This window comes from Salarias fasciatus, chromosome 11, assembly GCF_902148845.1.
Source record: "Salarias fasciatus chromosome 11, fSalaFa1.1, whole genome shotgun sequence".
NCBI classification, from domain to species: Eukaryota; Metazoa; Chordata; class Actinopteri; order Blenniiformes; family Blenniidae; genus Salarias; species Salarias fasciatus.
In genome coordinates this window covers 6,575,207-6,841,632 of record NC_043755.1, presented here as the reverse complement: position 1 = coordinate 6,841,632, position 266,426 = coordinate 6,575,207, and the positions used below count along the sequence as shown (strand labels likewise).

Here is a 266,426-nt window from a genome sequence, read left to right as displayed (position 1 = left end):
ATCCACATCTGTGTATGTTTATGCAGAATAACATCAGAAAATGGAACTAGTTAGACTGAAAACAGGTAGGGGAGCAATCACGGTTGCGTGCTCGTACTTGCCCGTCTGGCTGAGGGGAGGGAAACTTTAGTAGGCGCTCAATCAGCAGTCAGGGACAATAAAGGTCATTTAACACACTCTGAGCTCCACCTTGGATAAACAGGGAAGAAACGGGGAAAACACTGATACACTCTCTGCTGCTGTAACGCCTCTGTTTGTGTTTCAACTTGTACTTTTTGGCTCAGTGAGGTCTTAAAAGGAGGCTGCTCGGTCAGTAAATGAAATATTTTGATCCCAAAGCATTACGCTTACACCCAACAAAACTCAGAGTTTATGGAAGAGCGCTCTGCTTTTTACTCAACTGTTTGTTTAACAGCTGTCATCTGTCTTCAACATAACATTAAACATAAAAAATGAATAAATAAATGCCTTTCGTGTTGATACCACTGAGATTCTCTCATGAATTACCTGGGGTGGAAGCAGTACTAATGATTTGAACTGAAATAGGACTCTTGTCAAAATGCCCAAATTGTACTTAATTATATAAAAACAAGAAATGCTAATGTAAACATACCAATAGTCTTTCCAATCACTACTTCGATTATTAGCTCATTTTCCACTGCAGATTTTGTGTAAGATTATACCTAAAAAGCACATCATAAAAGTGAAAGTGTCTAAATAGTATTTAATTAGCGAGTGATATGCAAATCTATATTCACTAAATCAACGTCTATGAATTACATGCTATTAAGATATAATGATAAGAACTGAAATCCACCCTGACACAAAATATTTGTCAATATTTTTTACATCTCTAACTATCTTAAGGCTGAAACTGTGTCCATCTGGCCGTGGACAGAGGTTGAAAACGCCCTGGACAGGTCGCCAATCCATCGCAGGGCAAACACACACACACCCTCACACACACATTCACACCGGCAGGAAATTTAGCCTCCAATTAACCTCAAAGGTATGTTTTTGCACGAACAAGGAGAACATGCAAACTCTGTCAATCCAGGAAGGCCCCCTCTGAACATATTTAAACCTGGGATTTTCTTGCTTTGGCAAGAGTATTCACTGCCACACAGCCCCCATTCTCCACTGAATAAATGAGAATTTTCACTCTTTTCATGTGTTTTTTCCCCCTCCATTAATGCCACCTTTCCTGCAGCCCGCCCTTTCTCGGCCCGTTGCCCTCCCTCAACCCCTCTCTCCATCTCTCTCCAGCTTTCTATGTGTTTATAAAGGCTTTAGCCGGACTTTCATCTGGCCCGGCCTCATTCACTCTGCATATGATTAACATTCTCTCATCGCCTTTCAATTCAGAGCTGAACCGAACCAAAACACTCCACTTTCTCTGTGTCTAATGTTTACACTTTCCTTCTTATCTCTTAGCATGCAGCATGACCTTACAAACCAACTTTTCTTTTAGTTTACCCACAGTATTATCATAACTTATTCATTTTTTGTGCTTCTCTGGAGTCTCCTTCCCACAGAAAAGCTTTTCTTGCTGATTTTTTTTTCTTCCTTTTTTCAGTGATGCTAAGCAAACAAAAAGGGGTGGTGCAGTTAATCTGAAATTACAGGGACAGCGCAGAAATTGCCGTGAATATCTGTGAGTTGTTATCCATGGCATCACCAGCACAGCATTAACTGATTTGTGAAAATGATCCTGCTGATGAGTGCAGTAATTCTCAGCTCTTGTTATTTCAGTCCCCAGAGCCTCTCCCTTCTCGTTTCAGCTCTCTGTGTCGAGCACATCGTCAAACTGGCTCTGCTTTGTTTGTTGTCCGGGCAACTGCAAATCCCTTGGCAGAAATTATGACCTTTTTCAGCATTATTTCTTTTGTACCCCATTGTACCGCCTCTCCCCTATTCTTTTTGTGTCTCACTTTCTCTGGGCCCTAGTCCATTTTCATATTTTCTCTTGCGCCGCTTTTTTTTTTTTCCTTCCTACCCCAAACCTGCTCAGTTCCTTCTGCTGAGTTTTGGTTTGTTGTCACTATAACCTCCCCGTTTCTCCCCCCTTTTTCTTCTTTACTTGCTTTGAGTGAAAACCAGTGGAGCATAAAAAGCAGGTCTGATCCTGTGAGGAATTCACACAAAGTGAGAGACGAGAGAGAGAGAGAGAGAGAGAGAGAGAGAGAGAGACAGAGAGAGGGAGGGAGAGAGGGAGGAAAGTTGTGTGCCTCCTCAGAGTCAGCAGGAATGAGAAAAAGTGCTATAGTTATGGGGAAAAAAAAGAAAGTGAAAAGGTGAAAAGATTGAGTAACCTGAAAAAATATTAGTCTGTCAAGTAGAAGAAATGGGCTTTAACCAAGAAAACAGTGTGTTAAAAGTTTAAGGCTTTCTGTTTTGAAAGGATGATTGCATTCAGTGGAAAATTACCATTTTCATCAAAAGCTTCCACTGAGAAGCGATGGCTGCTGATCTATGGCCGGTCGCTGCGAATATACAGCGGGGATTTATCACCCCTCAGACATCACTTTGGTCCAAAAACACAAACATCTGAATTAGAAATGGAAGCTTTCAATACAAAGGCATTTCATGGGGCAACACACACACCCATACACACACACCATGGCTCAGGCAGCCTGTCCACCCCCTGTTGTGGTCTGACAGCTGTGCAGGGCAGCAAGATTCAGACAACACAGATCAGTTGCAGAATGTGAAGCCCGCAGTATGTTGGGAACCGGCGTTAAACCACATACCAGGCATTCTACCCTCTGCAGCATCGCCGCCAATGACTTTTCACTGGAAACATTCAAATCCAGTAAATGTCTCCAATTTGCAATGGTCAACATGCCCGAGACCCAAAGGTCATTTTACAGGAAAAGCCGTTTTCCCCGTGCATGCGTGTCCACAGGTCGGCTCTTAAACGTGCACGCGTATGGGAGCGTCTGCACAAACGCTCAGCTCCCCAGGAGCGCCTGTTCTACCTCTGATGTCTGTTTACTGTGCTCTGTCAGTATCAGTGTCACAGGCCGCCGGGCAAGTTGTATTTGACCGGCCTCTGGAGAGGAGCCGGGGGTGCTGGAGGTGTCAGGGGTCACGGGGTCAACGTCAGCTTACAGGGGGAGGTTCCTGGGTGAGGATCAGTGTGTGTGTCACAGGGATCTGAGCTCTGTCCTCAGGTGTGTGAGGAGGAGGAGGAGGACGGTCATATCAGCGCCTCCCACGCTCCACCAGAGTCCTCTGACTCTTTTGTCCTTGATTTGCTTTTCTTTATGTTCAGTTTCTGAATCAGGGATCTTGTAATCTGCATCTCCAAAACGACGCGCTGCTTTTCAGTCCCTCTGTGTTTTCTTCTTGCAGCGCTCACCAGTGTATGTGTAATTGAACCTCTTCAGAATTTGTGGAGACAAAGCCATCTAATTTCATTTTCATTCATCTTTCAGATATAACACTTCGATAGAAGAACAGTTTAATAATCTGAAATGTGCATCACATGTTTCTTGATTGCAATCTGACATTTATAGATGTTTCCAAATAAATAAAAGTGTTGAGCAAAAATAAAGTTTACTTCAACGTGGAGGGACTGATTTCACTGCCAGTTAAAGAGATAAAGAATATGCTGAAATTACTGAATGGCTAAAAATGCTAAATCCAACTTCAGCTACACTTTTGCGATATCAATAAGTTCATCAGCTGTTGAATCTTCATCTCCACATTAATTGCTTTTGGCAGTAAGTTGGCAACAACTCTTCCTTTGATCATAAATGTTGCAGACACCATTTATTAACCAGTTCTCTGTAGTGTTGGAAACCGAGCGATGAAACGACAGTTAGCCAGCTGGCTGATCATTCATTAACTATCACAAAAGTACAGTTTAAATCTTGCAGAGTGTTGTCAGGTTTAAAGTTCTAATCTAAGGAAGTGATCAAAGAAAGCGTTCGACTTAATGGTTCCATGCACGGTAAAGGTATGAGAATATAATGAATGCCTTCTCCAAAATTCATTCCAGTACATTAAATTATAGATATTTGATTTAACATCCCAAATAAAAACCTCATGAAGGCACAGGAGGAAAAGTTAGGAGGTCCCTATAGTAAGATGAACACATTATTCTAGGACTTTAAATGTCTCTTAAATGTTTATGACAATCCATCCAGTTGGCTTTAAGATATACCTATATCACATTGACCGACTATATTATTGCACAAGAAGAAGAAGAAAGCAACAGTGTCATAATACAGTAGGAAAGGCCATAATCCCCCGCACTGTGTTCAAACTTTATCTTTTTGATGATATTATGTATTAAGATTTAGTATTTGTTTAAGCTCTCGGACTTTTATGAAGGCAATTCTCTGTGTACTCATCAAAAAGCGCTTTTATCTGATCGGTTTGAGCTCTCTCAGACACATCCAGCGGTCTGCAGGATGAATCCAGTGCTGCCTGCCGCGTCCTTGCAACGGTGCAGCTGGATGTGTGTGAAGTGTGATGAGCTCAGTGTTGTTGGGGGCAGCCGGAGGGAGAGGGTGGCGGGCGGGGGCATGTGGGTGTGTTTCCAGATGACCCCTCACACAGTCAGGAGTCTGGAGTCCCTCTCAGCTGTAGCGTCTTCCTCGTGTCTGGAGGTGGAGGGGGGGGGGGCGTGTGCAGACTCTTTTTGGGAGTCATGTTTCTACCCCCTCTACCCACCCCACCCTTCAGAAATCCCCTTCTGTTCGTCTGTACACACACATCTAACAGTGTGAGGGACTGAAGCCTCTGCTGTGGCATTTGGGAGGCTCTTCCACAACTGTTGCCCTCTGTTAAAACCGTCACCGCAGCCCCTGTTGGATTTCACTTCCCTTTTCTCTCCCCGATACCCCACCACCACCACCACCACCTCCCCCCTCCCCTCACCTGTCTGAACCAGCCACTCAACGAACAGCCTACTGTTTTGTTTCCTTTCCTCCATTCTCTCGTCTCCTTTGCCTGGCGCTCCACCCTGTCGTCTTTACCGATTACATATTTTGTCTTTTGTTTTTTTTTTTGTTTTTTTTTGCAGGCTTCAGCTCAAACAGAAGTTTGTCGAAAACATCCTTGTCATGTTCCCAGAGACTGTGTGAGAAGACATGTAATTATAGCTATCCTTTCATTATTTTAATTAATATTCAAATTGGCCATAGCCTAAAGGGAGAGACGAGACTCGACTAATTCACAGCAGTCATTTTGACAGAAATGCCCGAGGTGTTCATCAACTCCAGTCTGATTCGGCTTCATGTCCCTGAGTGTCTTCTTCTTCTTTTTTAAATTCTATGGGAGAGGTAACAAAATAACAAACAAAGTGACATCTATCAACTCCATCATACGTAGAATAGGGTGGGTTTTAGGATGTTATCTGTTCAATAGAGTTAGAATAATAAAAACACGACTGAAAAATCCATGAATAACAATCATAAAAGTAAAAGCAAGAAAGCAGCTGCTGTTACAAAGAATGAAAGAATGCAATGGTTTCATATACTAACATGGGCCAAATTATACATAAACACTGTGCTACAGCAGCGGGGCAGCGTGGGGTGGTGAAGCATGCACAGAGGGACAATATTTAAGAATTGTATTTATCATAGACATGTATGCGTCCAGTGAGTTTCGTCTTTAACTCTCCAGCTCTGTTTCAGAACTTTCAGACCGGCTGCTGACAGCTACTCTGAGTGAGAGTGAATGTTTTGGAGAACTGAACGGGAAACGAGATGGGCAGCAGGAGGGCGGGCAACATGGGTAAGGGACGGGGTAGCGAGGGGGAGGTGTGTGCTGGGGGAGGTGGGGGGGGGGGGGGGGCACTTGGAGGGGTGCAAATGAGTGCCATTGCAATGCAGTGAGAGGTGGTGCTAAAAATACCTATTGACACATAGGCTCCGACTCACAAACAGGGTCACAGACAAACACACAGGCCAGTAACCAGAGAGAGGTCTCATTCATGCATCACTAGGCAGAAAAACACACACGCACGGGCACGTGCACATGCACACGCATGTAGGCACAGCATTTAATTCGCCCGTTAAATACAAAATGTCTCCATTGCTGAGAGTATTACTGGACAGCAAAACCCTGAATCCCTCTGAGTTTGTGTTGGCAGCGTTGGCATTGTGTAGAGCTTGATGTCAGACAGAGAGCAGTCCGTACGTCCGCCGAGCAAACAAACGCAGCTGCCATATTGTAACCCTCCACAAGAGCACTATGGGAAAGCTGCTTTGTGCACATCGTGTTGAATGCTCGCTGTGGTAAATACTGCCGCCGAGTCTGCTTCACGCTGACATGCTGCTGGGGCAGTGTGCCAAGCATTGATCACATGAAGAAAAAATACACTCATGGTCTGGATTATTTGTATTTGTGCACATCATGAGTCCATATAACGACACGGGTAAACATGGAGATCTTTCACAGCAATCAAGCTTTTGCAATTCTGTATAGATTCTATGTATGTTCTTCCAGTGACGCAGTGGAGCTCTGTCAGTCTGATGATTGATTGACTCATTAAGTTCAGCATATAGGTTCACATGATTGCAGGTAGGTTCAGCTGAAGCTGCATCACTGGATTTCTGAACTAATTAAGAATTAATTACAACCTGAAGAAGCAGCAGCAAAACAGGAAAGGTGAATATACATGCAGACGGCAGCAGACAGGTCTTATCAGTAAAATAACATTAATCCAAATGCGTCAAAGGTACTGCTGATACAGACTAAAACTAATATTACTTATCGTCAGATATCTGTCTTCTCGCTGGAGGACAGGATCAATTCAGGATTTATGAGTCACTCTTGCATCCATTAAGACAACATTTTCAGTTTTATTTCCCGGAGTGAGGAGAAGAAGAGGGAGACAGCAGCTTCATTATAGTAAACATTTATTCACTCCTACAACCAAGAGTAGTGGCACTACTGCAAGACTTATCCTTCACCAGACTGCAAATTAAACACTGTCATAATAATATGATTCACTTCTAAAGCAGCAAGCATGTCACTCAATGCCACTTAGCTTTAACGAGATATTTAAGGCCTAGGTATGATTTAAAGGTGTTGAGAAGAATATTTTTCTATACTTAACATGTTATGAAATGAAAAGGCACAGAAAATAAAATTCATTATAAGGAAGATATTGATATTGTAATCGCTCTGAGATCTATATGAAGGTAACAAAAAAAAGCTGAAACATATTGTGAAGAGTTTTTGAGACTGATGTTTTGTCTTGATGAAATTGAGAATCTATCACTTATCTCAGATTAGGAGAATTTTAGAATAGATCTGTGTTGAATGAAGGAACAGAGATGTCAAAAGGGCCTCCAACTCGACACCTCTGTTTGTTATCTCCCTGGTTTAAAAAAAAAAAAAGAATTGTATTTTATAAAGTGTTGGCATGTTGCAGACATCCAATCTTGAGCGTTGGAACCCCGGCGCCCCCCCACAGCGCTGCTGCAGCACCGGGACACCAAGTGGGAGGACAACTGCCCGAGCTGTAAATCAGTGTGTGAGCCTGTTTGTGATGGAAAGAGAGGGAGCGTGTGTGTCTGTCTGTGTGGTCTCTGGATATCATGAGTGTGTGAGTGACTCCGCTCAAATAGCAAAAAGAAAGATTTCTCACACGCCCAAAACCTCAATACACCGAGGGGGGAAACAAGCATCTGATGGTCTCTAAACTGGAGGAAAGGGTAGTTTCTGACTTCCTCGCTCTCTGGAAACACAAACGCGCACGAACCCATATAAAAGTTTGTGACCCACCTTTTACAAAGGTTATAATGCCCAACATGGCTGTAATATCATGTAACACATTCACACCACAAATGAGAAGCCTGTGTGCAATCAATCCACAACACCTGACTATTAGCTGCAGCCAAGGCTCAAAGTTATACTACCGCTGGCTTTGATAGCCCTCTAGTGACCACAGAGGAGTACCTACCAGCTGAGATACACCCAATAACCATCATTTAGGATAATGAGACCCACTGCAGTTTGGGGGTTTCTGTGGAGCCACCTGGGACTTTCGATTTTTGTTCTCAAAATGCTCAAAAACTCACTTTCCATTCAGTCTCCACCCCACCTTTCTCTGTGCGTGTGTGTGTGTGTGTGTGTGTGTGCACAGCCCAGGGGATATTACCAAACCAGACTAATGAATTTTTCTGCTCTGCTTATGCTCAGACTCTCGTATGAAGCCAGTGCATTACCACTTGGTCTCACCCACACGTTCACCGGGGTCAGGAGTAGGACGCACCAGAGAACAGGGAAGGACAGGGGAGGGGAGGCAAGGAGAGCGTGATTCCCACGACGACCTGATAACGTCATGAGAAAGCTCTACGAAGCCCCCCCCCCAAATAAAAAAAAAAAAAAGAGAAAGAAAATAGTAACGATCAAATCCAAAACACATGGGCACTGCTGCCGTGACGGCTGCTGGCAGCAAACACATTTAACACAGCAGAATTTAATTAACAGGTTTGGAAATTTATGGTGTCGTGCACCAGTAAATCTGAGGTCTTTGTCTGGCTGTAATTACCACCATGCAGGTTTGAGGGCCGCAGCGTAGTTAGAGCCCTGACAGGGGAAATTAAGCAGCTCGCCGCTCCGGCTGCTAATCGGAAACAACACCAGACGATTCTGTTTATCTAGTCAGCACATAGCCGAGCTTATAAGCTGGCACCAAATTCCAAATTGAGCATAATGTGGTGGATTTTCCTCCTGTAAAGAACGGCCTTTTCGGTTCTCAGTGGTCCTGGCGAAAGGCGTCCGCTGGGTCACCGTAAACATAATGAGATAATAACTGCAGCCAGGTTCACGCCGACAGGAGGACTGGAAAGGCTTCAGCAGTGGGTCTATACAGTCAGTCACAATGATGCCGAGAGACATACAACTCAGAAATGTGTTTTAAATGTTTGTCTGATGATGGTGTAAATGGTTGCAGCAGGATATCTGATGTGCTTTAACAGAAATAGACACTGTGGTGAGGTGGGCAGTACTCGGATATCCAGCTGCGGCGCTGAAGAGGCAGCTGAGCTGTTAGGATGTATAGATCGCCTCGTTCTTTGTTACAGAGCGCTGAGCTCAACCATCCAGGACTCAGAGTCGAGCCTTCAGTCCTTCAGTATCAGGTTGAGCATGCAACTCTGTTTGCATCATTCTCTTTAACACCTGCTTCTTTGGTGCACAACAAAAAAAAAGATTGATTTGTTTTCAGAATAAATAAAAGCTGATCATGAAATTTAAAGAGCACCAACATAATATATTCTTGCAGTCCCCAGCGCCAAATGATACTGATGGTTTTCTAGTTTATTGTGTTCCATTTTATGCTCTCTGCTCCAAATGTTTCCCTCTTGGAGTTTCAGCAGTGAGGAAGATCATGAGTACTTTAATTAGACGGAAGCAGAGAGCAGCTTATTGTTAGCATCAGTAAATCTCATCATAACAATCATCCATCTCAGGTACTCATAAAAAGAACTCCCCAAGTCAATTTAAAGGCAACTTTAAGTAGAAGATGCAAACATTTCCGTGGTCTAATTTACATCTGAGCCATCGACTGTGATGTCAAACCTCTGAGGTGCTGTGAAAACTTTTCAAGGAAAAACCTAATTATGTGCATCTGAAATGAGTGAAGCTTGTTGTGTCAGTGACTGTCCTTGAACAAGTAAATAATGGCGAGAAAATAAAAGCATACGGCAGAGCAGTTCAGAGGATTATCACTTTTTATTGCAGAAAGCAGTCCAGTCATCATACTAGGAATGAAATGAGGAATGCAGCAATTACCCTGAACACACCCCGAGCTCTCACTCTCCAGATGCTGTCAGTTTAAATATTCCCAGAGGGAGAGGGGGAAACAAAATTCACATTAACACAACTGGAACTTGGTTGTGTTTCCAACAGCTTGGTAGTGTTTTTAGTGTCTGCCCCCGTTGTACCGATGCGAGAAAATGACGCATTACACAGTGACACAGCACCGCGCTGGAGAGTCGCACGTGAGGTACGGCGGCGCACGATGGTTCAGCACGCAGGATCGGAGGGAGACGGCGGGTGTGTCCGCTCATCGTCTCAGAGGAAAGACGGGATGTGTGATGGTATTTATAATGATGGACGCGCAAACTGCGGCGAGCAGTTTCTCTTTTGCAATCATCAACGGAAAAGTTCAACATTTTAGAGAAATGCCTTATTTGCTTTGTGCTGTGTGTGTTCATACTGTACGCAGAAAGCTGCAGCCAACAGCCTGATAGCTCAGCAAAGAGCAAATACGCAACATAAAAGACGAACCAGCCACCACTGTTTAATCCTGTCTGTTCAAGCTGAACACCACATATTAGCAGGAACATGTTGTGGTTTCGCTGACAGCTGAAAACTCCCTCAAATAGCTGTTTAAAATTTAAATCGTCACAAAACAAGGAACAATACGGACCAGTAGTTGTAAAAGTTTTAGATTTTCTCCTGAATATCTCAGTCCTGACCAACAGGGTACAACTATGGGGTTTACTATCTTGAAATGGCAAGAAAAAAGATAATAATAAAAAATTAATAAGATTTTCTGGTAATCAGCTGTTTATTGTTAGAGGAGAGCAGAGGCATCACAGCTCTAACGGCAAGTTTTATGCTAACAAACTGTTGGTGAAAGCTTCATATTCACAGTACAAACACAACAGCACCATTTGTTCATTTCTTTAAACTTCCAGCCAGAACTCAAATATGTTCAATATCCCTTTAACTGATTGTTAGGCAGTCCAACAGCACTGCCTTTTACATGCTTGGTAAATAGGGCCAAATCCTGCACGAAATGCTTAAAATCTCCATCAGCATCAGAGGGAAAATTGTCGTCGTAGTTAAAACACTACAGGTTAACGTCCTGAAACAGCCTGGTTCAGTAAATACAGGAGTCGGCCCCGTCTCCCTGCCCACCTTCCCCCCTAAATAATGAAACAGTCACCAAAAATATATCACTCTCAGATACAGTACAATCTAAATCAAAACCAAGTTGAGATACATCATCCTTGAGTGGAGTCGTAATACTGGAAACTGGAAAACTGCGTTGTGAAATGTTGGTTTTATCGGCTCGAGTTTTATAGTCTGAATCTCCCAGATCCCTCCCGGCAGCCCCGAACCAAACTGGAGACAAGTTCTGCTCTATAAACAAGATTTAGAGACAAGTTCTTCAGTCTCCTGCTGCTCTGAGAGCCGCACGGCTGCTCCAGGGAACGGCATGTGATCCGTTTCGTTTCAACCCATCCTTTCCTGAACTTTGGCATCTCAGCTATGAGGTCATTTATTGATGAAATGATTGGAAACCAGCACATCAACAACTCCAACGTTCGGGAAGTTACTTTGTTCGTTTGTCTTGAGAAACTACATGCAAATAAAATAAACAAGAGGAAACCAAACCAAACCCAAAGCAAACCCATTCCTGGAAGCAACACTTAAGGACAAAAGCTTCATGGATGAACAAGCAGAGCAGAGGCACAGCATGAATACATGAGGATGCTCTGTATAATAAAGCTGGATGAATCAGAGTAGATCGTGTTCAGAGCAGGTAATGACGAAATGAGCGGAGATGCAAGAAAAGTGAGGAGGAATGCAGGTCTGGGGAAAAAACAAGGAATGGAAAAATGCACAGACAGGGAAGAAGATCGTTTCATCTCTCCCTGCGCCGTCACTCGCACTCGTTTTCCCGGAGGACGTTATACATGTTGACAGTGAAGCCGGGCGGCTTCTCTTCCTCCCGTCTCGGGTGTCCAAACCCTTCGTCTTCGTCGTCTCCGTCCTCGTCGTCGTCTGCGTCCCGGTCCCTCTCTTCCTCCGGCTCGGTGCTGGACTCTCCGTCGTCCTCGTCGTCCCTCTCTCCTGCGCCCTCCTCCTCCGTCAGCCGTCCCTGAAGAGCCATGATCTCCGGCAGGTCTGGGTGGTTCTCCCAGTGTTCTGCAGACCAGACATAATCCAAGAAATTAATTCTACGCCCCAGCCATTCCCGCTTTTCAGACGCGGCGGAAACGAGCCTCTCTCACCTCTAAGGCAGCTGTAGCCAGTGGGCCTGAGGCAGAGGCACAACCTGCCGTCGATCGCCAACCTGAGGAGACTGTTGGCCGCACGGTAGACGTCGTTGCGAGCCGCTTTTGCTGTCTTATAACCTCTTCTCTCTGCCCAGGCTGAAGACAACAAAAAAAAAAAAAGCAGAGTCGACACATTTTAATAATACTGGCAGTGACAGTCTGATATGAAGGATTAGTCATAACCTCATGAATCCTGTGTCTGTAAACTCTTTAAAGCATCCCAGTTAACCAGTTCAGTAATTTCACCTCATGAACAGAGAGCATGGTGACAGTATCGACCTTCAGTCGGCTGAAACAGTAGGAACTTTATTTGCAATGCCTCTTAAATTAGGAAATCTTTTTTGGAGCAAAAACAGCGGGTTTCCAATAAAGTATTTTAAGCTAAATGAAATGAAAAAGACTCGCTGGTCAGCGGTTGTGATTTATATTTGGCAAAAAAAATCTTAATTTCTGTTCTGTCTTTTTTAAAGATGTTTCACACTGAAAAATGGCATCATTACCTCCAGAAAAAGGAGTGCCGGGCCCAGCGGGCTGCAATAACTCAACAACGGTAGCAGGGTTCGTTTAATTCAGATCCATCCTGACAAGCGAGAATACGACGCCCATTGAGGGATTTTTGGCCATTTTGCTTCTCCCGGTTTGGACGCGCGAAGGCAAAAGTAAAGTAGGGGCTTTGCTCCGCACATATAATCTCCAAACCATGAAAGGCAACAAGCACTTACGCCGTCTCTCAGAGCATCGTCTTACCCTCACACACGTCCCAGGCGGTCCAGCCGGGCTCGCCGCTGCCCTGGCTTCCTTGCTGAGAGTCGTTCTCTTGCAGACTGGGGTGTTTGAGCTTCAGAACAGAAAGGAACGGCGTTCTCTCGCAGAGATAACCGACTGAGCTGTAGGGTTCCTGCAGCTGAGACACTGGATAGATGCCCGCCAGAATCTTCAGAGGAGCCGACAAAGGCGGAGATAAAAGACCAGAAGGGAAAAAAAACTAAATCATCAGCAGGGAAAGATGAGAGGAGTGAAAAATTACTTCTGAAAGAGGTACAGAGTAAACACACATCTCTGAAAGCCATGAGAACAACAGCGGAATTCACCCGAGCTTTGACATTTGGGAACATATGAAATCAATAATACATCTCGCTTGTTTTTTAAACCCATTAATCCCTATTTGAAAGCGTGGCTGTACCTGCAGCTGTTTATTGACACGTGACGGGAAGACCAAGCCGGGGCAGTCACACAGTTTGACCGTCGGGGTGAGGTAGTATGTCTGAAAGTACTTTGTGTGGCCGGGGGTTCGAGACACGCTCACCACCTTCCTCCCAACCAGGCTGTTGATGACCGACGACTTCCCGACGTTGGGAAAACCTGGAAGAAAGAAAAAGGAAATACAAAAACCAACGTTGATCGAATCCATTCATAACCACTTAGGAAACATGATCATTGTAAAATTTCAGCCTATTTTTTGGATATCGTTCAGAGTACGTTCATGTGAACGGATTCAAAAGTCACATTAAATTTTGAATCCCTTGTCTTGCTGTACATGGCAACGCACAAGGTCTCGGCATTAGCTCTATTGTGAGTTGTGAGTCTTGTTATTTTGTGTGGGCAGCGCAGGCTTACAGATTTTAGGAGCTTGTCTAAATGCCACGACTGACAGTTTACCAGTGCGGCTCACTGAGCACAGCTTTTGATCCCCATCTCTGGTCGCTGCACACAGCTTCTGCTAGGAGTCGTTAACGCTGCCTCTGGATGTAATGGGTTAAAACGCAGGAAACTAATCACTCTGAGGAGATCAATAAAGTATCTACTTAATTAACATGGAATGTATCTCTTCTCTCCAGAGGTGTCTTTTCCTCAACTTTCCGCTGCTGCACCTTACAGCTGTTGTGATTTGTCTTCCGCTCACGTTGTGTCTGCGTTCACCTGTTTTCCTGTGGGGTGCCGTTCTGACACAAACCACTTCGAGGCGATGAACAAAAATTTAAATAAAACAATTGTCCTTTTTTTTCTCTACGTTTTTCTGTAAGATTATCTTTGTCAGAATTTATTGTAATTCAAAGAAAGTTCCACTGATTTCAGGACCTATTCAGACAATTACCTATGCAGCCTAGTGTGAGAACGCCATCTTTATAGAGCTCCTGTGACGGATTAGTCATCTCCATAGCGCTGTCGCTCTGATGCTCCACCAAAATCGATTCTGCTCCTTCGTCTGGTCTGTCTGCTCGCTCAGCAACAGCATCTCTCTGAATCTTCTGCTCCCAGCTCGACAGGTCAACTGAGAAACACCAACAAGTGAATTTTAAAGGGCAGAGCAAACATCCAGATGGAAACAGCCGCGGAGAAAACGTAATAACCGCGCCGCTTTAATAAGAGCTGACGAGGAAGGAGACTTTTACCTCTCCCCGCTGTGATTTCCTGACAGGCCTTCAGGATATCTGTGGGACCTCCAGCGTGACCCCAGTCTGCCTTCCTCCTCATCCTCTTCTTCTGAAGCACTACGTGAGACAGAAATATGAGGAGGAGAGTGATAACCACACTGACCGGGGAGCAGACGAGGCACACAGCACCTTATTATAATGACACCGATAAAATAAGTTCCACTCATCTGGCAGGTCTGTTTCAAATCCCACAACTAATTCCATCTCACTGTGTACCCTTGCTCCTGTCCCGCCCGTCCTTCCCTCTCCTCACCTGTGCTGTAGGGCTGTCCGGGGTGGGAGGTGAAGCACACCAGCTGCAGGTGTGGGAACTGAGAGGCCATGTAGTGTTTCCAGGCGATCACCAGCGGAGGGGGACACAGGTCGGCTTTGTTCAGCACCAGAATCACCTGCTTCCCCAGCTGCCCGGTGATGTAGTGATACAGAGCCGGAGGGAACTGCAGCACCTGGAGGTTCACATGAGGGAAAGCCTCACTGAGGTGTTTTCACCAAAGACAACCACTGGATGATGAAACTGGAAAAATGCACACTTAGAAAAACAAGGTAATATTTTTCAGAAGAAATAAGCATTTGCTTAAAACACAACACACATGAATAACTTTAGGAAAATGTTGGTACACAAAAACTGAAGGCTTTATAAAGCACAGACCCTCGGCTATGTCTCCATCTAGTGGGCCAACTCGGGTCAAGTAAAGTCAGTTTTGCTGACTTACCGGGTGCCTGATGTCAACGATGAGCAGGACGATGTCTGACATTTCCAAAACTCTCCACAGCTGCCTCCATGTCTGCAAGAAAAAACAGGAAAACGCAACAAGGAGAAGAGATTTGGTTAAGTTATTTAAAATAAATAAAAGCTTCTATGAATTCATCATTTGTTCACACTGCTGAATATTAATAATTTTAAATCGAACACTTCTTCCTACTAGCAATACCAATATACCACATGTGGTTGTAATGAAAATTGTATTATTCATTCACTTCTTTACAGTATTTGGCTTCAGCAGACTGAGATGTTTGAGCAAAAGAGCTGTAAATAACCCACAGCACACACATCCTACTCAGCACCATACAGTAAACAGACACAGCTAAAGGAATGAAGAAACATGGAGAAAAGGGAAAGAAAGAAAAGAGTGGATCTAATTTTACACAATAGGCAGATGTTACATATTATTTAGTTTGATGTACTGCGCTACTTAGATACGAACAAACCCATTTTTAATCATTACAAAATAGCCTTATGTAGCTCCATGCTATTTTTCCATCAGTTTCATCTTCGGTTCCACTTAAAAAGCTATCATCTCTGGATTACCCAGTGTCACATGTTACACCACCAGCTGCTCAAAGCTCCGTTTCTGCAGCGACGAGGCTCCCGAGCTCAACCCACGCTTTGAAATTGAATGATCTGCAGGGTCTTTGGCTTTGGAAAACAGCATTACCATTTTCATCATATGAGCCACGTCGAACAATAACGCAGCATGTAGATAAGCTGTAATGGCGCCGTTTCTAGTGGAAAATATGCAGGTCTGTGCTCTGAAATCCCCCACAGGATACAACTTTTATAAAAATGAAATATTCACGTTTCTAATTCATCTCAAAGTCACGCGCTTTAAAGTGAATATATCTAACAGATGAGAGGGGCAAGTAAGCCTGCTGGGTAATCAGCAGTTTACAGGCAATTCATTACCGACCAGCATCCCGTCCTGCTGCTATCTGTTGTAAAAGCATTCAGCAGGATTCATGAATACTGATTTTACATAGAACAAGCTCTCCCACAAACTATAATACGACGTAAATGGTTCCACAGCTGAACACTAACTCCATTGCTCCCGGATGGAATTAAAGCAGCAGTATGGTGGAGAAAAACCAAAACAATTGTGTGCTGCAGAGAATGTTCATCAATGCAGAATTCCTGATTTACCAGAAAACTGACCTTGATTATGTCCTGAAATACAAAAAATGGAATAAATGTAGATGTAGTGTTTTCACTGATCAAATAAAGGTTGGAGATTAGATAGTAGATTGCTGCAGTTCAGTTTCCGCCTGTGCTTGAATCTCCCAACTTATAGCTTTCTCAGAAAAACAGAGTTGTAGTATTTCTGTTTGATACAACAATGTACGTCACAAAACAGCACAGTAGAGCTGCTGTTTTTTCATTTCTCTTGAAAATATTTTTATATTTTTCTGTCAGGTTGATTGAATCATTTTTAATTGAGAGATTATATGTAAAAAAATGAATAAAAATCAAATAATATGTGGGTTTATACCCACCAAGAATGTCACACAATTCAGTCAGTGGATCAATCCCATGATGCTTTACTATGACATTGGTCTGTTAGTGAAGTTGGTCAGTATTGAACAAGGATTGTTCGCAGGACTAATCAAGTTTGTTGCGTTTCTTTAGAAACTGCAACAACTGAGATCCATCAGCAGTGAGCGGAGAGGAGGGAAGCAACGGAGGACCGGAGTGTGTGTGTGTTTCCGGGACTCCTGTGAGGCATGAACCTGAAAAAATTATGGAGGGCTTTGGACGAGAGGAACAGGATTTTAAAGTCCACATGAAAAATGGAGTGTGAGCCAGTGAAGCTGTTTGAGGACGCGGCTGATATGTTGAGCTAAGCCAATTCTGGGGATGCTGCCAAACTGAATTTAGGATCACTTGAAGCTCATGAGGGAATCTGAGTGTCAAACGCAGTCAAAAAAAAAAACAAAACAAAAAAAAAAGGCATTTCGGTAATCAAGGCGGGCTGAAATGAAAGCATTGACCAGCATTGACGTGCTGCTCAGGGTGACGGATGGACGGAGGCACTTGATATTTCGGAGATCGAAGTAAACGGCCCTGGTGATGTTGTTGATGTTGGATGTAAACGACACTGTGTTGTCAGATTACATCCAGACTCTTGACCTGAAGGGGAGGGGTGGACAGTAGAGCTCTAAATATTTGATGAAAAACTGTCAGATTTACAGAGAAGAATTTCAACTGTGCCCTCTGAGTTTGGGGAAGTTCGAAGTGAATGGAATTTTGATGCCAGGGAAACAGTAAAGGACAGGAGAGGAAGGAAATGTGGTGCTGGGCTCGGAAGAGATGTAGATCTGGGTGTCATTTGCATATCGATTAAACTGGATCCAGTCCTGGAGAACACCAACTCTAACTGGGGAGAGACGGGAGAGAGAGTTTTCAACTGAACAAACTGGAGAGATATGAGGTGAATCAGTGGAGCAGTCTGTTTATGTTAATAGAAATTGCATGGTTTGGAGGATGTTACGGGAAATTGTGTCTGAAGATATGATGAGGTTAAGTCAGAAGAATATAGTGACAAATCCAGATTAAGTTGCGTTGATGACTTTTTTTTCGTTGTTGAGTGAGTGAGTGAGTGAGTGAGTGAGTGAGTGAGTGAGTGAGTGAGTGAGTGAGTGAGTGAGCGAGTGAGCGAGTGAGACTCTTCAAATACTTTTTCCAAAAGTCTTTAAGGTCACTGGGGACTAAATCAACCTTTTCTTTTTTTTACTGTTGGAGTCATTTTTGCTGCTGTGCAGCATAATGGAATTGAGCCAGAGGAAATGGAGGAGTGAATGAGGTTAGTGATGAACGGGGAAAGGAAAACAAAGCTTGATGAGTTTTGCATGCAGCACTATGACAGAAGTTCATTCATGGTTGGAAAATTAAAACTAGAATTGACGACAGACAAGAGTAGTGGGAAAAGAATAATATTTACAGGTAACAGTGTTGCGGGGAGGTTGTAGGTGATTATGAATATTTACAACCTTTTCAATGAAATTGTCCAGTTTGTTTAGAGGGTGGTTACGTTCATGGGAGGTAAATGTGTTAGGAGACTGTAGCACATCACTCAGAGTGGCAAATGAGAATTAATTAATGTCTTTGAGCAGAGCAGATGACAGCAACGTGATTTAGAGTTCAAATGAATGACATCTTTATAATGCAGCAGATCATTTTGGTACCTGGAGAAGTGTGTTCTGGAGAGGCATCCTCCAGATGTGAGGAAGTAGAGTTCGTGGGTTTAACGGCACTTGTTAATAAGATGAAGAGCACGTGAGGCTAACAGGCTGTGTTTTGCCAGATTACATAAGAATCTACTGCATCCACTGATTAAAGGAGTGTTGTCGACAAAAGCTGTCCACACAGGATGTGAAGATTAAAATTGTGTAGCTGTGTCAGGTGACAGAGCACAGAAAGCACCAAGAACACACACAAAAAAAAAACTAATTTAAAAAGTCCAAGTTCTGTTTAGGTGGTTGAAATATAGTGGGAGTAGGTCCACAGACTTGCAATACAGTTAATTCAAAGGATGCAAGTGAAATGACAGGGAGAGGTGATACCTTGTGGTTCTTATAGTTGAGTATCACAAGACTAGCTCAACATCCTGAAGCAGGGCCTTGATAAGTATAAACAAAGCCATGTGGAGAAGACAGGTGAAGCTGAGCATGGCCATCAAGCTGCTGCCAGGTCTCAGAGAAAGTTCAATTTATTGCTGTTCACTGCATCATGAATGGGACGTCCTATGATTGCTAGTGAGTGGACTTCAAGCTGCTCCACGGAAACGCTGCACTTGCTGGATACAGTGACGGTCATTGCAGCTAGACTCAGCAGGAACTGAGTGACTATTTGGTTCACTGGGTTTTCTGAAAGGGCGACTGTAGCTAGAGCACAGCGATGGTATCTGGTTCTCGTTGTTGGTGCTTTCGCTCCGTCTGGATCTCCTGTGGATGTACTTCCCACGTGGAAGCAGAGCTACGTCCAGTAGGTGGAGAAAGACTAGTAGGAACTCAAGCAGGAGCTGAAGCCTCAGATTAAAAGTTTCACTTCACTAAATCACGATGTCCTAGGGTCCGAGGTTACTTCTACTCACAACAACAAAAAACAACCCGGATTTCATGAACACAGCATAAATCAATAGAAGTTGGAGAACCACAGTAGGAAATGCTAGAATGATTAATGCTGGTGAAAAGTTTATGGCTCAGTATCTTTAAAAACTCTTACACAATGTAACAAGCTCGTGTCATTACCTCCAGATTGTGCTCGAAGTGGCTGAGAGAGCCAGGCGGGTTTCTGGAGTGCAAGTCATCCAGGTACTCTCTGTACGACTTCTCCTCTTTCCTCAGCAAGCTCTCTCGTGTCATCTCATAATTCCAGGACGGTCGCCGTGGGAAACCAAGACCTGAAGGCGAATAATCAAGTTTGAGAGCGTCACACAGTGACCCACTCCATTAGCCCACTCCGCTAAACCGTCTGACTTATTTCAGGACCGTCATGTGGAAGCCATTAGGAGGAACACCCAGACCTTTCTCCGAGGGATAGATGTCATTGATGTCAACCTCGAGCTCCTTGTCTGAGACTTGTTGCAGCACCTTCTCCCTGGCAAGCTTCTTTCTCTTCTCCACATCTTCTTTACTTTCTTTCTCAAAGTGAAGTCGGAACCTGAAGAGAAAAGACAAGGCTCGTAAGAACATCTCACTCTGCCACACTACAAGTTGTCGATTAAAATAAATTTATAGACTTCAACGCACTCCGTTCATGATCTTTCACAAAAATGAGAAATAACCACAATAAAATGACAACTTCAAATATTCACTCTAGGCCATGCTCATCAAGGCAAACATTAATTTTAACAAAATTATTAACGCTTTAACTTTATAATCTTGATTAACATCCAAAGTGATTGTTACCACTGACGCTGACTACTCACCTGTTGGGGTCATATCTACCTTCTCTGCTGAAGGGCTGCTGATTTATTCTTCTAATGTCAGTGGTCTCACTGTCGGAGGTATCGGACTGACGTTCTCCTCCCCGTTCCACACTGGCATTGCGGCTGCTGGGCCCAGACCCTGTGTCACCTGGATATGAGGAGAAAGGTGAGGGAACCCAGTGAAACAAAGGTGGACAGAAATACCAATCCAGTGTGTTATATTCCAGCGATATCAACTAATTTCACATAATATTCAACTTGATTAGTTTTCACAGAATTAACGCGACTGACACAGCTGTGCTGTGGCTGCACTATCACGTCCAGGTCAAGCTGTTCTTTTATAATTCCGACTGACACGGGCTGTATGTGTGGGTTGATGTCCTCTGTTGTAGAAATGATTTGAAGCCTATCAGTACTTAAATCCAAAAACACACAAACAAAGATAGCACCTAATATCTAAGCTGATTTTCAATTTTTTAAGTAAAAGAATGTCAATGTACATTTGGTGAAAGGCAAATACTTCACACATAAAGCATGTTTAAATCCTGGACTCAGACGAGTGACGTCGGCTGTCAGAAAGAGTGCTATCTTCACTAATTTCAAAACATTTCCCAGCATGGACAGGCACAAATGGGAATCAAACCACTGACTCTGGACTGAAAAACAACATGCTACACCTCCCAAGCTACAGCCAGCTGTTAGTGTTTAGAAAGAAGACACTGCCTTCTAAGAAAGATAAAGGAACCACACCTTTATATAAAAATATTATTTGTCCTACTCATGGTAGAACTTACAATGACCTGAGAAATAGTTTATTTTAGCTGCTACACAGTTTTTGGTGTGAAAAGACAAGCGATATTAGTCATACTTGTAAAACATATACAACATTTTAAGGCCAGCATGCCAGCCATCTTCTTTCTATATGTCATTGTTTAACAGACTCAAAAAAATAACGCTTTGTTTCATAGCCACGGCCAGTTCTAGATTTAATAACAACCACAATCATCAGTGTGGAAAGGTTAAATGTGGTTGAAAAAAAAATCTAATACAAGCAACTGAATATTCACAAGACAGAAAACTAAATGAAGCTTAATTGTTCTGGCTTCTTTCTACCACTCAAATTAAATAGACTCTGAAGTTATACTTGATAAAACTACATGAAACGTCAAAGTTGACATGAAAAATCTTCGTAAAATTTTGTCTGCTGTACGTTGTGCCGGCAAATGACTGTGTGTCATTTTATAAGTAACACTGCTGAAGGAAAGTATTATTTTTCATTTTTCTTGAGTTTGATGATCATTAAACCTTTTGACCAGCCACACAAACACACTGAGAACAGAGTGACTGGTTTAACATGAAAATATATGTCAGGCACTCGAACAACTGTTTGACATCATTGGATGATGGATTTATTGACCATGTCCTACAGCACATATTCAGTCAGTTCATCACTCCATCTGGACTTGTCTAAAGCTAAAAGGGTTCTCATTCATGAATCATGAAAATATCACAAGCAGCCATATGAAAAGGAGTCAGATTTTGGGATGTTGGTTTAAAACACAGGAAATAAACAGTAAAGCTTTCAATTTATATCCAGTGCCAGCTCTCTGAAAGCAAAGATTTGAAGTGAAGTCCATTTAAATCACTTGACACAAGCATGTGGAAATGATGGGCAAATGTCTGATGTTTGATGATGATGATGATGATGGAAGAAATGGATGAGACCAGGCCTTTGTGTGAAAATTACTGGCCAATCAAGAAGGAAGCTCTTATCCAGAGAGGCTTCGGAGTGACAGGGAACCCATTCAAGTCAATTCTGAATTTCTTTTTACTTAACCACTATAAACGCTTGCTCTGAGACTTACATAACTGGCTTCAGACACAACTCAGTAATAGAAACATGAAGCTTATCAAACAAGTCATCACTGTCGATATAAAGAATTACTGTACTCAACGCCATTTTACAATAAATCATGAGTTTTTTATGGCTTATAGATGCTGCACTTTTGAATTATTAGCATCTTCTTATCGAAATTCAATGAAGTTTGAAGTTATAGCGCAAGGCTTCATAACATCATGCTACAACACAGAATCATACGTGTTTTACTCGGTTAATTTAAAGGGCCAATCCGATCATTTGACCCTGAAACATTGCATAACACTCCACAGTCACACAGACAAACGAAATAGTTTTGAAACTGACTGACATTTAGCTCTGGAGCACGTTCCGAAAGCTAACAGCTAGCACTAGCATGCTAACGGGATTTTCATTTACCTCTCTTTCTCTCCCGTTTCACCTGCAGCTGTTTCTTCTTCTGTTTGTTACTAAATGGCTTTTTCCGTGGCATTTTACAAAAATAAGATCGTTGGTATTAATAATTACAAGCTATAAACCATGTAGCGCTTCCAAAAGCTTCTCGGTTTGCTTACTGACGTTATTTACATGGGTGAAGTTTCTCGACTCCTACACTTTTTCAGTGACGCCATATCCACTGCAGACTGCGGAGAATGGCGGAATGAACCAACTTCAGCTGTCCACGAACCGGACGACTTCATTTTTTGGACTTCAGCGAAGTAAGGACCTCCATTACACTGCATACAATTATACAGCAACAAAAAAAAAAACCCCCGTTGGGGTCATTAGGTGCAAATACGTCCAGTATTAGTGGAAATACTGACCTTCACTTCCACGAGACACTTAATGGTACGGCCCATTTTTGTAAACACCTCACAGTTTTGCACATTCTTGCAGAGCAGACGTCCGTAACACAACAAACGTACCTGGAGCTCAGGTTTTCTCAGCGGGCACACAGGGAACAAGCCCGAGATCCACAAATATGGGAGTGTCTTGTTGTTCCCAATTTTTTTTAATATACGTCAGAAAGACAAATGATTCTCCGACAAAGACAGACTGAGCACAAGAAAAGGCTGAAAATACAGGATGCATGCACAGCGACCAAAATGAGACTAAAAAAAGAATTCAAGCGTGACTCAAATTAAACCGAAAAGGATTCCAAAAACAAAAATGTTATGGAAAAATGTAGTTGCAAATCAAACTCAAAGAGGGCATTGAACAAAGTCATGAATACAAAAACACAACAAACTTCCATGAGCATTTAAGATAACTGATGGTTGAACAGCCTGATTCAATAACTGTGTAAGACAATTTAAAGAATGTATTTTTATGTCATATATTTGTAACTGTAAAACCATTTAAATAATATATAATTTGAAAAGCTTTATTTTATTTTATTTTGTTAATACACGTTTTTATAACTGGTTTAACTCTCATGTCCCAATATTTATTGTTCATGAACTTTCCAAAGTACAGAGGCAAGTAATCATTTTGTTTTTTTCAAAAGGTCAGTATACCCATTTGATACCTTATTCAAGCAAATTATCAGTTAATTAATGCCTCCAAGACACTTGAATAAGCTCATCTGGCACTGAAGTCAAACAGAAAAAAAAATATTTCAGAAGTTTATTATATTTTAAGCAGAAAAAACAAAGCTCAGATGTGTCAATATGTCTATAAAGAAGTATTATAAACATTAACATATAGTAGAATAGCAAGAGCACGTTTGGATAACATGATTCTGAGGACATACACACAAAGCAGTACAATAGGATTACATGAAATATGAACTGGCTCGTTACCCTCCTAAAAGTTTAAAGCGCAGCCTGCACATGCACTGTGTGTCAACATGTACAGGACTTCCTTTAAACACAATCACTTTTGAGAAACTGGGAGTATACATCTTTATATACTAGATGCTGTCTTTTTCTTTCTTGAAGAAGAAATAACCTCTTTGTCCCTTTTAAGATGAAAAAGATTACGGGCATGTATGTTACAACATTGCAGAGGTAATAACATTGATGTAAAAACTGAAAGTCTCTGTATGAAAGTATAAAAAATTACTTTCACAGTTAACTACCAATTTCATCAATAGAGACACCTAAAAATGCAAAATTGTCTTAAGTAAGGAAGAGCAGGAGGTGATAATAAAGAGAAGCACGGTGTCTTAGACGCTTCCTGTCATAAAACCATCACTGTGATGGACTGAAACATACTTTATTGCAGCCTTTACATGCATTTTCTACTCAGACAGGACAACTAAGCAAAATGAAAACACATCAAACAAGGCTGAGATTGAAAACAAGACAACCTTAAAAAAATAGAACCAAATTATATCGTCTTCAGTATACTGTGTCATCCATCACATAATTTGTCCCGTCTGCCTAAAACCGTCTTTCAGGCACAGTCATATGTTCCAAAGTTTCTGCATCGTTTTAGTATTGCTTTAATCCATAGACTCCCCAAATACCTATTTACTGTTTTCTTGATTAAATCCTATCATCGCCATCTCCCACGTACCCTCCTTTTCATCCCCACTAAGAGTTGAGGTGCTCCACTTGAATGGTGGACGCCGACACGGTGAGACAGAGGTCCTTGTGAGAGGTGATATCGGCCACGCTGACTGGTTTGTACTGGATGTCACTGGCAGACACGGTCTTATACTGATGCAGGTCAAACGGACAGGGCATGCTTTCTGTCTGGGGGTAGCTGCTCTGGCTCTGTCCCTGCTGGCCTCCACCTGCCGCTCCACTCCCAGCTCTCCCGGGTCGACTCGGTCCTCCTTCTGCACTCTCTACCCGGCTCTGAGCTCCAGCCTGGCCCTGGGCCTGGCTTTGGTTCTGTCGTGCCGGCTGTGCTGCCACGACTGCTGGTGCAGTCAACTGGTCTGGGTTGTGTTTCTCCATGTGTTTCACCAGATACGTCTCCTGGGATGAGGGGAGGATAGGTAAAGGGGAAACAGTGGACACGTGATGACTACATGCTGTAAAGTAGCTGCCAGGTGTCTGACGCCAGTGAGGCGATTCATAGTGTTTCATGTAGAAATGCTCTTCAGAAATGGACATTTGTCTTACTGAGGTATACGTGCGGTTGCAGAGACCACACGAGTAGATCCGGGCATGTTTGACTGTGTGTGTGGACATGTGCACCTCCAGGCTTGCTGCATCTATGTATCCTTTATTGCAGTTGGTGCACTTGTAGGGCTTGTCTTTGTTGTGTTGACGGCGGTGGGACTGCGTGAAAAAAAAAAAACGTAATAAAGTGCAAACAAATGCTCCTTGAGACAGTTAATAGCAACAGATCACACACACACACACACACACACACACGAAGAAAACAATTCTTTCACACCTGTAAGTTTGAGAGTTGCGTGAAGGATTTCTCACAGCCCGGGTGCGAGCACTTGTAAGGCCGGTCTCCTGTGTGAATTCTGCAGAGAAGACAAACCCATGTACAAACGCAGATTCCTGTCGCTCTCACGGTGATCTCACCTGACCGCAGAGAGACACCGGCGCACCAGAAACCCAAGAGTGGCGGCTGCCTTACCTGCTGTGCTGCTGAAGGTGACTGAGCTGTCTGAAGCACTTTTGGCAGTACGTGCAGGTGTACGGTTTCACGCCGGTGTGGATGCGGATATGCTGGGCCAGGTAGCTGGAGTTGGCGAAGGACTTTGTACAGTGTGGACACTTGTGGGGTTTTGACTCCGTGTGGTTCCTGGTGAGGGCGGGCAAGAGGGTGAAAAGCAAACAGGACGTGAGGGGAAAGTGAGAGAGGCGAAACAAAACTTTAGTTAGTACCAGAATTCATCCAAGTGTGGTAAAATTCCACATGAAAATATGATGCAAAAGTTAAAAATACATAAAAAACAAAAAAAAAAAAAAAACAAAGCGTGGTTTGTATTATAAAACTTTGCATAATCACACAAACAAAACACATGAAATTTCAGATTACTGCATTTGGACCTTCTAAATTCATATATGCATTTCAAAACATGATTGAGAAGTTAGCCGTTTTGCTATTTATTTCTTCACTGATGAAACTGTTTTAGTTCAAATGTTAATTTGAGATTGTGACATCTGGTGAAAAAAAAAGAAAAACCATCTGATATTGTGACTGTCTTTTGTTTTAATGGCCGATGTGCTAAATGTATCAAGAATAAACACAAATGACTTGAAATATTTGGCTTTTTGGAGAATAAATCTAAAATATATGCAAGTTTGACAGTTTAAAATAAAGTAAGAGAAAAATTAACTATTTCCATTGTTTTCTGTCAAATGGAATTTAGGCACAAATTATTTGATTTATGAAATTAAAAAATACATGTTTTCAAATGCATCAGCTCAGATTAATGTGGAATCAACAGATTAGAGAGGTGGATTTAAAGGTGGCAAAACACAAAAGGGAAAAGTAAAGCATGAAAGCAGAGTATGGCAGCGAAAGATTTCAATCGTATGAACACTGAATGAAAGAGAGTGAGAAAAGTGCTGATGAGTAAAGTACATCAAAACAATACCACAAAGGTATAATGGCAGCAAGTCAATTGTATATTTTTGTTTTTTATGTGCCTTGAAAAGTGTTTGTGTATTTTTGTTGATGGAGGAAAAAGTGGCAGAAGAAACAAGACATGCGGAAAAAAGAAAGCACATGAAAGAGCAAAATAAAACAAAACCGCATGGGACAACAGCACAGAGAAAAGCAAGAAATGCAAAAAGAGAGGAGTGAGCCGCTCTCATATGAGGATTATTTAAAACAGAACTCCATGCGGCTTGAATGTTCCATTATGATTACCGTACAAATCTGGAAAAATCTTACAGGCAAAGTCCCAACGTCAAAGGTGCCGTTTGAATTCTTATTTTTGAAAAAGGTCACTGGACGGAGCGGCAGCATGCAAGCCTCCATCCACATGACAGCGCAATCAGCACCGCTCTACTCTCTTCCTCCCCACATGAGAGAAAAGAACATGACAGCAGCCTGGGCTTTTTCAAAAGGGGACAGGGAGTATGGTAGAGGGCTGGGAGAAAGAGGGGTGGGTGGGGGTGGGGGTTGGGAGGGGTGGGAGGGGTCCGCAGTACCGTGTGTGCTGCTGTAAGTGACTGAGCTGCCTGAAAGATTTCTGGCAGTAGGAGCAGGTGTAAGGCTTGGCCCCGCTGTGGATTCGAATGTGCTGGGCCAGGTAGCTGGAGTTGGCGAATGACTTGGCGCAGTGAGGACACTTGTGGGGTTTGGCCTCTGTGTGCGACTTGGAGTGGATCTGCATATCAGACTTACTGAAGAAGGTCGCCGCACACATCCGGCACCTACAGGCGGAGAGACAAAGAAATGGGAGGGACGGGATGGAAGAAGAGGGAGGAAAAACAGGAGGGAAACACAGAAGAGAAGACGGGATAATAAAATCGGGTGGGGGTGGGGGGGTGGGGGGGTGGGGGGGGGGTGGGGGGGGGGGGGGGGGGGGGACGGTTGAGCAATGAGCCACAAAGAGAAATAGGATGAGAATGAAAAGAGAAATATATGTAAAAAAATAGAAAACAATGAAGACAGAAGTAGGTTAAATCAAATGTAGAAGACACATACAGAGAGATGTCAGGGGAGAAGTCAGTGAAAAGCAAACAAGGGGAAAGGCACTGTAACAGTGAAAGAGCAAGACATGGGAGCAGGATCAGAAGTCCAAGAGCATGCTGGGTAGACAGGACAGCAGAGGGCAGGGTCGTGTCGAACGTGTGTGGAAGCAGAGAGCATCTACAAAGCACTGATGCATTTGTTTCATCAAATACATGAAGGGATTCAATCAACTAACAAGCAGCCACATTCTGCCACGACATGCAGTGAGGAGTGTTCAGAAAAAGGTGTGTGTGTGTGTGTGCGCGCGTGAGTGTGTGTCAGATGCGAGTATTCTGCAGTGCCTAGTTTAGTCAATGAAGCTGAACATCTCTCTGCTCAAACAGTTGTGTTGCATTCCACAGCCAGAGCAAGACAAACACGGAGCTGCACAGCAGGCGTCTGCGGCCTTCACGCCGTACCTGTAGGTCTTAGTGCTGTCTTTATGGGCGTTGTCTTCGTTTGACAGCTCATACGGGTCTCCGCCATGATGCTGCAACGAAGCCACCTGCACAAAAAAGAAGCGAAAGGTTTTATTACTTTTAATTGCATCACTTTCCCCTTTTTTTCTCAGTCTGTGGTTCCACTGGTCAGCCATGACACTGTAACCACTGACGAGGGAAGTGAATCAAACTGATTATCATGAGCCGCTGGGTGGGGCATTTCAGACAGCACGGGAACATTTTGCGCTCATTGTTGGTGTGTTAGAAAAGTGCTGGCCAGATGACTGGGTCAGAGCATCTATACAAATGCAACTGTTTGGGTGTCTGCAGCCTTTTGTATTCGGTACAAATTGGTCCAATGAAGGGGGGGGGGGGGGGGGTCTGGAAACAGCGTCACGGCCCATCGGTGCATGTAGGGAGTGAAAGCTGGCCTGTGTGGTCCAATCTAACAGATGAGCAACCGCAGCTTCACTGCTGCAGAAAGAGGTCAAACACACAGTGCAGAACAGTTTCTGTTAATGGGGGAATTTAATTCTCATTCTTTATTAATCACTTTGGGGGGAAATTCCTTGTTCCAGAGGAGCCACTGGGGGTCAAAGGTCTTGCTCAGAGCGGTGACCTGTCTGCTGTGGGACTTGAACCTGTGATTCCCTGACCTCCAGTCTCTCCACTTCTTTAACCTCTAAGCCAGCCATCGATGGTAGAAGTTAAACATTTTTTCCAAAATAAAACTCAATGCCGACTCAAGGATATTTAAATGTACACTTTCAACATAAAACTTTTTCATTCTCCCTTTGCGGCCCGATACTAAATGATCCACGGACCAGTGCCGGTCCACAGCCCGGTGTTTGGACTCCAGGCCACCACTGACCAGACTCTCTTACCTGGCCACCAGGCGTCAGATGGGCCAGAATTAGAGTTTCACTTCCTGGTCCGATCCGCGACAGCGTCGTGACCTTTTTCTTTCTTCCTCTCTTGGAGGGCGTTGGCATCACGACGACGCCCTCCTTCTTGTCTACAACAGAGAGAACATTCTGGAAATGAACATCTGTTGAGGTTTGGAAACACCCTGTGGAATAAATCTCAATTAAGTCTACGTTTCACCGGCCATCTGGTCTTTGCGGAGAGGGTTCAGAGGCCACACGGGGGGGAAAAAAAAGAGTTTCATTTCAGTCCATAAATTCTGAATTTATCATCATAACTTTCAACTTGTTGGAAAACTCTTGAATTAATTGTGTCTCAAATGGAAATTCAAAACATTTTCTCTCGATTTATGACTTTCTATTAAATCAGAATTTGAATGGGTTCAGGAAGAAAGAATCATTTCACTCCTTCCATATCAAAATTTCCAACCCAATTTTTCACACCACTTTATCAGACTTTGGGTCATGGAGGGCTGACTGCTGATAAACTTCGAGGACACATTTCCTCCCAGATCAAACAGAGACATGCAACACTCACATATTTTAGAGTCGCCGATTAACAAATCTCCAAACTGTGAGAGGAAATCAGAATAACCCACGTGTGCACAGGGAGAACATGCAAACTCAACACAGAGGAGCTGAAAAGCCCTAATCTCTCATGCAACAATCATTGTGACCCTCACTGAGTTCTGATTTATACTTTGATATTCATACATAATAATTAATATTATAACTGTACTTCTTTGGCAGTATTTTGGTAAATATTCTGAAAAGAGGTTAAAGGCAGAAAATAAAATAAAGCTTATGCTAACCATTTTCTAATACTATATCATTTAATAAGGCTTTCATTATTTTGTGTTTTTATTATTTAAAAAACAGACATAACTACATTCAGTCTTAGGGAGTAAAAAAAAAAAACAAACACAGATCAGTAACCCTTTGAGCTGATTTGCAATGTCTATTCATGCTCATATTTATTTTTCAGCCATGCAGAGCTGCCAGCTCGTGCAGCGAGATGTTTTCTCATTTTTGGAGCTATGATGTGTCCCATTTAATTCGTTTTCTGGTGTCACTGCTGCACAACTCATCTGCTGAACAGTATATAGAAAAAAAATACAATTGTATTTTCTATCTTACAGCAGGTTCGATCATCTTCAAAAACCCCAAAACAGCATGAGAAGTTGCAGGATTGTGTGTGTTTTTTCACTTGAGTCATCACTTATTGAGTCGGAGCTCAAAGGTTTGATCTTTAAACAAACTCAAGTCACATTTTCACACAATCAGTGATGTGATGCAGTGACTTCTGAACCTCCGTTTCTCGTTTGCAGAAAAACATTCACATCTGGAGGTCAGGGCATTCAAACCTGCTGCTGGTCAGGGGCTCTCGAGTTTGCATGTTCCGCCTGAGCCTTAACGGGTTTCCTAAAACAATCTATACACAGGATTTTGCAAGCAGTGACTCCAAATTGTTTCTCTCTCTACCTTTAGCCCAATGTTATCTGAGACAGACTTCACAACCTATGACCCTCATCTGGACAGAGCAGACGTAGAAAATAGATTTATGTGGATTTATCTGAGCACAGCATTCTGCAACCTTTTTCAGCAGATGTGGAAAAATATTGCAAAGAAGAATGCTGCTTTTAAAGGCAAAAGATGATCACAACACATGTAGATGTGGCCAAAGCTGCTGACAAGTTTTGAGAAATATCTTTATTTTCTATTTATATTCTTTTTGAATTGTTTTGTCTTTACTTTTATCAGCAATACACTTTTTTATACATCCATTTATGTATGATATTTGATATGTTTTTTTCCTTGTTATATTTGTAGTGTAGTTATATAATCGGTTAACAAGACCAATAATTGTACAGCAAAAATAAATCTGAAGGATTTAAATCAATTTAAAGTGGCTTCTTGACATAATTCCAAAAATAATTTACAGTAAATTTAGTCTTTTGTGAGTAATTACAGCAATATTATCTCAGAAAGCCAACGAGTACAGCAGATTTATTATATATACAACTAATATTGCAATTACATTATGAATACTTGCAGCTGTATTCACACTTCCTGATATCATAGTGCAAATATTTCAGAAACATTAACCTTTTAGGCCAATATTACAGATGTCTACAGTGTATCATGTTGCAATACTGTCGAGTATTTTACTACAAGTTCTTATCGTATAAGTCTTATCTTTTGTGATTTATTACGTAGCAGTAGTGTAGTAGCAGTACATGTAGGGCGGGACTCCTCCAGGAGAGCAGCAGAAAACAAGTGGTGGTCAGTTAGAGGACTTTTTTCCCGGCATCGTTTAATGACTCCTGTTATTGAGCAGTGGCGTCATTGTCTCTGCCTCACCTGAGGAATGAAGTGCTGAAACGATCATGGTTGTTGCTGGATGGCCAGAGACAAACGACTGAGAGGAGGTGGGAGAGACGAGCGTTCCCTGAGGGGTCGTGATCACCAGACCGGCTGCAGGAGAAGAGACAGAAACGGTTAGAGACGCAAAATGAAACAATCTACTGCAACAGCAAGGGATCGGGTTGAATTAAAAACAAAAAAAAGAAAAGAAGAAGAAAACACACAAAATAGGAACTTCCCATCACTTCACTGTCAGATAAACACTGTCCTCAAATGTCATTCTGTTTAAAAAATGCATTAGAAAATGCAATTTTTGTGTGATAACTTCAACCTACAGTGTAAGCGTTCCTGTATTTGAGAAAAAGCCCCGAGGTTGTAGCATAAATTGAGAAACACAGCTGTTCACTTCACCCCTAGTAGCTCCTCTGGCAACGTTTGTTCTCATAAACTAAATCATTTAACGCGCTGCTGTTATTTTATGATTCAGCGCTCAACTTGTGGGATCTACTTCAGCCCCGGTTGCTGGTGCTCTCCTGTTCTGAAATTCACATATTATGTCCAATGTATCTCGGAAATGAGAGAAGAGCCGCTCAAAGGCTTTTTTCGAGCAGGAACTGGCCCACCTGCTGTCATGATGCCAGTGGAGGGGACAGGCAGCACCGTGATGTTCTGGGTGCTGTGAGGAGGGTGGAGGTGCGCCGCACTGCTGGCCTGCCCTCCTCCATCTGTCTTGGCCCCCGGCGTGGGGATGGTGAGCAGAGCCGTCTGGTAGTGGGAGGAAGAGGACGAAGGGAAAGAAGCGCTCTTTTCCTGCTGCTCTTTCATTTTGTTCAGAAACATGGCATTCTCAATCTGTAGGGTCACACGGAAACACACCGTCATCGTTCTACATCATCTGATAAATTTGACTTACGATATAAGTGTGTGGAGTTGCAAAAATGAAAGCTGCAGATCAGTAAACACGTGAGGGAGTAGGACTGAAACTTCTCTCAGTAATTCTCCAATCCAATGCTTCATGATGTGCCAAGTCATTGTAAGACTGCATTAAACGTTCACATGATTTGTATGTAAAAATTCCTTCCCATCATAAAAACAATACGACAATAAGGTGCACGGTGTATTGGTGAGGTGTTTAAAGCCTCACCTGCCCGGGCACAGTGGGAACAGGAGACCAGAAGTATGATGAATTAAAATGAGAATCTTCCATCATTTCTGAAAGAAAACAAAAAAGCATGAACATTTAAAAAATCAGTTGATAGGACAGGACACTGTTTGCAGCAAAATCTACTGAAACGAAAGAAAAAGAAATAAAAGCAAGACATTATCAGTGTAAACTAGATCAGTATCACATAAAATGTTTGTGACAGTGTTGTAATGTGTTGTCATATTTAATTCACTTCCACAGTTACACGGAGACAAATGGAGAAAAATCCAACTATAATCTGATTGAGGGAACATTAAACAACACATCAGGAAAACTGTTTTAATGGAAATAACCAGTTTATGACCCATTAATAATAGAAAAATAACAATTTCAGCTTCAGCATTGGTTTGGTCGCTCTTTCATTAACTTTCAATTTCTGCATTCAGACTAGAAAGACTCTGATTCTGATGTGGGTTATTCTCATACACTGGAACGAGGAGGGTGTTGCTGCCATTTGCCTATCAGTATGTGTAGCATTTCCTAATACCTTTCATGTAATTATCTATAACTTGAATACAACTCGATCGACCTGCTCAGGCTGCCTCTGGGGATTATTCGGGAATAGTTTCACTTTTCTGATTGTGTAACAAAGGCAAAAACAAACTCAAAGACAAAACCAACAAGGGCAGGTTAGAAGAAAGAAGGTTTGATGCTGATCGGGTCGGCTGGTATAAAACTGAAAAAACTATTGAACAAATAGTTGACTGGTTAAACATGATCTTATCTTAACAAATGAAGAAATTCTCAGCTGCAACTGTTGCCCATTTTTTTCAAAACTCAACACAATCATTAGGACTTTGGTTTTAAGACACGTTTCAGGGTTTGGAAAACACTGTTTCACATTTTCTTTAAAACAAATACCAGTACTGCATATGAATAATCAAAGTTTAATTTACACACTTCTGTGTAACACCGCCATTACATGAGGGATGAAACCATTTTAAAGCCACGATCATTCACAGGATTCACACCTTCATGTGTGAAATGACGTCTGTTCTTGATAGTTAAGCTACATGGCCTAAATTATTAAGGCCTAGCTGTTTCCATTTTAACTAGTTTATTTCAGAGTATATATTTAGAAAATATTGTTCTCACAAGCACACATCCTGACACATTTCACATTAGCACTCTCAGAAACTCCAAATTATTCCTGGAGAAAGTTCCCAGATATTATTACTGAAGTGTGATTTTTTTACCGCTGTCATTGTCTTCAGAGAAATGTTCTTTAAATATTGACACTGCATGGATGCAAACTGAATGAAATGCTGATTAACTGTAAGGGTAGGGATAAAAGAAAACATCAAGATTTATTGCAAAGAATAGGTTAGTAACCATACCCTCATAAGTAATTAGGTAAACCTGAAGCAACGTAAAAATAGTAACACTACAGTCCATTTTTCTCAGTAATCTCTATCCCTATGGATTTGACACCCACACAGTCCGTATGGAAAATAATATAATTAAGACTTTTAGGAAATTTTAAAAATCCATTTGTAATGGAGTACATTTTAAGGCAATACAACACGAGCTGTACTCAGATACTGTTTTCAGGTTCTCTTCGCACCTTGTATACTTTTGTTATACTGTTGGACGAATACAGTTTTATTATGTACATTTTGTACAGGTGAATCAAATAAAATTCTCCTTGCTCACATATATCAAACAAATACTAACTTCATTTTATTCACCCCAGTACCTTGTTCATGATATATGTGAAACTTACTTGTAGTTGAAGATATTTTAGGAAACGTATTCAAACTTCCAGTTGATTAACAAGAGTAACTTGTAATCGATTACAATGTAAACAATGAAACAGTACTGAAAGACATTGGTGCCTATTTTTTAAACTGAGTTTACGCAGTTTGTACCAAAACTGCTGCTTATTCATTCACGTATTATTACTGTAAATTCTATTAAACAGGCAGAGTCGGTACAGGGAACTGGTCTGGTCGTACTGGCGTGTAACATTGTCAGTGGCGTTTCCTCTAAAGAAAGCCTGGCTCGGTTCACTTTTTGGCACCAGGAGCGAATCCGGGCTACTCGGCCATAAGTTTGTTCCGCAGAGTCGCATCGCGCCGACTAAATAACAAAAGGCTAACTTGTGAAATAAAGGACATATTTTCGCATCTAATGTCATGTTTCGCATAAAGCGCGGCTCGACGGCTCGACTCCATTTCATCAGCGCGTGCATGTAGCATTAATCAGGCCTGCGTGCTGCTGATGAACGCACGGAGAGCCTGCGGTGCCCTGCTGCCCGGCGAGAAAAATAACAAGCTAAGAGAAAAAAACCCAAAGGATAAAAAAACTGAAGCGACGAGGAAAAAAAAAAAAAAAAAGAGCCAATAGACCATCCTGACAGACTTCCGGCTGTGGGGACGGGTGGAGAGGCGGCAGCAGTCTGCAAATCCGCCACAAAATTATTACCGACTGCACGGAGCGGAGCGCCGTTCACCGGGGCCGACGGACCCGGATCCTCCACAGGGCCCGGACCACCTGGACTCAGTCTCCTAATCCGTCCAGATGTCCTGCAAATCTCTGAAGTTTCTCCCTCCTGTCCTTACTCTTTTTTTTTTTTTTTTTCAGTTTTTTTTCCTCCGGTGAGCCAGCAGCCTCGTCTGAGCTTCACTTCCTCCGGATAAGGTCGTCAGACAAAAGGAGTGTGTGTGTGGTGACGTCACTTCCGCCCGCAGAGCCGCCGATCACTCAGAAATGGGTTCAAAAAATGCCTTGAAATGTCTCAAAATCACCGGAGGCCTGTCAGCTGCAGTGCAGAGGCTGCTCTGCGCGGATAAAAAGCCTCGTCCTTTCTCTGATGTGTCTCAACTTCAAGTTACACAAAAAAGAGAGACGGCGGTGGTGCCTTCACGTGCTGTCGGAAATAATAAGTGTCTGTAGGTCAGAAGTGTCAAACTCATTTCAGGTAAACAGTCACAGTTTCATTTTTGGTCGGTTATGATGGAATTGAAAGGTACATTAAGTATTATTTTAGCTTAATGAAACAAAACCAAATATGAGGCTAAAGTCACAATATAGTCCATCTTCTATGCCACTTTATCCTGTGTCACTAGAGCCAATCCTGCCTAATGATGGGCGAGGGCAAGATACACCCTGGATGGATCACAAATCCATCACAGGACAAACACAGAGAGACACACAACTGCTCACATTCACAAGCAAGCAATTTAGGGTCAGCAATTAACCTCACATGCATGCATTTTGAAAGTGGGAGGACCCTCATACCCGACCCTACCACCACCACCACACACACACACACACACATACACACACACACACACACGCACAGTCTCGTATTTCTATCCTTGTGGGGACCTTCCATTGACTCCCATTCATGTCTAGCCCCTAACCCTGACCCTTACCCTAACCCTAACCCACACCACAACAAAGCCTAACCCTAAAGAAATGTTTTTGCACTTTTACTTTTTTCAGTAACAACAACATGGTCAAGAAAACACTGTTTCTCCTACTTAGGGCCGGAAAAAGGTCCCCACAAGGCACGTCGTTCCACGTTTTGCTATCCTTGTGGGGACATTTGGCCCCAACAAGGATAGAAATACGAGAACACACATACACACACACACACACATTGAGAACATGCAGACTCCACACATAAAGGCCCAGGTGACATTTGGACCCATGGTATTCGCACTGTGAGGTGAGAGCACAAACAACCAGTGTTCCTATGCGGCCTAAAAAATAAGATAATTTCTGACAACTTTTATGACGAGCTGGCGGTATGCCTGCTGAAGTTATTAAAGTTTTAGTCTTAACCCATCTTCGTGACTGATGGGTTAATGTGACTCATGGACCCTCCAGAGTTGGTTCAGACCGACAGATGTATGAAAAGAGGATGTGGTAAAAAAATTTGACCTAGCTTAGTCACGTTGTAAAAATACCATTGTACGCACCTGCAACAGTTGTCAACAGAAGCACTGCCACTACCAAATTATAGTTTCAACAACTCATCATCTGTAAATTGAAGCTAATTTGTTTCACAACGGTCTAAAGGTAACCCAGCTCCTGTTCCCTTCTAGTGGGTGACCAAATCAATGCTTGATGAATTCTTCTTCACAATGACAGAATAAGCTGTTTGAAGGGATGGCTGTTGTGTGACTGGTTAATTTCACCCTCCTGATTAAATGTTTTTGCAATAGTAATCCAATTATGCTTTCCATTGTATAATGATGTTTAAGGCTATTCTATTTTCAGTGTTGAAGAGTCAGAAATAACAGAGCTGAACTGGTATGATGTAAAAATGAGAGCTTCTGCAGATCCGTGGGAAGGAGGAGTTTTATGGGCCGGTTACTGGACTTTATATGACAGTTTTTTGTCATTTTGGAACTGTTTCCTTGGTGATGATGTCTCTGTGTGGTACCCTGATCTGTTGTGATTGGAATTAGTTCTGATGTGTCATGGACTCAACTAGAGTCAATATAAACTTTACCGACAAGTGAGAAAATAAAAAATTTCTAACTTGCACCATTGAGTTTGCCTTTATTCAAACTGTAGACCTTTTGTTGATGCTTGACAGTGGGTTTTGCTGTCTTTCTTTTTATTCTCTAAAGCTCTATGTGCACGACCATCTAAAGACAGGAGCCTAAACCCTTAAAGTCAGATGAAGAGCAAACCGGCACTGAAGTGACTGAACAACATCACCAAATATACTGCAGGGGCATTAACTCAATTTTACACAGTGTCCTTTTCATCCTGACTCTAAATGACTGTAGCTTGGAAGATTGAGTCGGTATATCTTTCACAAAGTGTCTGGAACTGAGTAAATTTGCATTACTTGCTTTATTCATCAAAAACTTTATCAAATGTATTCAGATATTCATGATTGCCACTGGACCATTCAAGCAAGCAAAATATTGGAAAAAACTTTGCAAGTAATTAATACTTAAAATGCAAGTTTATTTCAGGCATTTAGATCATAACATCCTTTCCAAAAATATATATATTTACAAATGTGCAGGTAATTGCATTCAGTGTGTGTATTATGTACCAACATATCTGAAACTATAGTGTATTTAAGTTCACTCAAATAACACATTTACACACAGAGATTTTACTCTGAAAGGAAAATGGCTTAATGCAGTGTATTTCATGATTTTATGTCAGCTGTGATTGTGTTTTGGTGGAGCTGTGTTTTATTGGAATGACAGAAAACCAATGTTCATATTGTTAGATGATAAAGTTTTTGTATTTTGTATGTTGCATGCACAGTTGTTCTTAAACTGATTACATGATTATGATTACATATGATGATTACAATCATGTCTCCATTTATTGGTCAGTCACTTTGCTGGTGATAATATTTATCATATTTGATAGTCCAATACAGATTCCATGTTAAAAGTCTTTTAATGGAATGGCAAGCATTTTCAGTTTTAATCACCACACAAAGCACATAAGTTAAGTGGAACACAAACAAAAAAAAAAAAAAAACGAAATTTCAAAACAGAATTATCCATATACAAGAAAGTAGATTTGAATGTGACTTTCGTCCTGGGTTCCAGCCTGGGCTCAGGGCCTTTCTGTGTGGAGTTTGCATGTTCTCCCCCTGCGGGCACTCCGACTTCCTTCCACAGTCCGAAAACATGCATGTCAGGTTCATTGGTCACCCTTGCCCAAAGTATCTGGGATTGGCTCCACGTTGTGAAAAAACAAAATTTTCTTCATATTTTAAAATGTTGGTGCTGATTAATTTCAGCAACACTCATATTAGTCACTTCTAAACTGAGAAGAATAAAAAACGAGCTGCAGGAGGAGCATTTGAACGCAGCACCGCTCCGTCCTCCTCTGATAAAAGTCCGTGTCAGCTCTTTATCAAAAAAGATAAATATTTGAAAAAAAAATCCTGCACACACAATCCCATTATTCAATGGACGTGACTAGGAACAAGTGAGGTACATGATGAAGTTCTCGTATTAAAAGTGTGTTGTTGTTTTTTTTTTTTTTTTACAGCCTCCCTCGCGGCCCACACGATGTCGCTGTTAGGACGGAGATACGCCGCCGCCGCCGCAGCGTCAACATCCGGCGACACGTCCTCCAACGAACCTCTCAGCCTCCGATGGCTCCTTATTTATTAAACCATTCTCACACCTTTTTATTTTGCGGGCGATGCTTTGTCTTTTACGCTTTTTTGTTTTTTGACAACTATAAAAGTCACGCATAGTTTGAAGCTTAGTCCATCTGCGCCGCTGTGAGTCAAATGGGGGAAGTGAGGAAGCTGCAGAAGAAGTTGAGACAGATTGAAAATCTGGAAATAAAAATCAGTCTCACCCCAGAGGAGAGATTCAAGGTACAGAAACACTCCGTCTCCCTTTTGCTTTCTATTCGATCTCAGTGCAGAGCTGGTCGTCTTTGGGAAGTCCTAAAAAAAGAAATCGCCTCAGGATCAGCACGGTATTATGACCGTGGAGACATCACAGACACATGATCTGTCTTAAAAAGGAAATACTGCCAGATATTTTTTTTCATTTACAGAAAGCAAATGTGCACACTTTACACCCACTGACCAAGATGCCTGGGTTTGTATTGACGGTGATTTGCCTCAAATGTGCAAAAACACGCCTCCCTAAACCTGCAAAAACACTGTTGGCATCATAAAGGCAGTGATTAGTATGAATTAATAATAGAGGTGCAATGAATAATTTGACAGTTTTTGCCCTAGGAACTTTGGAGATCAGACGATCACACGTTGAGCAGGGTGCATCAGGAAAAATAATTATCAGGAACTTCTGGAAAGTCTGTGCTTGTTAAAGGGCAGGATCTGAATGCTATGAAGTATGGCCCTGCCCTACAACAGTGATTTTTCTTGACTGGGCTGCTCCCTAATTGGCAACAGGAAAATAAATGCGCACGTGGAGTCTCACACCTTTACAGATGAAGATCATTTGGTAATGGTGAAGGTTGGAGGGAGTTCACAAGAATGAATTACTGTGAGCCACAACAAGTTTACTTATGAATTTACCCGTGAGTAATTCTAAACCAGTGAGGGCACAAAATAATAATAATAATAATAATAATAAAAAAACTGCCTTCCTGTTTATTTTAAAATATATCTCTTTAAAATATACAACAGAGAATTAAAGGCTTGCCTCAAGGAGAACAACAAAGAAGAGTTGCACTTCCATAGATGTTTACAAAGAATACAGCATACTTGAAAATGTACTTTAATCCAATTTTGATGTACTTCCCTTTGATTTTCTTTCTTTCTCTGTAACCATTTGTTGACTGTATTTACCCAACAGCTATATTTACAGGTCACATTCTATATCAAAGAGCATGCTCGTTTTCAGGGTTTGTTTTCTGAAACTGGATCTCGTAAAATTTCACTCAAAAAAAGACTTTTTCAGAATTTAAAGTGGTGAGTTAAACTTATTAAGACTATCATGACTGTTTTGTCATTTTAAGGGAACAACACCTAAAACTCATCTTTCATCAGGTAAGACAGCATTTAGCCTTTCAGCTCCTTGACGGTGAACAGCAGCTGTTTGTGAGTCGTGTGTCGTATTGCAGTGGTGATCTGATGCCAGCATTGACACTTTAAGAAAGACAATCATTTACCAGCAATCAGCATGTCGATGTGCATCATTATGCTTGTAATTTCACTCCTGCCTCATTGCTTCCAGCATGCCACTATTTTTTTACAGCAATCTCCCAATCCATATGCAGCATAGTAGTTGGTAATTTGACTCCAGCCTCTTTGCTTGCAGAAATCTTTCTTCAGCAGACAGGCAGCGCTGTGCTTGTAATTTGATAAACTACCACATGAAAACATCTGTAGAGAGCCGATATCGACTCATCCACATGTTGCTTTTCCCTCCAAGAGATGAATTTTATGTTGTGACATTTTGTTTTTGTTTAAAATGAGGACACAACTGTGCGACATTTAACGCGTGCCAGAAAATACAAGGAAGCATAAAAGGTTTCCCTTAAACTGTTTAACAGTAAATACGAATGAGAAGCTGTAAAAATGTAACGTATCGCTGTTGGCCTTTGAAAGTAGTTTAGCTCCAACTATGGTCAGCTCCAACATTATTGCTGTTCTTACATGCATAATGATGATGGAATATCGTAATAATACAGCGGCAGGGGTTATTCTCTTGCCACGCGACTATATTTTCCAAAATGTAACCCCGGAGTGTGTCCTGTCACCTTGTAAATTTCTTGCTTAATGTCACCGTCCTGTTAATTTTCCACATGGAGAAAATGTCCACAGTGACACCGGCAGCAGATAAACTTCATAACAGAAATAAAACACAATTTTTCCTTAGGGTGACGAGTACGTGATAAATAAGCCTCGGTAATACGTCGATGGCGTGCTCCTTTAACAAACAGCCATTTAATATACAGTAAAACTGACGTGCCCACTCATTCATTCATGCATATTTCAAAGCTCAGAGTCTGGGTTCAGGCGTACGGCGTATGCTCACAAGCTGCACTCTAATAAATCAAGACAGGCCGAGTATGTTGGTTGTGCATATAAACAACTTGTGGATTTAGCAGCTTGGTTTACAACCAATCTCGTGGCTTCTTCCCTCTCAGATCTCCAGGAAGGCGGAGCTGCGTTCCAGATTGGCTGAGCTTCAGCTGCAGCTTTCTGGCCCGCAGCAAACTCTTGGGATTGTGGGAGACGGAAAAAAGGAGAAGATGAAAAGACAAGTGTAAGGAAGTATGGGAGAGGTACCAGCAAGGAGGGCGGTGGGGGGGCAGATGGAGAGAAGTGTAATTCTTCAAAAGCAACAACATTCACTTTGAAGCTTTTGATCTCTGCTGTATGTCTATCCAAACACACTGGAGGTCAGATTCTGTCACACTTTGGCAGAATGGGACCTCACTCCTGTTCATAATGTCTGATATAAACATCATTAAAGAATATTAGCCCCTCTAATTGAGCTGGAAATCAATGTCCATTAACTTGAAGCTCACCTAAACAGATGTAGCATTTCTACCACACAAATTAGGAGCTCATTAGAAAAGAGTTTTTATTTACAAGAAGTTTGAGAATCCTCCACAGGTATCGCTGCCATGCTATCACAGCGGATGCTGTGTTTGCTGTTTGCATGTCGATTATTTATTCGACTCCTGCTTTCTGCTCTGGCATAGTGAGGATGCCCCAGAGGCCCTTCCATCACAGACGCCTCCAGCCTCCAAGATCCTTAAGGGAGAAAAGAAGTCCAAAGCTCAGGCTCCGCCAGCAGTGGCTGCCAGGCGGAGCGAGGTGGGAGAGGGAGCGGGGACGGACAGACAGGGGGACGGGACCGAGCCGGCCAGGGTGTCGGATCACTGCCGGGACGTGTCAGGAGGCTGTGCACGCTTTGAGGAGGAGCAGCAACTGCGACAGGAAGGTATATAGCCATTATTAAGAATAGTGGCTTTAAGACATTGTCATTACACTTTATGGCAGGCAGTTTAAAGCGCAGAGCGGCGTCCTAATTTGCGATTAACATCTAAAATCAGATTATACATGTATGCCCCGAGGAGTCCTAACAAGCCGGTGTGACTGCCAGTATTAAAACCAACAGGCTGCACTGGCTCCCCTGAAGACAGGGCCCACGGTTTGCATCCTCGGAGCTAAATTAGCCCCACGCTTTTTGCAGTGGCAGCCTAATCCATATTGAAGAAGTGTGCAGATTAACAAGCCAGCATGCTGATGAGTCAACACCGCTAATTGCACAAATCATTTATTTTACAGAAGCCGAGTTTACATCCCTCAAAGTGTCGTGGGAGAAGGCAAAGTTTCGCTTGCGGCTGCTGGAGGGTCACAACGACATCGTCACCTGCGTGGTTGCCGTTGACAACCTGGTGGTTTCTGGAAGGTGAGGGGGGGGGAACGAAGTTCATTTGCATAATGGATGAGCACATTTCAAGTAATTTATCACTTAATAGGCTGCTGCGCTCTCCCTCGCTGTCTGACACGTTTTTGTTTTTCCTTCCCCCGCCCCAATGACTTGGAGCGAATCTCTCGCGGTTTATGTCGAACGCCTTTTAACTCGGCTCATTTTCACCGCCTTCTCTCTCTTTCTCGTACTCACTGTCTCACTCACTCACTCACTCACTCACTCACTCACTCATCTTTTCTTCCTCTCAAGTCGAGATACCACTGTGAAGGTGTGGCACGTTCCCACGGCAACCGAGCACAAGAACATGGGAGGTCACACTAGTGGGGTCACCTGTCTGTCTGCGCCTCCCCCCGAGTGCTGCAAGAGGCTGGGTGAGGACACGAAAACGCACACACACACGCACACACACGCAGACATGCGTCCGCGGCCCTGCATGTGGGCCGACTTGCGGCGGAGTGCCGCCTGTGTCCCGCGCTCTGGTAATTATAGGAGCAGTTCATCAGATCGACTCCAGTGAGAGATAACCTCTGCAGACACTTTAGAGAGTTCGCCGTCTGAAGCAGGCAGCCCTCCATCATTTGAACTCCAAAGCTCTCTCCGGCTCGCCTCCTACTCCTCCCTCCCCACCTGCCTCCCCAAAACCGAAAATACCGAGTCTGGGAGTGGAGCGCGTTAATGATGAACCGCAGTCGCATCGCGTTCATCCGCTAATTATTTGCCTCCTTTTAAAAAGTCATGTTTATTCTCTTTTGTCTTCTTCTTCTCATGTCCGTTCTCATTTTGAGCATCATCATTTATTTAGAGCTTCTTGTCAGCTTAATCTATTTTTCCTCATCTTTTCACCCTCCCTATGATCCCTGCTCCCTCGTCATCCTCCTCCTCCTCCTCTTCCTCCTCTGCCCCCTCCTGCTCTGCTGTCTGTGTTTGCCCTCTCTCCAGCCTGGTCCTTGTCTTTGTCCGACAAAGAGAGGTTTATATTGAGTGGCTCTGCAGACTGCTATGTGAAGATCTGGGCTCTGAGCATTGGTACGTTTAAGTGCATGAACACACACACGCACGCACACACACACACACGCGCATACTCTATATACAGTTTATAAAATAGTGGATGGAGCCCGAGGGTTCCGTCTGTGAAGCTTGTGCACATCATAATCAATGTATGCCTGTGTGACTGATGGCCTGCATCCTGCCCATTAAATTAGTATTTTACTGTTCCCTTCAGGGCAGTGTGTTAAGTCTATCTACACGTTCAACGCTGTGACTGCACTCTGCTTCGTGCCAGAGGAAGACGGCTACATCATCACCGGCTCAGGTGTGTATTTCTGTGCATTTGTGCAGGCAGCGGATGTTTGTGGCACAGGTGGAGCCAGAGATTGCTGTGTCACTTTGAGTTACTATCTCGCTAATGTACGTGTGCAAAGGTTTGAGAAAAGGAATGGAAAAAATATCACAGAATACCTTTTATTTCTTAATTCAAATTATTTGCAAAATGACTGAGAAGGGAGAAAATGGGTATTTTGTGTGAAAATCTTTCACACCAAAAAACATCATCAGCTCTTCTTGGGAAAACTAGCAGACAGTTTTTGAAGTTCACCTCTTAGTACTAATCACAGATCTTCTGTGCATTACTGTGGGGACATTACTTCTAGAACTCCTAATTAACACTCTGAGACAGGACCTAGCATTATTGTATTCTACTGCAGAGGAAATCAAGGCAGCTGTTTTCTTGTTAGTACTGCATGATGGAATAGTAACAGTGCTGGATGTGCTTTCCAGACATTGTTTCCTTCCGTCTTGCATTCATATCTTTAACTAATGTGTATTCCGAGTCTGATACCGTGGCATGCATCGTCTGCCAGTGAGTTAGAAAGCGTGTCACCGAGCTGAATCACAGAGATGGAAACCTGTAGCCGAGGCAGTCAGGCTCAGGTGGGTCGACCGTGACCGACAATAATGACTGCCAGTCGCCTGTCAGCACGTATTAACCTCACACTCTGTCACCCTGCAGACGGGGGGAAAGTTCAGGCCTGGAGCTGGCACACTTTCCAAAACTGTCAGTCAGTCAACGCTCACCAGGAAGCGGTCACCTCCATCCAGGTGGGTGTGATCCACCTGCTGACCACAACACTCTCACAACACCGAGGATGCTCAAGCTGTTTTCATTTGCAGCCTATTTTTAACAACCAGCCGGCTGACACAAAGACATGCCAATGTTTTTTTTTCTTCTTCTTTCTTTCTTTTTTTTTTTTTTTAACTTTCTGTAGACACTGTCTGAAATGGCTTTAGAACTCTTGATTAGTAATTTGTGAAAAAAGCCTCTTCTCAAGAAATCAAATGGCTGTATTTCTTCACTCTTATCCTCACACCAGCTTTCCCTGTTTATTGCTTTCAAATGGAAATCAAAGATATTTGTTAAGATGTAAGCCGTGGAGCTCTTCCAATTTTAGAGCACACTGTATGTATTTTGAGCAAAAAAAAAAAAAAATCCTTTTCATGAATATTGAAACCCAGAGCTGCATATGAATGTTTTTTTTCGATTTTCAATCATCATAATATGCCCAAAGCATTAAAGCGTAACGCATCATTGTCACCCGCTTTGTTATTTATCATGCAAAGCGCACAATTCATTTATAACCACAGCAGCACAGAAACATTTTTAAACTGTTCACACACACTTCTGCTTGATTATTCGCACAAAGATGCATGCTCTCTTCCATTCGTTCTGTCTCTGTCTCTCACACACACACACACACAGTTTCTTCTTATTCATTTGCACTAACATACTTACACTTTCCTCTCACACGCATGTGCACGCACACACACACTTGTTGTAAGGGTTGAAATCACCATGACAACCGTGTCTCTCGTGCCCTCCACAGTCTCAGGGTCCGCTGGTGTTCAGCGGTTCGGCTGAGGGGGGGGTGTCTGTGTGGGAGAACCGGTGTTCGGATCGAGACCCCCTGAGGCTGCTGCAGCACTGGAGCGGCCAGGTGACGGGCGTCGGAGGGGCCAGCGGCGGCCGCCTGACCCTCAGCCCGAGGGGGGACAGAGTGTTCCTGGCTCACGGCCACGCCTGCATCGGGATCCTGCACTGGAGGACGGGTGAGCTCTGCAACCTGACGGGCGAACGGGAAAATCTGCATGATCCTTCCACCGAACATCTGTCCAATTATCACAGGGATGATGTCCAGGCTGACCAATCACAGCAGCGTCACAGGTGTAACAGATTGTGTTCACCAGACAGGAGGCCTCCTAATTGGCTCCTGCTATGATGTGGCGAACGGAGACAGCGCGCTAAATTGTGAGTCTCAGAGTAAACTCCGTTCACCGCGAGGGTGAAAACACAGTACGGAACTTCAACAAAGTGTTGTGTTCCTGGGTTGACCTCATCTCTCATCGTGGCTCTCTCCTCTCTGCAGTGTTCTCGCTGCCTCAGTGTCGATATCTGGCCTCTCTGACCTGGCCCGAAGCTCCCAGAATCCTCTGCTTCGCGGCGTGGACTACGGGGAGCGGAGACCACCGGTGGGTCACTGGAGGTCGCGACCTCGTCGTATGGGAGCAGCTCCCCAGTTCTGGGCGGCAGAGGTGGGTGAAGCGCCGGCCGGCGCCGCTGCGCTCAAAAGATCTCGATCGCAGGTGCTCTGATGTTCGCCTGATTTGAATATTCATGATTTCATCGGAGGTCAACTGCTCGACCAATTCTGAAGCTACACAGGGATTTATTCTATGCTAATGGTTTTAACACACTTTGACACACACCTCAATCGATGTGTGTTTAATTAACTGCTGGTGTAAATGTTACAGGGGTGATGTCACCGTCAGGAGAGACAGCCGGATGGATTCGTGCCTGCTGGAGTCGGAGGGAGACACCGAAGACGACGCGGAGACCGACGGTACCGAGACACGCGCCGCCGCGGTTCCACACGTTTTCAACGTCTGAGTCGAGTGACTCACGCGCCTAATGAGCAAGCACAGAAGTGTGGATTACAAAGCCGGCGTCAGGTGATGCGTGTCGTGATGAATCCTTACGACTTTCTTGTCAAATTTAGAATACGAGGCTGATGACGGCGGCGAGGAGACAGACGGCGGGTGCGACGGCGGCTCCGGGGACGGAGGGGCTGGCTCGTGGCTCCGGTGCGTTCTGCAGTGACACCGCCACACTCTCTCGCGCTGAGGACACCACGGCCCGCGGCCACGGAGAGGAAATGAGAGGGTGGGGGGAGGAGGAGGAGGAGGAGGAGGAGGGTTCAGGGAGTGGAGCGTGGTATCAGCGTTAGAGCAGGAACATATGGATGGAGAGAGTCAGCGAGTGTGTGTGTGTGTGTGTGTGTGTGTGTGTGTGTGTGTGCGAGCGAGTGATCTGCAGATTGTGTGTTCTGTTTCATGTAAATATTATTTTCACGGTAATAAAGCTGTCACACTGCAAATCCCACCCAGAAATGTGCATTTCTTGTCGTGTGTCTTGATTTCCTCCTGACCCTGGCTCTTCTTAAAACACCAGTTCACTGCTCTCACTCGGCGACTGGTGTGAAAGAATGTAAATTAAATTTTAGTCCATCTTTGTTCCCATCGTTCCTATTTTTTTCTCCCTCTCCTCTTTGTTGTCTATACTTCTGTCTCTTTTCCTCTTTGGGGTGTCCTTGCTGTTTTTGTAAACATAATTGAGGAGTTTTTTTTCTCTCTTTCATGTTTTCTTGAACCTCCAGCCTCAGAATGAGCTTATTAACGTCGTCCTCAGTATCATTTCTCTTTGCCTTGTCAAATTAATTTCTTTTCCTCTGTGTCCATTTAATTGAACCCTTTTAGACAAAAAAAAAAAAAACATAATTAGCATTTAAATCTCTTTCCTACAGTCTCTTGCCCTCCGCACGTCGCTCTCTCTCCTCTCTTACTCTAGCGGACTCTACATGTCTCTGTCGCTACGGCAACCGATGCTTTTTTTTTTTCTCACTCACTTGCTCTCTGTATCTCCCCCTTTCTCTCTGTCTCCTCTCATTCCCTCTCTCCACTGCCAGAGGTAGGCATGATAACTGATATATGTCGGAGTGTGTGTGCGTCTGTGTCCGTCTCCCGGTCCGCTCGTGCGTCTCCAGCTGACATTTCTGTGGCATTTCGGCTGTAGTTGGAAATGGGAAGTTGCCTCTCTCCGCTCAAAAAGTGCCAGATAGAGTATTGGCTTCCATGCATGATGCCTCTAATGATGATTAATGTGCTGAGCTCAGGTGTGTGTGCACTGTAAGTGTGTGTGAGAGGGCAGAACAGACAATGAGTGTGTATTTCTGGATGTGTTTGCATGCAGATGTGGACTCTGCGTGAACATGTGGCGCATAATTGAGCGTTAAATGTAAATGCCCAAAGGAGTCTCTTTTCTTTTTTTTCTTTTTAGTGAAAGGTGACAGTTGGCTCGCTGCCAAATACTCTTGCTGGTGTCTGTGTTTACATGTTTTTTTTTTCTTTCTTTTTTTTTTAAATGTGACAACATAGAGAAAGAAGACAAAAGCTGGACCCTCCCCTTTCTCTCCCTCTCTCTTTCCCTCTCTTGCCCCTGTGTTTAATCTTACAGAGGGAGATGATCGGAGAAGAGGAGTCTCAGTGAACAGAGCGAAGCGATGGAGAGATGGTAAGATGAAGAGTGTGAGGTGGAGGGATGTATGGGATGCACATGTGTACAGTGTCATGCTGAGTGATGCCTGGCGTGGGGATCAGCGTCTCAGCTGTTGAGGTCGTGCGGGGCGCATGTGGACAATTCGTGTTCTTCTGATAACTCCTCTGTCACTCCACCACCTCTGATTTTTTTTTTCCTCCACCTTCTTTTTTCTTTTTTTTTTTTTCAATCCCTAAACTCCAGCTCCATCTCTCCTGTCGCACGACTGACTGCCCTCGTCTCCCTCCTCCTGGTTGCTCTGGTGACACAGCCCTCCACCTGTAACCGTGACGACAGAGAGGGTGAGGAGCAGGTAGACGCCCTGTCGGTCCAGCTGTCTGTCACAGCCCAGGTCACACCCACCCCCCTGTGGGCGGTGGTCTGGGGTCCCACGCAGCCGCTGGAGGATGAGACCTACCACTTTCTCTCAAGCCAAGAAAACGACCACCTGCATCTGCACGGCAGCCAGCAGGAGGCCAGCACCGCCACGTCGGAGGACTGGGCTTACCCCGACGCCAGCCCGCCTCCCCGGGAGAGGGCACCCCTGGAGTCCAGGAACCAGGAGGGAGTGGAGGGCGGAGGGACAGAGGCGGAGGAAACGGAGCCCGAGGAAGGTGGGCATCAGGAGACTCACATGATGGATTTCTAAATAAGGGTGGCCATGAGCTCCAGTTCATGTGAACACACAGCACACACCGGGAGTCCTCCAGGGAATTAGCTGTCACCGGGGTGAAGGCTGACACTCCGCCGTGTGCAGCAGCCTGTGTCTGTGGAGGGGAATGCCTAATAAAGTTCTCATCACTCACAGGGAGGAATTGGCCGCTGACAAAACTACAAAACACAGAGAAAACGTCATCGGACTGGTGTTTTAGTTGGAGGCCAGAGTCTGATTTCATGTTTTCAGCCGGCTTCATTAGTTTCATCTTTTTTCCTGGATACAATTATACGTGATCAGAGTCTGAGATTAGTAACTGCATGAGTGTGTGTGTGTGTGTGTGTGTGTGTGTGTGTGTGTTACAGTGGACCCTCAGTTCTATGTCACCGTGACCATCTCGTCTCTGCTCATCCTGACAGCAGTCGTCATTACAGCCAAACTCTGGTAGGAACCTAACCTTTACACTTCTAACTTTGTGTGTGTGTGTGCATGTATGTGCGTGCATGTGAGCGAGCGAGAAATAAATTAACTGGTTTCTGCTGAACATAAATTAATGATCAGTCGGCTTTCTGGACACCTGTGCCTCAGCAGGAAGCTGCAATTCTGCTGATTAAATCACCTCGTGGGTTTTTTTTTTTTTTTTTTTTTAAAGACAAAGTTAAGGACTGCAAAAATTCCAGACGAGAGTTTGCTCAAAGAGAGTTCCGGCTCAGTGTGAGCTCCAGAAGAAGCTGCAATCGTTATTACGTCAGCATATTGGCTCGCTAATGTGGATGCTTTTAACCGACAGTATGCAAAATTGTTTTGCTTCGAGCACCCCCTCCCTCGAACCCCCCATCCCCGAGGGAGAACAAAAAAAATTATCATAGAATTCAACATCTAGAAGTGCATTGTATTGCAGGGATTTAAAACTGTGGCACTGGGCTGCATGTGGTGTAGTGGTTAGCCCTGGCTACAGCACAGTTCGAGTCTGGTCTCGGGGCCTTTCTGCGTGGAGTTTGCATTTTCTCTTTGTGTGCACACGGACATTACTCCAACAGTCCAAAAATGTGTTTTGAGTGGTATTTGGTACCTCTAAATAGAATTTGTGTGTGCTCATTCCTATTTAGCTCAGCTATTTATGTTTGTGTTTGCTATGTGGCGACTGGCAGGCTTTAAGGTGTGACTTACCTTCATCCTCGATGAGTTTGGAGTTAGCTAACTACTAACAAGTTGCTCTATCTTGTAATACCACTTTGTACCACTGAGGGACGCAGTGAGCCGCTGTCATGAGTGTCTTCTTCATCCAACGCGGTAAATGATAAAACTCAGAGAAAATCCTCAACACTGCCACCCAGTGGAGAAACCAGGCATGGCACCACTGTTGTAAACTGCACCTTTAAAACAGAGGGTCAAATGAGGTAACTCAAATACTGATATTTTAATAACACTTACATTTAATTAGAATAACAGTCTTTTTCCACTTGAACAGTGAACACGAGGAGTTCATCTGAAGATTTGCCCTGAACTGAATTGTAATGAGATAAACAATTTCAAAACATAATTCTGCTTCTGCAAAAAATGAAAAGTTCCGCTTTTCAGATTTGTATCATGCAAATTACTTCATAATCAAATTTCCCCAACATCGGGACAATCTTAAGGAGTCTAATTTTATGGACTGTAAGGATGAGTAGTCTGAGTTTGGTTAAATAAGTTGTTAACTTAGGAATTCGTCAGGCATTGCATTAAGAGTTGGGAGAGTAATCACACTGATGGTGACAGGTTGACGATGCTGTTCAGTAAAATACATGGTACTGTTTTATTGAGTGGTAGATCAAGATGGAAATGTACACTGTTACAGATGTGTGGGAATTTATAGGGAAGCCAGATGGTTTTATTTTTTACTTAAAAAAGGCAGATAGAGGAATAGTGATGATTTGCTTATAACTCTCAGACAATAACAGTGAAAACCTTCAGGGTGTTTCCGTGCTTACTTTGAAGCATTTGTCTTGTCCGTGCGAACATCATTGAAGATTATGTAATGGCTTTACGTCCCCCCCACCCCCTTGAAGCAAGAGCTCAGCAATCGCTTGCCAATGACTTTGTCGTCAACGCTTGTGTTCCTGAACGTCACCGTTGGCACAGACTCGCCATTCAGAGCTATTGAGGTTGCAGTGATTAAACATTTACTACGAGCATCAGAACAGGAGGGGAGAACGAAAAAAAAAAAAACACTCTGATCCTTTGCCTCACAGGCTTCTGGAGTGTCTGTGTGTATTAGGAGCACAGTGGCCATTAAAGCTCCTGGAGCAGGGTGGGGAATCTGGAGCCGACGCCATACGTTCTCAGGACAGGGAAGTGCTGCTCACAACACACGTGGCCATTAACTGGAAATAGAGAGTCATCTACGTGATGGACTGAAGCACTTCCACGGTTTGCTGATCAAACCAATAACATCTCGTTTATTTGACCACAGGGACTCTTTTTCCACGCATCCACGCTCTCTTCTTTCTCTCTCGGTTTTTCCATGCGCAGATTTTTTCCCCTCTCCTCACTGTAATTCTCTTATCTGAACATCTCACCTAAATTCCCATTGTGTTACTTTTTTTCATTTCATTGCCTGAATCTGTGTGATTTGTTCCCTTCCGTTGTGTCTTTTCACTCTCTCTCTCTTTTAATCTCAGTTTTGCTTCCAAACTCCTACATTATTTTCCCTCTTTCCCGGTTTAACCCTCCATTCTTCCTCCTCCCCTTCGCCTCCAAGGATTATTCTCTTTCTTTGAGTCCTCATGTTGCCCCCTTTCTTTGGGTTTGTCAGTTTTGTTTTTTTTTTTTTAAATTTTACCAGTCACTGCCTTACTACACCATTTGTCTATCTCGGCACAGTCGGTTCTCCTCTTATCTCCACCACCAGTCTCCTATCTCTCCCAGCACCGCCAGTCTGGCTGCAGATCCACAGATAATCCTCCAGCTTGCTGTGAGCTGATACACGATAAGCCCCCTTTTCTCTCTGTTCCTGAGACTGGCCTTCACTCTTGTTTCGATAACTTACTTTAGCTCCCGCTGAATTCAGAGTGGCGTTAATGGTTCACACTGGCGACATGGCAGCGGCTCCTTTATATAGTCCGGGCCCCGTCCTTCAGTGTCATAAATGTGTAAATAACACCATGTGTTAGATGGAGAAAGTGCCACGGAACGAAGGGGAGGGGGTCTACAGATGGACTCAAATGATAGCCTATAGTGGAAATTGGCCAGCGTCCAGTTCATTATGATTATAGAAGAGCAGCATATGTGCTCCGTGATTTTCCCAGGCCCTCGAATTGACAGTGTGGCTAATGTTATCAAGTGTGTGTGTGTATAGTGAGAGGAGTCAGCCAGACGAGGACAGGTGTTGCTGAGGAGGACGGGGGAGGCGGTTGGGGGGGACGAGGGTGCAGGATGGCTTTAATGGGTCTGGGGAACAGCTTTGTTGTGCTTCTAAGTATTCTTAAGAGCCTGAACCTGTGACTCTCCACTGCGTCTGAACCGTAACTCATGCCCCTTATCAAAGTAACGGCACGACACCTGGGCGATACGTGACCCCTCCGTCGCTGCTGCACCCCCCCCTCGTCTCACCCCTTCCGACTGTCTCCCTCGTCCCACAGTGATGTCTCCTTCCCATTTCTCGCTCTGCCACCCTCTCCCCTCTGACAGCGTTTTAATGAGTCCGATGAGTGCAGTAATTCTCTCTCACAGTGGCAGCGTAATGTGTTCGCTGATGCTAAATGGCTCCTGATGCTCCCCGACTTTGTTTCTCTGCTTCACGATTCTCTTTTTCTCTGCCTTTTCTCCTCATTTTTCCCCCCTCTGTGCCATTCCCTTCATTTCACCTTCCCCTCTCTATCATCGTCTGCTATCTGCCGCTCCCTCTCTAACCTTCTTACACTGTAATACCTGTGCCTCTCAAACTCCAACTTCCTGTCTCATCCCTTTATGTCCCTGCCCGCTTTGTCTTCTTCTTTTTACAATCGTCTCCCTCAATTCTGCTTTTGCCCATTCTTATCTTGCTCCCCTTCTTTCCTCCCTCTTTAAGTTTTCATCCTCTTCTATCTACTTGCCATCCTTATCGCTCCTCTTTCCACTCATCGCCCCCCCAATTTTCCTACGCCCGTCCCTGCCTCACTCTCCTCTCTCCTCCATTTATCTGCCTGACTATCCATCTCCCCCAGTTACGATCGCAGCTGTTCCCAGCATCCGCCCCCGCTTTCCCGTGGCGTGGCCCCCCCGCTCACCCTCGCACTTCCTCGCTCCCTCGCTTCGGAGGACAGCCGGCAGACGCTGCACAGCGCCTCCTCCTCCTTCACCGACAGGGAGAGGTAATGAGTCGCCTCGGCAGCCCCGCACAGACCCAGCCTGCTGCTGTCTGATTGTGCATGTGTGGGTCTGCCCAGCACCTCTGGATTCAAGTTTGCTCCTTTGTGTGTGTGTGTGTGTGTGTGTGTGTGTGTGTAGCGGCCTTATTACCTCTTTGCATGCGTTGTGAGGGTTGCACGTGGAGTATAATTGGACGCTGGAGCTATTCTCTGTGGAGCGTTCAGGCCTGAAGTGTTGGTGCTGCTGTAAGATGTATCAGTGTTTTAAACTCCCTCTCCAGATGAGTCATTGTGGGCCTGTGAAAAGGCGCCCAGCCACCGTCCATGAAATGATGCTTTTATTCGAGGGTATTTAAAGTTAATCTCAATCGGGATAATTATAGAGCCGCACTCCAGCGCTCTTATTCACCCCCCCCCCACCACCACATCAGCTTCTCCTCCACCTTCCTCCTCTTCCTCCCTCTCTTCCGCCTCTCCCATCGCCGTCCCCTGTGATGCAGCTTTCCGTTTGCATGTACACCACTTTATCAGCTTCAGGCCTTTGTGCTCCACTTCTCTTTTTCTTTTGGGCTCCAAAGCTTCCCGAGACCGTTCACTCTGGCTTTTTCTTCCCTGTCTCTCTTTGTGTCAGGATCCCAGTTGTGAACCTCTGAGGTGACTGTTTTTTTCCACACGATAAACACTGCTATGGGGGACTGAGGAGGAACATCAACACGACCGGAGGGTTCGCCCGCAGCGCCATTTTATTTTCTCTGAAACTGTGAAATGAATTCAGGGATCCCAGGTATCCAGCCATCACAAAACCTCCTCTTCCCTGAGGTCTTAAAAAAAAAAATTATCCAAACTCATCTCCCCGCCGTTCAATCCCTCCTTCTCTGTAAATTCCTTTTTTCTGTTGGTGTTTCTGCGTCACTGTGACCCGTCCTCCATTTTTCCCACCTTTCATTTGGCCCCGAGCTCTGCCAAGATACCCAGCAGCCCCGCGCTCTGACCTGCCATGACTAATTCACAAACAAGCGGTTTAACAGCCGTGCAACATCCCATTACCCCCGAAATGCCCTACCTGTGCTTCCACAGCTGTTTCCAGGGATTCGGCTGCACGTGCGAAGCCGCTCGGCGCTAACGCCGGTCCACCAGACTGTTCTTTTTAATCAAGTGACACTAGAATCCGGCACACGTGAGTAGACCTGCACCTGGCTTGCAAATGGTTAAAAAGCCATTCTCAGCATCTCCAAACACTGAACGGGGTATTTCACAAAGCTGTTTGGCACGGCTGTAGCCAACAGGCAATGTGTTTAACATGTCACGCTCCAAAAACTGCTGTTTATTCCCCGCTTTGGGCGCCTGAAATGCAAATAGTGTGGCTTTTTCCCTCCGCAGTATGTAGAAGAGCCTGTTTGGTTTCAGTTTTTCCCCATGATTTGTTCTCTTAATTATCTGGCCGAGGCTCTCTGCTCTTTGTCGAGCCTCTGTGAGCACACTTTGTTCCTGCCGGACTGTGTCAGAGGTGCGTCGTTAGGCGTAGAGCACTTCCAGTGGTGGGGATAAAATATTCAGGACGGGCTGGAGGAAGCCATCCCTGCTGGAAATCAATGCTTCCCAAAGGTTCTGGATGGTGCACGGCAGAGACAGATTCACACCGTCATGGAAAAGAGCATCGGCGAACTGCACATAATCGAAGGACTGAAGATACCGCGATGCATTTAAGAATAAATGTTTTTTTTTTTTTTTGTTTTATTGATGCTCAATCTGGAAATCGAAAGCGTCACCATTCCCCACTTCATAACCTGATAAACCGTCTTGGGTGCACCAAAGGAAATAAAAAACATCAAGGAGCTTCATTTCTGTATCTCCTTCCAGTCTGCATGTATACAGTTTACGAAACCTGTGAGAGTTGCTTCAAATCTATTATTTATAAAATGTCTATTTTATCAGTGTCTTATAGAACCTCTCAAAAGCCAAATGTCAGATTGTGTTTAGCCAGATTTTCTAAGCAGCTTTGAAACATGAGCTCCCTCCAGTTACACACACACACTTCCACGACAGACATGTTACTGGCGGCATCGTGTGTACTTTGTGCAAAACCTCCAGTTATCCAGTCTTGTGATTTTCAGTAGCATTCCTGTAGAGATGTGGTCTTCTTGTACCATGGAAGTTCAATAAAGACTCAACACTGGCATTTCTTTTAGCTTTTGCGTCTGTTTATTTCTTTTCGCGTGCTGAATGAATTCTCCCGGGCGCGCTGCGATTCGCGGTGCTTTATGGGAAGGATAAAGCTTACACCGAGCATTTTAAAAGCCACCCTGTATCCTAATCTTTCTCTCCCTCAAGTGAACATTTAGTCCACTGCACCGCATTGATTTCGAACCGCAGGCTTGGCGTTGAAAAGACTCGCATGCGCCAATCATGTTCCTTCTGCTGAAAAGGGGGGAGCGAAGAATACGGCGGCGGCAGCAGCGCGCGTCTGGAGCTTTACCTTATCTCCTCACCTCATATGGATTCCTCTCGCTTTACAAAGATTATCGGGATGCTAAGCAAGAATTTCCTCTCTGTACAGTTTTTCAAACGAATGTCAATAAAAATCAAGGAGGGCACGTTGGGAGAGAAATGCCACTCCAGTGTATTGAGATTCTTCACCAGTCTGCTGCACACCGAGTGTTTCCATCTCCTGTGGGCATCGACGGATCAATCAAAGTAATTGATTGGCCGGGTTCCACTTGGAAGTTTTAACGGCCGTGTAGTTATGACACACACACACAGCAGCAGGCAGTCTGTCAGCACAATGGATAAACAACTCGTGCAAAAGTTAGGCGCGAACTCCAGCGTGCAGCCGCTCCCTCACACCTATAATGAACACACACACACACAACTCATTCTCTTTCCAAATTACACATATGGCAGCTACGCCTCCGCCACCTGCAAACACCTTGAGAGGTGTACAGCTGTCAAAATTCACAGCTCCAGTCTGGTTTAAAGAAAAAAAAAAAATAATAAAGGAAAAAGCAAACCAGTGACGCTCAGTCACACCGACTGAAATTAACGCCACTATTTATAGAGGTGAGGAGGGATGGTGGAGGAAGGCGGGGCTGGGAGAGATGCAGGCTAACAGAAAAGGGGGATCATAATTTCCCTGTCTTCTTTCCCATTAGCCGCCGAGGCTGGTCAAGCTAATCACCGCCATTAACGTCGTCCGGGATGACGGAGGAGAATTTAGAGAAAACCGAATCAGAGGAGTGAGTGGTGGACAGGACGGGCATGATGAAGGCAATTTGGACCATGATGGAGGTACAAGGAAGGGTGGCGAGCAATTTCAACAGGCAATTTTGACATTGAAATAGAAGCTCTGGGCAAAACATAGTCATATAAAATATGAATGCCCTTGGTGTGTGTGTGTGTGGATGGATGTGTGTGTAGCCATGCTGGTAGCGCACAGGGGAAGCCTGAGCTCTATAATACATTAGTCTCTTTGGGGACGTGCCCTAATTAATGGCTTGACCTCCTAACGGGTAACCCCCTTCTGCGAGTTAACATTTAGCAATGCGCCCTCCAGAGATGCACTTTGAAGTGGATTTAATAAAAGAAGTGACAGTGACATTAATGAGACAGGCAAGTTACACGCTTTCCTTTTATTTCCCAACAATTTATGTTCAGATTTATTATTTTTTTTAATACATTTCTCAACTCAGCAGAGAAAAAAAAAATACAAAGCAACATAGAATTAAACCAAAATGTGCATTTTAAACCAACAAAATTGCACGCACGCACGCACACACACACACACATACACACACTCACGTAGGCTTCAAATACACTGATGTTGTTTACGGTTGTCGGCAAGCGACTCCTGGTTCAGATTATTCTGTCTTGGCGAGTGTATTTACACCGACAGTCCACCTGTTGGGCTATTAACAAATACAAGAGTGGCTGTCGCGTCTGTTTTATCCATCGGCCTGTGTGAGCGACTCTGCATCCGTCCGAGGTGAGATCTGGTGACAACAAGAGTTCCCGTGAAGCTTCCCCGTCGCACTGCGGTGGACTTTCGGCGGCGGGGGCGTCTGAGAGCCGGGGTCGCGTTATTCAACGCGCCCATCGGTCGGTCAACATGTCCGTGTGTCCGTTAATTGAGGAGAGTGTCCGTCAGTGCCGCTATCACCACATCTCAAGCTCTCGTCCTCAATTGGACTTGGACCAGATCTTCCCGCTGCCGCGCAGCCTGGGCCGGAAACAGTGTGGGGGGAAAAAATAGAAGGAAAGGAAAAAAAACAAAAACAAAACAAAACACTGATTTGCTGCTGTGTTTTGAATTTTTTTTAATAATTTAACAGAATGCATTTTGACTATCCACTTCCTCCACTGAACAAAACACATTAGTGATGCAACCTGGGTGCAAAAGTGTCCTTTTGTGAAAAATATCCAAAACATCACTGTTTAGTTTTCTTTTGAGCCGCAACTGATCTCACTGGAGTTTCTGTTTGTGCAAATTATAAAGAAATTCAGCAAAGAAGCCTTTTCTAATAATAACCGAGGCACTATCAGTCCCATCCTTTAAATAGCCTCGTGAAGATACGGTGTCAAAACTCATTTTAATTTGAGGATTGAGGTTAAGCTATCATTAATTTGGATTTTAAAAACATGGAGTGGATCTTCATTTGAATGAAGCGCAGTGCTGAGTGATGAAAATTACAGGGGCGCCATGCTCGGCGAAAATTTGACAGGCAGGCTTGAAAATAATCACTGCTTTCTGTTCAGAGACAACAACATAAACAGAAGAGAAGCGAAGCATCTCTTCTGATCACCGGAGGGGGGGGTGGGCGGGGGGGCTTTTCTTTCAGGAAGCAAACACGCGGGGGCATTTGTAGATCTGGTGACATTTCACAATTGGGGACAGATGTGATATTAGCCGTCGGTAATTGGGCCGGATGGAGGCAGAACAGAACGAGAGGGTGCCTGATAGCGGGGTTATGGTCCCGTTGCAAAACACCGATGTGCAGCCGATAATGAAGCTGCTGCATGCAGGCGCACGCGCAAACACTCGCACGCAGACGAGCCACTCACACCAGCAGCTGGCTTTTTACTACTTATTGAAGAAAAAAAAAAAAATGGAAACACGGTGGTTCTCTGCTGAATTAGCTTTTGCTCTCCAGAAGAACACTGGACTAATGGCTTTAATTCAGTGTTGGAAGTGGCCGTTGCCGTCCTGCGGTTAGAACCAGGAAAATCTGTTTAAAGAACCTTTTTAAAAAAAAAAAAATCACTGCTACAAAGCGCCTTACAGAACAAAAAGAAGGACAGCAATAAAAGAAATGTAATCTGGGAAGGAAAAAACCTCAGTATGCAGCTTTTGCTTCCAATTTTTTTGGCAAGCACAAATGAATAAGATTTGTCCTTTAAAAAAAAACACACACACACACACACTCATAAAACTTCATTCTGGAGTGCTCCAACAATTTTGAATAAAACATCATTTCAGTAGATTATTCTACATGGCCAAACATATTTTATGTCTTCCTTTTTGAGAAATGTTAAGTCTTGGGGAAAAAAAAAATGAATGACTGCAATTTCTATGCAAACTCCTGGAGTTTCCTTCGGTATAAAAAGCTATAAAACACAACTTCCTCAGAAAAGCCCATTTAGAAAAACAAGCGGCTGCTCGCTGTGTGTGTGAGTCCAACAGAGGAGGCATGCTGTCACAAAACTCACCCCTTCACTTTTGAGCTCTTTTTGCCCGGTTGTCGCGGCTCCTGGGAGGAGGCGGGGTCTCGCGGCTCTGCAGGCTGGTCCGCGTCCTGATTGGACGCGGCTCCTGCGGGGGCGGGTCCCGATGACGGCGAGGCGGCGCTGGCCTTTAACGTCTTCTGCAGGTTCGAGACCTGAAAAAAGAAAAGATTCATGAGATGAGAGAAGAAAATACATGTTTTATGCGATTGCTGCTCAAATGAACAACGTATAAACTGAACGGTTTCAATAATTTTTTTTTTTTTTTTAATGGAATTGTGCTTAATTTGATTTTTTAAGAAGGAAAATAACAGCACAGTGCATGTAGCTTTGCAGTCGTGAGTGTGGCTAATCATGCTAAGGCAGTGGAAATGTCTTATAAAGTCTCCTTCCTCCATCCCTTTCCAAATCCGCTGTCACTGTTTGACGTGGAACGTTTATTGAAACACAATGTGAAACTTCAGCAGTCTGAGTTTGTCACAGAGTGATTATCCCCCAAGGTTAGGCGGCACTTTCGCTTGTGTTTCTGCAGACTGGCTGTAACCTTGAGGAGCAGCTCTCAGCCGCTGAAAGGGCATCTCATGCTTAGAGCAGTTCAACCTTGGAAGACGCCACGCTGGATCTATCCGAGTCCGGACAGTTCAAACATCGCTGGGAAATACACGGTGCAAATATGGTACTAATGCTAACATCAGAGGGATGTGTCAGTGTCTGTGCTGGTGTAGCACTGAAGGTAATGAAATGAAAGTAAACACAGTTTCACTGCTGGCTGTGTGTCAGTCAAGTTGAGGCAAAAATAAAACCTAACATGAAACCAAGAAATATAAAAAAAAAGGCTTATTGTTTGGCTTTTTTATTTTAAAAAAAATCCATCTGGAATATTTTCCTTCCGTCAGAAAAGACCAAACAAGTGTAATACAGAGCAAACACGTATGCTGGACCTCATCCTGAAGAGCCGCCTGAGAGAGAAAACTCGAAATGGTCAGGATGAGCGAGCAGAGTATAAAAAAGAAGATGGGGAGAAAAAAAAAAAAAAAAAAACACCGTCAGGAGAAAACTGAAATATCACAAGCAGCTGGGAGCATAAAAAGAAGAAGATGAAGAAAAACCGGATGCTAAAGAGGAAAGAGTCACATTTACTAGATTTTCCTGAGGCCAAAGACGGAAGGAATGAGGAGCTAACCTCTGTTTCCACTTGCACTTTGACCTTAAGCTGGCTCTCTCGGTACTGGTTGGCCCTGGAGACCTGCTCTTCGATTCCACACAGCACCGCCTCGCAGCCCGTGCACCTGCGAGAGGAGGCGGATCGAGCCGTTAGGAAAAAACAAGCGGTCGGCGGAGACATCAGAGGCGCCGGTCCAAACACACGGAGGGGGATGCTGACCACTCCTGCAGCGTGTTGATGATGTTGGGGAGCTCGTTGGGGCCCAGGTCGCGGCCCACGCTGCAGTCCACCTCCACTTGCTGGTTCCTCTGGTCCAGCTTGCCCTGGATGATGTCGCAGTACACGGCCTCAATCAGCAGGTCCTCCAGCTCGCGCACGTTCTTCAGCTCCAGCTGCTGCAGGAGCAGCGAGTAGGGCAGGCACTGGCGGGAGGAAAACACACCGACACACTTCAATCTTCACATTCTCTCCGTTTCAGGTAAACAGGCAGCGGATTCAGTTCCGCGCCAACAGTTTTGATAGGAAATGACTAAAAATGTTGTAGTCAACAAGCTAATTTGTCTAAATGTTGCTGCCAGGCGGATAAAAGGAGTATGAAGTTTAAAAATCTTTCAATGGGCAATTAAGAGAGTTCAAGCCCACATGCAGGGGAAGCAGTGACATACTGAGGAGAAAAACACGGGGCAGGAGTGAAAGGAGCGATGTTAATGGAAAATGAGATTAAGTTAAAGGGGAAAAAAAAAGGACAGTGCAAGTGAGAATAATGAATCAATTATTTATCAGGAGCAGAGAAAGAAAAGGGCAGAGGACGACATGCCGTGTCGTCAGAAAGTGCAAAGCAGAGAAAATCCCCGAAATCCACACTTGAAATTTCATACCAAACATTACGGAGCTTGAACTGATAAGTTTCTTTCTTTTTGAAAGATGAGGCTCGTCTGCTGTTTTGCATCTAAATGAAGATGATAGAAGTGGAGCTCCGAGCCTATAATCAGCCAACCTCACACCAGATTCGCAAAATGCATTACCAGCCTGAAGAAAATAAAATCATATTAAAAAGAGAATCGCCCACATATGATTAATACCAGGGCTTGCTTTATGAGGCCTGCAGTGACGTGATGGCAGCAGAAAAGTTGTTTCTCCCTCATTTTGTTACACAAAAAAGAGAAAATGAATCAATACTGTATTAATGCTCTACGGAAAAATAATGGAGGAAAAGATAATGCAGCTGTACCTTGAGGTTAGAAGCCAAGCTGATGATGGACAGATGGCGGAGTTTGTTCCTCTGTGCCGTGGTTAACTCTGGGAGAGAGGCCGCTCTCTCTGAGGGAAGCAGAAAAGAAGCTCGGATCATTACAAAAAAGGAAAGAAAAACACATCTGAACGGTGTGCAAGTGTCAGTTTGCTGAGGGTCCTCCAGTCACACGCGAACCAGGTGCTGCTTATTGCTTTGGAAGTGTGAAGTTACACGGGGATACACAGGTGGGTGTCAAGCTGTTTCGGCAGTCAGAGGACAAACTCAGGAGGAAATGTGGAGGAAGTCCTTCTTCTGTGACTGTGGCTCCAGCTGACACGCTCCCCTGGTGACAGGACTGGCGTCCCTGAGGGAGCGGCGGTGACAGCTCCTCTAAGAGCTCCACTACACAGCTCTATGAAGGTAAACCGGCTCCCTGACGGCACAGCTCCAAAAAGAAAAGGAGCAATAAAGTAGGCTACTCTCTTTTTCCAGGCTATTGGTTGATATTATGCATAAAATTAGACCTAATTAGTATTCCGCTTTTTGTTACAGAGAGACGGGTTGGAAGATATCGCCCAAAATTTGGATCTTGATCCCCCTCCCCCATGATATTGTATTAATATATCCTGTAATGTTTTTTACTGCCCAGCACTGTCAGTAAGATGTTATGACCCAATGGGAATATTTGACTAAATTGTTTCAAACAGATCCAAGAATAAATAATAACTGTTTGCAATACATTAGATGAGGGTGTTTGAAGCCTTGCTTGTGAAGATATTCATCATAAAAGAGTTGCAGACTTGCCCCGCTACTTATTTACATTGTGCTGCCAGTGCAATACCTTTGTAGTCGCAGTAGGTTCCATAGGCGAAGAGGTTGAGGAGCTGGTACACTGGTGCATGAGGGCCGTTCTCCAGCTGTGCAGAGAGACAATGAAAATTACAAATTATTCCAATAAAAAACACACACAAAAAATATTAAATGAACCAAAATCTAGTATTTGGTGTGGGGTTAAAGCACATGCAGCATTAGAGTTGGGGGTGGGCTCATGTGCCAACACTTCTTAAAATCCTGGAATAGAGATTAAACATCTCATAGGGCTTATATTTGGGTGGGATGCTCACTGAGACCAAAGAGGTAAATGGATTTAGCTGCACACTGACTTCAGTAATCACCTCCCTGGTTTGACGACTGCTGTACGTGTCTGTAGAGCAGTGAAAACAAAACAGAACAAAAAAACAAATCCCTGCCACCCTGCTGTTAAAACCCTGTTTGAAAAGCAAGACAGTTTTCAGAACGCATGCATTTCTTTGTCCTGCGAGAGGACGGCTATGTGCAGAACATTTAGAATGAGCTAATGTTATCGTTTTTACTAAAGATCAAAAATAGAACAAAAGTGTAATGAAGATTCATGAGGAAGATTTTTTTTATATAATTCCTTTGATTGAAAACAGAAAGCCTCCTTCAGTGAGATCACTGGTAGAAACAGATGATCATGTATTCAGAGAGGAAGCCACTGAGAGGTGAGGCTTCGCCTTATGGAGATCATCTGTTTCTTTCTGAAGTGACGTTTTTCAAATGGGTACAATGCTTTGTTTAAATCATCAAGAAAATCTCACTTATTCCTTTGCCATCTTTCTTTCCCACCATTTCATTTATGACCACTTTCTAACCTTTGTGCGTGGAGAAAAGCCAATTCCACAAGATTTTACACATATTTTACTCCGACAATTATTTTCAGACACACTGTCCTCATCAGTTTCCCACAGAGCGGCTTGTGTTCCACTTTAGCTACAGAAAACCTTGGTATGCTTCTTTTTAAATGAGACAGATGCAATTTTACTGTGCAGCTACTAAAAGGGGCTCAAAGCATTAGTAAATATTCCCACAGGTGCGGCTTTTTATGCATTCATTCTCAGGCTTCACTTAAGTAATGGAAGAACTGCACACTTGCACAGTACTTTAACAGCAGCTTTTCGCATCTATAAAAGGGCTTTATCTGTGAATTCTCACACGAGTTTAACATTTAACATATGTACAACGCTGTTCCACGCGTCATGATGCATTCACACCAGGGAGATTGTGTTGATTGGGAAGCGAGCGGTGTCTTTGATTATTTTCGCACAACTCTGTGCAAAATTTCGAGTGTGAAGATGATTAATAATGTGGGAAATATGCATACAATACGGTGACGATCATCACGGAAGCCTGTGGATGTGGTTTAGTCTCTTTTAAATGTTATTTGAGTTTTTTTTCTGTCAATAAACATTGAACATACAGCAGAAAGGCCTACATGGAGAATGACATGAAAGAGTCGTGTCAATTGTTTCAAAGCAGTGGAGAAATGAACTGGACCCCAAAAGACCGAGGGCGGAGGAGATAACGTGCCAGTGTGTGTGTTTACCTCTCTGACATTAGGCAGCTCCAGGATGTCAGAGAACACGTAGAGGCCGGGGGTCTCCAGCAGAGAGCTGACAGCCTGGGCCAGCGCCGAGCCGGACAGAGACAGGAGCTGCTCCACCTCCATCTGATGCCAGGGGACACAATCAGGTTAGACAGGAGCGCTACACAGACACGGACGAGCAGCAGAGCAAGTATGATAAAAATCGAGGAAATAACCTCTCTTATCGCCTTGGCTCTGACGGTTTATTAATGCCCTTTGGGGACACACTCCCCAAAAAAAAAAAATCATCCCAAAACTCTCCAATAAGGATTACAATGCTCTCTTAATGAGGAGTAGGCCTCGACTGGATCTACAACAGTTCAGCCACTCGCTCTGTTTAAAGTACACCTATATAAACAAATTACGCTCTCTCCTTTGACGTTCAAATAGTAAGTCAAGCACTCTTGACCATGGCTCACAACCCTGAGCTGTGTGAAGAGCTCCTCAGATCAAAGAAGAGTGGCCCTGCCGGACAGTATCAATGTGGTCAACAAGTATAATGAATGTGAAGCAGGTTATGAATATTCATCAACCCATTCCTGCATAGAAATGGATGCAAATGCAGACTTGGCGGTGGGAAACACCAGAATAATTACCCAAGTCTTAGGATTCAGGCTATACTTCACATTAGAGGCACTCGATCCTCAATCTAAAGAGTACATCCCAGAAAACAAACAAATAAATAAACAGCATCTGTCCCTGGTGTAACCGTACAAGACAATGTTTTCTGTATATTGTCTTATTATTAAACACACAGGCAGACACACAAACACACAGGCACACACACAAACACACAGACACACACAGCTGGAAGTCAGCTTGATCCCACTTCCTCCTGATACTGACAAACATCCCAACGTGCGGAGATGCTGTACTGACTTTGAGGGGATGTTTTCAGATTGAAATCCCAGTCGACACATACTGGAACCCACGGGAAGTTAGTATTACAGATTCACGATTAAATTATTGTAGTTGCATCAGACTGGCTTCGTTACCGGAGGCCGCTTCCTCAAATTAATGCAACAGAGCCCGGATACCCACTGTTCTGTTAATACCACCCTGACAGGCTTTTACTCATTTCACCTAGTGCTGATGGCATGGGGATACTTGAGCACTGAAAATTTAATGCATGTAGATGCACACATGCTCATCATCCATATGCCGTCCCATTGGACTACCATAGAGGAAGTCCAAAGAGCATATTCCCAGGCAAACCCAGCAGATGAGCAGGCATGATGCCACCAAGCAAATTAACCTGTGTCGAGTTCAAAAACAGTACTTTATTTACAATTCCACATTATTTTATCCATAAAAAAAAAAAAAAAAAAAAGCTCTGATATTGAAGTTGGAATTAATCCATCTGTGCATTTCTAGTGGTTTACAAACAGGAAGGGAAAAAAAATGGCAACACATCAGTGAAAGAAGGCACAAGAAATTGTACTGGTCTAGTTAATATGCATGTTGCAGTTATTTAAACACAGAATACTGAGAAAAAAGATGAACACAAACAAAACATGGGAAAAAGTTGATTAATGAGCAATAATAATTATAACAATCCCAACTTCCCGTTCAACTAATGGATAGAGAACAGCACAATGTGATTAACTTGGTTAATTATGACCTTAGGTAATGACTGTTATTGTTCTTGCATCCTCACACAGTTTTTGCTTATTCTCATTTCTTTTTAATCATAATGCCAGCCTAATGCCAACATAAATAATTTGTGAAAAAACCCTAACCTGACCCTGGCATCTTCTGTTGTCTATTGTTTAGTACATCAGGCACCGAAAACACACGCTTGAAGTTAGGATACCTTTATAGTTACAAAAGTTCCATCGTCAACAAGCCAGAAAATCGAACTATCAAAAAAAAAATTTCATGAAATAATAATAAATAAACAGCAACTGTATGGTTTATTAAATTGGATGGAGCAGCTGTGAGCTTTGATCGTTAAATTTTCCATCTGAAACTCTCAGAACGTCACTTCTATTGACTCTCAGCACTAATAAAGACTAGTGGTTCATCTATTTCTTTCAATATACTTCACAACTAAAATCTACTCTGAACAAGGCTGGTCTGAAGATCACTGCCAAACACTTCAGAGACGTGAGACTTTCTGACACTTAACAGCTCAGACGGATGAGTGATGCTGTCATAAAAAATACAAATGACCTTGCATTAGAATATTTTACGCTCTCGATGTCATAATGTGTCAGCGAAAGTGCCTCAATGTATACAGAGCGAGGCGGCTTCCAACAACCGAAAGCTACTTCAGGCAAGTAAACAGAAATATAGAGCCTGATGTGAGAAGGGTGTGCATGTGAGTGATGGCGCAATGATCATTTCTATGTGCTGCTAAAGTGGTTAAACTAAGTATGAGCCTCAAGCAAGTCGGTCATCTATTCTGAATTTCTAAAAGCGCAGTATGGCTTATCTATTGTAATCATTCCATGTGTACTTCATAATTCTACTCCTCGTTTTAGTTTCATTTGCACTTCTTAATCTCTTCCCACCTAAAGTTTGTGGTCGCCCTCTTTGTCCTTGTATCTTTCTAAAGCACCTCTGGCTCTCAGCTGCATGTCCATGATCTGAGGTTAATAGCACGGCCAACCTGCTCAGCATTATTTGTTGTTACTGTACTCGTTCTACTCTCCCTCCAACCCAGCCAGCTGAGACAGATGGCCCACCCACAGTCTGACAACTTTCTTCCTGTGAAAAGGAAGTTTTTCTGACTGTTGCCAAGTGCTGGCACAATGGGAAATTATGTTTCTATGTAATAAAATAAGACATCTTGACCTATCTTACGATGCAAAGCATCCTAGGAAGACTTTGGTTTTTTCAGCTACCTGAATTAAACTGAATTTTAAAATTTGGCCCAAAAAAAAAAAAAAAATGGATGCAAGCTGGAATGATATCCATATTTTAGGCAAGAGGTGACACTGCAGTTGCAATGGGGCGTTTTCACAAAGGTGAATATTAACATGATCCAGACAACATTAAAACATTTTTTAAATGTCTAGAAAAATACAGTAATATATAAAACAATTTTTAAGCTATTGCACAGAGAAACGTGAAAGGATTGCAAAATGCTTAAAACAAGATAAAACCAACAGTCCCTCAAGGAATTTGAATATTTTGTAAAGCAATTTATTCTAACTGATAAACCTGTGATTATTTCCATGGCAGACAGGAAAATTATTTTGTTCACTAATCATTGAAAAACTAATTTGTATTACAATATCTAGTAAACAGACAAAGTCGCAGCAATGATTAATATGAAACTCACAAAGAAACCAGCAACATTTCTGATTTCTGAATTTTCTGATCAAAACTATAGCTGAAAACAACAAAACAGTAGCAGTAAATTGCAGCAATTTCGTGTAGTGAAGATAAACATTAAACGTTAAAGTATAAAAATGTTCTTACTCTAACTCAAACTATACTTATAGCAGGCTAGAACATTGTAATGAAGGATCTTAACAACAAACAAAAGACACCTGCAGAGTGATCACAATGAGGAGTCCTCATAGAAAATTCACTGCACTGGCTTCATGCATGTCAGGGGAGCAACTTTCTTACTAGTCGATAAACTGTGGAATAGTGATGGGCCTAAATTCAAATCCCATAAGTAGCATTCACACTTGTGTTGTAGTTTTCTGGACTGGCCTGAAGCCAAACAGCACAGAAACATCCAGTATGGTTTGTTTTATGCCATCAATGACATTTTTAACATTGGATTGAACCATGTATAGAAAATGGCATGTTGTTAAGCTGTTATGATTAGCAGGCATGTGTTGCTTCAGAAGCCCATCACACACCATATATTTGATTCATTTAGATGCCTTTGCTGTACTCAAACATGAATGTAATGGCAACAATACTTATTCTAAAACAGACAAAAACCTAATTTAAAAAAGAAATTTGTTTATTGTTTAATAGTCACCATGGTTAAAATGACATATAAACAACACCAGTGGAGGAACTATGCCCAACTAGCTCCTAATCGGACCAAAACAGACAAGTACGAGCAAAGCTCTGGTTCATGTTTACTGGATTCAAACCAAGGCCGTTTCTTTTGGTTTCTGTCGTGCCTTTTGTTTTTTCAAAGAAATGAGTGAAAGCTCAAGTGTCACACAAAGCATCTCACAAAAACAGTATCACATCCAAGAAGTCATACATAAACTGTCACTTCTGTCTTTGTGACTCTGAACATGATATATAATCGAATACAAAATAGATGTATATACATAAAAGAAAACTTAATTCTTGCTCATTTAAAGTCAAATAACTAGCAGCATCACTATCTTGAGTTGACAGACTATTGTTCTATTAATGTTTCACAAATTGAACTTTACCACTGTTTCACCAACACTGATTTAGTGCAGCCCTTAACTGTGTATTATAATTTATTACCAATAAGCTTGTTTGAACACCTGACAGAAATTAACACGGTTGACAAAGTATGACTGTGGTACTGCCACCAGGAAACAAATAAGGGAAAACATAGGTCACTTGAGCAACATGAAAATGTGACTTTAATTTTTGATTTTTCAAGTCTCACTTCTTCTATGAGGTGAAGATTATCGTCCCCTTTAAACCTCAAATTTCGCCACAAAGTTGATAAACATTTATTCTAAATCCACTAAAGGCACTTAAGATAGAGTAGTCAAAAGTATTTAAAGTGTGAACAGTTTGATCAACCTCAGGATGATAAGCAGCTGAAATGTGTTCAAGCTGAATGTGTCATGCTAGCTCGGTTGCTAATGGCTAACCTACCGCAAGGCTTTACTTAACCGCTGCCAACAGGCCTCGGATCATTTTAAAGCTTTTCCAGCGAAATAAATCAATCTACGGCCGTGTCCAAACAACAAAACGAAAATGAAATACAAGTAAACGTTTGCACAAAGCTCGTAACAGAAGGTTTAGGGTGGTAAAATGTACCTTGTTGTGTTGTTTTCCAGCAGATCGGCTCTCTCCCGATCGTTCAGTTCCGCTGTCGGCAGACGTAAGACAACAAAGCAACGTCATCTCTGATAGGACGACGCCAGCAAAGAGGGCGGGACATGAACGGCCTGTCAATCAACATGGCAGAAAGAGCAGCGTCATCTAGTGGCGACCTGTGGTACTCCATGTAGATCACAGCAAGTTTCTTATTTTTAAACCTGTCTGGAGCGAAGATTTTAGTCCAATTATAAACAAACAGGATCCTGAACAGAGGTCTCAACTTCATCAGCGGACACGTGAGACTTATTTTTATTCATGACCATTTTATTTGATCACAGATATCGTTAATTTGAATTCTTTTGGCTTGTTTTGTCTGCCTTTTTCTCAGATTGTTCTTCGTAGCTAGCTGTTTGCTTTTAAATCTATTTAGTATTTTATTGAAATGTGTCAGTTGTCATCTCTGTACTCCTCTGTACTCCTTTTCTATTTCAATGTTAATTGCATTGCTTTGACTTGATTTGTGGAGCCTGCTTGTACTTGTTTCGTGCTTGTTTAGTGCCAAGTGGCTGGTGATATGTAAATTACACGTAAATCTGTGAATTACAACACAAGTTAATTTCTTTAAGTGATTGAATTCACAAAGGAAGCTTGATAATATCATATAGGTACATTCCACAGAGGGTGATGTAGTTCAGCTTGATATTATTTAAATCATGATTATTATTGGCTGCAGCTATTAAAAAGCCAGAAATATAGTATAATCAATAAATTACAAAACTGTGTTGGATTATTATTTATTATTAATTCTGTCAAAACACCTGCAATACTGCATGAAGAATCATCCATAGCTTCCTGAGTCCTTAAATTGTTTCTCAATCTGTTTCAAGAGGTCACTCAATCTTGGGGGAGACTGCTGACTTGACAGATGTAACAGATGTCCAGAAGACCATCATTAACATCTTCAACAAGGAGGGTAAGCCAAAAGCTGATTGTTAAAAAAAAAGCTGGTTATTCACACAGTGCTGTTTCCATGCATATCAATGGTCACAGGTTAAGAAAAAGTGTGGTTGGTGTTCATTGAGTCGAGTCACACTTGAACCAGAGACTGACAGAAGCATATTACCTGGGCAAAGGAAAGAAAGGACTGGAATGGCGCTCAATGATCCAAAGTCCTCTTTACAGAAGAAGATAAATTTAGCCTTTTATTTGGAAATCAAAGTCCCAGAGTCTGGTGGGAGAGTGGAGAGGCACAGAAACTAAGCTGTGTGAGGTGCAGCGTGAAGATTACGCAGTCAGTGTCACTTCACTCCATCACATGCAAACTCCACACAGAAAGGTATGGCTGATATTTCAGCCCAGATCTTCTTGCTGTGAGGCGAGAACACTAACTACTGCTCGACCAAGCAGCCCTCACTTTGCTTTATGAAAGCCAAATGTAACCAACGACTGGGAAATTTTAGAGCATGATGTCAGTCCTCCATCTGCCGATGAGCTTCATACAGATACTGATTTGATTTTCCAGCAGGACTTAATACCTGTCCACACTGCTAAAATTACCAATACCTGGTTTAATAACTACAGCATCTTTGTGCTTGATTGGCCTACAAACTCACCTGACTTCAACCTAAAAAGACCTCTGATCTAGCACTGAGTGGTGCATGGTGTTTATGGACATGTCAACATTTAAATTTTAAAATCCTCCTTTTAAGAATTGGACTGATGCACTACTTTTTTCATATTCTAGATTATAGGTTTTCATTTGCTGAAAGCCAAAATAATCAAGATTTAAAACAATAAATGCCTCAAGTACATCAACCTGTGAGTAATTAAATTGAAAATCTATATGGTATATCAAGTTAACCCATTTGAATTGAATCACTGAAAGAAAAAAATAACATTTTAATTATAATCTTTTTCACTGAAATGCACCTATAATTTGAAAATTACCAGTCACATGGGTTTGATTCCCATCTCTCTCTGTCCATGTGCTGGTGTAAATGCAAACTTGCTCATGTTTGCACCCGTGTTGTTCATATTGACTCTCGGGTTGATTTTGTTTGTACATCTTAACACAACTTTAGACTAATGCTGTGAGGCTGACTGCTTTAAGAGGCATAAACAAGTCATGAGCAGCATTCGAAAATCAAAGAAGGTGTGGTTGTTTTCACTGATATTTCCATTCAGTTATTATGTTCAGGTTAGGCTACATATTTTCAGAGATGCCGTTTCCTCATACTGAGGTAGAGCTGTAACCTCACTGGTGAAAAATCCATCTGCTTTTAACAGGAGGCTTGCTCTGGATTCAAGGCAACTGGACACAAACACAAGTCCACTGGTATGTGACTCTCAGTGGCACTAAACTGCAGCATCTGGACGTTGCAAACGACCAAAATGTCAGTGGATCAGCTGTCATTGTGAATTAACCAGGCTTTGTTCTGCCTCGTGGTCTTGATATGGTTGACCAAGAGTCTGTTGAATCCATTAAAGCCACAAGGATGGCCACCAACAAATGAAAGGGGTCATTGCCACCCCAAGCTACCTCATAAAATCACCTTTTTCTCTGACCCTTAGGGTGCCCATCCCTTCATGCAGGTCTATCAATCCTTTCTGCCAATATTGGATCTAAGACCCGCTGGAGGATCCTGCATTAAACCCAAGTGGCCACTAAATGATTAAAGAGATTATATGTCGCTTGTTTTGATTTGTAGAGCAGCATCACTACATTAACGGTTCCACACAATCACTGAGAAAATTCACTGTGAGGAAGTCAGATTGCAGATATTCCTTTTAATCAAACTGATTTCTTTTTTGACAAACTCTGTTTCTCAGGAATGTAAAACAATGCAGAAAAACAAAAAGATTTATTTAAAAGGTGAAACAAGATAGTGTTATTTGTTTAAAACTGTACTTCTCTCATGGTTTATCTTGAAGACAAACTGGAGAAAACATTATACAAACACAATCATGAAACACAATCTCTTCTACAAATTTAGAGTTGTAAAGGATCTATACACTTTAGTACTACAGTAATAATAACCACATTCCTCAATTGTAGATTGGTAGTGTAGTGATCATGTATGAATTCTGTTTCCAAATCCAGTATCAGTTGTGTCCTTGTTCAGAGAACTGCCGTTATTTTTCCCCACCAGTGGCGTTTCACCGTAATGAACCACTTGTCCTGAAACTGTCAACTTAAAAAAAACATAAATCTTGAGAGCATTTTTAGAGGATTGTCTTTTTTGTAATTCCAAACATGTAGCTACTATTTACTGTTTTTTTTTTTTTTTTTCAGGCTTGCACACTTTCCAGACTTTATATCGCAGCTGATCTGAATAGTAATGGCAGCAAAGCTCAAACCACTTCTTTGAGTGGCTGTTTGAGGTGGCACAGCCTTCTCCACATTCCCCTCCTGACTGGTGGTTATCTGGCTCAAAGCTCCACTGATCCCAATATCTGTGAGAGACAGAGAGAGCAGGGAAGTGTGATGGATAAGGCGGGATATAAATAACATTTCTGACAACAGCGGAACAACAAGCTCTCCTCAGACAACTCTGATGTGTAGCTGATAAAATGTTTGAACTCTGAGGACGGTGGGGTGTCCACCGATTTTATACATAATCCACTCATTCTAATGTTGAAAATATTATTCATTCAGATTTGTTCCTAATTGGAACATCAAATGTGAATTCTAAAAAAAAAAACAAACAAACATCTCAATCCTCCCATTCATCTATAATCATTGTTGCCCGCCTGGACTCCAGTCAGGGGTTCGATCCCAGTCTGTGGAGACTGACCTGTCAGATCCCTTGTCAATCATATAATACACCGAGGAAAAACACTCAAATCTTACAACTGAAAACCAGTTTAGTGTCACCAATAACCTACCACTGGCTTTGGAATACAGGAGGAAGTTACTGTGCCTGCATCAAATAAATTAATAAAAACATATGGAGAAAAACATGTAAACTGCACATTGAAAGGCTGGAAACTGAACCTGGATATATTAGAGTCTACCTGGAAAGGATAACAGTACTGTCTGCCACAGTGTCCAAAAAACAGTACCCTTAAAATGAAACAATTAAATGGAGTGCAGACATCAACAACTGTCACCATTTATACCGACTGATTGCTTTAGCAGCAATGAACCATCTGCTTTCACACAATGATCTCTGTGAAAATATGGTTTAAAGAGATGAAACAGTACACACTCACTGATTAATGAATGGAGGTCTAATGACCTCCTTTAAAGTTCTGTAATACTCAACAATAGTTAGTCAGAAAAAAACAACAACTCTGCATTCATTAAACTAACAAAAAGGTGACCTGTTCTGGTAAGTCTCATTCACTTCATTATTCTCATGGTGCTTTGATTTTATATGGAGTGAAAAAAAACTCTTTTTGACAATGGCTACATTTCCTCTTCTGTTTAAGTTTAATTGTCTTCATTTCATGCATTGCGGCTCAACACAAAACTGCCTTGACTTTCCGTGACTCCTGAAGAGAGAAACCCATCATTAATGTGACCAGCAGCACTTCTTGAGTCAGACTATGCCCTCAACTTGAACCATGTTTTCACAGGAATATAGAACAAGTCTCCATTAATTGACCTTGTCTCGTTAAGGTGTGTGCCTGTGTCTGAGTCAGCATGTAGCCATGGAGACCACTGCAACACACACACACACATACACACACACACTCGCAGTAAATGACCCAATTAAGGGGAATGTGCAACACCTGTGCTCGTCAGCAGGGCTCAAGACACAAAGTGTTGGTTTCAGTGACACTTTGCTCTGAAGCACCCCACACACTCACACACTCACACACACACACACACACACATTAACTCACATCCAGGCTGTTGTACGGTGTGCAGGATGGTCAGATGGCCGCCCGTCTCTTCACAGCTGCCTGGGCTCTTCAGTTCGGCTTGTCGTTGCTGAGACGGTGACAGCTTCTCAGCGTGCAGCCAACCTTCAGGACACTCTCAACGCTGCCTGGCCGTGAATGAGAAAGAAATAAGGGAGTAGGAGGGCAGTGAGATGAAGTGAGGAGGGGCGCAATTAATCAAGGAGAGCAGGAAATGAAGGTGTAGATGTTGGGTCCACATCATGCAACCTGTCTTTGAGCAGCTGCATCCCGGGGCGGTACGGTCCTCACACAGCTGGATGAGACGTCTCTGCACTGATTCAGACCGGGCACTGGCCTCCTAATCACCCAATGGATAGATTTAAGGGATGGATAGATGAATTTTATGCATTTAGAGTTAATAGGTTAGATATAATGCTTCTTTTCACTGGGTGATTCTGGATCATTTTTTAAAGCTGCCGTATCTCAGAATCAAAGGAAGATGTAAAACTTTGGATGCAGATCGTTGGATACAGTGATGTAAAGTACAAGAAAGATCCAAGACAGTTAGCGGTGAAGCCTCGGCTGATTTTGCAGCGAGTGATTTCATTGGAATTCATCCTGTGGGCAGCATGAATATCTGTATTATATTTTATTACAAGCTGCTCTCCTGCTAATCCCACCTGACTCGATGAGCAGAATTCTAACCTCACAGTGTGACAAAACTAAAATCAGATGACTGTGATTTTTTTTTTTTTTTTGTCATTATTATATTCTCTGGGCAATTCTTTATAATTGATTCATAAAGATATTACAGTCTAGACTAATGTATGAGACTGGCTGACCAACCACCAAAGCAAATTAAAGAGAAATCAACAGAACTGAACAAAGAAACGTGAGAAGAAAGAGAAAATCAACCGACTTACCCACCAGCTAAAGAACATACTAGTCAATCAGCAAAGCACCAACTCATAAATAAACTAAGAATCTTAAAAATATGCCAAGAAAAATAGACTGAAAAGGGAAAATAGGAGATGACTGGGAAACTACAAAACCAGCCACCAAGCAAGTAATCACCATCTAAAAAACTCATCAATCTCACCACAGAGTAAACAAAAACCATCCCAAACAATATAAACACCCAGCGAAGTAAACCAACAGCCGAGCAACCAATATTTACACCTCCAGACCGTAGTCGCTTCACGTGCATGAAACACTAATGAATTTTATGCCGATCTACCTGATAGTTTGTTCGGTAAAAAAGAAAAAAGGACATAAGCGGATCAGCAATAACTCTCTGACACCATTAGAGACCATGGATGCTTTTACCAAATGTCAGAGCTATCAATGCAGTATTGCCTGTGATGATATTTCGACCGCTGTGACAAAGTGTGATGAAGAGCAGGTGAAGTTTTAATGCTGCGTTTTCTCATTTGCCGCTGAATGTGTCCCTCTCCAGACATACGCTGCTCCTCTGTACACTCAGTCAGTCTCTATAAGAGTTTATTGGTGCTGGGGCTGAGATAATTGTGTTTATATGAGCTCCCTCGCGGCTGCTAGAAATTATCATTTACAATCTGGTTTCATTGTCTGATATTTTTTCCACATTTGCGTTCCCAGCGTTTATGATCCCACTTACCCTTTGCCTTCTAAAACGTTTAGATATTACTGCATCGTATCAAGGAAGCCTTAATTGTTGCTGGATAAGTCATGAATGCAGATAATTATCACATATTTACTGAGTTTTTATTAAGAGCTATAATCATCGTGTCACCATTCAGACACAAGCCGGCTCTTAAGGTTATCAGTTGTCGGGTTCAGATTAACTGGGAAGTTAAGCCGTTTGCAATCCTTGAGTTCATTCAGTCTTTTTAGAGTGTTTAACCTTGAGTTGTGGAGAGTGGAAATACTTCTGCGGTTAGTGAACAGCACCAGACTAAAACTCAATAATATGTTTTCCTGTCCGACCGATGGTGCCGCTGAGAGCCTGAATGTCGCTGAGGTGATTTCACAGCACGACTCGACGCCGCCATCGTGCTATGCTAAACAGCAACATCAGGTTTAATGCGCTGAAATCATTATAATTCAGTTTTTCGGTTACACCAGAATGAATGCTAATGTGGCGTTCATGCTGCTGGGAACCGGGTTACAAGTTGACAGCGTTCACATCCCGATAATAAACACGCCACATGGCGGCCTCCTGCAGTGCTGCTTTACTGCTGCTGTTCGTCTAGAAAAAAGACAAACAAGCCGACCGTCACACATATTAACTAAAAGGGCGATGAAGTTAGGCGCATTAGATACAATTTATTTTATCAATGTATTCATACACAGTTTCTGTCCAGTCATTAGCATCGAATGCTTGTTAAAAGCAGAGCTGTAAAGCTTTTATAGCGAGAAACAGGACGTCTGTTCAGCTGGTGTGTGAGGGGGACTGCTGTGGTGTCGGACCCAACTGTAGGAATTTTCTAGTGGGAATTGGAACCTTTCCCACCTCCCAGTTACTTCTGGGCGATATATCTTACCTGGCCCACAACAGTGGTATTTATTAACACCTGTTATCATCAGGCACCTCATTATGGTGCGGTGTATAGACTCTGTGTTTTGGTGCTTGAAAGTAACAAAGTAGAATCACGGCAAGTTTTCTCTGTCTCATGTCTGAACAATATATCACAGAGCTGGCTGTCACAGAAAATGGTTTAGATGTTTGTTTTTATTTCCTTCACTTGTTGTAAGAAATGCCAGTCATCATTTTTAGATATAAAAATTGTCATCAACACCTTGTGTGTGTGTGTGTGTGTGTGTGTGTGTGTGTGTGTGTGTGTGTGTGTGTGTGTGTGTGTGTGTGTGAGTGTGTGTGTGTAATAGATCACACTTGTACAGCCCCAGTGGTGTTTGTTTTAAATGAGGGACTGTCCAGGCGAGCACATTATCGGGCTGAGCTGCCACAGACTGTTGGCCCTGCAGGAGAAATATTTCACAATTATGGACTTTTGTGCTTTTTCTATTACATGACCCTCGCTGGACTGAAGAGAGCACTTTATCTTTTTTATGGCCAATTATAAGTGTCCAAAAGCACACTGAGCCTCAATAAAGAGAGAATAATCAGCGTGGACTGGTCGGACAGACAGAGACGGGTGGTCAGAGTCTTGTGAGTTTGAGGCTTTTAGACACTCTGATCTTGATATATATATATAAATGTGTGTGTGCGTGTTTTATCAGCTATTTCCCATCCATGTTAACCAGGAAAAAAATATGTCCAAAATATTTGGATATTTTCTTCCCAAAATATGGAAAAACAGAATCCATTTTTCTCGTCATTTCATGTATCCAAAGATTGAAAACAGAGAAGTATTTTTAGAGTCAAGAAGCACACGGAGCCTTGCAACAGATGGCCAAATCCCCGCAGATTCTTGATCTCATCATTAGAGCGTCGTTCTGGGATGACATGGAGAGCTAGAAGAAATCGCACAAGTTGAATACAAAAAAAACTGACGGTGTTTATAAACCGAGATGTGCCCTCACACATAGGAAAGTGAGAGATATGCTCAGAAAAGAAGGAAATGAGCGATTAACTGAACATGGCGAGAAAGTAATGTATGGATCGACAGCAGCTTGTGTTACCATTTTTTTTTTTTTCAGAATAATGAAAGTAAAATAAACAAAAACAAACTAAACTCATGAAAAAAATATTGATTTGTTTTATATTTTCCTTTGTCAGCGTGATAAATCATATTTTTAGAGTGCCTTTTGTGTGTTTGTACTGTGTGATTCTTTTCTCTACAGAACTCATTACACAACTTATACCCAGAACGAAGGGCAAAAGGCTGTAAGAGAGTGTTTATACTTACAAAGCACAGCAAGCGCGATGTTGGCACAGATGGAGGCCAAAAAGCCAATAAGTATCGGGAGAGCCGTCTGACTCTTCAAACACTCAACGGCCCGCTCCAGACCCTGGGAGCCTGATTAGACACAAAACAGTCCACAGCGGGGAAGCTGTCAATCCTCCATTTTTAATCCTCTGCTGCACAGCTGAGTGCAGATTCTGAGGATGTGTAAGGAAATTGCGGAGCAGAACAATTTGACCGGAACTCAACTTCATAACATTCATTGTTTTCGGTCTTGCCAAAAAAACACTGGAATTGTGAAGGAGTTCAGCTTTGACTGAACACACTTCACACACTAAAAGCTTGAGTGTATACAACTATGTTTAAGAATGGTAGATAAGCATAAAAAAATCAAAGTGACGTTCAAAGCAGCGACATATGGACATGTTTATGATACAGTAGATATTATTAAATACACTATATCAAACTAAAATCAGACTTTTCTGATTATTTCTATCTGGTTTGAATGTTGGATGAAGTTGTTCAGTAATTTGTAACATTAAGTTGCTGTCGTTTGCTGTTAAAGAGATTTGTTTAATATTTTTATGATTGAAGGAACTCTCAAAGGCCTGTTGAGGTATTGGACCTTGGCTAAAGATTTAGATAGGCCTCATTACTACTTGTTTAATAAGTTAAACTGTTGTATGGTGAATTATTTGGTGTAGATTTGCTTCTTCTGACTGCAAATTCAATCCAAGAGGAGCATTTAATTCTAAAAAGAGCTGCTGCCTGCTCCTCCAAACTGAAGTGCATGCATCCAGCACTGGAATGAAATCATACAAGTTTAATTTTTGGCAGCGGCACGAGGAAATGTGTCTGCTGCAGCACAGGAGTCATGTGATAAAAAAAATGAAAAGCACTATCTGTACCCGTCTAAGGTGTAGTTAGCTTCGATCTACTCCAGCAGCCCTCGACCCTGAGCTGCATAAAGCCCTTTACAAGAAAAGTAGTACATTTGGTGGACGGCAGTTATTCCTATTTAACTCAAGGATGAAGACTGAGGAGGTTAAAGGAGCTCACAAAGCATGAAAAATGACATGATACAAAGCATTAACCACTAACTTTAATTAAAAAGATTAATAATGATAATCTTTTTCTAATATCCCTTTTTGTCTGCATAAATAGTGTTGCTGTTTCACTGAAGTTTTGGGTTTTTTTTCTAATTAAATACCACGTATGCACATGAATAGTAAATTACTTTGGCTAGGAAGTGCAACACACGTGTGTTATAAGAGCAATACAGCATCTGGCTCATGCACATAAAACCTTGTTTCATTTCTTCTCACACGGAAACACAAAAGAGCCTTTCTTTTGTTGGAGGCTGAGTCTGTTCCCTCCAGATGCCGGCTCTTCTGTGAACTCCTGCGGGCTGCTGTGGCTCTCTCCGTCCTCCACGGCCGTCGGTGGACGTGTCCTCGTTAACCCTCCTTCCCACTTTGTCTCTCTTTACGCTGCACCTCCTCTGCTCCCCGAAGGCTTTCGGTATCTACGCTTCTGAGCAGCAATATTTCTCCTTGAAATTAAATTTGTCAGTGCCGGCTGATTTATCGAGGCACGTTCCTCTGCCTGCAACTCTATTGCTGCTTTAAACTAAAGTGCTCAGAGAAGTACTCTGCACTCACGCCATACTGTGCCCGAGACGAGATCATTTCAGCTTTTTTTTGCTAAGTATTTCCTGAAGAAGGAGGATTTGTTGAGTCAAACTGAGATGTTGTTTCGTCAGCGTTGGCACTGAGCGCTGCGTTTCTGCGCGTTGCTGTGCTGTATCTTTGTCAGCTTGCCTTTTGTTGCATAATCTCAGTGGGTTGCTCACTTCCGAACCGCTGGAAGAAAGACAGTGATTTGGGAAAATGACATATGTGTAATACATGAGTCAGAATGGAAAATAAATATTGATAATAAAGAGGGGTAAAGACACGACTTCTGGACTGGAACTGTGACAATACTTTGACAGGAAACAACAGAAGTACAGATGACGGGAATTTGTAGCAGTGCGCACAACCATTAATTTTAGCCGAACTGAGACAATAACCAACACTGAGATCCCTTCTTTTGTTCTAATTAGTTTGAAAACCTCATGAAACAGCGGAAGTGACAATGACTGTGGGAATAAGCTGCCAAGAAAATTTAAAAAAAATTGGACAAAAACCAAAAAAAAAAAAAAATGTTGACAGTCTTTTGGACCCACTAAGGTGGGCATCTGGTGTGTGTGTATAGAGGTTATATTGTTGCAGCTGTTACACTTATGAAGGGAATACAGATATCTTTCAACACACGCATACACACGCACACACAAACTCACACATGCACATGCTGCACTTTGCCGGTTAATGCTGAGTCACACCTCTTTGCCAAATTTAAGTTAGAGTTGGGAAAAGAAAAAAATACTTTACTTGCATGAAGGTAAGCAACTCCAAACCTGAAGTCCAGGGCTCCACAAACAGCAAGTCATCATCACTGGTGTGGAGAGCGGATATTGCGCCATCTGACTTTATATGCCTTGATAAGATAATCTTGAAAAAATCCAATCTGTGTGGTGGATTCGTGCAGACTGAACTCGCCACTCTCTTCCCATTAGTTCACAAAGTGTTCTATAAAACATCATAAGTACCAAGGGGAAGAGTGAGGCCTCTGATTTTGTTTCATTTCACCGTCTGCAGACGAAGAGTGAGTCTGTTTGCTTCGAGCTGCAGCAGTACTGACTCTGCTGTCAGCCGTCAGGCACCCTGGATATCAGAGAACACGCCATCCTCAAGCCTGCTGGTTTCTGAAATCTCTGGTAACCCGGACGGTCTGGAGGAAGAGCCGCCTCATCCGAGGAATAAACTCGACTTATTGACGATTCGGAGCAAAAATCTCTGAGGCATGTTCTGACCAGGCACAAAGGCGCTCAGCTCTGGGCACGTGGGTCAAAACTCAGATTCTGTTTCTGTATGCCCACTCTGCACCTTTCAGGTTTTTATTTCTGAGGATATGTCAATGTCTGTTTCTCCTTGAAGCGATCACGTGCGCGGAGTGTCTTCTGGGGTGGCTTCTGCTGGATCAACGCTTATCTTTGAGCTCTGACAAGCAAGACTGGCGCAACGGTAACAAAAAATGTAGGAGATTGGAGCCATGTTGCTATCCTGGCCACAAAAGAGCAGAGTGTGAGTGTCTCTGGACATTGCTTTAAAGATGTTAGTTTTTTCATACAGGGTTGCTGATTCTGAATCATATTTGAATATTGAATATTGATTCATCTTTACAGGGATTTACTAATACACCATTTTACAGTAGCCAGCAACAGGTAGGCATGTCATTACTAATTAAAATTGAAAAACATTTGAGAATAACATGATGGTTTTGATTCTGCATATAAATATGAAAAGGGGAGCCACTCTTATTTTCATGAAATGTTTGACAGAAACAGGAACAAAAATAGAATTAAAAAAAACAAAATCAGGAAAAGACGTTGAGTGCCAATACTGTATACCTGTTCCTGTCTGATACCATCCGCTCACAATGGTGGAATCGTTTCCATTGGAGGATATTGAACTGAGGGAATGATTCTTCAATCAGCCAATCAGATGTGACAAGCAGTTGCTATAGCGACCCATGGCAGAGAAACACACCAGATCAGATTATAACCAGATCAAATAAGCCTCAACCATTTGGAAACAATTCCACTGTAATATCTCTGGTTGAAAGTAATATACAGTATAAAACGGTGAACAACCTCCTACACCTCCACTGTAAGACCAGTCGCTCCTCCATGTGCCACCACCTCGGGACAATCAAAATAATAGGAATTAGCTCAACATTGTAGAAATGTGTGCATAAGTGTATACGAGCAAGTCTCCGAATCTAAATTTAACCACTCTAATGATGGTTTATTGGCAAAAATTCTTTGCAGCAGCAGAAATGATTTCAGCACATAATGAGAGCTTTGCAGAGGATTTGCACCGTCACAATAAAGTCCTTGATGTTACAGATCCACAGTACTGTTGCCATCCTGGCTTTCATTTCAGGCTCACATACTGAAAAGGAACATTCAGTATGACACCTACACAAAGCGACTATTTCATAAACAGATGAACTCGAGCCAGAAATTAAGATTAGCAAAAACTATGAAAACTGTGATTTTATGATCCTGCCAAGAACTTCAAGCCTGTTTGCAAGTGAAACTGGTTGAGTTTATGTATAAAGACAAAATGTAAAGACAAATTTGCTGACCGGCACGGAGCGCAGAAATTGGACACGCAAAGGTTTTCAGAGCAACTAATTCAACGTTTATTATCGTTTCCCTAAAAGACTCATGGCTGCGCTTGAATAAAAGTCAAGCGATTACCCAGCGAACTGCTAGGCAGCCTTTGGGAACCATACGTTCATGGTTTGTGAAAAAGCTGTGGCTTTTCAGTTCAAACTAAAATGGGACTGACATCAGTCGGGTTGTTACGTCTTAAAATAATGCGAATATATTAGTGAATGTGTGCCAACTGTAGTATATTTTTGTGATTCTTGAGATCAGCATAATTGGGCATGTACGAGTAGTCTTTAACAAATAGCAAATCAGTTCAGAGCATTTCTATGTGAATTTTATGTTGATATTGACAAACATTTCAAGTACGACAAAAACACATTCATAAACCACCTCTTGATGAGCCATAGTATTTGAACATATAATGTTTTATCTATTTGTAATTGTGAGATATTTGCTATCAGAATTTAAATACTTAAAAAAATACTTGTAACTTTCAGTTGAAAATGTGCCTGAAATGCGTTTAATTAATATTCTAAATTCCATATACTAAATTTACACTTAGCTAACTTATACCTTTTCAATGTTTGCTGCTGCTTAAGCTGAATATTCATTATCCATTCATAATTAAAACCAATTTCAGCCTGAAATTTACTGTCTTTATTAAATAACACAGAGACAGCATTTCAACACAAACTAAAAAGTCCCAAATAAGTAACCTTTCAGTGTATATGAAAAAAAAACACTTTAATCACATATCCAATCTTAAAATTACTTGATTCACAAAGTAAACTTAATTATTAATTATTAAGTAAACTTAATAATAAAAAGTACTAGTCATTGTTATTATTCATCTTCTAACATCTTTTTCTAACATCTCATCTTCTCTAATTACTCATCTCCACCCTCCTTTGTTGTTATGTCTTTCAACTTGAGCTGATGTCTGCTATCCACATGATAAGGTCTAAACATCAGATTAAGAGCGCTGTTGTCGCGATCATATCACTCAAGAAATCCACTGAACTCAATATCAATCTGTATTTAGGTTAATTATAGTGCAATTGATAGAGGCAATGATGACAAATCAAAATTTGACTTGTAGGTTGTATCAGTGCGGCTGTTGATGAACAACTGGCAGTGATGCACTTCTCAGCATCTTTGTGTCCCAGCAAACAAAATGTATGTGCTTGATGTGACTGTAGGTGTTTGCAGTTATGATATCAGGCAATACACAAATCTATTCTGCAGATCCAAAGTGGCAAAGCTAACGATAAATAGATACCTCGAAATTGTGATTCTAAAGGCAGCATAACACCGATAAAACACATCAGTGAAACTCTCAATTAAAAAGATTCTCGTAAAGCCGTCAGTTAAAAGCAGCCAGTAGACAAAGGTGAGCAAAAAGCAAATAAATAATAAAATCTAATTGTGCATTAAGTAAATATTTGAACACGGTCCAATGATGTTCTGCCGCCCCCCTCCATCATCCACCCACCCAAACACACACACATACACACACACCTACAGTATATAATAGGCAGCTCAGTAAGATCTGTGCACAGTAACTGGAATGGTCTATCTGTCTGGATAGCAAAGGAGCTTTTTGTTGTGGTAGAGGTTTTCTGTCAGCTTCACATTTGACACAAATCACAAAACATGGTCAAAACCTTTCTAAATGTGTGAACTGTAATGGCCAGAGCAAGTGTCACCCTTCATCTGGTGTTGCTCCATGTTGCCATGTCTTGATGGTTTTAATCAGTGGGAATTTAACTGTTTTAACCAAAAATATTTTAACTGAAAAAAGTCTGTAATCAAAAAGTAGGATTGAAGTACTTTATAAAACCTATAAAACAAACCAGGGTTAAATATTTAAGAGTTATTCAGGGTCAATTTATTTGTTCTCGTTCAGTGTAGTCATGCATTATATTTAATACATTGAAGTTTTTTACCTTATTCTGAGATTACTTCAGTTTAGAGAATAATAAAGAATTGAGCGTACCATCTGGAGTGATGTATTATTGATAATGTGCAGCATCTCTCTGAATGAAACGGTAAATGGATTTCACTTCTTCGGCCGCCCTCAAAGCTCCTCACACTGTTGATCACATTAACACACACACACCTATGGATGTGGCTACCGTGCAAGACGCTCAGTCAGTCCACTGTGAGCTTTTCAGGATTCAGTGTCCTGCTCTAGGATATATGGCGATGGGGAATTGAACCTGCAACCTTATGATAGAGAGAGAGAACCACTCCACCAACACTGCTACAGCCAGTTTGAAAAATCTCACCAAATTGCATGTCAATTGTCACACGCGATGAGTGTGTTTTTTTAAACCCTTGCCTTTGTCGTAGCAGTCTCAAACGTCTGCGTGTGTGTGTTTGTGTATCCTGTAAATGGGTTTTATTTGAGATGTATTATACCAGTTGCTTTGTTGTTTGTGTGTTTTGTGTCCCCGACGTTGAGTTTTTGGGGCAGATTGAAATCTGAGCTCGACAACAAGCCGTCTGGGGAGGAGGAAACACAAGACTGTGTGGTGGTTGACACACACACACACAGACACACACACACACACACACACACACACATTCAGACGTGGTACGATGTTCCCTGTTCCTTCATGTATCTGAGAATTTGTCAGAAAAGCGCTCCGAGCTCCAAGATGTCTCCCCAAGCTCTCTTGGACGATCACTGATTAACTATTTAAAAACTATGACGGTCCTTTTTTTCGTCAATGTGCTGAAAATGAATCCTCGTATTAAATAGAGTCACGAACACATCACTGTGGTACAGAAAAGCTTTATAGAAACATTGACTTAACATAACAAGACATTTTGTCTCCAAAAAGATGAACTCGGTATAGTATAAATGAAATAAAGTTGCTTAAAAGTGTTGCTCATAATTCTGATTTGTTACATTAAAACCAGTCAGATTTGTCTGATATGTACAAGTGAAAACATCTTTTGATTCAGAAACAACTGTACTGTACACCCGTCCTCGTCTCTCTGACTCCCAGATCGCACACAGCTAACAGCGCATACGCTCTGAATTCAGAAAAACGGAAAGGCGGAAATTTAACAAGTCCAAGCTGCGGAGCGCTCCTGAAGCCTTCTCTCCCGGAGACATTACGTTCTGTAAAATCCTTTAGGCTTGGGGCTGAAAGATAAAGCGAGAGAGAGATGAGAAGATATCATCAGTGCAAATGATTTTTTTTTTTTATTTTGTTTTTGTTAAAGAAATGTTTGTATCTTCATAAAAAAAAAATGCCTTATGGCTAAAATCCCCAGATTTTACTGCTGATGAGTGTGTGAGTTTAAATGTGTCTTTGGAACCATTTAACCAGGCCAGAAAATGGTGGGTGCGTACTTTCTGCACTGGCAGAGGCGATGCCGGGGATGTTTCTTCTGCTGAAGAGGGACAGAGAGAGAGAGAGGGAGAGAGAGAGAGGGAGAGAGAGAAGTAAGTCTTTATGTCACAGCGATCCAGTGTAAATGATCACAGAGGAATAGTTTAACTCTACTTGATGGCGTCGGCAGAGGATGAACGTGAGAATAAAGAGGAGGACGGGGATGATTGCGGCGCTGCAGATGATCACCAGCATCCACATGCTCAGTTTCGGTTCTGCGTGTGGCAACAATAAACATCAGTCAGTGAACTTTACAAAGATTAGGTCTCTAGCATTACACCCTGCGACCTCAAGGTCGCGCTCACCGATGTTCAGCTTGAGCGCGGCGGACGTCAGGCGCTCGTCGCTCCGCCACAGCTCACACCTCCACTGCCCGCTGTCTCCACTTCCTGCTTCCTTGATGGTGAGATTTGCGCCGCGGCGGTCAGACGTCGGCACGGTCGACCGTTCAGGCGGGAACCACTTCAGCTGCAGGTCAGAGGTCAGGGGTTCACCGGTGCTGCACAACAGGCTGACGCTCTGGCCATAGATGATTTCTGCTCCCGGGAAGGGGGTGACTGCAGAGAAATGAAATGAAGGAAGGCCTCAGTGTGATGAAGAGTCACCGCGGAACAGGGTTCGATTGCCTGACAGCCATTTAGATTGTCTTATACTCACACTGACCTCACAGTGAGCTCATATAAAAAAAACATGATGAATCTTGGTCTTACGCCATAAGAAAGTACAATTAAGATTCATTGCGTTGTCACTTTCTCCTGACAGAGGGAAAGCTCATTATAACCCGTTAAAACAAGTGGAGCCAGACGACTGTGTTGACCACCGAATTAGAAACACGCCACTTGGGAGACGTTTCCAAATAAAGTGTACAGCGGGGAGACGAGAACAGTCGCGTGGTACAAGAGAGCAGAAGCGGTGAAACAACATCTCCCACTCATTATGAATGATAATTAGCAAGAGGAACAGGAAGTAGACATTAAAAAGATAAATGAGTGCGCGGTAAGATAACTATAGAGCAAGTGACACATTTTATAGGACAATCATTGGTAAAATCAGGGGGTGGGAGTGGAGGAAGAGGATGGGGTCTTGATTCCTTTCTCTGGAAAAGACACTTAACTGCCCTCGATATATAATTTGTGTATCCCACTATAAAAATGTCCCTTGAGGTTTGTTCCTCCTGTTTATTATTCTCCTCGTCGGTAATGTGAGACTTGAGTCCGGGATACCAGATGTGTGTGTGCACCGAGGAGCTGGGACTTACTTTGCAGCACTTGTACGTGCACAGTCCTTTTCAGAGTGACTCCATTTCTAAATGTCATGGAGCATGTGTAGTCTCCTCGGTCTTCCACTTTCGCCTGATTTTTGTACAAAGACAGACTCCCTTTTGTTGCATCTGAGGCAGGCTTCAGGTCTTTGCCTTGGTCTGTCGTCCAGGTCAGCGAACTCTCCGGAGAGAGGTACATGAGCCTCAGTGGCTCATCAGAAGAGGGACTTGACGGCGGTTTAGGGGAGAAGTGCCACTGAATCTCCTGGACGCCCTTTTGTTTGATCTGCTCCCAGGAGACGTATGAAGGAATAGAGCAGGGCAGGGTGAGCCGAGAGTCTGTGGATGTATAATCACGTTCAGGAGCAGCGAGATCTGAAAAAAAAAAAAAAAAAAAAAAAAAAGGGAGATAAATGTTACCCTCGGAGTGACTGTAGCCTTCGGTAAAACAAACACGCGCTATGTTTGTGCATCAACGATAACTCACCCACAACGGGAACAGAAACTTGCGCTTTGTAGTCATTTCCGACAACACAAGTCCACGAGCCATTGTCTTCATGCTCGACTGTTTTACTGACAGTATTTTTCACGCTCTGTCCCTGAGGGTTGAGCCAGTGTATGTCGGGTGTCGGACGATCCCGAGGAGTTTCCACGCCACAGTCCAGAGACAGAGACTCACCGGGCAGAAGGACAGAGTCCGGCTTCAGCACTATCACAGAGGACAGCAGAAGCAGGGAAGGTGTGATGCATTTAAATCAAATTCGTCAGGTTTTTCGTCTTCATCAAGATATGTTTTAGGACTGTGGGAGGAATCCAGAGTCCACAGAGAAAAGCCAAACATGCTGAAGGACAATCTGCACACTTTCACTGTTCAAAGGCCTCAATGCTCGATTTGGTGAAACAGAAATGAAGTGCAGGGAGGCCTTTTCTGTCTCCAGCTGTTCCCCAGCCCACACCTCCCTGCAGCTCTGAAGATGATCTGGGATTGCTCTGATAATGATTTAACCGTTTAGCCATCAGCATCCCAGCAAAAATTCAGATTTGAGCTTTTTTTTTTTTGTTTTTGCTTGTTTTTTTTTTCCTGCAGGAAAACAAGGAAGTCTCATTGTTGGTTTCGATGATTGTTGATTCTGATCTTATGAAAAATTCAAATATTTTGAGAAACTACATTCCTGATTTTCATGAAGAATAAATTAGAATTTTAATATTTTAGTTTTTGTTTAATAAATCTTAAAAAATATATATACATAATGAAGTTTACCTAATAGAATTAAACTATGGTGAAAAATGTACTTTTTCATTGTATTCATACTTTCTGACATGTGGCGGAAAAGAAATCATGATTTCCACAGTTATACAGATTACCATAATCAGACACACGAGATTAGGTGTTAAATAAATTTGTTCATTATATATAATTCTTATTCTGATGGGGAGGAATCAGTGATAATATGATAAACTGATCAGAGAAAAAAATCATCATCTCATCATCTTTGGTCTTATTTATTTTTTGGACGTTTCATTGGTCTGGTATTGCTGTTTTTTATGCCAAATTCATAAAATATGTCACATTTGACATGATAATGATCTTCTATGTAGATAATTTTTGTACTACTTTCATCAGGACTTGGAAGTATGAAAGAAATTCATTGTTATTGCAGAAACTGCTCTGAACAGCCCCGATGACAAAAAATAAAAGATCAATCTGTTAATTCGTTCCATTTTGTTTATTCTCTCCTGAACACGATTATATATCCTGAACAGATTGAAATGTTAAATTCTTTAATCCTGATAAAGCACTTCGATTGCCCCACCGACGCCAACCAAGAATATTTTTTGAAATCCTTGGATAAAAATACAAATGAACCAAAAGTTTAGTTGTCTTGTATTTAAATCCAACAAATGATCCAGTAACATTGTTTCGTTGAAAATGTTCGAAAATTGCAATTTTATTGAGTTTTCCCATCATAACGGTAGCTGTTTATAGAGACTGATCCTAATGCTGCGGCATTTGGCAGGAAAATGTCAGTGTTTTTGCAAATGCCTCAAGTTTGTCGACTGCTTTTAAAAACAATTTTCGAGAGGGAGACATTAAACATGTATAGGACAGAACATCAAATAAATAAAAACATAATAATTACATGTCAACACATGGTGTAATGTTGAAATAATTAAATTAAATCAAGGCATCTTGGTAAATGTTAAGTGACTGAACTCCTCGTGCCACATAGTTCCTTATGGTGCGTTCACACCAGATGCGAAGAGCGGAGCGCGATTCGCCCCTGGTTGGCCGCGTGTGCATTTTGTGACCCAACAGCGGCTGCTGCTGAATTCGCGTCTCTGTTGCCGGCGGTCTGCTTATTTGCTTGATAAAGCCCGACAACGTCGTCGTCGCGACTCCAGGCGACGTGTCTGGATTCGTAATATTTTGCAGAGGCGTTCACAGTATGGTGAGTTTCACCATTTACTCCAGGAGCTGCGCCAGGGCGAGTGCCGACTGCTGTGTTCAGTTTCTCATCCATTTCTGGTGTTTCCCGGGGGCTCCGGTACGTCATAAATGACATCATATAGAGCGGCTCTGTGATTGGTTCGCCGATCGCGAATTCGCTCAAAAGTTCAACATTCCCAACTTTCAGCGGTGCGAGTAGAGCGGTTTGCGCGGTTTGCGCGAGTAGAGCAGTGGAGCGGCCGCCGCTCAATTCGCTGAATTCGCACCACGTGACCGCTCACCGCTTCCTGGCCGCGCGAAAACCATATGTTTTCTATGTAAATCGGCCGCACTCGCCGCGCTATTCGCGCCCGGTGTGAACGCACCATTACTCTTACCTTTAACTTTGATAAGTTTAAAAGTGGCTTTGTCTTTTTTTATAATCCCCTGGGAAAATTCACAGAAGAATTTTCCAAATTGCTTATCTTGTATGCGTTCGATGGTCAGTGAGTTGCCAGTTAAGGATAATGTCCAGTTTTTATCTGCAAAGCAAGTGTTGAAGCACAGATTACTAAACAGACAGAAACACATGATTGTGATGTATAGAATTGTTTCTCTGGGTTATGGTTAAGTCAAGTGTTATCTTTGAGCATCTCGGTCTGTTCTCTACCTGCAATAGTTCCATATCTCCCGAAAGTATTGATCCAGCCAAGTTCGTGGTTTTTATCATCTTCAACAAAGTACCATCTGGCGTATTTGTCCTGATTCCCCCCTGGAGCTGTAAGAGTAACACTTTGTCCCACCTGAGCGTAGATCACCTTTTCAGTTCCTACGGGAGAGAATGATAACATGCATCAAGAAGCAAACTTTTCCAGTTGCATCTGAACTGATCAGATCAGTGATACTTACCGCTTACTGACAAAAGTACAGAGTGGAGAATGAGAACAGCCTCAATTAAGTACTTCATCTTGTTCCCAAATCTGCAAAACATTGTTGAAAATGATCAAAACAAGACTTTTTTAAAATTAGATTCACTTTGTGCAAGAATGATCCTGACTCTTGGTTGGTTTGTCTAAAGGAAACAATGCCTCATCAGCTTCAAGAAAGGCGTATTATTGGCCTTGTGCAATATTTCCAAGAAGGGAAAGATGCCGTCCTGGCACGAAAGTACAGTGCATCATTAAAAGTAAACCACTTAATGCTTAATTGCTCCATCAGAGAATGTTCTGTAGAAAACAAGTGGGCCGAGCACGAAGCCCTGCGGAACACCATCACAGCTCTTTTTGTGTTAAAGTTTAAAGGAATACTCCACCCAAAAAACGATTTGGCCTCATTTTCTACTCACCCTCATGCTGAGAAACACTCTGGAGCACTTTTTTGACATTTCAAATGCAGTTGGAGATGTTTGGGGACTTTCGTTGTCAACAAACAGGGACTGACAGCGCCCGACAGAAAAAAAGGTCCATAAAGTCCACAAAACGTTCCCATTTTCCTTCATACTGCTCGTCCGCTGTAATCCAAGTGTCCTGAGCGGGTAACGTCCATAATTAATTCTTAACGAGGTCATTTAGTATATTTTAAGAGTGTAAACAGTGCGCTTTCATACTGCTCTAGTGCATGTCTGCGCGCGCACCCTGAACTACGGAAGCCGCGGCAGACCAAGCAACATGCTTGCGCGCTTTCAGCGACTACTTTTCTAAATTGCAAGCATAGAAGAAGAAGTTCCGCTGTTTATATTCTGCTGTGAGTGACCGAGCTGTGGACAATCACAAAAGTGATTTGCTACTTTTTTAAAGCTTTGAATTCGGTGTCCTGCTGAAAGGGCGCAAGCGTGTTGCTTGGTCTGCCGCGGCTTCCGTAGTGCAGGGTGCGCACGCAGACATGCACCTGAGCTGTACGACAGCGCACTGTTTGGGCTCTTAAAATGTACTAAATGACCTCATTAAGAATTAATTATGGACGTTACACGCTCAGGACACTTGGATTACAGCGGACGAGCAGTATGAAGGAAAATGGGCACGTTTTGTGGATTTTATAGACCTTTTTTTCTGTCGGGCTCTGTCGGTCCCTGTTTGTTGACTACGAAAATCCCCAAACATCTCCAACTGCATTTGAAACGTCAAAAAAGTGATCCAGAGTGTTTCTCAGCATGAGGGTGAGTAGAAAATGAGGCCAAATCGTTTTTTGGGTGGAATATTCCTTTAAAACAACACTTCTTCTGATGGACTACTTGCTTCCTCTGCTAAGTCAGAAATGAATTCTTTTAAATTAAAGCTCATGAAACAAAAACGTGTCAGTTGTAAATCAATGCATCTGTAATTCAATCAGAATATAAACTCTGACTTTATGAGCATTGTCTCAGTTTATGAACAGCCTCAATATAGTTATATATATCTATTTATATTTCAGACATTTTACATCTTCAAGAGTTATTTTTTAAACAATAATATAAGAAGATATTCATTTGTGATGTCTGAGACAAATGGAACAAAACACCTGAATCATTTTCATCTTATACATGAGACAAACTTTAACGATCCACATAAAGACCTTACAGGGCAACAGAGTAAATTTTATAATTAAAGTGACTCTATAAACCCGATAACTACACAGAGAAAATTAAGGCAAAATGACTCTGTGCACGTTAGGTTTTGCTGCAGATGATTATTCATCAGGAAGCAGTGAGGGGTTTGTGGTGGTCCCAGATTCTGACAGATTTAAGAAGATAAAAGACAAAGGGTTCAGAGCGCCGAGAGTAGGCGGTCTGTGGTGGGCTTTGGATGAAACGAGGCAGACAAATGTCGGAGGGGAAGAGACACAGAGCGTACGCCGGGTTGTGGTGGGACTTGATTTAGTTAAGGTGCAGATTCTTATCCCAATCCTCCCCTCTTCTCCTCCCCCTCTGCCTTTCACACCCCCTCTCTTCCTCCCGTGTTCCACGAAAGACGGATCTCTCCACGCTTACTGAGAGAAAAAAGAGAGACCACAGCATCGGCGGCGCTCACAGAGTGTGGTTTAAAGTCGATGCTTCTCTCCTTGCCTTCATGTTTCACTTCTTTATGTTTCTCTCCTTTTTGTCGAAACACTGCTGTACGTCAGAAAGTCTTTTAAATTGTCTGTTATTGAGGTGAAACATGCAAAATCCCCAAATCCATCAGTCCAGACAGAAAAGAGTTGATCAAAAGAGAAGAAACTGAACATTTTACAGTGTTATCAGTTCATATAGAGTATATCTTATTTGTAATCACACACTTAGATTTCTTCTTTACATATTTACCCAAAGGCTGATTTTGTTTTTTTAAAATCAAACTATGTACTGTACATTTTGCACATGTGTGCCACGTTATTAGACAAACTTTTGGAGTCAGTGACATGTAGTTTAGTGAGAAAATAAACTTTTCCTTTTACAACAGTTCATTTTAAGGAAAGATTTTGTTGATTTGTACGTTCTCGTTTGAAGCGGTATTGAGTTTGACGGTTATACAGATAGAGGTTCTCAATATTCTGCTCTTCTCGTCTATGTCATTGAGACGGCCAAAACATACGAAACACCTGCCTCTCTCGGTGTAATTGCTCCTAATGTACGCCGCCCCTGTTAATTGGATATAAGTGTATAAAATGCATCTCTTCATTTTGAAATTCAATCCTAATAAACCTTGAAAGTCTTCAGCCAATAATGAAATCCAGGCTGTTATTAAAAAGCATTGATTTATTAATCAGTGCTTTAAAAAGAATTATTCTTTTCAAGCGTTTCCCCCAATGAAACGACTGGTGAGCGGTTTTATCTAGTTCAATATTAAACACCAAGATCAATTAAAGATTAATCAATAAATCACTTTGATTGGAGGATTGTGAATAAAATGAGACAGTTCAGACGGTTTTCGTCCAGTTACTTGCGGCTCTTGAGTTGCCGAGCGCACCAGGCCGAGAGATCAACTATTTGCTGAGATTTTCAACAATATTGCAGTAAAATATACTGAATGTCAAAACTGATGAAGAAGTCTGCGCATTAATGTTTTGGGGTATTAATAATTAAAGCATACAATCAGCTTCCAGGTTATCTGATTTAGGGAGCGCCGTCATCTGATTCTTCACGGCTGTTTGATTGTACCTTTAATATTTTACAACACATGTTGTAACTTGCGATCAGATTTCAGAAATGTTTCCACAGTATAGCATCGTATACTTTAATATATGCGTGTGTGTATATAGTCTACAAATGCAATTTGAAATGTCCGTAGTTCGAGTTTTCTGGATCGCCATCACTTTATTTCACACAGTGTCGACTATCTTGAAAAAGCAATTAGTTCAAAATGTGTGTGTGTGTCTGTGTTTTCGTCATTAGTGGTGAAAACAATCACTGTTATGCACGTGGAAACAGCCCGCCACATCCACAAATGCCCCAGGATGAGGATCCAATTTCATTAAAGTTGAAGTATTCTGCACACAATAATTGTGAGGATTAAAAAAAAAAAAAAATGTAAACATGAATGTGGCTTGAAAAAAATAACAACCTTAGCGTAAACAGGAAATCCTCGTCATTTGCACTGGCAGAGCACACCATGAAGCAGCTACCAAACGAAAAGGAAGTCAGATAATGAAACAAGAGATGATGAGTGTAAAGTAAATTAAAAAATGTATCGTATATGTTCTATACACCCATAAATGTTACTATTCTGACCATCTGGCTGACAGTGGAACAGCTCTGACCGGTCGAGGCCCGGCCTTCTGAAGATGTGCTGCAGCGTCCTGTTAGTTAGTTTTGTGGCGGAGCCTCCACGGGACCACATGCATCAATGAGCCTCAGTCATTCGTCCTTCGACCGCTTTATAAAGTCACAGATCATCCAAGAGCTGCAGTTTTCCAGATGCTGTTGTCTATAGGCATCAACTAACAGCAGGCGGGGAGAGATCATCAGTGTTCATCACGATTTGACTGATCACATAACAAAACTACTTTAACCAGAGAAAGACGAAAAATACGGAGAAAATAATGCTGCAAAACAGTAAAACATTGAAGGCAGAGTTTGTGAGAAAGATAGAATTACAGAGGAGAAGAAGTGACAAATGTGTTTAGAGTCATTGCACCTGAGGAGCTTTAACTGAGAAACCAGGAGGAGATGAAGCTTCAACCACAAATACAGCGAAGACAAGAGGGAGGAGGGGGGGAAGAGGGTCAGACAGGTGAAGCTCAAAATGAAGAGAGCAGCAACAGAAAGACAGTGCAGGCTGAATTACGCTTTAATGTTTATTTCACTCTGTTTTTCAGTGTAACAGTGAATTTCACAAAATCGTATATCTTCAGATGTATAGTTTCTTGTGAAAAAAAAATCTAAGGCAGTTTAGGTTTGTAAAAACGGTTAAACTCCCAGCATACTGAAATATATAAAGGATGATATCAATCACACACGCACACGCACAAAAAAAAAAAAAAAACATGCAGTAAAACATATCAATACTGTCTGTTTATAATTTACTGATGTCAAATCTGGAGCGTTCACGCTGAAAATGATTTGTAAGAATGGTCTGTTATGATGTTTTACATTGAGAGGTACATTTAAGATTTGTAAAGTGACAGATTAACAAAAAGAAAGTTAAACAAAACACCAAACAAAAATAACTAAATATAAAAATACAAAATGTATTTTAAGAAAGTAGTTTAAAAACTGTTGTTCTCCCAAAAACATTTTTTTTAATTATTATTTTTTGAATATATTCACACTGAATCGCCACTGTTTTGTATACGAGTCTAACAATCTGCATTTTGTATAAAATATTATGCGAGATTTCAGCCTCACTGGACTCACTAATGTCCAACAAGATCAGTCATCAGCGTCTCAACAACACGTCCAACCAGGAAGTGACAATAGTTAATTTTATTCACCCAAGCATGTCGACGTCCTCCTAAACTTTGTAAAGATTTGAAACGTGTGGAGTACTCACAGTATTCTCTAAGAGCTGGATGTCCCCTCTGAGCCCAGTGATCCGGTGGAAATGTTGTGTATTTATCGAAGGAGCCTTCTTTTTAAGAGGCGGTGCACCTCCCTTCGCACCAATTGGTCTGGAGAAAGACACACATATGCTAATCAAACCCAAAATCGCAACAGTAGCCTTTGATTGGACGCCGTGGACAGCTCTCTTTGTGAAACTTTAGTTTAGCATCGAAAACTGTTTCACTGTTGTTTATGACAAAACCCAACATTATTCCATAAGAAACAGCAGAAAACAAAAAATTCACATGATACCGTAGCGGTGTGACTTAAGTGAGATTTATGTTTGATTCTTTATGTTTTTATATTTACATCCCTCAAATGTAGCAACAAATAAAAATAACATTTGCAGCTTTAGTGTCTGAGTAAAAACCATAAATCACAAACTTAGTGAGCGGGATTCATTATCTATTCTTAACACGTTCTAAAGAAAAAACACATGCAAGCAGCTTACGGGCTAATTTATTGTAATTTTCCCCAGGTTGTATAATTGTACTGATTTAGATACATAATTAGTGTGTAAGGATTGGAGCATGAACAGCTGGACCAATCTTCAGAGAAGCAGCTGATAAACGCCAATTAAAATGGTAACATTTAAACACTCAGATAGAAGGAGGAGAAAAACAGGAAGAGTCTGGGGGTTGTTTTTATGGGACAGCTGCATAGTAGGACGAAATTATGTTTTTAAATACAATATGCGAAGCATAGAAATTGCAACTGGTGACATTGCACATCTTTTTGTCGGGACTGTTTATACGGCCAGTGTGTGAGACGCTTCGCACGGACCCACCGACCATGAAAAATTCACCGTCGTGCGTCAGACGGCTCGCAAAAGGTGAACAAATTCTGTTGTGAACACGCCGAGCTAATTGTTAGCAAATGTTTTTGTTTTGTTTTTTTTACATGTAATATAAATTCTTCGTATGCAGGATAAGTCAACACTGTGTCAGAAAAATGAGCCATACCAAGACTCAACAAATGGATTCAGCACGCGATAAATGAAAAGATTCATTTGTAAAATTGCACCCTATGATAACGCGTAGCATCTTGCTGTTCGTAAAGTGATTTTCACATATTTCACAGCGAGCTCCAGTCTCCTGGCTTTCCCGCGCTGACCCACCCATGAAAGACTTGTCACTGTCAACATCATGAAGATAATTGAGTTAATAAAGCCGTAGGAAAGCTGCTGAAGCCGAGCGCATCGCGCCTCGCCGAGAAGCAGGAGAGATCGGGCCTTTCGCTGAATAGTTGAATCGGATAATGAAAACCCAATGAATGAAATATATTTCCTCAAGCTGCATGAAGTTACTTGGTGTTCGCTCCGTTTTGTCTGACGGAATTTGAAGAACGGGACACAAAAGATGTGTTCAGGTGAAATAAAATGGTAAACCGATGTTGGATCCTTACATTTTTTAAAATATGATTTCATTTCCAAGATCTATTCTTGTTTTATATCTTCCTGCACTGACAAGGACATCCTGAAACAAGTTAAAAAGGTTACGTTTTATTTAGTTGTCTCCTGAGAGCTAAACAAGTTGAGCTGTGGACACGGTGAACATCAGTGCTGTTCAAACAAGTGTGAATTCAGGATAGTTGGATGAAATCTGCAAATTTCAGCCCAGTAAAGAGACCTATGACAGAAACAAATGCAAGATTTTCTCTTTAAGTTGCCTGAAGCCGCTCGCTGTTTTTTTCTTTTCTGTTACAGAAGTTGCTGCATCAAGTAAAACATTCAAACTCAAGAAAAAAAAGAAAAAAAAAAAGAGAAAGAGGATGTTGAGGAGAATGTGATTTTTCATGCCACTGAAGATGTTCTGTATAAATGATTAAGTTTGTGTGCGACAGAGGCGAAACACTCCGACAGCTTTCACCAGAAATTCCCTTTTTGCTCATTTTCTTGTTTGTATTTGCTTTTGGAGATATTAGTGTTAAACATGGCAGGACTGTGGACATTTCTCAACATTTAATACAACAAGGCATTAATGTAACGTTACTTTGTCTTTATTTGTCTTTCTTAGCCAGTATTTCTCCTCCAAAACGAAGCGCCAAATGTAAATTTAGCGATCCTGTCGAGTCGCGCCACAGTTTGCTGCTTGAATCAATAAAGAAACTTTTACAGCTTGTCTGAAAAAAAAAAAAAAAACACCAAAAAAACCAGTCCAGGTCTGCGTGGTGCAGTCATGCTTCTACCCAGCCTGATGGGTTTCTGGACATCTGTGGGGCAACTGAACATCTGCGCCCGCTGAACTCTGATCACAGCCTGCTGTAGAGTCACGACTGCTCTCAAAACAACAGTGAAAGAACATCTGTGGATTTCTGCTGCTGCGAATTCGTCTCTCGGAGCTTTCTCCTTATCGTCACAGAGGGAGAACTCACGGCTCCGTGGATGGATGCCGTTACTGCGTCGTCTTGCTGGAGCGTGATCACAGGCGGTAGATGCTGGTAAAGCGCTCCTCGGATGATAGTTTTCGCTGCGAGAGAGTTTCCAAAACGGGAGCAGAATCCCGCAAAGTAGCCACAGTTGTCTTGAGTTTATTGTGTCTTCCACGCCGGGCTGCTGGAAAATTGTTCACCAGTGCTTCATGCGAGAGAGGAACGGTGCAAATCAAAGCCAGACATGCAGGTATCAGGGCCAATGAGAAGTATTAAAGGCACAGATGCACCAACAATCAGTTTGCGAATATTCTTCTCCCACCCATCTGTTAAAACACAATAATATGTATAATATACGTGTGTGTGTGTGTACATACATGCAAAAACAGGGATAAATTGACTTTGAATCAACTTCACTCTGTGAAAAGTGCTGTGTGAATAAAGATTGATTGATCGATCTGTTTGTGGACAAAGGTGCGGGTTCACAGCAGCTGCAGGGATCAGCTCAGAGCGACGGCTGAACCGACGCAGTTTAGAGGCTCGAACCACAACAAGGACAAAACAAACATCTCGCACACGTTTCATGTGCCTCTCTGAGGTTTCTTTGCCTGTCTGAGCGCTTCCTTCACGAAGGGCTCACACCTGCTTCGCTTCCCCTCGAGCTCCGAATGAAACAAGCCATTTATTTGCAGAACAAAACCCTTCCGTCGAGGTGAAGCGTTCACTTCGAATGATTCCTCTTCCTAAAGAACGGCGCGAGCGCGTAAATCTGCTGCAAAGATGAGATTCGATGCGCCCCTTGTTTTCCTTTGTTCAGTTGAAGAATACGTGCTATTTTGGTGGAAAACACCTGAAAGCGAGGACTCCCTCATTACTCACTCACCTAACGCGGGCGAGCCTACCACTCTGTGTCACTAAGTACTGAAAGAGGAAAAAGTGTGGGCCACAAGCCAGAACTCAGGTGATTCACATTTTTCATGAACTTATCTTCTACCTCCTCTTCCTCCATTCTGAGGGTTTCCCTCAGCAGTCTCTCTCTCTCTCTCTCTTTCTGTTTGCAGCGTCTGACTTATTCTGTTGTCGTATCAAATATGAGAGGATGCAGTCATGGTGGTGTGAGGAAGTCTGAGTCCCGGCGAAAAGTGGATGGCAACGAGCGTGCGTGTGTGTGTGTGTGAGAGACTGCTTTACTGTCACCAGTAAATGAAATGTCAGTGGAAAAGAGGTCGACATTCTGCTCAGAGCCTGAAAACACTGTGCGTTACATCATGAAGGGAACTTCCTTCAATCTATTGTGAAACCTGCCACTTCTGAAACAGCAGATAAGCACACGAGTCCCACACACCGCTTCACCTACACCGTCTTCGCCCGTCACTCCGTTTTACTGCTGTTTATATACAGCTGGACAGCAAAGGAACTTGTATTTCAGTTAATTGCATGTCAGTAACTGATTACTGCTCCGTTACGGTGCGGTGCGGTTGTATTTATGCATGTTCAAAACAAACCAATCAATTTGAAAGGATCAAAACGCTTTAATTCAACACGGCTGTGAAAAGCAGGTTGCTTCTTCAGAGTTATTTTTAATTGCTGCCGGGTGTAAAAGCAGCTTTGCAAACACGAAGCTCAGGTTTCAGCTGACAAGGTTTATGACGAAGGACTGACGTGGAGAAAAACAGTTCCACAGCATTTACGCGCTCACACAACAACCAGTATTTACCGTCAATAATCGAGATGATTAACACAACCAGATGGATCATCGAGCCGTTAGGAAAACATTCAGAAACGAGCTGAAAAAAAGCCCCGACGTCACTGATGTTCAGTTAACACTGATGATGCTTTTTAGTTTTTTTATATTGTCGCAATGTCAATATATCCAGGAATGCAGCTGAACATGGATCAATTTACATTCGCAGCAGCTAAAGTGAGGGCAAAAACAGAAATCCCCTCATCTGCAGTGAGAACCATCCACAGACTGTACAGGCAGTTGAATTAAAAAAAGAAAAAGAAAAAAGAAACTCCAGCATCGTAGTTACAATATAAGTTCAGATTATATTTTATTAGCTTTATTAGCTGTTTTAACAGTTAATTTGGCACGTATTACATTTATGACCATTCTCACTCATCAGTATCAGGGTGAGGGCAAAAATGTAATCCTGCTAAAAGGACTGGATTTCAGTAAAACTACATAAAAAAGTTTTTTCAGTTTGTATTTAAACCTGAGTAATAACGCCAAATCTTATAACAAAAAACCTCCCCAATACATGGCAGGTAACACGATGTATATATTGTTAGAAATGCATATACTGTGTCTTCCATTAGTTGTAAGCATGAAGCGTATGATTACAATTTTTTTTCGATATTTTTCAGGTAAATGTTCTAATCGTTTTCAGTCACTGTTAGTCAGACATGCTTTGGTATGTGGAAACTGTTGAACTATGCATTGTTTATATCTCCAAAGTAGGATGTTCAAGTTTAGTATCAATGACTGTATTTGTAATATTGAACATTTTAAGTTGTGGCGTTCCTCAGAGGTCTGTCCTGGGCTCACTGCTGTTTTTCTCTCTGTGCATGCAACATTCAGATCTGTCAAATAACTTTCTATAAATCAACACAGACAACATATCAGGCATTTTAACTGTCCAGATCAGTTCAGGCTTATACAGTGTGGCGCACACACACACCGCAGGAACGCTCACTGGAAATCTTTTCAACATATTGTTCAAATGTTCAATTTTGACTAGCTACAAAAAAAAAAAAAAGAAGAAAAAATGAATCATTAAAAAACAACCCACACATCTAGAATGTACTTTTCATGCATTCACACTTCTTCAGAAAACTGCAACTCCCTTTTCAATTAACGTCAAGCATAAACAAACGTCAGTTGACACAAAATGCCAAACCAGGCTGATCAATAATACCAACCAAACAGAGCGCATCGTTTCAGCTTTAGCTTCACCGCGCAGGCTACCACTAGATTTTAAAGTTGACTTCAAGTTTTGAGGAAGGTGTCTGAGGTGAAGATGGTTCTGCCCACCGAGTATTTACCAGTACCTGAACGTTTTACACCGTATGAATAAAAACACTGTCTGCGGTCCGACGGCAGGTCTCTGTTTCTGATATCCAGGATTACATTAAAAAGCAGGTTCCACAGGGCCTTCTCTGTCACGGCCCCGGCGCTCTGGAAAATCAGGCTGAGCTCGTCCCCATCTGCTATGAAATCTCTTTTGAAAACACATTTTAATTAGAATATTTTATCTTCATCTGTCATCCCACCGCTAGTGTTTCATTTGAATTGTGTTGTTTTGTATTACATTTTATCTCCTGCTGTGCTTCTTTCAGGTGAAGCACTTATTAACTTTGCTTTCAAACGTGGCATATGAATATATTGAAACAGAATAGAAACTATCAAAATAATCAAAATAATCAACGCTTCAATCAATTTTTTAAAGCAATTTTAATAAAAGAAAACTAAGCTTGTTCTCATTTGCTACTTTTTTTTTATCCGACGGTGCCAAAACTAAAATTTCTCAGCCTTATCTTATCTTAATCTTTCAACTATCTAGCCGCAAAAAAAAAAAAAAAAAAAATCAGTTGAAATTAAGTTTGCATGGACACAGACAGTTGTGCTGCATTAATGTTCCTGCTTAATGTTTATTGCTGTTCACACAGGTGCAAGCATCAACAACGGCACCGTAACAGCCCTGGAGCAATTTAACCATCATGCTCCATTTCCTGGTTTATTGCACGGCACTCTGAGCTTCCTAAGAACACATCCACTTGTGAGGCAATAAAGCAGCAAAGCTGACACGCGGCGGCGCGGGGCAGCGGATGCGCTCTTGTAATAAATGAGATGACAACTTCATGAACCCAGAAAATGCATCATTTCAATCTGAGCCCGGTCAGCGATCCATCAACATCTACAAGTTATTTAAGCCCGGGCTCCGCTCGAGAGAGCAGAAGCCTGCAGAATTAAAGCAACACATGAAGGGAGTTTACTGGATGGGAAGCCACCCAGCAAACGATGGGTTTATATATAATGAGGATTGTTGTTTTAAATGTGTAAAACTCGTACCGGGGGATCAGTTTGCACCTGCTCGCTGCTCTGTGAGCGCTCCTGCTGCTCCGAAAACTCAAATCAACACGACGGCGGCTGCAGCCAACAGAAGCTGCTGCTTGGCACCCAGTATGACACAGATTTGTACCTCCCTCCTACTTTTTTCAATTCATCAAGTGGTTATATAACTTTGTTGTTGTTGTTGTTTTTATTGATATTAGTGCTCATCTCAAATTAGAAATCTTCAAGCAGGGAAAATGAAGTGAATTCCACTCCTGGGGAGTGACACATACTCGTTCTGAAATTCTGGTTTCACTTTGAATTATCGCTTGTGTGTGTTCATTTGTGGGAGACACTGCAAAAGAGAACTGAGTAATGCAGGTCTCTATGAAGCCATGAAGAGGGAATCCTATTGTATCGTAAGAAAACACCCCTGGTGCACAGACGCTTTATTTTCACAACCGAGGAGGGGAGACACAGCTTGGTAATGGCCTACAGAGGAGAAGAAAACACACATTATGCCCCTGGATGTGAATCCTGGCACAAACAGGGACCTGTTGCTCGCCACTAAACTCCGGGAAGGAGAAATTAATAAATATACTGACGTCTGTTCTTTGTAAAGATGCAAAACAAAAGAAGCTTTATTTTGGCTTTGCTTCCCATCTGTGGATGTGAAATTAGAAAACGTCACACGCGCAGTGATGGAAGGTTGGTGCGCGCGCTGTGAATTCTTCGGCTAACAATGCACAATACCGCAAAGAAGAGCTTTTATGGTCAAGTGAGGGAGCGCTATTGACCGGCCAAAGTCATTCATCCAAACTCAATCCTAATGAGCACACCGAAGCCCGTGAAACAAACAAAACCACGAGGAGAAAGAGCCGACTGATATCTGTGAGGTGCAGACTTCAGCGCGCATTCAAGTATACAATGCCGGCTCTTTATTTTTGTTTTGATTCTCTACAACTGGGTGAACATGTGGGAAAAAAAAAGGGAACATTATTTTTAATTAAAGCAAAGACTTATTACCATTTTCTTTCATTCAGAATCAAAAAAGAAGAAGCTGCAATATGCATAGCTGTCTCCAAACCATTGGTCTTTGTTCCCACATATGTTCACAAATGAAACTTCATAAACTTCTGAAGCAGACCTGGACAACTGGCCGCCTGAGAGACTGCGTCCAAAAAAACCTTTACACAAGGAAGAACGTCGATTATCTACATTTTGACTGAACATCATTACAGTAATCTATTTCATATCGTGGAGCCATATTTAGGAGGAAATGTTTAAATCAGTGTATTTTCAGTTCATAGACTTGGCTTACAGCCATTTAGGGTTGATCTTAATATTAATTTGCTGAAAAGTCCATTAGAATGTGGCCAGTCGGTCCGGGATGCTCAGCGTTCATGATTTCATCATGATCGGAGTTCGCCATCCCGGCTCAGAAGCTGGTGGTAAAAAATTTAAATTTCCAACTTAATATCTCGAGAGATGGAAGTAAAAAGTAACTTTTAAAAGATGAACTATTACAATATTCAAGTAAAATGCACACATTTATATAGACATTGTTTTTCCACTTAAGTAAGTAGTTCCCAAGTTTTTTTTTTTTGACATGTTTTGTTTTCTTTGTAACCACTGACAGCTCTCATTAGAATTATATTATTAACTGCAAGTTATCAAAATATGAAACAATTTGGGTCTCAAATGAATGGAATTTGGACTACAAGTTTCAGTTCGCACAAGTTTTATACATAATTGCGCAAATCTGAATTCTTTTCATGCCACATTTCTTATAAATGCATTGATTTTATATGTAACTTAACATTTGCATAATTAATTAAACTATGAGAAGAATGCAGTCCATCCTCCATCACTCGCTCTCTCCAAGACCTTCGCAGAATCAATTAAAGTTTACAAAATCAAGAATAAACGCCTCAGCGGATATAATAAGCATTCGGTTTTGTCTCGGTTCGGTTTTGCTGCTGTTATAAAAGGCAGAAACTTCACTTCCCTGTTCACTAGGGCAATAATGAGCAACATTATTCAGAAAAAAACAGAATCCAGACCCGCCTGACATCCGTACATTGCGGCCTATGGCTGCTTCCCATGTGGCTCTACATGTTACGGTTCCCCTCCGTCCACTGACACCCCGACGTTTACCATTTCAGCATATTCGGTCAAATTGTTTCGAGCAGCTTCATGGCAGCAGTGATGCCACAAGACTTATTTTTAAGCATTTTAATGTCAAAAGAAAGGTTTTTTTTTTTTTGAAAGAGAAACAGTGGGAACGCCTGAAGATCGTTGCAATTTATGTAATATTATCTGACATGTGACAGAAACAAGACAGAGTTCGGTGAACATGTCCAGGTCTCTTTCATAGAGTATATTCACACAAGTAGGATCATTTCAGAGTTCTGAACCACCAGGATCCTCAACTGATGCTGCTTCAGTGTCATATTATCACGCAAGCAGTAGTTACCAGTGCAACTCTCCAGTCTGTCACACTTTGGAAAGTCACTAAGTCTGCAGTAGAAACAACTTTTTGGCTAATTCCTGGATGCAAACTGGTTTGTTTGTTTTTTTGTTTGTTTTTAATGAAATAATTCTGAAAACACTCATGACTGAAACTTTATGGCAGACATGACATGTAAATGGAAGACACGTCCTAAAACTGTATTTGGTACCTTATATTTTCCCGTTTGTCTCTATTAAACTGCGCCTTGCTCACCATTGCTGTTTGTAAATCACTGACACTGAGACAAGAATACAAATGTTTTCTGGAGCTACAGTTTATGCGATATTTCTACAGGAGTCATCCAACATGGAGGTTATTTACTTGACAAAGATCTCCTTTAAACATTATTGGCTGTCACGCTCAAAGAAAGGGAAAACAAAAATATTGTCTTGGTTGTTATTAAATACAAGCGTTTAAGTCTTTTGTTTATGTTGAAACTTGAGAGACATTTTAGAATTTTAAATATATTTTACCAATATATTCAAATATTTATTTTAGTGGCATTGATCAAATTATAAAATCAGCACTATAAATGATTTTAAAATTAATTTTAAGTAAAGTTAATCAATGTTCGTGCCTCATGATTTAACTGTTAGGTGTATTAAGGCACCTTGTAAACAGTATTTATATTTATTCCTGTGATTTGAGGCATATTGCTGCACAGAGAGCCCTGTTAGCATCCGCTAACGCCAACAGCTAACAGACAAAACACGATGAAGCATCTTCTCATCCGACACGTTCAGATTTTTAACTGCACAGATAACTTTAACAAATCCTCTTTTGGAACTTTAATTTAGGAACCATATGTGTAAGATTAGCACAACAGCATCCATCAATGCTCAAACTGAAAATCTAGATGTTGCACTGCTGTTTAGTACGTTTTCATCTTTGAGGGAATAGAGAACAAAAACACATTCAGACCTTTATGATAACAAAACCACTGAATCCACAATAATTTCAATGCATTCAAGTATTTTTATCATCTAATTGTGTTTGCAAAATATGATTAGTGGCCTTTTTTTGAATGTAGAGTTGAGATTACTTGTGTCTGTTGTTTTAAAGTAAAATGCTGTTAAATCATATAGAATAAGACAAACAGCAAAGAGGCTGAGAGAAACCAGGCTTTCAGAAGAAACATTTTTCTAAGAAAAATGTGACCATAGCTGAGACCAGATTGAGTTTCGGTACAAAAGTATTGGAAGAGTAATTACTTTTCCCGTTCACGTATCACTTCCCTGACGTGTGTCTTCTCTGGTTAAGAAAAATAAATCCTGAGAATCAGCTGCTATCATATAAAATGACAAAAAGTGCCATAAATCCAGGAGTACTCACATGTGATGCTCTCAGTGCGGTGAGGAGTTCAGCTGTGACATTTGGTTGGTTGTATGCAGGTGGCTCCAGCACACACACACACACAAAACACACACTGTGGGGATATTACGTTGACTTACATTCATTTCCTGCAGACCTACTCAAGGCTCAGATGTGACTGCGGCTTGCCCAATCCAATCCCTCCCTCTTACCTTAACACAACCATATCTTTAAGAAGCATGACTATATCAAAGAAACAAAACAAAAAAATGAAAAGGTTGAATTGCCTCACTTCAGTTAGTCATAATTATTTTCAACCTAACACATGATTGTGTACAGTATGTGTGCCACTGGTGATGCTGTGAAGCAGGTGTTTACTCTGCGCTTCATTGCATTTTGCTGCACTGATGTCAACACCTGCATGTTACTGCACCAGTTTATGGTGAATCCAGACCTATGGAACCATCACAGACAGTTTATAAAGTAAAACGAAGCAAGGTTTGTGTAATATGAATAAGGATCAAAGGCAATGTGTTGCATTCTGGTTGAAAAAGACCTGTCAGGGCTCAGACTCAGACACGGCAGATCAGTAGTGTCCAAAGAATGTTTTATTTACTAAGAAAGGAAAGGATTCAACTAACTGCAGGTAGTTCACAGTCCAACGCTGCACTCTGGTCTTGGTCTGGGCCCCGCTGCAGGTGAAAGCACTCAGGTGATCGGCTGCTGCCCTGCACCAGTCCACACCTCACACACCAGAAGCACACGCCCGCCTACAGCGAGTGAACGGAGGAAGGAGTAGAGAAAAATAGGGCCGGCCACTAGCTGGAGCCAGAGGTAGAGGGCGTGACAAGACATAAAAATCAGAATCTGTAGAATTTCTATCACTTTGTCTTAAATGCATGTACCACTACTTACCTTAACGCACTTGGGATTCACAGGGGTGGAAAAAATAACAGATTCCTGTTATGTTGTTGTGTTCAGAGAGGCTTTACTGAATTTCATCTCGCTGATGGAGGGCTGCACGCTGTGTTTCATGATCATAATTTAGCAAATTTTACATGTGGGAGTCTTTGTAGTTTATTGACAGGAAAAAAAGACATAAGAATTTTCAAACAGCGCTTTACAAAGTGTTTTTGAGCACTGACATGAAAAAAAATCTTGCTCAGTGCAGAAAATTTAGGAAAATCATGACTTTGGGAGAGAGGTGACAGTGCAAAGGAGATTTTCACCGTCGAGCCCATTCAACACAGACATGTCTGCGTGAAACATCAGTGCAGGTTTCAGGGGAAATGGTGTTCACATTTAAACATCGATTTCAAATCATTTAACCCAAATTACATTCATGTGAGTCGAGAGAAAAAAAGAATGACCAGCTGACAGGATTTCAGAGCTTTTTTACTTTGCAACATTTTGTCTTTCTGTGCGCAGTACTGTACAGCGATAACAATTCAATACATCTGGAGCAACTGGATCAAAGCATGAAAAGCAGAAAAGTAGCTTTGAAAGTGTGGACCCACACACACACACACACACACACACAAACACAAACACACACAAAGACTTTCATAATTAATTCCAGGATTAACTACAGGAGTGATGCAACACTGAGAAAAACAAATAGCGAAGGTGTGTGTGAGCGGCGGGGCCGGGCGATCAGGGGGGAGAGAGAGAGAGAGAGAGAGAGAGACAGGTGAAGCAGAGACAAACTGTGAAGCATTTACCGGAAAAGCTCAAAGTGCCGATATCATTACATGTGATTGCTATTTTCATCAAAAGTCCATTTACATTCAAATCATATCCACTCCGGCTTCCTTTCCACTCGCCCTCTCTTTATCGTCATCTATTTCCCGTCCCCTCCCCTCGCGCTCGCTTCCTCCCCCTTCTCAGTCGTTCTTTATTTTTCCGCATCTCTCTCCCTCTCCTCGATCTGCCTTTCATGTCACTCCATTAGCTGGGGTTACAGAGGGAGGGCTGATGGCTTCTCTCTGCGGCGTCCTCGCTGCGGTCTGGCTGCAGCTGTTGGGCTGTGATAAAGAGAGTAAAGAGGAGAAGTTTTCACACTAATTACAACACAATAATGAAGTACTTGGTAAAAGCCACAGTGAAAATGAAGGTCAGACAGTCATTCATACAGAGTGAAGTGAGTCTATGAGGAAACCTCTAATAATGTGACCGGATTATTGGAGAAAAGAGGAGAGGGATTTTCTTATTAGATAGAAGCAAGTTAAGAACATTTACCGGTTACACTCGCAGAACTTCCTGGGTGTCAGAGGCTGTGGGACGTGTTTCACTTTCAGATATCGCCTCTGTGAAAAAGAGCAAGAGACGGGGGAGGATTCACCCTCTGGCTTTTTGTTTTTGCTCCACAAACCCCTCCTCCTCCATTTCACCTCCGTCAAAGCAGAACACGAAGACGACTTTCTCACTTACTCTCTTCTTCCTTTTGATCCTCTGACACAAGATGATGGCGAGGACCAGGAGGAGGACGGAGACCAGGCAGCCGACTCCCAGCGCGACCCACACCCACCAGCTGAGGCCCAGCAGCTGCACGCCAACATCGGCCGGATCGTCCGCCGTCACACCTGGACCTGATCACATCAAGAAGAATCAAACTGATCAATAATCACGTCTCTGGATTTCAGACACACTCTATAGTGAAGACACACTTACCGGGGGCCTGTGGGCCCCTCTGGGTGACTGGAGCACTCGTAGTCGCTGAAAACAGAAAGATCACGTCCTGATCATGCCATTGGACGCTTATGTGGGTTTTTGTTTGGAACAGATCAGCCAGAACATTATGACCACCCGCCGAATGTTTTGTAGCAGAAGTCCTGAAATTTGCAATGTGCTTATTCTCTCCGATTTATCTGTTTGTGACACGTCGACATTAAGGAGGGTGTGATGACAAAGAGAGTCGTGTGGGAGACTTCACCTGATGGTCATACTGTGTGTTATGGCTGGTCTTGGATATACAGCACAGAGAAACATACTCAGCTTCGCGTCTTCAACTTTGATGGTGACGTCCCTGCTGAACGTCTCCGACCCATACTGGACCACACACTGCCAGGTCCCGCCATCTGACGTGGTAGCAGAGTTGAGCTGCACTTCCTGTGAGTCTGAGAGGAGGCTTCCGTCTGGCTTTTTCCACTGCACTGTGAGGCCCGTGTCCAGACCTTTCACCTGACACCGCAGCCTGGCCTCACTTCCCGGCTGGAGGACCGGAGAGGGGCTGACTGAGGCTGACAGAGAGGGGGGGGGGGGGGGGGGGGGGGGGGGCAGCACAAAGTGACAGGAGAGAAAGTCGTGAAGCACATGGCGCACCTTTCTGACATGACGGCGAGGCTAGAATGAGAATAGACCTAACATCAGGCGGTGGGGGCGGAGGCATGATGGGGGATATCAGTGGGAATGAGATTGGTGATACGAGCAGGACTGGTGCTGGTCTGGCAGAGGGACCGCTGCCCCAGGTCACAGGAGAACCAGGAAGCCCCGCCCCACAGCCGTGGAGGTCACGGAGAGCGGCGTGGAGGCGGAGTGACTAGCACCCCGGGGACCTCAGAAACCATCCGCCGCAGGAGTGCAACAAGAGCGCAGAGCAGCGTGACAGTGGAGGCGGGTTGTGTCGGCCCGCTCTGCCCCAGTAGGTGTAACTGTAACTGCAACTCAGAGGCGGCGGCTTTAAGCCAGAAGCAGAAATGATTAGTGGGACGGTTCATCTGGACTTTCTCTTGCTGAGAAAAACTAATAATTGTCCCTCCATTCATCATATGTGGACCCTCCTCAAAAAATGACTCCTGAAAAGATTTGTGATAGATTATCCACCGCCAACAGTTAATTTTCAGTTCGATCTTTCCATCGTTCACTCTCAACATTTGTCTTTGAGAAGTGTTAATGAGACATCGGCTGTCGCTGAGGAAACACGATGAACCATAATGACGACCCTGACATGGAACACCAGAAGAGAGATGTAGACTCGAGTAGAATCAAATTTTCCTGGATCTGATACTCACTTGAGACCACGAGAAGAACGTATTCAGTCGTTTTTCGACTTGCTTTACATGTGAACTTTCCAGCATCCTTCTCCGTCACTCCACTGATATGTAGCTCGGTGTCCTGCCTCACCGTTGACCTCTTCTCCTTTGCAACAGGAGCGTTTCCTAAAGAGAGAACACGGCCAGTCATACAGTATGGACGGAACAGTGGAAGGACAGTGGAACTGTATTTCTGAGTACCTGGCTGTTGACGGCCGCTCTTCATGTCGACACTGACGATCATTTTATCTGTTTGATACCATTGCAAAGAATCAGATCTTGCGGCATCACATTCCAACATGACTTTCTCCCCGGCGTTGGTCATGACGACCTTTGCTGCAGCAGAGACTGCGCCCAGCACTGTAAAGATCAGACCATATTGTTCATTTAGTTCACGGCGTCTGTCGCATGTGTCACAGTGTTTCTTCTTTTGTTACGAAGCTCCATTTATTTTGTTGTCTGGGAAAATGAAATAGCAAAAACAAAGGCATTAAATTCACGTGTTTTACACACTCCCCATTTAGTATCATGTAAAAAGAAGAGAAAGCGTCAAGTTCAGCGTATCAAGATGTACATGGAACTTTTGTGCTTTTAAAGATAAGATGTGTGTGAGCGCCGCGTTGCAACCTGAAAGCAAGATATACTGAAATACAGCAGGAACTCAGACCTCAAACGTGCTTTGGAGGAAATAAAAGTACCTCAAGAGAATATAGATGCACAAACATGGGGAATAGACAAACCAGAGCGGGCCTCGCCGTGAGATGAGAGCGCTAACCGCCACGGCATCGAGCAGGAGAGAATAAATTATTAACTCGGATTTAGAGAGGTTTGCAGGTGTTTTTCACACAATTCCACTCAGATTTGTTTCCAGGTTAATTAAAAGCTCCTGTGAGCCCAGCGGGGAATGTTTCCGTCGAGGTTACAAACAGAACAACAAAGTTATCTTCAAGGAAGTAGATCCACTCACCAAACACACACCAGACAATCGCCTTCATAACGAAGCTCAGATCTGAGGAGTTAAAAAGAGACGCGTGTTAAATAAATAAGGTAAAACAAGCAGAAGAGAAAATGAAACTGTGTGAAGTCGAGCAGCTCATCAGTTTCCGAGCACTCTCCACACAGCTAATGTTTCTTGAAAATATGACCCTGTACCACCTGTGCGACCTTCGTTTGTAATGTTTTTTAATTAAAAAAAAAAAAAAAAAACTATTAAAAGTGGCACAACTGGTCTTTTGACATGTATGAACTGTCAGTGTGAAAATCCTGCATGATGGAGCTGGTTCTTCAAATCACATCAGCCAGTTTCCTGTAAGGCCATTTTGGAGAAACTTTGAAAGCCTCATGAAGACTTTTACTGTCAATCCTGTTGCCTTTAAATCAAGTCAATCCAATCGGATGTCTCTTAAAAAACACTTCTAAGTGCCTAACAATGACCTTTTACATATGCGATACAAATTTTATTCCCTTATTTTTGAAAAGTTAATTTTAACTCAAAACTTTAATTACACTTTATTGCATAAAATACTTTTCTATGCAGTAAAGTTTTAAAAATGCAGAGAATAACAATCCACTAAAAATATACTAATGTGACACACTGTAATTCAATTAAAGCTTTGCTGTCATTGTAGTGCGACTTTACAGTATAGTTACTGTTAAAAAAAGATATAAAAATCATATTCACTTTAACTTTATACAGACATGGAAAAACATCTGTTGAAAAATTATATATGATCGTATAAAATGAGAAATTAAAGCAGAGGAGACCCTGAGACAGTCTGTATCGGTCATATTAATAAGGTACCTTGAAGTTAGAAACACAATTTGAACACAAGGAAAATACATTGAATCAAATCTTTATAAACTTTACATGAACTTTCCATTAAAACGTGAGATCTTACCTTGTTTGGAGCAGCGGGAGGTTCGTTGTGTCGTGGATGGAGGTGAAAATATCTCCTCTCTTCACTTCTTCTACAAACATGAGCGCCGAGGATGCAGAAAATGCAGAAGGCGGAAGACACTGAGAGAAAAGCCACACTTTCCAGATTTGTAGGCCAATGCAAACAAGGCAGTGCACGTCTGTCTGCTCCTGCCTGCATCTGCTGGGGCTGTGGGGTGGAATTTTGTTTACAATGCGTTTCTCTCTTTTTGTGTTATATTTCAAGCTGGAAGGAGTGCTGAAAACTTGAACTCAACTACAACCATCACAGAGACTTCATTACAAGTTATGTAATCAAGATGTTATATCGTCAAATGGACATTATGTATTTATCTGAACAATTATTAAATTGCAACCTCAAAAAAGAAGTCGTAACAGTAGAAGTAACATGAACTTTTTAAAAGAATAAATATTTGTAAGTGGTTATCTCCTTTGGCAATGTTCTCCATGTCTCAAAAAGCTTGAAGCTTTAATTTACTTGCACTTCATTTCTTCAAGGAAATGTAATCGTATCTTATGCAATCTACAATTTTGAGTCATACCAATCAAACCTTAAATGTGCATATTTGTATCCATTGAGTTTGTAGACATGAGAAAAAAAACTGCTGTTTTACCATTGAGTAATTTTTTACATTACTGAGGAACGATGTTAATTGAATAACAGATCTAAACAAAGTTATAAAGCAACTTTTGAATAGCTTTACACTTCAGTAGAGCCTTTTAAACCACAGTAGTTTGCCTTGTAATGAAGTTCAATTCAAGCAGATATACCACTGGGTGTACCTTTGTTTTTATCCTCTGGATCTCATGTGCAATGTGGCACGATGGAACAGTTTAAAATGAGGATAATTTGCTTGTTTTCTTTAAAAAAAAAAAAAAATAAAAAAAAAATCACAATGTGAAATTATATAAAGGAGGAAACCGAGTAGGCAGGTGATTGTAGGCCGAAGACATAAAACACATGAAACCACAAGAGGCAGGCAGACAGAAAGACAATTCATTTTTATTTGTCACAGCAGAAGTAACAAAGCATTTCTTTCCAAAATAAAAACAAAATAATAGAAGAATCACCAAGATATCACCCTCACCAAACTTTTAAGAAAAGAAAAACAATGTGATTTTGGTGTTTTGACTTATTTTATTTTCTTTATGCAACACACATTTGAGCCGTTTATTGATTTACTGACATTTTTCTCTTATTGAGGGGTTTTCTTATTCTCGCTGGAACAGGAAGAGGTTTTTGACAGATGTGGCGACGCCACAGCTGCAGTCGTCCCTTAGCAGACCCCGGGAAGAAACAGAAACAGGCCGAGAGGGAGGGGCAGTGACTACTGACGGCAGTGGAAATCAATAGTCGCGATATCGTCGGTGTAAACTTTATGAACGAAGAAGAACTGCTCAGACTCGAGTTTGAGTCATCTGGAGACCTTTTCTGAGTGAAGCCTGGACTAAATGAAGACACCTCAGATGACAGTTTGACTAGAGGAAGTTTCCCAGCAGGCAACTCACTGAATCTGCAGGTGGTTTGTAACCAGTAGATTAAAAAAAAAGAATAAAGGAACTACCCCCCCCCCCCCCCCCAGAACACCTCATCTGTACATCTGCACCAGTTTGTTTAAGGGTGTGTATATATGCACTCTCAGAGATTTATTTACATGTTTGTCAGCTGTGAAGCGTGCCAGGGTGAATTGTAAGAGCTTGTTGGAGTGCAACTACAAACGTTGTCACGCGTGTGAAAGCGCCGCCGCCGCCGCCTCATTATTCTGCCACCCTGCGGTAGAAGTAGAGGTACCCCAGGTCTTTGGGAGGTTTCTCTGAAGCACACACCTTCTGGTCGTTGAAGATGACCCACCTGGGGAACACAAACAGCTGCTGTTAACAAACATGACGGCATAATTAATCAACTTATCAACACAAATCATCCCCCCCTTTTTTTTTTTTAATACAAACTCTTTTTGTTTAGGATGTGAGAATAAAATTTGTGAATATGAAACACTCAATATTTTTATAATGGAGCGTCTCAGCAGCTATGAAATCATAATTTTGGAGTATGGCGCCCCCTGCTGAGCCACATGGACACAATATTTTACTACATTAATGAGCACATTTTTATGCCCTGATAGATAAATTACCACCAGATTATAAAACAGAAAGCATATTTAATAGACAGCTTCTTCAAGCTGTAATTCATTGTAGTTTCCATTAAAAAAATGCTATGAATTCAATAGAAATTCCCTTTTATTCACTTTCACAAGATGAATTCATTTTAGGGGAACCACCGTGAGGCTGGCCAATAATTCTCAGCACACTTACTGCTGGTCCTTCTTGATGTGGCAGACGTAGTGGCCGCACATGGTGCTCGTCCCCATATGGCTGATGAATGCAAACAACTCATATTCTGGTGAGGAGGAGGGACAAAAGCAACGTATGAGCTCATTCTTGTATAAATATCAAAATATTCTTGGTTTCATGGTCCTGACTGCTGGACTCACTGCCAGGTCCATCTCGGACTCGAGGCCCAGGAGGAGGATCCCTGCCCCCCTCGCTCTCTGCGGCCGAGCGCCCCCCCTCAGACACGTCCATGGACTCCAGGTCGTCCAGGTGAGAGAAGATCCAGTCCACTGCCCGGTCCAGCACGTTACTCTGAGCGGCGGAAAATTTCATTACAAAAAAGAACTAAAAACTCCAGATTTTTGTTTAAAAAGAAAGTCTGCCGCACGGACTTCAGATGTGTAAAAATGACAGAGGAGGGAATGAATGACCTGAGCCTGAGAACAAAGACCCAGTAATTTTATGGGAAACAATTCCACACCTCAAAACGTTTGCTTTTCTGACAACTAGACAGAACCTGGAAATAAAAAAAGAATTAGCATGCTTTTAATCTGAGACGCTTGTTTATCAGCGCAGCTTTGTTCTGTGATGCATGGCAGCTAATTAAAGTGCAGAATAAAAACCCCAGAGGTAAATAAATGACTTGTCAGTGCAGCGAGGGAGACAAGTTTAATGAAAAAAAAAAACCTGCAACGACACACAGATTAGAAGCTCTAAAACCGAGGCGGACCTGACCACAATGCTTTTGCAAACTAAAGGCGGACGGATATTCCCTCGCTGACTAAATCCTTGTTACAGATTCGTAGCCTGTGGACAGATTTTGACGTTTCACCGGATGGACTTTAATTCTGTCTGGCTGAGCAGCCGAGTGTGACGCGGAGGGTACGGAGCACCCCGAGACCGAGCCCGTAGTAGTCCTTTCACAGGAAAAGATGGCAGGTGCGCCGTGTTCGAGGAGTTTTAGTATCTTAGTATCTTATTCGCCAGGGATAGGTGGAGGGATGGCGAGCTGGGCTGCAGGCAGAGACAGGCTGCAGCAGCAGCAAGACAGTCCAAACGGGACTTCAGTAATGAGGCATAAGCTGAGCTGTGAGGCAAAGCGTTCCTCTTTCATCTCCCGACTAACCAGATTCACCGAAAAAGCCAAAACTCAGGAATCTGATCAGGATGAATCCTGCTTGCTTTTACAGTGTACCATGCCACAGCCATCAAGGGGACGTACTGGAGAGACTTTTGCTGCTCTCTGCAATGGGTTTATAACCTGATAAGATGAGCAACAATGAAGGGGCGGGTCTCAGCATGAAGTGTGATTCGGCCTCTGCCTCAGTCAGATATCTCGCTGGGGCTCAAGCCCATCAGACTTTATTTCACGGTCGCTGTGGGAATGACTTGGGCCTTTCCCAGGAAGAGCTGGAGCAACACGAGGGCAAACAGGACGTCTGAGCTGCAAACCTGAGTAATCTGGACAGACGATGACTGGATGGAACTTGGGATTCTTACCGTGGCTCTGAGTGCTCTGGTCGCCTGGTCTCTGCTGAAACCCATGGAGACGATGGTTGCCAGGTGCTCCTCGGAGAGGCTCTCGGTGGGCGTGGTCCCGGGGCCGGAGCTGCAGCCCGGCATCACCAGGGGGGCGGAGAAGTCTGCGGCCAATCAGAGCAGGAGAACGTGAAGACGGACGAAGGAGAGGAGGCAAGACGCGAAGCTTCTCCTCGTCGCTCTACACACCCGGATCGTCCATGTGGCTCATGATCCAGTTCATGGCAGCGTCGATTCCAGTGTTCCCAGTGTAGTACACCGCCTTCCTGCAGGCCTCCAGTGGAAATCCCATTTCACATAACTGAGACACGGTGGAGTCGTCGAGGACTGGAGCTGAGAGTGGAGAGGGAAGAGTAGAATTAGTAGGATGTGCTTAAACACAAAAAAAAAAGTTTAAAAAAAATTGTTGGGGATTGAAAAGTGACAAAACTCAAACTATGAAAAACGAAACTATTAAAGTATGTCTTTCTTGGTCCAAAAAGTGAATCAAATAATAATAAAAATATAAATAAAAAGGCAACAGACAGACTCGTGGAAACAGAAAAGGCAGAAAAAAGAAAAGAAGGGAACAAGGTGGACGTAAGAGGAGGAGGGGAATGAGCAGAAATGACAGACAGACTGACACAGCAGTGGGGAGTAGAGAGAGTCGTCCTCATCGTTGCCATGGGAACCCAGGATACCTTTAACCTCAACATCTGGGGTCATGAGTGGGGGCGGGGCCACCTCTGGCAGCAGCTCCTCCCCCGGCTGCTGGCCGGTGGCGCGCAGCGCGCTCAGGTCCAGAGTGTCAGGAACGTCGATGCTGACATCTGCAGGGAGGGAAAGCTACCCATCAGCCACTGCAGCACATCGCGCTCACAGACCCTGGAGACTGACGCCGACATCCCAAACTCTCAAGAGCAAACTTTATATATGAAACAGGAAAAAATGTGTCACACTCGATGATATGTCTGCTTACCCAGTTTTTTGGGCACCCAGTCAAGGCCAAAGGTGAACTTCTTAATTTGGATGACCAGGTGGTCGGGGAATGAGGCAAAGCGGGTCGTTCTGACACATTAAACAAAAAAAAACAAAAAAAATTATAGACGAGATGATTTCTGGGTAACTACGAGAGTGAAAGTGTGGCTGTGTCCTCGTACTTGGTAGCAGTGGTCTTGGCCTGCACGGCCGAGCTCCAGAAGTCTGTGAGGACCTCCGGTTCGCTGAGGGCCGCCATGCAAGCTGTGAAGGGGATTTGTGCGCGCACTGTTGGGGCTGATGTGTCTCCTTCCTCGCGGCGCCGCTCCGCCTCCTGAAGCTCCTCTGTCATTAAAAAAAGTAATATAAGCGCTGACGGCGTCACACAGTCGCTGCAGATTTCTCAGCTATACATTTTTTGATGCAAATGCCCCGTTTCGCCACATGCTGCATTAAGATCTGGTTATTTTAGAACAGTGGAGTACAGGGAACTCACTGTCATGTTCAGAAAATGATCTGAGCTTTTTGACCTGCTGTAAATAGTTATCAGAACGCGGTACACTGTGTTCATAAAAAGGAAGGACATGGTCGGCCACAATAGTCAGGTAAGCTGTGGAAGTGCGGTATGCAAACAATGCTCAATTGTTCAAAAGAGGCACAAACTGTACCGAAGCATGTCCCACTTCATCACAACACCAGCCCCATCCTTTAATACAAGGCTGGACTGTTCCATCCTTAGATGTTGTTTCCATCAAATTCTGACCTGAGCGCCTGAGTGTCGCAGCAAAAACTGATGCCTGTCAGAACACTCCGCTGTTTCCCAAATCTTCCATCTTGGCCATTCTCCTCCGACATCAACAAAGTACTATATAACTGTAATTCTCCTTTCTTCTCCATTCTCATGCTTGGTTGGAACTTCAGCGGCTCATATTGACCGCGTCCACATGCCTCAATATACTGATTTACTGACCTGTGATCAGCATGAGGCGTCTTATTTCTATTGAGTCTGAAAGCATCTTTACTTGGAGTGTGTGTCCAGTTATGCACTAGTCTGAGGATTGTGTTTACTAGCACACCGGAGCTCCTCACCTGTATTGGTGGCCTGGTCCATAGGCACGGGCAGCTGGACTATGTAGTCCACTCTCTGTGTGTACTTGGCCTTCTGCGATTGCTGGCACACAATCCTCTCCTCCACCAGGTACCTGAAGGCTTCAGACGGGTTGGACCCAGAGCGACAGTTTCTCTGACAGACAATTGAAACATTCAGATGCAGGAGAGCCGACGACAGCACTGGAAGGAGAGGCAGGGCGAGGAGTGCAGCCATACCTCCACCATGTTTATGAAGTGCAATAAAAACTCCTGAGCGTCCTGCTGCCGATTAGTGGAAAACTCCGGGTGGCCCCGCCCAACAAGTGCTTTGAACATTCGAGGCGCTATTCCGATTTGGTCTCCCTGAAAGCACAGCGCCAACAGGCAGGTTTCGTCTTTAGCAGAGCAAATATCTCGCACATACCGACTCATTTCTGAAAGTAAATCTCAAAACAAGCCGCAGATGTCTGCTGAAACCGAGACCCGGAAGTTCACCGTTCCTCCTTACCCTGGGTTCAGGTGTGCCGTTTTCGTCTCCGGGCTCGGGAGTCGGTTTGGAATATTCTCCCGACAGCAGGCCGTGACCGAGCTTGGCTCTGAGAGGGACAAACACAGCCGACATCACCGCGTATATCCAGCAGAATCAAGAGGACGGTTTGGATACAAGTCTGGAAATGTTTTCTGGCTTTTGGGTATCATTTTGGATTTCCCAATTTTGGAGAAAACAGTCTCAAGTCCGATGAGATTTGAAAAAAAAAAAGAAAAAGGGACGATCATTTAGAGCAAACTGACGATGCACTAAACAGCCTGTTGAAACGTCATGTTTCTTGATCGGTATAGAGCTGACAGGTTCAGTCAGGAAGGAGAAGGGAGATGTTTTTCTCCTGCATGGAGCTGAAACAACACAATGCCAGGTGTCAGTTTAAATCAGTGTAAACCCTGCTGAAATCATTTCAGTTCGGAGGGGATCAGCCACATTAAAAGACAAATATTACATTTTAAGACAGGGCTGTCTGGAGAGCAGGACATAATCAGCTTTGTCTGACAGCTGGCACACCACCGCGATATTGGAGTGTGACGCTACCGAGCACGTTGGCCACATTTCCACGGCAGCACAGGAAAAACCGGGTAGAATGTGCGAGTGGAAACGGTGCCGATGGAGAAGACGCACGCATAAAGCAAAGCTCATAATTACCAGTATACTTCTAACCTGGTGCCGTCGACAGGATTTTGCACTTTGCCACTTACACTTGGGTTTTGAAGTCCTGGGTTGGGTCGCTTGGCGCTTCGTCTATTATCTTGTCAATATTCGACACGTACCTGCAGAGGATGGAAAGAAACGGTTTCTGCATCCATCAGGCTTTAAAGCTGTACAGCCTGACGGTTTCACTTGTTAGATGAATATTCAACAAGTAACGCTTGCTGCTATAAAGAACAAGTTGTGATGCATCATGTGACTGCGGTTTGCCACGAGGCAGAGGAAGTGGAGAGCAAATGATGTTTCTCCCTCCTAACTTCCAAAGATTGATGAAATCAGAACAGGGAAAAAAAAAATCCAATTTTTTTTGGATACAGCCCCACATTAAAAATGAACTGGATAAAAAATGATAAAGCAGAAGGAGTTGATAAATGCTCATCAGTCACACATCTTCCAGTTCTGCTTCAAACTCAAAGCATTCTGGGACATCACTCACACCCCTGAAGACGTTAGCAGCTGAATGATTTCAACAATGAGATAAATGTGGAGAGAAACACAGAATTCAGGCATGAAGATGGTATTTACTTTTAAATGCAGAAGCAGTGAAAATTGTGTTGACATTTTTGACATTTATGAATATTTTTTAAACACTCCGCGATCGCCCAGAGAGTACGAGCAAGCATGTTGCCAAGCAACCGAGTCCCCGATCGTCATGTTCAGCATGTGAGTTCACCGACTCGACGCATTTGGAAAGAGATCATGTCGAAATGAAACGAGCCAACCACATTTAGAAAGTTAAGAAACACTCAATGTGTCAGAACTTTAATTAAACAGAAGCCTCAGTGGAATGTTGTGATTGCATTTATCTGACTGAAAACATACTTTTTAATGGTTAAAAAATAATTGCTGAAAAAAACACTGAAAAAAGTTCAAAATGAAACCAAAATGGTGAAATTTATTATGTTAAATTATACCTATGTGTATCTTTTACTGACTTCAGGTGATGTAAATTCAAAGAGCTCTACTCAATGCAAAAGAGTGACTTATCAATAAAAGACTCCATGGAAAGGTCAGATGGAGAAAATGCAAGGCACTCACAGCTGCTCATTCGCACATATTCATGTTGTTAAAGCCGTACTTCAATAAGTAAATGTTAAAAAAAAGGAGTTACTGACTTGCTCTCGAAGTCCGGGACGGTGAAGAGCACTTGCATGACAGAGTTGAGGTAGCAGCTGTTTCCCAGGTTCTTCATGCCGGTCAGGCCGGGGCCAAACAGGGGCCGGAGGGTGGTCCCCGACTCCTGGATCACCTCCCACTCCCCCACGCGCTGGTTCACTGCAATCTCCAACTCGGTCATGGTCCGCTCGGTCTGGAGGAGTTGGGATGAAAACAAACATTGTTTACTTGTGTTGTTTGTGACAGGCGTGACGCACGAAGAGATTGGTTGCGAACAACGGGCAAAGACGAGCTGGAATGATGAAGTGATCACAGCAAGGAGACGAGCGAGGAACTGCAGAAGACATTAAGTTCTGCACTTTGTCTTTCACTCCGTTGTAGCAGTGCTCCTCCGCCCCCGCTGGTGCAACATCATTAGGTTTGTGCAGCAATACATTAGAAAGACAAGTAACAACATTAGAGTACGCAGTGAGAGGCGCGGAGATCTTAGGATTGAAAACTATGAGGTCTGTGGTCGGCATATGAGAAGCAGGTGGCAAAATAAATGAACAGCAGCAGGAAGTCAGAAGTGAAAACAGGTGTTAAGGAAATTGTGCGAAACAGCAGGAAAATGTAATGAGAATTTGCTGCTCCTATAAGGCGAGGCGGTGATAATTCTAAGCTATTTCATTATAAAACAAGTAGGATACAGACAGGTGTGTAAAAAAAAAAGTAGAATACAATGCAGACTTTCACTCTGCATAATTCAATCATTCCGTTTCAAGCCTCATTTCAATCTTTAAAACTCCAGACATGAGAATCAAAAATACAATCTCTCATAATTTTACAATATTTCAGCAGACTGGATGATATCCTCCTTATCCAAATGATTAACAACTAAAGCAGTTTCGTTGAGACTAATTAGCTTATAAGTTTGCAAAAACAGTAGACATTTTTGTTTTAAGAATTCTGCAGATGATAAGCGTATTGATTTGCTCTCTTGGCTTTCAAACTGCACGTTCAAGGCTCAGACTTCTGTTTGTAATTCTATTCGATTCATACTTCCAAAAGGTCATTTTTGTTTTTCTCCAACAAGCCTTCTGCGTGAAACAACTTCTATTGTTTCACTTTTTATACATTTTGAAAGGTCTGTTCAAACACTATGTGTAAAATAAACTTTTTTTCAGATAAATCTGCAATGAAATAAATGAATAAAGGAAAACCCAGTGATATTCATGTAAACTTTTCTCATTTTCCTCTTTAATGTCACTGCTTCTGACTTTGCAGCGATCGAGACGCCACACTACGAAGCAGAGCTCCAGAGTTCCGGTCGTCGGCCAAGAGGAGGGAAAAAGCCGATACCTCTGACTGAATATGCAGCTCCAGTTGTAAAGCAGCGGGCTGATCAATACTTCTGTCTACAAGAACCTGATCTGAGGCTGAATATTGATAACCACCAAGAAAAATAGGCGGATCAAATACGTGCAGTGGCTATTGAATGAATAATAAAAGCGTATTTGTTCTGGTCTCTTTCCCCTAAAGTCAGCAGAAAGGCGGCACTTGCCTTCTCCATGGTCATCATGTCGATGCCAAAGTGGGATAAATGCTCCGGTAACTTCGAGTCCAGCACCATGTCGTCTTCGTCGTAGGAATACACATCTGGACGTTGAGAAAACAGCAAGGTTAAGGACGCATGGACAAAAACACGAGCTCCCACCAGCAGTCGGGGTGATCGTCTTCTCTGCGTACCGGCGCCATCTGGCGTGATGGTTCCCAGTTTGACGGCGAGGGGGTAACCGGTCTCCTGGAAGTGCAGGAGGGCGTGGTTGTTGCCCCCGGAGCCGTTAAAGTACCGGCGACCGCACAGCACTTTCCCGTCCGTCAGGTTCATCCAGAGGTTCTCCTGGAGGTCACACACCTCACACCGCCAGCCGCTGGGACGGAGAGAAGGAAAGTCAGATTCACTCTAAGACTTTCTAACAACATACGTTGACTCTTATCCTGTATTCAGAGCTTCAGCAGCAGAAGAAATATTCTAAATTTCGTTGTTGAAGGCAGAGCGGCATTATCCTATTAAAAGAACTGATAATTAGAGAATTTTTTTTCCCCTTTTTTCCATTAAACAGGAGCATGTTTATTCAGCCATGTGAAATTTCATCATTTGTGAGGAATATTGAAGCTGCTGTGGGTGTGATCAGAGACGAGCACTCTGGGTAATGGAGGGTCGCAGTTGGCGTCTCTTGTTCGATACACCCGACTGTAATGAGCAGTTCACATCTGACTGTTTTCCGCACGCTTGGCTGAATTACATAAACACAGCCCCACATAATGGCCTGCCAGCAACACTCCTGGGTTTCTGTGTGGATGGAGACTGTGATCAAAACATTACCATCTGAACTTTGAAATTTTCCAAAGCTAAAACAGAAAGCCGAAGTCGTTTTCTGTGGATCTCTCCAAGTAAAGCTTAACTCAGTCCTCCAGGACCACAAGCGGCAACCTCTGATCTGCACGGCCCTGCATGGCATGTTTAATTATTGGAGATCTGCAGCCTCACCTGGGAGGGATCTTGAGCCCGTTGTCAAGCTGTTTAAGGTCAGCCGCATGCCGTGACTCCTGTCTCACCTCTCCATCCCACTGCTGAACTTGCAAGGTGTGAGACACTGAGTCGGCTGCCATGATACCTGCCATTGACAGCGACACCTAGAGGAGGAGGAGACGATGCAGCAGATTAAACTCAAGCCTAACTGACAGCTGAAAATCCTTCATTTTTATATTTATGTTTTTGGCACTGTGTCAACAGAGACCGAGTCTTAATGGAACATACAGTTCCTCAAATAAATGAAGAGCAAACATAACTCACCCGCTCCTTCACAACATCAGGCATGGTAGCAAGATCATCTGAAGTCACCTCCTGTCTGTCTGGGAGAATGACCACCTTCACATCTTCCTCGTATTGCTCCTGCTCCACATCGAAACCTCCTTCAATCCCTGGGGAGATCCAAGAGACGGCTTGACTTCAGGGACGTTAACACAATCTCTACTTTTAAGATCACACTTAAAATATTCTTATCTGATAAAGTTTATTGGTTCATGTGGGACTGTTGTTGGATTTTTGTTGACTGTTGATGGCTATTTAGTAATTAGCACCACATCCATAAAACAGAATTAATCTCATATAAGAGGGCAGCGAAAATAACTAGTGTTTGTGTAAATACCTATAGCCAGTCTGGTGGGCTTTTTCTTCGGTGGGTGTCCAGAGCCAGAGTTATTGTCATCTTCTTTCTGTGAGAGCAACACAGAATGTCTATAAGCATCAGCTTGGTGGAGGGGAAAGTGAAAGTGACAACCTCAACATGTGGAACTGATCACTGACCTGAAAAAAAAACATGACAGAGTAAATCGAAAAGCGTACCTTGGCCTTACGTGTCCGGGTGATGTGCAGGTAAGCCCTCTGACCAGACCGAGCATGGTGTCTGCCCACATATTGACTCCCGAAACCCAAGAAAGTGTTCATGCACACATACAAGCCTCCCTCAGTTTCCTGCGAGAGAAACAGAGGAAATCTTGAGCATGACAACATGAAATCAGGCCTGAAGCAGAAAAACATCTAAAACGTGCAGGATGCCGGCTCTTGAGGGATTCAGTTTGACCCCTAAGACCATTGGAGTTAAGATGTCCCACAGTGTGTCGTGGTTATACCACAGTAATGACAATGATATTGCATAATGATATTAGGGACTGTCTTGTTGTACAGACTTGTGCGGGGTGTAACCTGCCTTTTATTGATTGTCGGCTGGCCTAGGAACCAGAAGCTATCTGCATCAGCGCATGTATGATAGATGGCTGACACAGTAAAACTTTATTTCTACAGCTGAATTAAACAGATGTACAGTAGATGCGTGTATCAGCAAAATCATATATTTCCAAGTTCAAATGAAGTATGAATGGCACTAGCTGGTGCGATTTAATAAGCTCAAATTGCAATAAATATTCAATTAATTGCACTGTATTTAAATAAATGGACTCATAACCAGCAACATGCAAAGCTTTGATGAACATTATGTCACATCATCTGTTACTATCAGCTATCTGAATGTGCTAGCCTTAGCATCTATGTTTAGCATCACTCATTTAATGTTCGATAAATCCACGAGTAATGACAGATGTGATTTAATAAATGTTGAGATTAGATCACTGACCCGTTGTATAAAACTTGCAACCATACATTAAATAACATAACCAGGTAATCCAGCACAGCTAGCTAACGTGATACCACAGCTAAGTTTCCATTACAGTGCATTATTAGCCTAGCTTGGTGCTAGCTCGCTAGTTAGCTGAAATGTTAAAACCCCGGCAAAGCGGAACAACAAAGTGAGGGAAACGGTAGCAAAACGCCACGGTGTGTGTAAGCGAGAGGGAGACTGGGGAAACGGATGGTAAATATGAAGTGTTTGTAAGCTGACGGCATGGTTTACAAAGAGAAGATGGCTCACCGGCGAGGAAAATGACAAGGCGCATTCGTCTTTGTGGACACGGTCCCCGGGCTTCGGGACCCGAATTGTGGACAAAACCGACATTAAAACCTCGCCAACGTCCGCCATGGTGATCTGGCTTTGTTCCGCCTGTCAGTGAGACACTTGCTCCACGGAGTTTGGACCCCCAGCCTCTGTGATTCCCCGGCTCGGATGAGCGTCAGTCGTGTGGCCCGTGCTGTGCAGAGTGTTTGGCTGAATGAATCATGGGACGCAGCAGCCGACGTGAGTTCAGAGAAGGCCGGACGGACGCTGGCAGCACTCAGGCGGGCGCCACTTCTCGCCGTAACACCTAGAATACGAGGCGCGCTTCTCACCGTAACACCCAGATAAAAGAGCTCCTATTTGTTCTCACAAAAGGGAAATACGTAAAAATTAAAATACGAAAATAATTATAATGTCAAAATTCAAATATTTAGCCTGTTATTTATTAGTCCGCCTCATTTGAGATCGAATGATATTACATGAACTGAAAGAATTTGTGATTTGACTCACTCCAACATGACTGCAGAACAAAATTACTTTCAGTATTATTTAAAAGACAGCGAACAAAGATTTCCAGCTGTTTGAGTATGCCCAGGCAATAATATTACCAACAGTCTACAATATATATTATCATAGATGAAGTGATGTATGGCATACATACAGACCAAGTTATATGTTATAAGGTCAGTTTTGTTGAACCAGCTACCAGTTTCAGCCTGGAACACGAACACAGTATTCTCTTGATGATGAGATGCCTTCATAAGGCATCGCTATGGACCATTTATAACTTGTAAAATATATTTAAAAACTAATGCTTCCTTGTTATCAGAGACAAAGTAAATTTTGTTGGTTCTTGGGGCGATTTAAAAAAAAATGTTTTTGGCATGGAGTTACATTTCATTTGCTTCACAGAACAAAATGAAAAAGTTATCACTCAAAACAGCATTGCAATATAAAACATCACCAAAACAGCTGTATTTCCACAAAGATGACAAAAAGAGTGCAGGGTGCTAAAGTGGATGTTGTTCGTGGTTGCTGCATCATACTGAATAATAATTATTTTCAATTATTGTGAAGCACATTGAGCTGCAGTTTCAAGGGTCAGCAGATAGCTCTCAGAATTGGAAAACTGTGGAAAAGTAGATTATTTTCTCATCAAGAGTTATGTCTAACATTGAAACTGTGATATATGTAAGATATTTTTACTTATCAAACTAAATTTAGGGTTTTATTCTAATTATAGCATCTAGAAAATAAAATAATGATAATAAACAAAATATTGTTTGCTTATAAGTTTGTGTATGGAACAAACGAGAGCAGAAGTTCTTAAAAGTAGAACATCATGCTCCTTAAGGGGGCCTCAGAGCTATGAGAACTCAAGTGACACCCAACCTGATCTCCACTGATGTCTTGCCTCATTGGATATAATGGATGCTACTTATTATTGTGCTATAAGATTCATTACAGGCTGTAAGTCACTCACTCATCACTGTACTCTATACGTATCATATCATATATATATATGTATCATATATATATGATGGTTGTCACTGTCCACTTGTAGGCTTAATTTCTAAGGAAACTATTGAGCCGCTCCCATTATACATCTGTATTTAACTCAGTGTAACATCTAATCCAACATACAATTTGTGCTCTTTGGATTTCCAATCAGCCCCTATCCCCAGAACACATTTAGTTTTGGATGAGGGAATTCATGTACTCTTCTCCCTCTGACTGTAATCAATCTTTAAAAAAAATCACAAAAATACTGGAACTTATCACTATTAATGACTTTCAAACTCATTTTATCAATGGACAATTGTAGATAGTGTAGATGCTTTATTGCAGAGTACCATTATCATGTTTGTTTTAGTGGTCTTTGGTGAGTTGTCACCTTTCTTTCTCTCCTCAGGATGCTGTTTCCTCCTCCTCTGATCCATTCAGCCCTGTCCTTCTCCTACACTGCCCCATCCCTCACCAGACTTGGACTTTCTGTTTTTGTTTATTTTATGATTTCTTGTCTTTGAGTCTCTCTCTATCATTCTTTGTTTTTAATGCTGCCATTTTTGCCAGGCCTTGATTGTAAAAGAGATGATCTGATTCCAGCAACTGGAAAAGTGAGTCAGTAAGTAAAAAATATATTTCAAAATTTCAGACTGTGTGTTTTTAAAGCTGTTTTCACACAGAAGGACAACATATCTTGAAAGCATCGAATGTTGAGGGTGTTACAGTTCAAAAATTGAAACACATGACGCATTACTGCACTTGTTATAATGTGACTGTTATTTTTGACTATTTGATTATCAAAAATCAGAGTATGGGGAAAGTTTAAATCCACAGATATATACAATTAAAGCCGCAAGCGGCATTGGTAGGGACCGAGCCTCCCTGCCAGCCCGCGACTGAGACGTCCATCCACTAACATGGGAGTTGTTAGCATCTGTGATCCACTAACATGGAGTTGTTGGCATGCCCAGTCCACTAACATGGAGCTGTTAGCATCTGTCATCCACTAACATGGAGTTGTGAGCATCTGTCATTCACTAACATGGAGTTGTGAGCATCTGTCATCCACTAACATGGAGTTGTAAGCAGCTCCCATCCACTAACATGTAGCTGTTAGCATCACTTATCCACTAACATGGAGTTGTTAGCATGTCCCATGCACTAACATGGAGAAGTTAGCATCTCCCATCCACTAACATTGAGTAGTTAGCATCTCCCATCCACTAACATGTAGCTCTTAGCATCTGTCATCCACTAACATGGAGTTGTTAGCATCTCCCATCCACTAACATGGAGTAGTTAGCATCTCCCTTCCACTAACATGGAGTAGTTAGCATCTCCCATCCACTAACATGGAGTAGTTAGCATCTCCCATCCACTAACATGGAGTAGTTAGCATGTCCCATCCACTAACATGGAGTAGTTAGCATGTCCTATCCACTAACATGGAGTAGTTAGCATGTCCCATCCACTAACATGGAGCTGTTAGCATCTCCCATCCACTAACATGGAGTAGTTAGCATCTCCCATCCACTAACATGGAGCTGTTAGCATCTCCCATCCACTAACATGGAGCTCTTAGCATTTCCCACCCACTAACATGGAGCTCTTTGCATCTGTCTTCCACTAACATGGAGTAGTTAGCATCTCCCATCTGCTTTTGAGAGTCACTGAATGAAGGCACTGAGTGTCAGAGTGTGATTGACAGCTGCTGTCAGCTGTGTAACTGCACTGCATGCCCATATATGGTAATGTGAGTTAGAGTGGAGAGAGGAGAAAATTAAATAGTTTTTTGGGGAAACAACTGCTCCTCGTTCCTTTGATGTTTGGCAAAACTGAACAAAAAATATCACGTTTGATAGGAAAATTTGTTGTCTTTCAGTTGGTGAGGCTTTCAGAGAAGTCAGACATTTAGTTTGGACCGTAGAGGCCTCAGTTTGTGAGAAGCGCGAGATTTTTCCCCATCCGGCTCCATTATAACTGAGAGGGAAAAAAATGCAGAGCGCACACCAACTTATACCTGTGAAAACATACATAAATCATGAAAATGTCCCCACTTATGTTACATCATCTTGTTCAGGAGAACCTGGTGACGCTTTATGTGTGCTCGGTTTGTTGATAGGGATTACGGTTTAGCCGCAGTCACCGCTTGTTCGAGGTGCTGAAAAAAGGCGACTTTTTTCCTTTTTTCCCCATTATAACGGATGAGGGCCGGTGCAAGGCACGATTTCAGACTTGCAACTTTGTACGCTAATAAAATCCACACCGTTAGACTTTTGACAAAGTTGTTCACAACTTTTGTAGAGAAATTTGTCCTCTTTCACGTCGCGTGACTCTTATGTCTGCACGACAAACGGTCTCAGAGGAGATAATTTTTTCGTGAGGAGTGATTTTGAGCAAAATTTTACTTTGAAAGGGAAATAGCGGACTTCCTGTTGGATTTAGGTCAGGGGTGTCAGCGCGTGAAATGTAGATCATGATGAGACGAACGCGTGAGTGTTGGTTTGATCTCTCTACGACATTCCTGCGGGCCGTGGCGCCTATTTTACTGTTTCCAGGTGGCGCTAGAGAGCAGATGAGGTTAATTTTTCCATTTTATAAAATTTTTCGCCGGTCATGATGTGCGTGCCAAATTTGGTGAGTTTTCGTGCATGTTTAGGGGGTCAAATTTGGGTTCAAAGCGGAGGGACGTATAATAATAATTAAAGCCGCAAGCGGCGTTGGACGGGACCTCGCCCTCTGGCAAGGTGGCCTGACTGAGGTCGTCCTTGTACATTGATGACCGAAGTCCAGGTCACTGGGAACCTTGCTCCTCCATAGACTTCCAGCACCCTGTCACCGAACATGGAGTTGTTAGCATCTCCCATCCACTAACATGTAGCTGTTAGCATGTCTTTTTCACTAACATGCAGCAGTTAGCATCTCATATCCACTAACATGGAGTTGTTAGCATGTCCCATCCACTAACATGTAGCTGTTAGCATCTGTCATCCACTAACATGGAGTTATTAGCATCTCCAATCCATTAACATGTAGATATTAGCATCTGTCATACACTAACATGAAGGTGTTAGCATCTCTCATCCGCTGACATGTAGCTGTTAGCATCTCTCATACACTAACATTTAGCTGTTAGCACTGATGTCTCAGTCATTGGGAATGTTGCCAGTACATAAACATTCATTTTCATGACTTGACCTCATTTTCTGTTGTAATTGGGCTTTTAATTTGAAGGAATTTTAGGCTTTTATTTTGGAAAGGCAGTACACGCTGTCATAATCACCGGCTAACTCCTTGGTACTCCATAAACATACATTTTCATGACTCTACCTCATTTTCTGTTGTGAACGGGCCTTTGTTTTGAATTAATTCTTTGCTTTTATTTTGGAAAGGTAGTACATGCAACTCCGGTTTTTGGAGACCTGGACATTATTTATAGGTGTTTACATGCTCATTTATTCACTCAGACAGACATCGTGCAGCTCGGAGTCCTTCAGAAGTTATTTAGATCCAACCGATTCAGCAGGGGCCACGGCAATGGAGCTTCCTGCACTGCAGCTCCATTGCCGTGGCCCCCGCTGAATCGGTTGGATCTGAATAACTTCTGAAGGACTCAAAAAGTGACTTTTTACATCGCTGAAACTCTGAAAGAAGGATGAATTTGTTGTAAAGAAGGTTGAATACTATGTTTTTGGCCTTCAGAGACCTATATGACATGACTGAAAAATAGCATCATATGTACCCTTTAATGACAGCTGCTGTCGACTGCACTGCATGCCCATATATGGTCAGTAGTGGACTTCCTGTTGGATTTAGGTTATTGGTGTCAATGGGTGATTTTTAGATCTCGATGAGATGAACACATGAGCAATTGGTTTTATCTCTCTACGACATTCCTACGGACTGCAGCGGCCATTTTTTTCCAAAAATGTGACTTTTATTTTGAAGGGCATATAAAATCCACACCGTGTGACTTTTGACAAAGCTTGAAACATCGTTTGTAGAGAAGCTTCTCCTCTTTCATGCCGCATTACTTTGACGTCTCTACGACAAACGGTCTCGGATAAGATAATTTTTAAATGAGGAGTGATTTTTACTTTGAAAGGGAAATAGCGGAATTCCTGTTGGATTTAGGTTATTAATGTCAATGAGAGATTTTTAGATCTCGATGAGGCGAACACGTGAGCAATTGGTTTGATCTGTCTACGACATTCACACGGGCCGTTGCATAGGAATTTTTTTTTTTTACCAAATTTTACACTGAAAGGAAAATGTCGGACTTCCTGTGCAATTTAGGACATTTTTGTCAATTAGAGATTTTTAGATCACGATGAGACGAATGCATCCATGTCAATTTGATCTCTCTACGACATTTGTGCGAGTAGCAACGTCCATTTCAGTGCTTCAAGTGGGTTTTCAGACTCAAACTTTAAGGGTTAATAAAATCCACACCGTGAGACTTTTGACAAAGTTTTTAACAACTTTGGAAGAGGAACTTGTCCTCTACGATTTCACGCCACTCTGACATCTCTACGACAAGTGGTCTCAGAGCAGATAATTTTTAAATAAGGAGTATTTTCTGAAAATTTTTATCTTGAAAGGGAAATAGCGGACTTCCTGTTAGATTTAGGTATAGGTATTCCTCTTGGGCATTTTTGGATCTCGATGAGACGAACACATGAGCATTGGTTTGATCTCTGTACAACATTTCTACGGGCCGTGGTGGCTATTTTACTGTTTCTAGGTGGCGCTAGAGAGCAGATGGGGTTATAGTGTTAATTTTTCCACTTTTGAAAATGTTATGATTGTCTGGATGTGCCTGCCAAATTTGGTAAGAAGACGTTCATGTTTAGTGGGTCAAATTTGACGTCGAATACAGCAACTTTTGGCTATTACATTGATAGGGAAATACTGGACTTCCTGTTGGATGTAGGCCATCGTGGACGGATCGTAATTGTTAGACCTCGAGCAGACGAACGCATGGGCGGTACTTTGATCTGTCTAAGACATTCGCACTGGCCGTGGCGGAGATTTTAGTGTTTCTAGGTTGCGCGAGTTCCTAGGTGGCGCTAGAGAGCATATGGGGTTAATTTTTTTATTTTATAAAATTTTTCGACTGTCTGCATATGCCCGCCAAATTTGGTGAGTTTTCGTGCATGTTTAGGGGGTCAAAATTGAGGTCAAACAGGTGGTGACGAAAATAATAATAAACCAACGAAGAACAATAGAGGCCTTGCCCTCAGGCAAGGTGGCCTCAGTTGAGGCCACCTCGCCCTCGGGCTCGGTCCCTAATTAAAGCCGCAAGCGGCATTGGACGGGACCTCGCCCTCTGGCAAGGTGGCCCGACTGAGGTCGTCCTCGTACCTTGATGACCGAAGTGCAAGTCACTGGGAACCTTGCTCCTCCATAGACTTCCAGCACCCTCTCACCCACCAACATGGAGCTGTTAGCATCTCCTATCCGCTGACATGGAGTTGTTAGCATCTCCCGTCCGCTAACATGTAGCTGTTAGCATCTGTCATCCGCTAACAGGTAGCTGTTAGCATCTCCCATCCGCTAACAGGTAGCTGTTAGCATCTCCTATCCACTGACATGGAGTTGTGAGCATGTCCCACCCACTAACATGTAGCTGTTAGCATCTGTCATCCGCTAACAGGTAGCTGTTAGCATCTCCCATCCGCTAACAGGTAGCTGTTAGCATCTCCTATCCACTGACATGGAGTTGTGAGCATGTCCCACCCACTAACATGTAGCTGTTAGCATCTGTCATCCGCTAACATGTAGCTGTTAGCATCTCTCATCCGCTAGCATGTAGCTGTTAGCATCTCCCATCCGCTCACATGTAGCTGTTAGCATCTTCCATCCGCTAGCATATAGCTGTTAGCATCTCGTATCTCTCACCCGCTAGCATGTAGCTGTTAGCATCTCTCACCCGCTAGCATGTAGCTGTTAGCATCTCTCACCCGCTAGCATGTAGCTGTTAGCATCTCTCACCCGCTAGCATGTAGCTGTTAGCATCTTCCATCCGCTAACATGTAGCTGTTAGCATCTTCCATCCGCTAACATGTAGCTGTTAGCATCTTCCATCCGCTAACATGTAGCTGTTAGCATCTCCCATCCGCTAGCATGTAGCTGTTAGCATCTCCCATCCGCTAACATGTAGCTGTTAGCATCTTCCATCCGCTAGCATGTAGCTGTTAGCATCTCCATCCGCTAACATGTAGCTGTTAGCATCTCTCATCCGCTAGCATGTAGCTGTTAGCATCTCCCATCCGCTAACATGTAGCTGTTAGCATCTTCCATCCGCTAACATGTAGCTGTTAGCATCTCCCATCCGCTAACATGTAGCTGTTAGCATCTCCCATCCGCTAACATGTAGCTGTTAGCATCTCCCATCCGCTAACATGTAGCTGTTAGCATCTCCCATCCGCTAACATGTAGCTGTCAGCATCTCCTATCCGCTAACATGGAGTTGTTAGCCTGTCCCACCCACTAACATGTAGCTGTTAGCATCTGTCATCCGCTAACATGTAGCTGTTAGCATCTCCCATCCGCTAACATGTAGCTGTTATTATCTCCCATCCGCTAACATGTAGCTGTTAGCATCTCCCATCCGCTAACATGTAGCTGTTAGCATCTATCATCTGATTCAGCAGGGGCCACGGCAATGGATTGCAGTGCGGGAAGCTCCATTGCCGTGGCCCCCGCTGAATCGGTTGGATTTAAATAACTTCTGAAGGAATCCAAGCTGCACCATGTTTGTCTGAGTGAGTATATGAGCAGGCACACACCTATAAATAAGGTCCAGGTATCAAAAAAACCGGAGTTGCCCTTTAACACTGTTGAATTTGAAATTATCCCTGTGCTTTGTTAAAAATGTCATATTTTGCAAAAATATGGGGTGTGAGGCTCTTATTTTGATAGTCATGTCTGCTCCACTATGTCAAACACCAATATATCCATGTGAGTGTGATTCCATACATTCATTTGCCTGTTTGAGCAGCAATCCATCACTCGTGTGATTTATGGTCACGGAGCGCCATCTACTGTGGAAAGCAGGGACAACATGCAGAATGTTTTAGAGCAGCTCTCAGATCAGCCTAGAGGCTCAATGCCCATATATGGCATAAGTAGGTCACATGATGTTAGAGTGTGACTCGGCAGACACACAGTTTCTCTTTGGTAAAAACAGCTGGTCTTGGCATTCCCGTTGCCCAAAATGAAAAAAACACCCTCAACTTTGATAGGCATTTTAGTTGTCTTTACATATATCAAGTTTTCAGAGCAGTCAGACTTATAATTTTGACCATGGAAGCCTTAATTGGTGAAGAAGGAGAGAGTTTTTGAGCAAAAATGTACAATAAAAGTGTGAATGACGGACTTCCTGTTTGATTTAGGTCATGGGTACGAGTGAGTAAGTTGTAGATCTCGATGAGACGAACGCATGCATATGTTTCTTTTCTCTGTACGACACTGTGAAGGGTGAAACAGTCCATATTAGTGGTTTTTGAGTGAAAAGTGTTTTGAGGCACATTTGATTTGACAGGAAATAACGGACTTCCTGTTGGATTTAGGTATAGGTATGTCTCTTGGTAAATTGTAGAGCTCGATGAGACGAACTCATCCATGTTGATTTTATTTCTCTGCGACATTCGTGCGGGTCGCACTGTCCATTGTAGTGTTGCAAGTGCGTTTTCAGACTTCAAACTTTAAGGGTTAATAAAATCCACACCCTGAGACTTTTGAAAAAGTTTTTAACAACTTTGTGAGAGACACTTGTCCTCTTTTATTTGGCACTGCTCTGACGTCTCGACGACAAGCAGTCTCGGAGCAGATAATTTTTAAAGGAGGAGTCATTTTCGGCTGATTTTCATCAAAATTTGACATATAACTTGAAATAGCAGACTTCCTGTTGGATTTAGCATAAAAATATCAGATCCTTTTTTGTAGATCTCGAGGAGACGAACGCATGAGAGTTGGTTTGATCTCTCTGCGACATTCCTGCGAGTTACGGTGGCCTTTTTTCACATTTCTAGGTGGCGCTAGAGAGCGGATGGAGATATGGGGTTATTTTTTCCATTTTATGAAATTTTTCACCAGTCTGCATGTGCCTGCCAAATTTGGTGAGTTTTCATGCATGTTTAGGGGGTCAAATTTGCTGTCAAACAGGTGGTGACGATAATAATAAGAAACGAACGAAGAACAATAGAGGCCTTGCCCTCAGGCAAGGTGGCCTCAGTTGAGGCCACCTCGCCCTCGGGCTCGGTCCCTAATAAACGAACGAAAAACAATAGAGACCTTGCCCTCCGGGCATGGTGGCCTGCGGCCACCATGCCCTCCGGGCTCGGTCCCTAATAAAGGCCTTTGTATATAACTATGGTTTTTAAACCATTGATGGTATTCAAAGAGCATCCTCAGTCTAATGTGTTGGTATGATTGCGGTAACTTCCATTGGACTCAATACCGCCCTCTGGTGGTGATAAGTTGATGCTGCAGCTAAAACAAACTTTTAAAGTTAAATCTTGCTGTTTCCTCTGAACTCGGGAAAAAAAAGGTTACAATTAAAATAGACTGGGTTTGATTTTATTCCAGTCATACAGCGGACCTGTGTGGAGGCAGTTTATGAAATAACTTTCCCTGCTGTTCCCAGACAGGAGGGGTCTTGGTGGGTTACCGCTTCCTCTCCTAAATATTTAGTCCCTCCTCTCCTCCTCCTCCTCCTCCTCTCTCCTCCAGCTGCTCCGCTCTCCGGGACCATGGCGCTGCACTCCCGGCTCTTCTCTGTATACGTGGCGTGCACTTTTCTTATCCTCTCTTTACTTCATTCCTCCTCGGCGGCTCCGTCCGGCGGCGCGTACTCGTCGTCGCTGCTGCCGCCGTACGACCTGGTGTACTACAGCGGGGTGCGCGCCTACTTCGGCGGGGAGTGGAGCCGCGCCGCGGAGCTGCTGGAGAAATCCATCGAGACCAAGCAGAGCCTGTTCAGGCTGCGCAGGCAGTGCCACGATGACTGCCTCTCTGCGGGATCACACGCGCTCAGCAGGCTGGGTGAGCTGAGGACGGGAAGCGGGGTCCGCGAGACGTGCACGAGTTGGGTGACTGACCGTCCAGGTGATGCATGACGGGAATATTATTCCCAGTCGGTCACTCTGGAGCTCCGTGGATAATTCAAGTCTGCTTACGTTGCAAAAACATTGTTTCAAGTAGTTGTATTTCTTTTTGAAACCAACTGAGAAAGAGAGAAAACCCGGGTTCGAGGCCCTAAAGGGTGTCAAACATAGGGCCCAGGGGCCACCCTACGTCCTAGAGAGTGTCAATTCCGGTCCGCAGGAAAACCTTACTGAGTCTAAAGCTTTATCGTAGCTCTGGATGACCCCGGCAACCCATCTCTCTCTCAATAAAAATAACATTTGAAGGAACACTCAGAAAACAGCCAAGATTTGCACAAGTTATCATTATTATCTCCATAAACAATGTCGCTTGTCTTCATGTGGTTTGCATTGTAGTCCCTTTTTTTTCCCTGACACAGAATGAATATCTCAATTTCTCCACAGCACTGTTTTGAAGTTGTTGCTTGGTGCTGTGGAGGGGAGGAGGACTGGCAGCAGTCTGACAGTGCTGCAGCTCCGACTAATGGCCATTCAGTACCTGACAATTTATCAATGCTTCTTACATTTAATACAGAAACGTTTTCTGGTTCTTAGTAGCAGAACTGCACAGTATATTTTATTGTTATAGTTATTACAACAACATGAGAAAAAATAGACTGATTGAACTGTAATACATCATGTGTGTATTCCAAATATGAAAGAAAAATATGAATAATTGCAATTGATTGTCAAAGTTTACATCATTAACTAACTGGCTCATGTCATAACAGATTGGCTTTTGTAATGATTTCATGCTTGAAACAGAAAAAATGCAAAACTCACTAAAACAAATAAATGAAGACATGCTGCTGGTGGGAATTTCAGATTCACATTTGATTAAAAAAGAAAATAAAACTACAAAACAGCTGGTGCAAACTTGGTGTACGTGTTTGTGGTAAATCACATTGTTATGGCAATGCTTGTTGTACGATAATAATTGATTTTTATCACATCGTGTTTTGCCACCTGCTATCCCAGAACCAGATCAGTATGACGTGACCTCTGACCTCCGACCTCTGCTCCTCGTGTGTAACTGTCCTGCGTGTTTGCTGTGGCGTTAGACTCGGAGGAGGGCAGCCTGTGGGACCTCTGGATGCTGGACTGGGTGCAGCAGAGAGCCGAGTGTCTGAGGTTCTGTATGGGACGCTCCATCACTCCTGCAGGGCAGCTCCCCGTTTCCACCGACATCGAGTATGAATTCAGCACCCGGAACCCGTACAACTTCCTGCAGGTCACGTACTACAAGGTGAGACGTTCAGCTATTTTGAAAGGCTGCTTCATTAATTTTAATATTTTTTTTAACCACAGCAATTACAAATAATATACTGTCTTGACTGCTATTCTAGGCTTTATTATAATTTAGATCCTCTATTCTCTTTGTCCTTATCAGCTGGAGAAGTTGCGGAAGGCAGCCGCCGCGGCTCACACCTACTTCGTGGCGAACCCCAGCCACCTGGAGATGAGGAACAACATCGAGAAGTACAGGCGCATGAAGGGCGTGACTGACGAAGACTTTCAGGACAGAGAGCTTGAGAACGAGAAGCACTGGGTGAGCGTTGAACAGCATGAAATTCAGTTGTTTTTATCTTTTATGGGTGAATATTTCAAGGTTCATTCACACAGTGCAGTTACCATGCAACAATAATAAAAGCATGGAAAATAAAATAAGAATAAAAATCATGAAAACATCACATTGCACCAAATAAAGTGAATCCTAAGCTGCAATAGCTGTTTCAAAGTGAAACATATTTTATTTTTTTATATTTAACTAAACTTTGATGTGTGTTGCATTTATAAATATGAAGAAGCTTTACTTTTTCTGTTATTTGCTAATTTCTTCCCACATATCAAACATGCTGCTGAACCGTCATAAGTTGATCCACATCAGCTGTTTTCCTCCCAAACTTTTCTATATCTGTATTTATTCATGGTGAACCCACTGAAACCAAACACCAATCACCTGCTGTGCAAGTTCTTCATATCATACTATCGTATGTGTCGCCTCAGGCTGTATTTCAGTCAATTTGAATATATAAAGAGGAAGATTTAAGGAAGTGTCGGCTTTAAAGCCCGATAAAGCAGATTCGGGGAGAAGTATTTTAGAGAAGTAATTGTAAGAAAGAGAAGCGGTCGTGGCCTGAGGGACTGAATTCCAAGGCTTGATTTACTCACCGAAGGCTTCTGCTTGAGCAGCTCTTTTGGTGTGTTCACACACACACCTGTTATAACATGATTGGGTTTAAATGATCCATTAACACATATTTGATTCTTGAAAATGTTCCTCCCCTGTTTGTTCAGGTGAAACTTAAAAGTATCATGTGTATTAATGTATTATTATTTTTGCGAGGCCTGAAATGGCAACAGTCAAAAATAAACGTATTCAGTTCATCATTACAGAAGGTCAACAGGATTAGAGAACATTTCCATTATTAATTCACCATCACAAACTCTTTGCCCTTCAAACATTTGTTACATTATTCAGCAGACAATTTCCTCACAATTGTCTTATAATTGATTCATTACATTTATTGCAGCTTCACATCGAGCATTCTGAGTGTTGTAACCACGTCCCGGTTCTCAGGTCCTGTACGACGCCGCGCTGCAGCACGAAGCCTCCTCTGACTGGACGCAGGCGGCCGAGAAATGGAAAGCCTGCGTGAACGAAACGCTGCGGCAGATCGACGAGTGCAGGGTGCAGTGCGAGGTGGCGTCCCAGCCCATGCCCGAGGACAGAGGAACCGACGGCGTTGACGGCGTGTTTGAAAAGGCAGCAGGTAATGAACGAAGCGTGATTAACGTACTTTGTAACTTCGCTGAAGGAAACCTGGAAGGAGATTTCTATGTCTATATTTCTTTATTCCCGCGCAGCGCTCTCTCTGTCGCTGCTCTCCTGCCGGCAGTACTGTGTGACGCAGGTCGCCACTCGACCCGGAAGGATCTCTGCTCAGGAGGACCTCCTCCCCACGCAGCTGGAGCACCTGCACATAGCACAGTTCAAAGGTCAGACTGCAGAGGTTCAACTGAAGACCATCAAATATGTCGTTTTTAGTGATTTCTTTTTTTTTTTTTTTAAATATATCAATTTGAACATCTTGAGCTCCACCTGACCTCAGTTTCCCTTCTTGCGTACAAACAGCTGGAGATTTTCGGGGAGCATTGCGGACGCTTCGCTCCCTGCTGCTGTTCTACCCCTCCGATCAAGACTCCTTAGACAACCTGCAGCTCTACCAGGAGACACTAGAGGGAGACACAGAGTCGCAGGGAGCGCAGCCTGTTCAGGTACCAGTCAGAAAACACAGTACATCACAATCTCTGACCCTGACAGACACTTCAGCCAGCACAGGAGTCTCTGGATTATTAGAGGAAAGCAGAAAACACAACTTTTACAACTTTCTTCCATCAAAACCTTTTGCAATGAAATTCCAGTGCAGTGACAAGTTAAGAACAACGATAAAAGCAGTGTTGATCAATGTTATTTTACCACATACACTACACCAAACTACAGTGAGAGTAATGGTAGTTTTGTGTCTGATCACTTGTTTGTGTGTTTTCTCATACAGGAGATCGTTGGATACGTCAGTCGCTCGCTGGAGGAAAAGAAGCTTCTGTATTTCGGTGTGGAGAACCTTGACTTCAAATTCATCGACCCTGTAAGTGTGTGCTTTGTGGAGTGTCTCAGTTAAAGGTAAATTCCTGTCAAACAGTTTCTTGTGGAAACCGATCGATGATTTCTTATGTAGGACCTCTGGACTCCAGAGGACGTCGTTCCTGAATCGCTCAGAGAAAGTTGGAGGTGAAGCAACGAAAACTCAGCATAATGATACAGCGGCAAGTCAGACTTAATGACTGAGAAGTTTTGCTTTTTACTGTTAGAGCTGAAAAAGAGAAAATTAACGAGAAGATAAAAGAAGGAGAGCAGCAGGAGGAGGTGGATGACAGCGGCTTTTTTTCAGGTAAGACGATGGTTCCGTCTGTGTTTTGAGAGGAGAGTGTCCTTTCTCCCCCGTTCACCGTCTTCTCCTCGTCTCCGTCCTCCTCTCAGGAGGCGTGATCCGCCAGGTGGGCGTGACCATCGCCATGGACGACGACCTTCTGAACGGGACCAATCGGGTCGTCCTGGACGGAGTCGCGACCGAGAAGGAGTGCGAGAAGATACTGCAGCTGGCCGCAGTACGTCCCCGTTTGGACCAGCCGTCGCTCGTTCTCACTCTCCAGAGAGACCCTGTCAGCTTCCCTTCTTCTGCTGTTTCCCCTCAGGTGGCGGCGTCCGTTGGGGATGGTTACAGGGGGCGCCGCTCTCCCCACACGCCTCACGAGACGTTCGAGGGCCTGACTGTCCTCCGAGCTGTGAAGGTGGGTGAGGAAGCGCCGCCGCCGCCGTCGGGCCTGTGACGCATTTCTGGAAGAGTTGGGTTTGATCCCTCGCTGCTGTCTGCTTCACAGCTGGCCCAGGAAGGCCTGGTCAACCAATCAGACGCTCAGCTGTTACACGAGCTGGGTGAGAGAGTGCGAGTGCTGCTGCACTCTTACTTCAGGAGCCCCTCGGCGCTTTTCATCTCCTTCACTCACCTGGTCTGCCGCACTGCCGTTGAAGGTACCACCGGCACGCCTGCAAATTAAAAACAGATTTTTCTTCTGTAGATCTGTCGTGAACGTTGTTGATTTGAATTCCTGCCCGCTCAGGGGAGCAGGAGGGCAGGCTGGACCTGTCTCACCCCGTCCATGTGGACAACTGTCTCCTCGAGCCGGAGACAAAGCAGTGCTGGAAGGAGCCGCCTGCGTTCATACACAGAGACCTCAGGTACCGTATTTAACACTGTCACTCTCACACACGTTCGCATTTTCACACTATTTAACCAAACACACCTTTATTTAGGCTGTGGGAGGAAACCTGGGCATGCACAGGGAGAACATGCAAACTACAAACAGTATTAGTGTTTTTTTTGGGTCTTTTTTTGTACAAAGTTAGACTAAAATGCGATTTTTAAAGTTTTTTTTAACAATGATCTCACGTCCGTTTATTTCAGTGCTATTCTTTACCTGAATGACAACTTCGATGGTGGAGAGCTGTTCTTCACCAACAGAGACGCAAAGACAGTAACGGTCAGTGACTCTGTCCTTCAACACCAGATTTTAATCTGAGAGATGAGCAGTCTGAAGGTGCTTGATTGGTTCCTCTTTTGTAAACTCTGGGCGTTTCTGCCGTCCTGCGTCTTCAGGCTCAGGTGAAGCCCGGCTGCGGTCGAGTGGTGGGCTTCTCCTCCGGCCCGGTGAACCCGCACGGCGTCACTGCGGTGACCAGGGGCCGCCGCTGCGCTCTGGCTCTGTGGTTCACCAAGGAGAAGCTGTACAGAGACATGGTGAGGATTATGAGCCGCTGCTCCTCCTCCTGCTCCTCCTCCTCAGGTCGGCCAGTCTCCTGCTGGTGTCGTGACACCAGGGTTGGATAACAATACCAGCTGGAGCACGATGCAAATCTGCTGCTTGTTTGCATGTTTTGTCATTTACAGAGCAGAGTCTGCGGCCGCATCATGTCGGCGCCACTCTGGACGGTCACCGGTGAAAAAAAAAAAAAAAAACGATCATTGTTTTAGTAACCACATCATTTTATAAAGCAAAGTTTTTAAAGCATTTGAATAGTGTCCTTATATGCAATCCATCACTTGGTATTATCGCACATGGAAAGAAAATTGCTGTGCACTCATTTGTGAAACAAAGTGAATTGTCATAAGTGCCACTGAAGAGCTGCTCTCTGTTTGATGAAATTGAAATAATTGCGGTTGTTATTATGTTCAGGAAAGAGCCGGACTGTCAAACAGGCTGAGAGGAGCAGCCGAGAGCACTGAATTGTCTTGCATTTCTTTTGTTCTGCCGTTGCTGCTGTCCCGGTTTGTTTAAAATCAAGCTCGTTCAAGCAAGAATCAGAAGGACAATACAGTCAAATACAAGTTTCATTGTAATCAGTTTTCGAAGTGTTTCTAGCTTGTGGACATTTTTCTACCACGTTGAGATGCAGCGCTAACAAAAGTTAGACAACTCTGCAGCCTGCTGCCTTTTTTTAGGGAGATATTATTAATACGGAGCATGGACCTTTCTGAGAAGCTGAGTTTTTTTCCTGTGGCCTGTTGGGTAAATTAATTGTCTTGGATGACCTATCCCCCACTTATGGTTCATTGTTTTTACTGCAGGGGGACACAATTTATCTGTATCATCTGCATAATGATTAAAAACACTTCACCAGCAGACTGGATCAAAACACGATGTCGATGAAGCTCTTAATAAATCAGAGCTGTCTCTTCTCACACAGAGAGAGTGAAACTCACCATAACTCAGACTCATACCGCGCCAGGAATCTTGGAAAAAAGGATATAAAGTGACTTCTGCAAACCGTTTATCACTGGTGTCGGGCTTCCACGGAGTTCCCTGCATACTAATGAAACGCAAGAAGCATTTTCATGAAGAGTTGTTCCCCGACTTCAACAAATGCACATGAACTCACCGCTCTTTCTCCTTCGCACCTCTTCCTCAGGAGCGGGAGGAGGCCGAGGCCCTGTGGGCCGCAGACGGACACAGCGAATTCAAAAAGGAGGAGCAGGAGACGGAGGGCGGCTCGGCCGCCAGCCGGAACGCCCGGAGCTCCCAGGCGCCGAAGGAGAAGAGCAGGGGGAGAGGCAGGGTGACGGGGGGCAAGGATGAGCTGTGAGAGCCAGGACGAACCCCACAGACTGAGAATGAAGCGCTTCCCTTTTCACATCCGGTCCACTGGAACAGCCAGACGCCCCGACTCCACATCCACGAACTTCATTCCACTTGTACATGACTTTTCACACACACTTTCACTCTCTTCAGGTTGCTTCTTTTTTTTGTGTGTATATACTGTAATTCTGCTGTATATGATGAAGATCATTTCAATTTCTTTTTTTATGTCCACTTTCAGGAATAATAAATGTGACTCTATTTTACCAAGTTTGTTAAAATGAACATGACACACATCTTGGACGGTGAATATATTGTGCTGCTCAGACATGAAGTTAGACATCAGCGCCGTGACAGGCTAACGGTGACATTATCATCAGAGAACACAGTTCAAGGTAGTAAGAGGGAGGGGAGGGGAACAGAGAGAAAGAGGTGCATGAGGAAAAAAAAGGATAGAAATAGAGAGATTACTGTTAATCCCTCATAAATGAGTGCATTTGTTTATGAAGCTTAAAAAATCTCCCATTTAGAATATGGAATAGTAATCCAGCGAGAGATCATTTAATCATTCACGTTCAGCCGAAGCGACACTCGACCACCCACTTCCACCTTATCCCTCCCATTACGACCAGTGCCCCCATTCAGCCCCCCCCCCCCCCCCCCCCCCCCACCAGCCCCCCCTCTCCTCGCCAGTCTTGTGCATTAGGTACTGAGTCAAGTGCTGTTTATGGCCCATATTAACACTCTCACTCCCCCCTGTGTTATAATCTCCTTGCTGCTGCAGAATTGGGTCGACAGGCCTGTTTAATGGAGCCTTGGCTTTAACCTTTTCCCTCCCTCACACACACACACACATACACACACACACACACACACGGAAGCCACGCCCGTCCCCTAAAAGTCTGCATTAATCTTCACATAAGTAGGTGTTATGTTTCCATCATGCATCTTGATATCCTCACATTAAGCACCCCGACCATCGACTGTTCTAATTATACCCCTCGGCGGAAAGGTACGAAATTTATAGCCGTATTATGTCATATTTCCATAATTTACGTGATTAGCAGAAATTATGTAAGGTCGGACTTTGTGGTTATAAAACTGAAGTCGCAGCATCCTGTCGTCATTATGACTGATTGCAGAGCGAATGGTGAGTAAAAGACAACTCATCCCCTCGGTTGCGTCTATCTCACTGTTCCTGGTCCTGACATTGTCTCCTAGTGGTAAAAAAAAAGGTCTGAAAGCAGCAATATTTGTGTCAGTATTCTGTTTCCATGCCACAGCTGCTGTTGGTAGCATGACGCATTTAAGAATTAATCCACTCAGCCCCGCTGCCACCCTGCACCCCTTTTATTCAAAACAAGGTCAAGAGGTCAGAAACACTTCACGTCACTTAGAGACAAAACAAAAAAGGCTCGCAAACACAAACACTGGGTTAACAAAACAACAAAGGTCAAGCTAAAATTTACTGTCCTGTTTGTGGAGAGAGGTTCACCTTCTGTTTTGATTTATTGCCCGTTACAAAATTTTTCCTTATTTTGATTTCCAGTTCATCACTTTCACAGTTTTAAAAGAATGAAAAAGTAGCATTTGCTGTTTTCTTATGACGGTGAAACTACCAAAAAGGAGACATTACAGAGGATGCAGTGTTGGTCTAATGGTTTAAAATAGTAACCCATAATAACACACACACACACACACATGCATGCGTTCCCTCTGTGTCTTTATCCTGGCCTGTGTCTGTGTCTGCCAGCAAATCCCCGTTTCTCTTTTTGGTTTTCTCTGTTTCACGCTCCATCTCACAGCCCGCCTCTGCCCCGACTCCATTTCTCCAAATCCAGGGTCAGCAGCGCCGTCGTCATCGTACTCGAGCGATTAAAGTTCAACTCTTTTGTTTTTTTTAAACTACAGTGCTGAATATATCTACACCAATCGAGAGGGAGAAAAAAAATACAGTAAAGAGGCAACGACACACAACAGTTCACTCTGAGCTTATTCTTTTTGTTTAATCCAAAAACAGACATGAAAACAAAGAGTTCACATTGTACCAGCGCGTCCATGATGTCTATGATTTCTTCTTTATTTGTCATCATGACCCTGAAAATGCGATTTGCAGTCATACAAAAAATTAACTTAGTTAAATGAAAGGTACGATATTACAGTGCAGGAAAGCTGTCGCAACATTGTTTTACTATTGCCCATCAGGGGACAACCTTGTTTTAGCTGAGAGGTCAGAGGTCAAACCAACTTTGGGACCTGATCTCTGACTTCATGACCTATATTGAGTGTAGAGTAGAAAACACCACATACAGCTCAGTATAGTAACATTATAAAGTGAATAACACCTGTGGTTTATCATGATGCCTGGTGTATTTAGTGGCTCCTTTCAAATTAAAAGAATATATTGGTAAAATTAAAAATCAACAAACATCTATTCTTGTCACTAAACAAAAAAAACTGGTCAAATTATTTTGCATATTTTAAGGAGTCAAAGGGTCATTCCTACCTTTTAAAAATAGTAGCATCATGATCATTTACACTTTGATTTCTTGTGAAGGAGGGCCCATTAATTTACATTTAAATTAACAGTATTGGTTAAGCTAAGGATATCATGTTGTATTGAAATAACTGAACATTAAAGTGTGCCATCCTGTCACAGAATGCTCTTTTTACTGTCAGTGAATATATAATAATTATTAATGATTCACCTTTCCCAAGAGATAAAATGTCACTTTCTTTTTAACCTTCAAATTTATGTTTAAAGTAGAAAAATATGATCAAAATAGCAGTTTTTAATACAAATTTTCAATAAAACTGGTTTTTCATTCAATTGATTCTGGGGGTTTTTCCCAATAGCCAATATACATGATCATCATAACAGGAGCTCACTAGAAGTGTTGTTTTGTAATACAAAACACAGACATTACACAGAAAGATCTTGAAAGATCATTTAAAGATGTCGACACACTTTCCTGACCATCAGCTGATTGATGCCAAAAACGTCTGTAACCAACACAAAAGCTTCCTTGCTGTGTGCTTCATCCCGGCCTTTTATGCTCAGTGTGGGCTCACAAAGCCAGCCTCCTTCACCGACAACGCCATCTCATTATAACAGCAGCGAGTGATGCTGTTTCATAACTAATACAGGTGATTTACTGTTAGATAATGTACAACAGCTGTGACGCGCACACTCTCCATCAACAGATACAAGCTCTATAGAAGCTCTATACCTTGAGCTTTTTCATATAGATGTTTCACCAGAACAGGTGAGACATGAGGCCGGATATGATGAATGCTGCTTTAAATTTCAAAGTGAAAGCGCTTGCATATGATATGTATGCAACCTATGGTGGGCTGCAAGAATTTTCTATACTTTTCCTGCGCTCATGTCGCGAATCACGACTGCACCAGGTCTGCTCTCTGCTCTGCAAATCTCCCTGTAAACCTTCTAATATTAGCTTCACTTCAGGTTTACAAAACACAAAACCCTCCTTTCAGAAAAAAAGACCTTTTAAAGACTACCTCAGCACCATAAAAAGCCATGTTCCCAGGTCCTCTATTTATCCTCTTACCCCTCCCCTCCATGATTTCCATCCCTTGGTTTTTGATTTGGATTCACCCCGGCTCATGTCTTGTGACCCCACAGCCACGCTCTGCACCTTGTTTGGCTTCCCTTGCTGTCTCTTCTCCCTTTCTGTCTCTCTTACTTCCACCTCACCCCACTGCACTCCCCCACCACACACACACACACACCCACCCCTCTTTCTGTCCATCCCAGGGTTTATCCCCTCATCACTGATCTCCCTTCATCCCTCCAATCCTCATCTGTTCCTCATAGGAGCAGTGGACTGGATGAGTGACGGAGGAGTAGCGCTCTGTGTCTGATACCAAAAGTGAATGAGTGGGCGAGAGCGTGGCAACAGGCGGGCTGAACCTATGAGCACGACCCAAAGGAGACCGCAGAAGAAGAGCGAGTAGAGACCTGGGAGAACACCTTGACAGGAGTCTCTGTTTTTTTTTTGGTGAGTGGATGGTCGTATGATTCTGTTTACACACTTTGTTGTAGTTTTGCGTCTGTGCAGCAGTGCGATGCTGCTCACGATCCCACTCTCCGGGTGCAGTGAAACAGGGATCTGGGCTGAAGTCCCAGTTATCAGCAACACATTTAACAGTTGGCAATGTTTTCGTTTTTTTCTTCTGTGGTACTAAAAACTTTTGCCCAGAGCACACCATGCTGCTGCGGAGTGGTGTTCTGTGATAAGACATGGAAACTGTGTAAGAATGTGAAAATCTGGAGATGCAAAAAGCGATTTTGAAACACGTGTATCTGTGTTTTATCTTTTTATATATTAACTTTCATTCGGAGGGATTTAAAAGGGATCAGGGTACTGTGCTGGGTTTGTTTGATAAATAATCTGAGTAAAAATCTAATTCCTTTTGTTGTCTTCATACCGTTGAACATAATCTGCATGATAAATCTCTGCTATATTGTATTCTCAGATGCATTAATCCTGGCATAAAAGTAAGAATCGCTGTTTACAATTTCAAAAAACAGAAATGAATGGATGACCAAACAGGTTGAACATGCACAATAGGATAAAAAACAAAGAAGATGAAATACTATTTATATGATATCTTGTGATGCCCTTAAGGTTTAAGAAAGTCAATGAAACTTTTGATTGATAAAAAATCCAAAAGAGAAAAGATATGACATTAAATATCTGATACGAATGACAAATTTTGGTGAAAAAATCCTAGATAAATTTCAGAAATTAGTCTGGCTTGTTATTACTCATCATTGCCCAATCCACCCAAAACTATCATTTCCAGCACAAACGTCCCATATGTGTGTCATCTCAAGGTTGCACTGACTCTCACAGTGTGTTAGCTTTGGGGTAAGCCAGCTTTTACATAATGTAAAGTAAATATCGAGTGTCAGTACAGAAAACTGTTCTCGTACAGCCTGTCACTTCCAGACAACAAACATCACACTTGTTCCGTATCGTGGGGCCGAAGGTGCAAGTTTAACCACAGCGGGTTGAGATTCACTGGTCCAGTCCCACCTTCCTCCATCTCCCACTCCACCTCCATCTGGCCCCTCCCTATTCTCATCTCACTATCTGCCCCCCCATCCTTTTCTCCATCTCTTATCCAGATGCAAAGAGCAGTCAGTAATCGGATGAGAGCAGATTTGATTCAAAAGGCTTCCCTTAAAATCTCAGCCAGTAGGATTTAAAACTCACTCTCCTGCCTCGCCTCTTACCCCCCCACCCCCTTTAACTCCCTATCCCCCATCCCTCTGCTTCCTTTTCTCTCTGGCTGTGTTAATGCACTTCCCTCTCCGCCGGCCCCCCTCGCAGTCATTTAATCACATGCAACCGTGGTAGGGTCCCAGGAACAGAATGGCAAAAGGGTAATGGCACAACTAAAACACTTAGGGAGTCGTGACAGCACTCAGCGCTGAAGCAACAAAGGCCTAAAATCCCCAAACTTCAGATCTGGACTCGGGCGTGTGATGGGGAAACGCCCATCCCGGGGCTGCTGGGGTGCTCAGGAGCACTGCACCACCCTGGATCCTGAATGATGGCCTATTTAGCCAAAGGTCTGTTCACCGTGGCATTACAGGCAGAGCCCAGCGCAAACTAGTAAATCAATTCTTACACAGAGTCACTCCCTTCCTCTCCTTTTTCACTTCAAACAAATTAGAGGCAAATCCGGCAGGTCATGTGTTTTGACAGGGACACTCATTCAAATAGTGAATGACAGGGAGACCAGGACTGCTGCAGGGAGACGCTGACCAAAGACGCAACTAGTGCTCGCTTCTACCACTCTCCAAGGTAAGTTGAAGGAAATAACATTAAGACAAATAGTTGATTTGCTTGAAGAAAGAGGAAATGTGTTCCCTCCACGTGGGCACAATAGAAAGAGACGGGTGTTTGTTAAGGTGGGCTGTGTTGTGGCATTCTGACATGAAATGAGTGTCATGTGTCAGGCTTCCCTGTTTAAACTACTCCGGGCAGCTTGTTATTTTTTTTGGTTTTTTCTTTTCTTTTTTGAGATTGTGACCGCCGCTTCACATGTGTGTTGATTACATTTGTCACACTGTTTGAGCTTCACCATTAGCTGATTGGTTCACTGCTAAACATTGCACATTTAATCATGACAGTACCAAATTTAATAGCCATCAACATTAGGTGAGAGCTCACTTGGGTGTTAAATGGCACAAGCTCCGATGATCAGAGCTAAGCGAGAGGCAACTGGCTGCGAGCTGAGACACTTGGGACATTATTACAGGACATACTGGTTTGTGTGTACCTTCAGGGTGAGGACGTCTCTCTACAACTGTCACATCATCTGAAGAGCAAACTTTGGCTGCTGAAGTCCCTCCTGAATAATCATAGAGTCAACTTTTGTCTGTGTACACACACGTAGTCCCGAGCAGGTGTGTCCTGTGGCTTCCACTGAGTGTTTGTACACATTTACGAAACTTTGCAAAGTAGACGAGGGCCGGTTTGACTTGCAAAATAGCACTTACTTGGAGATTTATGCCGGGGAGGACATTAACTTCAAATTGGCGCAGGTAACAACTGCAGCATGAAGCAGTAGTGCAGGCAGAGCTGCGGCCGGGAAACAAAGGTACGAATATCCTGGTAACTTTTGTTGTTTCTCCACCTCTCCTCCTTATTTCAGGATAACTGACTTTCCTCTCCTCATCTTCCGCTGGTGACAGTGCCTATCAACCATTGCCATGGGGGAAATGGAGCAATTGCGAAAAGAGGCAGACAGCCTCAAAGACCAGATCACAGTCAGTAGGCCTTAAATTCACAGAATGTCAAAATAGCTATGACTACGCTTTTGATTAAATATATTTGGAAATACACTCAGCTGTACCCAGATGAGTGAAGTGTTATTTATAGCTGCAGTGTGGATTGCTGCTGGCGTTGATCTGACCTGCTTTGTTCGTGTCTTCTCACCCAGGCAGCTCGTAAAGCCGTGCAGGACACCACGCTGCAGGAGGCGTCAGCCTCCATCACTGTGGTCGGGCGTGTCCAGATGAAGACCAGGAAAACGCTAAGGGGTCACCTTGCCAAGATTTATGCAATGCACTGGTCCACTGATTCAAAGTAAATACAGAGTATTCAGAATTATACACTGACTTAATAGATTACCCACTCTGTTTATCACTGCCACGCTGATAAGCCTTTTTGAAGTTTTTATTTTTTTGCAAAAAGTAAAAGTGAAGTACGTAAAGCCTTGTCTTCCACCAGGCTGTGCGTCAGCGCCTCACAAGATGGAAAGCTCATTGTGTGGGACAGCATCACAACAAACAAGGTAAGAATGAAAGGAAAGGTGTGTCGTTCATGGGACTAACTGTGGAAGCAGAAAGATAGAAAATGCCATTTGCTCATTCACAAGTCTTGATTATATCCATCAAAATGTCAGGTGAACGCCATCCCCCTGAAGTCATCGTGGGTGATGACCTGTGCCTACGCACCTTCGGGAAACCTGGTGGCCTGTGGCGGTCTGGACAACATGTGCTCCATCTACAACCTCAAGGGCAAGGACGGGAATGTGAAGGTGATGCGTGAGCTGGCAGCACACACAGGTGGGATAACGCGGCCCGGGAAACGACGTGGCTTGGTGACACTTGCATTGCGTGTTTGCGGCGCTCACCTGGTATTTATTTCTGTGGCGGCTCAGGTTACCTGTCCTGCTGTCGCTTCCTCAGCGACAGTGAGATCATAACCAGCTCAGGAGACTGCACTTGGTGAGAATACAACGTTATTACATAAAGAAAAGACATTGCAACAAGCTGCATTCAAGATTTAAAAAAAAAAATGTCTTCCTTGGTCCTTCTTTCAGCGTACTATGGGACATAGAGACGGGGACCCAAAAGACTGTTTTTGCGGGACACCAGGGAGACTGCATGTCCCTGGCTGTGTCCCCAGACTTCAAGTTTTTCATCTCAGGGGCGTGTGACTTCACGGCCAAGCTGTGGGACATCCGGGAGGCCACATGCAGACAGACCTTCGGAGGCCACGAGAGCGACATCAACGCCATTGGAGTGAGAGGATTTCCTTTTCCCACCTGTGTTTGGCTTCCAGCACTTTGCAGTTTATAACGGCATTTTCTTTCTTCCAGTTCTTTCCCAACGGCAACGCGGTGATAACAGGATCAGACGACGCCACCTGCAAACTGTACGACCTGCGAGCCGACCAGGACCTCATTACCTACCAGGACTCCAGCATCATGTGCGGTGTGACCTCCCTGGCTCCGTCTCTGTCTGGACGCCTGATTCTGGCCGGCTACGATGACTTCAATGTCAACATCTGGGACTCACTCAAAGCTGAGAGAGTGGGTGAGTAACGGGGGCGGAGCAGACTCTGAAATGTAACTCCTCAAATGGGACAATCTGTGATACTACCCTGCATTGCTTGTTTTTGTTTAGGAGTTCTGGCTGGTCATGACAACAGAGTGAGCTGCATCGGAGTGTCTGCGGATGGCATGGCCTGCTGCACAGGGTCCTGGGACAGCTTCCTCAAGATATGGAACTGAAGCTGGTCCCCATGAGCGAAGGAGAGCAAATAACACCTACCTTGGAAAAAGTGAAGAAAAATTGGAAGAAATTAAAAGCTGGCGGGAGGGATGAGGGGCAAAGAGCCACATAGGGTGAGAAGAAGGTGTTTCAATTGTGCCAAGTCCAATCTCATGTTGGAGAGGGGTCGCGGTGTGAAGAGTGTCCTCTCTGTCACATTGCGCTCTGACCGTTCTTCTCACGTTATGGAGGAATTTCAAAGCGGGACAAGGGGTGGGGATCTCAGAAAATGTCATTCCTATCAATAGATAATTATTCTGTGATTCAAATTGATAATATATGCACACTTACTGCAGCAATTCAAATGTCACCCAAGGAGAACAGTTGCCAAATGGAAATGGTAGCACACTGGATTAGATAGAATTAAATACATGTCAAGTCGCAGCCTCAGTCGGGTCACACAAGCTCTGCTGTTACGCTGCGTTTTATAACAAAGCATAAGTTACATCATATGAATAATATGATCGTTTGCGTCTATTGTTTCAGATTGTTGTTTGTTCTTAGTTTTAGTCGATTCCCTAGATGCTTACGTTGACTTCCTTTTTTCATTTTCTAATTTAAATCAAAATGGAGTTCTAGTTTGCAGATGTCTGCATTAGTGTTTGTTTTTGTATGTGATCGGTGGACATTATTTACCAGGATTCTGGGTCTGAATATTTGGCCTGACCCCTCAGTAGCTAGACCTGAAAAGTGCTTTGGGTAAACTGCTGAAGTGACAGATGGGATGATAAAATGGTTTTCATGGTTCACTAAGCACTTACAAAAAAAAAAAGATGACCCATTTGTCTCAGGACAGGACTCTTTGTATGAATGTTACATGGATGATAACAGCTATAGTGCGCTTATGAGCAGAACATCTGAATTTGTATATAGGAGCTTACTTTTTCCTCTGCATGCTAACAGATAAACTTGAAGGACAGTTTGTGTACATAAACTATATCCAAGCTCTAACCAGAATTTGGACTGCCTCTTTTCCTACTCTGGATACACACTGTGCAAAATAAGCAATAATACTTAATAAACTTGGGATTCTTCATTACACAAGTCTTGAGTGTTAATTTATGACTTTAACACAAAATGATATTTAAAAAATTTTAACAAAGAGCTGGCAGGAAATGCCATAAAAGTCATGAAAAGTATTACCACAAATACATGTTAAAGTCAGGGGGATGAATGCAAATACATTTATTTATATTTACAAGATGACAGAGCAAGAGGGAATTGTAGTTTGTGGCATCTTAAGTCATATATACACACCACAAATCAGTTTAAAAGAAACTGTACACACAAAAGCTCATTTAAAGAATGGCAATAAAACAAGGACGGACTGTGCTCATTGTCACGGCGGCGCTTCATCTGTTCTCCTTATCCAGAGACACTGCCAGCACCCGGCGGTCGGTCTGTCCAGGCCTCTTCGTGTCTGGAGTGGACACCTTCAGCTTCATCTGTGAAGTGAGAAACACAAGAATGTACCTCAGTGAAAAATCAATGCTCTCTGTTAAAGGTGCTGTAGGCAGGATTTTGCTAGTCAATGCTAATTTTTCTGTGTTTTCTTTGGATTAAATGTTAGAGTATCCATTGATAATCCTTTAGGAGTGTAGCATAATTGCACTACCGCGAGGGCGCAGTGTTTCTATCGGTCTCTGTTCTGAGCTGAAAAGGAATCTTGACAGCTCCAGGTATCTTTGACCAATCAGAAGAGCCCATGAGGCTCTAACCGTGATTGGTCGAGGGGCGTTCGTGGCACGTTCTTGTGGGAGGGGCTTAACTTGCGTAAGGGCGTGATGTCAGAGAAAACAGGACCGGATTGGCTGTGCTGGGTTTCAAATCGCCATTTTAGATGGGTCAAATCGCCATCTTGCTTAGGTAAACTTAAGCAAGATGGTGGAGATGCCGAATCCTGCCTACAGCACCTTTAAGATCAGACTTTTTTTTTCCCAGTTAAACACAGATTTTAGGAGCCAATAGGGGTGGAATTATTTTGTAAATGCCTGTTTTCTGTACCTGAGTGCGCTGATCCCTGAGCGAGTTGGTTTCCTTCAGGATCTGCAGAGGGGAGCGACCTTCGGTGCCTAGATTGAAAGAATTAACATTATAAGAATACAAACATTAACGACAAGAGGTTCATACTGTAACGAAGAGGAGACAAACTTTATACACACCTTTCTGCTTCAGTTTTCCAGAGTGTCCCTTGTTTTCATTCGTCGTGTTCTTAACACCCACACGGACAGCGAGCGGAGAGGAGCCTCCTTTTCCACGGTGTCCCTGCACTCCTTTGGCTCTCAGCCCAGTGGCACCGAAGCCTTTTCCCAGCCACTGGGGCTTGAACACCACCTGACTTGGACTCTTTGAGTCGAAGGATGGGCAGCGGATGCCAGTGCAGACCTGTGGTGGCTCTGGGGTGGAAACTGCTGGAGGTTCTGATGGAGAAGTCTCAGAAAGCGGAGACGGCTCAGACCTCGGCTCCTCTGCTACTTCAGAGGATGACGGCTTCGGTGCTTCCTCTGGTTGCACAGGAGACACGTGAGCTGGTGCATCAGTGGTAACAGAGGGACCTGCAGGGTACTCTGGTTCAACAGCGACAGAAGGAAGGGCATAGCAGTGATCGACGCCATCCCCGAGGAGCTCTACATCTACACTGAGCTCGGGAGACGAGGTATTTTCACGATGCACCTCCACAAAGATGTTAGATGAGGTTTCCCCCTCATGGTACGCGATCAAGCTCATGCTCAGTCTCTTGTGAAGAGGAGACTCTTTGGCTTCTTCAGCATCATCCAGATTGATATCTGCTTCAGTTTCTATCTCCACTTCCACCTGAGGCTCTTCGACAATAACAACGTCATCAACCCTCTGCACACGAGGTGTGACGGCGGGGCCAGGGAGCTCAGCACGTTCAGTTAGGGAGCCATAGCTGTCGGGCAGTTGAGCAGTCAGGAGGGGCTCGGTGGGAGCCAGCTCCTCACCTCTAATGACCTCCTTCTCATCCACAGGCTCACTGGTGCATTTCTGAGAACCATCAGCAGCTTTGGCATTATCTTCAAGGTGGAAAATCATGCCCAGGCGGCGAGCAAAGGATCCAACTGTTGCTGAAGAAACAAGTGGATGAAATATTGTTTTTACAAAGAATTTTTTGACAGAGAAATGCAAACCAGAAAATGAAGGTTTACAAAATATTTACCCCGCATGACTTCTCTGACAGGGGTGCGAGTAATTCCAGTAGAAGGAGAGCGGGGATCAATCAGTGTTGGAGGGCACTCATTTTTCACTTCAGCAGAGATTTTGGACACATTACCAAACTTTAAATAAATAGAAGAAGAAAAACCAAAATGTGTTAATCCTTATTAACAATACTTCCTTACTGTTTACATGGTGAGTAGTAGTAAACAAAGAACTTCCAACCTGAATGGGTGTTCGATCGATGCCAGCTGAGGGAGAGCGTGGATCTATGAGATGACTGATTTGAGTCTTTTTGACAGCTGGCTCTGCCTTTTTCTCTTCATGCACCGTCATCTTGCTCTCACTTGATCCCATGTCGCTGATGTGAAATTACCAGGCTCAGGGGTAAATATAATAAAACACTCCTGAAATAACAAAGCATACAGTTCTGTGTTAGAGTTTACGGCATGTAAAATAAATAAAAAGTTACTTAGAAATCATTCAGCGCTAACAGCAAAGATTACGCTACCTATTATTCAGCAGCAGAGGAAACTACTGTAAAATGTTTTTAAAATGGTTTATTAAAGACTAGCTTCAGCTTAAAGAACAGTGAGTGAAGGTTTGCCTCAGATAGAGCCCTGATCTTATTTGTAATGAAGTCTGTGCTGTTTACAAGAAGAGACCAGGCTAGATCCACATGAGATCTGGCGGATTAATCTCCAACATTTTCAAAATAGTGTCCTAAGACTGTGTGCAAGTTTGCTGATAAGAGCTGATGTCTACTGACATACTGACCCCCTCCTCCTCCCCAACTCCAGAGCCCTTTACATCAAACATATGAGGTAGAAACCTTTTACCATGAGAACAATGTGAAAATAAGATAAGTAATACGGTGTCATTTCAAAATGAAATGAAGAAAATTTATTAAAACATCCTGCATACATATGTGTGTTACACAAGTGTAACAATTGTCAAACAAATGTTATCTAAACTGAGATCTCGGACTTTAGCCTGGGTCGTTATTGTCGAAAAATGTGCAATAACTACGTTTACAGGAAAGAAGCTCTTCATATTATAATCACTTTCTTACCTTTAACGACGTGAAGACGGCTGATGAGAAGTGTGTGTGTGTGAGTCTCCTTTCACTTATTTCAACGCAGCGCAGACAAACGTGCGACTTTTAAAGAGATTTAAATGGCGGGGTTTCTTTTTGAATAGACCAATCCGCGCTAGCGTCGTCCCGCCTCCTCCGCGCTGATTGGCTCAGACAGCGGCGCTCCTGGAATGGGCGGGGCGTCAGGCAGGCGATAGCGCAGCAGAACATTGAGACGTTTGTTTTTCATATGTGAGCAAAAATACTGTTGTGAAGTGACCTTTGACCTCTTCACGTCAGTTTTATTTTGAATCATCACAAAGCCTCACTGAGAATAACCAGTGTGTGGAGGCGAACTCTTAAAATCAACCAATAAAATTGAAATAGTTCACTTCAATTTATAGATTAAAAACATTTTGCTTTTGAAGCTAAATTAATTTATTCACTGACTCAGGAAATGAATATCAAAGACAATTGTTAGAATCAAAGCTTTATTGCTGAATATTATATTAAACATTGCAGTCAGGATATAAGTAGCCTGAAAACAATTATAGTGCATCAATTATGCTACAGTCCACATTATGTCATATAGCATTATTTTACAATGAAGCAAATTGTTTTACAAGAGCAATATGAAAAAGAGCAGGAGAAAGAGGAGCCCAGAGAAATCGTTCTCAATGACTGGACAGTTATATGATTTTTATCATTAAAACGTACAATAAATGTTCACCACCCAGTCCCGTCACACCTCATTATTACAGTAACAGTCCTGCTGGTTGTCCATTGTACTGGCAGAGTAAGGATCACTAAAAAAATTAAATAAAGTATAAAAACAGATAAGCACTGTTGACTTGTGTTTCGACTCTGAACCAGTATAATCCTTCCATCTTTTAGAGCACCGTGGGAAATGAAAGCAGCACTCATTTCAATGTCACAGCAATGTTGTACCTTTAATCTACAGAAACGCAGAGTACTGACTGTTACAGACTGGGAGGGCGCCAAGTGGCACAACTACAACTAGCATAACAACGCCGGCAACTGAACACAGAAGGGATTGACTCATGCTTCTTCTGCTTTGCCGTCTTCTTAGAGGACACGGTTGTCCTTCATTCAACCCAGGTGTCTTGATCAACAAAGGAGGAAATGTGGGAACTGTGAACCACAGCAGCAGGTTTGGATCGCTGCTGGCTGCTTCACTCCAGGTGGACATCAATACTGCAACTCATTGAAACGCACGACCAAATGATGCTGATAATGCTTAATGGGGTGGACTTTTCACAGTGTCTTCCTCCATCATTTTTGCAACCGTCACCTGTACCAAGTCTTCAGACTGTTCCACTTCATCCCCCAAACAGTTCCCTCCCAGCAGACCACATTCACACTCGATCAGCCCTCCCCTGGCAGGCCCTCAATCAGTCCCGCCGTCAGCCTCTCTCTGGCAGAAGTGAGCCAGCAATGTGTCCAAGTCTCGCCGGTCCGCGACGGCGTACAGGGAGCTCTCTCCCATCATGCTGAGAGCCATGCGCAGGGTGGACCAGATGTTGTCAGACATCATGGTGGCTGCAACGCCTCCTGGGCCCCTTGCAGCACTCGGTCCGTCTCCCGCAGCCTGGCGCTGTAGAGACAAAGCCTCGAGGAAGTGCTCCACTGCCTCTCTGTGAATACATGGGAATAAGGATGATGAACTTATGTTACTGATATCTGAAACACTTGGACAGCTGAAAAGAAAATACTCTTAACAGGATATCGTAAATGAAAACACAGTGAAAGACCACTGTGGCAAACCAAGACCATCACTTTTAGCCTATTATTAAGAGTAGATTTACTGTGATAATTAAAAAAAAAAACCAATAGTTCTAAAGGTGAGAATTACTCAATGGTTATCCTACAATATGCAAGTTTTTCTTCTGTTTTTCCCTTGTGAGGCATTAGTCAATTTTGAATTTTTTTACTTATCTGCCCTCTAGTGGATATACAAAAAACTGTACTTCATAAAAAAAAAAAACCCTTCTTACATTGAATTAGAAGAAATTTTGTTTTATATCAAGATGATAATTTTTTAGCAATCTGTGGCAAATGCTCTTTCTACTCTTTAAACATGATTAGAGGATCCAACAATTTGGAGCAACTCTTCATATGATGCATTCAATCGAGACCAAATTAAAAGACCACGATCTTGAAACTGAACGCTGAATTAAAAACTTCTGTTACAAGCAAAACTGGATGCTATCATACCGGTAAAGGTGGAATTTGACTGTTATGATAAGGACACTCGCTTTCATTTTGATGTTTTAACTTCAGAACTGTCAAAATCATGCAATGAGTGTTCTGTCTTTTTTTCATAAAATAACTCCCAACTTCACTGTCCTTTTTAGGGTACTGAGAGGCTCAAAAGTTAAAACGTGTGAAAAGCTGTTGAATCTTGTGTGTTTACCAAGCTTTACTGCAAAAATCCCACCGCTGTGGTCATGACTAGTATCTGGGCACACAGAGTTAAGGTACGGTATGCATGTCTAATCCTGTCAATGTTGACAGGAATGTAGGGGGAAAAGGCTTTAAGCTGAAGCATTGCATTAAAATGTATATGTGTATCTAATAAACCTGCAAACTGCAGACAGTCACCAGTCAGGATATAAACTGCAGTGATAGTGAACTCCAACAACTAATGTGAAGGTATTTTTATGCTTTTTAAATAAAGCTTTATTTGAACATCTTATGGGACAGGTGTTGCAATATAAAAGAAAAATGGGATTCATCGGTTCTGTGAGAATTACCATACTTCTAACAAGGAAAGAAGTGCTCACTTACCTATGTGCTCCTAAATTAACGCAGCTGATTCCCAAGTTATAGCGACTGCGAACGAACCCTGGCTGCAGTTCCAGCGCTCGCCTGTAGGCGGCCACCGCCTCCTCCGAACGACTCCCGTTGGCCAGGGTGGCGCCCAGCTTGTTCCACAGCAGGTAGTCCTTATAGGGAAAGAAGCCTTGAGAGAGAGCTCACGCACAGAAATAGCACACAATGTGAAGACTGCGAGGCGTCAGCATCGGCTTCTACTCCAACCTGTGGAGTGACGGAGAGGGCGGCGCTGAAACAGTCCACGGCCTTGTTGTACTCTCCACTGAGGTTGAAGAGGACTCCCAGACCACACTGCAGCTGAGGGTCCACCTGGGAGGGGTCAGCGTTGGCTGCTCGCAGGTACAACGACTGGACGTCAGTAAACAAAGACCTACGGGGTGGCGGGGGAACCGAGTGAAGGAGTACAAAAGAAGGAGTCAATTGACAAATTAACACTTTGATCAATCATGAGTATGAGAGCGGCACTCACTCTGGCAACAGAGAACCAAACCGCTCTCTTTCCTTATCCTTCTCCCTTTCTCTGGCGCTGTCTTTTTGGCGTTCCCGCTCATGTTGCTCCCACACAGAGCGGTACTTTGGATTGTGCCTCAGCCAGTCACGAAGAGTCTCACAGGCCTGCCTGTGCAGAGACTCGTTGGTGAAACTGACGGCCAACGCCATCAGGGCAGTCAGGTTGTCGTTTTTCAGCTCGATGCACCTGATGGAGAGAATGTCAACAGTGGAGAAAAGGGAAATGCCAAATAGATAAAACTTGGTTTTATTCTTGATAGCAAATGCTTATTTGTAACAACAGTAACCATGGAAAATTCCAGAATAAGTTTTTTTCCTCGAATGATATATACTCGTATATACATTCACATTTCACATACATATAAAATGAGAGATTTCAAGCCTTTGCTTTAGGGCAGGGCTTTTCAATCCGGGTCCTTGAGGTCTGGTGTTCTGCATGTTTTAGCTCTCTCCCTGCTGCAGTACACCTAAAGCCCGGTAACGAGGTCAGTAACAAGGCCTCATTGCAATCAGGTGTGCTGCAACTGGGGGAGAACTAAAACATGCAGGACCTTGAGGACCAGGATGGAGAACCCCTGATTTAGAGCAGAAATCATGAAATTGTAAATACAGTAACTGAAAATATTACAATTTGTCATAGGAACAATCTTAATTTTTAAGTGTATTTCTTAGCATTGTATGAACCTGAGGAAAGACATGAACAGACATAAACTTGAAGACAGCAGGGCAGCTATTATTGACACAACACAGTGGAAGCTGTGTCCATGGCTAAGTTGCAATGTTATAATGCTAATCTCATAATGAAAATACCGTAACTATCTTAAAAATGTGTTCAATTTAAATAATGCTAAAAATCTGTGAAGTCTGTTTCAAAAGAAAACATGAGGCGTGCACACAAAACACCCTGTCGCAAATCTTTTACAGCATCAGTAGACTCGGATAAAGATTATGAACTGCTGCTGAAATATGCAGTGAATTCGTTTAAGAGGTTTTGTAGGCATTTTCTGATATCTGACCTGCGGAGGGCACTGATGGCAGCAAATTCTTGCTCATTTTCTGCCTGACAGGTTCCCAGATATTGCCAAGCCTGCAATTAAATGGAATAAAATGCTTACACACGGTAGAAACATTTCAACAGCCTCATGTCAGGAAAAAATCTTATCATTTCTAACAGCAGCATTGTAAATAAATTAGATAAAATTTTAAAAAAAGAGAAAGAGAAGCCACATGTTTTGCGAGTCTCACCAGCTGGTTGTCTGCTTCCCTCTGGACAGCGCTTTCAAAGAAGCGCACTGCACCAGGGATGTCTCCTGCCTCCATTCGCTTCACTCCCTCCGACAAAGGATCCGGGTGAGATAAGTACGGGTTATCCTCTTCAAACTGATATCCCTGGGAGACACACAAGTAAAGGTAAAATCGAGTGTAAACAACAAGCTGGTTCCATCATATGACTTCAAAGACTCTAAAAACTCTCAGTTTGAAGCATGAGCAGAAACGCTAAAATCCTGCACACTAAAGAGAATCATATTTCTGCACATATGCCTGTTCTGAGCAAGTAGAGTGTGCTACCTTGTCATAAGAACTGCTGAGTAGCTGATTGAAGTCAGACAGCCACGGATGGCTCTCTGCATCCCGCTTGGCCATCTCCTCCCACTCCTGCTGCAGCTTCTCCCAGAAATCCACATCGCTCTGACAAGGGGACAGACACACATCCCTTCAGAGTCTTCTCATGCTCCATATCAAGATACGCCGCAGACGTATTTAACCTGCACCTTTTTTTTGGAAAGACTGCATTTGGAGTAAGGCCAAGCAGTGAGGCATTTTAAAAATGGTTTATTAGGCATACACACATTTAGGGGAAACTATGTAAACTTTTCCATCAAGAAAGGATAATACTGATACATACACTAATAGTTTCATGTATTTCAAAGTTTAAATTTGAAAATACTTTAGTAAGATATTTAGAAGTAAGAGATTTTAATTGTCAAAGATGTGATTCTGCCCCCACAGATTGTGTACCACCACAATTTAAGAGTTAGGACTGCAGGTAAGAGCTTCAGCTGTTTTGAACAATTTCTTCAGTTACTTCTATGATTGAGTCAAGACACCATCTTGTGGCTAAAACATGTATTACAAAACAAAAGAAGTAGGAAAACAACTGTGGTAGGTACAGGAACGGCTGGTATGAATGGGCTAGCAGGACTAAGCCCTCCCAGCACAAAAAGACAGCTAATACAAAAAAGATGAGAAAATTATTTTTTAAATAACTTACAACAGATTGTTTTAAGTTTGGGTGAAACCAAAGGTAGCTATAGCACCAATCAGTCAAAAGAAAACCATAGAGTATCTCTAAATGGCCGATTTTTTACGGCCCCAGCAGATGCGATCATTTCGTTCTTGTAAGTGATTGACAGGTGTCATGTCCCGCCCCCCCGTGGTTTACTGAGCATTTTGGGCTAGCTTCAGTTAGCCCACAAGCCACAGACTTTTGACCAACAGCAGCGAATTAACGCAGCGGGGCTGCTATTGGTGCCAGAGTTGGAAAGGAGGGAGAAAAAGTTCAGCAATGGCGGGTGTTAGCATGAACCAGGTGGATTATTTGCTTTGATTGAATGCTCTTCATGCTGTCTATCGAGACGGACTTCATCCAAAAGTTACCCGACTTCAGCGACATGGTGATTAACCTGTTTGCATCCCAGAAAGGCGTCGATGTGAGCTTCTTTTCAAATAAGGTCGGCCCATGTCGACCTGTTAAAGGACTGTGACGCCTTGTTTTTGCTGAGTGAAGGCGTGTCACCAAAGAGTTGTAGAGCTACGCGTTACCAAACAGTTGTAATAAGACAGTTGCAGCAGGCTATCTGTGGGCAGTCGTTGAAGTTGGATTAGAACACGTTTGTAGTGCGTAAATGTAAGTGTGTGTGTATGAGAGACAGAGACAGAGAGAGAGAGGGAGAGAGAGACCGCACTAAAAAAGTATGGTGTACCTGTAATTGATGTAACTGTGTGTATCATGGGTGATGTTGCTTTTGCAGCTCTGTTAACTATTTAATTGGTATTATGCAAGTATTTGTTGCCCCCCCAACACATTTCACCACCAGCCGCCACTGGGTAGGTACACAAGCCACATAATAATAAAGCAAAATATTCAATATTATAACAGATTTATGCTAAAAAAGTAACTAAGTTTTGACCTTTACATTACAGCAGATCCTTGACTTACCTCCACTGCAGCTTTAGCTTGTTGGAAATCCGGTCCAGATGTGGCAAACTCGTCTACCCAGGCCTCGGCCGATTCCTCTGACACCTGAATAGCAATGAAGAGCAATGGCAGCGGTTGACAGGCATCTGCGTGTGCTGGCTAATTCAACTGTCATCAGAGTTGAAGATGAAACCATTGAATTGGGAAAAAATATAGAGGGAGGTGAGCGTAGAGAACGTAAAAATGACAGCAGAAAGATGTTAGAAGAGGTTTTCCTGATCCTCCCTAAAGTTTCCCCAGTTTAATTCCTGATGTTTTCAGGATACACTAATCAGCAAGAAAATACATGCTGAGTGTACAAAAAAAAAAATCTACTGGAACAATACTAGTAACAGAGCTAAAATATGACTACAGCTAAAAATAAAATTCCTACGGCTGCCACGACCACAGAGGTCCTACCTGCCTGACGACCTTGGCCCACTGCTCTGCTTGTTTAGCTTTAACTTTGTCAATCTTCTCATTCCTCTCTGGGGTTTCCAAGGGAAGACTCCCTCCCCCAGTCTCCATCAGGAACTACGGCGGGAGGCGAGGAGGGGTGACGGTGGGGAATGGGGCGATGTTTTGAGGAGGAGGAAGCGGGTTGGTGAGGAGGTTTTAGTTTGTTTTTTTTTGGAAGGGTGGGCGGAGTGGGAGTAATATCAAGTAGTAGGAAAACAGATGAGTGGTGGTTGTTAATCGAGGCAATGGTAAGCCGAGAGTTTAAGGGCGGGTCAAGAAATGGGGGGAAAAGTACATGTCAACGTTAGATGGACATGGATTATTGATTATCGTAAAGCATCATAAACAGGACTGACAGTTACACATGCAACGGCTCAAAGCACAGGCTCATCTTTATTTGTTGATTTGGTCCTCCAAGATGTTTTTTCTGTCTCTATGAGAACAGAGATCCTCTCACTACCCCACAGCATTAGGTACACCTGTTCAGCTACACAACGGATAAATACCCAGCTTCAGCTGACCTTCAAACCGAGCATCACAATGAAGAGACGATTCTCATGGCTTTGAATGCAATCGACCGGCATCGGATGGTGTGAGAAAGGGGGAAAACAAGACTTGGTGAGCAAGAGGCTTCTGAATGAGGATGCATGGTGAGAATGAAGAGACTCAAAATGACAGACAAGCAGCAGCAAGTCAAATAACCGACCGTTAAAGGCATCATATGAAATAAACCATCTCCACATTCAACAAAATCATCTGATCAAACTTTGCAGCAGGTGAACAACAGCAGCAGAAGAGCAGACCTGTCTGAATCCTGTCAACCAAAAACAGCAAACTAAGGCCACAATTTGGATGGCCTGGCTAAACTCGGACAACAGACATCGTCTGCTTTAATGACTTCTGCTACTTTGCCAAGAAAGCAGGTTGATGAGTATGAAGCATTCTTAATTAACACCCTTACTGTTTTTAAAGTAATAACTGAGTGTGTACTGAAATGTAGCCATGCTCTGATGGGTTCTCCCATGCACACTGTCATCAAGCTGAAATCCTCCAAATCTGCCTTCTTGAACATAACAGTGTACTGAAATCACCTTCACACACATCCGATCTCAATCCAAAGAAATCCTTTGAGATTGGTGGAGCGGTAAATGTGGTAAATACGCATTAAGTGTGTGATGCCATTGTGTCAGTGCAGACTGAAACTCCTAAAATCTTCCAGCAGGATGTTGAAACTAAACCACAAGGAATGAGGGCAGCTCTGAAAGGGTCAAATTTAGTACGAGCAAGCCAGGTGTACCAAATGCTGTAGTAAGTAAGTGTAAAATAAAAGAATTGTGCCAGGATTTTATACTAATATGCCAAAAATAACATTAGGACTCTGTAGTGTTGTGATTTAGGTATGGAAAATCTAAATGCCTCGTCAATGTTGGATCAGACTGTAACTCCAACAAAAACTTGGTTGAACACATCTGAAATTAGACGCATGAGAAGAGAGGCTGACAGTCTTTTGAGTCTTCTCTTAGTGGAACCATTTCCATCTGTGATGTTGTGCAGCCATGAGATTCATATTACTGGCAGAGTTGTGGCTGTTTCTGGTTATATTCATGGAAAAAGTTACTGTGTTAGATCCCGGGGGTGGTGGTAGGGGGGGCGTGACTCACAAAGTATATTAAATGTAATGTAAAAGGGAACCCTTCCCTAATGCGCGGTGTTAACCACTTGTAACGGTCCCGTCCTCGGTGGGCAGTGACTCATACCTGGTTGAGGTTGGAGGCCCAGTTCTGAGCCTCCTCAGCCTGAGCTTTATCTGTGAGCTGTTTGTCTGTTCTGCTCTCCACTGTCACACTGCCCTCGCCAATCTGCCTAATGAATCGCAGGAACTACACAAAAGTGGGGGGGAAAAAAATGACAAAAAACAAAGAAAAAAAAAAGGCATTTACCATGACTATTCGGTCATGTCCAAACGAACACAATGCTTGTTCCAATCCAAACCCTTACTCTCTCACAACCTTTGCCCATAACTTGAAAACACATCTGCATAAATCTTCAAGAATTAACTAAGACACTGTGCTTCTGCTCTACAGAAATGTTAAAAAGAAGAAAGGAAGAACATGGTTTATGACAGACATGTAAGAATGACATGTGCCGTCTTAAAAGTCTGAATTTCAGAGAGACACGCTGCTCACCTCTGTGTTTTGTAACTTGGGATCTTCAACTTTTGAGACGAGCTCATTGGCTGTTTGTCTCAACTCCTCTCCTGCTTGATACTCCTTTGTCCTGTGACAGGAAGAAGAAAAAAAAGTCAACTATTCTGAGTGATTAGATTACAAGCAAGAGCTGTATTCTATTGCAACATGTCGGGCTGCAACAAATCAATCGAGGGAAAAGGTTGTGCTCTGCGGCGCTGCATTCAGAGGCCACCACAGCACTGAGTTGATCATTAAACATACAAGTTACAGTCATGAATCAGTGTTCACTTCAAGACCAGACTGTTCTTCAGGCACTAACCGATCTCTAGTGGAGGAGCCCAAAATGTTCAGACAGGATTAAACATTTGAAAATAACCTTTACTATAATCTTGTTGTTATCATCTGTCTAGCATGTGCTTTTCTTCTCCTTTAACATCCCCACAGCTGTGATGCATGCGCTCAACATTTATTGCAGAGTGCCTGAAATAGCCTTTTCGCACAAGGCATTTTACATCTGGATTGTTTTGCTGCTGCTCGGCCGCACCATTCATTCTCCTTGTCTCCCTGGTCGCCCAACCACAGCTTCTCCTCGGACTGCTCCAGATACTCTTCCGCCCATCGGCCAGGGTCTGGAGGAGAGGGGAAAGCACACAATAGAAAAACCTTAGCAAAGCAATTTGATAACAGAAAGTGTGTCCTGTGCATGACGGCTCTGATGGCAAAAGGAAATGAACATAAGCGGCTGACAACTCCAGAAAAATGAACTGTACATTTGGTACATCGAGAGGCAGCACAAGCGACCACCACAAACTCCAGGTACCTGCCGCCTCAGCTATAAACTCCTTCGTCCAATCAGCATCTGCTGCCTCAGCGATGAATTCTCTTGTCCAATCAGCATCTGTGGCATCAGCAGCCGAGACGAGCCCAGGTGTGGGGGCCGAGTCTGAACTGGAGAGGAACTCGGACGCCCAGTCACCAGAGAGAGCCAACGCTGCAACATCTGGAGCTACGGAACAGAAAATATTTGGAACATTAGATGCTGACAGCAGTTTATGGACGGACAAACCCCTAAAAAAGAAAACACATGACTGTATCAGTCTGTGACAGGAGTCTGCACTACAGAGGAGGAAACTGAAAATAGTGCACGATACCTCTCTGTGGAGCCTGTCTGTAGTTCTGCTGGTCAATCTGCTGCATCTCCTCCAACAGCTGACCCATATCGAAAGTGTGCGGGGGCCGTGGGGGCTCCTGAAGGAACTCATTGACCAGCTGAATCAAAAAGCACAGACATGGTATCGCAGTGAAATAATGACTACTTTTTAAGAGCCTAGATCCACAATAAGAGCTGAGTATCACACCATTCCCATGACGTTATGGACGTTAAATATCTATGACATTACTTATTTGGCTTTTTCACGAAGTGGGCTGGAAATGGAAAAAAGAAAAACAAAAGAACCACTGACCTCCTCCTCAGTTGCAATTTCAATGGGAGTGGGGGGGATCTAAAAGAGACCAGATGACAGAGCAAACAACTTGTTATTACATACAGTTTCAACGTAAACATGAAGTCTTGCAGATTTCAACAAACTACCCACTGTAGGTGTGGAGCGGTGCCGCCACGCACCCCCCTCCTTGGTCATGTGACCGGTCAACTTCATGAGGGGATTGGCTCCCCCACATTCTGCCTCCACCAACTCCCGCATCGCCATGGCAACACAAGAACGAGGCAAACCCAATAAGAGCACCTGAGAACTAAAAGGAAAAAGAACAGACGTAAGACTGTTGGACTCAGAGGCCATGAACTGTAAACAGGAACACAATCATCTCAAATGGAAAACAAGTTATTTCCAAACTAAATGAAGGATAACCTTCCAGTGACAAGCAGTTATTTAGAGTATCCTTAATAACATCAATTCTAAAACAGTTTCTTACATTTTCTGATGACTGACAGGCCAAGTGAGGCAAAAATGTTTAAAGCTTTCATTCTGCACAAGTAGCTTCATGTCACATAAACAAATCTGAGCTCCATCTGCTGTTTTTCATAACGTTTTTCAGCTTTTGCTGAACCATTACTAACAAGGATATGATGGGCCAGCAGGCACAGGCACTCGCTCTGTATTTCACTTGGTCTCCCAACTACGGTAGCAACTTTCATCTTAACATTGCAGTGAGTGCAACAAGGAAAAACGAGTTTGGCATTATACAACTACATAAGATAAAATGTTTAAAGTATTTTATGGTTTAAAGCAAAATTAAAGAAAATTGTCTTATTTCATTTAAACTAGAATTTTTAGATACTATAGTTTTTTGTATTAGCTAAACCTCAATAGCCTAAAAAAGTGTTGAAATCATTCTGTTATTGTGTATACTATACATATATTTATAAATGAGACCATGCAGCTGCTCACCATACTGTCCTATATATATATAAAAAAAAATGGATGGGTGACGGATGACGAACTGTTACACATGCTGGCCTACTCTCCATCTCTAATTTCCCCAGAGGAATACATGATCACATCTGCGAAAATTAGAAGGCCATTGAAAAGTGAATTCTTCCATTAGTTATTTATTCACTCATAACATGTCACCTGAAAAGTTTCAGACATTTTTTTTATTTTTAGTTTATTTTAGCTGTGACAGTCAAGGCCTTGTTTTATCTTTCAGTTTTTTATTTTAAAGATGAGGAACATATGACCTTATGAAATAATCTAAAATGTCAAAATTTATTATTCAAGAATTGTTAACGCAAAGGATAAATAATGAAACAAAGTCTAGATTTTCTTCAATTTAGGTGTAATATATCTGAAACATATCAAAAATTTCAGTTTCAATTTAATTACATATTTCCTTTTGGAGTTACCATACAAATGCAACACAGGAAAATTAGTGTGTCACCAACACTGAAAGCTGTGAGGTGTAATGTATAGTCACCTTATAATTCGAAATTGAAATAACAAAGACGACCTGCTTTAAAGTTTTAGAATAAAAATGTCAAATCAAAACTAAAATGGTTCTTGTTTATCCTGATTTGAAAAAAAAACCCAAACACAATGTAAACCACAGGGGAAAAAATTACCAAGAGATGAAGTGGTCCAGATGTGCCAACTGGAGAATGGTGCTAACCACACTGACCTATATACATAAAAGTGCATACATTAAAAGATGATATTCTGAACAAATGCTGACCCACTCATCATCTCTAATCTCCTAAGAGCTGTATGCAGTGATTCCCACAGTGAATCATCACAAATAAACTCTCCACATTTTCAATGATTTATGAGTTTTAGAGTGTATTTCACCACATTCCACAGGTGGACAGCTCCTTGCTTCTGCAGGTGAGGCTGCAGATTCAGATCTGTTGTATCTCTACTCATTCGACCAGCTGCTGTATTATGATTAGGGTCAAAGTAAGAGGATTACACCTAGTTATTAATACTCGTGACAAAAAGGCCACAGTGACACCAGTCTATCTGATACAAGCCTCTTGCATATATTAAGTCTGGCAGAAGCTTGAAGGTCCTACTTCTACAGAAGTTATATGAATATATTGGACCCTACACACTCACAGCAGCAGCATTCAGACTGGGAGCACTGGTGCGGAGCCTGGAGCGCCTCGTAGCTTCAGTCAAAAACAGACACCAGCTCGCTAAATCGGCTCTCTTTATGTAGCTAGCAACCCGGTAATTAACCAATAAGGAAATCAAAGTAGAGAAATAGAGAATTGATGACCGTCCGCCTCTCTACATTAGCGAGCATGGCTAGCGTTAGCTGCGAGGCTAGCTGCTGCAGGGCCAGTACACAGATCACTCGTACAGTGTAGATCCGGAGAAGAGGCATGAAAGACGGCTAACATGATGTTCATCTCACCGCCGACAGCAGCTGCTGGAGCCGACCGACTGTCCCTCCTCTCCGGACTATCCGTCCTTTCCGTGTCCCGGTCCAACACCCGTGTCACAACAAAGTGCCCGGCGAACCGTCCTGAAGCCAAATGCTGTGTGCTGTAGCCGCGCTCCTCTTTTATTTACCTTCCTCCTCCATGACCCACAAAACCCTTCACCCACCGCCCGCAGCACTGTCTCCTGACGTTACGTATTCTACAACGGCTGTGCGTAAAGACGGAACGTACGTAAGTATTGCACGTGCATTAAATGAGGAGTGGCGGGAGACTCCAAGTAAAAAAGAAATATATTGTTAATATAGAAATTAAAAAATATAAAAGACTAATACAGTTTAAAAAAAACATAGGTTACAACAAATAAACAATTTTAGTTTAAAATCATTTATTGATTTATAAATTATGTATTTGTTATATTCTTTTTGTTCCCTCACAACCTAGAATTAAAATCGATTGTTTGAGGGTTTTGTATCATTTAATTTACAGAACATGTCTAAAACTTTCAATATGATTCTTTCATTTTTTTTAATTTTAAGTAAACAGCAAATAGGACAAAGAAACAAAATATCGATGTCTATGAGTATCCACCCCTAAAGTCAATACATTGTAGAGCCACAATCACAGCTAAACAGTTACATGGTTTCCCTTAAACCTTCATTGTCCTGTTGGCAGGTGAACCTCCGTCCTGGTTTCAAATCACTTACAGATTGGTTCAGGTTTTCTGAATATCCCCGTATTCAGAACCATCTATCTTTCCCTTGTCAGTCTGCCAGTCCCTGCCGCTGAAAAACATCCTGACAGCATGATGCTGCCACCACCATGTTTCACTGTGGGCAGGGTGCTCTTGAGGTGATGAGGTGTGTGCAACAGTGTTTTTCCTTGAAGGCTGAAAAGTTAAATTTTCACCTCACCTTCCTCCACACATTTTGGGAACCTCCCATACACCTTTTTGCGAAGTGAAAACAAGCCTTCTTATTTTTAGCTGAAAATAAAGGCTTTCTTCTGGTCACTTTTGAAATAAAGCATAGCTCGATGGAGTGTATGGATTATTACGGTCCTATGGTCAGATAATCTCTGCTCTCTGGCTAACAGTGCCTCTTGCTTAGGTCTTACAGCCTCTGGGGCTGTGGTTCATACTCTGTGAGGGAGACTCATCCTCCCACACCCCACACACACACACACACACACACACACACACACACACACACGCACACACACTCAGTCTTGTATTTCTATCCTTGTGGGGACCGTCCATTGACTCCCATTCATGTCTAGCCCCTAACCCTGACCCTTACCCTAACCCTAACCCACACCACAACAAAGCCTAAACCTAAAGAAATGTTTTTGCACTTTTACTTTTTTCAGTAACAACAACATGGTCAAGAAAACACTGTTTCTCCTACTTAGGACCGGAAAAAGGTCCCCACAAGGCACGTCGTTCCACGTTTTGCTATCCTTGTGGGGACATTTGGCCCCAACAAGGATAGAAATACGAGAACACACACACACACACACACACACACACACACACACACACACACACACACACACACACACACACACACACACACAAACACACACACTCACTTCTTTAAGGAATACCTAAATAAAATCCAAGCATGCACAGATTTACAAAAGAGCACATGGAAATTCCAATCATAATTGTCCCAGCCATAATTAGACACTAATCAAAATATCACAGTCCTGCTGAAACTTAGTAGAATACTAAAAACATAAATTTTGACTATAAGTGACAAACACTTTCAACCTTATTTTTTAACATTTGATCATTTAAAAATGATTTAATAGTAGTGTATAATATATAGTGGTTTTGTACCTCATGTTAACAATGACAGAATCAAAACAGGGTGTGATTTTATATATGCTTCAAACTGAATGATGCAGTTGTCATAATAGTACAGGTTTTGACCAGGTTTGGACCATATACAAATAAACCATTATTGAACTTCTCCTCTAACAAGAAAATCCTCTCATGGAGACCTCATATAGTGTTTTTATTATGAATTTTGTAATGTTTTCTGACAGTTCTCAATAACAGTTAGTCAGCATAATCCATGTTGTCATTGTATCAATAATTACAGTTAATCTCCCAATAGTAACATAGTAATAATATAACTTCTTCATCGATGCAATGTTTATTCCTTCTTAACATCACACTCAAAAACAACAGGCTTTTATTTACTGACAGCTTTAGCACTGCACATTGATAGGCTACACAGACGGACAGCAAGAGACACAGAGGGAGAGTGAGGGTGAGGTGAAGGGGAAAAGGCAGGGGCAGGGGAAGGTGAGGAGAAGCACACAGTTGCACATTCATTGAACCAAAAATACCAGATGGAGTGAAAAGCAAATAGAAAAACAATAATTAAAAAAAAAAAAAAAAGAAAGTCTCATTTTGAAATGGGGGAAAAAAATTAACCTGGAAGTGCGAAAGATATAAATAGAGAAACGCATTTAGGTATGACAACAATGTGCCCTCCTTTTTCTGTGATTCAGATATTGACAAGTTCTTAAATTACAACAATATTACACACAAATAAAGAGACACTCATCAAGCCATGGATTATCATCCTTATCACTACTACTATTATTATTATTATTATTATACTGTTTTCTTATGCTGTAAAGGTGACTGCTCGAATGGAAAAAAAAAGAAGTAAAATATAATCAGCTACCTCTCGAAATGTGCAGAAAAAGAGAAAGGGTGGCTGCAATAATAATAGTAATAACAATAATATTGTAATAGTCATCATTGTATGTACAGAAAATTCATTACAATCAATACAATCAAAACTGCCCAAGCTGAGCGGACATTCTGAAACAGCAGGGGTAGCATCATGGAGTGTGTGTGTATGTGTGTTTGTGTGTGTTTTCATGTGACATCCCGTAGTTACTGTAGGAGCAGTGTGCGGTGAGTGAAACAGTGCAGTGAGAGTCATTGAGAGACATTCCAGCAGTCACCATGAGGAGGGCTCAGGCCTCACCTTACACCAGGTTTATTGTACACGGTGATGCTTTCATATTTTGTGGCACAAGCCGAGACTCTGCAAACACTCCAGTCCGATGCAGAAACCACAGTGATGTGCATGCACTGAACACCCGTGCTCTTTATTTTTTGGAGTATTGCAGGAGTCGCGGCTTGTGCAGCGGATGAGGTGAATCGTTGATCAGTCCTTGAATCTTATCGTCAGCTCCAGACAGAATGCAGCCGAAGCACTGAAGGCTCACAACACAAAAAGAAAAACGCCTGCGAGGATAAGTCAGATTACGGGGTTTATGACTAAGTGACCATGATGTCTGACCTCACTGACTTCACTCTTTGTTTGGAAGTGGCGAAGGAATGTGCCAAGAAAGGATGCAGAGAGTGAGCGAAGAGCTTGTGCACAGACTTGGCAAGTCGGTCTGATGAAGAGGTTCAGAGATGAGTTGGGATCAAGGCGCGTATCGTTGCCTACGGATCTACTCAAGGCCTGTATGTTGCAAAATTCTCCAGTTTACATTTAATAAAGATCTTAATCTGTGTTCGATAACAAAAGATATAGTACAATCATTTTTTCATTTTCTTTAAACAAAACAATCTCATTCAATCGGTGTTACACTATACAAACACATGACCATTTTGTGATTCAGAACTGGTGCACCACATGTAATTTCGGTGGGGTTCAGTCAGGTGGTTTGATTTACATTAACTGTATACATTGTGCCATCAAACATTTAGGTGGAGATTAGCAGCCCCTCGTTGGAGAAAGGAAAATCATGGCGCAGAGTGTCGAGGATGTTACAGTGACTGTGTTGTGCGTCGTGTTTGTAAGCATACATTCCTTATACTAGTGGTGTCAGCAGTAGTTGATATTAAAAGTGTCGGAGTGTGTGACTGGTGAGCTGATTTGTGGTTTCCATGAGAACTGGTGCACTGATACATGTGGCTCAGTAGCGGCGGGCGTTTGCGTCCCTGCCCTCTTTCTTGATGATGATTCGCTGGTCATCGCTGGCGTCGTCAGGTGACTCCGCAACCTCTTCGTCCTCCTCCCCCTCCCCTTCTGTGTCGGCAGAAATACCCATGCGAGACTCGTAGGACTGCGGAAGAGCAAGACGTGTTGTTTAGGGAAAAAAAAAAAAAAAAACGGACATGAGCAAACAAGATGCGGCCTTTTGATTTTGATCACATGGATCAATGACGGGGTGATTACCTCCATGGGATTGACGATGATGGTGAGCGCAGAGTCATCCCACTGGCTGCTGCCCTCCTTAGCCCCGCCTCTGGAGCCTTCTCCTCGACGATGGATGGAGCGAATTCGGAAAACACCCAGAATCACCATGACAACCAGAAAACCAACGCACACCATGATGATGACAGTGGCTGCTCCAGGCACCACTGTAATAAAACAGAAAGACAAAAATATAGCTCAGAACAAAATGTCTGCAGTTTCAATATTAATTTCATGTAATGTGAAAAGCAACTTGAAAATAGTTATTTTGATGTAGTAGAGAAACTACTTATGTTAACAAGCTAACTAGTCCGCCACAGCAGAATCAGATTTATAATTCCACTTTTCACCACAAGGTGGTGCATTGAGTTACACTCCTATTGCTGCTGCATTCAGCTCCCCCACACAAAAAAAGTAACAAAAACTGAGTAAAATAAGTAAAACTGATAAATGTGAAATGGGCTCAAGTTCTTGGAAAAAACTAACTGCCGAAAATCTTAAGAACAGGGACTCACTACAGCCACCCGATGTCCAAAGGTGGTATTTCATAAATCTTATACACTGAACCTTCAGGCCACAGTGATTTACTGTGCATTGCAGCTGGTTGTAAAATGCCTGGTGCTGTGAATACCTTTCATGCTATCAACAATTTTTAGCTTAAAAAAAGTCACCCACAAACGTTCACGAATCAGTTCTAGTTAAACTTTTTTACATTACAAAGTATATTTCTGAGCTGTGTTTTTTAAAGATTTTTTCATCTTCAGAAGGAACAGACGGGCTGGAGGCTAACAGTCTACACCAAAGTCCTAAAATAAACCTTGGCTTTTGTGAAATTCTCTCTTATGTCTCTAAACATCCAGAAGAAACAAACCCATGAATACACACTCTGACTCAGGTTTAGAATGTGCAGGCCAACTCTCTGGATTGGTTGCAGCATCACAAAGATTCCCAAATTAACCATCGCTGTTTGAACATTCACGTAACATCCCCCAAACTTACTAACCCGTGTGCTGTGTGCGTTTTGATATTTCAGGAATGAAGATGAGAGGGGTGTAGCAGTTTGTAGCACTCACTCCACATCAAATACCGAATTCAACTTAAATTTTCTCATGATTACTTCCAGAGGTCTGCATGTCCAGGCAGCACCTCAGAGTACCACTGCAGCCTTTAATCCCCTCTAGGTCTTTTGATTAGTGATTCTTGAAGTCCGTTACTGCAGGATTTTATCTGAAAGAGGCTGCAGCCTTTGAAGTTCTTGCAACAAAAAAACCCCCCAGAAAGCTCTCACTTTGAATTAAACATGCCAGCCGACTGCGGGCTGCTTGAAAGAAAGGAACGTGAGAAGCACCTGTTGGGCGGTCGCTGACTGTTAGTTAGTCTCATCTTCATCTCAACTGCTTCTTTTAAACACAGTTCAGCTCATGTTTTTACACTGAATCACTTTGGGAAATATATTCTGTAAAGGTACATTAAAACATCTCAGTATATTTAAAGGTCACCTGAGTTGCGGTGTGGGTTGGGTAAGGTGTGTCCACTCAGCTCTCCAGCATGGTGGGACGGATGGAGAAACTGCTGCTGGGAGGCCAGCAAGTGGGACGGGTGGTATAAACTGTCCAAGGAATGTAGGAAGTTCACCTAAGAGAAATACAAACCAAGACGCTGTCTTGCCTGCTCACAAAAATCACGACTCTTTTAATAATAACACTTAAGAAAATATAACTAATGTATCATTGATGCATAAGGTCAACAGCACTCGATTAGGATGAGAGTGATAAATCCACGCACCTCCAGAGTCAGCTCATTGCTGGTGTACCTGCCGTTCATCTCAGAGCAGGACAGGCGGAACCGCCTCTCAAAGCGGGCCGAGCCTTTGGCCAGGCGGTACCGGACCGAGCGAAGGACGTCTTCGTAGACGGAGATGGACTCAGCGCCTGGTGGAGATGAAAAACAAAAAAGGAAAAAACAGAAAATGAGGGTTAGTATTAGGACAATAAATGTAAAATAAATTAATAAATAAATTTAAAAAAGCAGGAGAAAAGAGAAAGACAGTGAGTGGTGTGTTCGCTCATGAGATGCGGGACCAAAAAAAAAAGTAGGTTTGCATCGTGATGTGGTCCACTCGGTGCTCACACAGGCATTTAAAAATGAGACAGACGTAACACAGGACAGCTGTTCGGTACATTCTGCAGCATAACCTCCACAGCAGCTCTGTGTGCTTCACGAACTGCAGCACAATGCGTGCCAGAAGATTGCAGTGGTGTTTTTCACTGACTACGCCCAGAACAGCAGCTCACACGGTGTATGAAGGCTGGAAAACAGTGGCAGGTATTCCTCAGTGGTGCACGCAAATCATGATCTTCAACAAGGCTGCGGCACTTCTGAGGCCTGTTTGCTGCTCTTTGCTCTGACCTGTGTTTCGACTTCAGCGTAATTGAAAACACATCGGACCAGATGTACTTTGAAAGCAGACAGTGGATTCGTTCCTCCTGAACCTCGCCTTGATGGTGCTCACCTTGATGTAGTGGCAGCATTCAGACGTGCATCAGCCAGCAATGTGATGCCGCATCAGATGGTTTTGTAATGTGTATTTTATTGAAGGAAAGTATCAAATACAGTTAAAATGATTTCTCTTTCAATGTTTTGGTTACAGGTGGTGCTTTGTCAATTGGTCAAACAACCACAAACACATTTACACTGAGCAAGTATAGTAAACAGTTATATCCAGATGTAAAAACATCAAACTCTCTGGACAACACCAATTCTATCTGCTGCCCTCTGGAAAACTCCTACAAATAAAATATGTGTAATAGCTAGTAATTCCTTTAATATCCTAGTCAATATTCATTCATTCATTAATGCTTCTCTTTGATTGTCATCATTTTAGATTGCCAGATACAACTGCTAAATCTGGTGCTTTTGAAATGTTGACGAATAATTTGATTGTCTTTTATATTTGAGAAGATTTTACTCAAAATGTGACGGTTGTGTCTTGACAAAACTCAGACAGCCCCACTAAGCAGCTATTTTTTCGATAGTCGTTTGATGAAGATGTTTTGAATTCAGAATCACTGACAGAGTTTTATGATAATTATCTTCTTTAGACTGGAAAATTGTGAAAAGAGTGTGTACCCTGTCCTTCAACCAATACTGGCTCCAGTCACTCGACTGGATTAGTTGAGTCTCAAAGATGGATGAATGTGTGACTTCAGGTGTTTTTTGCTGCAGTCATGGCCGTACCTGTGATGGCGATGTAAGCAGTGGTGTTGATGATCTCCAGCCCCCTCTCTCGCACCACGTCCATGTCTACCAGCAGCTCCTCCCTGTCGGGGTTCAGCTCCTCGCCGAGCGGCTGCACCTCGCAGCCGTCCAGAGTGTGAGCCACGGCGTCGGACATCAGAGCTGAGAGGCCGTTCAAACAGAATCACACATGAATCGCTCCGCCGACACCGCCGCCGAGACGGAAACTGGCCGGATCCAAAGAAGAAGACTGCGCAAAAGAATTCTGTCCGCATAAATGAGTGCGTGAAGAAGCAGCGGCTCACCTCCACCCTCCATCCCCTGTGCAGCTGTGTTCACGGCATGAGACAGGGAGCAGACGATCCGCAGCTCGGGGAAGAGGGGGACGCCGCGGGAGCCTTCGAATTCAGGAGCGGGACGGGCCAGGTGAGGGCCGACGCCGGACAGAGAGATCTGGGGGGCGTCCGGCTGGAGGACCACCAGGTATCCCTCCAGCTGTTTGAGGGACAGGCAGCTCTCCTCGTTGAAACATCTAGACAGGAAAGAGATGGGATTTCGATGAAAAAAGTACAAAGTTTCAGGAGCAAAAATCACAGCGGGTCAGGAAGAGTTTAAGCCAAACTGGCTCCATCCGTTAACCAATCACTGCAAAGCACAGCTGGCAGAAAGCAGATGGAGTGACGGGTTTATGTTCGCCATTGATGACTGGCAATAACAGCATGTTATTGGTAATTACCTGAGTGGATTATCACTTTCACTTATTTATACGCTTTAACAGGTGAGTTTTTTGATTGAAGTGTAACTGAAGTGGATTGAATTTGCCTCATTTACCTTTTCATTACATTCAGTTAATTACATATCCGTTATTTTTTTCTAGTTAGTCCTTTCAAAAAAACATAATTAATCCTAAAACAAATTCGGAAGAAAGACGTGCTGAAGCTTGAAAAACCACAAGTTGACCCGAACTTAGCGTTTAAGAGACTATGAGGGATGAGATTTCCTGGTCCTGCAGGGCCGCACGCCTCCTTCTCTTCAGTGTCTCCCCCCTCTAACGCACCTGAATCTAATGACTGCATCATGACGAAGCTCTGCAGAAAGTCTGATAACGAGCCAGTCAATACTGTCAGGTGTGTTGAAGTTTCGGCACATGGAGGCCCAGGACTGAGCATCACTCCAGCACCTCATGAGAACCACCTGACTTTGTATTTAGTACCACCATGTGCCTGATATATGTTTGTTTTTTTTTAAATATATCACTGCAAATACTGGATTGATGCCAACACTTTGGCTCACACATTAAGCGTCCTCCGCCCCCGCGGGTGAGCGCCGTCGCTGCGGCGCTGTAACACAGTCAGTGTTGTTTTTACGAAGTTCCTCTTCCTCGCAGCAACATGGCGCCTCCAGTGCGAGCGTCGGGCCTCAGTTTTCAGACTTCGCTGTGAGCCCTCTCGACAGAGGTCCTTGTACTGGAACCATATCTCTTATTAAAATACAGCCTGCCTCTCACTTCGGGAAGGTTGCTGAGCGTGGCACATTCAGTGAAGGGGCCGCCCGGCGCCGCCGTGATTAAAATGGATGCAGCATCATCCTGCTTCACTTGTTTCGGCTGAAATCGGGTGTAGCTGCAGTTGAAAGTTGCTTGGAGCCGGTCCGACGGCGTCAGTGTCACTGATTCGTTGTGAAGAGGGAGACATTTCTGAATAAACGGCTGTTTGTTGAAACGTTTTGAAGTTCTTAAAACCTCGCTCTGGAGTGGGGATGGGATGTAATTCAAAACACTCTAAAGTGCCTCTTTTCTATCTGCTAAGCTTCTCCTGACTATATTTGATGTCTTTTTTTAAGTGCAAATAACAAATAATTAAAAAAAAGCTGAAGGTTAAAGGAGTGAAAATGCTTGCTCTAGCAGCATCACCCGGGGCAATTCATCACACTTCACACTGCTTTTTCATGCACCAGAGCGCCTCACAACAAGCTGAAAGCATCATTCAGATCAACTGAGCTCAACCTTTTCTGTACATCAAGTGTCACAATCAAGTCCGATTCATGATTTGTCTGGTGAGGTTGAAAAGCTTCAGCTTCCCTACACTCCCATGGAAGACTGGGAAACACATCGGAGCATCGAAAACTAACAGAGTAACAGAGAGGGTTCACATTTCTGGCTTCCTGAATAGAATTTAAACTTCTTTTATTAATGTGCAAAGCACCGAGTCACCAGATGTTAGTCTCACACCATCCAATCAGAACACTTTTTACGAAGCACCACTGCGAACAAAATGCATTACCAACGTTGTGGCTGGCTGCCGTTGTGACACACACACACACACACACACACACGCACACGCATTGCTCTAAATCCACTGCTGCATTCTGTCAGTCCAGTCGTGTTTATGCTATTATTACTGTCTTAACTTTGCTCTGTTGTAAATCACAAACAAGAAAATGTCAAGCCACAGCAGCCTGCTGTTACAAATTCAATTTCCCTGCCGGAAAGGAAGACTAAATCAGTGAACTAATATATATTTATTCATCTGTAGTAAATTTCTGCATCATATCTGAAAGGGGATTAAGCAGTGTGTGTGTGTGTGTGTGTGTGTGTGTGTGTGTGTGTGTGTGTGCACATGTGTGAAATGTGTGCCTGGATGCTTGTGTGTTATTTTTTTCACTATCACAGTGAGCAGCTGCTTCTATCGGCCTCTCCAGAAGGGCCTGCTGTTCAGCCATCTGGGTAACTCCTGGCCTCAAATCAGTCTAATCTTCACACACGCAATCAAACACGTTGAAGTAAACCAAAAAAAAAAAAAAAGCAAAAGAAGAGGAAGTAGAAATAGAAGAGGAAAAAAAACCCCAAATAAATACGATGGTACACTTCAGCAAAAACTCAGAAAAAAAATGCAAAAATCTGTCCATGACCTTGAATCTTTGAGCCCTTAAAAGCAGCCACCGGCTGATAATCATGTAAATCTCATAAGCAGGCGACTAAAACAGCAGTCCCTGAGGACGGGAATAAGAATATGAGCACCCGCTGAGAGTCTGATGAAACGTGATTTGTCGGTCGGCTGCTAGTTTCAGTATGAATACACAACATAGCAGAAAGTATACGCACTAAACCGACTGTACTTCCCGGGGTGTATTAATATTTAATCAGCTAAAAGTGACTGCTAAAGCCAGAGAGGCAGTTCACAGTTGTTAAGCATAGTTGAGCACTGACCCGGAATCACAGTTTGTGCACTTTTTATTTCACAGGCAGGTGATTCAGCTCGATGAATCGCTGAACCGGTGTGAGAGGTTTTCTCTGGGACTGTGCGAAGCTGCGAAGCTGCACAGCGTTATTCCGAGGGTGCAGAACCGCCGGATCAGAGGGTGCCGTTTGCACTTCATCCCTGTTTCATTATGAGAAACCTGCTCAGTGTTTTTTTTTTTTTTTTTTTGGTCACAGTTTATTGAATAACTTTTACATTTTATCCTGTTTATTTCCAAACTGACATTGTTGAGGACAGTCGGGCTTTGTAGAATGATGAAAAATGTCAAAATGGCAGAGCCCACAATTTATCTAAATACTATTTAACATATTTTTTTTTAATAAAGGAAACCTCTAACATACTTGCACATCTGCATGTCTATTTATAAAATATGCCCATTGAGCCTTGTTACTTATATTTACAGTACAACACATTTTGGCACAAAACATTTTATTTAAAGAACAGAAAACTTAAATAGTGTATAAGGTTTTAAAATATATATATATATATATATATTTTAACATTTAATAAGAATTAAAATCTAAAGACAAACAACTTCTTCACTCAATATTTGTTGCTGTAAATTATCAATTATTTGTAGCTGTGATTATTTTTACATTTTCAAAGACATTTTATTCCATATATTATGTTTATTCATATTGAATTTTGAAAATAATCACAAAATAAAAACTAATAGTGTCTTAAAATATAATATAATCAAATTAGCATATAAAATCCGCTCAAAGGATGTACAAGTAGACCTACCCTTACAAAGAAAACGACCAATAAATCATTTTCTTGAAGTGGATTTTCGAACAAGCCCAGCGTAACAATAAAAAAAAACTATTTTTCACCAGAATTTCACTCTGTCAAATAAAAATGTCCCCAGTGTCAGAATGTAAAAAGAGATAAGATAGGCCTGTTATCTCCTGCTTTGGTATATTCTCTATATATTTATCTCCTTCGTGCTGCGCCGGTCCTTATCAGCTCTCAGTCAAGACAAGGTCCGCGTCTGATGAGTTCAATGTCAGAGGACGAAGCAGCCGCAGTGACACTTTGACTGTCGTGGAAAAAAAAAAAACCTCTCAAATGCTGTTCATACAATTCAGAAGTGTCTGATCCGACAGTTACGACGTGGGGAGCTTTCTGGAGATACAATTTACATTTGCAGTGTCAATTTCTCTCTTCCGCAGCGTCTGTTGGTTTCCTTTTTTTCTCACAAATGATGTTTAAACAGCACACAGAGAGCAAATGTTTCCTCTGCAGTCAGACGCCATGTGAATCTAGTTAGTTACCACATTTCCCTCGGTGAACATTTAGAATTTCAGTCCTAAAACTGCATTTCAGCCCAGTCTTCTGCTTATGAAATCGCCACCGTTATGTGCAGCGATGTTCTCGTACCTGAGCGAGGTGGTGAGCTTGAGGGGGCGGACTCCGGGGGTGGCGAAGCGGAGAGAGTTCCTGTAGGTGACCTGCTGCACGGCGCGGTTGAAGCTCTCGATGTCGTCTCCCTCCAACACCAGCACAGACTGGCTGGGGTTCACGTGGACCTAGAAGGTTAAAGGGTAAGCTCAGAAATCCAACCTCGTGTTTGCATTAAAAGCTAAATATATTGTATCGTTTTTGACCTTTTGAAAACATTTGCTAAGTGGAAAGGACAATAGAATACTAGTCAGAGGAACTTCTTAATACCTGCAAGATCAGTGACCTGATGCAGAACATAAATAGCATTTCAGAGTGGAAGAGCCTCTCAGATTTAATTATGGACGTTATCAGCTATCTACAGAAGTCTAAAAATGACAGAACAATTGAACGAAAACTCATCTTCAACGTGAAATCATAACATCCCGACGCAGACAACACAGAGGAAGCTCTGAAGGTCAACACTCTGTGATTGTAATCTCTGGGCCCTCAGGCAGCGCTTCCATCAAAAACAGACATGACTCTGTGACGGGGAAACGCTGCACGGCCACAGAAACACTTCAGCGTGAATGCAGCTGGCTGTGTAATCCACAAAACTAAGTTAAATGATGTGAAGAAGCAGACATGAGGAACAGCAGCGATAATAAACATGGCCCCAACTATTTTCAAAAGTGTCACTGCTATCAACTTGGTATTGTGGTAATACAATGTATTGGGTTTTATGGTTGATATTTTTATATATAGGAGTAGAAGTATCATTAAATTTTCTGTAAACAACCTCCAACATGCAGCTGCACAGAATCATGAATAAATCTAGTTTATTATCGGTGAAGAGGCACATTCTGAATAGTGCAGCTGTTCTTATAGCTGAGGATTTTTGATATGGAAGTTAATCAGAGCAGACTGTGTTGCGGCGGCTCGCCACTCACTCAGGCGTTATACCTTCATGCCGGAGCCCAGCGTCTCCAGGTCTCCAAAGTCCAGCCCCTCCCTGCAGGCGTACAGACACTCCACCACGCTGTGAGGCTCCACGCTGCCCGGGCGCACCGTCACCCCGGACAGCAGCCCATGGTAGCCGCCCACGTACTTCACTAAAGTGTCCACACACACACACACACACACACACACAGAGTCAGTATCACCGCCTATAGCCTCTCACGTGCACATTAAAAATACACCGCGGTGACATGGCAGAGCGACAGACCGCACACCCTCACGGCGACAGCAGTGTGAAACAAAGAGGTCACCTGAGTCTTTACCCTCTGGGATGGTGTTGTTTAGTATCTCCTTCTGCTTCTCCTCGGGCTCTGCGGGGGGGAAAAGCGGCAAGCGGGGCAAGAGGAAAAGAGGAACACAGATAACAAAGATGAGCTGCGCTGAGACGTGTCAGTGTTGTGAGGTGTAAAAAAAGGGAACGAGAGGAAATCTAAAGGCGCCAAAGGCTGACAGGAACATGTAAAATGTATATAGAAATGAATAACAAGCAGACACAAGTGAGGGAGGGGAAAAAAAAAGTGCAGACAATCTTCAAAAATGCAGCATGTCCTCATTATCCAGCAGCAGCTGCTGCTGCGCAGGCACCACAGTGACTTCCACAGCAAAGTCTGTGTGTGTGTGTGTGTGTGTGTGTGTGTGTGTGTGTGTGTGTGTTTCACTGATAATTGGCAGCCAGAGCTTCCCATTTTAGCCAGCGGTTGGGGTGTAAGTGGCTGATAGCTGTCTGGCCCTTCTGTTGTTTTGCTGGCCTGAATAATTGATAAGTCAGTTATATTATTATCCCTCAAAGACAAAATGCCTCAGCCCAAATTATAAGTGAGTGAAAACAGCGACGAGAAGGGCCCCGTGCTAAAGGAGGCCTCCTGGGTTTTTTTTTTGTAACCTGCCGCAGATTGACGCCTTCATTCTCTCGCTGATATTTGATGCCGGTGACATTTTCGTGACGGAGGAGTGAAGCAGAGGAGCGCGAGCGCCGCTGGCGGCCTTTGTGTGAGGAATAAAGCCGTCTTGAAGACGGAGCGAAACGTTAAAAACGCGTATCGGCTTGCGGATCCACTGCCAGCTTCTCACCCCAGCAGGCTCCGATGAACATCCTCTGGCGGGGGGCGGGGTTCGGGATGGCTCCGTTGTCGTGGATGAGGGCGGGGTCGAAGGTCACGCCGTCCACATAAAGGGTCACCGAGGGGAACTGGACGCTGAGTGAAAGATGATGCCACTCACTGTCGCACACCTGTTCGCCAGAGAAAAACATGAAGCCCGATCAGATCAGAGCTGGAACAACAGCTGAGGGAGGAGGATCTGCCAGGCATACTGAGATTATTCACCAATTACCAGAAAGTACAGGAGGGAAGCTTTGCATAAATATAATAGCTACCATATATTGAAAGGACAGGAAAACACAGTCCTGGTCTGTGTTCCAGAGTCAGGTCAAGTCAGTCAGGTTAAAGCTCCAGACATTATTTCTAACAAAGCATTTCCTCATCTTGCACTGTTCTTTTCCATCTTCCATTTCTTATTGTGGCTACGAGAAAGAGAGATACCACACTTCATTAATGAAATCATTCCTCTGCATCGATTTAACCCTTACTAATCATATTTACCCTCAGCCTCACATGCGGGGATCAGTTATGCTTATACTGCTCTCTTTCTCGGTGTGATCAGCAGTTTTCTTCCCTCCTCGCACAAACCTGAGTCCACAGTCCACAGTCCCCTCCCCTCTGTCTTCATGTCGGGCTGGCTGGATGCTGCTGCCTGTTGGTGACTGCATGCTGCATGCGTCTTGTTGAGTCGGTTCAGTCGTGTTGTATGTCGAGATTTCTTTGTTATCCTGGGGTTTGGAATTTGGATTTAAGTGTTATACGCCCCCCCTTCCGAGGGGTCAGCAGATTAAAGCTGAGGCTCGTTAGATGATTATTGGGTTTGGAAACAAGAAGAGCCAAAATCCCATTACATGAATCAACATGTTCTCGGAAGGAAGTTATTTTCTTGGGCAGGAAATAATTTTTTCAATCTAATTATTTGTATTAATTCGCTACTATTTTCAAAGTTGGCCAAGTTGGAAGTTGCTTTTGAGTGCATCAGAAACCAACCCTCACTCAGTTTTAAATCCATAAGCTGTCTTACATTAAGTGCACATTTGTTAAAGATCTTTATACAGATGTGGTGAGGGAAACAATACCACAAGGAGAGTTTTAAAAAACCGGACCAGGGAAGAAATAGTGAAGTAATAAGATAACGTGGTTCAGACAGGGGGGGATTTTACAAATCTTCTCTGTATCAGCTCAGCATCCTTTAATCCATGTGACTCCAATCTGTCTGGGACAAATGGCTTCAGTCAAAAACAAAAACCACTGCAACACTCATGCTCACAACAAAACCACACACACACACACACACACACACACACACACACACACAGTCTCGTATTTCTATCCTTGTGGGGACCTTCCATTGACTCCCATTCATGTCTAGCCCCTAACCCTGACCCTTACCCTAACCCTAACCCACACCACAACAAAGCCTAACCCTAAAGAAATGTTTTTGCACTTTTACTTTTTTCAGTAACAACAACATGGTCAAGAAAACACTGTTTCTCCTACTTAGGACCAGAAAAAGGTCCCCACAAGGCACGTCGTTCCACGTTTTGCTATCCTTGTGGGGACATTTGGCCCCAACAAGGATAGAAATACGAGAACACACACACACACACACACACACACACACACACACATATATATAACTGGTATAAAATACATAAAATAGCTCAAACATATGGTCATGCTGATGATTGAGATTCATTTTAGGAATTCATTTACAGGCGGAGTGTATTAATTATCGAGTTGCCTAAAAGAAAACTTGGAATGTGAAGAAAAGTCTTTCATTCGGAAAAGTTCAAAGGTTGCGTCAAAGTAGATTTTCTCTCTTTTCTCTCTTTTTTAAACGATAGCTGCTTCTCCCATGAGACAGGAGTCTGATGTTTGGCTTCACACAGACATGAAAACTAACAAAAAAAAATGTAATTCCTTCCAATTGAGCTTAATTTCAAGGTGGAAATGAAAAAAAAAAAAAAACCATGTGAGGGAAAACATCAAAGCCGAGAGCCGCAGTTCCCACAGTACCTGCTCCAGTTTCCACAGGAACTTGACGGGCCGAGCGGCTGAGACGTCAGGCCAGTAGAAGAGAGAGAGCCGGCAGCCGTGGACGGAGAGGGAGTAGTGGGAGAAGGAGTCGTCTGCAGGGGAGCACAGCAACAGTCACTTCCAAACACCTTTTCATCTTTTCCACATCTCCTCAGCAAATATCTACAGATAAAACAACGTGGAATGAGTTGATTCTAGATCTGAATCTCTGTTTCACTGTCCGGCAGCTGAGACGCTGCTACAGAGGCACAGACAGAGTTTTTTTTTTTTTTTTTTTTTTCTTCTTGGCACAATTACAGTATTTTAGTGTTCCTCTGCTGTCCACTTGGCTGCACAGGCGGAGCAGCTGGAGGTTAAATGCCTTTCTGAAGAGCACCTTGACGGTCGTTGTTGGAGCCATAAACAGTTTATTTTCTTTCATTCAAGCATCGTTTTCCCTGCAGGTCATGTTTTGAAATTACAACCTCCGGCGTGTTAAATGACTCATAAGTGGGTGAAAAAGTGAAGAAGCCGCAGTGATTTAGCTTCCATAATAAGACATTCCGCTGCGTTCTGTTTATTCCCTTCACATTTCACCAAAGTTGAATTTCAGATACCGTTCTTGACGGTGCTGCACACGATGGTCTCCTCTTCTTTGCGGCTTCCTCTGGTCTGAGTGGCGGCGGCCTGGATGTTGGCGCCGCCCCTTCGCATCCACAGCTGCAGCGTGAAGTGGTCGCCCGACAGCGCGGACACCACCGAGTCGGGCACCACGGCGACGTGATTGGACCCGTTGAAGGAGAAGACGAGGGACGAGTCCGAGGAGGGGAGGGTGGGCAGAGCGGAGGTCCAGTTGGCGGCGGGAGAAGGAGGGGGGAGGAGGTCGACCTCTCCTCGCACAGCACCTGGTTGAAAAGAAAGATCAGTGAAAGGTTTGACGTCTGACGTCCACCAGGCCCTGTGTCTTCAGGCGTAGGACAGAACTCACCGCACAGCCGTCGAACCGATCTGTCGGAGTAGCTGTCCCTGTCGCAGCCCTTCCCGATGTGTCCGGTCTGCAGCTCTACGGTGGCCTGGATGTTCCACACCGTCTCTTCACAGGTCTCCAGGTGCAGGCTGGGAAACAGGGGGATGCTGCCTGACCCCGGTGTGTACTCCACACGTTTGGTCCATCCTGAAAACCATTACAACACCAGACACACAGAAGAGATGAAGCAAGCGTTCCCGTAAAGGATCATTCAGAAATTCCAGGTTACCTTTATTCTCTTTACCCAAACCAAAACAAGGTTTGGTGACAGTATTTAAGATCTAAAAATTATATCCAGTTTAACTCATTTTAAGCTTCAAATTTCAGCTAAAGTGATTCATTCAGGAGACAGCGGCCCACACACACACACACTCAAACCAAATCAAGAGTCGACTGTAAGGAGAGGGAAAACTGGGATCTGTGACATTGATTACCGATCCATCCGGGTTTGCAGGACGGCTTGACCGTGACGACGACCTGGGCGTCAGCCTGGGCTCGGTTCTTCCCACAGTCAAAGGCGGTCACCCAGAAGGTGTGAACGCGCTGCCGCTTCGAATCCAAAGGCTCCGTGTTCTTAATGTTACCTTGGAGACGGGGAGCAGAGAAAGGAAGAAAGATAGGAGGAGAAATAATGAGACAAAGACGAACGCGGAAAAAGAAAAAAAGCGGGTCAGTCATCAAAAACAAGCTTGTGTAATCAATAGGCAGGCTCAAGGAGACTCATTTGGAAACCGTGTAATACTGTTCAGGTGCATTACCAGCATCCTGTTTGGTTGTCCCACATAAAAAAGAAAAAGAAAAAGAAAAAAAAAACAGAGGAACATAAACTGCAAAGGCCAGGATAAAAACTGAAAGCTTTGCCAGTATTTTTTGATGGGATGAAGGTAAATCAACAGCGAGCATCTGTGATAGGCTGACGTCTCCCTTCATGCCAGCTGACAAACAATAGGTACGAAAGACGATGCTGTGACACGGTGAGACGAGCATTGAAGGAATAAAAGAGACAAGGAGTAGTGGGGGGAATAACGGGAAAACACAACAGAGCTGACGGCGTCGGAACAAGGCTGGAACAAAAGGTCTCTGTGTGGCCGTACCAGTCCAGCACAGCAAGCAGGAGCCAGCCGCTCATCACCCCGGTCCACCCTGAATTTGCAGAGTCATGCTAAAATCCGAAGCTGCCCAACCACTGTGTCACATTATGAAATACCCACGGCGGACCTGCGGTCGACGGGCACAACAACAGTTTGTAACAGTTGTCCCGTTTTCCTGAAGAAGGGTGTATGAACTGTACGAGAAGCCGCGTATAAAAGAATGCTATATTCAACCCAACAGCTGTTGCAACATTTGTGCAGAAGACAGAACAATAATCCACCCACGCAAAGTCTATTTTAACGTGTTTCGGTCTCTACCTGGGAGGGGTATTCAGAGAGCGCAAATCTTTCACTCCGTCGCCAAGCATCAGCATCTCAGCAGCATCTCGCTTGTTTTTCATGTTTTAAGAATTAAGCGGCTGAACGCTAAACGCAGTGAGCTTCAGAGCGCCACTGCCTGATTTCCAAGATGAGAATCGCCTCACCGTCGTTGTCAATGGCGAAGGGCACATTGGGAGTGATGATATCATAGAAGCAGATCTGGCTGTACTGCGGGGAGCAGTCGGCGTCCAGGGCCTCCACGCGCACGATTCGGTCGAACAGACGCCCTTCTGGGACCGAGGCCTCGTAGCGACGCTCCACGAACACGGGGGAGAACTCATTGACGTCGTTCACACGAACATGCACCGTGGCCCTGAGGGAGGGAGGGAGGGGAGGAGGGGGAGGAGTGGGAAGACGAACACAAGCAGAGAGAAGACACTTTTTACAGGACCGAGAAGGAGAAGACTCACGCAGACACGTTGTCTGAAACATTAATTGCTGTGAAAACGAGGAGGGAGGGGGTCTAACTTGTGAGACTTCTTGCTGTTGACTCCATCGGGCCCCTCGCCGCAGTCGTAGGCCTGGATGGTGAAGCTGTGCTCTCGCTGGCTCTCACAGTCCAGCGGCTCCTTGGACCGGACCAGGCCCTCCCCGGTGGAGCGGTCCAGGACCACGGCTTCAAACTGGACCGTGCCTGAACCCGAGGGGCCATTGTGAACCCTGAAGCCGCAGATTTCACCTGCGAGAGGCAGGAAGATGGCGGGAGTTACATCACCAACGATAAGCAAGTTTCCAAAAATGAAAATAACTCAATTTGGTGATTTTTACCTGCAATAACAACAAAACTTCCTCATATCTTCAATATTGATAGGACTTTTTGAAACTTTCTGATCTGTCCGAACATGAACCTCTAATTAATTTCTCTTGGAACTGATGAAACTCTCACTTTTAGCTGAGAAGTTCAAAACGCCATGCTGACTCACCTCAACCGGGTGATGAGGTGGAATCACTTAATCTTTACTCATTATCTTTAAAGCACTCCGTTGTAAGCCTTTGTCACACACTGTAAGCTTTGATGCCCTATACACCTAAAGTCAAACTACAATCCTGCAAAAAAAAAGTTTTCAGGAAATCTGTGATTTGCTCCAGACTAAAGCTTCACTGTTAAAAGGAATCTTTCTGTTTTCTGACAGATGACTCCTTTTATAAACGTGATATTTTAATGTCTTTCATGTTTCTTGCTCTACAGCACATTACATCTAACCTATAAAATTAAGGATATGAGTGCAGCAACATCTCCAAAAACTACACGAATATTGTTTCAAATTCAACTTAACCAGGCCAGTGTCGAGGTGAACCTCATCCCGCATGAGCCATTATGGGAATGGACACGTCCTGCAGTGAAACGACTGCAGGCAACGTCGCCGTTATTAGACCAATTGAGACGATTCACTGCAACATTCGGCAGATCTCAGCCTATACAAATGACCCTGACAGCAGATGTGTGCACACAGATATGTGGATATTCGTTTAAGTGGTGCTTCACGTCACCCAGGCAGTCATTATCACCACAGAGCGAAACAGACGGCGGCTGTGACTCAAAATATATCGAAAACCCTGGAAAGGCGGCCAATCGCGCCTGGCTGCTATTAAGTCAAAGGTTCATGCTCAAACAGCTAATTTTCATCTCTACCTCGACGCGAGCCCAGTAAATTTAAGGGAGCTGCTGAGTAATTCTCGTTGATCTTTCATAGTTTGACTGAACACGGTTATTTCCAGGACTCCGAGTGCAAACACGCCATAATGTTATTTCATCAGTATGCAGAGGGCTGCTGACTGCTCCTGCAATGATGGATTGAATTACACTATGATGCTCTAAAAATAGTGGACTCTGTGACTGAATACATTCTCTTTAGTATCTAGACAGTCTGTTGGGAAATACGGTTGGAAATGGAAGCTAAAACTCAAAACATGAGTGCCACAGTTACTAATTATTAATTATTAGTTACTAATTCAACCATTCTGTGCACTTCTTTCAAATCCAACTACGCCTTGCAGTTGGTGTTACCCGCATAGTGAAGTGGAGCATCTTTGTCGAGGGCAAAGAGAGGGGGGTTGAGCAGCACGGTGTTGTCGTTCTCCATGACAATCCCCTGGTACTCCGTCTCGATCCATGGCTTGTGCTTATTGGCTGAACCGCACAGAGAAGAGACCAAAGAGGCTTTGGGTTAAATGGAGCAATTAGGAGGGGACCAATGTGTCTATTTTTAACACTCCATTATGGGTGAGGACATGATGGGGGGGGGGAGTGCGCGTGTGTGCACGAGCAAGGGAAAATACAGAATGTATGCAAATGCGTGACCACAAAGACACTGAGATTTCCCCTCGTCCTCCACATCGTCCACCTTCCGTCTCCCGTGTCAATCATCACTCCGCACAGCGGCCCCGGCTGACAAAATAATCAAAACCCGGTCAGATTTCTCCCTATCACACACGCACACAGGAAATACATTCCCCACATCAATCAGCTGGACTGGCCCTCCACCAGTTCCTCACAATAACACGCTGGAAAAACAGCAGCGTCAAAATCAAATGCCCGAGGTTTACTGGGAATTTAACCTTTAATTGCAAATGAATTATTTATCCTTGCGCCGAATGTTCTCCGCTGAATGATCAAAGGCCAAGTTAATGAGCCAGAAGGACGATGATTTTACACCCCAGAAAAGCGAAAACAAAAGCCAGTGTCCTCGCTCTGTTGTCCCCAATCTCTTATACTGCAGAAGCTACAGAGTTTCAGATCAGACAGAGAGGCACAGAACTTTTGTTTGGAAATTGCTTTGTTGTCTTCACAGTGAATTTTCCACTAAATCTGACTGGATCTAATTGTTTGCCGTGTCGTCTGCAAGAGGAAACTCAACAGAGGGAAAAAATAGCTGTTGGATCTAAATGTGATCACAATTTCCTCTCTTCAAAGTCGGGGGCCGGATCCAGAAAATCTTTCAGACTATACGTGGAAATTAACTTTTTCATGGTGCAGTTTTATGCATTGCGTTTCATGGCTTATATATTTTTTTTAATTTTTGTAAAATAGGGTGTAAAATAAGCTATTCTACAAAATTCTAAACTGTTTCAGTGGCGCAAAGAAATTCATAATTCAATTTTAAAGGTGATTCTTCAAATACATTTGTGAGAAATCAAATCTTACGATAAATGTAACTCTGCTATGTGAAGGGCCAGGCCTTTCACTAGAGGGGGAGGATGGTGTTTTACCTCTGGTGTATCAAGCTGCTGCGGGTAGATTATGTATCGTAATTACTGGGAGTCATTTAAAAATGGATCACTGGAGGCAGGAAGTAGTTTGGACGCCTGCACGCCAGGATGTCCTCATCACATGACTTTTGGCCACTTTTCTAACGCTGAACTTTGAAAGAGTATATTTCATATTTCTATCCAGCTGCAGCATTGAAGTACAGCTCAAGGTGTAGTTCTAGTTCAGATCTGAATTTTCCTGATCGTATTGATTCCTGGTTTGAAGCTTTTAATCTGAATATTTTACCACTTTAGTTGACATAAAAAAATCTATCTGTATCTATTCAAATTGGCTGACTCAGCATTTAAAAAATGTGAATATGCCAAACATCAATTCAGTGTTGAATGTCAGTCATGAGCTTATCAAGCAGCGTCTAAAATTTGAAAATATCACCGTTTTTCAAAAACTGGATCAATTAAATAAATCAAACATGAAAAATCAGTCTTTAGAAACTATTTCCAGATATTTTTCAGATATATTCTGGCTTTTTCTCAACCTAAAACTAATAAATTACTATTTTTTTTGCAGCCATTTTTTTCCTGAAAAAATATCTGAACAACTGTCTGGCTCATCCACAAAAATATTTTCTAATCAAATTTTGGAAATTAGATTCGTTTATAAAACAGCCTCAATAGCAAAGATTTTAATGTGCTCTGACAGGACATGACATGAAGGTCTAAATTTGCCAGAATTATTATCTTTTATTAAATATTTGACTGAGGATCGGGGGATCCGACCATGTTTACTATGCAGTTTTCAGTGCAAATCTGGTTTGAGACAGATGAATTATTAGATTTCAGGCTGAGTCAAACATATTTATCCTACCCTGCTGACAACATCTCCTCCTCCTCCTCCTCCTCCTCTATTTCCACAGTACTTGTGTGTGTCTCTTTTTTGGTCATTTATCTCCTGCCCTCTGTCCCCTCAGTTGATCTCCTCCCTCCCTCCTCTGCCCCGCTATATAGCATTAATCTGAGCATCAGGCCGGTGGATTACATTCGGGATTACAGATTGAGAAGCATCTCGCTCCATCTCTCTCTCTCTCTGCCTCCCCTGGCTCGCCTCCACTCTCTGTCACTCTATCACTACACAGCCCCCCCTCACCCCTCCCAGCCCATCGAGATCTCTCTCTCACACACACACACACACACACACACACACACATGCACGCACAGAAATGTTCCAGTATGTCACACTTTTCTCTTTCGTTTCTCCCTCATGTCACCTGATCTCACGTACCACCTCTCACTCTCCATCACCTTCCTCCTCCTCCTCCTCCTCCTCCTCCCTCCTTATCGGCCTGCATCTTTTCGGCACGTCCTCTCCTGTCTCGACTCCTTCTCCTCCATCTCCCCTAACATTTTCCCCCTCGTCTCTCTCTCTCTCTCTCTCTCGCTCCCCTCTCCCTCCTGACACTCCATCTCCTTCAATCCCCTCGCCTTCTCCCGTGTCGCCGCTCTCCTCTGCCTCCTGCTCTGACATTCACCCGCCACGCTGTTTGTTTCACTCGCCTCCTCGCAGCATGATAATCACTGAAACAATGATGTTGAATCACAGTCATGGTTATCAGGAGTGATGAATCTGCCGTGTACGGGGAAACAGATTTATCATCTCATCAGAGTCACAGCACTGGAAAAAAAACAAAAAAAAAAACAGGCACATGCACGCTGGGTCACGAACAGCAAACACAGAAAGCTTTTCCTATATTTAGGTTCAAATGCGACGTATAAGGAGTGAGAATCTGAAGCTGTGTGGAATGCAGAGATAGCAGAAAGTCATTAGGATAATTTCAGGACAAAGCAGCCATGGCCTTGGGATAAAAAAGCCCGAGATGTAGGTCTCCGTGCTCCCATGGCAGTGTAAACCATGATACTTGACAATTAACAGTAAAAGGATGAGGAACTGACCTTTGTTGCCAGTGGCAACCGAAGTCAAGCAAAGGAGGAGGAAGGAGAGAAAATTCATTCTGTCCATCTAAGGGAGGAAAAAGAGAGGGGGCAACAGGGTGGGGTGAGGAGAAGAGGGGGGGAGGAATACATGCATCAACAACTGATCAGCAGTGGAGGAGACAGGTACAGTAACAAGACAGAGGCAGACCGGGCCTGTCAGACGGTGCACACGGGGTTTCACATCGCTGCTTGTGCAAGAGCATCAATATTCAAGTGTCATGCATGTAACATCTGGAGACCTGCACGTAAAGAGACACCATAGGATGAGCTGAATTTGGAATTGCATGAATGAGCCCAGTAATCCAGATGCCATAATGCTGATATGTGGCGTTTCTCCATACGAGGCTGACACGCCGGCGGCCGGAGAGCCAGTAGAGTATGCACATACCTGGTCATGAGTGTGTCACTGGAAGAGGCTTTGCAAGTGGCTGTGTGGGTGTTAGAGCTGTTCTCATTGTGGTTGGTTGGCTTTTTTTTCTTTTTTAATATATTTTTAATGCAGTATACTGTGTTGAGGCACTGACCACAAATGAGAAGTAATAAGGTCTCAGCTCTCTCTGACATATGAAATCTTTAGCTACATTTATTTTATTTGCATTATGTTTTTGGGTTTGCTGCAGTCCTTGACAGGCTCCAGGACAACACACACTGAATAATAAACCAAAAGAGGACGACAGCAGACTCCATCTGTTCACAGGTTGCTCAGGCTGCACACACATCCAGCGCCGGGATCATGCTATGCGACAATCACCAGCACCGTTCAGCCCGCTGCTGACACACAACACACAACACACAACACACACCGCGGTCCGGGCTGCGGAGCTGCGGAGCTCCATGGCCGCTGCCGCTGCCGCTGCCACATCGTGACAGTCCGGGCCGGAGGAGAGGCGGACATGCCGACGTGACATTACCGTGCTGAGTGCGCCGCTGATGCTCCCGGTTGGTACCCAGCCGCTACGCTCGCAGCATCCGCCCCTGCCGCTCCGCTCGGCTCTTCTCCGAAGCGAACGTCCCCCCCCCCTCCTCCGCCAGAAGAATCAAAATAAGTCCGGATGACGGCGGGGGGAGGAATGAAGGAAGGAAGGAAGGAAGGAGTGAGAGTGAGACAGGCGGCTCTCAACGCCCAAGAAATGACAGGGTGTTTTCAGTTTGGTTTTTTTTTGTCAGCCTGGCGCTACGACTCCTCTGATGAGATGTGAGGAAGGAGGAGAGGAGGTGAAGAAGAAGAAGAAGAAGGAGGAGGAGGAAGAGGAGGAGGAGGAGGATGGAGAGAGACCGATGGATGTCCTTGTTTTTTTAAGCTTGCACATAGGAGGGGAGGAAAAAAAACGGTGGGAATATTACGCTGGCGTCCGTCCCCTCCCTCTCGGCGCTGCTTAACCCGCCCACACTGCGTCCTTCTCCCGCTCCGCTCTTCTCTCTGCCCCCCCCCCCCCCCCCGCCACCTCCTCCCCCCCTCCTCCTCCTGACAGCCAGACTGCTGCTCCTGCCCGCTTTCTGCTGCTCCACGCACATCGAGAGTGACTCAGACCTCGACACAGCAGTTCATCTCGTCACGTTCGCCGCTCAGCACCGCGCCCCCGTTGACTGACACATGCTCCCCGCTCCTCTGTTTATTCACACTCCTGACACGGATTTTTGCTCACGTTACAGTCGCGCGGGGGCCTTCACAGGCCTGCGAGCGGCGCACCGCAAAATGACGTCATGTCACCCCGTTTTAGCCCAGTGCTCCTGGACATCACACACACACACACACACACACACTGACACACAGTTAAGTTTAAACCAGAGAAAATGCACACAGTGAGAACATGCAAACTCCAACACTGGTGCAGCCATGTTACTGAAGGAAGAACATATAGAGGGTGAAAAAGTCTTCTGGCCTGGACATGTCCACTCCTCTGGGGTTTTGTAAATTCATGAAAGTGTTGAGTTTTCACTGTTTTTCAAGGGCCTATTGAGCACATGTTTAAAATGATGGGCGCGTTGCACAGAACGCCATGGTACTGTGTTTGTTATGCAAGTAGCTCTCCCAGAGGGAGCAGATGTCAGAGCACCGCTGTCTCTAATGTGCCAAGACGCTTGTTATTAAACTGTAGCTTTGCAAGGCTGCTGTTTGATTGTTTACATAGAAAAACACAGTGAGACGTTTCTAATGAAGAATTGTTCAAAACAGTCATGCACGCTGAACTACGTCGAGCATCCTGAAAGGTCAATCGGAAATATTGTCTTTGGTTATTTAAATAACACAATTTCGAGCAATACATCAAAATCACATGGCATTTTTACTGTAAATGTGTGAATATCTGCTGTGTGAGCTTTTGGTCATTGTCTGTTCAAATTGCTTTCAGGTTTGAGTTAAAGTGACACACACACACCCACACCCGGCTCAGACATGGCAGAGACGCAGACGTAAAGAAACTTCCGGTTTGCTTTGAAATGCAGCATTTTAATGAACATTACAAAATTTCTTTTTTTAAAATTACCCACACCCTCCCCCCATCCCAAGGTTTCCTTTGTACACTTGCTTGGAGTAAGGCAAAAATTGTAGTCTCTGGTAATAGCAGTTCACATCAATTAATCAACATGTCACGTATAAATACCAGTACAAATCTGGGCTGTTGCTACAGTGAGGTTCGTCCTCCCCTGAGTGGCAGTGAAAGGACGGCAACAGCCAGGCGGGGCGGGGCGGGGCGGGTTTCCTCCAGCAGACGGTCCAGCTCTGCACCTCATCACACGACCAGAGGGATGATATGCTCCTAATGCACTGTTTAATTGGCGCCTGCTGTTGGAGAAGAGCAGGTCAACAGTCAAACCTGACAAACAGCTGACTCCCCGGCTCCGATTTTTATTTTGCTTCCAGTTCAAAACTAAATATCTCCACAACCAGCAGACAGGTGCTATCTGAAGACAACCCGAACGGAGGAGGAAGCAAAAAAAAAAGACAAAACAAAAAACGATCAAATGTACAAACTATCGGGCCGGGTTTGAATCGAGGCAGACTGATAGAGGTGTGGCACAGACTACACAAGAAGAGGAGTAAACAAGAACGGCAGAACATTGCAAATCGTTTCAGGAAATCTTATATCCAAAACTACAAAATGTTCTTTTGCATAAAAGCTGTTAAAACTCTATAAAATCTTTTTTTTTTCTCTTTTTCCTTTCATCACAAATCAGATTGAAACTGGAACAATTGTACTGTAAAAACATTCATCATTACAAGGCCATTGTATTGGGTGTTAGTGTACAGTGTGGGATTTACAGTGCTTTTTTTAACCACTGGCAGCCATTCGAAGGAGAGAGAGAAAGAGAGAGAGAAAAGGAAAATAAACAAAAACAAAAGTAATCCCCTGATTATCATTGTAATTATCGGTGTCCTTCTGCAGAAAGCTTCATAGAAGTTTTATTACATGAGAAGTTGCCGTGTGCTCAGGCACTGCGCCTCCTGTGAAAGCTTTCTGCTGCTCAATGTGGGTACCGCACATGGGACACGTGCGCCGAAACAAGAACAGAAATACAAAACAATAACCAAATACGGCTGCCAAAAGAGACACACTGAACCCGTGATTGGTGAGTGCAATTTAGTGTTGACAGCACTGTACGTCTCGTGTTCTCCAAGTCCCATGTGTTTCACAATTAAAAACCAAAATGAACAGACAGGAAATTGCTCCTGATTGGCTCACAACGACCCCCATGTGGCACAATGGTTATTTCCTGTAAACATTTCCCCAAATGTTTATAAAACCACCCCTCCCATGGAAAACACAAAAATATATAGAAATTTATTTTTACATGGACATATATATTTATATATATGTTTATATATATATATATATTACTAAAGGCCTTAAAATATTTTCCGTTCTGCTCCTTGAAAAAGTCACAGTTCCCTTCAGTGGATATTCAGCCTTAGACGCACCTGAAACACACAATACATGATTAAACATTGCATTTCTGTGTTCAATTACACAGGTGCATCTCAAAATAATACACTATGGTTGGTCAGTTACCTCTACAATCACAAAAAAAAGTTTCAGGTCTTTTTTAAACTGACAAACTAAAATTACATATATAGACTATGAAAGTTTCACAGTTTGAATTAAATGATGGGAAAAATGTACTTCCCTGAAATGCAACTTTAACTCACCATGTTGAATTCGAGTACCGAATTTTAGTCCTGCTTCTTCTCACTCCGCTCTTTTCGAGGCACCAGCGCCTTACGGAGGTACGGCATTATTAAGAAGCCTATAAGGAAAAATAAGTGACCGCAGAAGTAGACAGAAGAATAGACCTGCAACACAAACAACAAACAAGCCCACATTATCCTCCTATAAAAACATCTGTTTCTCTCTCAAGAAGCCACTTTTTCCTCTTCCCGGTTCCCACACCTTCTGTGTTGTCCACTTAAACTGTTCCAGTTGACAAAGACCTGCTTTTTTATCTGCTTCTCTGTCTGTACAATTGCCTTTTTTATTGTTGACCATTCCTTGTAAGCTGAACAGAAAAGGCTGATAACAGCTTTGCGTGCAATCCCGTCACTCTTCAATAGAACCACCTCCACGGCGCGGCGGGGGCTTCTGACACCGAGGGCGGCCGAACGACACCGAGGCTCGTCTCCACAAAACGCCCGTAACCAGGCTCAAACCCTGCTGGACCAATCAGACGCTTCCAAGTTACAGTTTTTGCTGAATTACCTTGATACATTCTGCTAACTTTTTTTTTAAATAAGGGAGATTGCTCCAAATTGTACCAGGAATCAAAATGTTCACCAGCTGCTCGCCTCCATGTTGTGTCGACACACTGAGAGCAGGAAAGCAGGTCGGAGCCACCGTACTATACACACATGGAGCAAACCGAACCGTCTCCTCTGATTCCGGGAAAACAGCGCAGTTATCCAGCAGATCAAAGAAGCCCTTGCCTGAACCACTGCAGAGCACCGAGTTGTCTCCTCAAAGCAGAGACCAGTATCGCTCCACAGCAACAGAAGTCACCATAAAACAAATTTCAAGCAAGAACTGAAGCCACTTCTGGTATTCTCAATTCATGGTTGGCTTCCATGGTGATCTATGTTTTATAAATGTTATTGTTCGACCCATCCGTCTTATCTGATCATGGCTGCTCCATCAAATTTAACAGCAGAAGAAAAACCAAAAATGAGAGCGAGAGATAGATTACATTGCACACATCGAAACATGAAACTCTGCTGAGACACTCTCTAAATGTAGTTCTCAGCTTGAATTGAACCCCGTGTCTCTATTTAATTTCTCAACTGTGGATGATGTGCTACCAGACAAAATAAAGCGAGCACAACTGCGGAGTTGTGTGTTACCTTGAGCCATTTGTCATATGTGAAGAGGCAGAATGGCAACAGCGGGTAGCCCATGAACAGCCAGTGGATAAACTGCTGGACAATATAGATGAGGGGGTAGAGAGGACTGTTGGCCAGCTTCGTCAGCAGGGGACTATCCCTCACTAGAGCCAGGGCCTGTCACACACAAACACAAAGATTATGATAATACAGCACAAGAATGGTTATATAATAAACCTGGCAAGTGCAGCCTCTATTTAATTACAGGTACTTTCAGCAGGGAGGTGCGTTTGATCAATAGTATTATGCCATTAATAGGAAGAGGCAGTCCCTTGTTAAAAATTCAACAATAGTTTATGAGATGCAGACAAAGCACAGGGGCAGCTTTTGACAAACGAGGTTTCATACGAGGTGTTAAAAACAAATTAACCACCCACTGAAAACAGTGGCTTCAGCACAGGATTATTAAGATACCCATCTTGCTGCGCTGCCTGGGGGCTGCGCCGTACCTGTCTCTCCACAGTGATGATGAAAAATTCCATGGAGAAGCACATGATGTATCCCGAATGAAGGCCGTGCCAAATGGTCAAGAAGAGCAGCGTGGCCACATGAGATAAAGTCTTGTTGCCCAGGAACTTCAGCCGCTTAAACACGTGTCTTAAAACGAGAAATAAAAGACAACGGGAGATATAAATCACATTTTGATCGGAGAAGCTGAGGAGGCAGTCTGCCATCATCATGGTGAGCCCTCACTCACCTGAGAGTCGTTGCATAGCAACTGAGTTCACTAAAAACATTGACAACTTCACGCTGGACACAAGAGTGCTCATATTAACGGAGGCCCGGCCCTACAGTGTCACTATATATTATATAAGTATATAGACATTATGTTTCCAGTCCACAAACCAGAGTTGTTGTCCTCTTACAGAGCCGCAGTCACATGCTGCAGCGAGCAGCGCCACAATAACCAATACACGTAGAGATGGTGCTGGAACGCAGTGGCCGATCTTGGTCCGTTCATCCCCGAGTGTTTGTGTACGACCGAGTCTGCAACAAGCTGAATGTTCTCATAAAGATAATGAATATGCTGTGGGTTTGCATTCAGTGGACCACCGAGCATCACAATGGACGCAGCAGAAAAAAAGTTTGCGTGCAGCACTCCGGAGAGCTCGGCCTGGCGTGTGTCCACCGCTGGCGTGAGCGGCGCCGGAAACACAATGAGCCATTATCATCCATCCTAATGGCAGGTTTGAGTTCACCGGGCTACAAATTGGATTGTCCAAGAGAGCTTTCACATCTGACACTGTTAGATCGGCTCTGCTGAGTTTTGATACATAGTTTTTATACATAATGTGCCGCTGTTTGGTGAAAATGCCACCGTGGTGTGAAAGCAACTGGCACAAAGGGACACATCTACTGCCTCCACAGGTTTGACCTAAAAAGTCTCCAATAATCCAGTTAGCAAATTCTAAAACTCGAAGCCATTGTGCACCGAGTGACAAATAATACTGACGTCACTGGAAACCAAAGTAGATTTGTATCCACATTCAATCTCTCCCAATTCATCAGCCTTTACATGATCTGCTCAGGAAGCCTTTAAACTCGTCTACATGCTCTCCCAGGTTGTTTGGCATTTGGACAAAAGCAGTTATAGTATATATGAAAGTGACACAGTATTCATTATCATATAGCAGATATATATTGTTGCAAATAGACACTAGACTCTGCTCAAACAGGTAAGCACAGTATAAGATTATAAAGGACCACTCAGTGTGCCGCGAGAGACTGGTTTGTGTCTCTGCTGAGTGGTGCAGCGAGTTCTTCCTCCGGGGGATCTGGACTAGAAGCTCCCTTGGGATCTTGCCTTTTCATCAAAGGCAAAGTAGATGAACACTGTGTGCGGCACACGCCGTGCTTTCTATTGCTTCGATTGCCCAGGAAGGTTGTTTATCGGATGGTTTGTGGCACTAGCCGTTCTCTTAACGGAAAGCACAGATGTTTATGTGCGCCGTTTTTTGGTTGCTTTCTTTATATTGATTTTTAAGACTCTTTGAATCATGTGAAAATTTCCTTTTTTTCCCCCATAAATTCCGAGGCATACTGTAGATGTGGCTAATGATGTAGCTTTAACTCCTCCTTGTGCACCTTTCATGGCAAAACGTCTCAAAGAGATTAGTCGCCGTAAGTGCTTTTGAGATGTGTTTCAGTGAAGTATTAACGCTGCTGGATAAGAAACCAAAGATCACTTTGGCAGAGGTCAAAAAGTTGCTCCGTCATTAAGAACAAAATGTGAGAAAGAGCAGCAGGCTTAAATGAATCATTTAGCACAACAAGCACGCCTACTTCACTGGATGAAAGCAGACGGCTGAACCCTCAGATCCACGTGGAGTGATGGGAAAACCGACTTTCCTCAGATTATTACAAGAAACAAACATAAAAGCCATATCATGTTTTCCACTTGGTCCGTCGTCTCAGGTTATATTAGCCTTGTTTCATAAGCATGCCGTAGTGTTGCACAGGGGAATTAAACCCACCAGCTGTTTACGCCAGTGAAGCGGCTCTTAATATTCATTTAACAGAATTGGGGGGGGGGGGGGGATGCTAATTACCATAAACATGTTCTGAGAAGTCAATCATAATTTTGTCACATTTGGACGGAAAGTTGATTTGGGAAATCAAGCTTTTCTGCCCACTCTCCTGGAGGTGCAACTGTTCTGAACTCGAAACTTCACATACTACAAACGTCACAAAATTGTATTTAATTACTCTATTTATTTAAAAAGCAAAAAAAAAAAAAAAAAAAAAAAAACTCTTTAAATTCTTTCTAGAAAAATCAAGGTTCAAATACATGGCACAGCTGGACTCGTTCAATATTAACCTGCTTGGATGTGTGATGAGTTATTGCTCAGAAGTGGCGCACATGCAACTATAAATAAATCCTCCCTTTGTAGGTTAAACAATGAGAGCATTTAAAGTGTGAAGGCTGAGCTGCATTCAGCAAAAGCGTGAAAGCTCCAACGACCAGTTAAACAGTGTAATCTCACCCATGGGCTAAGACTTCACATGCCCGCCTTTACTTAAGTTATATTTCCACTAATCATCAAGGCTGGTTTCTCTTTTGGACCTCTTTTCCCTGCACCCCTCTCATTGTGCTCGCTGCATCTCAAGCAGCGCTGAAGAGCGGAAAGTGAAAGAAGGTGTGGGTGGTTAATGCATTCGGCTGAAATGGACCATGTAATAAAGTGTATGTTCAATAAATTGCTTTGAGCGCTGTGGTCATCATCACACTGCGTCCCACATTCTGAGAATTTCATGGCTTGAAGTTTCTGTTGGAAAACACTCTATAATTGTTTATGTTTGTTAACTTTTAAAGGCTCAAACTTTCTGCTCTGTCTGGTGATTCTTCTAGCATTAAGGCAGGGTGGACAGCGGCCTCAGGCTGTGAGCGGGCGCTCTTTGAAGGATTGAACTGTTCACACTTTTCCACTCGGTCACGATCATCTGCGTCAATGTTTAACTTTTACGGCGGGGCGAGATTAAGAGACGACACAGATTCCAGAATTGACACTGACCTGGCCGCCCAGGCGTTGGTGTTGATGTTGAAAGAAGCGATGGTTCCTCCGAACAGTGGCGTCGTCTCGAAGAGCCACACCTTCATGTTGGCACAGGCGTCCCACTGATGCTTCCCATCCACCACTCCATTGTACCCCAGTCCGGACAATATACACACACCCTCCTGTAATACACAACATATACACGGTACTTATGTAAGAAAACTCCACAAACCACAACAACCTGACAAACTGCTTCAGCCGATTAGGGCGAGGCGATGCATACAGGTATTCGTGAATACAAAAGCAGGCGAAGGCTGGCATCTTATTGGTGATTCGAACCAGAGGGCACATTTCTCCAAGCCCATCCAAGTACTCATTTGTAGATTAAGAGTCTACTTACCGCTAAAACCCAACAGCTGACGTATCTATACAAAATGACTTTGGCCCACAGCAGGATAAACACACAGCGATACCAAAACGGCTGAGCCTGTGGAAACAAAATTGATTCTCATTTCAGACATTTGGGGTAAGAAAAAAAAAAAAAAAAAAAAAAAAATGCTCCCTCTAATATTTGAAACCATATTATTATTCTCACCTCATACTCGTCTGTTGAGAAGTAGCTATCTGGGTAATAGGGACTAAAAATTGCATATATCACCAGGCAGAGAAAACCTAGCGCAAACCTCTTCATGGCTGGTACAGCGCTGCAAATCAAGCATGAACAGATAAGAAAGGTTAACTGAAGGACAGCAACAGAATATTTTTCCTTTTTTTTTTTTAATATCTTTAACAGATGTATAAAAGCAGATCGTCTAGCAGCTGGTTTTCATGGCTGTCCTACCTGTTGGGAGGCTGTCCGGGGCAGTCGGTGAGCTCCCCCGCCACCAGCTGCTGGTACCGGCGCAGTGTGAACTGAGGACCCACCAGGAAGCCTCCGTAGAAGTAGGAAAAGCCGAACACCTCCAGGAGCGAGGGCACCGAAGGCAGTGCTCCTTCCTTCTGCTCCGAACTCAACTGGGACTGAAATTGAGAGAAAAGAAGAAAAAAGTGAAAATAATAGAATCAATATATAAAATATACACGAGTGAATTCAGTGTCTGATTTAGATGAACAAAGAGTTTTAGGAGTTTCCACAGGAAAAAAGAAAATAATGCGAACAGCAGAAACCGTGATTAGAATGAAAATGACTTAGCGTAACGAAAATGGGCAATTTACAGCTGTCACAGATGTGCGAGCTGCACTCAAATGAAACAAATAGCTGTGAAAGTATTGAAAGGAGGAGAAAAAGGAAAGCTTCAGATCATCCCGCAGCTATAAAATTTGAATTAAAAGACTGGCAAAGTGGAGTCAGGCAACAGTGAATGGTAAACACCTCAACAAAGGGGAATGAGGTTGTTTAAGATACCAGACTGCTTTCTATTTATTCAGTCATCCAGATGACCAAATAATCTGAAGAAGATTCCATACTCATCGTGCTATTCGGAGCCATCAGGCTACATTTACCAAGCACTGCTGGAAAGTCCATTTTCAAGTGCGACTTTGGTGACAAGAGACAAACAAATCAACCAGCAGGAGACCGGCAGCTCCAGTTACAATTACTGAGTCTTTCAGTGCCGTTGGGCGAAATTAAAGCTAAAAACAATCCGGCAGATACTGAAATTTTCACACAACTCTTCAAACGCATCTAAAGCTCTCCTTTAATGATTCACGAGTGACATGGAGAGATCAATTTTCACCACACATTTTACAGCACATGAACCTTGCCTGCAAAAGACAGAACAGAGTAGAAGGTCAGAGCAGCTCCTGATGAAAACAAAGCCCTTTTGTTTTGTGCTGCTTTGCATTGCTTGCATTCAGTTTCCAGTTGGTTTAACTGTGAAATCTCCTTTCAGTTATTCAGTCCTTCCCCTACCATCCTTTAAAACTCTCGGGAGAGCAACTTAACTTTACCAAGTCTACCACTGGTATTTAATGGAAAGGAAATGAACCGCCGTTTGAGGAACAAGGAAAGATCGGCGTCGATAAGTTAACTGATGGTTGAGCATGCAGAAGTTAAAAAACACAACAAAAAACAAAGTAGCTAACTCACCGAGTCCTTCCCACCGTCATAGAAATCAAATGACAGACCTGCAAAGGAGACAAAGCAGACAGACATCAGAGACAGTATGTTTGGTGACTTACACCCTTCCAGCCGGTAGGGGAAGTTTAACAGGAGGGGGATTAATCTACCGGTACTTAGAAAACAGGAAGAAGGATGTGAAGACGACAAACTAAACACAATGAGAACCCATCTGCGGTCGCAAGTAAGCTTCTGTCAGCTCACCGATGAGTTTCAGAGTGAGGACACAATGAGGCATCGTCCACTTGATGTCGTACTCCTCTGTCGCTGTGTAGTAATACCCTGCCAGCAGGTACACCTACATGGAGAAGACAAAAAAAAAAAAAAAAAAAAAAACCACAACCACATTCAATACGACACTGCATGGCATTACAGCAAAAACAAAAACAGACATTTCAGTTTAAAACCTGTGTGTCATTATCACATTTCTTTACCTACAGACATGAGCATGGACAAATAAAAGCTCCTGAACTGAAGCAGGATGCTTGTGGATATGTGTCATAAGAGAATCAGCCCATTTTCATATGTGGGTCAAATGCATTAATGAGGCAATTAACAGATCACAGAATGCAAATGGAGGAATCAAAGATGAACTGGTGGGCAGTCCTGAAAGTTTGTGGTAGGAAGCTGTTTGAGTACAAAAAGGAAGCCAATGCTATGAAGCAAGTCTACATCGCATGGAGACAAAAAAAAGAAGAGAAGTCTAATGAAGCTCACCATTTGAAAGATAAAGCTGCTTAGGACAGTTGTTACCGTCCTTCCCATGAGCCTTAGCATCAAAAACTGGACAAAGATGCATACTGCAGAGTGATAGAGCTGAGATCCTGGGAGAGAGAGGGGTATCAGGGGGAATGGGGATCATGGTAAGTGCAGTCAAGTGTGCCCTGTAGGAACATCTTCTTTACAGTTCAGTATCGGCAGACGTGAAGAAGAAAGGACAACGACGAAGCACAGAACATTCGACCTGAAGGAAGCTTTTAGAGGCGGAAGATAATGCCACAGACCTGCTGTAAAATCCAAGTGCAGCCACAAAAGAACAAAGGAAAGAGAAAGAAATCAATGTTTCTGTTGACTGCAGCACACCACAGTCCCATGAGGAAGTTTCATCCACTTCTCATTTCAGGATCAGTACACACACACTTTTCAATGATGTTATCATTCTGGACATTTTGCTCACGCAGAGCTCATTGAATTGACTATTGTAAAGAAAACACTTTCAACAGGATGCTCATTCTGCTTCTCCTCACCTATCATGGGTAAATTCAGGTTTACATTTGCATCAACAGTGTCATTTTATGTTTTTCTCTTTATGCAGTTATTTTTCATGTCATCAACACTGAAATGTACTCTGTTCTTGGACACTTGCACATATTGTCACTTTCAATTAAATACATGTGAAATGTGTTTATTACATACACAAATACATACTGTACCTTCAAAGCAGCATTTAACTTGATTTATAGCTTCACTGTCGCTTTGCGAGCATTTCACTTGTAAATATTAGTAACTCCCTACAAGTGGCACCAATGTAGATTCGAGTCATGACTCAAAACATCAATGACCTTTGGTTTTCAGTCTCAGAAGTTTTTACTTATTTGTTTTATTTTACTCTGTTAAGCGCCTTGTGCTCCTTTTGGTGGTTGGAAGGCGTTTTAGAAATAAAATTTGATTGATTGATTGAAAGAAACTCAAGGAGGTCACTTAAATGTATCACAGCTCTTAGGATTGTAAATATTACTGATGACCTTGAACTTAGTGAAATGTGCGAATAGCTTAGGAATAGGACTAACGTGAAGTTTGTGGTTCAAAAGCCGCAACAACACATTTGTGCACTAAAACAGTCGACGGCTATTTTGAGATTTGAAAGTTCCAAGACATTTACTTCTATTCAAACTTATTAGTGATTGTAATAAAATGATTACATGAGCAAATCAGGACAAAACACACAAGAAACAGAGCCATTCTTAAGAAGAAGAAAAAACACTGTTAGTAAGGAAACTAAGCAGATTTCAAAAAACAAAGGTTTGCTTTATGCAGTTTGATAAAAATCAAGGACGTCGGAGGTGAAAAGAAAACTAAGGTCAACAGTATTAAATACCTACATTTCTCAGATAAAAAAGAAAGTTCTGAACATGGAGAAAATTTTTAATTCAAAGAAAAAATTTGGTTTCAAAAAATAGCTCAAAACTAGTGAATATTAATTCACCCAGACGATACTTATGATGGAAAAATGGCAAATCACCAGGTGCACACTGTACCCAACTATTAGTAAGTATAATTAAAGTAGCAGTTAACTGCCACTTCCACTGCTGAAGGACCAACATTATATTTCAATGAGCAATGGCAACGTTAAATTTCTGTCGGCATTTACAAGGAAGCTCCTGAGGACAGCTTGAGAAAGAAAAGGAGCAACGACATCAATAATGCAGGAAAGAAGCAGAACAATGAGTCTGTAGCCTCTGCGACCCCAGAACACGCTCCTTATCTCCCTGCTCATCTCACCAAAGTTGAACGCTGCTAGAGCCAGTCCAGAGAGCGTGTGGAACAAGTGAATGACCGTGGCAGGTTGGCGGAACAAGAAGCGGCGGTACACCAGGGCACAGGGATACCCTGCAGGATACACGGAAAACACAGAGGGAGAGAGTTCAGAGCTTCACATCAGATTAGGAGAGAGAGAGAGAGAGGAAAAAAAATCTGTTAGTACCTCCTGGTAACAACTGCACTGACCTTGTGATGTAAATACACAAACACACGAGCCGGTGTGAGTATGTGCTGCTGCAAATATGGTGTTTCAAGGAAAAAGATAACCACTGAGCGCGACTCCAGGGAATAGAAACCGCCGTGGCAATTCACTTTGACATGAGATGAACCCGTTTTACTATCATCAGTCAGTCTGAAGTCATGATGAATTAACTGTAAATCTCGAATGTTTCGAAACTTCCCTTTTGGATCCAATCACACAATGCTGGTTAACTATAGGTACATAAAAAAAAAATACAATTGAACAACTCATTACTCTCATAATTTAAATGAAAACACTCCCTCATGATTCATATTTAATATTTCAAGGAATTTTATTATTTATTTTAGCTTACAACAGGTAAAAAATTGAAATTGCATTAGTTCAAAATATTTCAATATGTCACGAGATCACGTTCTGTTTCAATTTTTCCCCCAGGCCATTATGAGAAAAAAAAAATAAAGCTCAACTTTCAGTTTATAAAAAATTTACCGATTAAACAATTGAATACTTAATTGTAATAAAAGTACACCTAAGCAAATAAATGCTTCAGACTGGAAATTCATAGCCAACACTTGGTGGATGATAACAAGTTCAATATCAAATGCCGTCAAAGAACTGAACTATATCCTGGACACACAGAACATAACTGTAGCAATTGAGAGCAGCAGAGGATATCTCGTGTGTACACAGCAAATGAATAAAGGCTTTTTGTTGGAGGCTGCACAGTGCTGAGCACTGCCACTTAACAATGAGAGTATCTCTGATAAAGTTTGGATTAATGGACCTTCTCTGGCGTTTGTTCTTTAACCTAAAGTCCAAAAAGATGCTTGCCGTGACTCTTAATTGCCGGTAAGTGTAAGTGTGAGAGGGCGTGACGGTCTGTTTGCCCTAGAGCGTACCCCGACAGGATTCTCCCACAGGGGGCTGCGATCGGCTTCAGCAGCCCTCGACCCCGAGTTCAATTAAACTGCATCAGAGATTAATCATTCATTTTATTAACCACATTCAAAAACAATCTTTTATGGCCTTCCCCTGAGGTCTCATCGTACTCCATGTGATAAGAATCACCCTGTGGAACATCTTGTACACCTACTTTATTTACTATGGCTTTTTAGTTTAGATAAAATTGTGTATTTTTGATCTGTAAAAGGAACAAGAGAATGAACTCGAGGCTAAGGACACAGTGAGGGGAAGTCAGACGGCGCCGAGCAACAGACGATCACACTGCTGTTTTGTTTTCATGAGATTTGTGGACATAAGAAACATGGATCAAGACACCACCCTTATCCTTGGAAAAAAAGTTTGCAATGCAACAGATCAGGTGCAAACCTGCTGCCACACTAACTGTCTGAGTCACCGGGCTGCTGCAGAGCCCCACTGGGTTTTCTGAAAACAGCAACAAGCAAAAGCATAAACAGACATGTCATGTCGGCTTTTTAAGTTTTAAAACTTTTTTTTAGTCACACCCAGCATTTCCTTAGCTTCTCTCCCAAACAGGTTGACAAAAAAAAAAAAAAAAAAAAAAAAAAATCCAGCAGAGGAAACGCTGACAGGCCAATTTAGCTGCGGTGTGTTCGACAGTTACCATACAACCACCACGTTATTGTGCAACACGTATGAAGCAACACAGAGGCGAGGCACGCTCACTGGGCTAATGGCAAAGGTCTTCATGTTCAACAAGCAAAGTCTTCTGTGAATGGCCACGTCCAGCCCGCTGCATTGTTGATATGAGGCAACACACAAGACGTGTCCATGTGTTGGAGCAAAGTTCAGCCAGGCCCACATGGAGTTTACTGCCCCAACACACACACCCACACACCCCACTATTTTCTCTGAGTGCCACTAATGATGCCCTATATATCCTAACTGCATTGCTTTCAAACTATTTTGAATTTGGAAAAACTTTTGGGAATAATAATTTACCCAACCAGCCTCTGACCAGTGAAATACTATTACATACAATAACAATATAATACTATCCTACACAGAGGGACACAGCTCCATGCCTGGACTTTGGACCATTATATAATAACACAGCTGAAAAATTCACAGGTAATTCAGTTAACCACTTGTCCATCATGCAGGACATCTCTAATAAGCAATTTAGTGATTTTCATTATTTGTGTTCCTCTCCTGAAAACTGTTGCAGTGATGCAAATTTCTGAATGCAGTAAAAGGAGAACATAAAATCTCAGAAGTTGTACAAAGTCTTCTAATGTTAAATTTTACCAAAAATTTGCATTCTCGTGCCAGGTTATTAGGTGCATCTGAAGAATCGAATGTGAGCCAATAAAATTTATTACCTTTAAGATAAGGTAGAGTTTCCCCAACATCAGAGATATTTTATTGTACCTTAAATCCTCTTATAGCTTTTAAAAAAGGTCAAAATGTCAAGTCATGGAGTTTTAAATGCTGTCAATTTTCTGTGTCAACAAAAATTAATGAATGTAATATGTTTAGTTGTTGGCAGGCAGTGAACTAAACCACTGCAAAGCACACTGCGGTGAGGACATTTGAATACACACTGCTGACATGTATTTACAACCAGCCCTCAGCACCGTTGTCTCACAATAATAAGAGCCTGAGCCTTTGTACGCATCGTTTTAGAAACATGTCAACCCAGTTGTTTTATTGTTTATTTTCTTGCCTCATAATGTGTTAACATAAACAATTTTAAAATAGTATTTCAGAGGATCAGATTCTTTTCCAGTTTTTGCAAATCAGAACATTACCATCAAATATTAAAATAAATGGTTGAAACCTTTTAATTAAGCAATATAGATCTGGATGAAAAATACAAAATTCCCAATGATATTCTAATAATTTGACATTTGCCTTTCTTACAAATGCCTTTCAATATATATGCGCAAACTCCAAGTTTAGATGTTGTTGAAGTAAAACTTCGATGTTGACCTTCAGGACAAATAAACGCATGACGTTTAAAAAAAGACATAAAAATTAATGACCGAGCAGCTGCACTGGACCACATGGGCGTATCCAATGAAGTGACAGGTGCTTACGTTTGATAAAGAATTAAATAGTCTTGCAAGACTAAGTACATTTTCAAGGACCCCCTGCTGAAAGCCACAACTCTCCTCACCCCCTCAGAAACACAGAGCTGAAGGTTACAAACTCTCAGGTAGGTGTGTCAGATACAATACAATAAATCCGTTAGTGGAACTTCCATGAAAGTGCACTTCGATAGGTCAAAGCGCCATTGCCCCAGCCCTTCACCCCTCCGGTGTGTGTCTGCCCCCTGCTCCTCTGTCGGGAGTCATTAGGGGGGCAGATTTTGGCAGCCTGTGTTCACTCACCTTGTCAAAACTTCTTGACCAAACACGGGGGGCTACTACTTACACAGTTATGCTAACAGTGCAGCTAAAAACAACTGCTCTAAAGTGGAGCAGGCATTGTAAGGAAAACAATTATCCTCCTAGTTTTGTCAGGCAAACGAACACTTTCTATTTGAATTAAAAAAAAAAAGCCAGGTGAGAGCAGAGCCACATGTTATTGTGTCTGCAGCCTGTGGCTGTGGGTGACAGTTGGCTTCAGGCTGAGCGTCATGTTAGCTCTATCGGTTACAGTCAGTTCTGCCCTCGGCGGAGGGGGAATTTCACCCAACTGCCCCGGCAGCCCGCGGCTGTCTGTAAAGACGACACTCACCGATTAAGATGGATAAAATGAGTCGCACCGCTGGCTCGGGAGATCCTAAAGACTCCGACAGTTTCTTCAGCAAGGGAGCCGCCATCTTTCTTGTGGGCGGAAACGTCTCTTCGCGACGGTTCCCGTGAAGTCCACCGTCTCGCGGCGCACATCCAGCTGCGGCTCCGCCGCCACGCTCCGCTTTTTAAAGGCCCCGCGCGGGGCAGCCTCCTCCGGCCCTGAGATTCCCCTCCTACAGCCCGTCCCCTCCGGCCTCACGACCCCGTCTTCAGCCGCGACAGTGGTTAAAGAAAGTGGGGTCGACGGAATTTGGAGCTGACAGGTGGGCTCCCGGTGCGAGCAGCAACTCTGACAAACTGTTTCCAACAGAAGAAAACCACTTCTTCTTCGCCAACAGTGATGCAAGTCTGCCTTCAAGTGGTCACAGAGGAGAACAGCATCCATTAAAAAAAATAAAGTCGAGCTCCAAACTGGGTTAAAATAACTGCAAACGAAAATTGCTTCTCATTAAAGTTGCAAACAGACTGGTTGTATAGGTCAATAAAATTGTCACATTTTCATTTAAGCTTGTTTTCAGTTTTTTGTTTTGTTTGACAATAGTGAAAATAAATGTGTGACATCAGTTTTTATGTACACTCATTAAATAATTAAAATCTAAAATTACATAAATGCAGAGCAAATAACCTGCCAATTTGGCTTTGGTAATTTACAATGCCAAAATGAGCCGAGTACTTAAGAGTTTCACCTCTGGCAAATAATGCACCGTTGTGACTTTTCCTCTAAAATCTCACATAATTATTAAGACTATAAATGTGTTTATAAATCTATAAATCTTCCCACTGAAGCTCCAAATGTTTTTTTCTATTAAATCAATAATGATGCAATTTTCCAGAAAGCTTGTTGTTCAAAGAAATCTTTTACAACCATATCTCTTATCACAGCCTGTGTGACAAGGTTACAGCATGAGCTACTATTGCAATCCTGCTGGGTTCAAAGATAGCCCCTGAAAAACTTCACACTCAACATGCAGTCGAAGTCATGCGGTTGCTGCAGTGAAACTGAGCTCTTTAATGGTCAGTCTACATCCCCACCCTCACCTATAGCCATGAATTTTATCTCATGAAAGGATGAACGAGTAAAGATCAAACAACAAATGGGCAACATGACTTTTCTCTGAGGTGTGATGAGAAGCATGTAAAATGGTAATTACAGGAATGAATCAGTGGTCAGCCACATCCTGTTTGACCTCAAGTGAAAGAGATCTGAAAATCAGTCGTATTTTTCAGGACTGTTTTCATAGTAGGATTGCAGGGGTCACACAGTGGTGCCGTGGTTAACTCAACTGGCTCACAGTAACATTCAAGTCTGGTTTGGGCGGACTTTCAGTGGGGTTTGCATGTTCTCTGTGTTTGTTCATAGGTTTCAGTAATTTAGTTTCCTTACAGAGTCCATGTAAATGGAATTGAGGTAAAGGGGAAAAAAAAGTCTTAAAATGTGTGAGTGATTGTCTGTCTCCCTTTTCGTATTAGATTAGGCAGAACAGGATTGTCAAGGATGTGCACTGATGTTCACACACTGAAAGGTACACGAATTCTGCACTTCTTACAAGGACGAAACATAAAAGTTTAACTAAAACAACGTTTATTGCATTTATACCGAAAGTATAAACTAGAAATAGTTGGATAAACTATCTAAATAAAAAGGCATTCGTGTCATTCACACATTCCGAAATCTTTTGAGAAGCATTGTTATAGTGAAATCAAAGATATTTCCTCATTTCTAGCTTAAAAAGTCACTGTAATTGGAAATCTTTCTAACCAGATTTCTAAGACTTCCTCTGTGCTATTGGGCACCACTGTCCTATGTGGACAGTGGAAATGCTTTATTTGCAAAGAAAGCGTCCTGAATATGACTTACTAAAAGCATTGGGTAGGTTATTCATTTGAAATATGAGTTTAGAGAATATAGAGTTCAGAAATATGATTGCTCGTATCTAAGACTTAGGAAGCATGATCTCCACGTAATAGTGGCTTCATCTGTGTTACATGAGCTCCAGTGTCAACAGTTTGTCTTCTCTGACACTTTATCAAACTGAGGGCTGCAGGGCAATCCCAGCTGACTATAGACAGGTCGCCTGCCGATCACAGGGCAAACGCTCAAGCTGGAAAATAACAGACATGCTTATATTCAAATCTTTTTGAATGTGTAGTTGCCTATCAGCCCCTGATACATCTTTGTTAATGTTAGAAACTGGAGTACTTGGGGAAAAATCTACACGCAAAAGGAGCACATGCAAATGCTGCAAAGAAAGACCAACTCAGAATTGGATGTCCTTACATGTTGACAACTGATGCAAAAAATTATTAAAGTCTTTCCAGTCGTTTAGAGTTCAATATTGCACAGAAGCAGCTGCAGTCAAAGCCACTAATGATCCTTTCATAGCCTCAGGTGAAGGAAACGTGTCTGTTCCTGTACTGCTAGAGCTGCGTTTGATACCATTGATCATAACATCAGAGACTGGGACATATGAACCAGATTTAAGCTACCGCGTAAACGGTTTCAACAATATTTATCAGACAGATTTGTTCATGACGATTCTTCAAGTTTGGCTAAGGTTAAACATGGAGTTCAGCATTCTGTGTTAGGACTCTCATACCTTTCACTATACAGATAATACACAGATTTATGTATCGACTTGTTAAATTATAAGTTTGACCTAAAAACCTGGATGAGCTGCAGTTTTCTGTTGCTGAGTTCAGATTAAACAGGCGATATATTTGGCCCAAACCATCTGAGAAACAAATTACCTAAACATGTAGTAACACTGGATGGTATTACTTTGACCTTCAGTACCACTGTGAAGATACTGGGAGTTATTTTTGACCAGGACTTATCCTTTAACTTCCACATTGAACAAGTGTTCATCAGGAATACTTACTTTCACCTGCATTATGTCTCTAAAATCAAGAACATGTTGACTCAGAGTGACACTGACAATTTAATCCATGTATCTATTACTTTAAGTCAAGACTATTGTAATTATGTGATATGAGGATGCTTAAAAAGTCTTCAGTTGAATTAAAATGTCTACCAGGAGAGATCACATCAACCCAATATTAATTTCACTTCATTGGTTTCATATCTTAAATAGAACTTAAGTTTCCTTCAGCTCTTTACAACCAAGTTCCATCATATCTTGAAGAGGCGTTGGTCCCTCAGGACTCTTTGCTCCCAGAGTGCCGACTGGCGATTCCTCGGTTTTCTAAAAGTGGAATGAGAGGCAGAGCTTTCAGCTATCAGGCTTCCCTCATGTGGAATCAGCTCCCAGTTTCAGTTGGACAGCCAAACACAGTCTCTTTTAAGCTTAGGCTTCTTTTTTTATTTATTTATTTATTTATTTTTTATAAAGTTTACAGTTTGAATTTGTTCAGGTTCCTGTGGACCATTTGCTACATAAGCCGCTTCAGGCACTGAGCTTCCTCGCTGTCTTCTCTCACTGTTCAGACATATTTCAGCTCTACATATCTCCCTCCCTCTCTCTTGTGGGCTGTGCTTCCTCTGATCTGTCCTCTCTTTTTCTGTGTACCATCCTGGAGGATCCCAAGTTCATGATCTGAGCCTAATGCCCACAATCAGTCTGCAGCAAGTGGATTAGTTTACTGTCTGATGATATTGTTTACTTGTTGCTCTCTTTCCATCAACTAAACCTGACTGAAATAGTAGATGATGGACACATCTGAGACTGGTTCTGCAATGTTTTCTTCCTTTTGAAAGAAAGTTGGTTTTTACACCATTGCTTATGCTTGCTCCTGCTGAACAGCTGGATGGTGAATCAAGATGACTGTGTTATTGATGCCATATGAATTGAACTGAACTGAATTGAATTGAATTGAATTGAAGGTAGTGTATGACGGGGCCTTTCTGTGTGGAGTTTGTATATTCTTCCCGTGTGTCCACGAGTTTCCTCTGAGTACTCCAGTTCTTACTCCAGTGTGGGATTAATCGTGACCCTATGTTGTCTGTCTCCCTGCTTTTGCCCTGTGATTGACTCGCGTCCTGTCCTTGCACTTAGCAAACGGGGATTGGCTCCAGTGCCCCATGACCCAACACAGGATTAAGTGATATAGAAGCAATATAGAAGATAGATGGATGGATGGATGAACTGATGTAAATTTGAGCCTATGACTACATGATGGGAGAGTGCTGTTCTACACATCCGTGCAGCCTGATGGGAGTGCAGAACATCAGCAATCAATTTCTGCCTTTACTGTTTTAATGGCAAATTTCCCTTGTGCTGCACATTTATTTCATGTGTTTTGTGTGGTTATGAGTGAAATGTATGAGAGGCAAATGATTTTGTTGATTAAACCACTTGTTTTAACAACTGAAACACGAGTTTTGAAAAAAGTTACCTGCTGTATAATGTTTTCATTATTCTTACACATTTGAAAAAAAAATCAGGTGTAACGGCTGATGTAATGTGATGTATGTGAATCCGTGATACACGGATTTATGTGTTTTCCTCCAGGGGTGTCGGGTTAATCCGTGAGGGAGAAAGTTTTTTACGCACTGCATTTGAACGCAGCATGACATTTCGCTCTTCCCCTTCCTCAAATGTTGAGACGCATTCACGGGCGTGTCGTCTCAAACCAATGGCGCTGGGAGAGAGGAGGGGTCAGCCTCCCCGCTTTCATAAATACCCACGGCTCCTTTCTGACGCCCGCTCTCCTGCCCTAGACGTGAAGGACCCCGGTGTGCTTTTTGCGACCGTTTTCTCAGTAAATCCAATCGCCCAAAAAAACCTGCAAACATGACCAGGAAATTCTTCGTCGGTGGAAACTGGAAGATGAACGGAGACAAGAAGAGCCTGGGGGAGCTCATCCAGACCATGAACGCTGGCAAGGTGGACCCCAATGTCGGTATGTGCATTTGGATCATTCTGCTCATATACCGGTTTTTTTAGCAGTGTTTTTGTTCGACTGGATTTGTGTCTTTTCTAAAAAAAAAAAAAAAATCCTCTCATTCAAAAAACCGGCCAACCCCCATTTTCAAACCATCTCATTCATTTTATATCGTAATAAAACCGGTAGATGTTCATCCTGCTTTTAACAGAGCTAGCATAAACTCGTGCAGACAAAAATGCAGGAACAAAGATGACAGACGATCAGATCCTTTTTTTTCCATGTCGGTGGTGGGTGTGCGCTTGCAGCCGCACGTAGTCCATCAGCCAGCGCTGCCTCCGGGATGCGTTCAAGTCCGCTCGGTCGTTCACAGTGTCGTCGGTACCTCTTCTGCTAATTGTGTCATCGTGTTGATTATTCCAGGGGGCCAAACTTTAGAGAATTTTTCTAACAAGGAATGATCACAAAACACCACCGAACCAATGCACGTGCAATGGAGTTGCATGTGGGTCAAAGGAAGAATCTTTGATTTTCCAGTGCGGCCTGAATGCAGCAGTAGACGGCAGCCCTGTTGCTGACTGTCTGCTTCCTGCGGAGTGCAGACCTGAACAGAGACGGCAGCTGCAGCTTTATGAAAACACTACACCCATTTTTTTTTTAATCGTCCCATGATACACGGAAGACGAATGAGACGCTGCATGTGCCCAAGCCTGTTTCTACCGACTGAAGTCGGTCTTATGTAACTCCTACAGTTTGGTCTCTTCGAACTGTCACTGTGCAGGCTATCCTTGGACCTTGCTCCAATATTGACTACCACCCACTAAAAGCACCAGGCTTCAGCCCAAGCAGGCATTTCCCTGCGTCCTGTCTAAAATCAAAGTTAACCAGTTTTTTCCCTCCACAGTGACATTTCTTATGGTGGATATTGAAACTCCATGTTTCACTCCCTGAACTTATGACTTGCCTTTGACCTCTGCAGAATGCAGCTATGGAGGCGACCTTTGAGTGGCTGAACTCAGACCTTTAGTGCAGGGGGACCTCAGAGTGGCCGTGGAGAAATGACCTTTTGCCAAACCCAGTAATACAGGCTGTGTTTAATTTAGACTCGCATAACCCCAAAGATATAGTTACATTGTGAATGTCAGTGTCTTAAGTTTACTTTACTGTGCTTGACCCGTGCAAAACTGTACTCCTGATGGCACAAGGAGAAACTTGTGCTGAGGGGGGAAGTTTTGTTCTGCAGCCATCAGGCCAGTTGTTTTGTTCAAATAAATAAATAAAATAAAATAGGACCCTCTGCCCCTGTTGAGGCTCTAGTTTTGGCTGCCTGTTGAGTGATGGCAAATAAAAATAAAGAGAGGAATTGGAAAAGTGCTGATGCTCGATCAGTCTCTCTTTTCCATAATTTCTGCATCTCTACTAGTTATTGTTTCAAAAAGCAGTTGCTGGATTTCCATTACTTTTAGCTGAAAAATACTGGAAATACTTCTCAAAATTTGTATTTAAGCCTGTTTATTGTAATCCAAACATGCTTTTGTTTTTTCTTGACAGAGGTGGTGTGCGGTGCTCCATCAATCTACCTGGACTTTGCCCGGTCCAAGCTGGATGCCAAGTTCGGTGTGGCAGCTCAGAACTGCTACAAAGTAGCCAAAGGTGCCTTCACTGGGGAGATCAGGTGAGTTATGCGTCAGTTAGAACAGAGAAGTTCACTTAGCTCTAACATTCATTTCAAATGAGGCAGTAACTAATTTTTTTTCTTTTTTACTGGATGATAATCCTTCAGCCCTGCCATGATCAAGGATTGTGGCGTGAACTGGGTGATCCTGGGGCACTCCGAAAGACGCCACGTCTTCGGAGAGAGTGATGAGGTAACCCCCACCAATATTATGTAAAATATTCAGTTTTCACTGGTAGGATTTGAGAATGAAGTCTCTCTAACATATACATTGTTCTGTGTCACTAGCTGATTGGTCAGAAGACAGCTCACGCTCTGGAGAACGGTCTCGGCGTGATCGCCTGCATCGGTGAGAAGCTGGACGAGAGGGAGGGAGGAATCACTGAGAAGGTCGTCTTTGCTCAGACGAAGGTCATCGCAGGTAAACGGCCCTGAAACGCCTCATTCTTCGGGTTTATGTGCTCAGGATGAAGTGCAAATGTTGTAACACTCTCCTGGGGAGGTTTGGCAATCCGAAGCGTTGCCTAATGCAATGAAACGTCTTATCACACGTCTCATTCACAGACAATGTGAAGGACTGGAGCAAGGTGGTGCTTGCTTATGAGCCTGTGTGGGCCATCGGCACTGGAAAGACCGCCACCCCACAGCAGGTACATGTCGAGAATTTTCAAATGTTTCACCTTGTTGCTTGTTTGAGTACTACCTACCATGTTATTTGTGTGACGTTTTAGGCTCAGGAGGTCCATGAGAAACTGAGGGAGTGGCTGAAGACCAACGTGTCTGAGGCTGTGGCCAACTCCGTGAGGATCATCTATGGAGGTCAGTTCCTCGTCAACAAAGCTCCGCTTCTCCACAAGGAACGACCTCTGACCTCTGCTCTCTCTTCTCAGGATCCGTGACCGGCGGTACATGTAAAGAACTTGCCTCCCAGAAGGATGTCGACGGCTTCCTGGTGGGCGGCGCCTCCCTCAAGCCGGAGTTCATCGACATCATCAACGCCAAGGCATAAAGGCCCGGAGAGCTGCGAATGTGACCAAGACAGAGGCCGCTCCATTCAGACCATCCCATCCCATCCCATCGCCCCCTCACTCTCAGCACTTAGTCCTCTTCCCCTTTTCGTTCAAAGTATCTGTGTATTGATGTCATTCCCTCCTTTTCCTTTGCGTTCTGTGAGGTATATTTTTGTCATGAAGAAAAGGGACAGGTTGACACATGCACTGTACGGCACTGATAAGAGTTGAGTCCACTGAGAATCGCCTGTGCATACTAACTTCCACACCAAGTGCTCAAGCTGTAAAGACTGACACGTTACATCTTGAGGTGGATGGGCAAATCCACACCTTTACTTGAAAAGTTTACCAACTTTTGGGTAAACCATGTCAGCTCATGTCAATCCAGAGTTTATTTTTCTTTTTACCGACGTCTCTTTTTGAGTAATTATGATGTTCTGTGGCTTTTACCTCCCTGTAGACGTGCATGAGCTGCTCTCATTGAGTTGTTTAACCGAGGTGGACGTGTCCATTACATGTTCATGTTAACCATATTGTGTCATGGCCGAATGTTGTAAGGGTAGGAAGGCTGGAAGAAAACATAATAAACTGGTTAGAGACTATCTCTGTGTGTGGTAACTTTTTTTTCTCCTCTTTTAGTCTGCCAAAACTAAAATCTCATTTTATATTCCTTAAATATACAGATGCATCTTAAAGTTTAGTATGATTGAAGAGCTCATTCATTTGTCACTTTTGCATTATTATAAACAAAATTTTGTGAATGTTATGCACATCAGTTTGTTTAAATTCTTCGAAACTAAAATGTGGGCCTCAACTGAAATTTAGAGAGAAAAAAAAAACATATATGGACAGTTCAGAACTCCAGTGTGAAAAATATTTTTTTTCTTTAATTGTATCTGTAAAGTGTTAAAATTAAAAGCAGCTCTTTAGATTTCACTTGTTAAAAAAAAAAAAAAAAGGTAATCCCTTTGGGATTCTGAGGATGATGGGAAAAGAGTGTCTCATTACAGATGGGAACTTGTGTTCAGACAATGCCATGCAGTGAAGCTCTCACTTCTATTTTTATCCCACACTAAACTGAAACAGCCACACTACCAGTGAGAAGTCTGAACAAACCTTTTCCATGTTTCTTCTTTATTTTTTTGACGATTTAGATTGTAGTCTCACTGAAGGCATAAAAACTATTAACATATATGAAAGTTTTGTAGTAAACCAGAGAGAAATCACATGTTCTATAGACCAGATAGACCGACAGTCACCTCTACTGCTGAGGATAAGTTCATCCGCCCAGATAAACGTCACACAGAGATCAACAAAAGTTCAGAAAAAGCTGCACAAATCAGGCCTTTGTGGTCAAATAGCTGTTTAGCCACAGCTGAAACAAAGAGATGTACATGAATAGACTTAACCTAACACCATAAAGTGTGAACAATAAAAACCAATGAAAACGATAAACATGGCAACAGTAAAAAACAGGAGCAAAGTCTCAAGCTGGGTTAAAAGTCAAGAAATAAAAATAGATTTTAAGATTCGTTCTAAAAGCAACAAACAGAAGAGATTTGTTTGGGCCAAGAAATACAAGGAATGGAAATCTGTGCTGTTTTTCTGATGAGTCCAAATTTCAGATCTTTGGTTCCACTTGCCACGCCTTGGTGTGACGCAGAAAAAGTGAACGGATGGTTTCTACATGTGCTGTTTCCACGGTGGCGCACGAAGGAGGAGGTCTGGTGGAGTGGTGTTCATGACACTGTTGGGGATTTATTAAAAACTGAAGTTTCATTGAACCAGCATGGTGAAGCTTTCCGGCTAAAATTAAAACTTTTTGAGAGAGACATTCAGGAGAGAAAGTTGCATGTTCCACGTCTGAGGGAGTACTGCAAGAGGAACAACATAGGTGAGGATCAAGTGACGCAGGATTTTGTCAGTGGCCTGGAAAAAAAAAACTCACAGGTGACTTCCTCCTCTTCAGTGATATCAGGATTTGAAAATCGGTTGAAAACCTGATTGTAATTTCTGCCTCGGGATGCTGTTTATTTGGGATTTTGTATGAGCATGGAAGGGTGTTGCTGTAAATGCATTGATTTGTGTTGATGGAAATGTGAGTGTCCTAAATGTGCATTTACAGTGGTAATTACATTTCTGGACTGATTGCGTTCACAGTGCAATATTGTGTGAGCCTTTATGTTTGAGGGTTTCATGCCTAAATTATTACTGCTGCTGCTACTAATAGCAGCAATTACATAATCAGTACATGAATGATCTTGCACCAGAAAAAAAAAGAAAAAACATGTTTTGGTCCTTGGCTTGGCAAACTTTATTTGGCTCTTTGGGAAAACTAATTGGGGGACCCTGATTTAGGGTTTTCATGTTTTGGCATTTATGTAAAACTGTACTGGAAACTTTGCAGGACATTTAATGGAAATGTGTCAACTGCAGCACCATGGGTCATTATATGATTTTTAACTCTTCCTTTCTTTCTGGTCACATTGGGGAATTCAGCCTTTTCTGTTCACACAAGTTCATGCAATTGCCATGTCTATCTTGTGTAAACTTTTGCCTTTTTTTTTTTTTTTTTTTTTTTTTTTACCAAATATTTGCTTTTCCCTTCATTCCTTTATCCTCTTTACATCCTGGCTGTGTTGAAACATTTACAGGGCTGACCTACTTTGGCTGCAGGTTTGAATGAAAGGAAAACAAAACGTCTGGAGCATTTGAGAGAAAACCAAAATGTTAACAAAAGATATAAATAAATACAGAACATTTTATCACAATTCTCCACATAAAACATGTGAAGAGGTCATGAGACATGCTCTATAAATAAACTTGCCTTGCCCTTAAAATAAACGCGTGATTTTTTTTTTTCCCCCCCCGGTCCTCCGGTCCAGAAGGGGGCGCCAGCGCCTCCACTACAGCCCCTTTTTACGCACCGTCTCACGTCCGTGTTTACAAGCGGAGCGTGACGTTCACGGAGCCGAAAGAAAACGTTTCCGAGCGTAACTGCTGCCGCTTGTTCTCTGCAAAAAAGCGTCCAAAATGCTGTCGCTGAAAGCCTTTCTGAGCGAGAGACTGACTCTGGCCGCGGAGGAGATCTTCGCTGCGGTCGAAAAGACGATCATCGAGTACAAAGAGGAGCTTTGTCGCTCCAAAGACATAGAAATCACTCGTCTGAGAATGCAGCTGAAGATCCTCAAATCCGGTCAGTCTTTTTTTTTTTTTTTTAATCGATTTCCTCTCTGAAGCCAGGCTTGCGCCGTGTTTCACGGGGATTCCTTTGTGTGTTCGTCTCAGAGCCTCAGTCGGTGAGCTGCCTGGGAGCCCAGCTGCTGCAGCACGCCCATCACCTCCACGCGCTCCCCCCTGCCCAGCAGCAGCAGCTCCATCAGTCCGCCTCCGCAGCGGACCCGCCTGAGGCCCAGCACTACGAGGAGGAGCGGGAGCCGGGGCCGGAGGAAGAGGAGGAGTACCACGAGGAGGAGGGCAGCAGCGTGGACCCGGAGCATCCGGAGCCCTCGCAGGTCAAGAAGGAGCCGACGAAGAGCCACAGGGACTTCTGGCTGGCCCACGACGGCGAGCAGCTGGACGATCTGGAGCCAGACATGAAGGACTTCATCTCACCCCCCGCGGGGCTGAAGCCGAACCTGCACGACCCCGCCTTAATTTTCCACCCTTACCACCTGAACGGCGTCGAGGACGGCCGGGACAAACCCTACTGCTGCTCGGTGTGCGAGAAGCGCTTCACCAACTGCTCTCACCTGGCGGCTCACATCAGGACTCACACCGGGGAGAGGCCGTACCGCTGCGAGATCTGCAGGAAGACCTTCATCACCACGAGCGCTCTGAACAGACACCAGACCATCCACACGGAGGGCAAGCGCTTCGTCTGCACGTATTGCGGGAAATCCTTCAAATGGATGGAGTCTCTCGGCCGCCACATCAGGGTTGTGCACAAGAAGGACAATGTATCTGTCTGAGAGGCTGCAGGGGGGGCGATGATCCCCTCTGCAGTGGGTTAGTTTAGCTGTGTTGTGACTACTTGTATGTTATATACAATTTTACTGTAAAATGCATAAGAATTGCAGCTAGGAATGTAGTGTGTTTTTGTGTATTGTAATGAAATACATCAGTCAATGTGCATGGACCTAATGAAGCCTCGTATACAGGTGGTGATGAAGAGCAAGATGATTTGTGACTTTCTTTTCTTTTTTTTAAGTAACGGAAACGTTATGTTACATGTATTCATTCACAATAAAATCTTGAAACAATGTTGGCTCATGTGTCCAACCTTCCACTGCAGCAGGAGAGGAGAAAGGGAAGTAGCATAATTCACCATTAGGTGGCAGTCACAGCTTTTCATTCATAATTTCACATCAATCTACATGATTTGGCCAAGTGGGTACAGGCTGCTTTGCTTCTCAGCCTGCTGAGTCTGGATTCATCTGTGAATAAGTTATTCTCATGGCCAGTTTTGATTTTTGATTATTTTAAATGTGAATATGTGATGCACATTTATTGTAATTGTTTTCAGTTAAAGCTGGACATGCTTGAGAAAACACAAAAAGTAAAAATATTTATCTTACAAAGTGGTCCATATCCCAAACAAAAACATTTAAAGAATGTGAAGTATTCAAGAAAATATTTTTTTTTCTTTCTTATATGATAAATCACTGCAACATTCAGGTTTTCTGCATGCAGAGCAACAGAGACATTATACCTGTTCATGCCGAAGATGCCAGTAAACCTTAACAGTAGGTGGACCTTTCACCCTCTGTGTGGATGGACATCTGCGTGATCGATGGTACTCCACTGAGTCATGGTGAGGGGCTTTGAAGAGGGACTGTTAGGGGCAGTGTGAATTAATTAAAGCTTGGCTTCTGGGAGGTGGTCTGGTAGCACACTGTTTGTCCTGGCTGACTGTGCATGTAGTAACGCCCAAACTCACAGGCAGACTTGGCAGGTACACCTCTGACTGTAAATTGATTTTTCTCTCTCTTTCTCTTGGTGACTAGCAAGTATTTAAGCACAGAATAGCCGGCTCATTGGACAGAGAGAGAGAGAGGACAGACTGACATTAATGGAAGTGCAGACTGCAGATATTCTGAACCAGAGACGCTGGCTGTGGAGCTGCCAGTCAGGAGGAGAGGAGGGAGACTTCAGAGCAGCTCTGTGGATGTTGTGACGGAGGACACACAGATAGTTGTTGAAACAGCAGAGGAGACGGGGCACAGAGTGAGATGCAGGCAGATGACATGCTGTGCAGACTCCCGAAGGGGGATTCAGCAAACTGCGACTGTTTCTATGCCAGGTTGCATCTCTTATGTTTAACATTGCTGGAAGCCGATTGTAAAAATATTATTCAATCATTCCTCCTGCACTTCAGCGTACATTTAGACAGCTCCTTGTCCTTATTAGTTGTTTTCATTATGAAGCTATTACATGAAGAGGTGTACACTGTAATGCAGAAACAGATGCTATCCATCATTGTGGCCTATTCATGGACATGTACAGCAGCAGCAATGGCTTGTGTCAGTTTTCTAAGTTGTTGATTTTTCAATTTACAGGCAAAACCAAACCAGACATGCATTTTAATACAGTGTATCTAAGATATGAGCTCCTTAAACAGTAATTTAAGGCAGACTACAGTATGTGTTGACACTCAACTTTTGGATTGTGATAAAGATTAATTGAATCTATTGGAGTTCAGCTATAAATCACATGTGATTTCTCTCTCCTCTCATGGACTGACAACCTTGTCAGATGTACCTTGTTTGGGCCTCTAGGCAGGTCAGAGAGGCTCCAGTGTCTCTTAATCTTGAGTTAGAAAAAAAAGTTCAAAATATGGGTGAATAGACCTTGTGGTATATAGCAGACAACATTTAAATTGTGTCCTTTTTATTTTACACCAGTGCTGTTCTGTATAATAACCTTCTGATCTGAAAAGCCAGTCGAGAAAGCATTCAGTGTGACCCAGGGGATGTTTCCTACTGCATGATAATAATGTTGACAGTGGAAATGAGGACGTTATGTGTGTGTTCTTCACAAAGGGAAACGATTCGCTTAGCCAGTGAAAGCGAGCTGGAGAGGTGAGTTGAACAAACAGAAAGAGTCTTTCTGCCACTTGAGCCTGACTGACTCAGACGCTGCCATAAAGCTTTCTAAACTGCACGCTCACATGAATCCACTGCGCTTTCAGTTTGTTTTGCTGATCACTCATGAAGCTACCGAGTGTAACACGCATTCACGAGTGAAATTAGGATTTTTCCAGCTTTAGACTCTGTTTAAGATGGACAGGGTGTCAAATGTAAGTAATTATAGAATTTTTTTGTTTGACTTTTCAACCTGATTTGGTAATTTCCCTTCAGAGCCTATCAAAAATAGGATAGAAAAAGCTTTGTAATAATACAAATTTACCCTGTGGTCAGTGACTAATTTACTATGCGTTGGTGGCGTCACATTTTTTGCAGAAACACATTTCTGTTGGAAAACAATCAAAGTGACATCTGTTAACAATAAAAATGTCAGACATTTGTGGTTTATTCTGCAGTTTTATTTGATCATTTCTTGAAAAATGTCTTGTCTGCAGTTGATCGTAGCACCACAGAGGATAATATCAGCCCTCAGTGTTTTGCAGCTCTTATTTAAAGTCTTTACTGATTCATCCCGCTGCTCCGCATCCTTGTAGGAGTGAAATTGTTTTCATTTCAAACCTCTGTGAAATTATTTATCAGCATCAAAAGCTTTCCCCTCTTCTTATGTGCTGCCATCATCTTCACCACCAATCCTCCGGTAAACTGTGCTATTAAAAATATGTGTTCAACTTCATGAATATTTGATTTCAAACTACTCCGTCTTTAATAACAACATGCTGCTCACCTCATTTTTCAAACCCGATATTGTGTTTACTCTGACAGAGGCTTTACACCAAAGCTGATGATTTTGTGTTGGGGTCTTTTCATTTTGGTCTCATCTGCACTTGTCTTTTCTAGAAACCAGCAGGATTGGGGGGAAAGGTCTGGTCCAGGAGTAATTCTTACTCTTCGTAGCTTCGTAGCTGTATTGAGTCCATACATTTGTATAAATGAACACATAACATGAAATTTTGGATCTTCCTCGTCTTCTCCCAAGCAGATCCTGTCGGTTTTAGCCTTCCTTACTTTGGCCAAGTCTCTGAGCAGTGAACATCTTGTTCTTGTGAACACTGCAGACAGGTTGCAGTTTTGGAGTATAACAGCACGGGAGGATAATGAGTTCCTGGAAGCTTCATGTTTGATGCTTCTCAAAACGTTGGCAGTTGATTTGTGTCTTTTTTTTTCTCAACATGTTTCTCATTGGGTATTTACAACAAAACATTTGATGATTCTGTGATCATGACCCAATATCTTAGTAATTTCAGGAGTGCTGCATCTCCCTGGAAGAGCTTTTACAGTTTTTGAATCTGTTAGATCTTCATTTTACCTGAGTTAAAGAAACTCCCTAATCACTATGGACAGCACAAAGTGTTGATCTTCTTTGGGTAAATCCTGATTATAAAAATGCACACCACCTTATATGCTTAAATCCAACAGGCATTCAGGTTTGTACAGCTTAGAGTTGGATTTTATGAATAGAAATGATGAGACTGTCAACATACTCCAAATAATTGTGCAAAAATGTTTAGAAAGGGGCAGTTCTGACATGACCGCAGAGGATTCAGGTATGTTATGGAAGATTCAAGTAGATTATGATAAGAAAATATGTATATTTTGGTCTTTGTTATGCAAAGACATTTGGGTAACACTTTACTTGAAGCACCCCGGTATAACACATTATAAGTACATTACAGCACTGTATAACTATAGTTATAAACACTCATAAATGATCACAATGCTTTATAACATCAGGACCTAACCCTAACCCTAACCCTAACCCTAACCCTAACCCTAACCCTAATCCGATGCTGTATAGTGAGTTATAAAGCATTGTGATCATTTATGAGTGTTTATAACTACTTATAGTGTGTTATTTATACCGGGTGCTTCAAGAAAAGTGTTACCGAAGTTTGATTAAGCAACTAAATGTTTGCCGTTTTCAGTCCAAGGTGAGAACTCCCATGAAAGATGGGAGTGAAATAGACACCATCACATCTTCACAAGTTGCAGCTCTTTGTCTTTAACAACTGTTGGGGATAAATATATGATCTCAAATCCATAATTACTTGCAGTGTGATTTCAGAACCAACAAAGCACTGCTACACATTTTATGAATCAGACCATTTGTTTTAATCTGGTCTGTTTATGGTCATTTAAAGATGCTCTGCAACACCTTCAGATCGTCTTTCTCCAGACTGGGGTAAGCATGAGGCTGGAAGGGACGGATTGTTCCAGATTGTTGTTGATCCAGGTGAAAGATCCAAAAGAGTCACTTCTCATCTGGCAATTGTGCCATTTTGCAATGTCTTTAACTTTATGATTGTTCGTGTTACTGTGCCTTTCTCAGTGAATGCTGCAGATAAACTAAGGAGATGGTGTGATATTATAATCATACAGTGAATTCTGACATGGGAACACTCTAAATAGCGGGCTGCTACATTTTTTTTTATTATTATTAAATGGTTAAAAGCAGGGGTTTGTGAAGTGTGGGGTTTCATCTCAACCAAGCTGCTTTTCCCAAACTTCCACATTACACATTCTTTATCAAACAAGCAATGTTTCATTTACTGTTAAACATTTTAATATTTTTTACAGTAAATAATATTGATAGACTAAAACAAAGCTCTTCTTGTGAATGTTATTTGTTTTAAATTAAAAATATTTGTAAAATCGGTAACACATTTTACTTGAGGCACCCCTGTATAACACAATATAAGTATATTATAGCATTGTATAACTATAGTTATAAACACTCATAAATGATCACAATGCTTTATAACAGGGGTCTCCAATTCCAGTCCTCGAGGGCCGCAGACCTGCATGTTTTCCATGTCTCCCTGCTTCAACACAGCTGATTGCAGTGAGGCTCGTTATCAGGCTTTCTGCTGAACTTGGTGACGAACCTTCATGAGATTCAGGTGTGTTGAAGCAGGGACACATGGAAAACATGCAGGTCTGCGGCCCTCGAGGACTGGAGTTGGAGACCCCTGCTTTATAACATCAGTACCTAACCCTAATCCTAACCCTAATCCGATGCTGTATAGTGGGTTATAAAGCATTGTGATCATTTATGAGTGTTTATAACTACTTAAAATGTGTTATGCCGGGTGCTTCAAGTAAAGTGTTACCGTAAAATCTTTATATGCAGATGGCAGCTGCTACGTGTGAAGTGGCTTTGCTGAAAAAAATAATTTGTGACAGATTCTCAAGTGTCATAAAAGGGACAATCATGTATTAATAATGCAAAATCAGAGATAACTGAATGACGTTTATGCAGCACATATGTACACATATTTCAGTTAATTTGAAGAGCTTGTATCGATGTATGTACTCTGCCATCTTTTACACAAATGTAAACTCAGACAGAAACCATAGCATTACTTTGAACCATTTGAACATTTGCCAAAAAAAATAAAAATGATCATAATTTGGGGTGTGAGCCAAATCAATATCATGTTTAAAGTCTGTGGGAAGTTAATTCAGGTTGTTTAGTGCTGCGAGAAGCTCAAAACAGAAATATTCCAACAAGTTTTTGATATCTGAAAATGACTTCTCGGAGAATGTTCATTTCTGGGTCTGTCCTTTGTGGTGCTGCTGAGCTGGATCGCATTAAACTGAAAGGTGTTTCCAATATTCTGCTCCTCTCATGTATGTCACTGGGGTTGCCAAACTCTCAACATAACACAGCCCAGCTCAACACTTCTGCAAACTGAGAGACGAATACAAACTTTCTTCAAAACCTTCTCCGTCATCTCAAGCAAAGCTAAAGCTTATTAGCTCTGTTAAAGGCAGAATATTTGGCCGTCCCGTTGCGCTGGATCACATTAGACTGTACCAGTGTGTCTAATGAGAGCGCCGACTGGTTCCCATTGACAGCTCTACAAAGACATCAGTGGTTAACTTTATCATTGACCTTGTCATTTTAATATGTCATATTGTTTAGTTGTCTTCTCAAATGCGTTAGGATCCTTTCTGGTTTCCCCCAGTTTGAGATTGCCTTTCTGTTCTTGTCTCATGCTTCCTCGATTTGTTTAGTTCTGACAGGGTCAATCCTCCTGTGAAAACACGCTGCAGCCACTGGGAAGACCCAGCAATAGACCCTCATGAGACAGGCTGGTTTTACCCTACTGATGATGTGTTGTTGCATTAGTAATTCTATATACACAAATAAGATTATTTCTAAGATGCCATGACATAACATGTGTAGTGTAGTGTATTGCTTTCACCTCACACACTGAGGGTCATGGGTTTGGGGAATGCGTGTTTTCTCCTGCCAAAGTGTGATAACATGCATTTGATGACGTTAAAATTCACCTTGCTTAAGTGAGCGTGTGTGTGAGTGTGTGTCTCAGTGACATACTGGTGACCTGAAGCAGCCTTTTGTCTGTTGTAAACTGGGATCAGCTCCAGCTTCCTGAAACCCTCTTGGATCCAGCGCTAAAGAAGATGGATGAATGTTTATTAGACTTCCAGTTTTCTTCTTTTGTGAGGGATGAATTTTAATCATTTTTTTTTTATGTAACATCTCAGATCACATGTACTTTGAAATCATTCTCGTATCCTCGGTTCAGAGACTCGACGTTGGGATCCTGTCATGGAGGATGATGCAGCTGATTCAGGAAACCACGTGGATCCTCTTCAAAACTCTGTGACATAAATGTTACCTGACATTCTGTGTCACAACTAAAAGTGGATCACGGCAAAAGAATAAACATTATTTGTCCCAGATTTGGAGAACAACAGCTGCTAATAATAACCTTTTTTAATAAATCCAAACTATCCAGACATGCGGACCCACGCTCCATATAAGATAAAACCCAGCGTTCAAACGAAGCGCTCATGTCTTTCATCCGCACCTTCCTACATGTTCTCGACCGTCCCTGAGAAGAGGACTGATGGAGAGCTAAGAATAACCCCCAGATGTGCCGTCACCAGGAGGGGAAATCAGATTTGTCCCGCAAGAAGATACTTTACATTATGTTGACACACTTATTCAAGGTGACTTTTAACGACACACCGCCCACACACCACCACCTCACCAGTGTGTCCTGTACACCGTATATCTCATTATAAGGCTATCAATCAGTTGTCAGTGAGTTTTATTGATTTTTTTATATATATATATATATATATATATATATTGCATGGTTGGATGAAGGTGCAAAATGAATTCCGCCAGATTAAATCAAAAGAAAATTAAAAGCTGGGATAATATGAAGTTTGTTTCACCGGGGGCTCGGAGCCGGCGCTGAGAAAGTCTCAGAATGTTAGAGGCCGTATGCACTGATCCATATCTGTCTGAAGGAGATTCCTCTGGCCGGACACACACACACACACACACACACACACACACACACACACACACACACACACACACACAGCCTTGAGCCCTCAGCAGTCTCCGTAAATCACACTCTCACAGCTCCTCCTTTCTTCCTATTTTTTTTCTCCTCTCTCTCTCTCTTTCTATATATTTTTCTCTTTTCATTTTTCCAGTGCGGCGTGGAATGCTCACTCTACAGGGTGGCTGGTGTTCAGCGGAGCGACTCAACTCCCATGTCTCGCACTCATCCCATGTGTCTCCTATTAGCTACACTCACCAAGACAGAGAGGGAGGGAGGGAGGGAGGGAGGGAGGGAGGGAGCCGACGGAGAGAGAGAGAAGGGGAGTCAGAAAAAAGAGGGGGAGGGGGAAAAGACAGAGAGAGAGGGAGAGAGAGGGAGAGAAAGAGGAATTTGATATGCTTTGTGCATGAGTGACTTGTATAAAACAAAGACTGGGGAAAAAAAACCCCTGAATGTATGTGGAGGATGGCGGGGGCGGGGGGGGGGGGGTGAAAGCTGTGCAAACATAAAGAGTAGAGAAACTAGCAAAAAAAAAAAGATTATAATTTATTTCCAGATTTTTTTGCCTTCATTTGCATCTTGTTTCACAAGTTAAATCGAAAATAAAAAATAAAAACTGACTGCCATACCATGAAAATGTAAAAAAATAATACAAATAATATGTGCTGTATATATAATTATATCATTATCAACAAACAGACGACATTAATCATAATAACAATACTATTGATCAGAAACAGAAACAGAACACTAAATTGCTGGTCTCATGCATATACAACGCCCCTCAGATACAAAAGAGGGGGTAATTACTAAAAATAGAACCAAAAGTTCCACCAGGTCAGAATAAGCGCCTATAGCTACATGCAATGACATAAAAGAGACTCATGTACACATTCCTTCTGGCATCAAGTATTTTACACATACTGTACTTCACTATTGCCGCCCCATCTAATATACTGTACAGAGCACAATACAAAACAGGACTGGAGTCGGAGAACGTGATGCAGGAAAGCGCTGGAGTCTGGTGCAGTCAGCGGCGGCTGTGTGCAACATCTTCACGCCCTCCTCCCTCGTCGCGTTAATCCTTCAAAATCTTCTTGTTTCCGTCAACAAATTCCCCGTCCATTAGTCCGGCTTTTGTTGCAGGTCTTTGTTCCCTTCATTGTTTTCAGTGCTTTTGTTTTGCTGCAGTTTGTTTTTTTTTTTTTTTTCTTTTTTATTTGCACACTATCTCCGCGTGGTTTTTCTCCATGCCGCTCTTTGTCGTGCCCCTCCCTCACAGGGTCTTGTCACTCTCTTTCTTCAGGTGACTGAAAAGTTAAGAGGACAGAATCGCGTCAGTTTGGAGCCAAAACTTCAGGCCAAACTATTTCTGCTGTGATTTCAGACGCATGCAATAATGTCAGAATGCGAGTAGGTGAGTTGAAAATGTTTTCCCAGAATGCTGTATTCTCTATATTTTAAGAACAAAAGTTTTAAATGAAGACATGTTGAAATCAAACACTTTATTACTAAACAGAATGCAAAAATATTACATGAAGAAAACTCAGATATAGCACAGCAGGGCCGACAGTTATGATGCTTCAGATGAAGTCAATATTTCCACAGTGAAAGCTTTCTTATTTTTTCCCATATCAATATCTGTTATTCTAAAATAAAAAATATTGCCTCACATATAAGTTCAAAAGGCATTTTGCTGGTGCTCAAAGAAAATATGTTTGATCCTCTCTAAAGTAATTTGTCAGAAGTAGGGACACGATGTCCAGGGAGAGGGGGTAAATTCCACTTATCTCCCACAGCATGTCGCGCCCTGATTATGATGCTTCTGAGGAGGCCAGAGGCTGCAAAATGTCACTGACGCTGTTCATTCTTTCACCGTGCAAGCTCCATGGCGTTTGCTCACAGTCGCTGCTCCATGATTTATCAGGACAAAAAAAAAAATACTTTAAAGACCCATTTATGTATAGAAAATGAACCTTTTCCTGAAGTGCTGAGTTACAAATGTTGCTACACGAAGAACATCAACTCAGCTTTTGATTCAGGTTTGAGTTTTGATAACAGTGGGTTTAGGAATGGCCAGATCTGGTGTTTCCATATCATTGATTTGAGAAAAATTAACTAAATAATGAAAAAAATGGAGGTAGAATTCCAGATAGGACACATTCAGTGTCTGTAGTGACGGCTACCTGTAATACTCGTCCTGGGTGAGGGAGTGGTGGTGGTGGTGATGGATCCACTGCTGTTCCAGGGCCAGTCTCTGGATCTGCAGCTCTGCGCTCTGGGCCTGCTGCATGGCCTGGAGCTGATGGGCTGCTGACATGGGACCAGTGAGGGAGGAAGGCTGGGGCAGGTCACGGAAAGGAGCGCCTAGCGTCAGCACGCGGGAGAGAAAAGGTGGGAAGCTCAGTCATCGTCGTCAGCGTCAAATTGACTCATTGTAGACATTTTCTGTTTTAGAGAAGAAAAACTGAACGAGTACATGGACGAGGAGCCTTCTCCTCACCGAACAGCTGTTGGCGGAGCACCTCGCTGTCAGTGAGGGGGTGAGCCAGGATGGGCGTGCCGAGTGTGGCTCCTGGGTAGGGGAGGCGTGCCAAAGGAGACCCCGACGTCAACGGGTCCATCAGGGGGTGAACCCCGCCCGCCGCTGGATGCCAGTGATGTAATAGGAAATACAGGAATTATTTAATAAGAGTCAAAGGACTTTTGGAACGATGTAGAAAAGCATCATGGTATCTTTGGCAAATGTTGAAGAGGAACATAAAGGCTCTCACATAGTTTAAAAATACATTTGAATAAGGTGAATGTCGGGTTTGGAAGAGGTTTGTTGTTACCTGACCACAAAATGCATTTTATGGTCATCTGCACCACAGCACAAATAAACCAAACATGAGGCTGATGTCAAATTACAAGCATAAAAGGCTGTAGGATGAATGAACAATTCATCTGGAAGCTAGCCATACGGTATAACTTGGGATTTCGGGGAACTGCTTCTGAGAATTATGGAGGCAAAAAGCCTGGCTGGTTTTAGACCAGCGGCACACTTTTATTCTGAATCTAACTCGGCAAGAACTATAATCAATCTGTGATTGCAGGTGATGCTGGTTATTGTCTATTCATACATTCAGAATTCACTTTCTACAATGTATTCATGCTTTAGAAATACTATTTACAATCGACTAACAAAGGATGACCCCTTAGTGGGCTTTGTCATGTATTGCTAAAAAATATTGTCTGATATAATACGCAAAACACTATATACATGTGAAGGTTTGAATTTATTAGGAAATACTTATGTCTTTGGAAACAGCTCTAAGCAGTGTTTGCCAATTTGCAACTGTCTACAGCTTCTGCGTGAGATTGAAATAATATTACATGCAGAACAACTCTGTCACTTTTTTAAATGTTTCTACAGAGTAAATTTCTGCGTGTGGTAACTTAGAAATGGAATCTGTGACTTTGGAGACGGTAAAAAGCATGTGAAATTGTTAAAAAATATGACAGTTGATAGTGACAGCGACACCATTGTTAGTAGCAGTTGGTACCTGTGTCTTGCTGGTGCAGGTGGAGATGTGAGTGGATGTGTGAATGCTGGTGATGATGAGGCGTCACGTTCAGCATCTGAAGGCGCCCCAGATTCTCTCCTCCGCCTCCTCCTCCTCCTCCACTCGCTCCGCCACCTCCACTTCCTCCTCCTGATCCACCTCCGGCACTCCCTCCCCTTTCTCTCTCTCTTTCTCTTTCCCGCTCTCTTTCCCCAAAGGCCGGCAGAGCTGCCCGGTCCCGCTCCCTCTCCCGCTCTCTCTCTCCGCTCCGTTCTCGTTCGTAAGAGGCAGGGGAGCGAGTGGGAGTCGGGTAGGTCTCGGTGGGAGCGGCGGCGGCGGGGGCCGGTGGCAGATGAGAGGACAGGGAGCTGGGGAAAGAGGAATGGGGGACCGGGTGATGGAGTGAGGCGGCATTGGAGGTCGGGGGAGCAGGCTGAGAAGGAGCTGGCGGAGGAGCGGCGGGGGCTGATGGGGCAGCTGGCGGGGCGGACGAAGGGTGAGAGGGCAGAGAGGACGGGAGGAGGGACGAAGGGGGCGGATTGGACAGGGACTGTGGGGCAGGGGGGTTCGGAGGTCGGGTTACCGGAGCCAGGGTCGGGTTCTGAAGGTGTGGGGGGCCAGGTGGAGCTGGAGGAGGAGTGCCATAAAGTGACACCTCATTAGCCGCGGCTGCGCTGCCGCCAAGAAGCAGAGAGTGCGCATGGGCGTTGGCGTGCGCGTGGGCGTGGGAATGAGAGTGAGCGAGAGCGAGTGCTGCAGGATCGGGTATGGACCCCGGTGGGTACACTCGCTCATCACTCTTGAATTCAAACCCCGGCTTAATTCGATCTCGATGTGCGGCCATGGCGTGCGGAAAGCCGACTCCTCCCAACCCCGCACCCCCAATCCCACCGTGCACGTGGCCTCCCGCCATCCCAGGGTGGCCACCGACACCTGGCCCACCTTCAAGGCTGCCCCCATACAAAAAGCCCAGTATGGCTGCTGCTGTGGCTGCGTCAGTGGGCAGGTGATGGGGGTGGCCTAAAGCATGATTCTGGAACTGAGGGAGGAAGAACGACGGGTGGACGTGAGGGTGGCCGTGATGCATCTGTGGATGGTGTGCCTGTGCCCGACTCGCCGCCCCGAGAGGAGACATGGTATGAGGACGGGCGTATTCGCTCAGAGTTCTCAGCGCTGGGGTGTCAGGGCCCAAATAAGGACCTCCTAAACCAATTCCCAGGGCCCCCTGAGGGCCTCCGACCACCGCTGATGCCCCACCCATGGACGGTATGAGGAGGGAATGGGGAATGGAGTGAGAGAGGGAGGGATGGAGATGGTGTGTCGGAGGAAGATGAGCATGGGGGTGTGAATGATGAGGCTGGGGGTGAGGGGGAGGATGGGGGACAGGGTTGCCCGAGGAGGAAGAGGAGGAAGACGAAGGGTCCAGGATGATGGAAGAGGAGGAGGGAAAGAAGAGAGAGGAGGCCTGGCGGCCTCCTCCGGCAGCGCTGACGTCCTTCTGCTGCTGCGGAGAAAAAAGGAAGAAGACGGTAAATCACATGTGCTCTGATCTGCTTTCCTCCCCTCCCATTAAACTGATCAATTTTATCTACATTGAATCCATTAAATCTGACATAATTATTACCCTGGATGTGCTCACCTGTAGATGTCGATCCAGCTCCCTCTCGCGCTCGCGCTCCCTCTCTCGCTCCCGTTCTTTTTCTCTCAGGTCCCGGGCCCTCTGTTCGACCTCCCGACGAGCCCTCTCAATCACCTCATTCCTTTTTTTCCACAATTTGGAGCCGTCTAACGGGACGAAGAGGACATCGCTGCGGGCGCAGGAGTTTCCGCTGCCTCGGTCAAGGACCTTATGAAACCTAGAATCAGGACAGAAAGCAGTAAAGTACATCATCATTACAACCATCAGGAGTAAGTATCGCCATCAAATGATTGTCATTACTGTTAATTGCAGAGGACTGACAATAGAGTGCTGCAGGAATATGTCCTAAAACCTGGATGTCAGTCAGTATTTCAGTGGATTAAGCAGACTTTTCGGAATGGAGTTGTGGTTTGTGGCCTATACTGAAAGCTATGGTTAACACGAGCTTACTAGATTTTAGTGCCTTATTCCCCAACGTATGATACGTAATTAAACTCTCCACACATGGTTTTTGAGGTTTTTCTATGACTTTAAGTCATCACATCCAAGAATTAATACTTTCCAAGCCTCATGCTTGTGCAAATTATTCTCATGAAAATATTTGCATTGTGTAGTTTACTTATAGCCTACCACAGAACTTGTAAGGATAATAATAAGGCTTCAAAAAAGTGACACAAGACATTTGAACATTTTATTCTATACTATATCTTGAAAACCCTTCTAAAAGTTAATTGGATTTTCGTTTAGAAAATTTGGCCCGTGCTAGCTTCTGTGTTGTTTCGCATTCATACTGCACTCTGTCAGAAGATACGATCTTAACCTTACCGTGCTGACTGGCTGGCATGGATTGGAATGTCGACAGGTTTTGGTTCGGGTGAGGGACTTCTCAACACCGGCGGTGGGCTCTCGTTTTCCTCCCTCTCTTCTACTGGCTCCTCCTTGATGACAGGTGCGGGAGGCGGACCCGAATCTGAATGTCCATCTCCACTTGGAAGAGCAGAGCTCGAGGCAGATGTGGGGATGCTGTTATTGTTGGTGGAGTTACTGAGAGGAGGAGGTCCCTTCGAGACGCTTTGAGGCGAAAGTGACTGCGAGTTGGTATTGCTGTTACTGGATGCGCTACTGTTGCTGCTGCTGTTTGCCATGTTGCCACTGCTGTTCCCGTTGGAGTGATACGTCCCACTGAAAGGGGGGTGATTGTTCAAAGTGCTGTGAAAAGGCGAAGGGCGGCATCCAGGTGAACAGCTGGCGGAAACGCCTGGTGCGGGAAGGGGCATGTTGGGTACAGAGGAGGAGCCAGGAGGGAAAGATGAGAAAGCTCCCATCTGATTGGTGGAAGGGCTGGGCAGGGGCGATAGTGGCGTTGGTGGAGTCTGCGCCGAAGACTGGTAGTGTGGGGGACGTACTCCAGGTGCCATCACCGATGTAGGAGGCTGCGTATGGGAGGACTGCGGTGGTGGTAGACCAGATTGAGGTGGCGGAGGAGGGTAAGAAGTATTTGATGGGTGTCCATGATGGCTGGAGGAGGAGGACGGCGACAGTGCAGGAGGCTGATTTGGGCCGACACGGTTTTGGTACAAAGCGGACTCCCGCAGGTTTGAGTCCCTCTCTCTGTCTCTGGGCCCTGACTGGTAATGAGGGTGAGGTGGGTGGGGGTGTTGGGTTCCTCCGGGCCCTGAATACTCCCGTCCCATGTTTGGAGTTACCCCAGGGGAGCTTAAGTACTCTCGATTTGTGCCAGTGGAAGGAGGCGCCCCAGCGGGAAAGTCTTTTCCTCCAGTGGGAGGATACTCTCTGTGAAAGTGGTCTGCTCCAGAGGAGGGCGTTTGTGCCTGGTCCATGGGAGGAGGGAAGTCCCGGTTCGATGAGTTTGGGGGATGCGGGTGGGGGTGTGGGGGCAGGGAAGAATGGGAAGAATGACTGGGATTGTTTTGGGGTGATGCAGGTGGGTCACGGTTCAACATGGGGGTGACAGGTAGCCCGCTGGTTGAACTTGGGGGGTTTCCCTGTGGAATGGAGTTGCTGTTACTGTTACTGTTGCTTACAACCTCTCTTGTCTGGCCCCCAAACTCACCCCATCTGCTTCCATCTTTGTCTCTGGGATGCCCCCCTCCAGTTCCAGTGGGGCCAAAGTCTCTACTCTGGTTTTGGTTTGGCATATTAAATTCCCTTCCTCCTTCGCGTTCCCTTTCACGCTCCCTGTCTCTGAAAGCTGGACCAAAGTCTCTTCTTTCTGGACCTAAATTAGGCCCATCTCTTGTTGAACCTTGAAACTCACGGTTCTGACTAGCCGGTAGACCCCCAAAGTCCCTGCCTTGTATGCTGTTGGGTCCACCCATCCCACTGCAAGCAGTATTGCTATTTGCCCCGCTACCATTGTTACTGCTGTTGCCAATTGGAGTAGAAAACTCCCGGCTGATCTCCCTCCCCCCACACTCCCCCCTCGCTCCCCTCTCTCTCTCTCCTGCAGCCCCCCTCTCTCGGTCCCCTCCCCCTCCAGCGTACCTGGGAAGGTACTCCCTGTGGGGGTGAGGGTGAGGATGGGGGAGGTAAGAGAGGTGGGAGGAGGAGTGGCGAGAGGACGGAGGGTTGTAAACAGAGGGAAGTTGCTGCTGTTGCACTGGGGGCTGGTGCTGTGGTTGGTGTGAGTGATGGTTGCCAGGGTAACGGGTGTAGCCCCAGCTCCCCGGGCAACCAGTTGCTGTGCCACCCTGCCAGCCGGTGGAGCTGTAGTGGTGAGGGTGGGGAGAGGGCTGGGCCTGAGGCTGGGACTGGGACTGGGACTGGGACTGGGGGCTGGTCTGTGGCAGTAGTGATGGAGGGGTGGACTGAGTCTTTTCCATGAGTTTGTCTCCTTTTTCTGTTTTGTCTCTTTCTGTCTTAACCTCGGCAGGCAGGTTTTGTCCCCCGAGCTCCAAGGGCTTCAGGGCAGGTGGAGGAGGAAGCGGAGGGGGCAAAGAGTGCTGAAGGTTGGAAGTATTGTGGGAAAATTCCCCTCCGGAGATAGTTGTCTTGGTTACGCACTGTGTGCTGGCTTTGGGAGTCATTCTGTTGCCGCTGAGTGCGCCGTCAACAGACGCCGGTCCACCATACTCGACTTTACACATCAATTTGGAGTCCAAGGAGAAATATGACTTCCTCCCACTATTGCTGTCATTTGATGAATCTCCTGCTCCGCGGAGCGAGGGAGTCAGACCGGATGAGGAGCAAGGAGTGGAGGGGGGCTTGAGAGATGAACAGTCCTCAATTCTTGCATCTACATCTCGCTTTTCCCCATCACCGCAGGGCTCCTCCCCTCGCCCCTCTCGTAGCACCCTCCTGTCCTCTCCCGCCATCTTCCCTGCTCCACCCTCTTTACTTTTCTCCCGGTCTCCTTGCTTTGGTGAGTCGGGGCCATCGGAATCAGAGTCCAGGCTCCCCAGAGGTGAAGCGGAAAGACTTGGAGATGAGGAACGATTGTCCTGGTCTATATCCCGCCCGCTGCTCAGACTGCTACTGCTATTGGCCAGGCTCCCAACAACTGAACTCCGGCTGCCCTGGGATTGGCCGTCTTCATTGTCGCTCTCACGAGATTGGCTGGCGACTGAGGTTGGAGGTGGAACAGTAGAAGGAGCTGAGCTGTCAGTCGAGTGTGTTGATGTTGGGGGGTTTGGTGTAGAAGCCGAATCCTGACAACAAAAAAATCATTTGAGGATGAAGGGAAAATTCATGGTTTGAGAATCTGATGAAATTGGGCTGCTGATTTTAGTAAAAGCAGATAATACAATTTCATATGGAACAGTGTTTTTTGGTTAATTTAGCTGAATCAAAGCTTTATAATGGGTCTTTATATAACAAGTTGACGAAATGTAACACAAACCTGAACTTTCTGCCTCTTTGGAGGAGACACAAGTTCCTCCCCCTCACTCTCTGATGAATCATGCCCTTGTGATCTGCGACTGAAGCGATTTCCAGCCAATTCCTCACCAGCACCTCTTTGCTAAAACAACACAAGACTTTTAATTCCGTAGTGATGCTTTTGAATCCCTAATAGGCCTATATCTGTTTTTAGAACAAAGCCACCACAATTGCACACACGCGCACACACACACACCAATTTCAAACATGAAACATCAAAGATTTCACAGTGCGAGGTGTAAAACACACAACCGAACAATTCTGACACTGCAAGGGTCTGTCTGTGGCAATCATACTGATGACTCATACACTGACAGCAAACACACACAGTTTAATATACAGACACGGTTCTTTATTCTTCTTGACTCTTGTACTTGCGTGCATACATGTTAATTTACGGTGAACAGAGTTGCAGGAAAACATAAAGGAGGGGGTTCTAACCGTTTGTCTGTCATTGCGTTCAGAGCGAGTGGGGCTAGTGTGCGGGCGTCTGCCCCTTCTCTCCTCACTTGCCCCCCGCCGTCGCCCACTGCGCATGGGCATCTGCAAAGCAACGTAGAGCAAAAACAGGCGAAAACATCAGGTGGAGGAAACGATCAAACGGTAAAATGTGGCACATTCACTTGACTAAACCATGTACGCTTGTTTAAATTAGAAAACATGCTGATTACGGTGGAAATACAGTTAATTGAAGTCCCCCAAAATTAAAAATAAATAAATAAAGGTGGAATTGAAAGTGAAAACAAGTGTAGAGTAAAAAGGAACAGGGAGGTGAAGGGAATAATGCAGAGGAGGCCAAAGGCAGAGGGACACAGTGAGAGGATTAATTGTAAGCAATGGAAAGAATTATGTTTAAACATAAAACTGGCTGTCTTTAGACTAGATTGTTGACTTCCCAAGCTTATAATTTACATCTTGACTGCTATGAAATATTATCACATATTGGAGTAATTATGATGCAGCGAGGCTACTAAATGCACTACATGCAAGAATGAGGCAGGTACACAGTCCCTGACATCACTGTGAAGAAAAGACGCAGGCCTGATGCATACCGATTCTTTGTGCGTCCTTGTTTTCATTATTTCGTCTTTATAACTTCCATTTTACAACACAAGCCATTGTAAGGAGTGAACTGCTTCCAGTTGCTTACTGACCAGGGAGTGTTACACCATGAGAGCTACAGAAAACCTGCAAAGAAGCATAAACAAAGAAGGCATGATTCAGTCTGCATGGGAATCCCACTGAGAGCTCAATGTTTGGCATAAAGCATTGGTTCAGGAAAGGATGCAGTGATAAACAACATCACTATCTGCGCTGAGCGCGGAGCTCAGGAATTTGTAACATCATGAAAAACATGCCAGTTTACAATTGCTACAATACAGCTACAGCATTTAAATTCCCAGCATAATTCACACTGTATCAACACAACTGCTGTTCACGATGCTGGCAACAGTCTCCTCTGCGCCCTCTGCTTTCACCCACAATAGGTCTCACTGGCAGGATACACCAATTTGAGCTCAACTAAACCACAGATAATACATGCTGAGGGGGGGAAAAAAGCCTCTCCTGATTGGTAGACTGCATTTTGGGATCCCAGTCTGCAGAAGAAGTCAAGGGAACATCTTGGGATCAAGGGGCCACACCCCCTCCTTCCACCTTCACTACAACAACCCAAACCCACATCCACATGTGGTTAACCCACATGTCCTGGTTATGGCCAGCAGAATCACATGCTTATTTATCCAGCATCCCATTAGGGAAATGTACAACGTCAAGATCATTTATCCATGTGGCTACACTTCACAACATAGGTGGACTACTTTGCAGGGGCCTGTCTAATCCATTCATTCATGTACCACTATGATGAAAAAATGGCTCATGTATATTGAATGAGGATATAAATAGTGCACACTGCTGGATGAAAAAAGAACAGTTAGCACAGCTAATGCACATGCACACTCTGCTAGGTAGCAGTAAATATGTGTAAACGCATTTATTCAAAGCAACCAATCCCCTGTAAATGCTGTAGCAGCTACGCTACACATGCTATGCATTAATTAGAGCATGCTGCAGTGACTAGTTCAGTCTAAAGAACAAAATCTTTACTAAGCATTTGTAATTTAAATAGAGAGACATACTTGAAGGCGATGCAGAGTGAGCACATACCCCCCCTAATTAACAGACATGACTAAGTTCATGACACAGGAGTGGAAAACAGCCAGTGCCTTCTGGCTTTTCTGTACACAATGCCTCTCAGTTACAGGTGGCTGCTACCGGCCTCTGTCTGTGGTCCACCGGCAGGTCCTTGACCATGGTCAGTAAACAACTAGGACGCAAACGCATCACCAGCAAACAGCGGAATTAACACCCCTATCGCCACTGCACGGGAGGGCAACAAAAAAAAAAAAAAAAAGAGCACGGCACATGCATTATCAACAAATTGGCCAGTGCATGTGATGCAAAGCAGCAGCATGCAGTTGCTGTGCTTACATCACCAGCGAGCGGGCACCGCAACGACTCTTTCTTCTTTCTCCCTGCGAATGTTATTGATACACATGCAGAGAGAGGCGACCGGCCAAAAGCTGCTCCCGTGAAGCCTCTCGCAGACTACCACGGCGGAGCGCAGTCCGCCCGACGACGGAGGAGAGTCGTGCACAGCAGCACATACATGTCCACGATCAGAATGGATGCCTGTGCAGTGCTGTTTTTCAAGACCCTGTTCATCTTAAAAAAAAAAAAAAAAAAAAAAAAAGGAAAGGAAAAAAGAAAGATGATATGGAAATGGCGAATCATGGCATTTCGCACCGGCTCTCCCTTCCCTCTCTGGAATGTGGGTGCGCGTCGTGCACTCTATTAACATTAATTCACCGGAGCATAATTCAACCATAACGCAGGAGTAAGATGATCATTAGCGCACAAAGGAAAAAAAAACAGGGAGGGAGAAGCACAAACGTGGCCGGCAGGAACAAGCTCCAAATACAAAAGTATAAGCATCCATTTTCCTTCTCCTTACCTATAATATCCAGCGATGCGTGCTCCCACTCTCACTCTCCCTTTCCTTTCTCTCCCTCTGTTTTGTCGTTTTATGTTGCACGCTGACACGCACACCTCAGAGCCCAGGCGTCTGTCAACACGAGCTTCTGCTGGCTCATATTGCAACGGGCTCCGACCATAACAATAATGCAGAAGAAATCTCCTGCTTTTCGTTGCAGGACGAGAGAAGAAGAAGAAAAAAACTGGAAAAAAAACCAGGGGTGCCAAGTGAGGACTGTACAAATTGATGCGTACCCTAGCCTCTTCCCCACCCCCTTTCGCCCCCTTTTTCTCTCTTGCCCCCCCTTTCCCACCCTACCTACTCCCCCCTCTTCCTCTAAGACGACTTGCACTTTTTTTTTTACACTCCTCTCCGGTTTTTACAGTCACTATTTTTCGCGGAGGGGTGAGCCGGAGAGAGGGATGCACGTCGGGTGAGAGAAAGGGAGAGAGGAGAAGGCGTGATTTGCATAAGGAGAAGAGGGGGAGGCTGGAGAAGGAGGAGGAGGAGGAGAAGGAGGGAGTAGTGAAGCAGGGAGAAAGAGGAAGAGAGGCGCAGAGAGAGGGCCAAAACTCTGAAGAGGGAGGGGATCTGGAGGGAGGGTCTCTTCTCTTCGTCTCTGTTGCCTAGTCCCTCCAGAGTCACCTTTACTGTATGGAGAGGATCTGCTCGGGCTGAATAACTGTCCACCCCGAGGAGAGGGACATGTCCTGCGGGTCTTTGTTCCTGAGGGCTTCACGCTGAACCAGGAGCTCGACAAACACACATGAAAACACACGATTTCACCAGCAGTCTTCAAAAAAGTGAGGGCGGCTCAACAAAGACGCTCCTACAACTCGTTTATGATAATTAAACAATTGAAAAGGCGTATAAGTCAGTGTGTGTGTGTGTGTGTGTGTGTGCGCGCGCGCATGTGTATGTGCGTGTGCGCGCGTGTGTGTCCAGCAGCTTCTAGTCTGTCTGGGAAAAGCTTGCAGCGGTGTGTCCAGTCAAGCGGCTCTGCAGACCTTCTCTCTCTCTCTCTCTCACACACTCTCTCTATCTCTCTCTCGCTCTCTCTCTCTCTCCCCCTTCACGCAGCCCCCTGTCCCGTCTCCTATTGTGTGGTATCCATGGCAACCCGGAGACTGTGCGCAATGCGCACGCGCGGCTCCAGCGCTTGCTCCTTCATCATCATCACCATCATCATCACCAGTAGCAGCAACAGCGGCAGCGGCAGCAGCCAGAGCCACGAGACCCGGCCGGCTCGCGCTCCCTCTGTCGCTCGTTGCGCGCCACGACAGCGCGTGCAGCTGATGACGCCGACCTACCTGAGTGGGAGCCTCGCGTGCGTGCAGATGTGCTGTCGTCAGGGTCAGATGTGAGCTCGAGGCTGTCCTGCTCAGCCACGACGTCACCTTTTATTAGCAATAAATGTTTATACGGGGAATGTTTTGCATTTATCCAAACCTTTTTTGTACAGCTCACACAGTGGATTTAAACATTTAAACCTTTCCTCTTAAACATTTCCTTCTGTATTTGTTTCTACACCAACAATTTTACAGTTGTGATTGAAATAATAATCGAGCTCTTTGTTTTTTTCATTGTTTTGACTTGTTTTTAGGTTATTCTGAGCTCCCTCAGTTTAATTTTGCTCTGAAATCCCTTTCAAAATTATTATTGGTTGATAAATAATAACCATTCAAGAGACCACTTTACTCGTTTTGATTATCTTCTATATGGATATTTCCCTTCATGTGTTGGTGCATATCCACCAAATCAGATCAAATGTATTATATCCCCAATTATTCTTCAACTAATTCAAGAAAAAAAAAAGAGCCCACTCAACTGTAAAAAAATATATGTTTTGCTGTACACTTCTGAAAGACCCTGCTTTAAATAATGTGTTTTAAAGAAATGACACCACATAAGAATATTTATTCAGGGCCTCCTGCTACCATAGGTTAGAAAAAAAAACACGAATAGAGACTTTCTTTGTTTTCCTTTTAAAGATATTATTGCATTTTTTTCACCTCACCTCTTATTTGTTTTGAAGCTAATACAGCAGCTACTGCATTTAAAAATAAAATGAAAAGCATCCCAAACAGATTAGAAGAGTTAATAAATAAAAAGTGCGGATGTAGTGATATGTTTTCTTGATTTTGTCACGAGGGCTGCCTTGACTGCACAATAAACACACACAAAAGACACTTTGCGACGCATGAAAACCCTGAATTAAATCCAGATTTGTTTTTGCCTGCTTGTTAAAGATGTGTTGTGACAACAGTCTGTCACTGAAGTACAGCAGCATGTTTGACTCTGATTATAGACTCCATTTAATACAATTAATTGAAATTAAATGAACTTCTGCTTGCAGATCATTCTGCAATGATGAACTACGCCTTGACATTTCTCTGCAAATTACTCGACTGTCATAACGATCAGGCTCAATGATAGTGTTATCACTGTGCAGGTATCAAGTACGGGTTTAGTTCATTTTTGTTTCATCACACAGGAGCTGCCAAATGATTTGGTTCTGGAAAAAATGCTTTCCTACAATATTTCTTGTTTGATTTGATCATAGGCCTGCAGAGTAAAATCACCTCAAAGCACATGTGTTTATTTTCCTGCTTGTTTTATAACTAATTTAATGATTAGCCACCGTTTTAAATGTTTATGGATTGGGGTAACTGTACCCTTCAGAACAAATACACAAGAAGCTTCTGCTTAGAGGAACATAAATTCATCTTTTATTGAGTGTAACCTTCAACAGACACAGATAATCACAATTTTTCAGCGAAGCGAAGGAATAGGAGGAGAAGGCGGCAACAACATGGCACAAAGATCAAAACACATTTGCAGTGAGTGGAAAGGAGACAGTCGGAGGGTTTGGGAAAGAGAAAGAAACAAGCCCATCAGGGGAGGCGACACTGCGCTGAGATGTGATACACTGATTTCTCTTCCCTCTGTAAGGCTTTGTTTGGGATTTGCTGCAGCTGGCCTCGGTCACTTAACTCGATCACTTGCTTAAGCGTCAGATCAATATACAGTAGCTACACTGCATTATCCTTGCATTTAATGTATCTGCAAACTAATTAGTCTTAATGCTTTTAATTGTGTGTTTAGGGCCATGATAAAACAAGTCGTCTTTTCTCAGTCTTATCTATCTGACATGGAAATATAACATGTACTGTATGGATGGGTGCTGCTAATGGCTCTCAAAGCGCACTGGGGTTGCGGAAGTTATGCCCAGCAAAGTGGGCCTGGTCTCCCAACTCTTCCTCAATCCTAGGAGGTAGAGGAGGAAAAGGGTTTTGAAGAAGACAGAGGGAAAAACAGAGGAGGAAGAAAAACATGAACGTGGAGGAAAAGAAGAGAAATATAAACAAGGAATGGGCGATATTAGATTATTTTGAAACATAGATGCAGCACATGCAATGAAAACCCACCTCATAAGCTGGTTGTATTTGGCCAGACGCTCAGATCGACACGGAGCTCCGGTCTTGATCTGGAGGAAGATAAAAACACCAGAAGATATTGATGATATCCAACATTATCGCCATTCCAGAGCAACTGACCAGTGGTGGTCCGGAGGCTAGAGAAGTGGACTTGGAATCGGAGGTTTGTAAAATGGAAGCCCACTGTGAGTTCCCAGCAGGACCTTTGACCCCTGCTGCTCACACGGGTTGCCCACAGCTCCCAGCATGCACAGCTAAGGTTAAAGGAAGGAATTTTCCCAAAGGGATCAATAAAGTATGCTTTCTTTCTTTTCTGTTAAAAAAAGGCATTGATTCTTTTTTTATTCTTTTGACTGATCAGCAGTGTTAGCAGTAAACTACTGTGATAGCAGCATTAAATATCTCTCATCTTGGGGTGGATATATCAGCTATGTCTCCATTTAATATTTAGACATCCAAGTAAGAATGCACTTTTTCCTCAGCTTGCTTTTAATGGCTCAAGTAAATATTACACTTTATAAACAAAGTGGTTTCATTTTCTTCTGTCAGCATTAATAACAGTTTGTCCGTCCACTCGGTTGTACTGTTCTCTTCAACAACTGATTTTTCAGTGCTGTTAATAAACAATCCAACAGAACTGTGATCAGTTTCAGTGGAACAAGACAAGAAGAACACTATTCATCATCAGTTTTCATATGGACTGTAATTTTTTTCACTGAAAACTGCATAAAGTCTTCTCCTCCAACGTCTTTTCAGAAATATCTTGTCATTTTGAGTTTTATTTTCATCTTGACAGGTGGCAACTTCTCCTAAGGACTAACATCACTTCCACTGAATGGCTCCCTCTGGCATTCAGAAACACAGTAGCCTTCCATGCTGTTTTGTATAAACCAGCTAATAATCACATTGCATTGCCTTATTCAACACTTTATTACTGAACTACATGACAGTTGAGACACCACCGCGCTGTTTGGCAGAGTGTTATTGCTGTTTTTTTTATTGTTTGCAATATTCAGTAGTGTTGCTCTGTCATAGCTGCATTTTGTTTTTAGTTATTTATAAGAAAAAAGCCGAGAACAACTCACAGTATGTATGGATAACATGCACTAATTAGCAAAACAAGAGACAACACTATTCAGGGGCCTGTGTATGTTACCTGTCCAGTGCAGAGCCCGACCACCAGGTCAGCGATGAAGGTGTCCTCCGTTTCTCCAGAGCGGTGGCTCACCATCACCCCCCAGCCGTTCTCCTGAGCCAGCTTGCATCTGAGAAAGCAGGTTTAACAGTATGAATGCATTTGCGATGTTCACAAACGCGGACGTTGGCCTGTGTTTTCGCTTGAGCACACGCATCCTGGACTCACGCTTTGATGGCCTCGGTGACGGACCCGATCTGGTTGACTTTGAGGAGCAGGCAGTTGCAGGCCTTGTCCTCCACGGCTCGCTGTATCCTCCGCGGGTTCGTGACTGTCAAATCATCCCCGACCACCTGCACAGGACACGCAGTGCTGTATGTCGTGTGTGTATTTTCTCTGCCACAAAAGCAGTATCACATATTGTTGTTTATCCAGCTCTGCGGTGGCGTAGTGGTTCGTACACCCGCCTCAGAGCAAGAACGTCCCCAGTTTGAGCCTGGCAGTCGAAAAACAAGCATTTGAGGTTGATTATACACAACAGTGTGAAAAAAACAACAACGGATGAGTCGTTTATTGGTCTGCGGCCCACAGCTCGACAGCATCATGCTGCTCTTGTGTCTGTCTGTAAAGACTCCCTGTAGCTCCCCCAAAATCATGTGTAAATAAACAGTTATTGTCATTCTACTCTGCGTGTCCAACAATCTTTCAGAGAGACTCATAACTTGCAACTTCAAGTAACCAATGTGACACTTAAAGAAAAACAGTTTCAGTATTTCATCAGTTTTTCCTGATGCTATGTGTCACCTGCAGGGCACCTCCTCTTTTGTAGTGTGATGTTCGCCCTTCCTAAGCTGCACATGAGGTGAGAAGGAAAATATAAAAATCACATATTTCATTATTCAGAAGAGTGTGTGGGACTGATCAAAATATTTTTCAGGCAAAAAAAAAAAAGATCTTTGCTGTTTGACATGAAATACTTAGTGTTAAAAGCATGTAATTTTATTCATTCTCAAGTATTACTTACACAATGCTTTGCTATTTTAAAAATCATAACTTATTAGTGAGCATACCTGAAGTTTGTATTGATTTTGAAAGATTTGATCTTTATTTTCACATTTATTCTTTTAAAAGACAAAATTCTTCCTTTATTTTTCTATCTTTTTTTTAAATTACACTAACTAATGCAATGTCTTTTTGTATATCGTAGTGTCTGGGAAATGTTCTTTGAACATGGAAGATTTATGCAGGTAAACAGAACCAAATTCCGAAAACAATGAAATCAAACACCTAAATGTTGAAAAGGATGTTATGAGTATAACTGAAGCAGTATATCAGTTGTTCAACACCCGCTCCACCTCTGGGAAAATGACAGAAAGTGGTTTCTCACCTGGATCCCTACTGAGCTGGTGAACTGAGACCAAGCAGGCCAGTCGTCCTGATCAAAAGGATCTTCAATGGACACCACTGAAGGTAAGAGGGGAAGATAGGTTCATTCTGCAGCAGTAGTTATGTCTCACAGTCCTCGTGCGGCGGCAGCCTCTCTGGGCCTGTTTATTTGGAAATATTTATAAATGTTTGTGTAAGTTTGAGCCTGAAGTCAGATACATGTGTTCACAAACCCAGAGTGGATATGAGTGTGGTCTGTGGTTTCTGTGGTTCCGTGGACGTTACAGCCGCTCGGGCTGAGCTCTGGGTTTACAGCTGGCACGAGGAAACATTGTAAACAGAGCGAGTGACGCTACAGGGACAGAGAAAACCTCAGAGGGAAGTGTACAGGACAAGAAGCAAAAGGCTGTTGATCAGGATTCTGATCACTAAAGCATCCAGCCTGACAGGGATTTATAGGAACCACAAGGCAAACTGACGCATGACCAGATGTGCCGCAGTTTTGGTTCAGGCATCAGGTATTTACCTCCTCAGCGACTGTGATATATGCACCAATGTATGTTGTCTCAGTTTACTATTTCATTTGAAACTAAAATTGTTTTTAATACAAAGGCTTTTTTTTTTTTCCAGAAACAGCCAACAATCATGGTGGATTTAATGAATAGCATTTACTTGAACTGCAGTGTAATGAAGTGGCTGATATTTGGGTTTATTTACACTGAATATGTCCACAATTTAAATTATGACACAAACCATTTAATCTGTAGTTTTTTTAGCTAATAAATGCATTCCTTCTTCTTAGAAAAACTCCTGAATTTAGTTAAGTTTGCCGACAAACTGATATTATTCTCTAATGTAAATTTAGATGAGTAGATTTAAGCAAACATATTGACAAAGCAAAGCAACGTACCCTGTTTAAAAAGTAACGAAAATGAGGAGAGTACTGTTACTCGAGTACGATTTACATACTCTCACTCTAATTCTACTTCAGTGCAAGTTTTTCAGTCCTCCTTCCACTTCTACAAATAATTAATTCTGACTCTCAAGAAGCCCAGGTTATCATGGGATTACAAGTAAGGGCTTTAATCTCTCCACTCACTTCACACATAGCCCCACACACACACACACACACACACACACACACACACACACACACACACACACACACACACACACACACACACACACACACACACACACACACACACACACACACACACACACACACACACACACACACACACACACACACACACTTTCCCCACAAGCAGTTTGCACACCATTGACAGGGTAAAGAGCCACATCAGAGTAGCACCCTGTGTGCCAAATATGCACTGTAGCGCATAATTAAAACCTCTTTAACAAGCTTGTGTGTCAGGAGGGGAGAACAGCCTCTTCCCAGCTCTCTTTTTCTCCTTCCACGGAAAAGCCGATAGAGGAGATACTGAGACGAAAACGACAAAATAATAGGCGAGAGGAGTGCCTGAGAGGAGCGATGCAGAAATACTGACTCTTTCCCTGAAAACAGTGAAATAAAAATGTTTTGATTTGTTATCACATGTTGTTGGTCGGGCTGTCATCCAAAAGCAAGACTGGACATTCAGTTCTCCATCTCAGCCAATGTCAGTGTCAGTGTGCCCTTGGGCAAGAGAGTCAGCCCCAGGTTGTTCCTGCTGGGATCAGCTGTCATCGCTGCCGTGTGTGTGTGTGTGACCATGTGACGCACTGAGACTCCTGGGGTGTGAAAGCATGCTCTACAGGTAAAGTCCATGTCCCATTTTTTTCCCAGCACACACCTGGGTAGTTGTTGATGAAGCCCTGGTAGATGCTGGCCAGCTCGTCAGCGCTGATGTTGCGAGCGGCGTTGGGCGGAGATTTGAAGTCCAGGTCATACTTTCCCTCGCTGAAGAACTCCGAGGCGGCGACGTCCATCCCGATCACCACCTTGTCTGTGAAGCCTGCTTTCTCTATGGCCGTCTTTATCAGCTCCAGTGCTTCAGAAAGCAGCAGAAAACAGATGCTGGTCAGTCGGTGAAGGGACGCTGTGTATTTAGGTGCTTGCTGCAGTTACCTTCACTGTTCTCCTGTATGTTGGGGGCAAAGCCTCCCTCGTCTCCCACGTTGGTCGCATCCTGGCCGTACTTCTCCTTGATGACGTTCCTCAGGGTCTGGTAGAGCTCCGCCCCCACGCGCAGAGCATCCCGGAACGACTCCGCCCCGACGGGAAGCACCATGAATTCCTGCATGGCCAGTCTGTTACCAGCATGCGATCCTCCATTGATCACATTAAAAGCCTAGAGGAGGGGGCAGGTGAGGGAGAAGTATTCATAAGTGCACGACTCGTTCAGGACAGGGGTTTTAAAAGACTCTCTTACAAAGTGTGAATCTCACACACCCCCAAACAGGATGTTGTCTATTGCTTTTGGGACTCATAAGCAACACAAAGCAAAATTTCTAACTGTAATACGCTGTTTGCAGTGAACCCTACGTTATGGCTACAATGAAACAATTACATATGAGTGCAAAACATGCAACTCACAGGGACTGGGAGGACCAGCTCACTGTTTCCAGCCAGATCGGCGATGTGGCGGTACAAGGGGACACCTTTCTCCGCTGCGCCAGCTTTGCATATGGCCAGAGAGACTCCCAGAATAGAATTGGCCCCAAACTTGGCTGAAGGGGGGGAAAAGGAGAGGCAGCGGGTCGTCACTGGTGCAGAAACATGTCAGTTCCCATATATTCCATCACTGAGACATGCGCTGTGAAGAGGACTCACATTTGTTTTCAGTGCCATCCATTTCGATCATCATGTTGTCCAGCTTGTCCTGCTCCAGCACATTGATTCCCTGAAACCAAAGCATTTCTCTAACAAGTCAAAGGGATTCATTTTGCATGTGATCTTGGTCTTTCCTGTGCTCCAGTGTTCTGCACTGTAAACATCTGCGACTCACAGACTGGATGAGAGCAGGTCCGATGGTGTCATTAATGTGAGCAACAGCCTTGGTCACACCTGAGACAGCAGGACAGACATTTTAGAGAACAGAAAAACAGTGCTGACTTTAAAGAAGAGGAATAAATAATAGTAATAAAAAAAGAATTAGAATATTGAAGGAGAGACTTTTCGGAAGGGTTACCTTTGCCCTTGTAGCGAGTCTTGTCTCCATCCCGGAGCTCCAAAGCCTCATAGATGCCGGTGGAGGCGCCGCTGGGCACAGCCGCCCGAAACAGACCTGAAACAGAGTCAGCTGGACTGAAGAGGAATTTCTATCAAGGAAAATTTCAACACAGTCATACTGCACAGATCAACATACTTCATGGAAAAGAGCCCAATTCATGTCTCTACAGTAAAACAGGACTGATGCCTTTTGGAGGACAAGAGAGATGTTTGCAGATGTTGTGGCTGCCAAAGGCTCTCCATGCATGTGAGGGGGAGGGTGATGGAGCTATTTGTTTGTCTTATGCAGCTACACCATCAGATTCTACTGGATCTTGTGGCATCTTTGAAAAAATTACATAAGATCTTACAGTGATATTAAAAACAAACCATTTCAACTGAATTTATTCATTAACCTTTTCCTGTATGCAGATCAACTTCCACAGTGGGATTCCCCCTGGAGTCCAGGATCTCCCTGGCAACAATACTCACTATAGACATCCTGTAAAAAAAAAAAAAACAAGGGAACATCACAGGATCATTCCTCTATTCATTCTGCGGATTACAGTTCAGAGCTAGTATTCTGAGAAAGAATCACAGACTTGCTTCATTTTATTCAGACAATGAATCGTGAAGTGGGGCAAAGGAGGAGGTGTCTCAGAATATGGCCGCACAACAGAAATGTTCCCTCAAACATCGACGGCAGTCACGAAAGAGCTTCTGACTGCAGCCAATGGAAGTGTGGCGGTGCTTCAATTTCACATTAGTCACAAGGACTTCACACTGTCTTCTTCACATGAACACACATTGTGATGATGGTGACGCAGCCTTAGGGATGGGGAGCTGTGGAAAACAGGCGCCGGAGGAAGACACACACACACACACACACACACACACACACACACACACACACACACACACACACACACAAACAGCAGGAGGAAACACACATCAGAAGCAAATAATGGGTACCTGCTTTGAAAAAAAAAACCTACTGTCGGCCTGTTCCAAACCACAAGTTCAATTTCTGTTCTGCTTCAGTCAGGCACTGAGGAGGCGAGCCAATGGAGAGATGAGGTGAGAAAAACAGAGGTGGAAGAGATGAGGGAAGAAAGGGGGGGAGGAGGAGGAGGAAGAGGAGGAAGCTGAGAGGGATGGAGGAAACGAAGGAATAGATCAATCTTTTTAAACGTTACCTGCAGCGTGTTTGAAGCCTGGTGGAGAAAGTGAGCGGATGTGGGCGAATGAGAAGGAGCGACAGAGGGAAGGGGAGGTGGGAGGAGAAGGGGTGCAAACGTATGACACACGGGGGGAGGGGGAGAGTGTGAGTCATTGGAAGACGGAGAGAGGAGAGGAGGGATCGAACCAAACAGAGAAAGAGGAGGATGGAGTAAAATAGGGTGCAATTATATGGATTCTTGTGTGTCGGTAAAAATACAGGAAAAAAATAAATAAACCAAATAATTATTGCTGTTTATTTTATTTATTTATTTTTTTTCACTCCTATCCTCAGCCCATACATTCAACAGCAGGCTCATGGAGCTCTGGCAAGCCTGTGATCTGTTTAGGTCTGCATGCTGTGTGTACATCTGTTCACTACAGCAACATGCATGACATGTGATAACATCATCCCAGAAAAGCGCTCACATGAAGAGGTAATCTGAGCACAGTGCTGTTTGTTATCATCCATGTAAAAGATTTGCTGGAAGAAGAAAAAAAAAACAAACAAACGCATGAACTTCAAATGTGGATAAAATACAGAATATATCACAACAAAAGAAATCACACATCCCAGCAAAGACAGCATGAAACAGGCCTGCCTTGTCACTACCGATAGAGATCTAATGACGGAGATTAAAGGAGACAAGAAGACAGGTGGACAGGTGACAGGAGCCGCGGCTGCTGGAGGGCGGGCCGGCGTGTAAAAATAGTTGTGGCTGTAATTAAAGATACAGCGGGCACAGACGGGAGGCAGGCAGGGAGCCCACCGCAAGACTGATCTGTCAAAAAAGAGAAAGTTGTACTCACCATCTGGATGTCACATGACCTGTAGAAATGGTCTCACAGAGGAGAGGGAGCCTATGAGCATCAACAGCTGAGATATGTTCATCAGTATTCAGCTACACTGATCTCAGATCTGTTAATACTGAACAATAGGGAGCAGAGATTAGAAAAAAAAGGACAGATTTTAGCACCAGTATTCATTTGTCCTGCCATTGTCTTGCACCTATTTCGTCAAAAAGGAAGGAGGAAGATGTCCAGTCATCCTCCCCTGATGCCTCCATTTTTATTTATTATATTGTTCCATTTCAAATTTAAAGATATTTGCATATAAATATTTGGAGGAGGAGGGCATCTCAAAACAGAGGATTTTAGAAATCTTTTTTCTTTAAGCTGGAAGTCATATTACATTAAAATCTGTATTTATTTCAATGCTCACACACAAGATTATGAATTAAGTACTTTAAATCTACCTGTATCTAAAAAAACAACAAAAAACCTGATTTAAAAATGTGTCTCTGCATACACATTTGTTTCTTGTAGGGGCTGTGTAACAACATGATACAGCTCAAACATTTTACTGTGGCAGCTCTGTGCTTCATAAATAAAACATTCACATGAGCAATACAAATTTTAAAAGGGACAAAATCCTAATAGCACTGCAGCATGCAGTAGTAATTTCCCAGTTCTTTTACCCACATTTATATTTTGACGGAGATATTTCCTTATATTGGCGTCAACGGGACACATCATGTACTGAAAACTAAACTTGAAGTCACCGAAATCTTCTTCAAAAACAGCTCAGGAGCAACCGTAACGCAGCATCGTGCTACTAAACTGTTCTCCAAGGACGTCATTCTGGAGGGAGGGAATCCCCAGGATTAGAATAAAATGATCAACACTGACAGCATTTTGAAATAACAGCCGAGAACAAGTCCAAAGTTCAAGACAAGCATCCTCAAACACCAAACAGGAGACCCATCTCGTAATTATCTAACAATGTTTAATGAACTTTTATTGAGTTAGATTAATTAGATAACAGTATACAATTCAAATCACTGACACACTAGTGTCTTCACAAACATAAATGGACTGTACAGCAGATGCACTGTATACTGTAGCACTTTAGTGCAGTGGCCAAAGACAAATGTCAAGTTCTGAGAATGAGTGTTTAGTGATGCTGTGTGTATGCATTTGTGTGTGTGTATTTGTGTGTGTGTGTGTTTAACAGTAAAGAAGCTGAACTGCAAATGTAACTACTAAGTGAATGATGTGTGTGTCTGTGTGTGTGTGCGTGTGTGTGTGTTATATGTTGCTCATGTATACACAGTCCAGTCATATCAAACATTTACGACGGGCGGGCGTCCGTCTTTAGCATGTTCACAGCATCGGGGGAATCGATCCTCGGCTCCATCCATCCAGTCGCCTCAACCAGTCGGACAGCTGCAGGAACAGGAAGTCGCAGTGTTCGTTACACCCAAACAAATTAAAAATAACACTACAGTTTCCACTAATTCAGAGGAGCTTTTTGTTGTTTCTTAAAGGTGTTTAAACAGGGATCTCACGTCTTAATTTTAGGATGAAAAAAGAAAGAAATCAGATGATCTGTGGCATTTATTGAACGCAACAAGCAGAAATAACAAAATGCAGAGCGACGACATGAAGTTTTGATACTTTAAAAAGGGGAGTCTTCAGATATTTATACTTTAATTTTGTATGTTTGTGATGACTTTTTTCTTGCTTTTACACAAACACCTGCACATTTTTCTTGTTCGTTTTCAGACCATTGTTTCCCACTTGGTGATGTTATGAGGGATTTGCGTCCCTGTGCTGCCCTCAAGCTACATCGATGAGAAACTGAGTGTTTGCTTATTTATCCAAGCGGGATTCCGCGTATACAAAACTGGTGAAATTTAGTTATTTATCTAAATTTCAAGTAGACACTTATATCTGATACTTTTCCTGTATCCATGGATCTGCTGTGATGACAGATACTGTGGGATTAATATCATCCTATTTTATAGCTGCTACATAATCGGTACTTCTGTTTCTTTTCCCAACATAAATTCAACTTTTAAAACCTGGCAGTACGACTCGTGTTACGTCTGAGGCGCCTCTTACCTTCTCACCAGTCGTAGCGTGGACGGGTGGGGGGCTGGCGGTGTCTGGGGGACTCGTGTCGGCCTGGTGGGGGCGTGGAGCTGGGAGGGGCAGTGAGCGCCAGCTGCTGGCCCCCCGCTCGTCGATCGCGGCCGTAGTCCAGCCCGCGGGCGTTGGGGGGGGCGTACCTTCCCGTCTGACACCTCCACTCCTCGTCGAACGCTGCAGCCTCGCCTGGCGGGAACAGAGAGGCGCGCTCGGACTCAATTCCCAAAAGACTCATCCTGAAAACCCGGTAAGCCGCGGCGGGACTCACTCTCGTCGAGGTTGATGAAGTCTTGCCGCTCTTCGCGGTCCCCGGTGCGACGATTCCGCGAGCGCTCCATTATGTGCGCCCGATCTCCGATGTGGTGGCCGATGGCGAGGCGCTCCAGGCCGCTCTCGCTGTCCCTCATGGACTGCCGCGTCTCGCGGATCTGAGGGGGGAAGAGAGAGCCAGGCGGCGCGGTTCACTCCAACAAGCCAACGCTCTGCACTCTGGATGAACTCAGGGTGAAATGTTTGGACGACAGCGGTGATATTTATACTGTACATCTATTTATTGTCACTACAGTTACTGGTGATTTCACACATTAATGAGGCCAGAAGGCTGCTGTCATGCTGGGATTAACAAATCATTGAGGCCTAAAGTCCAGTCAGGACAACTCGCAGGGCCACTAATCCTCCTTATCTAAACATTTTAACAACCAAAAGTGACTCATACCCCTCCGGGGCCTGTTCTTGTTTCACTGGTCTGCTGATAAACTTTAGGAGCTCCGATGTCTGAAGAGGAATACGAGATCACTGTTGAGGAGGAAAACGTCTGACAGTTCGGTGTCCCGGTCATTCGTTCCTGGAATAAAGCAAACAAAAAGCAGTGTGAATTTCTATTCAACGCGGCAGTTACCTTTATTCTATTTGAAAATGATAAACAGCAGAGCTTACCATGTTCTCCATCATTTCTCCCATCATGCCAAACATATCCATGAACCCTCCACCCTGCAGACGACAACAACAACAACAGATGATCAAAAACAACATCCAAACAAATCACAGCCATGCAAGCTCTGAGCAAACTGGAGGAATCCTCTCTACAGCTTTTACAACATTTTACTCATTTGTTTTGAAATTATCCACCTGGTTTTAATGACAACTTAGTTTTACTGTTGACTTTTAAATCACTGGTCTTATCTGTTTCTGCTGGTTTTATTTAGTTTTTAAACAAACCGTGAAAAATCACCACTACATAATTATTAAAACACAAATACTGGGTCAGGGTCTAAGATTTGCAGTAGTTATAAGCAACCAAACTCCTGGAGACTTTACAGCGGACGGAAAACTTTCAGTCTGTCACAATTAAACACTGTTGTGTTGAAGTTAGTTCTTATCTTCTTGTCTGCATTTAAACTCAGGAAACCCAACACTTACACAAGTTGGTGATATAATCCTGCTGTGCCCCGTTAATCATAAACCAAAATACTTCAACAAATGCGTTTTCTCAGGACAGACTCATTATTCATTGCCAAAAATCATCGCTCTTTAGGGTGTTTTTCACACTGTTCAGGTTTTCTTTGCTTCAAACAAATCCTGATGAGACTGCCGTGTCAGTGCGTCCATTTGTGGAAGTGTGAAAGCTGCAGTCTGAACCCAGGTGAGCACCAAACGAGTGGGCCGAGCGTAATTGAAATGCAGGTAACGGTGCACCTTCAAAACAAACCCAACCGCTTGACAATCTAAAGAAACCCAGGCACAAACAGGAAATTAATCTGAGCTCAATCAGCATTGTGACAGTAGGACTGTTACTTTGCTGTGGTTAAAGGAGCCTATAGGAGCCGACACTCACCATTCCCATCATGCCGAACGGAGCCAATGGACCAGCCTGCAAGATACGACAATCGTTAGACTAATAATAAGAATTTTAAAAGCGTTTTTTTGTTTGTTTGTTTTTAAAGGCACATTTGGAGTTAGGAGATAGACGTTACCTGTCTGCGTGGCGCTCGGGGCGGCTGCATCTGTGGAGCAAGCTGAAAAGGGTCCATGCCGAACGGTCCAAACATGCTTCTCATCTGCTGCCTGTGAGCTGCAAATGGATCCCTGAAAGAAATCAAAAAGCTTTAAATATGTAGAATGCTTTTTTTTTTAATCTAGTATTTCTTTATTCTCTGAATGTGCTGAGTGTAGCAGTGCAGACTGTACTCACATTGGGGACGATAAACTGAAAATAAGGAGGAAAACTAAAGTCAGTTTTTGTGCTTGTTGTTGTTGTTCCATGAGCCATACTTATAAAAACAGACAGGTACAAATGCATCATAGAAAAAATAGAACACAACTGAATATTTATCTGTGTTATGGTAACATTTAGGAAGTGGAATGTTTCAAACATTTTCCATTTTAATTATGATAAATACAGTGAAAAAATGCAAATGAGAAATATTTTGAGATACAATTAGTTTATTTTTTCAACAGTTTTACTGTTAGTGAGAAAGGCTGTAGTGCCTGTGCAAAGGCATTTCATTTTTCTAAACTACTACATACCAAAGTTATTATTTCATCTGAATGGCATAAACTGTACTTGTTAAATGTAACACACCAAGAACAATGTACACAGACACTTCCATTGACCTGATCTGTTTAACAGCCTGTAATGACACTGAGCACAACACTTGCTTTTTTTTTTCTTCTTTCTTTACTTAAACCACAAAGAGTTTGATAAATAGCTCTAATAGAAGACACTCATGAGTCTCTCCGAAGAGCAAACTTTGGTATAACTGAATTATTTAAAATGAATAACAAAAGGCTGTGTGAGTGTGTGTGAGAGAGAGAGAGAGAGAGAACAACAAAAGCCAATAAAGAAGATTTACTGCTTCTGGTTTCCTAAGAAGAAAAAGCAGGGTTACCTGCTGCAATTATATTTTCCATGCATTTCACAATTCAATGTACTTGGTACATTACTCTGTAGGGTTTGGTGGATGAAGCCGTCAGTGACTAGATTAGAAATAGAAGGTTCAACCAGGCTTTCAATTAAGAATGGTGTATTAATATTATTATCTATCCACCCATCTCCCCGTCATGTCTTACTGCATGGGGGCACCAGTAATATCCTGCTCCAACTAATTGCAATAACATTTTTCAGGTGTGTCTTTATTGGCTTGTCAATCATTTGTGATGTGTGGAGATTGGCCCATATGGTATAGAAAGTAAATTTAGTATAGTATTATACTATTTAATATGCATATGCGTAAATTACAGCTTCCTGCTGACATTTCCTTCAGGAAACCTGCAGAAACTCATCAGTAAAGACTTTTTTTTAATCAGGTTTCCAATAATGGATAAAAGCATGGTAGTGACTTTACTGCCAGATCAGAAAAGACTAGAAAAGTACTGCTGATTGCACTTAAAAAAAAACAAAACAAAACAAGTTTCAATAGCTTCCCATCTTAACGTCATTTTAATGTAATGCTTTTTTTTTCTATTTACATTCTATCTTTCTGCCCTTTCAAACTGTTTCATTGACAACATAAAGAGTTGCCAAAATGAAGCAGTAGTTTCCTGGGTGGAGTTTGCATGTTCTCTCTGTGGCAAGTGGACATATTTTAAAACTGCTGGCTCTCATATAGTCTGAAAGAGTCTCTGAGTTTCACCCTGTGATGGACTGGTGACCTGTCCATTCCCTGCACTGAGACTTATGTCCAGCTGTACACTGAAATGCAAACAACTGGGGACCGTAGGAAGTTGTAAAAGTAATGCTACTGGTGTAATTAAACTATTTGTTGCATAATTCTGACGTAACATTTAATTTAAGTCTACCTTTACCAACCACATCAAACGCAAACATTGTTTGATTTAATTAACGATAACGAATTTCACTAAATCACAATAAGATGCTGTTGCTTTTAAAATACTCACTTTGTGCCGTTTTAAAGCTAGTTAATCATCCATAAACTGTTCTGAACCAGAAAATTTCATTCGAAAGCAGATTCATTCGATGACAATCAACTGATTCGATGGCTAAGCGAGAATGTAAAGCAAGAAAAAGCCGGAAAAGTGTCAACAATCTCATTCCAAATATCACTGGGAAGTTTTAAAAGAGTTATAAATAGTTGATTCCAGCTGTTGATCGGCCATCCAGATGCTACTGAACACTGACAGTTTCTTTTTGTTATTGTCTATCCAATATGGTGGATCACTGTAGGCCCCCACAGCTGGCTGGAGTAATCGTGCAAACCTGTTCTAGGGCTCAATGGGGGGAAAAAAAATCCCACCTAGGATGACTGGATGTGCCCACCCACCGCGGATATAACACGGGGACAGCAGTGTAGCTGTAAAACCGGGTGAATGTCGGTACTCACATCATGTACGGGTCGTCATCGACGTCGTTCAAGAACCGAAACATGCTCGGTGATTTAACTCAGCTGGCTGATGCTAGCCAGCTAGCAAGGTAAACAGTCGCGTAATATCGAGGATCGAACTGAAAAACGGATCCAAACTCCGAGCAGCCGGACACGGAGGACCTGAGAGCGGCTCCTTGGGGGAAACGCTAAAGTGCGGCTGCTGTTTGTAGAAGCGACAGACAGCTGAGAGTCGGTGCAGACAGTAATTTCCAGAAACCTGGAGCAAACATGAAAACGGAAGTCAATGCTCTGACAAAGGGAAGCAACGCCGCCGTCAAGTCAGCATCATAGCGAACTGTAGCTACTTCCGGAGCAGCGGCGCCTTCAGAATAAAGCAGCGCCGTTGTAAAGTTAGCAATGGAGCTAACTGCAGCTACTTCCGGAATAGTGGCGCCTTGAGAATAAAATATCTTTAAATGTGGTACAGAATGTTTTTTTTTTTAAAGAAACTACTTAATGATTGAATAATGAATTGTGTCAAAATCAAGCATGCTCAAAGAAGAGTGTCTGTACCTGAAAAAAAAGTGTGCATATTATCTGTGCTTCAAAATGAAGAGGCTTCATACAGCGGAGTGTTATTTCAGTGGTTAACAAACTGTCTTCATATAGAAATTGCTGTGCTTACAAAATAATGCATTTTAACCGCGTCTTGGCCTCAAAATAATTTTTTTCTGAAGATGACTGTTTATTATATTTAAGTTGAAGTGTCCTCACACATAATTCAATTCACCTTTATTTGTATATAGTGACAATAACAACAAAGTCACCTCAAGGAATTCTTACAGAGGAAAAATTCAATTTTTCCACAAGAACAGGAAAAAATGTCAACAGAACCAGGCTCAGGGGATGATAGATTTTTACTGTTCCAGATGGAGCTTGTGGACAGAAAAAGAGTGACAGATAGGACAGTGACAGAAACCAGCAAGCAAATAATTTGTTGTAAAAAAAAAAAAAAAACAAGCAATATGCTGCAGACTTAAGGGCCTAAGGCCCAGATCACAATCTTCTGTTGTACACTGTGGCTTTATTGAAAAATAAGACAGTCTTGAGTCTAACCTACTGATGGGATATCAGAGATTTAACCTTAAAATAGATTGTGCCAGTCTCACTGAAAGTTGGTTCCACAGGAGAGAAGTCTGACTGCTGAAAGGTCTGTCTCCCAGTCTACTGTGACAAAACTGAGGAACCTAGTCTACAAATAATAAAGACATAATTTTCTCAATGTTACTTTGCGTGCACATGTTCCTGATGTTTGAGATATTACTCAGGTGAAGAAAAAAAAATCAGTTCAACAGATTTGTTCAATTTAGAAGTTAAAGGATGAGTTATGGTGAAATGTAACTCCCAGGTTCTTCACAGTGGTACTGATACATGTTTAGTTTCTCTCTCAGATGTTTTTGGTCAAATAAATTATGTTTTATCTGAATTTAGAAGTGGAACATTTTGACTTCATCCAGGCTTTTAGAATTTTAAGACAATGTTCTTATTTAACAAACTGAATACTACGGTTTCATATAGTGAAGGTTAAAGAAGTGTTTTGTGTGAATTGGCCTATAACTTGGTGAAGCACCAGAATCAAGAGTGGACGTACGGTAAATTATAACAGCACTCGAAAGGCCTGTCGTGCTTAGGCTGTGATAAATTAATTTCTTCCAGTATTGTTATAATTGTTGAACTATAGAGTAGTCTAGTTGGAATAACAAAGAGCTCAGTAGGATGAAAGCTGTGAACAGCGAATCAAGCAGTTCTGGCATTTTTGACTGATGGGTTTGTGACAGCTGTGGAGAATATTTCTTCAGTTTTCTATCTAAAATTATCATTTTAAAAAAATCACCTGCATTCCAATTGCACTCTATACATTTCTTTTCTTACGCTACAGTATTTCTCCTTTGGTTTGGCTCATTTCTCAAAACAGAAATTACATTCTCACAACATGGACCAACGTGTCTCCCTCATTCAACACAGCTGATTGCAATGAGGCTCGTTATCAGGCTTTCTGCTGGACTTGGTCATGAATCTTCATGAGATGCAGGTGTGTTGAAGCAGGCAGACATGGAAAACATGGAGGACGTCGGCCCTTCAGGACTGAGTTTGAACGCCCCTAAACTGTCAAAATTAGTTAAGAACATACTGCAATACCATGAATGCCACACATGAATCTGTTGGTGTGAGGGTCAGGAGCCCCAAGAGGAGGGTGAAGGTGAGGAGGGGGATGTTCAGGAGGGTGAGGAGGATCTAAATCTGCACTGAAATAGCAAACTGCTCCTAGGTTAGGGTAAGGCTTAACTTTCTCTAACGAAGAGAAGTGTGTGAAGCATTAGATCAACCAATGATCAACCAAACAGCTCAAAGGTGCATCTCATTTCACACCTGAACAGGAGAAGGCTATTTTCACCATGGTTTTAGGAAACAATGCCATGAGACTAAGGGCGACAAAGAGTGTCATTACAAAGGACAACAACATCTTTGCAAACATCCAAACAGTCAGCATATGTCAACCACTGACAGGGTGCTGAAAACACACCAAATGGCTATGAAGCAGTTGTTCACTGTTCCATTTGAACGAAATGGTGAAAGAGTGAAGGAGCTGTGCTGCCAGTACGTACAGATAAAACATTTATGAGCATGCAGTAACTGGACCGCACAGTAAACAGTACAACATTGCACAGTGATATACAGTACAGTAAGAGTGACCTTTACACTTACTTATTTGTCTGTATAATGGAACTGGAAGCAAATGAAAATACACAACTTCATTTATATGGATGAGGCTGGCTTCAACCTGACAAAACACAGAAGGCGTGGTGGGAATATCCACAGAGCTACAGTGGATGTGCCAGGCCAGTGGGGCGGGAGCATCACCATGGCTGCTGCTGTCTCAGAGAATGGTGTGCTAACACATATTCTCATTATTGGGCCTTACAATACAGAGTATCTGGTCACCTTTTTAGACACTCTCTACAGGGACCTCATCCCTGAACATGAGACGGGTCAGATTGGAGATGATGAGCCAAAGTATGTGGTAGTTTGGAACAATGCCAGTTTCCATCACTCCCAACATCATCAGGCAGTGGTTTGGACTCGCAAGAGGATGCTGATGGAGTTCCTCCCACCCTGCTCCCCATTCATTAACCCCACTGAGGAATTTTTTTCCCCGCATGGAGATAGAAAGTACACGATCGCCGGCCACATACACAGATGACCCTTCTGGATGCCATGGATGCAGCGTGTAAAGATTTCACAGCAGATGCCTATAGAGCTGCTGGCTGAGACATTCTGAAAGATTCTTTTCATGCTGCATCACAAGAGAAGGTATCCATTGTGATGTGGATGAGAATTTGTGGCCCAACTGGGCCAACAGGAATAGGAAGACTGCACCTGTAATTCCAACAGCACCATACAGTTTTCCCCAAGATTGTCCAATGTTTGAATTTCTATTTTTATTTTTGTTTTTTTTGTTTTCTTCCTTTATGCTGTCTTTTCCTTTCTGCATTTCAATGACATGGTCTGTCCACAAATTGTAGTACAAACAGACTTTTACTGTTTACTGTTACAGTTTTAGTAAAACAAATCTTGTAGTCTCTTTCAATCAATCTTCCACATACACTACGGTGTAACAAAAAATTTTCAATAATCGTCATCAAAACTTCAGCCTTCATTTACATCAGAGCATCCCTCCAGAGTCCACTGTTATATTGACAACATGAATAAACAATTCGACTGTCACAATGATACAAGGACTTGTCTTTCTGATGGCACTGACATGTTCATTGACACAGATATTTCCTTTTGAGAGATGAACTTTGGATTTTGACAGGAAAATAATGGCTTTTGCAGGTAATCCATGGTGTTTTTCTACTTGTATAAATTGTTTTGAGAAATGCACTTACTGTTTTTCAAATGTCAAGGTTGGTTTGAGAAATGTAGCATAGCAACAGAGAAAAACTATATATTACAATATGTTGTACTCTGATCAATAGAAGCCACTTTTTGTGTGAACGAAAATAAGTATAATTTCCTTGGCAGTATGAGTACAGTGAGTGAAGCCAACACTTGATGAAGGACTGGGCTCAGACTGAGAGGTGGACATATGGGATATTTCAATGTTCCTCTGCTGTAATGACAAACCATCTAAAAATTTTAACTTGCAATACTCACACACAATGCCAAAATGATGCATTTTGGTTGCACTGAATATTTGTTTGAGAAATAAATGCAATTTTGACACTTGATTGAACTGTTTTTGAAGAGATATGAGCTTTGACAGGTGAACCGTGGTGTTGTGCTGGTGAAGACTGTTTTGCCAAATATTTTTTGAGTTTTAAAAATTGAATTCAAGAAATGAGCAAATCCAATGGAGAAAAGCTGTAATAAAAAAAATGTTAAATGTGAAAAAAAGAAACAAATTGATAAAAGCCAAAAAAGCATTTAAAATCGTTCCTGCTCAGAGTAATAGAGACACAAGCTAAATAAAGTGTCATCACATGAATGTCTCTATCTAACGATAGATAGATAGATAGATAGATAGATAGATAGACAGACAGATAGACAGATAGATAGGTAGATAGATAGATAGATAGATAGATAGATAGATAGATAGATAGATAGATAGATAGACAGATAGATAGATGTAGTATGTGGCATGTCCAGCAGGGGGCAGTGTTTACATTCACAGCAGGAACTGACGCCCGTGTGATCTGCGCATGCGCAAAGTAATTCAACCCTCAAACCCGGATGTAACCAACGCCTAACCTGACGGTGGAAAAACGGTGAGTGGAGTTATTGAAAAACCTCTTTTAAACTATTATTTTTTGGAAACTAACATATGGGAAAGTGACTGTTAGTAGCACAAATTGTCTACAGAAGTGAATGTGTAGTTTATTGGAACGGGTAGTAAAAAGTTTCCCATCGATCACTGGTTAGTTTATCGCCGCTGACATGAGTCCGATTCATGAAGTTGTCCTGATTGTTAAGCTATCGTCTCGTTACCGATAAGTTTCCTTACTTGTTCGTAGTTTCGTGATAAGTTTGAAAGTTCACTAACATTAACTCGTTTTGATAAATCAGGTTTAAATCACTTCAAGCCAATTCCCGGCTTTCGCTTATATTGGCTGTTAAAAATCAAATGTTGAGACTTTCATTTCGAAAAAAGTCATCTGATTAAATGTCTCATTTAGAAGTGATTTTGGGCAGTGTGTCTTTATCAGCGATTCATTTCCAACTATCTGAATTTTCAATAACTCTGGTATGCAGCTCACGCGGAAGTGTTCACTGTCATTAAAACGATGGCGTTGGCACATGCAATAACAAGCCTGCTGGAAGAGATTTCACAAATGCCAACCAAACTTCACTTCCTACCTAAATACCGCGAAAGTGGTTTTCAAAGTAATGCTCAGGAGCTTTTAAACTATATACCGAACAGTTATTGACCATGTTAACTATTTCCCGGAGTCCCTAGGGTCAGGGGAACAGGCACTGAAATACAGAAAAAACTTTAAAATCATAAAACAGCTGTTGAGAGACATGTAACTGAAATATCAGAAGGCAAGATAGAATTTCAAATATGCGAAAAATAATCACGAATCACACTTTTTAATCTAAAAGACATACAGTAAATGACCTCAAGAGTTTTTAAAAGCTTTAAAAAAGGCCAGATAGAGATGTTTTCTGTACAAGTCAACAAAAGTGTTGTTTGGAATAATACTTGATCAGAACAAAAGTTTTTAAACAGTTCTTGTACTTCAAGTTTTTTGTTTCAACCTTTTTAGAGTTTAAGCATCATAAATACTTGATTACTCATAAAGATGTTAAAATAATACCTTAGGATACATATTACAAACCTTAAAGCTTGAATCTGTCTGCTCTTCATGTTTGAGCAGCTGTGCATGAGACTGTCCTTTGTTTTATTTATGGATTCCACATAAGAACGATTGTGCATCACTTCCTCACTTTTTGTCTGGCATATTGTTTGTTGGGATGTTTTTCTTTTCTTTTTTTTTTTTTTTTTGTCGACACACTCAAAATGTTTCCTATTGTCCGTTTGTCTTTGTAGATGCAGACTATAAAATGTGTAGTGGTGGGAGATGGTGCGGTAGGAAAGACCTGCTTACTGATCTCCTACACAACCAACAAGTTCCCCTCAGAATATGTGCCTACGGTAAGAGTTAATCCACTATAACATATCATCATGTCCGTTTGTTCCATTCTTCATTTAATTTTCCCTATTATATCAATATCTTTTGATTGAAGGTTTTTGACAACTATGCAGTGACAGTGATGATCGGAGGAGAGCCCTATACGCTGGGCCTCTTTGATACCGCAGGTAAATGTTTTGTTTGGATCTCTCGTTCTTAATTCTGTTGCCTTTGAACTTTAAGAAAAACGCCCTTGTTCCGTGGCGTCTTGTGATTCCTGCTCTTAGGTCAGGAGGATTATGACAGGCTGCGTCCTCTCAGCTACCCACAAACAGATGTCTTCCTCGTATGTTTCTCCGTGGTCTCACCCTCGTCCTTTGAAAACGTCAGAGAGAAGGTCAGTTTTAAAATAGTTTTCTCTCTTTCGAGGCCCACTGTTCTGGTTTTAATACATGCTGTCTCTGATTTACAGTTACTTTTAGATAATGTTTATTATAAACATTACGCTAAATAATATTATCTAATTTTGATTACTTGTTTTTTGCACTACCCTGATTCATTACTGTAAGCTGCAGCACTTTTTGCATTATTGATATGCTTTTATTCCACTGGAGTCATTAGGATTACAGAAACACTCAGTCTTGGTTATACAGCCCTACTTTTACCGTGTACAGGTAAATGGATCAACCATGATACCAACCATTCTGAAATTCTAAAGATGGTGGTATTATTATGAGTAGAGAGAGAGTAGAGCGTTACTTTATTAATCCCAAACTGGGAAATTCTGGTGTTGCAACAGCATCTGTGGAAAGCAAACAAAAAAAAAAAACGTATATATATATATATATAAATATATATATATATATATATATATATATATATATATATATATATATATATATATATATATATATATATATATTTCAGCATAACATTATGTACAGTGAAGACTATATACATATGCCGTTTTCTGCTAGTTATTGACTAATCTCTACATTAGCTCTTCATATTTATTAAGTTTGTACATTCCAGATGTTTCCACCAATAATGATTAATAGATAGAATATTTAGTTGAATAAAAACGATGAGTTCTGATTGTACCCAAACAATTTGTTGGACATGGAGCAATTGTGAATCCCAGGTTTTGGTACTGACATAAAAAAGGATAAACTTTGTATTTCTTCTTCTTTGTACAAGTGAGCCAAAAATTTCTCATATGAAAAAGGACTGTTTTTTTTTTTTTGTTTGTTTTTTTTTTAGAAATGAAATGGTATCAAATTTTCAATGTCACTCTGTCCAATTAAAATCTCTAAAGTGTTATTTTTCTGATTTTTTTTTTTTGTTTGTTTTTTTTTGCTTGCAGTGGGTTCCTGAGATCTCTCACCACTGTCCGAGGACCCCCTTCCTGCTGGTGGGCACACAGGTGGATCTGCGAGACGACAGCAACACGGTGGAGAAGCTGGCGAAGAACAAGCAGCGGCCCATTTTCCCCGAAAGCGGGGACAAGCTGTCCCGTGACCTCCGAGCTGTCAAATACGTGGAGTGCTCAGCCCTCACACAGGTAGCCACATTTTCATCACACTTAAAAAAAAAAAAAACCAAACAAACAAACATGAAATCGACATAATCATTGGATCGGGCTGTCACACTTCCTGCTCTCCTTCACGCTCGGTCTCTCTCTTCCTCTTTAACCAGCGAGGGCTTAAGAATGTGTTTGACGAGGCCATCCTGGCAGCCCTGGAGCCCCCCGAGCCCAAACACAAGAAGAGGTGTGTCCTGCTATAGAGGAGCAACCGCAGCGAGGGATCGACTGGTGTCAGAGCTTGATGGAGTGATTCAAATCATCACAAAGATCAACGGCCATTTTGGGAGGAAAAAAAAAAAAAGGTCAGCCAAAGGGCGAGGGAGGAAAAATACCATTGAGATGTATTCTGGTGCAGTGATACACTGACAGTGTGCAGTAAAATGCAGCGATTGTCACTTATGTTTTCTTCTGAAAACTGTTAGAAACTGCAGTGTTTACTCTATAAATATTCAGGCGGGGCTTCCCTGCCCACCCCCCCCCCCCCCCCCCCCCCACACACACACACACACACACACACGCCTGCCACTGTTGCCTCTTTTTTTTTTTTTTTTTAAAGAAATGTCCCTTTAGAAAATTGCCTTTTACCTCCTCCCGTGCTTGACTGAGTGTGTTGTTTGGGGAAATATGAAAGAAGAATCACTTTAATTCAACATCAGTGCGTTAACGGAGGCACTGACCCGTCGGCACTGAACAATGTAAGCACAAGAGGCTTCTCATCACTCCAAATTCACGTCGCTGGTTACGTTCTTCCAACTTATGGTGACACTTCATGAGGCCAAATATGTTTCCACCCTTTTCTTTTCTTCAGGTGACCTAGATTTCTATTTTATTCTTTCTTTTGTGTATATTGTAAGAATTCAGTGATGCTGTTTTTGGGAAAAATTTTAGCTTTTTTTTTTTTTTTTTTTTTTTTTGCATTTTAAAAACTTGACTTTTATTTTATCATGATTTGTTTTTTGTTGTTGGACTACCAACTTAAAGTGATTGATAATATAACAAATTAAGTTGTAATATTTTCAATAGGTCTTAATCTTGACGGAGATTGAGATGATAACATTTTCGAATAAATTTCTGGGGTGTTTGTAATCACAGGATATTTTTAATAAAATGGTTTTGAAACAGAAACATGCTGATATGTCTTTTGGGATTAATGTAGCAGACTCAACAGTATTTATGACTTTTAGTTAACCGCTACAAGGTATTAGGTGGATTTTTTGGTATTTGTATTTTTCTGTGACGAGAAAGAGTCGTAAATTATTGCAATACTGGTCCGAAGGCCAGGAAGTCCCTGCAGCGTGTGATCCACTCCGAGTTAATCACTGGCTGCTCTTTTCCCGGAGAGGAAATTGCATCATTGCTCTACCTGAACTGAGCAAGACGTGCATCCATGCTCCACACACCAAGGTCCAAGGTTCACCAGAGCGCCTCAAGCTGCTGATTAACTCTCGACAAACGGAAATCTGCACTTAGTTCTTCTATACGTTCTTTGAAATTGATTCATTATGTGGCAGTTGTGTAGTGGATGTGTTTTATGATCTGCAGGGAGTATTCTTATCAGTTCTGAAAGCTTAAGTCTCAGTTGAACTGTTTTGTTAATGGGAAAATGCTCC

The 266,426-nt window shown here is 43.0% G+C and overlaps 21 protein-coding genes across 42 annotated transcripts; 7 read left to right on the top strand and 14 right to left on the bottom strand.

Annotated features, from left to right (window-relative positions):
* Positions 1–9,677: 9,677 nt before the first annotated feature.
* gnl1 (guanine nucleotide binding protein-like 1) lies at positions 9,678–22,663 on the bottom strand. Its single transcript, XM_030103117.1, has 12 exons — positions 22,448–22,663; positions 20,173–20,320; positions 19,768–19,904; positions 19,493–19,644; positions 15,184–15,255; positions 14,724–14,916; positions 14,429–14,527; positions 14,131–14,307; positions 13,219–13,397; positions 12,783–12,969; positions 11,991–12,131; positions 9,678–11,904 (listed from the first exon to the last, which is right to left on the bottom strand). Exons 1-12 carry the CDS (start codon positions 22,518–22,520, stop codon positions 11,639–11,641), a joined length of 1,824 nt encoding a protein of 607 aa, XP_029958977.1. The 5' UTR covers positions 22,521–22,663; the 3' UTR covers positions 9,678–11,638.
* An 8-nt stretch (positions 22,664–22,671) lies between these two features.
* LOC115396990 (platelet-activating factor acetylhydrolase IB subunit alpha) lies at positions 22,672–47,406 on the top strand. 2 transcript variants are annotated; one of them, XM_030103127.1, is made up of 15 exons: positions 22,672–22,746; positions 35,140–35,476; positions 38,539–38,875; positions 41,125–41,243; positions 41,686–41,927; positions 42,275–42,398; positions 42,672–42,793; positions 43,362–43,448; positions 43,645–43,734; positions 44,431–44,519; positions 45,302–45,524; positions 45,601–45,723; positions 45,842–46,007; positions 46,227–46,315; positions 46,472–47,406. In XM_030103127.1, the coding sequence occupies exons 3-15, from the start codon at positions 38,786–38,788 to the stop codon at positions 46,570–46,572; spliced, it is 1,665 nt and encodes a 554-aa protein (XP_029958987.1). In that variant the 5' UTR covers positions 22,672–22,746; positions 35,140–35,476; positions 38,539–38,785; the 3' UTR covers positions 46,573–47,406. The 2 variants fall into 2 exon arrangements, with proteins under 2 accessions (XP_029958987.1, XP_029958988.1); XM_030103128.1 differs by lacking the exon at positions 35,140–35,476.
* On the bottom strand, positions 23,936–35,168 carry znf384b (zinc finger protein 384 b). Of its 4 annotated transcripts, none has more exons than XM_030103120.1 (10): positions 32,497–32,586; positions 31,976–32,204; positions 31,350–31,463; positions 28,950–29,134; positions 28,045–28,130; positions 27,100–27,324; positions 25,574–25,741; positions 25,379–25,457; positions 25,102–25,260; positions 23,936–24,954 (listed from the first exon to the last, which is right to left on the bottom strand). In XM_030103120.1, the coding sequence occupies exons 1-10, from the start codon at positions 32,584–32,586 to the stop codon at positions 24,565–24,567; spliced, it is 1,725 nt and encodes a 574-aa protein (XP_029958980.1). In that variant the 3' UTR covers positions 23,936–24,564. The 4 variants fall into 4 exon arrangements, with proteins under 4 accessions (XP_029958980.1, XP_029958981.1, XP_029958978.1 ...); XM_030103121.1 differs by having other exon boundaries at positions 28,950–29,080; XM_030103119.1 differs by adding an exon at positions 34,981–35,168 and having other exon boundaries at positions 23,952–25,260; positions 28,950–29,080; positions 32,497–32,564.
* pianp (PILR alpha associated neural protein) lies at positions 47,392–54,267 on the top strand. Of its 3 annotated transcripts, none has more exons than XM_030103200.1 (6): positions 47,392–47,439; positions 47,986–48,042; positions 48,271–48,680; positions 49,087–49,165; positions 52,909–53,055; positions 53,684–54,267. In XM_030103200.1, the coding sequence occupies exons 2-6, from the start codon at positions 48,032–48,034 to the stop codon at positions 53,703–53,705; spliced, it is 669 nt and encodes a 222-aa protein (XP_029959060.1). In that variant the 5' UTR covers positions 47,392–47,439; positions 47,986–48,031; the 3' UTR covers positions 53,706–54,267. The 3 variants fall into 3 exon arrangements, with proteins under 3 accessions (XP_029959060.1, XP_029959061.1, XP_029959059.1); XM_030103201.1 differs by lacking the exon at positions 47,392–47,439 and adding an exon at positions 47,452–47,644; XM_030103199.1 differs by lacking the exon at positions 47,392–47,439 and having other exon boundaries at positions 47,682–48,042.
* A 2,388-nt stretch (positions 54,268–56,655) lies between these two features.
* cops7a (COP9 constitutive photomorphogenic homolog subunit 7A) lies at positions 56,656–68,622 on the bottom strand. The gene is made up of 8 exons (XM_030103189.1): positions 68,551–68,622; positions 63,571–63,693; positions 62,008–62,083; positions 61,164–61,252; positions 60,152–60,354; positions 59,951–60,056; positions 58,753–58,922; positions 56,656–57,265 (listed from the first exon to the last, which is right to left on the bottom strand). The coding sequence occupies exons 2-8, from the start codon at positions 63,691–63,693 to the stop codon at positions 57,226–57,228; spliced, it is 807 nt and encodes a 268-aa protein (XP_029959049.1). The 5' UTR covers positions 68,551–68,622; the 3' UTR covers positions 56,656–57,225.
* A 2,233-nt stretch (positions 68,623–70,855) lies between these two features.
* On the bottom strand, positions 70,856–78,934 carry LOC115396448 (uncharacterized). The gene is given in 7 exon segments (XM_075410441.1): positions 70,856–70,864; positions 71,856–72,066; positions 73,392–73,547; positions 73,659–73,734; positions 77,250–77,360; positions 78,590–78,674; positions 78,908–78,934. Coding segments are annotated over 7 exon segments (675 nt in total).
* A 5,378-nt stretch (positions 78,935–84,312) lies between these two features.
* Positions 84,313–104,978, bottom strand: cd4-1 (CD4-1 molecule). Of its 2 annotated transcripts, none has more exons than XM_030103141.1 (11): positions 104,879–104,978; positions 94,561–94,678; positions 89,528–89,598; positions 89,289–89,447; positions 89,017–89,160; positions 86,678–86,899; positions 86,188–86,565; positions 85,235–85,486; positions 85,044–85,144; positions 84,890–84,930; positions 84,313–84,679 (listed from the first exon to the last, which is right to left on the bottom strand). In XM_030103141.1, the coding sequence occupies exons 3-11, from the start codon at positions 89,583–89,585 to the stop codon at positions 84,649–84,651; spliced, it is 1,386 nt and encodes a 461-aa protein (XP_029959001.1). In that variant the 5' UTR covers positions 89,586–89,598; positions 94,561–94,678; positions 104,879–104,978; the 3' UTR covers positions 84,313–84,648. The 2 variants fall into 2 exon arrangements, with proteins under 2 accessions (XP_029959001.1, XP_029959002.1); XM_030103142.1 differs by having other exon boundaries at positions 84,890–84,927.
* Positions 104,979–105,918: 940 nt separating this feature from the next.
* LOC115397024 (T-cell surface glycoprotein CD4-like) lies at positions 105,919–110,886 on the bottom strand. The gene is made up of 9 exons (XM_030103182.1): positions 110,787–110,886; positions 109,856–109,897; positions 109,090–109,248; positions 108,868–109,014; positions 107,848–108,096; positions 107,528–107,572; positions 107,288–107,445; positions 107,096–107,163; positions 105,919–106,881 (listed from the first exon to the last, which is right to left on the bottom strand). Exons 2-9 carry the CDS (start codon positions 109,881–109,883, stop codon positions 106,815–106,817), a joined length of 921 nt encoding a protein of 306 aa, XP_029959042.1. The 5' UTR covers positions 109,884–109,897; positions 110,787–110,886; the 3' UTR covers positions 105,919–106,814.
* Positions 110,887–112,393: 1,507 nt separating this feature from the next.
* On the bottom strand, positions 112,394–123,843 carry usp5 (ubiquitin specific peptidase 5 (isopeptidase T)). Of its 2 annotated transcripts, none has more exons than XM_030103087.1 (20): positions 123,587–123,843; positions 122,506–122,634; positions 122,309–122,375; positions 121,954–122,081; positions 121,648–121,793; positions 120,843–121,027; positions 120,658–120,752; positions 119,114–119,307; positions 117,989–118,060; positions 117,249–117,336; positions 116,978–117,103; positions 116,741–116,894; positions 115,834–115,996; positions 115,653–115,741; positions 115,318–115,503; positions 114,884–115,027; positions 114,656–114,798; positions 113,317–113,467; positions 113,138–113,222; positions 112,394–112,676 (listed from the first exon to the last, which is right to left on the bottom strand). In XM_030103087.1, exons 1-20 carry the CDS (start codon positions 123,692–123,694, stop codon positions 112,583–112,585), a joined length of 2,547 nt encoding a protein of 848 aa, XP_029958947.1. In that variant the 5' UTR covers positions 123,695–123,843; the 3' UTR covers positions 112,394–112,582. The 2 variants fall into 2 exon arrangements, with proteins under 2 accessions (XP_029958947.1, XP_029958948.1); XM_030103088.1 differs by having other exon boundaries at positions 115,375–115,503; positions 123,587–123,842.
* A 9,995-nt stretch (positions 123,844–133,838) lies between these two features.
* On the top strand, positions 133,839–141,173 carry p3h3 (prolyl 3-hydroxylase 3). Its single transcript, XM_030103099.1, has 16 exons — positions 133,839–134,164; positions 135,327–135,511; positions 135,656–135,814; positions 136,847–137,039; positions 137,134–137,265; positions 137,402–137,544; positions 137,826–137,915; positions 138,006–138,058; positions 138,139–138,218; positions 138,308–138,435; positions 138,523–138,618; positions 138,709–138,859; positions 138,949–139,066; positions 139,293–139,368; positions 139,485–139,625; positions 140,795–141,173. The coding sequence occupies exons 1-16, from the start codon at positions 133,873–133,875 to the stop codon at positions 140,966–140,968; spliced, it is 2,211 nt and encodes a 736-aa protein (XP_029958959.1). The 5' UTR covers positions 133,839–133,872; the 3' UTR covers positions 140,969–141,173.
* A 5,503-nt stretch (positions 141,174–146,676) lies between these two features.
* gnb3a (guanine nucleotide binding protein (G protein), beta polypeptide 3a) lies at positions 146,677–150,596 on the top strand. 3 transcript variants are annotated; one of them, XM_030103169.1, is made up of 9 exons: positions 146,677–146,798; positions 147,652–147,766; positions 147,940–148,085; positions 148,230–148,293; positions 148,405–148,567; positions 148,663–148,729; positions 148,825–149,026; positions 149,104–149,320; positions 149,411–150,596. In XM_030103169.1, the coding sequence occupies exons 2-9, from the start codon at positions 147,710–147,712 to the stop codon at positions 149,515–149,517; spliced, it is 1,023 nt and encodes a 340-aa protein (XP_029959029.1). In that variant the 5' UTR covers positions 146,677–146,798; positions 147,652–147,709; the 3' UTR covers positions 149,518–150,596. The 3 variants fall into 3 exon arrangements, with proteins under 3 accessions (XP_029959029.1, XP_029959030.1, XP_029959031.1); XM_030103170.1 differs by lacking the exon at positions 146,677–146,798 and adding an exon at positions 147,397–147,541; XM_030103171.1 differs by lacking the exon at positions 146,677–146,798 and adding an exon at positions 147,441–147,597 and having other exon boundaries at positions 147,692–147,766.
* A 158-nt stretch (positions 150,597–150,754) lies between these two features.
* cdca3 (cell division cycle associated 3) lies at positions 150,755–153,862 on the bottom strand. Its single transcript, XM_030103155.1, has 6 exons — positions 153,804–153,862; positions 152,957–153,138; positions 152,736–152,853; positions 151,720–152,643; positions 151,562–151,629; positions 150,755–151,002 (listed from the first exon to the last, which is right to left on the bottom strand). Exons 2-6 carry the CDS (start codon positions 153,086–153,088, stop codon positions 150,910–150,912), a joined length of 1,335 nt encoding a protein of 444 aa, XP_029959015.1. The 5' UTR covers positions 153,089–153,138; positions 153,804–153,862; the 3' UTR covers positions 150,755–150,909.
* A 424-nt stretch (positions 153,863–154,286) lies between these two features.
* pex5 (peroxisomal biogenesis factor 5) lies at positions 154,287–167,146 on the bottom strand. Of its 2 annotated transcripts, XM_030103106.1 has the most exons (17): positions 166,929–167,146; positions 164,654–164,810; positions 164,522–164,560; positions 164,210–164,327; positions 163,879–164,064; positions 163,603–163,687; positions 163,056–163,146; positions 162,627–162,749; positions 160,831–160,944; positions 160,393–160,476; positions 158,742–158,861; positions 158,418–158,561; positions 158,189–158,259; positions 157,132–157,359; positions 156,867–157,032; positions 156,615–156,772; positions 155,215–155,461 (listed from the first exon to the last, which is right to left on the bottom strand). In XM_030103106.1, exons 2-17 carry the CDS (start codon positions 164,765–164,767, stop codon positions 155,215–155,217), a joined length of 2,088 nt encoding a protein of 695 aa, XP_029958966.1. In that variant the 5' UTR covers positions 164,768–164,810; positions 166,929–167,146. The 2 variants fall into 2 exon arrangements, with proteins under 2 accessions (XP_029958967.1, XP_029958966.1); XM_030103107.1 differs by lacking the exon at positions 160,831–160,944 and having other exon boundaries at positions 154,287–155,461.
* A 2,857-nt stretch (positions 167,147–170,003) lies between these two features.
* clstn3 (calsyntenin 3) lies at positions 170,004–191,963 on the bottom strand. Of its 2 annotated transcripts, none has more exons than XM_030103085.1 (19): positions 191,808–191,963; positions 190,855–190,921; positions 187,706–187,828; positions 186,166–186,376; positions 185,802–186,010; positions 184,660–184,809; positions 184,187–184,372; positions 183,816–184,103; positions 183,199–183,311; positions 181,151–181,310; positions 180,331–180,390; positions 180,026–180,174; positions 179,063–179,211; positions 174,728–174,954; positions 174,423–174,584; positions 172,971–173,116; positions 172,685–172,820; positions 171,168–171,352; positions 170,004–171,054 (listed from the first exon to the last, which is right to left on the bottom strand). In XM_030103085.1, exons 2-19 carry the CDS (start codon positions 190,919–190,921, stop codon positions 170,905–170,907), a joined length of 2,871 nt encoding a protein of 956 aa, XP_029958945.1. In that variant the 5' UTR covers positions 191,808–191,963; the 3' UTR covers positions 170,004–170,904. The 2 variants fall into 2 exon arrangements, with proteins under 2 accessions (XP_029958945.1, XP_029958946.1); XM_030103086.1 differs by having other exon boundaries at positions 180,343–180,390.
* Positions 191,964–193,411: 1,448 nt separating this feature from the next.
* lpcat3 (lysophosphatidylcholine acyltransferase 3) lies at positions 193,412–208,650 on the bottom strand. 3 transcript variants are annotated; one of them, XM_030103137.1, is made up of 13 exons: positions 208,284–208,650; positions 204,380–204,487; positions 202,595–202,704; positions 202,082–202,175; positions 201,848–201,885; positions 200,600–200,778; positions 200,354–200,462; positions 200,159–200,245; positions 199,777–199,940; positions 196,714–196,861; positions 196,226–196,381; positions 195,044–195,187; positions 193,412–194,815 (listed from the first exon to the last, which is right to left on the bottom strand). In XM_030103137.1, exons 1-12 carry the CDS (start codon positions 208,366–208,368, stop codon positions 195,068–195,070), a joined length of 1,398 nt encoding a protein of 465 aa, XP_029958997.1. In that variant the 5' UTR covers positions 208,369–208,650; the 3' UTR covers positions 193,412–194,815; positions 195,044–195,067. The 3 variants fall into 3 exon arrangements, with proteins under 3 accessions (XP_029958997.1, XP_029958998.1, XP_029958999.1); XM_030103138.1 differs by having other exon boundaries at positions 202,595–202,701; positions 208,284–208,649; XM_030103139.1 differs by lacking the exons at positions 204,380–204,487; positions 208,284–208,650 and adding an exon at positions 202,882–204,287 and having other exon boundaries at positions 202,595–202,701.
* Positions 208,651–212,911: 4,261 nt separating this feature from the next.
* On the top strand, positions 212,912–216,471 carry tpi1b (triosephosphate isomerase 1b). Its single transcript, XM_030103194.1, has 7 exons — positions 212,912–213,202; positions 214,736–214,859; positions 214,968–215,052; positions 215,148–215,280; positions 215,424–215,509; positions 215,591–215,678; positions 215,750–216,471. Exons 1-7 carry the CDS (start codon positions 213,094–213,096, stop codon positions 215,866–215,868), a joined length of 744 nt encoding a protein of 247 aa, XP_029959054.1. The 5' UTR covers positions 212,912–213,093; the 3' UTR covers positions 215,869–216,471.
* Positions 216,472–218,807: 2,336 nt separating this feature from the next.
* LOC115397025 (zinc finger and BTB domain-containing protein 49-like) lies at positions 218,808–220,125 on the top strand. Its single transcript, XM_030103184.1, has 2 exons — positions 218,808–219,065; positions 219,158–220,125. The coding sequence occupies exons 1-2, from the start codon at positions 218,903–218,905 to the stop codon at positions 219,838–219,840; spliced, it is 846 nt and encodes a 281-aa protein (XP_029959044.1). The 5' UTR covers positions 218,808–218,902; the 3' UTR covers positions 219,841–220,125.
* Positions 220,126–228,546: 8,421 nt separating this feature from the next.
* atn1 (atrophin 1) lies at positions 228,547–242,786 on the bottom strand. 7 transcript variants are annotated; one of them, XM_030103055.1, is made up of 11 exons: positions 242,771–242,786; positions 239,434–239,656; positions 237,473–237,608; positions 236,862–236,963; positions 236,383–236,502; positions 233,349–236,191; positions 232,524–232,740; positions 230,885–232,388; positions 229,819–229,986; positions 229,526–229,706; positions 228,547–228,649 (listed from the first exon to the last, which is right to left on the bottom strand). In XM_030103055.1, exons 3-11 carry the CDS (start codon positions 237,497–237,499, stop codon positions 228,616–228,618), a joined length of 5,196 nt encoding a protein of 1,731 aa, XP_029958915.1. In that variant the 5' UTR covers positions 237,500–237,608; positions 239,434–239,656; positions 242,771–242,786; the 3' UTR covers positions 228,547–228,615. The 7 variants fall into 7 exon arrangements, with proteins under 7 accessions (XP_029958915.1, XP_029958914.1, XP_029958919.1 ...); XM_030103054.1 differs by lacking the exon at positions 242,771–242,786 and having other exon boundaries at positions 239,434–239,752; XM_030103059.1 differs by lacking the exon at positions 242,771–242,786 and having other exon boundaries at positions 229,843–229,986; positions 239,434–239,752.
* On the bottom strand, positions 242,164–249,872 carry LOC115397006 (gamma-enolase). 2 transcript variants are annotated; one of them, XM_030103159.1, is made up of 13 exons: positions 249,763–249,872; positions 248,983–249,068; positions 248,547–248,642; positions 248,364–248,422; positions 248,189–248,258; positions 247,952–248,085; positions 247,484–247,706; positions 247,209–247,406; positions 245,414–245,490; positions 244,255–244,379; positions 244,048–244,156; positions 242,883–242,941; positions 242,164–242,721 (listed from the first exon to the last, which is right to left on the bottom strand). In XM_030103159.1, exons 2-13 carry the CDS (start codon positions 249,065–249,067, stop codon positions 242,652–242,654), a joined length of 1,305 nt encoding a protein of 434 aa, XP_029959019.1. In that variant the 5' UTR covers position 249,068; positions 249,763–249,872; the 3' UTR covers positions 242,164–242,651. The 2 variants fall into 2 exon arrangements, with proteins under 2 accessions (XP_029959019.1, XP_029959018.1); XM_030103158.1 differs by lacking the exon at positions 249,763–249,872 and adding an exon at positions 249,539–249,662.
* Positions 249,873–251,552: 1,680 nt separating this feature from the next.
* mlf2 (myeloid leukemia factor 2) lies at positions 251,553–257,379 on the bottom strand. Its single transcript, XM_030103192.1, has 9 exons — positions 257,056–257,379; positions 254,907–254,921; positions 254,689–254,800; positions 254,550–254,585; positions 253,652–253,705; positions 253,431–253,559; positions 252,984–253,143; positions 252,689–252,901; positions 251,553–252,010 (listed from the first exon to the last, which is right to left on the bottom strand). Exons 1-8 carry the CDS (start codon positions 257,097–257,099, stop codon positions 252,693–252,695), a joined length of 759 nt encoding a protein of 252 aa, XP_029959052.1. The 5' UTR covers positions 257,100–257,379; the 3' UTR covers positions 251,553–252,010; positions 252,689–252,692.
* A 4,406-nt stretch (positions 257,380–261,785) lies between these two features.
* Positions 261,786–265,178, top strand: cdc42l (cell division cycle 42, like). The gene is made up of 6 exons (XM_030103206.1): positions 261,786–261,866; positions 263,150–263,254; positions 263,347–263,419; positions 263,519–263,628; positions 264,595–264,792; positions 264,927–265,178. Exons 2-6 carry the CDS (start codon positions 263,150–263,152, stop codon positions 265,014–265,016), a joined length of 576 nt encoding a protein of 191 aa, XP_029959066.1. The 5' UTR covers positions 261,786–261,866; the 3' UTR covers positions 265,017–265,178.
* Positions 265,179–266,426: the final 1,248 nt, after the last annotated feature.

Excerpts from the sequence above, each read along its gene's own strand:
- gnl1 (XM_030103117.1), bottom strand. The coding sequence starts at position 22,520 with ATGCCACGGAAAAAGCCATTTAGTAACAAACAGAAGAAGAAACAGCTG. Across the intron at positions 14,917-15,183 it reads TCGTTGACATCAGGCACCCG|GTGCTGCAGTTCCCTCCGGC; the intron begins GTAAGTCAGCAA and ends GTGAACCTCCAG. Across the intron at positions 12,970-13,218 it reads GTGTCAATAAACAGCTGCAG|ATTCTGGCGGGCATCTATCC; the intron begins GTACAGCCACGC and ends GCTCCTCTGAAG.
- znf384b (XM_030103118.1), bottom strand. The coding sequence starts at position 32,586 with ATGCTTTTTTGTTTTCTTTCAGAAATGATGGAAGATTCTCATTTTAAT. Across the intron at positions 32,205-32,496 it reads TTCCCACTGTGCCCGGGCAG|ATTGAGAATGCCATGTTTCT; the intron begins GTGAGGCTTTAA and ends GTGACCCTACAG. Across the intron at positions 31,464-31,975 it reads CACTGGCATCATGACAGCAG|CCGGTCTGGTGATCACGACC; the intron begins GTGGGCCAGTTC and ends CTTCTCCTGCAG.
- LOC115396990 (XM_030103128.1), top strand. The coding sequence starts at position 38,786 with ATGGGGGAAGTGAGGAAGCTGCAGAAGAAGTTGAGACAGATTGAAAAT. Across the intron at positions 41,244-41,685 it reads GAGAAGATGAAAAGACAAGT|TGAGGATGCCCCAGAGGCCC; the intron begins GTAAGGAAGTAT and ends GCTCTGGCATAG. Across the intron at positions 41,928-42,274 it reads GCAGCAACTGCGACAGGAAG|AAGCCGAGTTTACATCCCTC; the intron begins GTATATAGCCAT and ends TTTATTTTACAG.
- pianp (XM_030103200.1), top strand. Across the intron at positions 48,681-49,086 it reads GGAAACGGAGCCCGAGGAAG|TGGACCCTCAGTTCTATGTC; the intron begins GTGGGCATCAGG and ends TGTGTGTTACAG. Across the intron at positions 53,056-53,683 it reads TCCTTCACCGACAGGGAGAG|GATCCCAGTTGTGAACCTCT; the intron begins GTAATGAGTCGC and ends TCTTTGTGTCAG.
- cops7a (XM_030103189.1), bottom strand. The coding sequence starts at position 63,693 with ATGGAGGTGGAGCAGCTCCTGTCTCTGTCCGGCTCGGCGCTGGCCCAG. Across the intron at positions 60,355-61,163 it reads GCTTGGCTTCTAACCTCAAG|TGCCTGCCCTACTCGCTGCT; the intron begins GTACAGCTGCAT and ends TCCTCCCGCCAG. Across the intron at positions 60,057-60,151 it reads ATCAACACGCTGCAGGAGTG|GTGCACGGGCTGCGAGGCGG; the intron begins GTCAGCATCCCC and ends CTCCTCTCGCAG.
- cd4-1 (XM_030103141.1), bottom strand. The coding sequence starts at position 89,585 with ATGAAGTACTTAATTGAGGCTGTTCTCATTCTCCACTCTGTACTTTTG. Across the intron at positions 89,448-89,527 it reads TGTACTTTTGTCAGTAAGCG|GAACTGAAAAGGTGATCTAC; the intron begins GTAAGTATCACT and ends TCTCTCCCGTAG. Across the intron at positions 84,931-85,043 it reads TCCTCTGCCGACGCCATCAA|CAGAAGAAACATCCCCGGCA; the intron begins GTAGAGTTAAAC and ends GTCCCTCTTCAG.
- LOC115397024 (XM_030103182.1), bottom strand. The coding sequence starts at position 109,883 with ATGAAGGCGATTGTCTGGTGTGTGTTTG. Across the intron at positions 109,015-109,089 it reads GAGCGGCCGTCAACAGCCAG|GAAACGCTCCTGTTGCAAAG; the intron begins GTACTCAGAAAT and ends TTCTCTCTTTAG. Across the intron at positions 107,446-107,527 it reads GAGGGGCCCACAGGCCCCCG|GTCCAGGTGTGACGGCGGAC; the intron begins GTAAGTGTGTCT and ends TGATGTGATCAG.
- usp5 (XM_030103087.1), bottom strand. The coding sequence starts at position 123,694 with ATGGCGGACGTTGGCGAGGTTTTAATGTCGGTTTTGTCCACAATTCGG. Across the intron at positions 117,104-117,248 it reads ACGGCACACCTGAACCCAGG|GGAGACCAAATCGGAATAGC; the intron begins GTAAGGAGGAAC and ends CTGTGCTTTCAG. Across the intron at positions 115,028-115,317 it reads TCTCTACTCCCCACTGCTGT|CTCCAGTCCTCGACGACTCC; the intron begins GTCAGTCTGTCT and ends CTCCACTCTCAG.
- p3h3 (XM_030103099.1), top strand. The coding sequence starts at position 133,873 with ATGGCGCTGCACTCCCGGCTCTTCTCTGTATACGTGGCGTGCACTTTT. Across the intron at positions 134,165-135,326 it reads ACACGCGCTCAGCAGGCTGG|ACTCGGAGGAGGGCAGCCTG; the intron begins GTGAGCTGAGGA and ends CTGTGGCGTTAG. Across the intron at positions 139,067-139,292 it reads TTCATACACAGAGACCTCAG|TGCTATTCTTTACCTGAATG; the intron begins GTACCGTATTTA and ends CGTTTATTTCAG.
- gnb3a (XM_030103169.1), top strand. The coding sequence starts at position 147,710 with ATGGGGGAAATGGAGCAATTGCGAAAAGAGGCAGACAGCCTCAAAGAC. Across the intron at positions 148,294-148,404 it reads ACAGCATCACAACAAACAAG|GTGAACGCCATCCCCCTGAA; the intron begins GTAAGAATGAAA and ends TCAAAATGTCAG. Across the intron at positions 149,027-149,103 it reads GCGACATCAACGCCATTGGA|TTCTTTCCCAACGGCAACGC; the intron begins GTGAGAGGATTT and ends TCTTTCTTCCAG.
- cdca3 (XM_030103155.1), bottom strand. The coding sequence starts at position 153,088 with ATGGGATCAAGTGAGAGCAAGATGACGGTGCATGAAGAGAAAAAGGCA. Across the intron at positions 152,854-152,956 it reads TCGATCGAACACCCATTCAG|TTTGGTAATGTGTCCAAAAT; the intron begins GTTGGAAGTTCT and ends ATTTATTTAAAG. Across the intron at positions 152,644-152,735 it reads TGTCAGAGAAGTCATGCGGG|CAACAGTTGGATCCTTTGCT; the intron begins GTAAATATTTTG and ends TTGTTTCTTCAG.
- pex5 (XM_030103106.1), bottom strand. The coding sequence starts at position 164,767 with ATGGCGATGCGGGAGTTGGTGGAGGCAGAATGTGGGGGAGCCAATCCC. Across the intron at positions 163,147-163,602 it reads GGAGACAAGGAGAATGAATG|GACAAAGGAGTATCAAGCAG; the intron begins GTGCGGCCGAGC and ends TTCCTGTCACAG. Across the intron at positions 162,750-163,055 it reads CCAAGTTACAAAACACAGAG|TTCCTGCGATTCATTAGGCA; the intron begins GTGAGCAGCGTG and ends ACTTTTGTGTAG.
- clstn3 (XM_030103085.1), bottom strand. The coding sequence starts at position 190,921 with ATGGACAGAATGAATTTTCTCTCCTTCCTCCTCCTTTGCTTGACTTCG. Across the intron at positions 184,104-184,186 it reads ATCGGTTCGACGGCTGTGCG|GTGCTGTGCGAGGAGAGGTC; the intron begins GTGAGTTCTGTC and ends CTTTTCAACCAG. Across the intron at positions 179,212-180,025 it reads CGCTGGGCTCCGGCATGAAG|GTCCACGTGAACCCCAGCCA; the intron begins GTATAACGCCTG and ends TTAACCTTCTAG.
- lpcat3 (XM_030103137.1), bottom strand. The coding sequence starts at position 208,368 with ATGGCGGCTCCCTTGCTGAAGAAACTGTCGGAGTCTTTAGGATCTCCC. Across the intron at positions 200,463-200,599 it reads CCCGGACAGCCTCCCAACAG|CGCTGTACCAGCCATGAAGA; the intron begins GTAGGACAGCCA and ends CTTGATTTGCAG. Across the intron at positions 200,246-200,353 it reads TCTCAACAGACGAGTATGAG|GCTCAGCCGTTTTGGTATCG; the intron begins GTGAGAATAATA and ends TTGTTTCCACAG.
- tpi1b (XM_030103194.1), top strand. The coding sequence starts at position 213,094 with ATGACCAGGAAATTCTTCGTCGGTGGAAACTGGAAGATGAACGGAGAC. Across the intron at positions 214,860-214,967 it reads GCCTTCACTGGGGAGATCAG|CCCTGCCATGATCAAGGATT; the intron begins GTGAGTTATGCG and ends ATAATCCTTCAG. Across the intron at positions 215,679-215,749 it reads CGTGAGGATCATCTATGGAG|GATCCGTGACCGGCGGTACA; the intron begins GTCAGTTCCTCG and ends CTCTCTTCTCAG.
- LOC115397025 (XM_030103184.1), top strand. The coding sequence starts at position 218,903 with ATGCTGTCGCTGAAAGCCTTTCTGAGCGAGAGACTGACTCTGGCCGCG. Across the intron at positions 219,066-219,157 it reads GCTGAAGATCCTCAAATCCG|AGCCTCAGTCGGTGAGCTGC; the intron begins GTCAGTCTTTTT and ends TGTTCGTCTCAG.
- atn1 (XM_030103055.1), bottom strand. The coding sequence starts at position 237,499 with ATGAAAACAAGGACGCACAAAGAATCG. Across the intron at positions 229,707-229,818 it reads GGAGAAGGCTCCTCGTCCAT|GCGCTCCTTTCCGTGACCTG; the intron begins GTACTCGTTCAG and ends TGCTGACGCTAG. Across the intron at positions 228,650-229,525 it reads ACCCAGGACGAGTATTACAG|TCACCTGAAGAAAGAGAGTG; the intron begins GTAGCCGTCACT and ends TTAACTTTTCAG.
- LOC115397006 (XM_030103159.1), bottom strand. The coding sequence starts at position 249,067 with ATGTCTATAGTGAGTATTGTTGCCAGGGAGATCCTGGACTCCAGGGGG. Across the intron at positions 247,707-247,951 it reads AGCTGGTCCTCCCAGTCCCT|GCTTTTAATGTGATCAATGG; the intron begins GTGAGTTGCATG and ends CCCCTCCTCTAG. Across the intron at positions 247,407-247,483 it reads CATACAGGAGAACAGTGAAG|CACTGGAGCTGATAAAGACG; the intron begins GTAACTGCAGCA and ends TGCTTTCTGAAG.
- mlf2 (XM_030103192.1), bottom strand. The coding sequence starts at position 257,099 with ATGTTTCGGTTCTTGAACGACGTCGATGACGACCCGTACATGAT. Across the intron at positions 253,560-253,651 it reads GAGAAATGATGGAGAACATG|GAACGAATGACCGGGACACC; the intron begins GTAAGCTCTGCT and ends GCTTTATTCCAG. Across the intron at positions 253,144-253,430 it reads CAAGAACAGGCCCCGGAGGG|ATCCGCGAGACGCGGCAGTC; the intron begins GTATGAGTCACT and ends TTCCCCCCTCAG.
- cdc42l (XM_030103206.1), top strand. The coding sequence starts at position 263,150 with ATGCAGACTATAAAATGTGTAGTGGTGGGAGATGGTGCGGTAGGAAAG. Across the intron at positions 263,255-263,346 it reads CCTCAGAATATGTGCCTACG|GTTTTTGACAACTATGCAGT; the intron begins GTAAGAGTTAAT and ends TTTTGATTGAAG. Across the intron at positions 263,420-263,518 it reads GGGCCTCTTTGATACCGCAG|GTCAGGAGGATTATGACAGG; the intron begins GTAAATGTTTTG and ends TCCTGCTCTTAG.